This window comes from Lissotriton vulgaris, chromosome 2_1 (assembly GCF_964263255.1).
Source record: "Lissotriton vulgaris chromosome 2_1, aLisVul1.2, whole genome shotgun sequence".
In the NCBI taxonomy this organism is placed as follows: domain Eukaryota; kingdom Metazoa; phylum Chordata; class Amphibia; order Caudata; family Salamandridae; genus Lissotriton; species Lissotriton vulgaris.
This window is the reverse complement of record NC_141687.1, coordinates 1,239,423,129-1,239,711,486: the sequence shown is the minus strand read 5'-3', so window position 1 is coordinate 1,239,711,486 and position 288,358 is coordinate 1,239,423,129.

Here is a 288,358-nt window from a genome sequence, read left to right as displayed (position 1 = left end):
ATATCAATTAATTAACTAATAATAATGATCAACTAATTATTAATTGATTAAACACAAATTACTTCCACCCCTTTTCCCTATAAACCCCACAACTCACACCTAAAATTATTTACGCAATTTCCATGTTTAATATTTAATTGATTAATTAATATTAATTAACAACTAATTAATAAGTAATACAAATAAATTACTTTCCACCCTTTACCCCTATAAAGCCACAACATGCAGCTAAAAAAATTACAAGATTACCATAATTAAGTACCAGTTTATTAATTAACATTTTAAAAAACAATTAATAATTAATTATAAATAAATTACTTCCGACAATTAACGCTATAAAATCTCAATTAAATGAATATTATTGAATAAAAAAATATTATTATTTATTATAATAAATTACTTTCCACCCTATTTCCCTATAAACCCACAACCCGCTACAGAACTAAAAAACACAACATTTTAATAAAATAAAATTGATAACTTCTTGAGATAAAAAAATATAAACAATACTTATACAAAAAATACATCACATACATTTAAAATATAAGCTAAAATACATAACACTAATTAAAAAATCAATATTTTAAACAATTATATTTTTGCAAACGATATTAATGACTTCTATATTTTTGAAAACTATATTTCTTACCTTACATTCGATATTCTTGACCACGATATTTCCAACTCAATATTTTGTCTGCATACCACAGACCACCATTGATGTTGGATCAAGTAGTGTCACTGCAGGCTGAGAGTCAGTTGTAGGGGGTAAAGCAGCAGCAGGGACAGGCACTGGTAAGTCAGATAACAGCTTGCTTATCGACAATTAATAGTATACTCACTAGCCACCAGGGCGTCATCAACTCTTGACCGTGAAACCCCCTATCCTATTTTACCAGCTGCAGCGGTGGTTGAGCTATTGCCTCTTCTATCTGCAGCTCAGCAAAAACTCACATAATGAGCATTGATGGCTTGAGGGAAACGTGAAAGAACAGAAGATTAAAATAAAGGAAAATGGTGTATGAGTGAAAGGGTGGGTTGGTGGCTAAAGGGATGGATGGGTGAAAGGATAGTTGGAGGAAAGAGTGGATAATGAATGGATTGATAATGGATGGAAAATTTTGATAAAAAGACTAGGTAAGAGAAAGTCAAACTTAAATGATGGTGGCTATAGATGAATTAGAACGAAAGGATGAATGAATGTGTGGATTGTTTGGATGAATAAGCGAGGCAGCTCTTCTCATGCAGAGGGGATTGCTGCAGCTCATCTACTTCACTTACTGTGTTTTTGTATTGTTGTCATCAAAGCAATGGTTCAAAGTGGGTGGTGTTTTTTTCATTTTTGTTCTACTTCCTTGAGTCACTGTATTTGTTAAGCGGGCAGATGTATCCCACACATCTTATTTTAGCAACAACCTCCACGCCCATGACATTTTACTACCAATGACAGAACTAAGTGCAGTATATTTCAAATTGTGACTCCAGTGCTGGCTGTGCAATGTGCATCTGCTACACTTAATGTGGAAATTATAACGTTTTCAATACACAGCAAACCGAACACACGAGGTGTGTTTCCCTTTGCCCACAGAGTCACCACTTAGTACTTCACTCCTTTATTTTTTCCTAAGTTCTTCCTTCCCACCCTATCAAAAATATTGAACAATCCATTATTGGCATGTGCCACATTTGATATTATAGCCATGTGAAGCAGTGCTCAATTTGTAAAATGTTAAATCCAGGTGCTCAACTTTGTATTGGAGGCCATCCCCACTTCGCCCAGATCCACCCACCAGGATGGATGAACCTGAACCCCAAACATTGGCATTTATTTGAAACACCTAGATTAGCCAACATGGATTGCACATGCTTTTTTACTTTCTTTTAGGTATTTTGTCTATAAAGCGCTTTCTACAAAGTACAGAAAGTCTGCCAAATACCACAGACAACTATGCCAATAACCATGCATCAGGGGGGTGTGCGTAAGTGAATGTGTGTGTGTGTGTAATAACAGAGAAACAGAATTTAATTGTGGTGCAGTGGAGAATGTGACTTTTGTATAGCGCTACGAGAACCCAGCCTGCAACTAAAAGCATTGCAAATATGCAAACCATTTAAAAATAGGAGCAGTAGGATAGTGATCTGCACTTTCAAGATCTATTTAGAGCTTCTCATTGCTCAAAAGGGTTTAATGTTTGATATTTAACACTTTTCATTTACTTCATTGCTTGGTTTTGCTCGCAAGAAAGTGTGACTCTCAGTGTCAGACATTTGCCAGTTTAATTTCACTCATAAGTATATTGAAACCACCATTGGAATTTCACACAAAGCAATGTGAAAACCTGGCTGCTATAGTAAAGTTTAGCATACTGATGATTGACTGATGATTGCCACTTTATACCATACATGCCTTACTTTTAGCACAGGAGATCTTTTACCAGAAGGACATTAACCACACTGTCCTAGGCCCTGCGGGATTTTCAACAGACTGACTTTTTACACCCACGCAAGACTTTCAGCTCATTGGGCTATTCAGGTGCAGGCTTCTCATCTCACAGAGGCTGTACTTTTACAACAATTTTTTTTTACTTACACAGGCCTTTTGCTACAAGACACCCCACCTTCCTATAAACCCCCTCCTGAGGTCAGGTAATCTTTTTGGAGCTTCTCTGCCAATTGGAAAGAAGCAAGAGTGAAGGAGTCAGTCAGGGTTTAGAAGCCCCTCACAAAGAAAGAGAGAGAGAGCGCTTCCCTACACCGCCCGCCCCATCACTGCACCCACCATACTCTTCCCTCTTCATCTCCAGGCTTCCCCTTCTCCCTTGCCTTAAATGTTATGCCTGTCTGGCATGTTACCCCTTTTCTCTCTTGGGTTCCTTCTCTGACTGAGCTCCCTCAGCCTTTCATTCTCTGGTGGCCCTGTGGCAGGAATGTTTGCTGTTGAGGTGGGTCTGTGAGAGAAGGAAAGTCCCCGACTCCTGAGAGACTACCTGGTACAATAACTCCCTCCCCTGTGCTACACTGGCACTACACTGTCTGCTACAGATCGTCCTGTGCCAGGTACAAACAGTGTCACGTCATAGATAGAGCCTCATGGAGCACATAGTGCTTTGGGGTTGGTCTTTGAGGCACAATAGGTACACCATCACTGCACGGCTACGACGGGTGCTAGGCAGCTCCTCGAGGCACATGCAGTGCTTTGATTTCAGTCTTGTTGATGTACAGTAACACTTCACAACAACAACACTAAAACACACACTTTTACCTAGTGGCATACTACAGCACCACCACAATGCTACTTGTCATCCCCCCTTTTGTCCTGTAGCTTTGGTGGCACTGGCAGGAGCAGGCCACTGGTGGTGGCAAATGGGTCCTATATATATTCCTACCACATGATGCATGTGCAGTTTACACTGCGCATGAGTTGGCACAAGCCTGTCTGTCCTGACCCTGCCCCAGCTGCCGCTACTGTAGAAGTTGAGTCCCTCCTCCACCCGCAGGCTACCACCTGCACCTCATCCCTGGTGGCCAGTGAGTGGTAGACCTTAGGTTTGTCTCACTGTCACTCTCTGTCTGTCTTTCTTCCCTGTACTGCGCATACTGTCTTCTAGTGTCTGTGATCGCTGTTGCCTGTCTACCCCCTGTGCCTGCATTCTTATCTGTGCTGGTTCTCTTGCCTTCTGTTCCCTGATTGTGCCCGTTCTCTTGCCTTCTGCTCCCCTGATTGTACTCGTTTTTCATTCCTTCTGCTCCCCCTCGCTGTCCCTGATTTGTGCCCATTTTCTTGCCTCCTGTTCCTTGATTGTGCCTGTTTTCTTGCCTTCTGCTCCCCTAATTGTGCTCGTTTTTCTTGACTTTTGCTCCCTTGATTGTACCCGTTTTTGGTGCCTTCTGCTCCCCTGATTGCACTCGTTTTTCTTACCTTCTGCTCCCCTGATTGCACTCGTTTTTCTTGTCTTCTGCACTCATTTTTCTTGCCTTCTGCTCCCCTGATTGCACTAGTTTTTCTTGCCTTCTGCTCCCCTGATTGTACTAATTTTTCTTGCCTTCTGCTCCCCTGATTGCACTTGTTTTTCGTGCCTTCTTCTCCCCTGATTGTACTAGTTTTTCGTGTCTTCTGGTCCCCTGATTGCACTTGTTTTTCTTGCCTTCTGCTCCCCTGATTGCACTCGTTTTCTTACCTCTACTTCCCTGATTTTACTTGTTTTTTCTTGCCTTCTGCTCCTCTGTTTGCACTTGTTTTTCTTGCCTTCTGCTCCCCTTACTGTACCCGTTTTTCGTTCCTTCTTCTCCCCTGATTGCACTTGTTTTCTTGCCTTCTGCTTCCCTGATTGTATCCGTTTTTCGTGCCTTCTGCTCCCCTGATTGCACTTGTTTTCTTGCCTTCTGCTCCCCAGATTGCACTCGTTTTCTTACCTCTACTCCCCTGATTGTACTCGTTCTTTTCTTGCCTTCTGCTCCCCTGATTGTGCTTGTGTTCTTGCCTTCTGCTCCCCTGATTGCACTTGTTTTTCTTGCCTTCTGCTCCCCTGAGTGTGCTCGTTTTCTTGCCTTCTGTTCCCCCTCACTGCCCATGATTGTACCTGGCTGCCTTGGTGCCCTCACTGCTCCCGTTCCCGCCGCTGCAACCCCTGCGGCCCACCCCCTCAATGCCCATTCGCTGCTTCTCCCTCCCACCTCCCCATATAGGCCGGCTGCTGCGCAGTGAGGAGAGCGACCCTTGACTTTGCTGGTAGGTTGATCCCCCACCACAAAACTCCGCCTGTGTGTCCTGACCTTGCCCCAGCTGCAGCTGCTATAGAAGTTGAGGCCCTCCTCCACCCGCAGGCTACCACCTGCGCCTCATCCCTGGTGGTCAGTGGTATGCCTTAAGTTTGTATCACTGATGCTGTCTGTCTGTCTTCTCTGTACTGCCCATACTGTCTTCTGTTGTCTGTGACCGCTGTTGCCTGTTTACCCCCTGTGCCTACATTCTTATCTGTGCCCGTTCTCTTGCCCTCTGTTCCCGGATTGTGCTCATTTTCCTGCCTTCTGCTCCCCTTATTTGTACTTGTTTTTCTTGCCTTCCGTTCTCCCTCGCTGCCCCTGATTGTGCCCAGCTGCCTTGGGGCCCTCGCCACTCCCGTTCCCGCCGCTGCGTCCCCTGCGTACCCGCCCCCTCACTGCCCATTCGCTACCCCTGCCTCCCGCCTCCCAGCTGCTCCTCTCTGGAACTGAAGACCAACTACACGCAAACCTCTCTTTCAGCCCACCCACTGAACCCTCCAACACCGACGATGCTGCCCACAGCCTCACACTCTGGATCGACAACTGCGCCAACACCCTCGCCCCGCTGAAGTACCTCCCCCCCACAGAGTAAGGGTAGGCGTAAAATCCGTTTTACGGGCGAATTTGCGGATTTTCCGCGATTTCGCGATCCGCGCATCTCGCAAAATCGAGGTAAAATTCGCAAATCAGCGAGGACGAATTTTCAGCCAAGCAAGGGTTACAGCAGCAGGTGCAAAAGTTGAACCTAATTTCTTTGTAACCTTTTACAAAAGTGTTACAAACAAATTAACTTCAACTTGGACACCTGCTGCTAATTGCTTCCTGGCGCCTCGTTGCCTACTTGCAACTATTCTCTGACCCTGCTCTGACCTTTGAAGCAGGGTCAGAGAATAGTTACAAGTAGGCACCTGTCCAAGGAATTAAACCTCATCAGGAAGCACTTACAGATATAAAAAACAGGAAGAAGGGAGAGGATGGCAAATACACCCATTTTGAGTTGTCAGGAGGGGTTAAACTAAAAGCGACCTTTACAGCACAATTTTCATATGCATTTTGCTAAAAATAAAAGCTGTATGTTCTGTAGGGGCAACTCAGGAATCTGGCCCTTCAGAGATCCGGCCTCTCTTTCTTTCTCTTGTTCTCTCTCTCCCTCTCTCTTTCCCTCTCTTTCTCTATCTTTCTATCGATTTATCTATCTATCTATCTATCTATCTATCTATCTATCTATCTATCTATCTATCTATCTATCTATCTATCTATCTCTCTCTCCCTCTCCCATAATGACTGCATGGGTAACTTCGCTATGCAAACGGCTCGCGAAGACGCAAAAATTCCCGCGAACACGCAAAAAACCCCGCAAACACGCAAAAAAACCAGCGAACACGCAAAAAAACAAAAATCCGCAAATTCTGACAAATTCATGAATTTTGCGGATCGCAAATTCGCAAATCCGCAAATTCGCGGAGAGCGAATTCGCAAAATTCGCCCATGCTTACCACAGAGACTCCAGCAAGAGGGCCAGCTGGTTCACCCCAGAACTCTTAGCCTCCAAGTGAGCCTGCCGGAAACTAGAGAAGAAATGGCACAGCAAACAGAGTCCGGACAGCCATGCAGCCCACAAGGACGCCATCTGCAACCACCATCACCTCATCAGGACTGCCAAGAGGACCTCCTTCAATGACCGCCTCGACATCAACACACACAACAGCAAGGAGCTCTTCAACATCGTGAAAGAACTCTCCAACCCCAGCTCCAACACCAACGACATCCCGCCCAAGAACTTCCAGCCCATCTCTCTGCTCCCATTCCCGGCCAAGGTCATTGAGAAGATCGTCAACAGACAGCTAACCAGATACCTCAAAGAAAACAGAATCCTAGATCCTTCCCAGTCAGGGTTCCGCAGCAAACACAGCACCGAAACCACCCTCATCGCCGCCACTGACGACATCAGGACCATGCTGGACAATGGTGAGGCCACAGCCCTCATCCTACTGGACCTCTCCGCCGCCTTCGACACCTTCTGCCACCGCACATTACGCGCACGCTTCCATGCCGTAGGGATCCAAGACAAAGCCCTGCAATGGACCACCTCCTTCCTCTCCGGCAGAACCCAGAGCGTCCGCCTCCCCCCTTTCTGATCCAAAGCCTCCGAGATCATCTGCGGCGTACCCCAGGGATCCTCCCTCAGCCCGACACTGTTCAACATTTACATGGCCCTGCTCGCAGCGTCGCCCGACAGCACGACCTCCACATAATCTCCTATGCCGACGACACTCAACTGATCCACTTCCTCACCAAGGACCCCATTACCGCCAAAGCCAACCTCCACGAAGAAATGAAGGCGTTCGCCGACTGGATGAATATCAGCCAACTGAAGCTGAACTCAGACAAAACGGAGGTCCTCATCCTCGTCTCCAACCCATCAGCCTGGGACGACTCCTGGTGGCCGACAGCACTGACCACGCATGCAACCTGGGAATCATCCTCGACTCAGCGCTCTCCATGACCAAGCAAGGCAACGCCGTCTCCTCCTCCTGCTTCAACACCCTCCGCATGCTCCGCAAGATCTACAGGTGGATCCTGACAGGTACAAGAAGAACAGTCACCCAGGCCCTTGTAAACAGCAGACTCGACTCCGGAAATGCCCTCTACGCAGGAGCCCCGACCAAGCTTATCAAACGACTGCAACGCATCCAAAACACCTCGGCACAACTGATCCTTGATGTCCCACGCCAAGGCCACAACACCCCCCACCTGAGAAACCTGCACTGGCTGCCCGTCAACAAGAGGATATCCTTCAAGCTCCTCATCCACGCACACAAGACACTCAACGAGATCAGCCCAGCCTACCTCAACAGACGACTTTCCTTCTACATCCCTAACCGGCAGCTACGCTCCGCCGACCTCGCCACCGTCCCGCGCATCCGAAGAACAACCACTGGCGGGAGATCCTTCTCCCACCTCGTCACCAAGACCTGGAATACCCACCCACTGAGCCTACGACAGACCCAAGACTGTTGACCTTCAGGAGACTTCTCAAGACCTGACTGTTTGATCAGTAGAGGTCCCCCTCCCCTCTCCAGTGCCTTGAGACCCTCACGAGTATGTAGCGCGCTCTACAAATGGTGATTGATTGATTGATTGGTTGAATTGTCAGGACCTAGCCTGCCTCAAACCAAGCTCATGTCACCCATTAGTCCACCCCACCCTCAACCATAATTAACCAATGGGAGGGACATGCTCCTTGAAATGCAGGTGTGCACTACTGACATCACTATAATGTGATACAGTCATCATGCCTGGACCTGGGTGGGCAATCTACTGAACATACCAGGCAGGCATTGGAACCAAAGGAGTTCAGGACAGGTAAGTACATCAGTGCAGTTATTTTCCCTAATTACGGGGCCCATCACACAAGGGAGAAAATTCACATAAGTGCCGGTGCTAAGCACCGGAAACCACCAGCACAAATTAATCCCTGATGTGTAGTAATTCCAAAATATATTTCATGGTTTCCCATAACAAATTTATTTTACTCCTATTCATATTTTTCCCTTTTGACTTCCTTCAACTAGTACAGTGATTGGTTAAGCCAAATATAATGACACAATGATCAGTATAGTGGCAGTGACTCTTCTATTCAGTGTCAAAAGCTCTACCCTACCTGCCTAATCCCTAAAACAATAACCTGCAGTATAGTAAGTCAAGTTTCCTGTCCTTAATGCCCAGCAAATGAATTTATTGGAAATGATATAGTGTGATGGGTGAGGCCAGTGAGTAAAGTGGAAGTAAGTGCATGATTTAATGTGAGTAAAGTGGTAGTAAGTGCATGATTTAATGTCAGGTTTGGCGTATGGGATATGCTGTGATGAACATGCCAAATACAATCTATGTAACCCATTTCTTTCCCACTAGTAAAGTTTTCCCCAATGTCTTTTAAGCAGGCAGGATAATATCCACATCTCATACGTGAGTTATGTGATATAGTATCTTATTTATCATTAATCTGCCTCTTTCGAGTCAGGGTAGAAAGAGAAAGGCATTTGAAGAAGAGCAGGACCATTGGAATTGAAATAGATAAATGTCAACTACAGCTGCCCCAGCTACAGACAGTAGCAAAATACTAGACACACTGGCTAGCATTAAGCATGGCTCCATTAATTTAACACAACACACAATGTGTACTCCATAGTGCATAATGATTTACTCTTTAATGAGAGGACATTTATTTTTCCACTCAAAATGTGTGTTTAGTTACTTGAAAAGCATTTAGAAGGAAATTGGTGTTGTGACTCTCATCAAATCCAAATGGCCCAAGGGGACCAGCAATGTAGTTATACTGTGACAACCACTAATTTCAAACAATTGTTTGCACAGAGCAATATTTACAATTAGTCTTTTTTGTTTTTCTCAATATAGCTACTCCTGCTGGTTACCCGCAGCTTCCAACCTCCCGGCCATCCCATCATAGGTGCCATCTGACAGCAACTGCTGCTGATTCCTCCTGCCTTGATAGCAAGTCATTCCTGCAGCGGCTGGACATTATAGAGAGATGGCTCATGAGGCTAGAGCATAGACTGGACCAGCTCCGGACCCAAATGGACAATGCTGTCTTTTAGTCCTTTTTTAAATTTTTTGTTTTGGTGGGAGGGACTTTTGGGTGAAGAGGGTGGGAAGAGAATTGTGACATTTTTATTTTTATTTGTTTGACATTTCATATTTCTGTACATTGGTGATTGGGCCAATTTTTTTTTGGGGGGGGGGGGCGGTGTGGGCCTGTTGTGGGTTGAGATGGTGGAGTTGTTTGTAAAAAAAAATAAAGGTGAAAATATATTTCATTGAACTTTATGTCAGAAGTATTTCTTTTTATGTTTCACTTTTACTTTGCACCACTGACTGCCTTTAGTTCTTATGCAGACTATTTATCTGCTTGTTGTAGGAGTGTATTATGCCACTTCGTTAATAGAGTTATTATTATACCCCTCTAACTATCTTGACCATTAGGTGGGATGCTGCCATGGCCTATATTGCCAAAAACAACCTAAATAAATGATTACTTGCAGTAGTAGTTAGTTACTTAGTTACTTACTAACTTAACTAGTTCAAGTCACTCCATAGTTATCTTACCTGAATATAGATTAAGCAATAACAGGGAAGGCATCACAACTTCCCTAACGATTCCTACTCCCACTCCAGTGAACTGCAACTGTAGGATTAATCTGAAGGATTAGCCATCACAGGAAACTAAATGGAAATAAAAACACTGAGTTAGTGGGATATATCAGAGCTTTACAAATAATTGAGACCAGAATACTAAATGATGACAGAACAACGAATTCACGATAGTGATAAAATAAAGAAAATAGTAATAGTAGTAACTTGAGCAATGGGGAGCTACTGTTTCATTAAAACTAGAGTAATGAAATCCTTGAGTCATAAAAAATTAACTTAAAGTCCGGAGTGGACAAGCTTAGATTAAGCGTTCACAGTTACGCAACACAAGACCTGAATGATGATGCTGACGACTGATGTTCTTCATTCTATATCTAAAGTATGGATCGCTTTTATGCACGGTGGATAAATGGGGCCAGTGTTGGCTATTGTTTAAAAGATCCTGCAGTGAGTTGGTGTTACTTTTACCACATCTGCCCCACCAGGTGTATGATCCATGGATGGTATAAATTAAGCCACACCTCAATAAATCACACAGCCTGGGAGAAGAGGGTTAGGGAGTTGATGAATGGATGAGAAAGGGGATTTGGGGAAAGGTTTGACAAAGACAAACACTGCACAAGGACAAAATGTATCTGGTCAATGAGCAGCACATCATCGCCATCAATCAGTTGTGGAAAGAAATGAAGGAATAAGTATGACACAGTACAGGTAAATGTATTCCAAACAGTCCAATTTATCAGATATCTAAAAGTTCTCTCTTTTAGGTTGGAAAAAATAAAATTATGGAGGAGTGAACCCACTCAGTTCTCCAAATATGATTGTTAAAAGAAGAATGATACTGTTTTGCAAAATTAGGTGGTTCTTCTGTAGTTGCCTCAGGAATTTCCATCAATCTTGGGTGCCTGTCTGGACTGGTCCGGTAGGTAAGGAGGAGTGTTTAACTCATCTTTTTGCCTTTTTGCTAATGCAGGCGACTAGAAAGCCTGTGGATTGTCAAACAGAAACTGTGCTTTAGAGTCAAAGAGAAGGATAGAAGGACAGTAAGCTTCATGAGGAGTGTATCAAGAAGACTAAAAAGCAGAGCAATAAAACAAGAGGGGGACTCAGAGTTGAACTCTTTCCACAAGTACAATACAAGCATTCACACACACACACTGCAGCAGTATTTTACTAATACATGCACCTCTCTTTATTCTACATAGCTGAGTACTAGGCATCAGACTCTTGGTTTACCTTTGAACTGAAGTTGATTACTTCTTGCTTCTAGCTGTTGAGGTAGTACTGATGCTCCTGCCCTGAGTTCTACCATCTTCCTCCTGACTCTGAATATCTCCATCCCAGACCAGTCATCATGATGATCTGTGCAAGATAGGGATGCAGTGCACTGCTGTTGAAGAACAAGTAGAAAAACAGAACTGCAGCATTTTGCATAGGTTTTTGTTTGTTAACTAAAGTGACTGTTCTGGTCTCTGAAGCACCAGAAAAAGGAGAGGACCCTGGAAGTAAATATGTCTAAGAGTGAAAGGGCCAATCACATCCAGGGAAAAAATGATTGCCCATCACTTAGGCCCCAAACATTGCAAAACAATAATCTCAGGAAAGTTCCCATATTACAGATCAACACACAGCCTACCTTACTGTCAACCACCACATGAAACATCAATCATCACTCACAATCACTCGATAATAAGATCACTTATTGGTGTAATGGTTACCTGTTCCAATCCAAGCATAGTGGTAGGGGCACTATCTCCCCTTTGATGCAACCAACATATTGGAACTTGGCAGTTTTGTAAATCAACCGATTGTCTGGGGCAGCCATCCTAAATGATACAAAAAACAGAAGGATCATGGGAGCGGACAATACAGGTTAATTAATTTTGCTAAGTAAGTTTGTAAATGCCAAACACCAGGAAAAAATTATTGCCCATCACTCAGGCCCCAAACATTGCAAATCAATCATCCCAAGAAAGTTCCCACATTACAGTTCTATACACCCTCCCTCACTGTCAGTCACCACATGATGAATCATCAATCATCATCACTCACACAATAATTTACTCACCATCACAATAGTTGTAGTTACCTATTCAAACCCAACGATGGGTAGTTTCGTTCTTAGGTATTCATCTTTGACACAGGCAACACATTGAAATTTGGTATTGGCACTCTTGTAAATCAACAATCTTCTGGGACAAACTTGCTAGTGCTAAATGATGCAAAATGGTATAGGCAATAGGCATGCGAGGGGGACAGACATTGTCTACAATGTCATGAAGGAATTGTGCACTGCAACTGCAATCCTGCAATATACGCAACCTGGGATTCATCCTCGACTCCTTCCTCTCCATGTCGAAGATGGTCAACGCCATCTCCTCCTCCTGCTACAACGCCCTCCGCATGCTCCGCAGTATCTACAAGTGGATACCGACTGAAATAAAGAAAAACAGTGACCCAGGCCCTCGTCAGCAGCAGGCTGGACTACGGCAACACACTCTACGCAGGAATCCCGGCCAAACACCTGCGACGACTACAACGCATCCAGAATGCCTCAGTCTGACTGATCCTCAATGTCCCCCACCACAGCCACATCTCCTCCCACCTAAGACACCAGCACTGGCTCCCCGTCAAAAAGAGGATCACCTTCAAACTCCTCACCCACACACATAAAGCACTCCACAACACCGGACCAGCCTTCCTGAACAACAGACTCAACTTTAACACCCCCGCCTGTCAACTCCGCTCAGCCAGCCTCGCCCTTGCCACCGTCCCGCGCATCCAACGAACGACCACTGGCGGCATATCCTTCTCCTTCCTTGCCGCCCAGACCTGGAACACCCTCCCCACCCATCTACAGCAGACCCAAGACCTGCTCACCTTCAGAAGGCTCCTCAAGACCTGGCTCTTCGAGCAGTAGCAGCACCCCACCCCCCAAGCAACTTGAGACCCTCATGGGTAAGTAGCGCGCTTTACAAATTCGCTGATTGATTTATTGATATGTGATAAAAAAATGGTGGGGCAGCATAAATTGCAAAAATAGAAGTTCAACGAGAAATCATTGAAAGGTTCTATAGGGGCACTGGCATACTTAGTCCGAGGCATAGAGTTTGTTCTCAAACATAGGTGGTTTACCCAGAAGTTGATCAGCTAACATGCTTGATCCAATTTCTGATCAATCATCCTCCTTCTGCTCCTGTACTTTTTCAGGAACTGTGTACTTAACTGGTATAAAATGATGCTTCATTTTGATCATACTCAATCTCTCCAAGTTTTGAGGCCAGAGGTTTTTCCTTCTCACTGTAACAACTGCACTAGCTGCACTGAACACACACTCATCAGAAACCCAGGCTACAGGACAAGCCAGGTACTTTATTGCCAACCTGCTGAGCTCTGGCCATTAGCACATCTTCACATACAAATAGATCAATGGCTTTTGATCCACATAGACCACTTTTGGATCATCCAGATACTCCTAAAACATCCTGTGGATGCTCATTGGTACCGCTACTTGCTCAACCTGTTTTTCTATTGCCTCTGCAATGGACTTAAGCCTTGCTGATTAAAACCATTACTGTGCTGAGGTTGTGTCAAGTCCTTCTTTTGCTGCTGTTGCCAGTGTTCTGGTTGATGGTGTTGCTGACTACCCTCTCTGGAAGTTGTCGAGAGCACCCCAGAGCTGTGGGGTGGGACACTAAGTTCCAGCCATTCTTTTTCCAGGTCACCAGCTTGCCCTACAATCCACCGCCTATACTTTGAAACATCCCCTTCAGAAAAAGCTATGAAAGTGGGCAGAATTAATTTTGTACCTTGGATCAAGTAGTGGGCCACAGATGTACTCTTTGGACACAATGATGTCATGTTGCAGCCTTGTATTACAAGCCACATGAAGGAATAATCAAGGCATGTTCTTCTGTGTTTGCATTCACATGTGCAGGGGCAAAACTTTCAGATACCTTCTTTGCCTGGTCCTGTGGGAGATACAACAACCGGACAGCTTGCCCCATCGTACTGTTCTCCTTTCTAACTTCCTATGTGAAAACTTCGAAAGGGAGAAGCATCTTTGCCAGGCATTTGACTAGGCCCCATGTGTCCACATCCATGGTCATAACTTTCCCAACTACATCCCCTCCTCTTTTATCTGTTTGTATTGCTCAAACAGATATTGCAACATGTAAAAGGTTGAGTTTCAATGTGTTGGCACCTCCTGTGTGATGGCTTTAACTGGTGCTCTATTATTATGCTGAATAATCCACAAGTGGTACTGGGCTTTAAAAGAATGGCTGAAATGAGTGCAGAATAATCTGCAGGGGGTCAGTATGTTGATGACTATGTCTTCCTATTTTAGAAAGTCTTTCACCAGATTGATGCAATGGGACCTGAACTAGCCTCCATCTGACAGTGCCTTGACTATGTTACTTCCATTGTCCCTGGCAACAAATCCAATTCTGAGACCTCTGAGTGGCAGCCATTCATACAACTTGTTGCTAAATTACTCAAAGATTTTTACAGGTGTATGTGATTTCTCAATGGTGACAAGTGCTCTTGAAACTTACTTCAGGGCCAAGACTTAAAGATACCTTTTGCTTTACCCCGCCAAAGAGATCCAGTCAGTGTTCAGTGATGCACATGCAATCAGTCACCTGACAACTGGTTCACATGTCTGTTGTTAGGTGAATAGTGTCAACAACACTTGGCTGCAAAGCTTGTCCAACTAACTGCAGCACATCATGATGCAGAAACAGAAACTCTGGCAAAATAGGTCCAAATTGGTACATCTATTTCGGGCAGATGGCTGCCACAAATTCTAAGATTCCCACACCTTACACAAAAAAATGGGAAGAGGTCCAGCACTAACATTTTTTGCCAGCTTACCATTGTACAAAAATGCAGTTGGGTGGTTCCGCTCATGAAGTCCCTCCTTCTAAAACATGCACGTAATAGTAGCTTGGAATTAATTCTTCTCTGGGGCCACTGACACAGGCGTCTTTTGAGAAGTTGATAGTGGTGTTAGATTTAATCGGTATCGTGGCAGGACAGTCACTATGTGCCGTGGTGTCTCAATCTCACTCCGAATCTTGTGCTATTGTGAAGTCTCAGAGGTGGGAGAATCTGCTGGTACACTGCTGAGGACAGGACTGCTTTGCGTAAAGATGTCACACTCTTCCTCATAGTCAACTTCCACAGTGATTGGACTTGTAGCTGATGTTCCCCAGTTCTCCTGAACACCACAACTACCTTCAGCAATAGTTTTGATTGTGTGGTATATTTTTATATGGGTCGTTCTGCCTCCAGTACCATAATTTGTACCAGGTGTACCTCTATAAACATTCATGTAGCAAAAGCTGCATGCTGCAATGCTCTTCCCCTCTTTGCTAACTGTAAAAAAGTCCCAAACTAGGAAGACGTTTTATTTTACTGTGCCACTGCCAATTCCTGAATAAGAACTGGTGGAGTAAGTGAGCATGTCTTCGTTTGCCTCTCTGCTTCTCCTGAGGCAGGAGATGATGCAGGTCTCAGCTGGGGCTTTGCAAATATGGGAGCTGGTGGTGCTACCCAAGACACAACCCTTAGAGCAGGTTGAATAGCAATGTCAGAGCCTCTGTGTCACCTTCCACAATGAAGGCCTCATTGTCGTCATCCTCCTCATCATCGCCTTCTATAAGTCTAAGTCTTTCAGGAACTTTTATTTTCCCTTGCCTCTTCTGTTCTCCCCTGTACTTTGCTAGGGTCCACTTCATATCCCTATCATAATCAGAAGTGGTGCTTGGAGAAAATGATGGAGTAGTGCCTTCCTTTTCCTTGCTAAAGATCTGGAAGCCAATGATTCTAAAATGGGAGGTTCTTGCTTGGAAGGAAGCTCAGCCTCCTGCTTTGCTCCAACATCAGGATAATGTATTATTGCTAGCTGCGGCTGCTGTCCACTTTGCTCTGTTTTCTGAAACAATTAAGTACTGCTTTGCGAAATGGACAAATCCAATTCAGCATCACTAATTGTTGGCGTGGACATCGTTGCAGTGACTGCCTCACTGAAAGACATGGTCTTGGACTTAGGTTGGGGTGTTGCTATTAATGCAAAAGTGCAGCTCTCAGAATGCTCCCCAGAGACCAGTGCGGCATGCACATGACGGGGTGGTCCAAAAAAGATTTGCGATGACATGCCACTGGGGGGATATCCTTTCTCTCACTGACCATTTTCTTGGAAGCATTGTCCTTTGGGGCCATATTAAAGCTCTTGGTTGGCAGTTGCACTAAGCTGCACATGCAGAAGAGATTGGTGGACTGATGTGTGTCTGTACAGGCCTTCTATTTGACTGTACTGCGGGTGATATCTCTTCTCTGGTGCACTCAAAAGCAAACAAGTAATAAAACATTCAGAGTGAAATGTGGCATTGTTTGCAGTTTGAATTAGAAAAATATAAAGAATCTCCCTTTGTGACCTATATTTCTTTCACAAATCAAAAATAACATTCAGCATGGGCTAACCAAATATATCATACCAACACACTCACAAAGGGAGATTCTTTATATTGTTCAATTGCTTTTCCCTTCTTCTTCCTGACCTCAAATTATTTTCTTCAGAGGGGTTATCCCTTTTTAGCTTTTGCAGTTTGAATTAGTACAGACAAAGACAATATTAGTGTGGTTGTCGACTTATGTAATATTAACCACTGTAAAGGCAAACCAAACCACCACCATACCATAAAATGTAATTCCACATCATAACACACAATATACAGAATGATAGAGCTCATTCCTTTATGTCCATATATTTTCCAGGTGACACCTGTGGCACTCACTTAACTGTATGGTTAAATGGAAGATAACACTTTTTAGAAATGGAGGTTAGTGTGTGCCTGTGGCAGGCAATGTGGTCCGGTGGAAAATGAATAATCCTCATTACAAAAATGGATGATGCTGATGTGTTTAAAGTCCACTGCAGCCAGGGTATCCAGGAGGAAATGGAATGAATGCTGTTGCGCAGCTGTGCGCCTATGGCGGATGGATGGATGGATGATGGATCAACTGAGGCTAAATAGGAGAAAAAATAAAATTAAAACAAATGAGAACAAAATTAAATTAAAAAATAATGAAAACTAACGAAATTAAAAAATATTTTTTGTTAAAATAAAAAAAAGAGAAAAATGGAGAAAAAATAATTAAAGAATTAAACAAATGTAAAAAAATGAAAACAATACAATTAAAATTAAAATGCAAAAGTAAGTAAAATTAAAGAATTAAATAAAAAGTTAAAAAGCTAAAATAGAAATTATAATAAAAATAATCAATAATTGCAGAAGTTTATTTGGTAGGATGAGAAGAAATCTATTGAACGTGCAAAATATAAATAAAACGTCAAAAATACTTGTAATATTTATAAGCACTGTTCATCAAAATCATATTATTAATATTCCTGCAAAGATTCACAAGCATATTATTAAACTAATATCTCATCTATCCATTCAAGCCTATGACAAAGGCACACTGGCTAGATGCACAAATTGGCAGCCAGTCAGTGCCACGTGGTCAAAGAACAATACTGAAAAAGGAGACATGACAACAACAAAGAAGACATGGAGGCCTATTGCAGAAGCCCCCTGGCTGACTACCCAAAATGGTCACCAGCCACTTGGTCACAGGAACAGCCAGCAAGAAGGCATGGCCACAACAAAAAAGACATGAAGGCCGTTAGCAAAAGCACACTAACTGGCTACACAAAATGGCCACCATCCACATGGTCATAATAACAACAACCGGCAAGGAGGCAAGGAGGCAAGGCCACAACAAAGAAGACATGCAGGCATATAGCAAAAGCCCACTGGCTTTTTACACAAAATGGCCACCAGTCACATGGTCAAACATCAAACAGGAGGCATGGAAAACATAGAACACATGCAGGCCTATGGACACTTAGGGCTCGATTCCGATCCGGTAAAAAAAATCCCCCGTACGAATCGTATTCATAGCCGAATCCGTACGACTCGTAAACACACCGTATGACCCAATGAGTACGATCCGGACCGGGTGATCAGGACGCCATTCGTACGGACTGCGTCAGGTAAGGGCGATTCGTACGGAAAAGCGCTCAATCACATACACACCGTACGCCGCGAACCCCTCATGATCGCCGGGGTACGCGCCGTACCCCTGCGATCATGTGGGGTACGTGGCGTACACCCAGCATACACCGGGTACGTGGCGTACACCCACCGTACATGGGGTACGGTGCGTACCCCATGTACGCTGGGTGTACGCCACGTACCCCACATGATCGCAGGGGTACGGCACGTACACCGGCGATCATGGGGGGTACGCGGCGTCCCCGGGGGGGGGGCTTTATGTACCTGTTTCGGCCCGAACTATGCGTTTACGGCTGTTTCCAGCTCCCATAAAAAAAAGGGTCGTACGTTGCGTACCCGACACGGATCGTACTTGCTGGGTCGTAAAAACCAGCCCGAACCATTGCGATGTCACGTACAGCGGGTTCCGAGTGCGACTCGTATGGATATTTTAGTCGTACGGAGTCCTGTACGACTCGTACGGTCTTTGGCTCCTGGTACGGATCGTACTTCGTCGTACGTACGGGGTCGTGTACGGGTACGATTCGTACGGGGAAAATTGCTCCGTACGACGATTCGGAGCGCATTTTACCAGATCGGAATCGAGCCCTTAATGTATGTAAAATGCCCCCTGGACATATGGCATGGGGAACAAAGACAAATGGTAGCCTATGGCAAACACACTCATACACTGGCCAGACAAAATGAGACAAGGTAACACAGGAGAAAACAGCATTAATTCAGCAATACCAACAACGAAAATTAACAGGGCTAAACATTTTACATTAGTGCACATCCTCCAAAAGCATCAACTACATCAACTACATTAGCCCACCAATACACTGTTTACAGAAAAAAAAAGAGAAATAACCCCCCAAAACACATTTTGTAATTTATTCCAATGCCATCCATGGCCTAAATTATGTTTCAATTCAACAGACACCACAGACATAGTTGTTTCATGCACCCATGACTAGTACTGGGCCTACTGGCTGGAAGGCCAATTGGCAGACTAGGCCACATAGTGAATTAAATGAATATTGCAAAATATTAAAAAAAATAGAGAGCATCGACTAAACTGTGCAGCATTTTTACTTTACAATACAAAACAATTTACATGCAAAAACATAAATAGGCCCATACTGAAACTGCAGGCAACCCACTGCAATACATTTTAAAAATCAAATAGAAGTACAAATAAATCCTTGTGCATGCCCTCCATCAAACAAACAGCACCTTATACACTGGTATTTAAACGTACTTGCCAAATCTCAAATACAAAGTCCTTAAATCCGTGGTATATATGCAGCAGGCAAGGAGAGTGTTCCTTCCAACTCAAAATCCAAATGAAAAGTGACCAGGAGATGGACAAAGCACTGGGAGGAGCATGCTGCACAGGAACAGGAATTTAGAGTATCTGGGGCACTTCCTTCCTGTTGGAAAAAAAGTAAAAAAGAAAAAAGGACTTCTCGCACACATAAAACAAATCCAGCACCCCATTAGAGAAGAAAATCCACTTCAAAAGCCTCTCAGATGCTTCTCAAGCACAAAAGCTGCTTGATCAGTGCATTCACGATTGGCACTACATTGGCACCATCGTGGCTGTAAGCCGTGCAAGCTAGTGTGAAGTATTGCACGAGCTCGCTAGCTCCCCAAGAGTGGCAAAACAAATCTCGAGCGCAAACGGAAAAAAACTCTGCCTCATGCCGAGGAAGGTGGCATTCAGGATCTACGCACTCCTCCTCAGAGTGCAGACTACTTGAATTCCACCAACTCCATGAGCGAACTGGAGTTTACCGCCTTGGCATTAACAATGCTAGAGACACACTCAGTGGAATAGCACAGAAAATGGTAAAACTTCATATGCAACGCAAGCCACGTTTGTACACTGAATCCCACTAAAATTATTCTGTTGTCAAAGCTACACAAAATTGAACTTACTGTACAAATGAGTGAAATGCTCTCACCATCAGCTTTTTTCCTAATATTAAAACATTTTGGCAATGCAAATAGCAAGAATGTTATGGCCTCTATTTCATGAATCTTATAGCTCTTTCTTTTGGGTTTTTGCTTGCTGAAATGAGAAATTACATTTTAGCTGCAAGAATATTTGTAACTGTTTAATGGAACAATTGTGAATGTTATTCTTCAAATTAACCCTATTGGCCTCATAATATAAATTACATAATCAAGTGGGCGTAGTGTATGCTTAATCCTTAACAATCATTCGTTCTGCTTTTTTTAACTGCTCTGTCTCATGCCTGCCATGAATCATATAAATCTCACATAGGAGGCACTTACTGGAATGATGCAGGTAAAACGCTTTCTTTTCTTAGAAGTGGCGCAACATAAGATCAACAATTCACTTGTTTACCTTGTTTTATATTTGGTAATTCTCGTAATGCAATCACAGCTGTAGCACAAACATACATAAAAACGTCAGAGGTGATGAAAGGTCCTCTTTGGTTATGGTTAGGTCAGAGTTTCTATTGAAAATGCAGTTTTTGTTTTCTTAATAGCATTGGTGCTGTTCAATAAACCTGCAGGAAACTTTCCAATGAAAATATTAAGTCCATTTGAGTTCCACAAAGTTCGTTTTGTGCTGATTCATGGGGCTGGGGGATGGAGGATGAAAAACAGGGTGTCAAAACGTGACATTTCCCATTTACCATCCTATGGGAACCTTTTCTCTCCGATACTGTTGAACAGAATTACACCAAAGGTGGCATGAAAGGAAAACTTTATTCAAGGCTGTGCTTTAGCTTACTTTCATTGATTATTTAAGAGAAATTAACTTTTAAAAATGATTTAGGGTGAGCTTGAGGAGTTTTAAAAGTTAAAGATATCTGGACCATTAGTCTACGGACCCAAATTAAGAAAAATATTCAAACCTGATTAGATGCGGGAGCTTTTCCTACCATCACCCATTCCAGGACTTGACATTTTCGATATGGTGTCTACAACAAAGAAATATCTGCTGCAGACCTCATTACAAGACTCAGGGATTTGGTCCCAGATTCCTGAAGAATAAAAGTATAGGAACTATAAGACGCCAGGTCATGAGCATTGCATTTGGTGTCTGAATTTGTTTTTTTTGCTTATAAAAGTCAGAGCAGGGCATAGAAAGGGTGAATACTTTGCAATGCATTTTGTGTAGTTGTGAAATAAGGATATTCGCATGGCTGTTCTACAATGTTGTATATATAGTTGATCATTGTAGGAAAGTAGGATCTGCTTCTTATGACTAACCCCACTTTTTGCTTCATGTGATACTGTTTTTGACTAGTTTGACTAGAATCCTGCTGATCATGACCCCAGTCTATTTTCTTTCTCCCTAAACTGTTATGTTACGTACTAGGTACACTTGAGATTGGATACTGGGGTTCCCTTGTCAGTCTCTACTATATGGTACCCATGTACCCAGGGCATAGGTACCTCAGGGGCCTCCCATGGGCTGAAGCATGTATCATGCCACCCATGAGAGGCCATGCAAAATGGAACTACAGGCCTGCCATTGTAGCCTGTGTAAGATGGTGCATGCACCACTTACTTAAGATATAGGTTTACTATATCTAAGGGTCACTACACTTAAAAAGAATAAGTCATCCCTATAGCAGGCCTTAAGAATCCTGAAAGTAGGGTGCTTGGTTCCAAGTGAGAGGGTGCCACTGCATGAGCAGAACATCCCTGCAGCCTACTGAGTCCATTCTCCTGGGTTGCTAGTGCAGCAGTCATTTACGACATACAGAGTGGCATTATGCGACCGCGTGATGACCAACTCGGGTGAAAGTAAGCCTATCGTGTTTGGCATCAAACATTGTGGTATCATACCCCCACACTGGTAACCGGTTTGTGAGGTATGATTCCACCCTTCAGAAGTGATCATTGTTGGGTCTCTGGTGTTCCCTGTCCCAGCCTCCTAGTTACAGGCATTAACAGACTACACGGGCTTTCCAACAACCCTGAACTAGGGACACTAGATTCTGACACCTAACAAAGGTTCAGGTGTCAAACTTCAGACATAAACAAAGGGGGAGGGGGTAAAAGAAAAATACAAAGAAGCCTATATATACACTTAGACAAATTTGCAAAAACAGTTATAATTTATTTTACATAAACTTTTTTTTTTATTCCACAAAAGAACAAAAACGCTCATAAAGAATGTTGGCATAGCAGAAACAAACAATTCACAGGCCAAACAAGTGGCTAACAAACAATCATTGTATATGGAGAAGGAACAACAAATACAGAGTGATGTGTCCTTTACAAATTACGGCGACAAAAAGCGTTGCCGCTAGGTTGCTGTACGGTCATCATCAGGACAGGAGATTGTTTGAGCGTTAGATTTCTGAGTATAAAGTGCCAGTCGTCATTCGAATGGCGTATGGGTAACATTTCCACCTTCAATGAAATCAATAATCGAAGCAGTCCAATGCTCCAAAGAGAATGAATCTGGTAGGTGACCAACAAATTGCACCCACCAATGTGCCCAATTAATAGGCGAAATCAAGTCGCAAAGTACCGTTACTTCAGAGGGTTCCCTAGCGAGGCACTAACTTAGTGCCTCGCTGGGGAACCCTCTGAAGTAACAGTACTTTGCGACTTGATTTAGCCTTTTAATTGGGCACATTGGTTGGTGAAATTTGTTGGTCACCTACCAGATTCATTCTCTTTGGAGATATCCATGGGCAGTAATTATAAGTCTGGAACTAAAGCATTGGACTGCTTCGATTATTGATTTAATTGAAGGTGGACATTTTACCCATACACCATTCGAATGACGACTGGCACTTTATACTCAGAACTATAACGCTCAAACAATCTCCTGTCCGGATGATAACCGCACAGCAACCTAGCGGTTGAAACGCCGTCGATGCTTTTTGTGGCTGTAATTTGTAAAGGACACATCACTTTGTATTTGTTGTTCCTTCTCCATATACAATGTTTGTTTGTTAGCCACTTGTTTGGCCTGTGAATTGTTTGTTTCTGCTATGCCAACATTCTTTATGAGCGTTTTTGTTCTTTTGTGGAATTAAAAAAAAAAAGTTTATGTAAAATAAATTATAACTGTTTTTGAAAATTTGTCTAAATGTATGTATAGGATTCTTTGTATTTTTCTAACCCCGCACCCCTCTCCCTTTGTTTATGTCTGAAGTTTGACTGTCTATCTAAAAATGTTGTCACCTGAACCTTTGTTAGGTGTTACATTCTAGTTACGGGCAGCCCAAAATTGCTTCAGCCGACTAGGGACACGTTTCTGCCCTCCTGCTGTTGAGCCAAGCTTGAGTAGTGCAGTAGTTTAGAGTAGAGTGGCAAAGAGTGTAATGGCATGGAGTAGAGTGGTGCAGGGTAGAATAGAGAGGAGTAGAGTGCAGTAGAGTAGAGTGTACCTGCGTAGAGTAGAGCGGTGCAAAGTGCAGTGGCGTTGAGAGGTGTAAAGTGGAATGGCACAGAGTAGAGGGCAGTGGTGAAGAGTAGCATAAAGTGGCAAAAAATAAGTGTCATTGTGAAAAGTAACTGGTGTGCACTTAAAGCGCTTCAATATCATTGGCTCATGTTCACGCTATGGCAAGAAGGTCGATGGAGTGTGCGCACCAATACCATCAGCTTTTTAAGAAATGCATCCGTTTATGTGCACCTGCATGCATTTTAGTGGTATGTTTGTATGTGTACATGGGAGACTATGGCAAGACGGAGGATGGAACGAGTGCTCCAATACCATTGGATCATGCAAAAAATAAAAAATAAAAGCAACAATAAAGAGAGAGATAGAGAAGGAAAGGACCAAGCAGGGAAGCAGGAGGAGATGGGGAGGTGGGCAAGCAATAACAGGAGAGGGCGAAGGAAGCATCAATGAAGGGGTTAAAAAATACTCTAATTGAAGCAGGATCAGGAACAAAAATGAATGTCTTATTGAGGAATGTAACTGATGAGCACTTAAAGTGCTTCAATACCATTGACTCATGTTTGCGCTATGACAAGAAGGAGGACGGAGTGAGTGCTCCAATACCATCACATCGTGCAAACAAAAAGAAACAAGTGGCTTTCGTGTTTTAACAACTTTTTAAAAAATGCATTTGTTTATGTACTTGTGCATGCATTTTAGTGGTATGGGTGTATGTGTACAAGAGAGACAGCCTGAAAACACAGTACTCCTAAGGAGTGCTTGAAAACAAAGAAAAAATAGTTGCACAAACCGGGGCAGTGTAAGGAGACATGTACTTGGTCCATGCACCGAGGGAGGGCCAAACACAAGAAGAGGGAAAGACGCCCACAAGCCATGAAGAATGGCATCAAAGAACACAAAAGCAAAGCTAAAGTTTACCAATGGTAGAAAATGGACGGCCTGTAAGCCCAAAGATTAAACACAACATGTCTCTTTGAGACATTGCATGCACTGTCTAGCCGAGCAGTACATGCGTTGTCTAGCTAAGACCTAAAAACTAAATATTTCACACAGGCGAAACCTACTGGCTTTGCTAAAGTTTGTATTGTTTAGAAACGGGGAGATTAAGTGATTTACCCATGTGGAACTGAGGCCAAGGCTTGGGATATGATACACCGTCCTTTCAGGAGGGGATGTGGCATAAGGGCCAGAGCTGCAGACTACAGAGCTGGTAAACAAGGTTTCAGTTTTGGAGTCGCCTTAAAATCCTTGATTTTGGATAAATCGCTCAATCTGGCTGTGCCTACAAAAATGAACGTGTCCTTGTGTATAGTAACTGGTGCTAATCTAAGGCACTCCAGTACCTTCTGGTGGTGTTGGTGCTACATAAAACTGAAACACATTTTAAAAACAAATAGAGTTGATGGAGGAGGGGATCAGTGCAACAAAGTTTAATGAGGGCCAGCAGCGATGGGCAGGAGGTGGATGGGCAACCAACAGCAAATGCAGGCAGCCACAGGGAGATTAAGTGATTTTCCCATGATCACAAAATGTGGAACTGTGGACGAGGCTAGGGAGACGATGTGTTGACCTCTTGGGAAATCATGTGGTATAAGGGCCAGAACTGCCAATTATGGAGCTTGGAAAATGGGTTTGATATTCGGCGTTAGCTTAACATCTTTGTTTCTGGTCAAATCACGTATCCTCCCTGTACCTACAAATATGAATGTGTCCTTGTGCAAAGTACCTGTTGGTAATGTAAGTCGCTCCAATACCTTTGGGCGGTGCTGGTTCTACATAAAACTGCACAAGAAAATGTAAAAAGCAGATATGGGGGAGGGGATCTGGGGGAAGAGGGGATCTGTGCAACAGGAGCTCAGCATGGGCAAGCAACAATGGGCGGGGGGTTTATAGTCAACCAACAGCAAATGTGGGCTGCCCTGGGGATATTAAGTGGTGTGCCTAAGTGTACGGTGTCCTTGTGAAAAGTAAATGGTGTTAATGTATAGCGCTCCAATACCTTCAGGTGGTGTTGGGGCTTTGTAAAATTGCAAAAATAAATGTGAAAAACAGAATCAGGGGGAGGAGGGGATCTGTGCAATGGAGTTCAGAGGGGAAAGCAGTGATGGGCGAGAGGTGGCCAGACAACCAACAGCAAATGCGTGGTGCCACGGGGAAATTAAGTGATTTGACCGTTATAACAAAATGTGGAACTGAGGCCAAGGCTAGGGAGACAATGTGGCGTCTTCTTGGGAGAGGTTGTGGTATAAGGGCCACAGTTGCCGACTATGGAGCTGGGAAACTGGGTTTGAGTTTCGTCATCAGCTTAAAATCCTTGATTCCGGACAAATCTTGTAATCTCCTCATGCAAGCAAAAAGGAAGGTGTCCTTGTGTAAAGGAACTGGTGCTAATGTAAAGCACTCCAATACCTTCGAGTGGTGTTAGCGCAATATAAAACTGCCCAAAAAGTAACTGGTGCTTATGTAAAGTGCTTCTTTACCTTCAGATCGTGTTGGCACTATATAAAATTCACAGTGTTAGGCGGTTTACAGTAGTGGACATGAGCAACCATATCACATCTGAAACCACATTAAAAGGCTTAATTTTGCCATGGACACTGAGGGGCAGGCAGACCTTGACGACATGAAGACTCCTTTGAAGAGAATCCAACTTAAGCAACAATGGCGCACAGAGCTACTTCACCTGTGAATGTCGAAATTGTAATAAAGTGTCCAGATGGAAGAATTTTGAAGAAATAGACTCCCACCCTATGAACTGAGAAGTAACAAGGCAAGAAAAGAACCATTGAATCATTTTGCAAGAACAAATGTGAAAATGAAATTACAGCAGAAGACACAGGCACTTTAGAAGCTCTGACATGCCCTGGGATAGCGCATGCCTGATTCACTTGAGGTCTGATTTTCCAGCTATAAACACTGTTGTAAAACATCCACATATGGAGTAAACACAAACAAATAATTGCACAAGAGAGGGTTAGCCTATCTAAAAATTAACTGTTAAGGTCTAAGAGGTCAGTTATCTGGTCTCAATATATCTTGCGGCATCTGCACCCAGGTACATTGGTGCATCCCTGGCATCTTATGGATATATTAGTAGGATCCTCACCCCAGTAACCACCAGTGGCATGCTTCATCATTGGATCCTCCCCCACTGCACATAGTGTGAGTGGGTGGGCTCAATGCAGTTTGTGAGCGGTGCTCTTTGTCTAAGGGATAACAAGTGCACGCTAAAATTGCCTTCAGGATCACAAATCCTGTTTCCTATCAAAGTCCTTTGGCAAGAATAAAACCAGTGAGATGTTTCATAGGTATAATGACCCGTAACATTAAGGGGTCAACATGTTACAGCCTGTATCTAGAGCCACCAAGGGTCAATAGGTTTCTTCAGACCCTAATGTACGTAGTATCCCTACGATATATAATTGGATATTGCCAACTCTGAATGGTAGTTTATACAAACATCATAAAGCATGCAAACATATAGACCAAAGTGGATGTTTTCCTGTAATGGTCTCTGAAGCAAAAAAGCACAATTGTATTTCAGTTAGGGGGTAATTGTGACCTGTGATATTGTATTGTCTCATGCTCAGGCACACCTTGGTTAACGTGTGCGATAGGGCATGCAGGCAAGTGAGCTTACCTTCCAAAATGTCAGAAATGACACACACACACACATATATGTATATATATACATTCACTGAAAAAACCATAGGTTTAACACCAGTTATATTTAGCTGGAAATTTTACTGATATAAAACCATTGAAATTCCCACGTTATAGTTAGTTGGACTCACTATAACTTGCACGTGTAATGCACTGATGACACCATCCAGTGAATGTGTGTCTTTCAGATAAATAAATATGTTTTATATATGTATGTTAAGGTCGATGGAAGAATATTTGTTTAAATTATTGTCTTAATGGATGTTTTTAAAAAAAAAATAATTGGATATCTGCCTTATTAAGTGTATCTTAGTGAATACATATATTAGCGAGTGAAAGTAGGTCAGTCTCTCTGTCATCAGTGATGTCATGAGTGATGTCACTGACCATGTCATGAGTGATGTAATATGTGATGTCATCAGCAGTGCATTACACGTGCAAGTTATAGTGAGTCCAACTAACTATAACGTGGGAATTTCAATGGTTTTATATCAGTAAAATTTCCAGCTAACTATAACTGGTGTTAAACCTATGGTTTTTTCAGTGAATTTGATAGGTTTTTTAAATGCTAATTCCTAACTATAACTGGTGTGAAACCTATGGTTTTTTCAGTGAATTTCATAGGTTTTTTAAATGCTAATTCCTTTGTATATCGAGTTTCTAACCTTTTTTTTTTTTTTACAATTTGCTGGTTTTTTAAGTATTCATTTTTTTTATATAATTTTTTTCTTTTGCGCTCTGGGTGCGCGCTCCGGGAAGCTTTCAGCTAAGCTCTCCGGTAAGCTTTTCCGTGAGCTCACCTGAAAGCGCACCCAGAGCGCTACTGTCGTTCGTGAAAAAAATATGAATAATAATGCAAAACATTTCGTACCATACAAATAAAATTAGTTTTTTTTATAAGGAAAATGATTATGCATTTCTGTAAAAGTTTGATGACGTCACTTCGGCGCGCAACGTAAGTGCCCTCGAAAGCGCCTACGTTCGCGCCGCGTAAACGCACGCAAAAGCGCCTACGATCGCGCCACGTTTGCGCCCCGGAAGCGCCTACGATCGCGCTACGTAAACGCACCCGGAAGTGCTCCGGAGCGCGCAGCGTAAACGCGTCGGGTCATGTGACCCTAAAATAACACTTTTCATTGGTTGCTAACAGTTTTTTTTACAATGAATGAAATCCCCACCCATTTCCTTCACTTCTTCTTTCACTTTTGTGACTGAAAGACCTGTTTTTTGCACCTGGATCTTTTGTGAATTACCATGGCTGCCAGAGAATCCAGCAGTGAGGATGAACCTGAGTTCATCAATGAAGAGCCTCCTACCCCAAAGGTGAAGGAACATTTCATATGGAAATTTTTTAAGTTTCCAGCAGACCAGAAGAAGGTGAATGCACCAAAAGTGGAGTGCAGGATCTGCAAACAGGTCCTGTCACGGGGTAACCCCCAAAAAAAGTACTCTTTTGGGAACTTTACCATGATCCGACATGTGGAGAGGAGGCACCCCCAGAATTTTGCCCGGGAAAGTGTCAGGGCTCTGGCACAAGAGGTTCCCAGAGATGGGGCCTCTACATCAACCGGAGGAGCAACTTCTTCTGGGAGAGAGCAATCGCAGGAGCAGGTGCCAAACATACAACCTGCATTTAACCATGGGGTCGTCAGATGCAGATACTGCAATCAACTCCTCACCTATGGGGAGCAAAGTGTCCAGCTCATGGTTCGAGCATTGGAGAACCATCGCTGCCCTTCCCACCCCTAATTTTTTTGTTTTCTTTTTGCTCCTGTTGAGCAGTTTCCATTCCCTGTTTTTGTTCCTGTTCAGTTAAAAGAAGAAAACCAAAAGTTCTTTTCAGAACTACCTCCAATTCTCATCAAAGAGCTATATTCTTAAAAAAATGAAGAGTAAGTGAAATATAGTGCATTGATAATTGAAAGGAGAATGATTAAGAAAGAACAGAAAGGTATGAGAGGTGAAAGGAAGTGAAGTAGGAGGAATGAAAGAAGGTGAGTGTTAGAAAAGAAAGTTATGACACAGTGAATAAACTGGAGGCCTCATTTCTGAAAAGTGACGCATCGCTACGTGAAAACAGCGATGCGTCACTTTTCTGGACGCACTCCTTATGACATTCCAGATATGTCATATTTAATATATGACTAATCAATTCGCAAGGAGTTACAGATATGTCAGTATTTCTGACGTATCTGTAAACACAAAAGTAACGCATTGCTGGAGTGCGTCACAAAAGTGACGCAACTCCAGTAATGTGTCCTTTCACATGGAAAAAGCACCATGTGAAAGGTCTGCTGTGAAGCAGGCGCAAGATTTTGACGCAACAGCATCCTAAAAGTGACGCAGCTTTTTGCGGGGGAACACCCCCTCTGCATGCATTATACCTGACGCTATTTTTAAAAAGTGACGCATCTAGGTACATGGGTCACTTTTTAAAACTCTGCGCCACATTATATCTGCATCAGGTATAATGTATGCAGAGGGGGCAATCCCTCGCAAAAAGCTTGGTAATAACGACGTACTGAAATCTATGAGATTTCTCTGCGTCACTTTTAGGATGCTGTTGCGTCAAAATCTTGCGCCTGCCTCGCGTCACTTTCATGTTTACAGATATGTAAGAAATACTGACGTATCTGTAACTCCTTGCAACATGATTCGTCATACATTAAATATGACACATCTGGAATGTCATAAGGAGTGCGCACAGAAAAGTGACACATCGCACCAGCAGTGTAAAAAAATGTGCCTCGTTGCACTATATTTAAAGGACGCAACAGCATCCTAAAAGTGACGCAGTGAAATCTCAAAGATTTCACTGCGTCGCTATTACAAAGCTTTTTGCGGGGGAACACCCCCTCTGCATGCATTATACCTCATGCAGATATAATGTGGCGCTTGATTTTAAAAAGTGACCCATCTACCTAGATACGTCACTTTTTAAATATAACGCAACGAGGCGCATTTTTTACACCACTGGTGCGATGCGTCACTTTTCTGTGCGCACTCCTTATGACATTCCAAGTAACGCATTGCTGGAGTGCGTCACAAAAGTGACGCAACTCCAGTAATGTGTCCTTTCACATGGAAAAAGCACCATGTGAAAGGTCTTGCGTCAGTCTAACACCTGCTGTAAAGCAGGCGCAAGATTTTGACGCAACAGCATCCTAAAAGTGACGCAGTGAAATCTCAAAGATTTCACTGCGTCGCTATTACAAAGCTTTTTGCGGGAGAACACCCCCTCTGCATGCATTATACCTGACGCTATTTTTAAAAAGTGACGCATCTAGGTACATGGGTCACTTTTTAAAACTCTGCGCCACATTATATCTGCGTCAGGTATAATGTATGCAGAGGGGGCATTCCCCCGCAAAAAGCTTGGTAATAACGACGTACTGAAATCTATGAGATTTCTCTGCGTCACTTTTAGGATGCTGTTGCGTCAAAATCTTGCGCCTGCCTCGCGTCACTTTTATGTTTACAGATATGTCAGAAATACTGATGTATCTGTAACTCCTTGCAACATGATTCGTCATACATTAAATATGACACATCTGGAATGTCATAAGGAGTGCGCACAGAAAAGTGACGCATCGCACCAGCATTGTAAAAAAATGTGCCTCGTTGCACTATATTTAAAAAGTGACGCATCTAGATAGATCCGTCACTTTTTAAATATTGCGTAACAATGCGCATTTTTTTACACCGTTGGTGCGTCACAAAAATTGACGCACAGGCGGCGCAAAACTGGCAGCGCAAGGCCTTCATAAATATGGTCCTGGATTTTCCCCGTGCTTCGCTTCCCGGTGCGCGTACCATGCGCTTCCTCCGCGCAAAACGAAAAAAAAAAAATAATTAATGCCCCTCAGGACCCTATTTTAGCCCCCACATCAAACCTAGGGGGTCAGAGGGGGTCTACTCTTCCCCCTTATGGTCATTTGCCCCTTTTTTTTTCAAACCCCTTGTGTCTCGATTTTACCGAGACACAAGATGGCGGCCGCTCCAGACTGTTTAGAATGTTTACAGACACCCAAGAGCCAATCAGCTTCCTGCGCGCAAGTCGCGTGTCGCGCCTGGAGCGCTCTCCGGTGCGCGCACCGGAGAGCGCCTATAGATATATATATGTTTTTGAACCTAAATTACTCAAAATCCACTGCAGCACACATCTTGAGACATAGCAAAGGCACATCAGGCTACCAGTCGCTTCAATTTTGCCAAGTTTGGTGGAAATCCATTCAGCCGTTCGGGCTAAAAGTGAAATCGACCGCCCTATGGAAATTAACATGGGGAAAACGCGTTTTGGGACCCCCCTTTTATCTCAGCCCCCCCTTGACGTATCCCCCCCAAACTTTCAAGGAAGGACCGGAGCTCGAAGAGGCCATTTTCAGGAAATTTTCAGGCAGATTCGTCAACCGGTGCCAAAGTAATTCCAAATAGAATTTTGAGATTTAACATTGAAAAAAATCCTAACTATAACTACCTACTGGCGACCGCCAGTAGGTAATATATATATATATATATATATCACAGCTCCGTTGCACCAAAATGACCGGGTCACTCACAGACGGGTGCCTCTCGTGGTGGCGCTCCACGTCACAAATTACTGCTCCGACTGTCTCTCGTTTCACAAGAAAGAAAATCCAGCACTCACAGGGGAAGTGTTCAGGTAAGCTTAATCTCAAACACTCAGCAGACAAACGCGTTTCGGTTTTCCTTCGTCAGTGTCTACCATTGACACGGAAGGAAGCAAGTTTAAAAGCATTTCGTCACATTTTGGCATGTATATAGAAAGAGGACTGACGTTAAGCCCCGTGAGAGAGTTATTTACATAGTATATTCCTGTTTTCTTTACATTTCTCAAAACACTTTGAAAGGCAATATGGATGAAATACAGTTTACGATTTCACACATTAATTTCAGACAAGTTAAATACACAATTCCTGAAATTATTTACATTATGTACACATTTTTAAGTTGCCCTTTTCTGTGTTGTGGGTGTTATTAAGCCGTGGATCGGCATTGCTCACGGGGTGTGGTACTCATAACTGGACATTACTTTCAGAGTCTATGCTTTTCCCAAATGAGATGCTAGTTCTTCGTTCCTATTCAATCCCAAAGGGGCCTTTGTCTGGAGGTCTATTATGTAACGGGATTCTAGCCTTCTTAATCTCTGTAATCTATCTCCGCCCCTTGGATCTACTGGTATGTGGTCCAAAGCAAAATATTGCAAAAGTTCTCTGTTGCTATTATGTTTTAGGGCAAAGTGTTTCGCTACAGGATAGTTGAAGTCCTTATTCATGATTGCACGTTGGTGCTCCAGTATGCGTAACTTGACATTCTTTACTGTGCTGCCTATGTATTTGAGTCCGCATGGGCACAATAGGCAGTACACGACATGGGTGGTATTGCATGTAAGAAACTTAGATATTCTCCCTTTCTGTCCTGACCCTGGTATTTCGAATGTTGTTCTCTTTTTGCTTTTTTCGCAGGCTTTGCATTTTCCGCAAGGGAAAAATCCTGGCATATCCTTGATTCTTCCTGTCGTTGTTGTTTTATCAGGCAAATGACTATGTACAATTTTATCCTTGATGGATCTTCCTTTCTTAAAAGTAATTAAAGGAAAAGCAGGAATTTATTTTCCTATAATTATATTATATATCCAAAGCTCCATTTTCGCTCTGAACCCCTGCCCCTTGCAGCGGAGGGCCCAGACGGGATAGCGAGTCCCCAATAAATCAAAGACTTTCCACAACTCGATGAAGAAGGAATGTCCGGGCCAGCTTGTGCAGTTTAACGAGCTTTTAATGATAGCTCCACTCAACGCGTTTCGAAGAAGTTTCCTCTTGTTCACGAGCGTGAGTGTGAGTTAATTAGTGCTTTAAATACAGTCACATGACATTTACGAAATGGTAAACAGACTCGCAGGATTGAGCCAAAACGAGCTACAATGCACAATTCAATCACAGAAAAATCAATGAAAGAATAAACAAAATTAAAATAAAATAAACATTGGCATGCACGTTTGAGAGCAACATTGTAACGGGATACTGGTGAAAAAATGAATAAAAAATGAAAAACGCGTTTCTTTGCGTGAGGAACAAACATGCATTTACCGGTTGGAGAAAACACTGAAAATACAGTGTTACTTCTCCTTCTATTACTCGTAAGTCAGGGTGAAGTTAATATTTGTCCACTTGTCACCCGGTGATGTGCACCCTTGCCTTGTAGTTACCGTGCATTGCTATTAACAACAGTGGCTGCAGGTAGGAACTGCAAAATCCAAAAGACTGAATAACGCCCCAGTGGGCAACACATCTATCCTACACGACTTACTATGTGTGTTCTGGGTTAAAACCCTGAACTGTAAGTGCAGAAATAAAATCAAAGTCTCAATGATGCCCAAGTGGGCAAAACGTAGCCAAGTTCTTGCATGTGTCCACTATCCCGCTAGTAGGCAACCGGCGGTACCATCATGAAAGTGGTGGGCAAACGCCTCCAGTGCTCCAATTCATACGTGCACAACTGCCATACGTGTATTGTGGTCAAATGACCGTGCATTGCAATCTCTTGTTACTCCTCACAGAGATCTGGTGAAAAAAAATAAAACAAGGTGGCTTAATGTGCAGAAGTGACATTGATAAAATGCAGAATTGCAAAAACACATACATCTCACAAACCATAAAATGTTACGAGCTCAAGTGACAGAAATTTCCATGTTAATTCCTACATGGTACCAAATAGAGGCAGCTAACCAAGGTGTACTTCCAACTCCTCATCATGGTTGTGCCCTTCTGGCTGCATGGTATGGTATTTAATGATGAGTTTAGATTCAAGCCTCCGGAGTTCCTGAATTCTGTCTCCTCCCCTTTCTCTCAAAGGGACTGATACCAGAACACAGAAAGACAATAGATTGGCATTGCTCTTGTGGTAGGATTAAAAATGTCTGGCTATGGGATAATTTTTGTCTTTTTTATTGATGGCCCTCATGTGCTGCAACACTCTATCCTTGGCTGGAAGTTTGGTGCTGCCTATGTAGTTCAATTTGCAAGGGCATGTGAGGGCGTAGACAGCATGATCCGTATGAGATGATGTGTGCGTTCGGATCTTAAATGTGTCAAGATCTTTAGACAGTTTGATTGTTTTGGTGCTGACACTGTTTTTGCAGGCTTTGCATTTCCCACACACGTAAAACCCAATCACTGGATTAATAGTCGCTTTCTTGGGAATCAAAGTGGTGCATACTATATCTTTCAGTGATTTAGCCCTTCTGTAGGTGATCTGGGGGTAAGGACTTATCCCTGTGACAAGGTCTTTGTCCAATTTGAGGACATTCCAAAATGTGTCGAGAGCCTTCCTAACCTCCCTGGTTTGACCATGATAGTCAGTGATAAATCTAGTAGTGGTGGTGGAGTCACTACTAGTGTTGGTCTTTTCTTTGAGGAGGTTTTTCCTGTCAAGGGTGTTGACTTTGGTGATGGCTGCCTTGATGCATTTCTCGCTGTACCCCCTTGCTCTGAACCTTTGGGTCATGACCTTGACTTCTTTGGTGTAATCGCCTTCACTGGAGCAATTTCGTTTAGCTCGAAGGAATTCACCCACCGGTATAGAATTAATCAGGTTCTGGGGATGGCAACTACTGGCATGGAGGAGACTGTTGCCCGCAGTCTCTTTCCTGTAGAGAATGGTGGTGAGTGCATTGTCGACCACCTTCACTTTAAGGTCAAGAAAATCAACTTCTTGGCTGTTGACATGGCAGGTGAAGGATAGGTTGAATTCATTTATGTTCAGGGATTCCACGAAATCCATAGCCTCTTCACTGGTGCCATTCCAGATAACAAAAATGTCATCAATATACCTCAGCCATGTAATGACTTTGGATTGGAACTCCTGGGACCTTTGGACTACTTGCTCCTCCCACCAGCCTAAGAACAATCCGGCAAAGCTGGGAGCGAAGCAAGATCCCATCGCGGTCCCAAGGAGTTGATGGAAGATCTCCCCGTTAAAGATGAAAAAGTTCTGGGTGAGGCATGTTAGGGCCATGTCCAGAATCATTTCAGTGTGCAGCAGGTATGATATAGATCTTGCCTGTAAGAAATGTCTGCATGCCTGTATCCACCAAGTGATGTGGGATGCAACTGTTGACGTCAAGGGTTACAAGTTGCCACCCTTGCGACCATTGAATATTCTCAATCCTTCTAAGGAAATCTCCCGAGTCTTTCAGGTATGAGGGTAGGCCTTGCACAAGAGGCTGCAGAAAGAAATCAACTTACCGTGAGGTATTTTCCGAGCAGCTGCTAATTAACTCACACTCACGATCGTGAACAAGAGGAAACTTCCTCGAAAAGCGTCGAGTGGAGCCATCATTAAAAGCTCATTAAACTGCACAAGCTGGCCCGGACATTCCTTCTTCATCGAGTTGTGGAAAGTCTTTGATTTATTGGGGACTCGCTATCCCGTCTGGGCCCTCCGCTACACATGCTCGACGCATTTCTAGGCAATCGCACCTCTTCTTCATGAGCCAAACATCCAGGCACTGTGTTAGCATCACCTATATATTCATTGTTGCTTCAATTAAATTAGAACCGCCTTTAGTGGGCGTGACTTAGTTGTTTCTTGGTATGCTGCATGCTGGTTTATACAGTTCTTTAGGTGAGCTACTAGTATTATACCTTGGTAGGTTCAGTGTCTTTCTGTTGATTTAAAGCTTGTTATTCTCCTTAGTAGGGCGGAGTTCATGAATTCACGAGCTTCTTTTGGGAAAGGGCAACGTGCTGGAGACGAAGGAATTGTTGTCCTTCTCAGCCTTTCATTTCAGAAATGGTGCTCAGCCTGTTTCTGCGGCGCGGGCCGCCGTGTTTTAATTTTTTCAATCAAAGCCCTGGCGCTCAGGCGGGCACACGACGTTGTCCTGCACTTTACAGTGTTCTCTTCCTCGTCATCGCTCGCTATCAGTCCTCCTTTATTTACACCTGCTCGACGCATTTCGAGGCAATTGCGGCTCTTCTTCATGAGCCAAACATCCAGGCACTGTGTTAGCATCACCTATATATTCATTGTTGCTTCAATTAAATTGGAACCGCCTTTAGTGGGCGTGACTTAGTTGTTTCTTGTTATGTTGCACGCTGGTTTATGCAGTTCTTTAGGTGAGCTACTAGTATTATACCTTGGTAGGTTCAGTGTCTTTCTGTTGCTTTAAAGCTTGTTATTTTCCTTAATAGGGCGGAGTTCATAAATTCACGAGCTTCTTTTGCGAAAGGACAACGTGCTGGAGACGAAGGAATTTTTGTCCTTCTCAGCCTTTCATTTCAGAAATGGTGCTCAGCCTGTTTCCGCGGCGTGGGCCACCTCGTTTTAATGTTTTTCAATCAAAACCCTGGCACTCAGGCGGGCACACGACGTTGTCCTGCCCTTTACAGTGTTCTCTGCCTCGGCGCCGCTCGCTATCAGTCCTCCATCATTTACACATGCTCGACGCGTTTCGAGGCAATCGTGCCTCTTCTTCATGAGCCAAACATCCAGGCACTGTGTTAGCATCACCTATATATTCATTGTTGCTTCAATTAAATTGGAACCGCCTTTAGTGGGCGTGACTTAGTTGTTTCTTGTTATGTTGCATGCTGGTTTATGCAGTTCTTTAGGTGAGCTACTAGTATTATACTTTAGTAGGTTCAGTGTCTTTCTGTTGATTTAAAGCTTGTTATTCTCCTCAGTAGGGCGGAGTTCATGAATTCATGAGCTTCTTTTGCGAAAGGGCAACGTGCTGGAGACGAAGGAATTGTTGTCCTTCTCAGCCTTTCATTTCAGAAATGGTGCTCAGCCTGTTTCCGCAGCGCGGGCCACCACGTTTTAATTTTTTCAATCAAAGCCCTGGTGCTCAGGCGGGCACACAACGTTGTCCTGCACTTTACAGTGTTCTCTGCCTCGTCGCCGCTCGCTATCAGTCCTCCCTTATTTACACATGCTCGACGCGTTTCGAGGCAATCGCGCCTCTTCTTCATGAGCCAAACATCCAGGCACTGTGTAAGCATCACCTATATATTCATTGTTGCTTCAATTAAATTGGAACTGCCTTTAGTGGGCGTGACTTAGTTGTTTCTTGTTATGTTGCGTGCTGGTTTATGCAGTTCTTTAGGTGAGCTACTAGTATTATACCTTGGTAGGTTCAGTGTCTTTCTGTTGATTTACAGCTTGTTATTCTCCTTAATAGGGTGGAGTTCATGAATTCACAAGCTTCTTTTGCGAAAGGGCAACGTGCTGGAGACGAAGGAATTGTTGTCCTTCTCAGCCTTTCATTTCAGAAATCGTACTCAGCCTGTTTCCGCGTCGCGGGCTGCCGCGTTTTAATTTTTTCAATCAAAGCCCTGGTGCTCAGGCGGGCACACAACGTTGTCCTGCATTTACAGTCTTCTCTGCCTCGACGCCGCTCGCTATCAGTCCTCCTTCATTTACACATGCTCGACGCATTTCCAGGCAATCGCGCCTCTTCTTCATGAGCCAAACATCCAGGCACTGTGTTAGCATCACCTATATATTCATTGTTGCTTCAATTAAATTGGAACCGCCTTTAGTGGGCGTGACTTAGTTGTTTCTTGCTATGTTGCATGCTGGTTTATGCAGTTCTTTAGGTGAGCTACTAGTATTATACCTTGGTAGGTTCAGAGTCTTTCTGTTGATTTAAAGCTTGATATTCTCCTTAGTAGGGCGGAGTTCATGAATTCACGAGCTTCTTTTGCGAAAGGGCAACGTGCTGGAGACGAAGGAATTTTTGTCCTTCTCAGCCTTTCATTTCAGAAATGGTGCTCAGCCTGTTTCCGCAGAGCGGGCCGCCGCGTTTTAATTTTTTCAATCGAAGCCCTGGCGCTCAGGCGGGCACACGACGTTGTCCTGCACTTTACAGTGTGCTCTTCCTTGTCGCCGCTCGCTATCAGTCCTCCTTCATTTACACATGCTCGACGCGTTTCGAGGCAATCGCGCCTCTTCTTCATGAGCCAAACATCCAGGCACTGTGTTAGCATCACCTATATATTCATTGTTGCTTCAATTAAATTGGAACCGCCTTTAGTGGGCCTGACTTACTTGTTTCTTGTTATGTTGCATGCTGGTTTATGCAGTTCTTTAGGTGAGCTACTAGTATTATACCTTGGTAGGTTCAGTGTCTTTCTGTTGATTTAAAGCTTGTTATTCTCCTTAGTAGGGCGGAGTTCATGAATTCACAAGCTTCTTTTGCGAAAGGGCAACGTGCTGGGGACGAAGGAATTGTTGTCCTTCTCAGCCTTTCATTTCAGAAATGGTACTCAGCCTGTTTCCGCGACGCGAGCCGCCGCGTTTTAATTTTTTCAATCAAAGCCCTGGAGCTCAGGCGGGCACACGACGTTGTCCTGCACTTTACAGTGTTCTCTGCCTCGTCGCCGCTCGCTATCGGTCCTCCTTCATTTACACATGCTCGACGCATTTCCAGGCAATTGCGCCTCTTCTTCATGAGCCAAACATCCAGGCACTGTGTTAGCATCACCTATATATTCATTGTTGCTTCAATTAAATTGGAACCGCCTTTAGTGGGCGTGACTTAGTTGTTTCTTGTTATGTTGCATGCTGGTTTATGCAGTTCTTTAGGTGAGCTACTAGTATTATACCTTGGTAGGTTCAGTGTCTTTCTGTTGATTTAAAGCTTGTTATTCTCCTTAGTAGGGCGGAGTTCATGAATTCACGAGCTTCTTTTGCGAAAGGGCAACGTGCTGGAGATGAAAGAATTGTTGTCCTTCTAAGCCTTTCATTTCAGAAATGGTGCTCAGCCTGTTTTTGCAGCGCAGGCCGCCGCGTTTCAATTTTTTCAATCAACGGTCAGGCGGGCACACGACGTTGTCCTGCACTTTACAGTGTTCTCTGCCTCGTCGCCGCTCGCTATCAGTCCTCCTTCATTTACACATGCTCGACGCGTTTCGAGGCAATCGCTCCTCTTCTTCATGAGCCAAACATCCAGGCACTGTGTAAGCATCACCTATATATTAATTGTTGCTTCAATTAAATTGGAACCGCCTTTAGTTGGCGTGACTTAGTTGTTTCTTGGTATGTTGCATGCTGGTTTATGCAGTTCTTTAGGTGAGCTACTAGTATTATACCTTGGTAGGTTCAGTGTCTTTCTGTTGATTTAAAGCTTGTTATTCTCCTTAGTAGGGCGGAGTTCATGAATTCACGAGCTTCTTTTGCAAACGGGCAACGTGCTGGAGACGAAGGAATTGTTGTCCTTCTCAGCCTTTCATTTCAGAAATGGTGCTCAGCCTCTTTCCGCGACGCGGACCGCCGCGTTTTAATTTTTTCAATCAAAGCCCTGGCGCTCAGGCGGGCACACGACGTTGTCCTGCACTTTACAGTGTTCTCTTCCTTGTCACCGCTCGCTATCAGTCCTCCTTCATTTACACATGCTCGACGCGTTTCGAGGCAATCGCACCTCTTCTTCATGAGCCAAACATCCAGGCACTGTGTTAGCATCACCTATATATTCATTGTTGCTTCAATTAAATTGGAATCGCCTTTAGTGGGCCTGACTTACTTGTTTCTTGTTATGTTGCATGCTGGTTTATGCAGTTCTTTAGGTGAGCTACTAGTATTATACCTTGGTAGGTTCAGTGTCTTTCTGTTGATTTAAAGCTTGTTATTCTCCTTAATAGAGCGGAGTTCATGAATTCACAAGCTTCTTTTGCGAAAGGGCAACGCGCTGGAGACGAAGGAATTGTTGTCCTTCTCAGCCTTTCATTTCAGAAATGGTTCTCAGCCTGTTTCCGCGACGCGAGACGCTGCGTTTTAATTTTTTCAATCGAAGCCCTGGCGCTCAGGCGGGCACACGACGTTGTCCTGCACTTTACAGTGTTCTCTCCCTCGTCGCCGCTCGCTATCGGTCCTCCTTCATTTACACATGCTCGACGCATTTCCAGGCAATCGCGCCTCTTCTTCATGAGCCAAACATCCAGACACTGTGTAAGCATCACCTATATATTCATTGTTGCTTCAATTAAATTGGAACCGCCTTTAGTTGGCGTGACGTACTTGTTTCTTGTTATGTTGCATGCTGGTTTATGCAGTTCTTTAGGTGAGCTACTAGTATTATACCTTGGTAGGTTCAGTGTCTTTCTGTTGATTTAAAGCTTGTTATTCTCCTCAGTAGGGCGGAGTTCATGAATTCACGAGCTTCTTTAGCGAAAGGTCAACCTTCTGGAGACCAAGGCATAGTTGTCCTTCTCAGCCTTTCATTTCAGAAATGGTGCTCAGCCTGATTCCGCGGCGCGGGCCGCCGCGTTTTAATGTTTTTCAATTAAAGTCCTGGCGCTCAGGCGGGCACACGACGTTGTCCTGCACTTTACAGTGTTCTCTGCCTCGTCGCCGCTCGCTATCAGTCCTCCTTCATTTACACATGCTCGACGCGTTTCGAGGCAATCGCGCCTCTTCTTCATGAGCCAAACATCCAGGCACTGTGTAAGCATCACCTATATATTCATTGTTGCTTCAATTAAATTGGAACCGCATTTAGTGGGCGTGACTTAGTTGTTTCTTGTTATGTTGCATGCTGGTTTATGCAGTTCTTTAGGTGAGCTACTAGTATTATACCTTGGTAGGTTCAGTGTCTTTCTGTTGATTTAAAGCTTGTTATTCTCCTTAGTAGGGTGGAGTTCATGAATTCACGAGCTTCTTTTGCGAAAGGGCAACGTGCTGGAGATGAAGGAATTGTTGTCCTTCTAAGCCTTTCATTTCTGAAATGGTGCTCAGCCTGTTTCTGCGGCGCAGGCCGCCACATTTTATTTTTTTCAATCAACGCTCAGGCGGGCACACGACGTTGGCCTGCACTTTACAGTGTTCTCTGCCTCGTCGCTGCTCGCTATCAGTCCTCCTTCATTTACACATGCTCGACGCGTTTCGAGGCAATCCCGCCTCTTCTTCATGAGCCAAACATCCAGGCACTGTGTTAGCATCACCTATATATTCATTGTTGCTTCAATTAAATTGGAACCGCCTTTAGTGGGCGTGACTTAGTTGTTTCTTGTTATGTTGCATGCTGGTTTATGCAGTTCTTTAGGTGAGCTACTAGTATTATACCTTGGTATGTTCAGTGTCTTTCTGTTGATATATAGCTTGTTATTCTCCTTAGTATGGCGGAGTTCATGAATTCACGAGCTTCTTTTGCGAAAGGGCAACGTGCTGTAGACGAAGGAATTGTTGTCCTTCTCAGCCTTTCATTTCAGAAATGGTGCTCAGCCTGTTTCCGCGGTGCGGGCCGCCGCGTTTTAATTTTTTAATCAAAGCCCTTGTGCTCAGGCGGGCACACGACGTTGTCCTGCACTTTACAGTGTTCTCTGCCTAGTCGCCGCTCGCTATCAGTCCTCCTTCATTTACACATGCTGGACGCGTTTCGAGGCAATTGTTCCTCTTCTTCATGAGCCAAACATCCAGGCACTGTGTTAGCATCACCTATATATTCATTGTTGCTTCAATTAAATTGGAACCGCCTTTAGTGGGCGTGACTTAGTTGTTTCTTGTTATGTTGCATGCTGATTTATGCAGTTCTTTAGGTAAGCTACTAGTATTATACCTTGGTTGGTTCAGTGTCTTTCTGTTCATTTAAACCTTGTTATTTTCCTTAGTAGGGCGGAGTTCATGAATTCACGAGCTTCTTTTGCGAAAGGGCAACGTGCTGGAGACGAAGGAATTGTTGTCCTTCTCAGCCTTTCATTTCAGAAATGGTGCTCAGCCTGTTTCTGCGGCGTGGGCCGCCGTGTTTTAATTTTTTCAATCAAAGCCCTGGCGCTCAGGCAGGCACACGACGTTGTCCTGCACTTTACAGTGTTCTCTGTCTCGTCGCCGCTCGCTATCAGTCCTCCTTCATTTACACATGCTCGACGCGTTTCGAGGCAATCGCGCCTCTTCTTCATGAGCCAAACATCCAGGCACTGTGTAAGCATCACCTATATATTCATTGTTGCTTCAATTAAATTGGAACCGCATTTAGTCGGCGTGACTTAGTTCTTTCTTGTTATGTTGCATGCTGGTTTATGCAGTTCTTTAGGTGAGCTACTAGTATTATACCTTGGTAGGTTTAGTGTCTTTCTGTTGATTTAAAGCTTGTTATTCTCCTTAGTAGGTCAGAGTTCATGAATTCACGAGCTTCTTTTGCGAAAGGGCAACGTGCTGGAGATGAAGGAATTGTTGTCCTTCTAAGCCTTTCATTTCTGAAATGGTGCTCAGCCTGTTTCCGCGGCGCAGGCCGCCGTGTTTTATTTTTTTCAATCAACGCTCAGGCGGGCACACGACGTTGGCCTGCACTTTACAGTGTTCTCTGCCTCGTCGCTGCTCGCTATCAGTCCTCCTTCATTTACACATGCTCGACGCGTTTCGAGGCAATCCCGCCTCTTCTTCATGAGCCAAACATCCAGCACTGTGTTAGCATCACCTATATATTCATTGTTGCTTCAATTAAATTGGAACCGCCTTTAGTGGGCGTGACTTAGTTGTTTCTTGTTATGTTGCATGCTGGTTTATGCAGTTCTTTAGGTGAGCTACTAGTATTATACCTTGGTATGTTCAGTGTCTTTCTGTTGATATATAGCTTGTTATTCTCCTTAGTATGGCGGAGTTCATGAATTCACGAGCTTCTTTTGCGAAAGGGCAACGTGCTGTAGACGAAGGAATTGTTGTCCTTCTCAGCCTTTCATTTCAGAAATGGTGCTCAGCCTGTTTCCGCGGTGCGGGCCGCCGCGTTTTAATTTTTTAATCAAAGCCCTTGTGCTCAGGCGGGCACACGACGTTGTCCTGCACTTTACAGTGTTCTCTGCCTAGTCGCCGCTCGCTATCAGTCCTCCTTCATTTACACATGCTCGACGCGTTTCGAGGCAATTGTTCCTCTTCTTCATGAGCCAAACATCCAGGCACTGTGTTAGCATCACCTATATATTCATTGTTGCTTCAATTAAATTGGAACCGCCTTTAGTGGGCGTGACTTAGTTGTTTCTTGTTATGTTGCATGCTGATTTATGCAGTTCTTTAGGTAAGCTACTAGTATTATACCTTGGTTGGTTCAGTGTCTTTCTGTTCATTTAAACCTTGTTATTTTCCTTAGTAGGGCGGAGTTCATGAATTCACGAGCTTCTTTTGCGAAAGGGCAACGTGCTGGAGACGAAGGAATTGTTGTCCTTCTCAGCCTTTCATTTCAGAAATGGTGCTCAGCCTGTTTCTGCGGCGTGGGCCGCCGTGTTTTGATTTTTTCAATCAAAGCCCTGGCGCTCAGGCAGGCACACAACGTTGTCCTGCACTTTACAGTGTTCTCTGCCTCGTCGCCGCTCGCTATCAGTCCTCCTTCATTTACACATGCTCGACGCGTTTCGAGGCAATCGCGCCTCTTCTTCATGAGCCAAAAATCCAGGCACTGTGTAAGCATCACCTATATATTCATTGTTGCTTCAATTAAATTGGAACCGCATTTAGTCGGCGTGACTTAGTTCTTTCTTGTTATGTTGCATGCTGGTTTATGCAGTTCTTTAGGTGAGCTACTAGTATTATACCTTGGTAGGTTTAGTGTCTTTCTGTTGATTTAAAGCTTGTTATTCTCCTTAGTAGGTCAGAGTTCATGAATTCACGAGCTTCTTTTGCGAAAGGGCAACGTGCTGGAGATGAAGGAATTGTTGTCCTTCTAAGCCTTTCATTTCTGAAATGGTGCTCAGCCTGTTTCCGCGGCGCAGGCCGCCGTGTTTTATTTTTTTCAATCAACGCTCAGGCGGGCACACGACGTTGGCCTGCACTTTACAGTGTTCTCTGCCTCGTCGCTGCTCGCTATCAGTCCTCCTTCATTTACACATGCTCGACGCGTTTCGAGGCAATCCCGCCTCTTCTTCATGAGCCAAACATCCAGCACTGTGTTAGCATCACCTATATATTCATTGTTGCTTCAATTAAATTGGAACCGCCTTTAGTGGGCGTGACTTAGTTGTTTCTTGTTATGTTGCATGCTGGTTTATGCAGTTCTTTAGGTGAGCTACTAGTATTATACCTTGGTATGTTCAGTGTCTTTCTGTTGATATATAGCTTGTTATTCTCCTTAGTATGGCGGAGTTCATGAATTCACGAGCTTCTTTTGCGAAAGGGCAACGTGCTGTAGACGAAGGAATTGTTGTCTTTCTCAGCCTTTCATTTCAGAAATGGTGCTCAGCCTGTTTCCGCGGAGCGGGCCGCCCTGTTTTAATTTTTTCAATCAAAGCCCCGGCGGTCAGGCGGGCACACGACGTTGTCCTGCACTTTACAGTGTTCTCTGCCTCGTCGCCGCTCGCTATCAGTCCTCCCTCATTTACACATGCTCGACGCGTTTCGAGCCAATCGCTCCTCTTCTTCATGAGCCAAACATCCAGGCACTGTGTAAGCATCACCTATATATTCATTGTTGCTTCAATTAAATTGGAACGGCCTTTAGTGGGCGTGACTGAGTTGTTTCTTGTTATGTTGCATGCTGGTTTATGCAGTTCTTTAGGTGAGCTACTAGTATTATACCTTGGTAGGTTCAGTGTCTTTCTGTTGATTTAAAGCTTGTTATTCTCCTTAGTAGGGCGGAGTTCATGAATTCACGAACTTCTTTAGCGAAAGGGCAACGTGCTGGAGACGAAGGAATTGTTGTCCTTCTCAGCCTTTCATTTCAAAAATGGTGCTCAGCCTGTTTCCGCGGCGCGGGCCACCGCGCTTTAAATTTTTTCAATTAAAGTCCTGGCGCTCAGGCGGACACACGACATTGTCCTGCACTTTACAGTGTTCTCTGCCTCGTCGCCGCTCGCTATCAGTCCTCCTTCATTTAAACATGCTTGCCGCGTTTTTCGAGGCAATTGCGCCTCTTCTTCATGAGCCAAACATCCAGGCACTGTGTTAGCATCACCTATATATTCATTGTTGCTTCAATTAAATTGGAACCGCCTTTAGTGGGCGTGACTTAGTTGTTTCTCTCTTATGTTGCATGCTGGTTTATGCAGTTCTTTAGGTGAGCTTCTAGTATTATACCTTGGTAGGATCAGTGTCTTTCTGTTGATTTAAAGCTTGTTATTCTCCTTAGTAGGGCGGAGTTCATGAATTCACGAGCTTCTTTTGCGAAAGGGCAACGTGCTGGAGACGAAGGAATTGTTGTCCTTCTCAGCCTTTCATTTCAGAAATGGTGCTCAGCCTGTTTCCGCGGTGCGGGCCGCCGCGTTTTAATTTTTTTATCAAAGCCCTTGCGCTCAGGCGGGCACACGACGTTGTCCTGCACTTTACAGTGTTCTCTGCCTAGTCGCCGCTCCCTATCAGTCCTCCTTCATTTACACATGCTCGACGCGTTTCGAGGCAATTGTTCCTCTTCTTCATAAGCCAAACATCCAGGCACTGTGTTAGCATCATCTATATATTCATTGTTGCTTCAATTAAATTGGAACCGCCTTTAGTGGGCGTGACTTAGTTGTTTCTTGTTATGTTGCATGCTGATTTATGCAGTTCTTTAGGTAAGCTACTAGTATTATACCTTGGTTGGTTCAGTGTCTTTCTGTTCATTTAAACCTTGTTATTTTCCTTAGTAGGGCGGAGTTCATGAATTCACGAGCTTCTTTTGCGAAAGGGCAACGTGCTGGAGACAAAGGAATTGTTGTCCTTCTCAGCCTTTCATTTCAGAAATGGTGCTCAGCCTGTTTCTGCGGCGTGGGCCGCCGTTTTTTAATTTTTTCAATCAAAGCCCTGGCGCTCAGGCGGGCACACGACGTTGTCCTGCACTTTACAGGGTTCTCTTCCTCGTCGCCTCTCGCTATCAGTCCTCCATCATTTACACATGCTCGACGCATTTCGAGGCAATCGTGCCTCTTCTTCATGAGCCAAACATCCAGGCACTGTGTTAGCATCACCTATATATTCATTGTTGCTTCAATTAAATTGGAACCGCCTTTAGTGGGCGTGACTTAGTTGTTTCTTGTTATGTTGCATGCTGGTTTATGCAGTTCTTTAGGTGAGCTACTAGTATTATACCTTGGTAGGTTCAGTGTCTTTCTGTTGATTTAAAGCTTGTTATTCTCCTTAGTAGGGCGGAGTTCATGAATTCATGAGCTTCTTTTGCGAAAGGGCAACGTGCTGGAGACGAAGGAATTGTTGTCCTTCTCAGCCTTTCATTTCAGAAATGGTGCTCAGCCTGTTTCCGCGGCGCGGGCCACCGCGATTTAATGTTTTTTAATTAAAGTCCTGGCGCTCAGGCGGGCACACGACGTTGTCCTGCACTTGACAGTGTTCTCTGCCTCATCGACGCTCGCTATCAGTCCTCCTTCATTTACACATGCTCGACGCGTTTCAAGGCAATCGTGCCTCTTCTTCATGAGCCAAACATCCAGGCACTGTGTAAGCATCACCTATATATTTATTGTTGCTTCAATTAAATTGGAACCGCCTTTAGTGGGCTTGACTTAGTTGTTTCTTGTTATGTTGCATGCTGGTTTATGGAGTTGTTTAGGTGAGCTACTAGTAGTATACCTTGGTAGGTTTAGTGTCTTTCTGTTGATTTGAAGCTTGTTATTCTCCTTAGTAGGGCGGAGTTCATGAATTCACGAGCTTCTTTAGGGAAAGGGCAACGTGCTGGAGACGAAGGAATTGTTGTCCTTCTCAGCCTTTCATTTCAGAAATGGTGCTCAGCCTGTTTCCGCGGCGCGGGCCGCCGTGTTTTAATTTTTTCAATCAAAGTCCTGGCGCTCAGGCGGGCACACAACGTTGTCCTGCACTTTACAGTGTTCTCTGCCTCGTCGCCGCTCGCTATCAGTCCTCCTTTATTTACACATGCTCGACGCGTTTCGAGGCAATCGCACATCTTCTTCATGAGCCAAACATCCAGGCACTGTGTTAGCATCACCTATATATTCATTGTTGCTTCAATTAAATTGGAATCGCCTTTAGTGGGCCTGACTTACTTGTTTCTTGTTATGTTGCATGCTGGTTTATGCAGTTCTTTAGGTGAGCTACTAGTATTATACCTTGGTAGGTTCTGTGTCTTTCTGTTGATTTAAAGCTTGTTATTCTCCTTAATAGAGCGGAGTTCACGAATTCACAAGCTTCTTTTGTGAAAGGGCAACGCGATGAAGACGAAGGAATTGTTGTCCTTCTCAGCCTTTCATTTCAGAAATGGTTCTCAGCCTGTTTCCGCGACGCGAGACGCTGCGTTTTAATTTTTTCAATCGAAGCCCTGGCGCTCAGGCGGGCACACGACGTTGTCCTGCACTTTACAGTGTTCTCTCCCTCGTCGCCTCTCGCTATCAGTCCTCCATCATTTACACATGCTCGACGCATTTCCAGGCAATCGCGCCTCTTCTTCATGAGCCAAACATCCAGGCACTGTGTAAGCATCACCTATATATTCATTGTTGCTTCAATTAAATTGGAACCGCCTTTAGTTGGCGTGACGTACTTGTTTCTTGTTATGTTGCATGCTGGTTTATGCAGTTTTTTAGGTGAGCTACTAGTATTATACCTTGGTAGGTTCTGTGTCTTTCTGTTGATTTAAAGCTTGTTATTCTCCTCAGTAGGGCGGAGTTCATGAATTCACGAGCTTCTTTAGCGAAAGGTCAACCTTCTGGAGACCATGGCATAGTTGTCCTTCCCAGCCTTTCATTTCAGAAATGGTGCTCAGCCTGATTCCGTGGCGCGGGCCGCCGCGTTTTAATGTTTTTCAATTAAAGTCCTGGCGCTCAGGCGGGCACACAACGTTGTCCTGCACTTTACAGTGTTCTCTGCCTCGTCGCCGCTCGCTATCAGTCCTCCTTCATTTACACATGCTCGACGCGTTTCGAGGCAATCGCGCCTCTTCTTCATGAGCCAAACATCCAGGCACTGTGTAAGCATCACCTATATATTCATTGTTGCTTCAATTAAATTGGAACCGCCTTTAGTGGGCGTGACTTAGTTGTTTCTTGTTATGTTGCATGCTGGTTTATGCAGTTCTTTAGGTGAGCTACTAGTATTATACCTTGGTAGGTTCAGTGTCTTTCTGTTGATTTAAAGCTTGTTATTCTCCTTAGTAGGTCAGAGTTCATGAATTCACGAGCTTCTTTTGCGAAAGGGCAACGTGCTGGAGATGAAGGAATTGTTGTCCTTCTAAGCCTTTCATTTCTGAAATGGTGCTCAGCCTGTTTCCGCGGCGCAGGCCGCCGTGTTTTAATTTTTTCAATCAAAGTCCTGGCGCTCAGGCGGGCACACGACGTTGTCCTGCACTTTACAGTGTTCTCTGCCTCGTCGCCGCTCGCTATCAGTCCTCCTTCATTTACACATGCTCGACGCGTTTCGAGGCAATCGCGCCTCTTCTTCATGAGCCAAACATCTAGCCACTGTATTAGCATCACCTACATATTCATTGTTGCTTCAATTAAATTGGAACCGCCTTTAGTGGGCGTGACTTAGTTGTTTCTTGTTATGTTGCATGCTGGTTTATGCAGTTCTTTAGGTGAGCTACTAGTATTATACCTTGGTAGCTTCAGTGTCTTTCTGTTGATTTAAAGCTTGTTATTCTCCTTAGTAGGGCGGAGTTCATGAATTCACGAGCTTCTTTTGCGAAAGGGCAACGTGCTGGAGATGAAGGAATTGTTGTCCTTCTAAGCCTTTCATTTCTGAAATGGTGCTCAGCCTGTTTCCCCGGCGCAGGCCGCCACATTTTATTTTTTTCAATCAACGCTCAGGCGGGCACACGACGTTGGCCTGCACTTTACAGTGTTCTCTGCCTCGTCGCTGCTCGCTATCAGTCCTCCTTCATTTACACATGCTCGACGCGTTTCGAGGCAATCCCGCCTCTTCTTCATGAGCCAAACATCCAGGCACTGTGTTAGCATCACCTATATATTCATTGTTGCTTCAATTAAATTGGAACCGCCTTTAGTGGGCGTGACTTAGTTGTTTCTTGTTATGTTGCATGCTGGTTTATGCAGTTCTTTAGGTGAGCTACTAGTATTATACCTTGGTATGTTCAGTGTCTTTCTGTTGATATATAGCTTGTTTTTCTCCTTAGTATGGCGGAGTTCATGAATTCACGAGCTTCTTTTGCGAAAGGGCAACGTGCTGTAGACGAAGGAATTGTTGTCCTTCTCAGCCTTTCATTTCAGAAATGGTGCTCAGCCTGTTTCGGCGGTGCGGGCTGCCGCGTTTTAATTTTTTAATCAAAGCCCTTGCGCTCAGGCGGGCACACGACGTTGTCCTGCACTTTACAGTGTTCTCTGCCTAGTCGCCGCTCGCTATCAGTCCTCCTTCATTTACACATGCTCGACGCGTTTCGAGGCAATTGTTCCTCTTCTTCATGAGCCAAACATCCAGGCACTGTGTTAGCATCACCTATATATTCATTGTTGCTTCAATTAAATTGGAACCGCCTTTAGTGGGCGTGACTTAGTTGTTTCTTGTTATGTTGCATGCTGATTTATGCAGTTCTTTAGGTAAGCTACTAGTATTATACCTTGGTTGGTTCAGTGTCTTTCTGTTCATTTAAACCTTGTTATTTTCCTTAGTAGGGCGGAGTTCATGAATTCACGAGCTTCTTTTGCGAAAGGGCAACGTGCTGGAGACGAAGGAATTGTTGTCCTTCTCAGCCTTTCATTTCAGAAATGGTGCTCAGCCTGTTTCTGCGGCGTGGGCCGCCGTGTTTTAATTTTTTCAATCAAAGCCCTGGCGCTCAGGCGGGCACACGACGTTGTCCTGCACTTTACAGTGTTCTCTGCCTCGTCGCCGCTCGCTATCAGTCCTCCTTCATTTACACATGCTCGACGCGTTTCGAGGCAATCGCGCCTCTTCTTCATGAGCCAAACATCCAGGCACTGTGTAAGCATCACCTATATATTCATTGTTGCTTCAATTAAATTGGAACCGCATTTAGTGGGCGTGACTTAGTTCTTTCTTGTTATGTTGCATGCTGGTTTATGCAGTTCTTTAGGTGAGCTACTAGTATTATACCTTGGTAGGTTTAGTGTTTTTCTGTTGATTTAAAGCTTGTTATTCTCCTTAGTAGGGCGGAGTTCATGAATTCAGGAGCTTCTTTAGCGAAAGGGCAACGTGCTGTAGACGAAGGAATTGTTGTCCTTCTCAGCCTTTCATTTCAGAAATGGTGCTCAGCCTGTTTCCGCGGCGCAGGCCGCCGTGTTTTAATTTTTTCAATCAAAGTCCTGGCGCTCAGGCGGGCACACGACGTTGTCCTGCACTTTACAGTGTTCTCTGCCTCGTCGCCGCTCGCTATCAGTCCTCCTTCATTTACACATGCTCGACGCGTTTCGAGGCAATCGCGCCTCTTCTTCATGAGCCAAACATCTAGGCACTGTATTAGCATCACCTACATATGTTAATGTTGCTTCAATTAAATTGGAACCGCCTTTAGTGGGCGTGACTTAGTTGTTTCTTGTTATGTTGCATGCTGGTTTATGCAGTTCTTTAGGTGAGCTACTAGTATTATACCTTGGTAGGTTCAGTGTCTTTCTGTTGATTTAAAGCTTGTTATTCTCCTTAGTAGGGCGGAGTTCATGAATTCACGAGCTTCTTTTGCGAAAGGGCAACCTGCTGGAGATGAAGGAATTGTTGTCCTTCTAAGCCTTTCATTTCTGAAATGGTGCTCAGCCTGTTTCCGCGGCGCAGGCCGCCGCATTTTATTATTTTCAATCAACGCTCAGTCGGGCACACGACGTTGGCCTGCACTTTACAGTGTTCTCTGCCTCGTCGCTGCTCGCTATCAGTCCTCCTTCATTTACACATGCTCGACGCGTTTTGAGGCAATCCCGCCTCTTCTTCATGAGCCAAACATCCAGCACTGTGTTAGCATCACCTATATATTTATTGTTGCTTCAATTAAATTGGAACCGCCTTTAGTGGGCGTGACTTAGTTGTTTCTTGTTATGTTGCATGCTGGTTTATGCAGTTCTTTAGGTGAGCTACTAGTATTATACCTTGGTATGTTCAGTGTCTTTCTGTTGATATATAGCTTGTTATTCTCCTTAGTATGGCGGAGTTCATGAATTCACGAGCTTCTTTTGCGAAAGGGCAACGTGCTGTAGACGAAGGAATTGTTGTCTTTCTCAGCCTTTCATTTCAGAAATGGTGCTCAGCCTGTTTCCGCGGCGCGGGCCGCCCTGTTTTAATTTTTTCAATCAAAGCCCCGGCGCTCAGGCGGGCACACGACGTTGTCCTGCACTTTACAGTGTTCTCTGCCTCGTCGCCGCTCGCTATCAGTCCTCCCTCATTTACACATGCTCGACGCGTTTCGAGGCAATCGCTCCTCTTCTTCATGAGCCAAACATCCAGGCACTGTGTAAGCATCACCTATATATTCATTGTTGCTTCAATTAAATTGGAACGGCCTTTAGTGGGCGTGACTGAGTTGTTTCTTGTTATGTTGCATGCTGGTTTATGCAGTTCTTTAGGTGAGCTACTAGTATTATACCTTGGTAGGTTCAGTGTCTTTCTGTTGATTTAAAGCTTGTTATTCTCCTTAGTAGGGCGGAGTTCATGAATTCACGAACTTCTTTAGCGAAAGGGCAACGTGCTGGAGACAAAGGAATTGTTGTCCTTCTCAGCCTTTCATTTAAAAAATGGTGCTCAGCCTGTTTCCGCGGCGCGGGCCACCGCGCTTTAAATTTTTTCAATTAAAGTCCTGGCGCTCAGGCGGACACACAACATTGTCCTGCACTTTACAGTGTTCTCTGCCTCGTCGCCGCTCGCTATCAGTCCTCCTTCATTTACACATGCTTGCCGCGTTTTTCGAGGCAATTGCGCCTCTTCTTCATGAGCCAAACATCCAGGCACTGTGTTAGCATCACCTATATATTCATTGTTGCTTCAATTAAATTGGAACCGCCTTTAGTGGGCGTGACTTAGTTGTTTCTCTCTTATGTTGCATGCTGGTTTATGCAGTTCTTTAGGTGAGCTTCTAGTATTATACCTTGGTAGGATCAGTGTCTTTCTGTTGATTTAAAGCTTGTTATTCTCCTTAGTAGGGCGGAGTTCATGAATTCACGAGCTTCTTTTGCGAAAGGGCAACGTGCTGGAGACGAAGGAATTGTTGTCCTTCTCAGCCTTTCATTTCAGAAATGGTGCTCAGCCTGTTTCCGCGGTGCGGGCCGCCGCGTTTTAATTTTTTAATCAAAGCCCTTGCGCTCAGGCGGGCACACGACGTTGTCCTGCACTTTACAGTGTTCTCTGCCTAGTCGCCGCTCGCTATCAGTCCTCCTTCATTTACACATGCTCGACGCGTTTCGAGGCAATTGTTTCTCTTCTTCATAAGCCAAACATCCAGGCACTGTGTTAGCATCACCTATATATTCATTGTTGCTTCAATTAAATTGGAACCACCTTTAGTGGGCGTGACTTAGTTGTTTCTTGTTATGTTGCATGCTGATTTATGCAGTTCTTTAGGTAAGTGTTAGACCTGGCACCTTGGCGTGAGTCTCCCTTCCACTTTTTGCTGATGTGCCTCCGATGTTTTGCTGGTTTTCCGATACTCAGGGCACTGCGCCACGGCTGATCCGTGCCGCAGTGCAAGTGCTCCCTACTGTAAAATTGTACATACGATTGGTATCCATGTTTGGTGCATTGGATTTACTGTCAGTCCCTAGTAACGCGCACTAGAGAGTGCCGGGGCTTGTAGATGCCAATACTGCTGGTGGGCCTGCAGCGCTGGTTGCGCCACCCACCGAAGCAGCCGTAAAGTTGTGTCTGGGAACTGCGACCGCAGAACCCGCGTGCGGTCTCGTACTGTCACGCTAGCTGGGCAAGTGCACCCACTTGCCAGCCCCTGAACCTTCCCTTGACTACATATTAGTCACCCCTATGGTAAGCCTGCGGGCAGGGTGCGTTGTAGCTGTAAGGTAGGACAAGCCCTGATGTGTGTGGCATGTCCTAGTAGTGACTTACAACCAAGACCGTATTTCACTATTGAAGGCTACCTGCTCCATTAGGCCAGACTGAGCTGCGAGAATTATTACACCCTATAATTCCCGCAGGCTCAAGGAGCATGGTAGCGAGTCATGTTTAGTATGCCTGAACTCAGGATGATAAAATATTTCTTGTAGTCAAGTTTATTTTAGTATCCTGGGTTTGCAAATGCTACTTTTAGAAAGTTAGCATTTGCTTGCTTAACCATTTCAGCCCGCCTCTGCTGGTATGTGTATCTGACTGTCTGGGATGTGTGAGTGACAGGGCTGGAGGGATGACAGGTGGTGAATGAGCAGATTACACCTTAGTGGGAGGTAGGAGTGCCTCTTGACTCGAACTGTAGCTGTGCTCGGCCACCACAATGCTGGCTCCACCCTCCTGGGGAGCGGCGGATGACTCTGCCGGCACCTGGCCCAGGAAGGGCGAGCCCCCATCAACAAGGTACTCTGGCCGCCCCTGTCCGTACAATGCTGGCTCCACCCCCTGTGGGGCGTCTGATGCGCCTGCCCCTCACAGTGAAAGCAGAAGCCGGAGTAAACCCGCCAGGGTACTCAAGGACTGAGGGTGGCTATGCAAAGGCCCCCCTGGCCTGCGAGAACAAAAGAAATGGCCTATAAAAGAAGGAGCCCTGCTCCTTGAAAATTAGATCCTGTTTGGGCCACAGAAGGACTCTGCCCTACGAGAAGGACCGTGAGAGACAAGGAAGGGTGCTGACTCTTGCCTGTGTCTGGTGCCTTGCTGCTGAAGGAGAGGAAGAAGAAAAGACTACGAGAAGACTTTTGCTTTACTTTGTGCCAAACTCTGCTAAAGAGATCTCCAAGGGCTTGCTGTGAACTTGCCCCCTGACCAGCGTCCCAGGACCAGTGGACGCTACCCCCTGAAGGAAAGCGACTGCGGGTGCTGACCATCGCCGCAGCACCGACGGAGGAATCTCCTCCAAGGCAACGACATCCACCTGACCACCTGACCGGGGCCCAAAGCAACAGCGAAAGCAAAGTGAGGACCAGCCGCCGCTGGCCCGAACACCGTGACCGCAACTGCACCGGGAGCCCGAGAGCAAAGCGAAGGAGGACCCGTCCGGTCCGAGCTCTCGAGGTGACTGCGCAACGAGCAGCCACTCACCTGCAAAGACGGACAGTTGCCCTGTGAGAATCCGCAAGGTCGGTAGCCTGCCCGACAGCCAGCTGTGAGCCCACAGCTGCACCGGCACTTGGCTGGGTACATCCCGCCCTTGGGGACCGTACTGCCACTTGCCGCCACCGCACAGCCGCCGCCGCCAGGGTCGGAGCGGACGACGAGGAGAGGGCCCTGCCGCCACAGAACACCGCTGCCCCGGATGACCAGTGACCTGCTCGGCTGAAGAGCCGCAACGATCAGCGACCCTGGGAAGTCAACGCGACGTGGGACAGATCCCCTGGAAGCCGCCGGCTCCACAAGAACTTTGGTTAACACCGGCCTACGGGCCCAACGAGAACTGCTATAAGAACTGTGGTAACCTGAACTGAGTAACTTGCAACCGTTATCATAAAGTACGTTGACTGTATTCACAAGCCTACTTAAAATCTATATAAAGATATATATTTTTACAGAATACAGTCTGGTCTCGTTGTGTGGTGGGTTGGTTGTAAAGGTGTACTATTGCAAGTGTTTAACCTATATGCCCCAAAGATTAGCCTGCGACTGCTTAAGCCACACTACCTAGAGGGTAAGCAGAGGTTGTCTGGAAGGTAACCCTCAGCCCTGACGAGGAAGAGGAGAGTCCCTGCTTGTCGCTAGTGTTGCACTGCGCCAACTAGAGACTCCCCCTTCCTACAGTAAGCTACTAGTATTATACCTTGGTTGGTTCAGTGTCTTTCTGTTCATTTAAACCTTGTTATTTTCCTTAGTAGGGCGGAGTTCATGAATTCACGAGCTTCTTTTGCGAAAGGGCAACGTGCTGGAGACGAAGGAATTGTTGTCCTTCTCAGCCTTTCATTTCAGAAATGGTGCTCAGCCTGTTTCTGCGGCGTGGGCCGCCGTTTTTTAATTTTTTCAATCAAAGCCCTGGCGCTCAGGCGGGCACACAACGTTGTCCTGCACTTTACAGTGTTCTCTTCCTCGTCGCCTCTCGCTATCAGTCCTCCATCATTTACACATGCTCGACGCATTTCGAGGCAATCGGGCCTCTTCTTCATGAGCCAAACATCCAGGCACTGTGTTAGCATCACCTATATATTCATTGTTGCTTCAATTAAATTGGAACCGCCTTTAGTGGGCGTGACTTAGTTGTTTCTTGTTATGTTGCATGCTGGTTTATGCAGTTCTTTAGGTGAGCTACTAGTATTATACCTTGGTAGGTTCAGTGTCTTTCTGTTGATTTAAAGCTTGTTATTCTCCTTAGTAGGGCGGAGTTCATGAATTCATGAGCTTCTTTTGCGAAAGGGCAACGTGCTGGAGACGAAGGAATTGTTGTCCTTCTCAGCCTTTCATTTCAGAAATGGTACTCAGCCTGTTTCCGCGGCGCGGGCCGCCGTGTTTTAATTTTTTCAATCAAAGCCCTGGTGCTCAGGCGGGCACACGACGTTGTCCTGCACTTTACAGTGTTCTCTGCCTCGTCGCCGCTCGCTATCAGTCCTCCCTCATTTACACATGCTCGACGCGTTTCGAGGCAATCGCTCCTCTTCTTCATGAGCCAAACATCCAGGCACTGTGTAAGCATCACCTATATATTCATTGTTGCTTCAATTAAATTGGAACGGCCTTTAGTGGGCGTGACTGAGTTGTTTCTTGTTATGTTGCATGCTGGTTTATGCAGTTCTTTAGGTGAGCTACTAGTATTATACCTTGGTAGGTTCAGTGTCTTTCTGTTGATTTAAAGCTTGTTATTCTCCTTAGTAGGGCGGAGTTCATGAATTCACGAACTTCTTTAGCCAAAGGGCAACGTGCTGGAGACGAAGGAATTGTTGTCCTTCTCAGCCTTTCACTCAGAAATGGTGCTCAGCCTGTTTCCGCGGCGCGGGCCACCGCGATTTAATGTTTTTTAATTAAAGTCCTGGCGCTCAGGCGGGCACACGACGTTGTCCTGCACTTTACAGTGTTCTCTGCCTCATCGCCGCTCGCTATCAGTCCTCCTTCATTTACACATGCTCGACGCGTTTCGAGGCAATCGTGCCTCTTCTTCATGAGCCAAACATCCAGGCACTGTGTAAGCATCACCTATATATTTATTGTTGCTCAATTAAATTGGAACCGCCTTTAGTGGGCTTGACTTAGTTGTTTCTTGTTATGTTGCATGCTGGTTTATGGAGTTGTTTAGGTGAGCTACTAGTAGTATACCTTGGTAGGTTTAGTGTCTTTCTGTTGATTTGAAGCTTGTTATTCTCCTTAGTAGGGCGGAGTTCATGAATTCACGAGCTTCTTTAGGGAAAGGGCAACGTGCTGGAGACGAAGGAATTGTTGTCCTTCTCAGCCTTTCATTTCAGAAATGGTGCTCAGCCTGTTTCGGCGGCGCGGGCCGCCGTGTTTTAATTTTTTCAATCAAAGTCCTGGCGCTCAGGCGGGCACACAACGTTGTCCTGCACTTTACAGTGTTCTCTGCCTCGTCGCCGCTCGCTATCAGTCCTCCTTTATTTACACATGCTCGACGCGTTTCGAGGCAATCGCTCCTCTTCTTCATGAGCCAAACATCCAGGCACTGTGTAAGCATCACCTATATATTCATTGTTGCTTCAATTAAATCGGAACCGCCTTTAGTGGGCGTGACTTAGTTGTTTCTTTTTATGTTGCGTGCTGGTTTATGCCGTTCTTTAGGTGAGCTACTAGTATTATACCTTGGTAGGTTCAGTGTCTTTCTGTTGATTTAAAGCTTGTTATTCTCCTTAGTAGGGCGGAGTTCATGAATTCACGAGCTTCTTTTGCGAAAGGGCAACGTGCTGGAGATGAAGGAATTGTTGTCCTTCTAAGCCTTTCATTTCAGAAATGGTGCTCAACCTGTTTTCGCGGCGCAGGCCGCCGCGTTTTAATTTTTTCAATCAACGCTCAGGTGGGCACACAACGTTGTCCTGCACTTTACAGTGTTCTCTGCCTCGTAGCCGCTCGCTATCAGTCCTCCTTCATTTACACATGCTCGACGCGTTTCGAGGCAATCGCTCCTCTTCTTCATGAGCCAAACATCCAGGCACTGTGTAAGCATCACCTATATATTCATTGTTGCTTCAATTAAATTGGAACCGCCTTTAGTTTGCGTGACTTAGTTGTTTCTTGTTATGTTGCATGCTGGTTTATGCAGTTCTTTAGGTGAGCTACTAGTATTATACCTTGGTAGGTTCAGTGTCTTTCTGTTGATTTAAAGCTTGTTATTCTCCTTAGTAGGGCGGAGTTCATGAATTCACGAGCTTCTTTAGAGAAAGGGCAATGTGCTGGAGACCAAGGAATTGTTGTCCTTCTCAGCCTTTCATTTCAGAAATGGTGCTCAGCCTGTTTCCGCGGCGCGGGCCGCCGCGATTTAATGTTTTTTAATTAAAGTCCTGGCGCTCAGGCGGGCACACGACGTTGTCCTGCACTTTACAGTGTTCTCTGCCTCATCGCCGCTCGCTATCAGTCCTCCTTCATTTACACATGCTCGACGCGTTTCGAGGCAATCGTGCCTCTTCTTCATGAGCCAAACATCCAGGCACTGTGTAAGCATCACCTATATATTTATTGTTGCTTCAATTAAATTGGAACCGCCTTTAGTGGGCTTGACTTAGTTGTTTCTTGTTATGTTGCATGCTGGTTTATGGAGTTGTTTAGGTGAGCTACTAGTATTATACCTTGGTAGGTTCAGTGTCTTTCTGTTGATTTGAAGCTTGTTATTCTCCTTAGTAGGGCGGAGTTCATGAATTCACGAGCTTCTTTAGGGAAAGGGCAACGTGCTGGAGACGAAGGAATTGTTGTCCTTCTCAGCCTTTCATTTCAGAAATGGTGCTCAGCCTGTTTCCGCGGCGCGGGCCGCCGTGTTATAATTTTTTCAATCAAAGTCCTGGCGCTCAGGCGGGCACACAACGTTGTCCTGCACTTTACAGTGTTCTCTGCCTCGTCGCCGCTCGCTATCAGTCCTCCTTTATTTACAAATGCTCGACGCGTTTCGAGGCAATCGCTTCTCTTCTTCATGAGCCAAACATCCAGGCACTGTGTAAGCATCACCTATATATTCATTGTTGCTTCAATTAAATTGGAACTGCCTTTAGTGGGCGTGACTGAGTTGTTTCTTGTTATGTTGCATGCTGGTTTATGCAGTTCTTTAGGTGAGCTACTAGTATTATACCTTGGTAGGTTCAGTGTCTTTCTGTTGATTTAAAGCTTGTTATTCTCCTTAGTAGGGCGGAGTTTATGAATTCACGAACTTCTTTAGCGAAAGGGAAACGTGTTGGAGACGAAGGAATTGTTGTCCTTCTCAGCCTTTCATTTCAGAAATGGTGCTCAGCCTGTTTCCGCGGCGCGGGCCACCGCGCTTTAAATTTTTTCAATTAAAGTCCTGGCGCTCAGGCGGACACACGACGTTGTCCTGCACTTTACAGTGTTCTCTGCCTCGTCGCCGCTCGCTATCAGTCCTCCTTCATTTACACATGCTCGAAGCGTTTCGAGGCAATTGCGCCTCTTCTTCATGAGTCAAACATCCAGGCACTGTGTAAGCATCACCTATATATTCATTGTTGCTTCAATTAAATCGGAACCACCTTTAGTGGGCGTGACTTAGTTGTTTCTTTTTATGTTGCGTGCTGGTTTATGCAGTTCTTTAGGTGAGCTACTAGTATTATACCTTGGTAGGTTCAGTGTCTTTCTGTTGATTTAAAGCTTGTTATTCTCCTTAGTAGGGCGGAGTTCATGAATTCACGAGCTTCTTTTGCGAAAAGGCAACGTGCTGGAGATGAAGGAATTGTTGTCCTTCTAAGCCTTTCATTTCAGAAATGGTGCTCAGCCTGTTTTCGCGGCGCAGGCCGCCGCGTTTTAATTTTTTCAATCAACGCTCAGGCGGGCACACGACGTTGTCCTGCACTTTACAGTGTTCTCTGCCTTGTAGCCGCTCGCTATCAGTCCTCCTTCATTTACACATGCTCGACGCGTTTCGAGGCAATCGCTCCTCTTCTTCATGAGCCAAACATCCAGGCACTGTGTAAGCATCACCTATATATTCATTGTTGCTTCAATTAAATTGGAACCGCCTTTAGCTTGCGTGACTTAGTTGTTTCTTGTTATGTTGCATGCTGGTTTATGCAGTTCTTTAGGTGAGCTACTAGTATTATACCTTGGTAGGTTCAGTGTCTTTCTGTTGATTTAAAGCTTGTTATTCTCCTTAGTAGGGCGGAGTTCATGAATTCACGAGCTTCTTAAGCGGAAGGGCAACGTGCTGGAGACCAAGGAATTGCTGTCCTTCTCAGCCTTTCATTTCAGAAATGGTGCTCAGCCTGTTTCCGCGGCGCGGGCCGCCGCGTTTTAATGTTTTTTAATTAAAGTCCTGGCGCTCAGGCGGGCACACGACGTTGTCCTACACTTTACAGTGTTCTCTGCCTCATCGCCGCTCGCTATCAGTCCTCCTTCATATACACATGCTCGAAGCGTTTCGAGGCAATCGTGCCTCTCCTTCATGAGCCAAACATCCAGGCACTGTGTAAGCATCACCTATATATTCATTGTTGCTTCAATTAAATTGGAACCGCCTTTAGTGGGCTTGACTTAGTTGTTTCTTGTTATGTTGCATGCTGGTTTATGGAGTTCTTTAGGTGAGCTACTAGTATTATACCTTGGTAGGTTTAGTGTCTTTCTGTTGATTTGAAGCTTGTTATTCTCCTTAGTAGGGCGGAGTTCATGAATTCACGAGCTTCTTTAGGGAAAGGGCAAAGTGCTGGAGACGAAGGAATTGTTGTCCTTCTCAGCCTTTCATTTCAGAAATGGTGCTCAGCCTGTTTCCGCGGCGCGGGCCGCCGTGTTTTAATTTTTTCAATCAAAGTCCTGTCGCTCAGGCGGGCACACAACGTTGTCCTGCACTTTACAGTGTTCTCTGCCTCGTCGCCGCTCGCTATCAGTCTTCCTTTATTTACACATGCTCGACGCGTTTCGAGGCAATCGCGCCTCTTCTCCATTAGCCAAACATCTAGGCACTGTATTAGCATCACCTACATATTCATTGTTGCTTCAATTAAATTGGAACCGCCTTTAGTGGGCGTGATTTAGTTGTTTCTTGTTATGTTGCATGCTGGTTTATACAGTTCTTTAGGTGAGCTACTAGTATTATACCTTGGTAGGTTCAGTGTCTTTCTGTTGATTTAAAGCTTGTTATTCTCCGTAGTAGGGCGGAGTTCATGAATTCACAAGCTTCTTTTGCGAAAGGGCAACATGCTGGAGACGAAGGAATTGTTGTCCTTCTCAGCCTTTCATTTCAGAAATGGTGCTCAGCCTGTTTCCGCGGCGCGGGCCGCCGCGTTTTAATTTTTTTCAATCAAAGCCCTGGCGCTCAGGCGGGCACACGACGTTGTCCTGCACTTTACAGTGTTCTCTGCCTCGTCGCCGCTCGCTATCAGTCTTCCTTTATTTACACATGCTCGACGCGTTTCGAGGCAATTGCGCCTCTTCTTCATGAGCCAAACATCCAGGCACTGTGTTAGCATCACCTATATATTCATTGTTGCTTCAATTAAATTGGAACCGCCTTTAGTGGGCGTGACTTAGTTGTTTCTCTCTTATGTTGCATGCTGGTTTATGCAGTTCTTTAGGTGAGCTTCTAGTATTATACCTTGGTAGGTTCAGTGTCTTTCTGTTGATTTAAAGCTTGTTATTCTCCTTAGTAGGGCGGAGTTCATGAATTCACGAGCTTCTTTTGCGAAAGGGCAACGTGCTGGAGACGAAGGAATTGTTGTCCTTCTCAGCCTTTCATTTCAGAAATGGTGCTCAGCCTGTTTCTGCGGCGCGGGCCGCCGCGTTTTAATTTTTTAATCAAAGCCCTTGCGCTCAGGCCGGCACACGACGTTGTCCTGCACTTTACAGTGTTCTCTGCCTAGTCGCCGCTCGCTATCAGTCCTCCTTCATTTACACATGCTCGACGCGTTTCGAGGCAATTGTTCCTCTTCTTCATGAGCCAAACATCCAGGCACTGTGTTTGCATCACCTATATATTCATTGTTGCTTCAATTAAATTGGAACCGCCTTTAGTGGGCGTGAGTTAGTTGTTTCTTGTTATGTTGCATGCTGATTTATGCAGTTCTTTAGGTAAGCTACTAGTATTATACCTTGGTTGGTTCAGTGTCTTTCTGTTGATTTAAACCTTGTTATTTTCCTTAGTAGGGCGGAGTTCATGAATTCACGAGCTTCTTTTGTGAAAGGGCAACATGCTGGAGACGAAGGAATTGTTGTCCTTCTCAGCCTTTCATTTCAGAAATGGTGCTCAGCCTGTTTCTGCGGCGTGGGCCGCCGTGTTTTAATTTTTTCAATCAAAGCCCTGGCGCTCAGGCGGGCACACGACGTTGTCCTGCATTTTACAGTGTTCTCTTCCTCGTCGTCGCTCGCTATCAGTCCTCCTTCATTTACACCTGCTCGACGCGTTTCAAGGCAATCGCGCCTCTTCTTCATGAGCCAAACATCCAGGCACTGTGTTAGTATCACCTATATATTCATTGTTGCTTCAATTAAATTGGAACCGCCTTTAGTGGGCGTGACTTAGTTGTTTCTTGTTATGTTGCATGCTGGTTTATGAAGTTCTTTAGGTGAGCTACTAGTATTATACCTTGGTAGGTTCAGTGTCTTTCTGTTGCTTTAAAGCTTGTTCTTTTCCTTAGTAGTGCGGAGCTCATAAATTCACGAGCTTCTTTTGCGAAAGGGCAACGTGCTGGAGAGGAAGGAATTGTTGTCCTTCTCAGCCTTTCATTTCAGAAATGGTGCTCAGCCTGTTTCCACGGCGGGGGCCGCCGCGTTTTAATTTTTTCAATCAAAGCCCTGGCGCTCAGGCGGGCACACGACGTTGTCCTGCACTTCACAGTGTTCTCTTCCTCGTCACCGCTCGCTATCAGTCCTCCTTCATTTACACATGCTCGACGCGTTTCAAGGCAATCGCGCCTCTTCTTCATGAGCCAAACATCCAGGCACTGTGTTAGCATCACCTATATATTCATTGTTGCTTCAATTAAATTGGAACCGCCTTTAGTGGGCCTGACTTACTTCTTTCTTGTTATGTTGCATGCTGGTTTATGCAGTTCTTTAGGTGAGCTACTAGTATTATACCTTGGGAGGTTCAGTGTCTTTCTGTTGATTTAAAGCTTGTTATTCTCCCTAATAGGGCGGAGTTCATGAATTCACGAGCTTCTTTTGCGAAAGGGCAACGTGCTGGAGACGAAGGAATTGTTGTCCTTCTCAGCCTTTCATTTCAGAAATGGTACTCAGCCTGTTTCCGCGGCATGGGCCGCCGCGTTTTAATTTTTTCAATCAAAGCCCTGGTGCTCAGGCGGGCACACGACGTTGTCCTGCACTTTACAGTGTTCTCTGCCTCTTCGCCGCTCGCTATCAGTCCTCCTTCATTTACACATGCTCGACGCGTTTCGAGGCAATCGCTCCTCTTCTTCATGAGCCAAACATCCAGGCACTGTGTAAGCATCACCTATATATTCATTGTTGCTTCAATTAAATTGGAACTGCCTTTAGTGGGCGTGACTTAGTTGTTTCTTTTTATGTTGCGTGCTGGTTTATGCAGTTCTTTAGGTGAGCTACTAGTATTGTACCTTGGTAGGTTCAGTGTCTTTCTGTTTATTTTAAAGCTTTTTATTCTCCTTAGTAGGGCGGAGTTCATGAATTCACGAGCTTCTTTTGCGAAAGGGGAACGTGCTGGAGACCAAGGAATTGTTGTCCTTCTCAGCCTTTCATTTCAGAAATGGTGCTCAGCCTGTTTCCGCGGCGCGGGCCGCCACGTTTTAATTTTTTCAATCAAAGCCCTGGCGCTCAGGCGGGCACACGACGTTGTCCTGCACTTTACAGTGTTCTCTGCCTTGTCGCCGCTCGCTATTAGTCCTCCTTCATTTACACATGATTAACGCATTTCCAGGCATTCGCGCCTCTTCTTCATGAGCCAAACATCCAGGCACTGTGTTAGCATCACCTATATATTCATTGTTGCTTCAATTAAATTGGAACCGCCTTTAGTGGGCGTGACTTTGTTGTTTCTTGTTATGTTGCATGCTGGTTTATGCAGTTCTTTAGGTGAGCTACTAGTATTATACCTTGGTAGGTTCAGTGTCTTTCTGTTGATATAAAGCTTGTTATTCTCCTTAGTAGGGCGGAGTTCATGAATTCACGAGCTTCTTTTGCGAAAGGGCAACGTGCTGGAGACAAATGATTTGTTGTCCTTCTCAGCCTTTAATTTCAGAAATGGTACTCAGCCTGTTTCCGCGGCGCGGGCTGCCGCGTTTTAATTTTTTCAATCAAAGCCCTGGCGCTCAGGCGGGCACACGACGTTGTCCTGCACTTTACAGTGTTCTCTTCCTTGTCGCCGTTCGCTATCAGTCCTCCTTCATTTACACATGCTCGACGCGTTTCGAGGCAATCGCGCCTCTTCTTCATGAGCCAAACATCCAGGCACTGTGTTAGCATCACCTATATATTCATTGTTGCTTCAACTAAATTGGAACCACTTTTAGTGGGCCTGACTCACTTGTTTCTTCTTATGTTGCATGCTGGTTTATGCAGTTCTTCAGGTGAGCTACTAGTATTATACCTTGGTAGGTTCAGTGTCTTTCTGTTGATTTAAAGCTTGTTATTCTCCTTAGTAGGGCGGAGTTCATGAATTCACGAGCTTCTTTAGCGAAAGGGCAACGTGCTGGAGACCAAGGAATTGTTGTCCTTCTCAGCCTTTCATTTCAAAAATGGTGCTCAGCCTGTTTCCGCGGTGCGGGCCGCCGCGTTTTAATGTTTTTTAATTAAAGTCCTGGCGCTCAGGCGGGCACACAACGTTGTCCTGCACTTTACAGTGTTCTCTGCCTCATCGCTACTCGCTATCAGTCCTCCTTCATTTACACATGCTCGACGCGTTTTGAGGCAATCGCGCCTCTTCTTCGTGAGCCAAACATCCAGGCACTGTGTAAGCATCACCTATATATTCATTGTTGCTTCAATTAAATTGGAACCGCCTTTAGTGGGCTTGACTTAGTTGTTTCTTGTTATGTTGCATGCTGGTTTATGGAGTTCTTTAGGTGAGCTACTAGTATTATACCTTGGTAGGTTTAGTGTCTTTCTGTTGATTTGAAGATTGTTATTCTCCTTAGTAGGGCGGAGTTCATGAATTCACGAGCTTCTTTAGGGAAAGGGCAACGTGCTGGAGACGAAGGAATTGTTGTCCTTCTCAGCCTTTCATTTCAGAAATGGTGCTCAGCCTGTTTCCGCGGCGCGGGCCGCCGTGTTTTAATTTTTTCAATCAAAGTCCTGGCGCTCAGGCGGGCACACGACGTTGTCCTGCACTTTACAGTGTTCTCTGCCTCGTCGCCGATCGCTATCAGTCCTCCTTTATTTACACATGCTCGAAGCGTTTCGAGGCAATCGCGCGGCTTCATCATGAGCCAAACATCTAGGCACTATATTAGCATCACCTACATATTCATTGTTGCTTCAATTAAATTGGAACCGCCTTTAGTGGACGTGACTTAGTTGTTTCTTGTTATGTTGCATGCTGGTTTATACAGTTCTTTAGGTGAGCTACTAGTATTATACCTTGGTAGGTTCAGTGTCTTTCTGTTGATTTAAAGCTTGTTATTCTCCTTAGTAGGGCGGAGTTCATGAATTCACGAGCTTCTTTTGCGAAAGGGCAACGTGCTGGAGAGGAATGAATTGTTGTCCTTCTCAGCCTTTCATTTCAGAAATGGTGCTCAGCCTGTTTCCGCGGCGGGGGCCGCCGCGTTTTAATTTTTTCAATCAAAGCCCTGGCGCTCAGGCGGGCACACGACGTTGTCCTGCAATTCACAGTGTTCTCTTCCTCGTCACCGCTCGCTATCAGTCCTCCTTCATTTACACATGCTCGACGCGTTTCAAGGCAATCGCGCCTCTTCTTCATGAGCCAAACATCCAGGCACTGTGTTAGCATCACCTATATATTCATTGTTGCTTCAATTAAATTGGAACCGCCTTTAGTGGGCCTGACTTACTTCTTTCTTGTTATGTTGCATGCTGGTTTATGCAGTTCTTTAGGTGAGCTACTAGTATTATACCTTGGTAGGTTCAGTGTCTTTCTGTTGATTTAAAGCTTGTTATTCTCCCTAATAGGGCGGAGTTCATGAATTCACGAGCTTCTTTTGCGAAAGGGCAACGTGCTGGAGACGAAGGAATTGTTGTCCTTCTCAGCCTTTCATTTCAGAAATGGTACTCAGCCTGTTTCCGCAGCGCGGGCCGCCGCGTTTTAATTTTTTCAATCAAAGCCCTGGCGCTCAGGCGGGCACACAACGTTGTCCTGCACTTTACAGTGTTCTCTGCCTCGTCGCCGCTCGCTATCAGTCCTCCTTCATATACACATGCTCGCCGCGTTTCGAGGCTTCTTCCGGACCCAAACATCCAGGCACTGTGTTAGCATCACCTATATATTCATTGCTGCTTCAATTAAATTGGAACCGCCTTTAGTGGGCGTGACTTAGTTGTTTCTTGTTATGTTGCATGCTGGTTTATGCAGTTCTTTAGGCTCATGAAGAAGAGGCGCGATTGCCTTGAAACGCGTCGAGCATGTGTAAATGAAGGTGGACTGATAGCGAGCGGCGACGAGGCAGAGAATACTGTAAAGTACAGGACAACGTCGTGTGCCAGCCTGAGCGCCAGGGCTTTGATTGAAAAAATTAAAACGTCCGCGCCGCGGAAACAGGCTGAGCACCATTTCTGAAATGAAAGGCTGAGAAGGACAACAATTCCTTTGTCTCCAGCACGTTGCCCTTTCGCAAAAGAAGCTCGTGAATTCATGAACTCCGCCCTATTAGGGAGAATAACAAGCTTTAAATCAACAGAAAGACACTGAACCTACCAAGGTATAATACTAGGAGCGATTGCCTCGAAACGCGTTGAGCATGTGTAAATGAAGGAGGACTGATAGCGAGCGGCGACAAAGCAGAGAACACTGTAAAGTTCAGGACAACGTCGTGTGCCCGCCTGAGCGCCAGGGCTTTGATTGAAAAAAAATATATATATATATATATATATATATATATATATATATATATATATATATATGCCAAGAACTTCGTTGCTTGTACCAAAGACTGGAAACAAAATAACGAACCGGACCCATCCAGGTTTGTTTAGCGCATATTTTTATTCATCGTGCACCCTCTTGTCCGCCATGACGCGTTTCAGGCCCTGGAGCCCTTGATCACATGACATGGTCGTGATTCACCTCGTGATTTGTAGTACAGGAAGCGATCACGCGATCACATGATCCCAGGCCTATAGAGATAAACAACATACTTCAGCCTAATCCAGAGCTTTTAAGCATTGAAGGAATTTTTGCATTGGCATTTTCATTTACTTTACAATATCTTTTTTTGACAACTCCCTCATTTGTTAATACTCTAGAGACATGTGCAAAATTCACAATAAATAGATAAAATATGTAAAATATATATAAATATGTGCAAAGTTGCAATTTAAAATATTGAACATTTTCCATATTAGCAGCAATAACACCTATATACACCAACACTATTTTTAATATTTCATCGTATATACACACCTTTTATGATATTATCGAAATTTCCGAACACATATGTAAAATACATTGAATCCATACTTATTGCATTCGATAAAAAGGGGTAATTTGAGTGCAAAGTTGGCAAATAAAGTGCACATATTAGCCGCTAAACTCTATTCGGTCTGAACTTGAGTATAACCTGAGGGAGGGTACTTAGTGCATCGCCCAAGTGGGCTTTATTAACTTTTGGATTACTGCTACTACATTGCCTGGGGAATCAATATTGTTTCTGTACTTTAAGAAAAAATCGTGTGGTTTCCCACAGTGTATAATTAAACTGAAATTTGTTAAAACCAAGCAGTACTAGATGTTTTATTAGTTTGACGACTTTACTTGCCCAGAAACTGTTATTGGGCATATGTATCTCCAGACAGATCTATAACAAATGTCATTTTATGATTGTTATTTACAGACATGTGCATAAATCTTCCGTTGCATTGAGGCCATTTGGTGTCTTGGTGTCGAGCTCCAGAATGTATCGGGTTTCAAGTAGTCTTAAATATGCTTCCCTGTTGCCCCCTCTACGTAGTGGCTGTACCATGTCAATTGCATAATACTTGAGGCAGTTCACATCACCTCTGTGGCATAGGTTCACATGTCTTGCCACAGGGTAAGCTTCATCTTTATTGGTTACCGCTCTCATGTGCTGCAATATGCGCTTGTGTACTTGTAGCTTGGTGCTACCCACGTAACACAGCCCACAACCGCATTCCAATACATAAATAACATGATCCGATTTGCATGTTATCTTTTTAGTAATTGGAATCTCAGCTTCTCTGAATGGGGACCTGTATGATGTTTTATTTTTTCCTATGGTACGCGCTTTACACATGGCGCACTTTAAGAAACCCTTGCTTTTTCCAAGCCAATTATCCTGATTGCTACTTCTGGGCTGCTCTTTACCAGCATGTCATTCATGGATCGGGTGCGACTATAAGTTATCGCTGGATAATTTGCCACCGTTTTTCCAATCCCAGGACCCCCTGTGATTATACGCCAGTTCTTTCTGACAATGTTTTGTAATTGCCTGTGTTGGCGACTACACTCAATAATGAGTCTAGGTTGACTGCCAGCATTCTTTGTCGCTATACTTTCTACCTCCACATTTACTTCTTTGGTGGGAGTAATCTTAGCTTTGTTGGCCCTTTCCATTGCCTTTTGCACCAAACTCTCTGCATAGCCTCTTTATAAAAACCTTGTTTTGCTCTCAGTTTGTGCTATTAGACAGGAAGAATCTGTTCTGCAGATTCTTCTTATCCTCAGCATCTCCCCATAGGGGATGCTTCGGATTAGATGGTTGGGGTGCTGACTAGATGCATGGAGGACTGTATTGTATATAAATACATATAAAAGCACATACAGAAAGGCACATTAAAGCAAATCATATTTGTATAGTGTTCAGCATGCTCACACAGGTGTATATCAGAAATAAAGAATCACTAAAACTTACACGTCCTCTATGAAGTAGGGCTTCATGAGGTAGCAAACATGAACACACACCTAGTAACCACAGGCGTGGAAAATGAACAGAGACTTCACATGTGCTTAGTAATAGCAGCCGTGCACACATGCTCCAATCAGCACGTCAGCTATACACTAACAGAATATCGAAAGGCAGAACACCAACACTCACTAGAATGGAACAAACTACAATGGGGTTTAAAGCAGTGACAGGGTAGGGGGGAATTTGTGGATGGGGCAAGCACCAGGAGGTGCGAGGGAGCAAGCAGAGATGGGAGGGTGGAGGTGGGGGAAATGGAAAGCAGCAATGAAGGGAAAAGCAGTTACAGTGATGAGGCGATTTGTGGATGGGAATGAGGGCGGGTGGTAGGAGATGGAGCTGGTAAAAGCACAAGCACTGTGTAGAGTGCTGAAAAAGAAAGAACAAAGCTCAATGTGTTCTGAAAAGTGAATGTTGGCTACACAAACTGATGAGTGATGGCAGATAAACAACAAAGGGAAAAGCAGTGACGTTGAGAGGGAGGGGAGATCTATGGCTGAGGCACCAACAGGAGGTATGAGATAGTAATTAGCAATAGCAGGGATGCTCAATCTCGATGTAAAAGACAGAACGAAGTGCAACACTCGGTATATAACAAAAAACACTAAGCTAAAGGCTCATTTTAAAAATATGCAAAGAACTCGCACCAAACAAATAAATGTTTCAAATATTTCAGAACAATATTTACATTTGAAAGAAGCAAATCAGCACAAATCACATGCAGTCGGCCAACACGCTTGCTTACAATGAAAAAAGTAGGTAGAAAAAAGTGAATGAAAAGTTAAAAGGAGTACTTGATCCAGGCTCCACTGATAAGATAAACATGCGAAGAACAACAGGAAATAGCAACGAGCACGTTCTAATTTTAAACATCTTAATTGGAAAATATACTCAGGCAAAGGGTGGGAAACTCTATGTGGCGTTTGTAGACCTAACCACTGCATTCAACCGTGTTATACATAATAATCTGTGGAGTATACTACAAAACCAGAAGATAGGCCCAGTATTGATTCAGTTTTTAAGAAACTATATTCTGGGGCTACTGCTAAGGTGCGCTATGGTTCTAATGGTGAATGTACTGCACCATTTACCATAGATAGTGGGGTGAGACAAGGCTCTGTGCTTGTGCCGTTCCTTTGTACCCTATATAGTAAAGATTTGGAGCAGGAGCTTGAAGGAACGGCGCAGAACCCCCCTTATATCAACAAACAGCTGATAGTCTCCCTCCTCTACGCAGATGACGTTTAGGATTCCTATTTTAGGGATAACTTAGGCTTAAAAGCAAAAAAAAACTTTCGTAAGGACCTGTGGGCGAGGGATCAATACATGTAACATCGTCCCCCTGGGGGACAAAAGCGTAGACTTCACAAAAATCTTCACATATTTTGGTTTTTATTTGCAGACACGGGCTCTTGGGGCCCAGCGGTGAGGAGTAGGAGTCTGCTATTTATGAGGTCGACTACTGCTGTTGTTAATTTCTTCAAGAAAATGGGAAAAAGGCCCCCTGTCATACTTGTTAAGATTTACCAGGTCAAGTGTATAAGTATTGCGATTTTTGGGTCAGGAGTGTGGGGTTTTTATGATGTGTCTATGATTCAATGCGTCGAAAACGATTTTTTAAGGTTTATCCTAGCTGTACCAGCAAGCTCCCCCAGTTTTTAATTGTCATAGTGAGCTGGGTACCTCTTATGCCTCTGATATTATAAAAATGCAACCTGTATTATTATGGCATCGTGTATGGACCACTAGCAGCACATGTTTAAACAGCGAGATAATCAAGGATGCAATTAATCTGGATCAAGCCGATAAGATTACATGGCTGAATTATGTTAAAAAATTCTTGATTGACATAGGGCACCCTGATTACTACTTTACCACCGAGAATATGAATTCTATCCCCAGGAAGGAGCTCAAACTAACCTGCTTGGTCCATTTGGAGTCACTTAGAGCTGCCCTGGAGATGAACAAAGGCATGTTTGTTCAACATCATATGACCTTGACCACGTATGATATCCAACCGTATCTCTTATGTTGTACCAAGGGATACAATAGATACTTTTTGACTCCTTTCAGGTTTAACAGTTTTCATTGTCTGGTTAGTTATCCAGGGATTAATGATTTGTTCATAGAACTTTGTCCTTGCCCCTGCGACAACGTTTCACCACAATCTACCATCCAAGTAACATTGTTTTGTAAGTTTTACGCAAGGGAAAGAGCTAGATGGATCCTCCCTTTGCTAAAACAGGCAGGTTGGAGACAATGTAGACCAGCTTTTTTATATTTAAAATGTTTAGACAGTATTTTATCTGTATGTGTCATGTCTGGCTTTCTGAAAAATACATTGAGAGTCAGAAAAAGTATAAATGAACAAATTGATTCTGATCAAAGTCGGGTCTCCAATAATCTGCACGGGTAATCTACTCTTATCTGAAAGCACTTCATGCACTTTGTGATATATAATGTTTTTTAACCAATGTATAGATCAAATGTTTTTATTTGTTTTTATGAACATGTATGGTTTTGTGATTGTAAATGACTAAAATCGAATAAAGCTTATTTTGAAAATTGAAACAGGAAATAGCATGCTAAAACCAACTAGTACCAAGGGAAAAAGTGGCAAGCACATAAACAAATGAAAAGTAAGGAAGGGTTGTAAGCCCCTTTTAAGATTTATATTTGATTACAAGAGATTTCACAAGCACAGTGCAAGCGCTGTGCGGGCGAAACATAAAAATAAGTGTAGCAACTCTGTAATATTTACGCCTAACAATCTATTTAAATGTAACAAGCATGATCTAGAGTATTTTTCTGCAGAACTTCTTTGAATCAGGGCTAATTCTAAAGAGAATGCCATAAAAATATGTTCGGAATATTGTCTATACCAAAAATCATTCTGGGGCCTTCCTCTTCACAAAGAAATGCCTTCTCTCTTCCTCCCTTAGAGCCATGGATCCATATGCAATGATTTCGTCACTATGCCCCATAACTCATTCAAAATGGCATCTATTGCCAGTGTGTAGGCATCTGTGATAAATATAGAATGACATCTCGCCTCAATAATTTAGACCTGGGCGTAGTTCACAGAGTTTTGCTATGCGGAACTCCACGAAGTTACAAAAAAACTCTGCGAAGTTCCACGAGTGGCAGAGTGCAGTGCAAACTGCAGTTTGTGCTCATATTCTTGCTGCTTGGGTAGAAATTCTACCCGAGCGGCAGCAGCGAAAAAACTCTGCTGCACATCGTAAAGCTGAGTTTTCTGCACTCCACAAGCTCTGTGGAGTGCAGAAAACTCTGCAAACTCCGCGAACGGAGCGAAGTTTACCGCCCAGGCCTACTCAATATGTTAATCTTTTCAAATGATTCGGACACTTGTAGCCAGCTCTCACATCCACAAAGGTACATCACCTTTTTACCTCAAATGCTGTCCCTTCTATAAAGTCAGAACATTGCATAATCCCCAGGAAGTAGATCTGTGCTGACCTTTTTATCTTGAGCCACAACCTTCACGATGACGCCCACTGTTTTTTTTGTCTAGGGCGTACCGCCTCTCTCAATATAGAGGCTCCAAATAAGTGAACTCATAAATCTTTACCAAGCATTTATTTTAATTATGATTAGACAATGCACTTCCAAATTCCCCCCACTATGGGAATTTCCTTGTCATGTTCCTCTTCAGTGGCATTGCAATCTAGGGTGTCAAACATGTGTCAGATTACACACATGTACAAACAAAACTATTCTGCATGGTTATTTTATTTGGAGTACGTATCAATCAATCAATCAAGAGTATTTGTAAAGCGCGCTACTCACCCGCTAGGGTCTCAAGGCGCTGGGGGGGGGGGGGGCTGCTACTGCTCGAAAAGCCAGGTCTTGAGTTGCTTCCTGAAGGAGAGATGGTCCTGGGTGAGTCGTAGGTGGGTGGGGAGGGTGTTCCAGGTCTTGGCCGCCAGGTAGGTGAAGGATCTTCCTCCTGTGGTGGTTCCGTGGATCCGTGGGACGGTGGCGAGGGCGAGGCTGGCGGAGCGGAGCTGGCGGGTTTGCGTGTAGAACGTGAGGCGGTTGTTGAGGTGTTCGGGGCCCAAGTCATGGAGAGACTTGTGTGCATGGGTGAGGAGTCTGAACATGATCCTTTTGCTGACGGGGAGCCAGTGCAGGTCCCTCAGGTGGGTGGAGATGTGGCTGTGTCGGGGGATGTCCAAGACGAGTCGTGCAGAGGCGTTCTGGATGCGCTGGAGTTTTTTCTGTAGTTTGGCGGTGGTCCCAGCATAGAGGGCGTTCCCGTAGTCCAGACGGCTGGTGACGAGGGCCTGGGTGACCGTTTTCCTGGTTCCAGTGGGGATCCAGCGGAAGATCTTACGGAGCATGCGGAGAGTGTTGAAGCAGGAGAAGGTAACTGCATTAACTTGCTTGGCCATCGTGAGAGAGGAGTCAATGATGAAGCCCAGGTTGCGTGCTTGGTCCGTGGGCTTGGGTGGGGGGCCCAGAGCAGGGGGCCACCACGAGTCATCCCAGGCGGAGATGGATGGGCCGAGGATGATGTTAAAGCAAAAAAAAATTATTAATAGGGACAAGAAGAAGGGCACATTCAAGGTTTCAAAAGAAAGTGGCTTTATTGCCAATAAAGCTGCAGCTGAGACAATTTGCATGAGTGCAAAGTGATCTGGTGTTACAGAAAGAAATCAGTCTTTATATACGTTCACGGACTCTTGGCATGTTATTAATTAACTATTACATCATGGTGTGACCATGCTAGAATTAGGTCCACGTGTACATTACAGTATCAAGGTGCATTTCAGAAATATGTCTACGTTCACATTTTACATTATTTGCGACGCATCTGACCATGCAGCTACAGGTTAATCTTTAAACCACCACCTCCTGACTTTCAGCCTTGCCTTGGCCGGTTATCTTGAAATGTCAATATGCAATGTTGATCTACATCTGCAGAGGCCCGTGTTTTCTGCTTTCCCACACAAATGACGCACTTGCTATCTGTGCTGAGCAAACAATTCGCCTCTTCACTTAACCGAGCAAGGGCAGGCCAAACTTGTCGCGTCCTAGGTCAGCCAGCGATTCCTAGAAAGGGCTCGCTGAACTGACTGAACTGGCTCTGTACATAGGTGAAAAGCTAGTGAATCATTAAACAACTTGGAGCTACAACAGAATGGGCACGTGCATGTTCACTTGCCTTTCTTTCCTGGTTTCAGCTGAATTTCAGACAACTTAATTTAACCCTCTGTGCACCAGCTGTGCACCATGGAGCAACATTTCATTATGACTAGTGGGCTCATTTTGATTGCAAGAAGGTTAATAGACAGAAATTAATATAAACTACGGTTCAATTTTAATATTTTCATTCAACAAAGGGCCAACTAATTTTTCATCTTTTACAATGAGGACTTCCGTCTTGTCTGAGTTCAGTTTCAGGCGGCTGAGCTTCATCCAGTCTGCGATGTCTTTCATTCCGTCCTGGAAGCTGGCTCTGGCGAAGGTGGGGTCGTTGGTGAGGGAGAGGATCAGTTGGGTATCGTCGGCGTAGGAGATGATGTTGAGGTTGTGCTTGCGTGCGATGGCTGCGAGGGGGCTCATGTAGACATTGAAGAGGGTGGGACTGAGCGAGGAGCCTTGAGGTACGCCGCAGATGATCTTGGTGGCTTCTGCGAGGAAGGGCGGGAGACGGACTCTTTTGATTCTGTCGGAGAGGAAGGAGGTGATCCATTCCAGGGCCTTTCCTAGAATCCCGGTTGGCGGAGGCGGGTTGTCAGGGTGCGGTGGCAGACCGTGTCGAACGCAGCCGAAAGGTCGAGCAGGATGAGGGCGGCGGTTTTTCTGTTGTTCAGCAGGGTCTGGATGTTGTCGGTCGCCGCGATGAGGGCGGTCTCGGTGCTGTGGTTCGCTTGGAATCTGGACTGCGATGGGTCGAGGGAGCCGTTTGTCTCCAGGAAGGCTGTCAGTTGTTTGTTGACGGTTTTATCGATGACTTTTGCATGGAAGGGGAGGAGCGAGATGGGGCGGAAGTTCTTGAGGTCTGAGGGGTCTGCGGTGGGTTTCTTCAGGAGGGCGCTGATCTCTGCGTGCTTCCAGCTCTCTGGGAAGGTGGCGGATATGAAGGAGTTGTTGATGATGTCCAGAAGTTTGGGTGCGATGATGGAGTTGGCTTTGTTGAAGATGTGGTGTGGGCAGGGATCGGCTGGGGAGCCCGAGTTGATGGTGTTCATCGTGTGGGTGGTATCTTCCGTGCTGACCTGAGTCCAGGGGCACATGGTGGTGGTGGGGGGTGTAGGTTCGGTGGTGGGGTACCTGTTCTGAGCGCCAAAGCTGTCGTGTATGTTGACGATCTTACGGTGAAAAAAGGTGGCCAGAGAGTTGCATAGGTCTTAAGAAGGTGTGATGTTGTTGTTGCTGGCGTTGGGGTTGGGGTTGGAGAGCTCTTTCACAACGTTGAAGAGTTTCTTGCTGTTGTGGGTGTTGTTGTCCAGTCGTTCTCTGAAGGATGACCTTTTGGTGGTGCAGATCAGCTGGTGGTGTTTGCGGGTGGCGTTCTTGAGGTTTGTCATGTTGTCCATTGACTGGTTGTGGCGCCAGGCTTTCTCAAAGTCACGGCAGGATTTCTTGGAGTCTTTGAGATCGTTGGTGAACCACGCGGCTTTCTTGCTGGTGAGGTTGCTGGGAGGGTTTTTCAGTGGAGCAAGGGTGTCGGCGCAGTCGGTGATCCACTGTGTGAGGTTGCGGGCTCCTTCGTTGGGGTCCGTGGTGTTGGTGGGAGGGTTTAGGTGCAAGGAGGTGGTGAGTTGGTCGGTGGTGATCTTGTTCCAGCATCTTTGGGGGGTTTGTTGAGGGTGGTGGTGGCTCGTTGTTTTCCTGAAGTTGAAGTGTATGCAGCTGTGGTTGGTCCCGTGGAGCTCGGTGGTGTGGCTGAAGGAGATGTGGTTGCTGGAGGAGAAGACAGGGTCGAGCGTGTGGCCGGCGTAATGGGTGGGGGTGTTGACCAGTTGCTTGAATCCGAGGTTGGCGAGGTTGTCTTGTAGGGCGGTGGTGTTGTTGTCCTGGTCGTTCTCCAGGTGGAAATTGAGGTCTCCTAGGAGGATGTAGTCGGGGGAGGCAAGGGCGAGTGGGCTGATGAAATCTGCGATTGCCTCGCTGAAGTGTGAGCGTGGTCCCTGGGGTCTGTAAATGAGGCTTCCTCTGAGGGTGGTCTTGGGGTCGGTATGAATCTGGAAGTGCAGGTGCTCTGCGGTGGCAAGGGTGTCGTCGGTGTTGGTCGTGATGCGGATAGTGTTTCTGTGGGCGATGGCGATGCCTCCTCCGGTCTGGTTGACGCGGTCCCTCCGGATGATCTTGTAGCCGTTCGGGATGGCAATGGCGATGTCGGGGGCTGAGGAGGCGTTCATCCAGGTTTCCGTGAAGAAGGCGACGCCTGGTGCAGTTTTGTGCAGGAGGTCCCATAGTTCGACGGTGTGCCTGTGGATGGAGCGGGTGTTGAGCAGGATGCACTTGAGGTGGTTGTTGTTGCCGGCTGTTTTGGCTGGCGCAGTGCAGGACCGAGTGCAGGTGAAGTAGCAGGCTTGGCAGGTGAAGGCTCCGTGGGTGCGTTTCGGGGTGGCTTGATAGCAGGCTGGATATCGGCCGGTATTGAGTGCGTGGAGGGTGGTGGCGTTGCAGCTCAGTCGGGTTGGCTGTTCTGGCGGGGACCTGGGGTTCTGGTGCTGGGGGAGGTCCAGGCGCGGAAGGGCGTAGACAGGCTTGCCTTTGCCGCGGCTTCGGCGTGCAATCGGCGCGCCCGCTGCGTCCGGCCGCTGCACATACGCGCGGTCCCCGCCATTTATGGCGTAGTGGGAGGGAGGAGCAGCTGGGAGGAGGGAGCGGGGCGGCGATGGGGAGCGGGAGACAGGAGAAGGGGCAGGCCGCAGGAGAGCAGCGGCGGGGAGCAGAGGGGGGGTTGGAAAGAGCGGGAAAGCGGAGCGGGGGAGAGCGAGGGCAAGCCTGGACAGCGAGGGCAAGCCTGGACAAGCCTGGGGAGCGAGGGCAAGCCTGGAGAGCAGGGGCCCTAAAGAGAGGAGGCAGCAAGAGGGCCAAGCAGGCAGCGGCAGCAGAATCCGAGCACACGGGGCCGTGCGTTAGTAGAGTGACCGGGTAAAGGGTCACAGCTCACTGCCGTGCGGTCCCCGCCATTTATGGCAAAGTGGGAGGGAGGAGCAGCTGGGAGGCGGGAGCGGGGCGGCGAATGGGGAGCGGGAGACAGGAGGAGGGGGCGGGCCGCAGGAGAGCAGCGGCGGGGAGCAGAGGGGGGATTGGAAAGAGCTGGAAAGCGGAGCGGGGGAGAGCGAGGGCAAGCCTGGGCAAGCCAGGAGAGCGAGGGCAAGCCTGGGCAAGCCTGGGGACCGAGGGCAAGCCTGGAGAACAGGGGCCCTAAGGAGAGGCAGCAGCAAGAGGGCCAAGCAGGCAGTGGCAGCAGAATCTGGGCACATGGGGGCCGTGCTGTAATAGAGTGACCGGGTCAAGGGAGCTTATATCATTCCAAAAGGTATTTACATGAATAGATACACCTAGAACAATTGAACTAAAGATGCTGAATGAGAGGCCTCTGGGTACAGCCTGCTTTTGTATTGCAGAGATAAAAGATTCAGGTGATGACCAGCACTTCTTTGCTTATAATTTGCCATATACAGTACAGAGTATTCCTAAAACATTACACATATACACATTCTTATGGGTCCCATCGGGATTTCATGCTACAAGCTCAGGCTGCAGCAACTCAGATGCACAATATTAGTGTGGTTGTCGACTTATGTAATAATAACCACTTTAAAGGCAAACCATACCACCACCATACCATAAAATGTAATTCCACATCATAACACACAATATACAGAATGATAGAGCTCATTCCTTTATGTCCATATATTTTCCAGGTGACACCTGTGGCACTCACTGAACTGTATGGTTAAATGGAAGATAAAACTTTTTTGAAATGGAGGTTAGTGTGTGCCTGTGGCAGGCAATGTGGTCCAGGGGGGAAATGAATAATCCTCAATACACAAATGGATGATGCTGATGTGTTTAAAGTCCACTGCAGACAGGGTATCTAGGAGGAAATGGAATGAATGCTTTTGCGCAGCTGTGCGACTATGGCGGATGGATGGATGGATGGATGATGGATCAACTGAGGCTAAATAGGAGAAAAAATAAAATTAAAACAAATTAAAACAAAATTAAATTTAAAAATAATGAAAACTAATGAAATTAAAAAATATTTTTTGTCAAAATCAAATAAACGATAAAAAAATGCAGAACAAAATAATTAAAGTATTAAATGAATGTAAAAAAATGAAAATATTACAATTAAAATTAAAATGCAAAAAAATTCAATTTTTTTTAAGTAAGTAAAATTAAAGAATTAAATAAAATAGTTAAAAAGCTAAAAATGAAATTATAATGAAATAAATCAATAATTGCAGAAGTTAATTTGTAGGATGAGAAGAAATCTATTGGACGTGCAAAATATAAATAAAACGTAATAAATACATGTAATATTTATAAGCACTGTTCATCAAAATGATATTATTAACATTCCTGCAAAGATCCACAAGCATATTATTAAACTGCTATCTCATCTATCCATTCAAGCCTATGACAAAGGCACACTGGCTAGATGCACAAATTGTCAGCCAGTCAGTGCCACGTGGTCAAAGAACAATACTGAAAAAGGAGACATGACAACAACAAAGAAGACATGGAGGTCTATTGGATGACTACCCAAAATGGTCACCAGCCACTTGGTCACAGGAACAGTCAGCAAGGAGGCATGGCCACAACAAAAAAGACATGCAAGCTGTTAGCAAAAGCACACTAACTGGCTACACAAAATGGCCACCATCCACATGGTCACAATAACAACAACCAGCAAGGAGGCAAGGCCACAAAAAAGAAGACATGCAGGCATATGGCAAAAGCCCATTGGCTTCCTACACAAAATGGCCACCAGTCACATGGTCAAACATCAAACAGGAGGCATGGAAAACATAGAACACATGCAGGCCTATGGACACTGAATGTATATAAAAATGCCCCCTGGACATATGGCATGGCCTATGGCAAACACACTCATACACTGGCCAGACAAAAGGAGACAAGGTAACACAGGAGAAAACAGCATTAATTCAGCAATGCCAACAACGAAAATTAACAGGGCTAAACATTTTACATTAGTGGACATCTTCCAAAGGCATCAACTATATTAGCCCACCTATACACTGTTTACAGAAAAAAAAGAGAAATACCCCCAAAACACATTTTGTAATTTATTCCAATGCCATCCATGGCCTAAATTATGTTTCAATTTAACAGACACCACAGACATAGTTGTTTCATGCACCCATGAGTAGTACTGGGCCTACTGGCTGGAAGGCCCATTGTCAGACTAGGCCACATAGTGAATTAAATCAATATTGCAAAATATTTAAAAACATTGAGAACATCTACTAAACTGTGCAACATTTTTACTTTACAAAACAAAACAATTTACATGCAAAAACATAACTAGGCCCATACTGAAACTGCAGGCAACCCACTGCAATACATTTTAAAAATCGAATAGAAGTACAAATACATCCTTATGCATGTCCTCCATCAAACAAACAGCACCTTATACACTGGTATTTGAACTTACTTGCCAAATCTCAAATACAAAGTCCTTAAATAAGTGGTATATATGCAGCAGGCAAGGAGAGTGTTCCTTCCAACTCAAAATCCAAATGAAAAGTGACCAGGAGATGAACAAAGCACTGGGAGGAGCATGCTGCACAGGAACAGGAAGTTAGAGTATCTGGGGCACTTCCTTCCTGTTGGAAAAAAAAGTAAAAATAGAAAAAAGGCCTTCTCGCACACAAAAAACAAATCCAACAGCCCATTAGAGAAGAAAATCCACTTGAAAAGCCTCTCAGATGCTTCTCAAGCACAAAAGCTGCTTGATCAGTGCGTTCGCGATTGGCACTACATTGGCACCGTCGTGGCTGTAAGCCGTGCAAGCTAGTGTGAAGTATTGCACGAGCTCGCTAGCTCCCCAAGAGTGGCAAAACAAATCTCGAGCGCAAACGGAAAAAAACTCTGCCTCATACCGAGGAAGGTGGCATTCAGGATCTACGCACTCCTCCTCAGAGTGCAGACTACGTGAATTCCACCAACTCCATGAGCGAACCGGAGTTTACCGCCTGGGCATTAACAATGCTAGAGACACACTCAGTGGAATAGCACAGAAAATGGTAAAACGTCATATGCAACGCAAGCCACGTTTGTACACTGAATCCCACTAAAATAATTCTGTTGTCAAAGCTACACAAAATTGAACTTACTGTACAAATGAGTGAAATGCTCTCACCATCAGCTTTTTCCCTAATATTTTGGCAATGCAAATAGCAAGAATGTTATGGCCTCTATTTCATGAATCTTATAGCTCTTTCTTTTGGGTTTTTGCTTGCTGAAATGTGAAATTGCATTTTAGCTGCAAGAATATTTGTAACTGTTTAATGGAACAATTGTGAATGTTATTCTTCAAATTAACCCTATTTGCCTCACAATATAAATTACATAATCAAGTGGGCGTAGTGTATGCTTAATCCTTAACAATCATTATTTCTGCTTTTTTTTAACTGCTCTGTCTCATGCCTGCCATGAATCATATAAATCTCACATAGGAGCACTTGTTGGAATGATGCAGGTAAAGCGCTTTCTTTTCTCAGAAGTGGCGCAACATAAGATCAACAATTCACTTGTTTACCATGTTTTATATTGGGTAATCCTCATAATGCAATCACAGCTGTAGCACAAGCATACATATAAACGTCAGAGGTGATGAAAGGTCCTCTTTGGTTATGGTTAGGTCAGAGTTTCTATTGACAATGCAGTTTTTATTTTCTTAATAGCATTGATGCTGTTCAATGAACCTGCAGGAAACTTTCCAATGGAAATATTAAGTCCATTTGAGTTCCACAAAGTTCGTTTTGTGCTGATACATGGGGGCTGGGGGATGGAAGATGAAAAACAGGGTGTCAAAACGTGACATTTCCCATTTACCATTCTGTAGGAACCTTTTCTCTTCGATACTGTTGAACAGAATTACACCAAAGGTGGCATGAAAGTAAAACTTTATTCAAGGCTGTGCTTTAGCTTACTTCGATTGATTATTTAAGAGGAATTCGCTTCTAAAAAAGTTTTAGGGTGAGCTTGAAGAGTTTTAAAAGTTAAAGCTTTCAGGACCATTAGTTTACGGACCCAAATTAAGAAAAATCTTCAAACCTGATTAGATGCAGGAGCTTTTCCTACCATCACCCATTCTGGGACTTGACATTTTCGATATGGTGTCTACAACAAAGAAATATCTGCTGCAGACCTCATTACAAGACTCAGGGATTTGGTCCCTGATTCCTGAAAAATAAAAGTATAGGAACTATAAGACGCCAGGTCATGAGCATTGCATTTGGTGTGTGAATTCTGTGTTTGGCTTTTAACCCGTTAACTGCAGCGGTAATTCCGCCGCGGTACGGGCGTTTTCATGCGCGGCCTGGGCCGTGTCGGCCATTGGCTAACGGCAGCACTGGGGAGGTAGTGCTGCCGTCGTGGCCGACGGCAGCAAGGAAAGGGATAAACGTCAGAGCAGGGCATCGAAAGGGTGAATACTTTGCAATGCATTTTGTTAAATTTGTGTAGTTGTGAAATAAGGATATTCGCATGGCTGTTCTACAATGTTGTATATATAGTTGATCATTGTAGGAAAGTATGATCTGCTTCTTATGGCTACCCCCACGTTTTGCTTTGCTTCATGTGATACTGTTTTTGACTAGTTTGACTAGAATCCTGCTGATCATGACCCCAGTCTATTTTCTTTCTCCCTAAACTGTTATGTTACGAACTAGGTACACTTGAGATTGGATACTGGGGTACCCTTGTAAGTCTCTACTAAATGGTACCCATGTACCCAGGGCATTGGTACCTCAGGTGCCTCCCATGGGCTGAAGCATGTATTATGCCACCCATGAGAGACCATGCAAAATGGAACTACAGGCCTGCCATTGCAGCCTGTGTAAAATGGTGCATGCACCACTTACTTAAGATATAAGTTTACTATATCTAAGGGTCACTACACTTAAAAAGAATAAGTCATCCCTATTGCAGGCCTTAAGAATCCTGAAAGCAGGGTTCTTGGTTCCAAGTGAGAGGGTGCCCCTGCATGAGCAGGACATCCCTGCAGCCTACTGAGTCCATTCTCCTGGGTTGCTAGTGCAGCAGCCATTTACAACATACAGAGTGGCATTATGCGACCGCGTGATGACCAACTCTAAAACTGGTGAAAGTAACCCTATTGTGTTTGGTGTCAAACATTGTGGTATCATACCCCCACACTGGTAACCGGTTTGTGAGATATGATTCCACCCCTCAGAAGCGACCTTGTTGGTTCCCTGGTGTTCCCTGTCCCAGCCTTCTAGTTACAGGCAGCCCAAAATTGCTTCAGCCGACAATGGACACGTTTCTGCCCTCCTGCTGTTGAGCCAAGCTTGAGTAGTGCAGTAGTTTAGAGTAGAGTGACAAAGAGTGTTATGGCATGGAGTAGAGTGGTGCAGGGTAGAATAGAGAGGAGTAGAGTGCAGTGGAGTAGAGTGTAGCTGCGTAGAGCGAAGTGGTGCAAAGTGCAGTGGCGTTGAGAGGTATAGAGTGGAATGGCACAGAGTACAGTGCAGTGGTGCAGAGTAGCATAAAGTGGCAAAAATTAAAGTGTCATTGTGAAAAGTAACTGGTGTGTACTTAAAGCACTTCAATACCATTGGATCATGTTCATGCTATGGCAAGAAGGACGATGGAGTGTGCGCACCAATACCATCAGCTTTTTAAGAAATGCATCCGTTTATGTGCATCTGCATGCATTTTAGTGGTACATGGGAGACTATGGCAAGACGGAGGATGGAACGAGTGCTCCAATACCATTGGATCATGCAAAAAATAAAAAATAAAAGCAGCAGTAAAGAGAGAGATAGTGGAGGAAAGGGTCAAACAGGGAAGCAGGAGGGGATGGGGAGGTTGGCAAGCAATGATAGGAGAGGGTGAAGGAAGCATCAATGAAGGGGTTATAAAATACTCTAATTGAGGCAGGATCAGCAACAAAAATGAATGTTTTATTGTGGAATGTAACTGATGAGCACTTAAAGTGTTTCATTACCATTGACTCATGTTTGCGCTATGACAAGAAGAAGGACAGAGCGAGTGCTCCAATACCATCAAATCGTGCAAACAAAAAGAAACAAGTGGCTTTCGTGTTTTAATAACTTTAAAAAAAAATGCATTTGTTTATGTACTTGTGCATGCATTTTAGTGGTATGGGTGCATGTGTACAAGAGAGACAGCCTGAAAACACAGTACTCCTAAGGAGTGCTTGAAAACAAAGACAACAGAGTTGCACAAACCGGGGGCAGTGTAAGGAGACATGTACTTGGTCCATGCACTGTGGGAGGGCCAAACACAAGAAGAGGGCATGACGCCCACAAGCCACGAAGAATGGCATCAAAGAACACAAAAGCAACACTAAAGTTTACCAATGGTAGAAAATGGACGGCCTGTAAGCCCAAGGATTAAACACAACATGTCTCTTTGAGACATTGCATGCACTGTCTAGCCAAGCAGTACATGCGTTGTCTAGCTAAGACCTAAAAACAATATATTTCACACAGGCGAAACCTACTGGCTTTACTAAAGCTTGTATTGTTTAGAAACAGGGAGATTAAGTGATTTACACATGTGAAACTGAGGCCAAGGCTTGGGATATGATACACCGTCCTTTTTAGGAGGGGATGTGGCATAAGGGCCAGAGCTGCAGACTACAGAGCTGGTAAACCAGGATTGAGTTTTGGAGTCGCCTTAAAATCCTTGATTTTGGACAAATCGCTCAATTTGGCTGTGCCTACAAAAATGAATATGCCCTTGTGTATAGTAACTGGTGCTAATCTAAAGCACTCCAATACCTTTTGGTGATGTTGGCGTTACATAAAACTGAAACACATTTTAAAAACAAATAGAGTTGGCGGAGGAGGGGATCTGTACAACAAAGTTTAATGAGGGCCAGCAGCGATGGGCAGGAGGTGGATGAGCAACCAACAGCAAATGCAGGTAGCCATAGGGAGATTAAGTGATTTTCCCATGATCTCAAAATGTGGAACTGAAGACGAGGCTAGAGAGACGATGTGTTGACCTCTTGGGAAAGCATGTGGCATAAGGGCCAGAACTGCCAATTATGGAGCTTGGAAACTGGGTTTGATATTCGGTGTCAGCTTAACATCTATGTTTCTGGTCAAATCACTTATCCTCCCTGTACCTACAAATATGAATGTGTCCTTGTGCGAAGGAACTGTTGGTAATGTAAGGTGCTCCAATACCTTTGGACAGTGCTGGTTCTACATAAAACTTATAAAACAACGGAGTCTGGTCCTGGGACGAGGGGGCAGCTGGACCGATTATATCACAAGGAAAAAAGAAGTTGCTGGCCCTCTCAGATATTTAGTCTCTAAACATTTTGAGACCACAAACAAGAAATGAATCATTTGTTTGTAAGGGTAAATTTATTTAGCCCTTTTGAACTTATTTTCCAAATTGAACTATTTTAAAGGCGAGAAGAACACTTTACAACAATGTACAAGACACAATGACACCTATTTACAACTACTATACAAATAACATCTATACAGTTAAACAAACAATTATGCACAAACTTCTTTATCTAAAGCAATCAATTCAGAGATACTGAATAATCTCTTCAGGGACAGATAATTTATAGTTGCCACAAAAATTCAATTCTTGTTGCCATTCTTTCATTTTGTGGTTTTTTGTAGCGGTTTATACTCTTGTAAAGAATAATCATTATTGTGAAATAATCGCCAATTTTTGCTTTAGATAAAGAAGTTTGTGCATAATTGTTTGTTTAACTATATAGATGTTATTTGTATAGTAGTTGTAAATAGGTGTCATTGTGTCTTGTACATTGTTGTAAAGTGTTCTTCTCGCCTTTAAAATAGTTCAATTTGGAAAATAAGTTCAAAAGGGCTAAATAAATTTACCCTTACAAACAAATGATTCATTTCTTGTTTGTGGTCTCAAAATGTTTAGAGACTAAATATCTGAGAGGGCCAGCAACTTCTTTTTTCCTTGGGTTCTACATAAAACTGCACAAAAAAACGTAAAAAGCAGATTTGAGGGAGGAGGGGATCTGGGGGAAGAGGGGATCTGTGCAACAGGAGCTCAGCATGGGCAAGCGACAATGGGCGTGGGTTTATAGTCAACCAACAGCAAATGTGGGCTGCCCTGGGGAGATTAAGTGGTGTGCCTAAGTGTACGGTGTCCTTGTGAAAAGTAAATGGTGTTAATGTATAGCGCTCCAATACCTTCAGGTGGTGTTGGGGCTTTGTAAAATTGCAAAAATAAATGTGAAAAACAGAATCGGGGGGAGATGGGGATCTGTGCAATGGAGTTCAGAGGGGAAAGCAGTGATGGGCGGGAGGTGGCCAGACAACCAACAGAAAATGCGTGGTGCCACGGAGAAATTACGTGATTTGGCCGTTATCACAAAATGTGGAACTGAGGCCAAGGCTAGGGAGACAATGTGGCGTCTTCTTGGGAGAGGTTGTGGTATAAGGGCCACAGTTGCCGACTATGGAGCTGGGAAACTGGGTTCGAGTTTCGTCATCAGCTTAAAATCCTTGATTCTGGACAAATCTTGTAATCTCCTCATGCAAGCAAAAAGGAAGGTGTCCTTGTGTAAAGGAACTGGTGCTAATGTAAAGCACTCCAATACCTTCGAGTGGTGTTGGCGCAATATAAAACTGACCAAAAAGTAACTGGTGCTTATGTAAAGTGCTTCTTTACCATCAGATGGTGTTGGCACTATATAAAACTGCACAAAAAAATGAAAAATTCACAGTGTTAGGCTGGTTTACAGTAGTGGACATGAGCAACTATATTACATCTGAAACCACATTAACCTTTTCCGTGCTGATGACGGAACTGCTCCGTCATTAGCCATGGTGGCGCTGTGCTGAAGACGGAGCGGTTCCGTCATGGCCTACCCGACGCGCCTGCGCGGCGCAGATTCCGCGCCTGCGCTGGGCGTTCTATTGAGCGGGCGGGGCATTGACGGAACCGCTCCGTCATCTGCACAGCTCAACCGCGGCTGGTGACGGAGCCCCGCCCCCTTAGCGCTGCGGTGGAATAGCCGCCGCAGCGAAGGTGTTAAAAGGCTTAATTTTGCTATGGACACAGAGGGGCAGGCAGACCTTGACGACATGAAGACTCCTTTGAAGAGAATCCAACTTAAGCAACAATGGTGCACAGAGCTACTTCACCTGTGAATGTAGAAATTGTAATAAAGTGTCCAGATGGAAGAAATTTGAAGAAATAGACTCCCCCCCAATGAACTGAGAAGCAACAAGTCAAGACAAGAACCATTGAATCATTTTGCAAGAACAAATGTGTATATGAAATTACAGCAGAAGACACAGGCACTTTAGAAGCTCTGACATGCCCTGGGATAGGGCATGACTGATTCGCTTGAGGTCTGATTTTCCAGCTATAAACACTGTTGTAAAACATCCACATATGGTGTAAACACAAACAAATAATTGTTCAAGAGAGGGTCAGCCTATCTAAAAATGAACTCTTAAGGTCTAAGAGGTCAGTTATCTGGTCTCAATATATCTTGTGGCATCTGCACCCAGGTACATTGGTGCATCCATGGCATCTCATGGATATATTAGCAGGATCCTCACCCCAGTAACCACCAGTTTTTATGCGATTGGTCACGAGGTTCCTGTTGTTTCCTTCTTGGCGACGCAAACTCCCAACTCCTTCGTGAACTAACCAATTAGCAAGGATGTAATCACTTGACCAAATAGGTTAAAGTGGACTAAGAAAACAAGACAAACACTGGATCTCCTACTGAGATGTCAGCGAAGTTTTCTCTTGAAGTGTTCAGGGCTTCTGAATGATCGCAGATACTCTAATGCATCGTCACTGGATTAACAAAAGGCTTACATGAATAGGAATAAACCTAAAATCATACCATCACTTATTTGTTAAACATTAATTGAACATACCATCTCTGTTTAAGCCCTTTCAAACACTTCTACAATTACCTGGTGCTTTTGTTCAAACTGTTACCTTTAGGAAACAACACAAGATCAAGTCAGCCAAGAACTTAAAGGGTTCTCTATGAACAACTGGTTAGTAATTAGTGATGAGTTATAACTAAATACCATGCATTGAACAAGTCTTACCTTGCAATTGTAGTTTGTAATCCTTAAATTTTGTTCTGTAATGTAATGACAATTAAGAAAGAGAAAACATACAAAATGCTATCTTTAGGAATTCAAAGTCTAAACACTAATGCACATTCTCCTGTACGTATTTAGTTTGCATCAATTTACTAGTTTTTTAAATGTACAAAACTCCAAGGGGTACACCAACTCTTTCTATGGAAGTTTCTGTCACTGCTGTGTTATCCTTGAGTTCTTGATCCAACACACAGTTTCATTGACAATTAAACAACTTTCTGTACATTATAAATGATTCCAAAACATTATTTGCATTTAAAATCCAAGTTAGAACCTTTCTCGCGGTAAAACAGCAGCCTAAAATGTCTTAGTTGTACTGTTTTCAAGAATTCAGAATTGTCTTTACCAATGCTCGATGTTGTTGTGTTTAGTTGCTAAGTAACTCTTTTCTTACTGTATTTCAGGGAGCGGAAGTCCGTGCGTAAAGCCAAACCAGAATAAAAACGAAAGGAGCTGGTATCCAGGAAGGCGTTGGAGATGCTCGGCAAATCGGCAGAGAAGACGAGGGCAGGTAAGTGGAATCTGATTCTGGGGACCGGGAGCTGAAGAAGGCTAGTAGGAGAGAGGAAGAAAGAGAGAGGCGGGGAATCCGGGCGGGTCTCAATCAGCAGAGAAGGAACGCTCATGGTCACGCCGAAACACAAAGCGAAGCGTCTCTGCATGTGAGGGCTCAGTTTAAATAGTCTCAGTCTGGGCGTAGCCTCCTTTTGCACGTGTAATGAAAAAAGACGTTACTATCAGCCTTGGAACGTTAGTCAGCCTTGAACGTGTGGTATGACAATCCAGAAACAAACAAGCATTGCTAATTGCAAACCCAAAGAAACAAACAAGCATTGCTATTGCAAAAGAAACAACTCTATAATGTTACACAACAACAATGCTATTCTCAATTGTTGGGTTAAACTGACATTAGAATGCAATAAAGAGTAACTTAACTTACAGCAGCATATGCACCCATGGCAGTTCTTCCCCCCAAAGGCCGTCTAACAGATCGTGGTTTCTGTGGGTGAAGAGCATGAAACAAGCGAACCAATCGAGGAGCTGCACATTAGTTTCGGGCTCCCATGATCTTTCAGAGGGATCATATCCTTTCCAAGCAATCAGGTAAAACAGACGACCTCAAATGCGTTTCGCATCCAGAATCTTTTCAACCTCATATTCTACATGATCTCCTACTACTACAGGAGGAGGAGGGTTATCAGGTCGGGTTTTTGGATCATAAGGTTTCCGCAGGGAGACATGGAAAACAGGGTGGATTGCATAATCTTGTGGGAGAACCAATTTAATGGATACTGGATTCACAATCTTATCTACAGGAAAAGGGCCAATAAATCGAGGTTTTAGTTTCTTAGGTCCTTCAATTTGGATATTCTTTGTTGCTAGCCAAACCATGTGTCCTGGCTTGTACTGAGGAGATGGTATTCTATGAAGATGAGCTGCTTCCTTTTTTTTTTTTTTGTTTTTGGTCAACGTCTTCCTAATGTGTTCCTGAAATGTTTGCAGATTAGTTAACCTCTCAGTGACAGCGGGCATGTTATGTGTTTTGTCTGGAAATATTATTGGTAATGTTCGGGGGTGATGACCAGTGATAAAATAGAAGGGCGAGCCAGGGGCGGTTCTAGGCTCATGGTGGCTCTGGGCAAGGAGCGTAGGTAGGGGGCCCCGGAAGAGGAGGTCCGGGTGGGGTGGAGCGCGGAGGCCAGTGAAGGGGTGTGTGTTCAGGGTGTTTGGAAGTGGAACAGAGCTGGAGGCCGCCAAATCCCTGCCAGGGACCCCACGCAAATATGTATCCATCCTCAGAGGATTATTATATTAAGGATATATATATTGGTGTGGTGGCCCCTGGGGTTTGGTGGCCCTGTGCAGGTGCACAGCTTGCACATGCCTAAGGCCGCCCCTGGGCAAGCACCCTAAAGCCGAATGTTCTGAGTTATTATAAGCGAACTCAGATAAAGGTACTGCTTCATCCCAATTGGAAGATAATGTTGTGGTCAAACTGCGGAAACTTTGTTCGAGGTACTGATTTACTTTTTCGGTTTGACCATCAGTTTAGGGATGGAAGGTGGATGATAGGGCTAGTTCGATGCCCAACTGACTGTTAAGTTGTTTCCAAACCTTAGAAAGAAATTGGGGACCTCTGTCTGAAACGATTTTTAGTGGCCATCCATGAAGTTTGATTATGTTAGCTAAGAAGATGCTGCTCAACTCAGTTGCAGATGGCAGTTTGGGAAGAGGAATAAAATGTGCCATCTTTGATAAAAGATTTACCACTACTAACATTGTGGTTAAACTATGGGACTTTGGAAGATCTGTGACAAAGTCCAAACTAATGGTATGCCAGGGGTATGGTGGAATCGCTAATGGTTGCAATAAGCCCATTGGAGGAGTATGTAAAGATTTCTGTCGTGCACATACAGGACAAGTATGAACATATTGGTGAACGTCTGCGCTCATGTTTTTCGACCAGAAATGTCTTTGGCATAGTTCGTTCAAGCGTTTTATTTATTCCTGGGTGAGCTGCTGTGGCAAGGTCATGATTCCATTTCATGATGTGTTCCCTCATTTCTTTTTCTGGTACAAACAGTTTGTTTTTATAAAAGCAATATTCGTCTTGGATTGAAGTATTTTTTAGTGAAAGCCGTTGTTGTTGATCCAGATTTTGTGTTTTACTCTTCAATAGTGTCAAAAAATCATCAGAGGAGATTTCTGCAGAAACCTTCTCAGCTGGTATTATACTCTGCAATTCCTTTGGTAAGTCTTTATTCTTATCACAAACCAATCGTGAAAGAGTGTCTGACAATAATTGCTTAGTGCCAGGACGGTAGGTGATTACAAAGTCAAACTCACTAAAGAATTGCAACCAGCGCATTTGTCTGGGAGTAAATGCCTTTACAGTCAAATAAAACTGTAGATTCTTGTGGCCAGAATAGATTGTGATAGTGTGTTTTGCCCCCAGAAGATGATGTCTCCATTCTTGGAAAACTGCCTTGATCGCTAGTAACTCACGTTCAGCTATGGTGTAATTTTGTTCTGCGGGTAATAACTTTTGAGAAAAAAAAGCTATTGGATGTAAACGACCTGTAGTGACATCTTTTTGTAACAAAACCCCACCAATGGCTGTTTGCGAAGCGTCTGCTTCTACGAAAAACGGTCTGTCTGGTTCTGGATGCACCAGAATAGGTGCTGAGGTGAAAGCTCTCTTCAAGGTTTGGAAAGCTGCTTCTGCTTCAACATTCCAATGAAACCTTTTCCCTTTTTGCAGTAATTGCGTAATTGGTACAACTATTTCAGAAAATTTTAGAATGAAGCGTCTGTAAAAATTCACGAATCCTAGGACCCGTTGTATTTCTTTGACTGAAGTTGGAGAAGGCCAATTCAAAATTTGCCTCTACTTTTTTTGGGTCCATTGTAATTCCTTCAGGGGATAACCAGTACCCCAGGAATTCCACCTTTGAGGTGTTGAAAACGCATTTCTCAAATTTCACGAATAGAGAATTGTTTCTGAGTCTACTGCTCGAACATGTTCAGCATGTTCCTCTGGATTCTTTGAATAGATTAAGATGTCATCAATGTATACAATGATGCAGATGTCTAACAGATCATGCAGGACTTCATTAATGAAGTACTGAAACGCTACTGGAGCGTTGCAAAGACCGAATGGCATTACTGTATATTCGAATAGGCCGAATTTGGTACGGAAGGCAGTCTTCCACTCATCTCCTTCCTTGACGCGGATTAGGTGGTATGCCCCACGCAGATCTAATTTCGTGTAAATGCTTGAGCCCTTAACTTGATTTAGCAATACAGGGATCAAAGGTAAAGGGTACTGTTTTTTCATCGTTGCCTTATTGGCTGCGCGGTAGTCAATCCATGCCCTTAAATCTCTCTTCTTTTTCGCTACAAAAAAAAGAGGAGAAGTGACTGGAGAGGTGGAATGACGAATAAAACCTAACTCAAAAATCTCATCCAAATAGGAACGTAAGTACTGGTTTTCTGGTTCCGTTAATGCATATATCCGACTGCAGGGCAGAACGGCTCCAGGAATCAAGTCGACTCGGCAATCATAGATCCTGTGGGGAGGCAACTTAGTTGCTTTGACTGGATCAAACACATCGACATAATCCTGATAGTCTCTAGGAATGATACTGTGTTCAGAATGTAACGCAGCGCAATACAGAGGCATAACAGGATCTTTAGTCTCTTGGTAACAATGAAGTTTGTAATAGGAGGAATCTAAAGTTACTGTACTTTTAACCCAATCAATCCTTGGGTTGTGAAGTTCTAGCCAAGGGATTCCTAATATGACCCCAAAAGTGGGTTTGTCAATGAGATCAAATTTGGTATGTTCAGTATGGCCATTGTCAGTAACCAAAATCAAAGGTGTCGTATGGAAGGGTATTAAACCTGAAGAGAGTACGGAACCATCTACGGCTCTCACTGGCTCAGGTTCTTTTTTGGGTACCTGAGTCAGATTTAATTTCCGAGCTACCTCTAAATCAAAGAAGTTACCCGTAGCCCCAGAATCTATGAGTACAGGGATACTATGTCTTTGATGATTTGATAGAATCAGAATTATTCTCACTGTGAAATAACTAGGTATGGGGTTTGTTACACTGGTTGCATACTGTGAGATCTTTTGACCCAAGTCTCCTGAGGAACCGACCTCCTCATTCCCCGAGACTATTAGTTTTCCGATATCTGAGAGGACTCCGACACTATTATTACCATTGCCTTCTTTTTGACTGATTTTACAGGACAATCTCCAGCAAAATGACCTGATTTGCCACAATACAAGCATAAATTCCCTTTTCGTCTTCGGTCTTTCTCTTCCTGTGATAGAGGCACTTTAACCCCTCCGATTTGCATGGGTTCTACTTGGGCATTTTTATCATCATTGTCCTTATGTTCAGCTTTGAAGTGTAATTTTCGAATGTCACCTCTTGGTCTTTCACTTTTTTGTTCACCTAATCCATGGTCTAATTTTACCACTAGATCCTGGAATTCAGTGAAGTCTTCTGGTAAATTGACTATGTGAGCTAGAGAATATTTTAAGTCATCTCTAAGGCCTTGATAAAACAAGGATTCTTGTTTATCCTCCGGCCACTGGGTTTCGACAAGTAATCGGTTAAAACTTGTTACATAAGATATTAAATCCTTAGAGCCTTGAGGAAGACTTAGGAGCTCATTGTCAGATGCCTTTAGAAAAACATGCTTGGCAAAAAGACTGGACATAGCTGTCTTGAAATTATTCAAATGATGTAACAGAGGGTCATTCCTGTCGACCAAAGGCATGGCCCAATTAGCTACTAATCCACCTAGATAGGAAATAATGAAGGCTACTTTGGAGGTGTCTGAATTAAAAACTTGTGGTTTACACATAAAGTGTAACTGACATTGGCTCATGAACGTAGTGTAGCGATTACTGTCTCCTGTGAACCTTTCTGGGTTAGCCAAAGGAATAGGATTAGGCGTTACAACAGTAACTTGTACAGGTTGATCAGTGGCATGTCCTGATGAAGTCTGAGATGGGAAATTAGAAACACCAAACTTAGGAGGAGTCAAGATGGGACATCTATCCTCAGCTGTTTCTCGCCATGTTGTAAACCCTATTCTAGTTTTATCCAGCTTGCGTCTAAGGGACTGGTTTTCCTGGCGTAACTCCTGCATTTCATCATACATTTTCTGTACTAGCTGTGTTAACTGAGTAACATCCATAGTGGATAGATCCATCACAGTTGCACCACCAAGAGGAAACAAGAGTGTGTGTGGCTTCGCTTTCTGTTATGCGATTGCTCACGAGGTTCCTGTTGCTTCCTTCTTGGCGACGCAAACTCCCAACTCTTTCGTGAACTAACCAATTAGCAAGGATGTAATCACTTGACCAAATTGGTTAATCCCCAAGGGAAAGAGGAAGTGGACTAAGAAAACAAGACAAACACTGGATCTCTTCCTGAGATGTCAGTGAAGTTTTCTCTTAAAGCGTTCAGGGCTTCTGAATGATCGCAGATACTCCAATGCATCATCACTGGATTAACAAAAGGCTTACATGAATCGGAATAAACCTAAAATCCTACCATCACTTATTTGTTAAACATTAATTGAACATACCATCTCTGTTTAAGCCCTTTCAAACACTTCTACAATTGCCTGGCGCTTTTGTTCAAACTGTTACCTTTAGGAAACAACACAAGATCAAGTCAGCGAAGAAATTAAAGGGTTCTCTATGAATAACTGGTTAGTAATTAGTGATGAGTTATAACTAAATACCATGCATTGAACAAGTCCTACCTTGCAATTGTAATTTGTAATCCTTAAATAGGTTCTGTAATGTAATGAGAATTAAGAAAGAGAAAACATACAAAATGCTATCTTTAGGAATTCAAAGTCTAAACACTAATGCACATTCTCCTGTACGTATTTAGTTTGCATCAATTTACTAGTTTTTTAAATGTACAAAACTCCAACTGGTACACCAACTCTTTCTATGGCAGTTTCTGTCACTGCTGTGTTATTCTTGAGTTTTTGATCCAACACACAGTTTCATTGACAATTAAATGATTTTCTTTACATTATAAATGATTCCAAAACATTATTTGCATTTAAAATCCAAGTTAGAACCTTTCTCGCAGTAAAACAGCAACCTAAAATGTCTTAGTTGTACTGTTTTCAAGAATTCGGAATTGTCTTTACCAATGCTCGATGTTGTTGTATTTAGTTGCTAAGTAACTCTTTTCTTACTGAATTTCAGAGAGCAGAAGTCCGTGCGCGAAGCAAATCGGCAGAGAAGACGAGAGCAGGTAAGTGGAATCCGATTCTGGGGACCGGGAGCTGAAGAAGGCTAGCAGGAGCGGGGAAGAAGGAGAGAGGCGGGGAATCCGGGCGGGTCTCAATCAGCAGGGAAGGAACGCTCGCGGTCACGCCGAAACACAAAGGGAAGCATCTCTGCATGTGAGGGCTCAGTTTATATAGTCTCAGTCTGGGCGTAGCCTCTTTTTGCACGTGTAATGAAAAAAGACGTGTACCGTGAGTCAGCCTTGAACGTGTGGTATGATCAATTGACAATCCAGAAACAAACAAACATTGCTAATTGCAAACCCAAAGAAACAAACAAGCATTGCTATTGCATAAGAAACAACTCTATAATGTTACACAACAACAATGCTATTCTCAATTGTTGGGTTAAACTGACATTAGAATGCAATAAAGAGTAACTTACAGCAGCATATGCACCCATGACACCAGTGGCATGCTTCATCATTGGATCCTCCCCCACTGACCTAGTGTGAGTGGGTGGGCTCAATGCAGTTTGTGAGCGGTGCTCTTTGTCTAAGGGATAACAAGTGCACTCTAAATTTGCCTTCAGGATCACAAATCCTGTTTACTATCAAGGTCATTTGGCAAGATTAAAACCAGTGAGATGTTTCATAGGTATAATGACCCGTAACATCAAGGGGTCAACATGTTACAGCCTGTATCTAGGGCCACCAAGCGTCAATAAGTTTCTTCAGACCCTAAATGTACGTAGTATCCCTACGATATATAATTGGATATTGCCAACTCTGAATGGTAGTTGATACAAACATCATGAAGCATGCAAACATATAGACCAAAGTGGATATTTTCCTGTAATGGTCTCTGAAACAAAAAAGCACAATTGTATTTCAGTTAGAGGGTAATTGTGACCTGTGATATTGTATTGTCTCATGCTCAGGCACACCTTGGTTAACGTGTGCGATAGGGCATGCAGACAAGTGGGGTTACCTTCCACAATGTCAGAAATGACACACACATATATATATATATATATATTACCTACTGGCGGTCGCCAGTAGGTATATATAGTTAGGATTTTTTCTCTATGGAACTTTTGAAAATTCTATGTCTAATAACTTTGGCGTTTGTGGACGGAATCGGCTGAAATTTTCAGATAAATGGCACATTTTGTTTCTGATCAGCCCCTGAAAATGTGGGGGGGTTTTGTCAAGGGGGGGCCGAGAAAAAAGGGGGGTCCCAAAACGCGTTTTTCCCATGTTAATTTCCATAGGGCGTTTGGCCTCACTTTTAGCTCGAACGGCTGAATGGATTTACACGAAACTTGGCAAAATTGTAGGGACTGTTAGCCCGATGTGCCTTTGCTGGGTCTCAACATATGTGCTCCAGTGGATTTTGAGAAATGAACATTTAAAAAAACAGATATATCTGTGACAGCGTCCTAGATAGCGTACTAGTTCGCGTACTTTTCGCGTTTCGGAGCTTTTCGAAGCGAAGCTGATTGGCTCTCCGGTGTCTGTCAACATTCTAAACAGTCTGTAGCGGCCGCCATCTTGTCTCTCGGTAGGATCGAGAGACAAGAGGAGGCCAAAACGAAGGGGGAAATGAAGGAAAGGGGGCAAGGTAGACCCCTTCTGACCCCCTAGGATTGATGAGGGGGATATTAAAGTGCCCCGCGGGGCCAAAAAAAAAGAAAAAAAAATTGTTTTTTTCGTGGGGTGCGCCCGGTTCGCGTCCTGGAAAGCGGTCTAGGGAGCGTAGTATAAGGAAACAAGAATGATTGACTTTTAACTTATTGTATGTTTATTGATTGTTCGTTTTGTTGTTTTTTTGTTTATTTTTATTTACGTAGCTACATGTAGGTATCAATGTAGAGTGTATAATTTAATAAACGCCGTCTCCTTTGTAGATATGTTGCTTGTTGTTAAAGAAGTTATTGTGGTATATGGAATTCATACCATAGTCTGTCTGGAAAGCCGAAACAACATGGAGGCAGGAGATGATAAAGAGATGTTGTTGATGTTGTCACTTGTTGTTTTTGCAAATACACAGTGGAGATAATATAGTGGGAGAAAGGAAGTAACTATGTACAAAGTTAGTATGTAACACCAAAAAGTTGCACAGTATATTTAAAGTCTGACTTCACGTTATAATCAATTTGCTACTAGTTTTCAATATATATATAAAAATAAATAATGTGTCAAACAATTTTTGAATTAAGAAATTAAAATTTATTTTTCAGATTGTTTTTCAAAATTTAAAAGAAAATCTAAAAAATTATGATCATTTTTTTCTTCATTTTTCAGTAGAAAATCTACTGCATCTACACATTGCACAAGTTCATTGTTTATTGTGTCGTCGTAGAAATCCATGTCAACTTCTGTCTCATTTTTTTTTCTGTTTCAGTTTTAAAGTTGTTTACTTCTCCTTCCATTTTGAATTCTGAAAAATGAATTTTTAAAAAATATATCAGTACAGATAGGGCACTGTTGGGTTTCAGTACAGACAGGCAGTTTGGTTATTTATACAGTGTTTTTTTCTTTGGGCAGTGTATGGTATCAAATTGGAAGTAGAAATATGAAGAAAATTATCAAATAAACTCTTAGTCAATTCTGAATTATACTAGAGAAGTCTAACTCTATCCTTAACTCAGGGCCGGCGCTAGGCATGGGCAGCGTGGGCTGCCGGTCAGGGCCTCGCACTCAGCCCATCAGCATGGGGCCACACACTGGTGATGTGTCCTTTTGTTTTCCTGGAGATCTATCACAAAGAAAGGTGTCGTCTGCAATTAAGGTCCATTGGCGGGGGCCCCTCCTTGGGCCTCTTATGGATGGTGTCAGGAGGTATAGGGGAGGGAGAAGGAGACGTTCCCTCAATTGCAAGGAGACCATTCACAGACACTGTGGGGGGCCCATTGTCCAGCATTTTGGCGCACCCTCAGTTTTAAAAATAATATCTTACCTTTTAAATATAATTTTGAAGTTATCAGTTGATTTTGTTGTTGTTCTGTACTTCACGAAGTAGTAGTCAAAATGGCTGTGTTTCTTTCTCTTTGTTTATATATTTTCAGGTACATAACCAATCAAATGTCATGATATAGTAGTAGAAATTGAAAGTAATATTTTAATTGGTTGTCATTTCCAACACTTTCGATATTTTTTGTGAAGTAATTTACCTCAGGGATTTTAGAGAGTTCTACATGCTAAATGGCTAAATGGTATTCCAACTAAATTTGTGAAAATGGTAGGGATTGGTATGTAGTATGAGCTACTGTTTAATTGGTGAAAGTGTCTCCAGTGGTTTTTCTGTAAATTACTTTCCCACCTTTTTTGTGCGAGTGCTTGTCAGTGCGCTTCCCGGTACGCGAACTTGCAGTGTTACAGGAGTCCTCCATTTTGTGTTTCGGTAGAATTGAGATACAAGATGGAGGGTAAATAATGTTCAGAATGGGTAGATTGGGGTACTTTAGACGTATGCTGTTTCCCTAAGTTTTCTGAGGGTGGCTGAGGAGGCTCATATATGTCGTATGGCTGAGATACCCGCCACCCCCTCTCGACGCAATCCCCAAGGATGGGAAACTGGAAACGGTTCTGAACTTTTGGAAGGCGGGAGGGAGTGACCCTCCCGGCCGTATTTATTAAAATATGAAACAAAATTAAAACATTAAAATAACAGTTTCATATTATGTACAATTTCATTTCCACATTACGATGTTTGGCTAACCTTAACAGATCTCTAATACAAAGGTTCTCCTAGCCGAACTAACATCCTGCAAAACATTTGACTTGAAACTGTACATCCTAACGTTAAGGGCCAACGGCAAGGTCGTAACCGGTGTCAGATCCCTAAACCAGAAATACCCCCCTCCCTTGTGAGGGGGGCGACCGCACAGAGGCTTACCTCAAGTGCATCTTCCAATTTCCCTTTGACTTGACGGGGGCCCCAATGAACTCAACGCCATTTAACGGTCGTCCGAGGACTCGTGTGAGGTGTCTAAAAGGTAGCGTAAACCCCCTCCCAAACCCCACACAACTTACCCCATCTGCCGTCGCAGATGTCCTGGCCCCGGGAAATTCCCCAGGAGGGCCCGTAGCCCCTCCTATCCAGGAAGGGGCCTTGACCGCCTTTCCTTTCCTTCCGGCGGCCCATCCTTAGAAGGGACCGCCTCCCCGTTGAGGGGCCAATGGCCACCTCCCCCGAGCGCTCCCATCCGTAATGGGTGACGCCCCCCCATAGGGATCTTCCAATTACTGCTCACCGATCATGACCTTACCGCCCAACAAAAATAAATACGACAATTTAACTAAAAAACTAAATTACACAACAACCATAACTATTTCACGTATGATTACTGATCGACACTAATGCGGAATTATTTTATTTGACAAAACAATACTGTAAATGACCATTCTTTATTGCATACTCAAAATAACACGACAATCATCACAACCTGCAAGAAATAGAGTTACCACATCAAAACTTTATTTAAAACAACTAGCTGTCCTCAGGGGCTGGTGGGTGGGTCAAAATTGGCTCTTCGTTCCGTCTCGGGCTCACGTGCAGCGGGGAGGTGCAGCTTCAGAGCACAGGAACAAGAGGATGCTTTCTTGGCTTGTTGCTCCTTTTATCCGGCTTCGGGCGGGCGTAAACCCGCCTCCGCCTGCCCCCCGGGGGCGTGGCCGGCGGTGTCAGCGTCTAGGACAACCCACACCAGGGCGGGAAAAAGGCGCGCCCCGGCTACGCCGCTTCGGGCATACCAGCCGGGACTCGCCCCCCGCCCAAGATGGCCTCCCGGGGGGATCGGGGTACTCCACCATACGTTCGGGGGGACCGAGTGGTCGCCCCTTTCCATATGGCTGAGATACCCGCCACCCCCTCTCGACGCAATCCCCAAGGATGGGAAACTGGAAACGGTTCTGAACTTTTGGAAGGCGGGAGGGAGTGACCCTCCCGGCCGTATTTATTAAAATATGAAACAAAATTAAAACATTAAAATAACAGTTTCATATTATGTACAATTTCATTTCCACATTACGATGTTTGGCTAACCTTAACAGATCTCTAATACAAAGGTTCTCCTAGCCGAACTAACATCCTGCAAAACATTTGACTTGAAACTGTACATCCTAACGTTAAGGGCCAACGGCAAGGTCGTAACCGGTGTCAGATCCCTAAACCAGAAATACCCCCCTCCCTTGTGAGGGGGGCGACCGCACAGAGGCTTACCTCAAGTGCATCTTCCAATTTCCCTTTGACTTGACGGGGGCCCCAATGAACTCGACGCCATTTAACGGTCGTCCGAGGACTCGTGTGAGGTGTCTAAAAGGTAGCGTAAACCCCCTCCCAAACCCCACACAACTTACCCCATCTGCCGTCGCAGATGTCCTGGCCCTGGGAAATTCCCCAGGAGGGCCCGTAGCCCCTCCTATCCAGGAAGGGGCCTTGACCGCCTTTCCTTTCCTTCCGGCGGCCCATCCTTAGAAGGGACCGCCTCCCCGTTGAGGGGCCAATGGCCACCTCCCCCGAGCGCTCCCATCCGTAATGGGTGACGCCCCCCCATAGGGATCTTCCAATTACTGCTCACCGATCATGACCTTACCGCCACAGGCCGGATAGTTGACCGGCTATCCGGACCCCCCACAACAACTCCTACCTAAAGGTCATGTTTTAAACTCTTCAGCCAAGCAATGAGGTCTCCTATGAGTAACTCATTCCCCACCCGGGACAAATGGACCCCATCTCTGAAATACATACTGTCCCCCTTGATACAACCATGCGGAATAGACTGCAGTGCATTTGAACGAAACAATCTACCCAACTTGTTATTTAATTTCTTCACTGAGTGATTCAGAGCAGAAACTGAAATCGCCCCCCGCCACACTTTTCGTGGAATCATATGGGACCATGCAATTGTGCACCCTGGAACTCTCCTCGCCAACCAACTTACAGTGGAAAGCATTGCCTCGAGAAGCAGTCGTCTACCAGTGGTCACCAAATCATTACCCCCAAGATGGACTATGATTATAGACGGCGGTGACCTTGTCCGCCCTAACAAACCCTCGAAAAAGGATTGAAACTAGTCAATACAGAGCCCGCCCCTTCCGTAGAAGGTCACCCTGTACCCGTATTCCCCAGCCATGGGAATCATGTCACCTGCCTTGAATACGTCCGCGGCACGCCTCACGTATGAGTGGCCCACGACCCACACCTCCTTTTTCGCAGCCGGTGATGTCTGACCGCTGGTGCCCAGGTGTCGGGTCGACTGCACAGTCCGCCCCGCCTCGAAAGCTTGCGCAACTGAAAACCAAACAAAAACAAGAAGCGTGAGTACATCATTACAGCTTCACAACATGTGCAACCGCACATACCTCTTGTAACAGTTCGAGGACCAACGCCCCAAACGCTTTACTTTTTCAACACTCAGACCCCTGGCTGTAGCCTCAGTAGCAGCCCCTATCCGAAAGGAGTGGGTCCCGAACTCGCCGGGGTTCAAGCCCGCGGCCGAAATTGACATCGCAAGCACCCGCTGGAACTGAAACCTCGTCAGTGGGGTGGCGTCAGCGTGTCTCAACAAGGTCCCCCCCCATGATGCCACCCTCTGCGCTAAATATTCCTCTACGCAAACAACAGGGCACATGGGAGACCCGGGAATCCTCTGAATGATTATGCAGTCCCCAGTCGCACCCTGATCGGTTTTGGACCTGACAAATGAGACAGTCATCGTCTCCACCTTGACCTGAATGTGCTCTCGGCACAGTCCCCCCATCGTATCCCGCTTGTTCTTCGCCACTAGTTCGCTTACCCGCATAGCCCCATGGAATGCTAGTGCAAATGCGGCTCGGAATAACACTGTTTCATACCGGGATGAACACGTTGCAGGGAGTACGGACAATAACAGGGCCAACCTATCCAGACCTATCGGGTGCCTCTCATCTACTCTGCGACCCTCAAGGCGTTGCCACCCACGTAGCGCTTTCTGTACCACGAAAGACGCTGTCGGGTCCTGGATCCCATGAGCCTTTGCCATAAATGAAATGGCGGCCCGATGCCTCTGGGCCGTAGCCACTGATTTGCCTGCCTGATGTAAAGACAGCAAAAATTTTACGACAAGCTCTTCCTGTCCCCAAAGCTCCCCCCCAGCAGAACCCAAAAAGGACCAATAGGAACGGAACGCCCCTTCATATGCCTTTCTTGTCCTGGGTGCTAAACTCTCTCCCACGAGGTTTTGTAGTTCGGGGCACCGATAGACCAGAGAGCTTCGGGAAAGGGTGCCGCCACCGGGTCCGCTGTGGGCAGAAAACCCCAGAAGGCCTGCATACGGAAACGAGAAAGTGCATCAGCCGCTTGGTTCAGTACCCCCGGGACATGTCTTGCCCTAAAGAGCACATTCAACTGCATACACAATAACACAATTTCTTTGAGCAGTCTTAGAATCCATTTGCAACGTGCTGCCTGACTATTGATACACTCAACTACAGTCATGTTATCAGACCAGAACACCACAGAGTGATCCCGAAACCCCTCCGGCCATGTTTTCAAGGCCACCAAAATAGGGAAGAGTTCAAGAAAAGCAATGTTACTCGTCAGCCCGCACTCGTGCCACCATGACGGCCATTTTTGAGCCGACCATTGTGTACCAAATATGGCACCAAAACCTATACTCCCCGCTGCATCTGTCCAAAGCCCCAGCTCCTCGGAGGACACCGCTGGTTTGTTCCAGACAATTCGACCATTGAAATCCGCCAGAAATGCCAACCAAATGCGCATGTCCTGGCGAACCTCTGCCGAGAGTCTCGTGAGGTGATGTCCTTCCTTCAGGCCGACCATGGCTTGTGCAATCGATCGTGAAAAGGGACGGGCCATTGGCATTACTCTCAGGGCAAAATTCAACTGGCCCACCACTTGTTGCAATTGATGCAGATTTACTTTCGTCGCACGAATACATGTTTCAAGTGATGTCCAGAATTTTAACACTTTTTCCCTGGGTAATCGAAAACAACCTTCTTCTGAGTCGAGCTCGATCCCCAGAAACTCGAGCAAAGTTGAGGGACCCACAGTCTTACCTGGCGCCAATGGCACACCAAAATGATTCATTAAGACACAAAATTCATGTAAGGCTGTTCCACATTCAGAATCCCCGGCTGCCCCCAAGAACAGAAAGTCATCGAGATAATGCATAACATGCTGAAAACCCATCTTCCGTGTGAATACCCATTGTAAAAAACAACTGAACTTTTCAAAATAGGCACAGGATATAGAGCACCCCATTGGCATTTATCTATCCATGTAATAGCGACCCTGAAACATAAAATCAAGGAGACGCTGATCGTCTGGGTGCACCGGGAGCAACCGGAACGCTGACTCGATGTCTGATTTAGCCATCAGCGCCCCGGGGCCCAGGCGATTCAACATGGCGACGGCCTCATCGAAAAATGCGTACCGCACCGAACACACTTCCGGGTCTATCGCATCGTTCACGGAAAGACCACGTGGGGCTGACAAGTTATGTATTAGCCGAAACTCCCCCGGGTCCTTCTTGGGGACCACCCCTAGAGGGGAACAAACAAAATTAACAACTGGTGGCAAATCAAATGGACCGGCGACACGGCCTCGAGTCACCTCCTTCCCAATCTTTACCTGAACCACCGCCGTATGCTGCGAGACCGACAGTTGGTTCTTACAGTTAGCTACACCCTGAAAATCCCCCACTGGGATGCGGAAACCATATGAAAACCCGTCCCGCAACACCCCAGCGGAAGCATGATCCGGGTATTCGTTGAGCCAAGGAATCATTGCCATGGTATCAATCGGAGTAGGTAAAGGCGCCCCTCGGACTATTTCAGACCTGTTTGGTGCTTCCCCTACCACCGTTATCACCCGTCTTGGCTCTGCACATGGACTCAGGATGGGATGACTGCCCACACCCCCCACATTCATGTCTGAACTTGCATGACCCCTGGGGCCTCGTACATTTCCCCCTGTTAAAATTTCAACAAATCCCCCTTTTACCTGTGTTGCCACTCGGCTTCGAGTGGTTCTCGTTACCTGCACCCGTCCGAAAGGGTGTCCCAGAGGATTGGCGGGAAGATTCACCCCCGTTACTCCCTGACAATGGCACTTTTAACATTCCTGAACTCTCCATTTTCTGCCAAGAAACGGAGTCGAAACAATCCCATGTTAGCACTGGGTCGTGCTCTTTAGCTTTTCTAAAAATATTGTCATAACAGAACCACTGATTACCCCCGTACGCCAGAGAATACTCCATGATACGTGACTGATAAATAGGCAACTCGGTCAACAATTCGGGCCTGCGCTCACCCATGATGGAGGTAAAAATGCCCCACGCTCTGCCCCAGGTACCTATGTTTTCGTCAACCTTAAAGGCGGCCATTTTTGCGCGCCAAACACTCGGATGCATGAGCTCCTTTTGGCTCTTCACATGCTCCATCTCATAATGGTCGGTAAGCAAAGAAAACATGTTCACATACTTATCCGCCCAAATCTTTTCCTTAGTTTCCAGTGGCACATGCTGGGCAACTTTCTCCCTTCGTGAAGGTACAGACCCCTCCCCCGCAATCGGCAATGGCCGCTTACCTGAACTAGATGCTGCACTTGCTGCCGAACTTGGGCCTGCTGCACTTTCAGCCGCCGGAACCTGTGGGGGAACAGAAGATGGTGCCTTCGCAGCCTCTCTAGATTCCCGCAGTTGTCTCATTACTGCCCGGGCGTCGTCAGCCGTGGCGCCCTCACTATCTTTCCCCAACCACGCTGCTAATTGCGCCGCCAACTCAGGAGGCATATCTTCCCCGTTTACGGGGGTGACCACCACGGGGATCGGATGCCTCTCCTTCGGAACCGAGGTTGGGTCTTCAAGCGGAGTATCGGGAACCGGGGTTTCCCCCCCAAGTGCCCCCCTTTTGGACCTCTTGCCTCTCCCGCTAGGGACTACTCCTGGCAAAGCTGGTCCGATGACTCGCCTCGGTCCTCCCTCCCCGTTCTTAGCCGCCATCTGCTTCTTCAAATCGGCTACCTCCTTTATGAGCATGCGGAGCATCTGATCGGTCCCGACCCGCTTTCCGACCTTCTTGCCCGGCATTCTCAAGCGAAGATATCTGTAAAACAAAGAGAAGGATTACAACGCTCAAAATTGGCTCTTCGTTCCGTCTCGGGCTCACGTGCAGCGGGGAGGTGCAGCTTCAGAGCACAGGAACAAGAGGATGCTTTCTTGGCTTGTTGCTCCTTTTATCCGGCTTCGGGCGGGCGTAAACCCGCCTCCGCCTGCCCCCCGGGGGCGTGGCCGGCGGTGTCAGCGTCTAGGACAACCCACTCCAGGGCGGGAAAAAGGCGCGCCCCGGCTACGCCGCTTCGGGCATACCAGCCGGGACTCGCCCCCCGCCCAAGATGGCCTCCCGGGGGGATCGGGGTACTCCACCATACGTTCGGGGGGACCGAGTGGTCGCCCCTTTCCAATAGTGTGGTTAGCTGCAGGTACGCGAATTGGGTAGCGTACCGGGAAGCGAATATAGGTGAAATTAAGTGGAAAAAAAAGGTTCATTCGAAATTTTAAAAGAGTACACTAAGCTAAGGTAGCTCTGAAAAGAGCTTTTGGGTTCTGTGTATGTTGTAGAAACTTATAAGTAGGAACCAATACACATTCTTAAATTTAGTATGAAAACTCTGTTTCCCTCATCTGAGAAATTCACGCCATCTCCTCTGTAGATATCTTGCATGTAGTAACGCAAGGTATTGTTGTAGATGCAGCCCATTCCATGGTCCCTCATGTAAGCTGAAACAGACTTATTTACATGCTTCCTCGATTTCTCAATTTGTGGACAAAATTGATTGGACCACCTCCATTTTTGTCTTTGGCATATATTGGAATATACCAAGGCAGTTTGAGGAAAAAGTGCCATTAATTGCTCAAAGGTGTCTTTTAAGAGCCTTTCCAGTCCTACCCCAGTCAAAGTGCCCAAATGTGCCTTTCTAACGCGGTATTTATACTAACGGAACGTTTACCGATTCGCGGACCGGCAACGAAACAAGAAAAAAAAATTTAAACTATAATATAAATTGAATTAAAAAAATATAATACAAATATATATAAAAAATATTTGTGAATTAGAATAAAAAAATATATGTTACAGCTATAGATATTTGCTATTAAAAAACCATTGAAATTCACAGAAAAAACCATAGGCTTTAGGCCATATATAGTTAGGGATTAGCATTTACAAAACCTTAATATACTCGCACAAAACCATAGAAATTCGCATATATAGTTAGATGCAATAACTATATATCGCGCACCCGCAATCCACTGCTGATGATGTCACATATTACATCATTCATGACATGGTCAGTGACATCACTGATGACATCACTGATGACATCTCAAATGACATCACTGATGACATCACTAATGACACCATCCAGTGACTGTATGTTTCTGTAAAGTTAAAATATGTCTTACATATTGAAGAATGAGTGGATGTATAAGTGTTTGGATGAAGGATTTAGTAGGTGCAGGACTGACTGTATGAGAGAGTGATTACATGTGTCTCACTGAGTGCATGGGTTAGTGACTAAACTGTCTTAATTTGTGCATCATTATTTCTGTAGTTCTGTAAACTGCTGCATGTGTTGATCAGTAGCCATATGAGTAACTATATGGGTTATTGATTGGTTGCCCAAATATTTGTATGGGAGAGTGAGTGTGTGTGTGGGGGTGGCTGGGAGGTATGTGACTCTGTGCATAGATGTGTAAGCAGTTGATTCACTAGATGTATGGGTTCAAAAGTGCATGTGGAAACAGCTGTATGGGCGGTTGACTGTCTGAATGAGTGTATTGGTGAGTGATTGGATTTCTCAGTGCTACATGTCAAAGTAAGTACATATGTAAAACACAGTACATGTAAGAGTTGATATATATATATATATAAATAAATGTGCATAAGAGCCAGTGAATGTGTGAGTGGCTGTATGGATCATTGTGAACTTGTATCAGTGATTGTATAAGAGAGTAAATATGTGTTAGTATATGTTTGAATAAGTAAGGTGTGTATAACTGTATAGTTGAGGAAATGGAGGTGTGATTGATTCTTTGCATGACTGACTAGGTGTGTGAGTAACTCCATGGATGAGTGACAGTCTGTGAGTGTCTGTTTACACTGAGTGTATCTAAGGTTATATTAGAGTCTGAAGAGGTTCATCGTATTATCACATGAATGATGTCATCAGTGATGTGATCAGTAAGGTTCATCGTATTATCACATGAATGATGTCATCAGTGATGTGATCAGTAATGTCAAATGAGATGTCTTCAGTGATGTCATTTGAGATGTCATCAGTGTTGTCATCAGTGATGTCATTTGAGATGTCATCAGTGATGTCATCAGTGATGTCACTGACCATGTCATGAATGATGTAATATGTGACATCATCAGCAGTGGATTGCGGGTGCGCAATATAAAAAATATATATATTTTTGATAAATGAAAACAAAAATCAATACCAAACTAATTTGTGTGTATAGTTTATATGATGTAAGATAAATGCATTGTGTAGAGTCATTACCATTTGAGAGGTATGACAGGCCAGATAAGAGGTTTTCTCTTTGTATTTATTTCCTTTCCCCTCCTCTTAGGCCTCAACAAAATAGGAGGTCACCTTTGTGATTAAATGAGTCCCACTGCCGGACCAGCCTCAGGCAAACTGAGTGCCCAACACGCCGTAGAGAAGGCCGATTCGATCCACCTTTTGGCCAAAATGATCACCATCAGATTGGCAATCAGCTCCAGAGTCCCCAATAAGTTCCTTTGTCTTTGATATTCTTTCCAAGGGGATACCTCTCATGATCCCATCCCCGCGCACCCAGCGGCATCTCATTCGCAGGAACAGGGCTCCACCACAGTCATGGGCCTTGATCAATCGGGCGTCTCCCTCAGAGAATATGGGCTTCACCCAGTTCTACTGGCACGCACTCTCCTCCGAAGGCACTACTGTGTTGCCTCCATGATGCGCTCACTCGGTCCCGGTGCTCCTGGCGTGCCGTGCTGAACCAGCTGCCTCCCTCGCGGCATCCAACTAGTGTGCCGTAATGGGCCCCCGGGAGATTCCAACAATCGCTCTTCCTCTCCTGGTCCCGGGTGGTCCCCTCGCACAATTCTCGCCCACTGCTCACCTCCCGATCAGTCGCCCACCTCCTCACCGCTAGGTGTGCTCCTCAGGCTGGCTTTGTGCCCCCAGACTGGGTCCCGCTGCAGTCCCAGGCCTCCGTCTGCTGTAGCTCGGGCCCCCCCATCCCGGTTTGTCAGGCCAGGGCGGGGCCGCCCACTCAAACTTTGATGGCGCAGTCCCCCGCCGGTCCTCCGATTCAGTGTCCCTGTCGCTCACAGTAGCAGCGGGATACCGCCAGTCTCAGCAACGCTCAAATTCTGGGCCTCAGGGCGATCTCTGGCTGATAAGGGGATCAGGCCTAGCTGCACAGCAGCCCCTCACTCGCCACCATTTTGGGCCGTCTCTGCCCCTCAGGAGAGTTCCTCAAGCAAGAGCTGCGGGCGAGAGCCGGCGCAGCCTTCGGGCCAGTCGAGTCACTCTCCTTGTCCCCAGCTTCTGGGGTAATGTCAGCAATGCGCTGCCGGGCTCTGGGCGTCGGAGCAGGATAACGGCTAGGCTGATGGGGAGCTCTCTGCTCAAGCGTCCGCCACCAGTTCCGGGCAAACCACGCCCTCACTGCCCCACATCATCAGGAGCAGTTCCATAACCTTAGTCCCTGGGGATAGGGTTGTGGTAAAAAAGCATGTATAAAAGATTTTTCTGGAACCACACTGGTGTGGGTCATTCTAGATTACACTTGTCACCACGACTGCTGTTAAGTGCGCTGGTCTCCCCAGCTGTATATAGCCTGCTCATACTCATAGTGGCCAAGAGGTCACAGGAACAGGTTAGTCAAGCTGTAGGGAACCAGCAAAAACCTGAAACAGTGCTTGGTTGGCCTGAGAGTTGGTTGCTGAAAAAGCAGAAAGAGAGGCTAGTCTTTGGTTGTGACTGAACGAGACGTGGACCCCAACGAAGGACCTAGTGGCTGCAGGAGAACATTGGTCGAGAAGGCAGGAAAGGGGGAAGCTGGTTTTGCAGGGAGAAGGTGATCTCCCAGGCATCCCAGAGGATACTGAGGATTCTCATCTGAGTGACGGAGGAGAGGAGACTACACTCAGAAGGTCAAAACAAGCAAAAGTGCCTTGTCAGAGGTACTCTTCCCCAGAATGGGCTTACTTCTTTGAAAATGACAGGTAAAACAAGTGCTGAGAATTTTGAGATCATTATGAAAGTTCAATTGAAACTTCAGTTTGATCATACTTTTGAACTTCCTCTGTTAGGGAGATTGAGTGCTTTGCAACATCCTATTCTGGATGTGGCCGAGTATCCTTTCTTGAATGTGAATGAGTTCCCTGTGCTAGTGAGTTACCTGAAGCACTTCAATCTAAAACTGATTGTTAATGAACTTAAACCATTTATTAATACAGACATTTAAATAGACTTTGTAGGGAAGAAAGAAGAGCACCGAGGCTCAATGCAGCTAAAGGAGCCTAAGGTTGACTTTTAGAAGAACACAGAGTACTGCTAAGGAAGACTCACGCAGACCTTATACATATTCTTGTTGCATATCATTTGAACTTTGGTTTTGCTGCTTGCACGGGTGGAAACCTACAGAGAAGACTCTCCTATGTTCCACCAAAAGGATTAGGTTCCAACGAAAAAAACAGAAGCCAATTCTTATACTAATAGACATAGATCCATCATAGCAAGAACACTAATAGTTGCAGTTGTAGTACTAATTGTGGTGCTTATCGTTATATTCAGCTACATATAGGTCAGTAGATAGCAAGCCTACTATTGCTCATGCTACACCACATCCTGCTAATAGTAACCTGCTGTTTTTGGGGGTTAAGAAATTGCAAAAAGATCTATCCAGGGGAGACTTTTCTTCAAATATTTATTTTGGTTGCTTCATGAATACATTGACACCATGAATGCAAGAGATTTTTATGTCTGCAGTGTTACCTGAATCTGTTTCAGAGGGTATCAGCTATCACCACATTCCTTTGACATATGACATTTCTTGTAGTCTTTCACTAAGCTTATTCTATAGACAAGGTAGTATTCATTATTAATTCTCGAATTATGATTTAGTTCTTTCAGACGTTTGAATAAGAATCCTTATTTTAAAGGAGCAGAGACTGCAAGCAATATTTTGCATCTCATAAGCCACTAAACACGGCACATGCACACAGATATAATTTGACTTGTTCACTGTCAGATGTGGAGAAGAGTTTTTTCAATCTAGTGGAAGACAGAAGGAGAGATCCAGAGTTCACATCTGAAACTGATAATATCTTAAGAAACACCATTGATGGAGTGGTGAAGAATTTGAACATAAGTTAAAGGAAATTTGGCCATCTTGACCTTAGATTGGCAACATAAGAGAAAGCAGTGTATACACATGGATCAGTGGAATATAGACCCGCTACTTACAGGGAAGAGCGAATGTGAACATGTTTTTGAGGTGAGGGGGAAGAACAAACTTCTTTGGGAGGATCCTGTGATTCCTTGATTTTAATGTATTTGTCGACAGTATTTGTATTTTATATTGCCCAATGGATGGCAGAGTACATGTTATCTTTGTGTAGTTTTACTGAAGGTTTTCCAAGTGGAATATTTTACTGATCCTGTATATGAAATAAAAAATAGAAGTAGACAATGTGCTAGTGCAACGAAAATAGTAGGAGATATTTTTGGTGCTATGATCCTGTTTGTGGATGTAATTCTGAAGGACCTAAAAATGAGGAAGCTGTATATCATATTGTATAAATTGGCTACTATTACCGCAAATACTTTGGGCCATATGTATGAAACCATTTTGCATTCGCAAACAGTGCAAATTGCTAAATGATGCCATTTGAGAATGCCAAATAGCCTTTCAAGAAGTACGAAAGGGTTTGGCAGGCAATTTTAGGAAATTAATTTTTTTGTGATTGCCTAAAATTGCGACTACAAATAGAGAACCGCAATTATTTGTGATTCTCTAAGCACATTTACAAAGCATTTTCTAAATGCAAACTATGCATTTATGAAATGCTATTACTGGTGACTCTAAGTCAATTGTGGTAACTATGTGCAATTTTTGAAAATACACAAAAAATAAATTTTTCAAAATCCATGTAGCACACACATGCCCCTAGAGAATGTGTGCAATTTACATGGGCGCCTTTTTTTGTGGGGGGTGCTTCGGGGGCGGGGGGATAAAGCTCCCGAGCACCCTTGCCTTTGCATTACCCAATTTGTGATTACTAATTAGGTAATCGCAAATTAGCTAATACAAAACTTTTCGCACCTAGGGCCATTAGGCCAATAGGAACGAATTGAGTGATGTTGCCTAATAGAGATTACCTAATTGTGATTGCAACTCTGTAGGTTTTCCTATTAGGTAATCGCTATTTTCTTACATACCATTTTGAATTCCTTAATTAGCATTTACCTTAAATTCACTATTTAGAGAATACAAATGGATTTTTAATACATGAGGCCATAAATTACATGTAAATACTAAGATGGTTGCAATAAGGTCCATGGTTTTACAAAACAGACTTGCGTTAGACCTTTTACTCGGAAAAGAGGGTGGAGTCTGCAAGATGCTTAAAGTTCAGCAATGCTGTGCTTACATCCCAGACGAAAGTAAGGATCTGGAGAATTATATTCAGAATATATCTTGGTTGACAAGGTATTTGAAAGAGTAAGAAGCAACAGGTGTTTGGGAAGTTTTGAAAGTGGACTTGCTTCAATAGGCAAGTGGTTTGGAAGCTTGGGAAGTATAATTCTGGGTGCCATTTTGAAATCTCTTTTGATAATTGCCCTTTGAGCAATATTCCTACTTATGATCTTTAAGGGATGCAAGTATGCAAGTATGCCCAAGTTAGATGTAGAGTGAAGAGGAAGGAAGCAGATGTAGTGTTAGAGGAGAGCCAGAATAAGTATTATGATGACATGAAATGCCTGGAACACTCTAGAAGAAAGATGCTCAAGACCACAAGGTTTTAGATGGTCTGTATAATATGATCTGATTGTAATCTGTGATGGCTTGATTCACCACCAGAGGGGGGACTGGAGCAGCACAATTTTGGCTCCACCCTTTCATATTTGACCAGGCAACATACAGATCTATATATTTTTACATATGTCCTCATGTACTCATGTGACGTAACATTATTAATGTGATGTGGTGCAATAACTTTACAAAAAGTGCATTTACTGTGCAATCTCTCCATATATATACATGTGTGTGCATAACTAATGCCTTAATTACAGTAACATCAAATTACAGTTCCTATCTATATCTGCATTTGTGTGATTTACATAATGTTGTTAACTGATATACACTCATTCATTCATTTGAGTAGTACTCTGTATTTATAATATACTGTATACGTATCGTTAGTCATGCAGTTAAAAATGTATTGTGATGCTTGCCACGTTAACTTTTATGGTTTTAATTAACCAAAATAAAGAACTTTGACTGACTGACTGAACTTGCCCAAAGGCCCTAAAATTTGAATTCCTTAATATTTAACCATCATCGTGAACATTTGCTCTGCATGCAATGTTGTTTCTCTCCTCTGCATGTGCAGTTGCATGATCTTATGAATGGAAAAGGCACATTGTGCAACAAAGATAGTGAGGCTTGAAAATTGTATATTTTGGCAAGGATGAGCAGCCTTAATGAACAAAGGGAGGACTGGTGTTTGTACAGAGTTGGGGGACAAGAGCAATCCAAGGGTGTTCTGATGTGCAGACCAAAGCAAGGGAGTTTCAAGTGTAGTTGCTAACTTCTACTGAGTGAAGGTGGAAATAATAAGGCACATGACATGGAATACTCAAGTGTTCTTTTGGGGGTTTAATTTGAGATCACACTTCAGCTAGATTAAGATTTGTTTTTAAACTGTGAGCGGTAAAGATTCTTTGCAACATCTCTTTTGAGAACTTCTGATTAATTTCTATTTAAATGGATTTAATTAGGGTTTCCTCATTTAGTATTGTTTAGAGTAGATTTAGATTAGGAGATTTAGATTTTCCACATGCATAACAGGCAAGAGACAGCAAATCGTATGCTGATCATCAAATCCTATTTTTAATACTATGTTTCGGGATTACTGAATTTCTGGTATATTTTATGTTGCTAAAGCTAAACCTCTTTCGTCGTTTTGGCCTGCCTGTAGTTATCCTGTTTTTTTACAATATATTCCTGGGACTTGTGTATATCAGTCTGGCTCTGTATTTGTAATAAATCCATACTTAATCCCATCTTCTGACTCAAAGTTTTACTGTGTGGCCAAATGGGTTACACTGTAATTGTGATTTTGGAATTGATTCTAACTCCCTTTCAAGACCCAGACACATAGAAAGGTCCATTGCAGGTTGTGAGGAAGAAGGAGCCCAAAATACAATATTTTAGCAAGACCAAGGATCATGAATTACAGTGACCTCCATCACTCTTGAGGAAAGGCACAATGTGCTAAGGAGTATGAGGAACAAAGTGTTCCTGGTGGGATAGGCTACCAATTTAAATCCAAAAAGAGTAAGTAGAGAAGTTGGCCCATTCTCCTCCTGGATGTTAAATGACAAAGCGCTTGAATGGGGGATGTTTCCCCCTTCAATATTGAGATCATATTACCACCATGCTAATGCCAGACAACCCCCCTTAACTTTGCTATTCATAGAGACTAGTACCACTAATTAACCTGGATACCACAATTTTGACCAAAAATATGGCCAATAGGCTGCTGCCCCTCCTGGCAGGCCTGGTTAGACCAGACCAGTTAGGATTTATACATGGCAGGTAGTGTGACCACAAGCCCTTATTTTTTATGGACTGTCCTGAATTTGTGTGCCTTGTCGGTGAAGATATGAGTAGTCCTTAACAAATGCCTTTTGTCCGTAATTTTACACCAAACTCTAGCCACACCATGGGCTCAGTAAGAGAGGTCCCAGCACATTCTTTTTCTTTTCAGTTGCAGCTACCTGCATTGCTCTGGTAAAAATAGCTGTTTGGTTATGCATAGAGTATTAATTAAAGGCAATTAACAGCAACATGATTGCCTTTGCATTTTAAACGCTAAGTATGCCCTTTCACCCACTGGGCTGCTTAACTCTTGACTACCTACAAGAAAACAAACATTGGCAACACCAGTACATCTCACCTATGAGTGCTGTTGGCTTTGGCAATGATATAACAGAGGCCACTGTGCAGGATGGCTAATAATAATTATAAAGAAAAAGCACTATGATGTGGCCATTACCAATGTGCATTTTTAAATAAAAAAACAAACATGAGTGGGTTGGAGGAAAAGACAGCAAGGAAGGTGGGAAGGCGGTAGAGAAGGACACAGGTGGGGCAGAGGACAAGCAAGAGAGTGGGGAAGCACACAGTCAAGGGAGCTATGGAGGCAAATAGACAATGGAGGAAGGACTGGATGGTCTAGGGAAGTAAAAGTACAATGGAGGCTGGCAGGGGGCTGAGGAAGCAAGCTTACAATGGATGATGGGCAAACAACCTGGCAATGGAGGGAGGGCAGGAGGGGATGGCAGAGCAAGCCGGCAACAGAGGGTGGATGGGGGATGGGGACCCAAGCTGACAACGGAGGGTGATTTAGTAAGCTAACAATGAAGGGTGGGCAAGAGAGGATGGGCAGCAATCTGACAGCAAAGGGTTAGCGTGAGTGTCTGGGGAAATAAGCTGATAACCGAAGGTAAGCAGGAGTGAATGGGGCAGCAAGCTTACAATTGAAGGTTCAATGAGCTGGAGAGGCATATAGACCTTATGGGCAGCAGCGGGGGTCCAGGAGGGGCCGGGGAGGCATGCTGACGATAGAGGCTGTGCTGAATGGGTATTGAGATGAGGCTGACTGCAGAAGGTTGGCAGGAGGTGATGGGACAGCAAGTTGACAACGGAGGATGGGCAGGAGAGTATGGGGCATCAACTGACAACAGAGGGCGGGCAGGAAGGATGGGACAGCAAGCTGTCAAAGGAGGGTCAGCAGAATGTGCAGCAAACTGACAATGGAGTGTGGATGTGTGCATGGGGCAGAAAACTGACAATAAAGGGTGGGCAGGATGGGCTGGGGATAAAACTGAAAATGGAGGGGGAGTGGGAAGGGCTGAGGGGAGAAAGCGGACAGCAGATAACAGTAGTGGGTGGGAGGAGCTGGGGAGCACATAGACAAGGGTGGGCAGAGAATGAGGGAGAAAACAAACAATGGAGGGTGGAGGGAAGGGGCTGAGGAAGCACAAGGAGGGCAAGCAGGAGTGGATTGAGATCCACACTGACAGCAGAAGGAGTGAGGACATTGGGAAACTCATGGACAATGGAGTAAAGGCAGAAGGGGCTTGGAAAGCAAACTGACAACAGGTTGGTGGGAGAGGATGGGGGAGCAAACAGCAAGGAAAGGTGGAAAAGAAACAGGAACATGGAGGGGAGAGATGCACACAAGGGAGACAGCTGGAAAACACATGTACTCATGTAGAGTGCCTAAACAAAAAGAAACAGTAGTGCATGAAAGTTGAGTAGTGAGTGGACACAAGTAATGCATCAAGGCTCACAGGAAGGGACAAAAACAAAAAGAGGAAAAAAAGCCTACAGAAGCTGATGAATAAGAAGCAGGCAAATGAGAGTGACTATGAATCCAACCGATTGCAAACAATGGTTAACTCTAAGCCCAATGAAAGCTAATAACATGTCTTGCAACTATACGCTATCATAGGTGAGATCTAAAATTGAAGAAAGCTATGAGCTACATTTTATTTTATACTTCAGAAGACTGCCAGTAGGCACTATGACATATGGTAGAATCAGCCATTGCTGTCTAGTTTTGATTTTGACACTTTCATAATGGGTTTCAAAACCCCAGATGGCTAAGTGATGTTGACTAAAATGTCAGCACAGGCCAATGTAGATGCCATGGAGCCACTTGTTAGCTCTTTCTTTTTAAATTAAACAAAGTGTTCTAGTCCAGTTAAAGATTGTTGTTTGATATGTAAACTGAAAATTTTTATATGTGAAACTTTTCTCCCATATTTTGTGAGGGTTCTCTCTTTCATTCATCTCAAGCATTAAAACAAGCAGTGGCAATGCACATCGTGTTGTATTTTGTAGAGTAGAAAGTTTATGCTGAGCTTCACAACTCAGCAGAAGTACAACATGGACAGCTGCAGTGAACTGTTCCTAAAAAAAGAATAAGTACATGACAGGTGGCAGCAGCAGGAGGAACATCACAGTATTCTCTCCCACTGTTAGTACAGGCACAAAATATGTAGCTATCACATTGAAGAAGGAGCGAGGGGAATTAAAGGAATAATGCATGCTCTCTGTGAACAGACATAAAATACTAGAAGTAAAAAACTCATTGTATAAACATCCAACACCCCTTATGGAATTAGAAAACATTCATGGAAACATATAGGATGATGAACCCTTACCTACTTGGCATTGTTTACATCTGCCACTGGGAACCATCAAGATTACTATTGTTCAAAGGCTGTACAGTCATCTACTTGACATTTCCCTATTATAGGTGAGGTTGTGTCCTTTATATCAACATTTATATTTTTCCTTGTTTTAACTGTCAGGCCTGTATTAAAATTATGTGGCTCAGCTAAAACATTGTTTGTTTTACTGATTTCTCCTTATCAGAAGATTAAAATGGGAGGTTGAGATGCATTCAAGGTATCCTTTATTTTTCAATTAAATGGGTGAACCTCAATAAAGTCCCCCCTTCTTCATAGAAGAGGTGCAACTTGGGCAGAGACAGTGCAAACTTCCTTCCTTTAGAAGCGAGGAGCAGGAAATGTAGGAGCAATCCAAATGTTTCCCATCACAGGAGCGCGGACACACTGGGCAGCAACAGTGTAAGCTTTATTTACTCACAGAACAGGTACAGCATGGCAGTAGGAAAGTAAGCTTCCCTCTCTCATAGAAAGCAGCAAGTGTAATCTCCCATTCTCTGCAAAACAGATCCAGCTGGGCAGGCTAGTGCAAGATTTAATCGCTCACAGAACATGTACACCTAAGGCATAGTTGACATATAGGTCATACACAGATCTCTGTAGCAGGTTCTTAGCTCACTTAGAGGAATATATAGGTGGAGGAGTGATTGAATTGTGAGTTCTGACAACATTCTCACTATGGTGATATTCTATTTCAGCATCCTGAAAGCCCAGCTCTATCATGCAGAGACCTGCTGCTTTTGTTAAGTCCTTGTTTTTCCACATATTGAAAAGTATCGATTGCCTAATAGGTCATTGCTATTTGGAGCAACCCAGCCACAGCCGATGCAACTATGATCCTGAGAGGAACACACTTGTCAAGCTCTTTGAAAAGGTTTTGAATGTGTGATCTCACCAGGAACTATGCAGTCCCAGCTTTGGAGCTGTAACGGTTAAAAAATGTGAGGGCAGCCACGGATCTGAAACATTGTACAACCTCTTTCAAGAGCGGTTACTCCTTGGGCTCCTAAGAGACAACTCAAGAAGTGGAGATGAAACTGCTTTTTCCTTTCTCCAACATGATGCCCACAATAGGAACTGAAGCAAGGCATGGTAGGTGGGTAACAGAGAGAATTTCAGGCTGGCACACATAATTTATCGATGTTTGTCTTGTGATCTTTGGTTTGCTGTATATATTTTTGTCACAAATAACGGTTGGTATTATTTATGTGTTGTATATATTGTCTCACAAAAGAAATGGTTCTAAATCATGCATACAAATGTGTTGCAATAGTGTGATTTACTAATGTGATATTTCCTTTTAGAAGACATGTCTGATTGATTTATGAATGTCTTTTTGAATTATCAAAACTAAGCAGAATAAATGCTCATAAACCTCAGAATTAGTGGTCTCAGGTGTATCACAAATATTATAAATAAACCTCCCATGACACCTTTCTGTGATTCCTACTCTTCCAGCATTTGGGGTCTTTTACAGTCCATCCATCATTTGTCCTTTGGGTGGTGGGGGTTTGGAATTCCCTTTCACCTCCAGACACGCCCAAGCTTCTCATTGTGTTGCAAAGAAACTTGTTGTCCCATCAAATATAATTTTCAACTTTGCCATAAACTGTATCAGAGATTCAGTTGTTGAGGATGGGCCTTGACTGCAAGAAAGGATTAACACTGTTTTTGCACCTTCAAGGTTTAGTCTGGAAAAATATTGACAACGTTGTTATCAATGGTATAGGGGCTCCTGGCTCTGGCAGCATGGAAAATGTGATCTCTGTCTCCATAAATGAACATTTGGGCCACTACCGGTCGGGTTGGGGACCTCAGTGGAGGTGGTTTGCTTGTGTGCTCTTTCCACAGAAAAGAATGTTGAGGATTTCCTCACCAGAATGGTGGTGACCAATAATTATTCCAAAAATTAGTCCATGCTGAGACTTTCCTTTACCTCTAGGAGCTCCTCCTACCCTTATGTTGTTTCATTTGGAGCTCCCTTCACTATCGTCCGCCTCCCATCAAAGAAATCTCTTGTAGCTCATGGATTGTTGAAGCTCATTTTCTGTTACCGTTGGTTGGAGCGCTGCAACAGTCGACAATGTGGAGTCTGCCCGTGCCTTCAGCTTTTAATGGCATGCATGAAGTAGTCCCACACTTAGCACCAGAGTATCTAATTTGGGCTATAGGGCTGCCTGCAAGTCTTGTACCGCCCGCAGAAGGATGTTAAATCTGTCTGAGTGCTCTTTGTGGGGTATTTTCGAACATAATGCCAGGTGCAGATTTGTCATGTCTCCATGAGGGGTCCACAGGTTTGGGGCCTTTTGCTCTCATTATTGGCCCCTGAGCAGTGTGAAGAGGTAACTGTTTAAGAGGGCTCCCCAGGCCCTGATTTGTGTATCACTCTGTTTGTCTTTGTATTTGGGGGTAAGGCAGGAGGAGGGTAGGAACAGCCTGTGCAATCTACCATGTGCCTTTCTCACAGGTCCCCAGTGGTCCTCACTTACCGGTCACCTGGTCTGCAGGTGGGTTCTTAATGGACACTTGGAAATCAAAATTGAAGCTGTTCTGTTCAGTTTTCATGTGTAGCCTTTAACTTCATCTCAATTGCCTTTCTTGGGTCCTCCTGGGCTCCACATCGGGGCTCCTACACCCTCAATGAGGTGGGATTTATGTCCCAGCAGCCTCTTGGCTAAAAGTGTGGCCCCATGATGGGAGTAGGTGGGGCCACTTCACATGATTCCCCTCAGGCCTCACCTCATTGTAAGTGCCGGCATATTGTAGGGTACTGGGCAGGTGTCGTGGACTTCCGTTCTTGTTGGCTTTTGCCTTACTCCGTCTACACATTGAAGGCTGCCCAGCACATCGTTTCTGGTTACCATTGGAACGCATGGTTCAAGAGAAGGTTGCCATCCTGATCTCTAACAATGTTTTGCCCACCTCGTCATGGCTCCAGAAGTGTGCCAATCAAACCTAGGTCACTGCCACCTGTAGGCTCCCAGCTGTGTGGTGATGGGGCCTCTTGAACAGATATTGATATGTTAGAGCCCAGATGCCTCCGCCTGTCCCATTGAGCAGGAGTGCTTGGGGTATAGGACATTGGTGTCAGGGGATTGCAGATCACGCAATGCACGCGAGCATGCCGCAAACATGGAGACGCACTTCTTGCCTACTTGCTTAGATAATTATATTACTTGATACATCAAATTTGGTTCTCATAGGGTCTTGCTCTCGATGTATGCAGATGATGTCCTCCTGCTGATTAAAGAACCCAGAACAAAATTCGAACTCAATAATTAGTGAAATCATCACTTTTGGAATACAGTTTGGTTTAATGATACATTTGTCTGAATCTGTCGAACTCCCCTGTATGACAAAGACGTCCCTGCCTGCTTGGGAGTTCCCATGGAAATGTCAGGGAGAAATGAAAAAAATCTGGTTACTTAATATCACTGGGATAGCGAAATAATCTTCAGGGGGAATTGTGGAAAATGCATGGAGTCTATGACCTCCCTGACTGACAATGACATAGACTGCCTTTATCAGTCCTGGGCATTGTGGCACTAAAGGAAATATTACTGTTGCCTAGACTATTCTACTTATTTCAGAATATTCCTATCCCTCTTTCCAGAGAATTTTGATCTACTTAGATTGTTTATGGTCTGACTAGCAGGGAATGTGCAGCAGCCCAGAAAATCATTAAATAAAATGCTGTTACCCTATGGGGAGCATAGGGATGCTGCTCCAAATTCGCAAATGTACTATCTAATCTCCCAGGTGCAATTTTCACATCACTGGTTTCACAGGACCAAAGTTACACTATTGTGACCTCAAGATAGGTCTTGCTGCCACAGTTCATCTCAAGATTGTTTAGATGCTAGCACCACACAGACCTAATGCAAAGATCCACACTGTCAAGTGTGTCACCTGCGCATGGTAAAGACTGGCTGCGGCATATAGGGTTACTGCGATGTACCCTCCTCAGGTCCCCTTCATTAATAGCACCCACATGTAGGTCACCCGGAAAGTACAAGTGCGCAAACAGCTTGAAATGAGGTGTCTGGGTAAACTAGGTGAACTGTTTATGAGCAATATGGTCAATGCCCTACAGAATACAGTGCACTGTGCACAACGCCTGACACACCTTCTGGCATAATGCAGTTTGGTGTGGCCGCAAACCTGAATTGCTGGTGATGCAATGCACCTGGTGTAGACTTTATGTACTTAGCATGTGACTGTCCACTGGTCACTGACATTTGCTTGTGGGTTCGTTCTTGGGGCACTAAGGGTGATGAAAGAGCCTAGCCCAGAGCTCACCTCTTTTGTGGCACTCCTGTGATAAGTAAAATATATTTTGAAAACATCCAGGGAATTAGTTGCAATGACAATGCTGATGGCCAAACGAAGAGTTGGTATGTGTTGGGCGACAAGTCGGACCCCACAGTCTTAGGACTGTCTGAAAGACATATCTATGTCTGGTGGACAATCAGAAAAGTAAGTATCTTTGCTTACCTGTTCGTTTCACCCTAGAAATATTTGGGGTCCACTTCATGAATACCCCACTAGACATGGTGACTAGCATTGATGTAAACTATTGCATCATAACCTGTATCCACCACATTGATGTATCTTTATGAATAATGAATCTTATTATACTATTGAGATTTTACTAGTCCTGCAGGATAACAAATGTGTTGCCTTTGGTAAAATTTGAAAATTATGTAAAAAAATTGATACCAGAATAGTGCAACCAGCAAGAGGTTCCTCTCACTGAAGATTACTTTTGAGCAGTGTAAAACCCTCTTGAACTACATAAACCCCAAGGCCAGAATGATTCTGATGAGGATTTTACAAAACCTTCTCAGGATTACAAGCAACACGACTAACCAAATTGTTCAATACATTTTCACAAAAGGTAGGAGTTACACCCACAATGGTAGAAGAAAATTTCTCTCTAATATTCAAACGGGGAAAATACCCCAAATTATGCTCCTGTAATGGATGTATGACGTTAAAACGCATACTTTTACATCGCATACCATCACAACGCGATATTTACAACGCAGGATCTTTTACAACGCATGTCAATACATAGCAGATGCTATTACAACGCATGCCATTACAAGGTAAGTATAGGTAAGTATATCTTTTAAAAAAATTTAATTAATAAATATTTAATTAATTTAATTTAATTAATTTATTTTAATTAATTTATTTTATTTAAAGTAGTTTTTATAAAAAACTGAACCCTTAAAATACTCATGTACCCCTATACCCAAAATGTATCCCTAATCTCTAAAAATATCCCTGTACCCCTTATCCCAAACCTAGCCCTGAACCCTAAAAATACCCCTGTACCCCTTAACCCAAATTTAACCCTGAACCCTAAAAATACCCCTGTACCCCAAAACCCAAACCTAGCCCTGAACCCTAAAAATACCCCTGTACCCCATAACCCAAACCTAGCCCTGAACCCTAAAAATACCTATGTACCCCAAAACCCAAACCTAGCCCTGAACCCTAAAAATACCCCTGTACCCCAAAACCCAAACCTAGCCCTGAACCCTAAAATACCCCTGTACCCCAAAACCCAAACCTAGCCCTGAACCCTAAAAATACCCCTGTACTCCAAAACTCAAACCTAGCCCTGAACCCTAAAAATACCCCTGTACCCCATAACCCAAACCTAGCCCTGAACCCTAAAAATACCCCTGTACCCCAAAACCCAAACCTAGCCCTGAACCCTAAAAATACCCCTGTACCCCGTAACCCAAACCTAGCCCTGAACTCTAAAAATACCCCTGTACCCCATAACCCAAATTAAATAAATGTTTTAAAAAAGATAAACTTACCTATACTTACATTGTAATGGCATGCGTTGTAATAGCATCTGCTATGTAATGTCATGCGTTGTAAAGGATCCTGCGTTGTAGTAGTTGCGTTGTAACAGTAGTCCATTGTAACAGCTGCGTTGATTTACATTTAGCAGTCCAATTTGCCAATTGGACTGCTGAATGTAAATCCCAAAATATATATGAAAATATTAGCCATCAGACTGGAGAATATTCCCCCGGATCTTATCCACCTAGATTAGTCAGGTTTCATTAGATACAAACAAACTCATGATAATATTCAGTGTGTGGTCCCCCTGGTTGATAAGTCTAAGAAAAAGGCAATACACAATGTCTCAATCACAGTAGTGACAATTGTCACAGAAAAGCTTTCAACGGAGTGGATAGGTGCTTTCTCCCTAGAGTAATGGAAATATGAGGTTAAGAAGCACATTTATATTCAATGGCCATTGCAGGATATAGGGTAACCACTTTGAGAATATGTCTAAATGGTGGGGTGTCATAATCCTTTCCCCTGTGAAGGAAGATATGTTAAACTCCCCCCGCATAATTTGCCTTTATAAGAGAACTATTTACAATATGCATCAGAGAAACCATTGAAATAAGGGGATTGAAATTTGACCCAAATTGCCTTTTAGTAATCCTGTAATTTTACAATATGTTCCTGAGACTTGTGTATATCAGTCTGGCTTTGTATTCGGAATACATATATACTTAATCCCACCTTCCAACTCTCAGATTTCCTGTGTGGCTGAATGGGTTACCCTGTAACTGTTAATTTGTAGTTGATCTTAACTCCTTTTTTAATACCCAGGCACCTAGAAAGTTCCATTGCAGGGAGCAAGGATAAAGGAGCCCAAAATACAATGTGCTAGCAAGACCAAGGATCATGAATCATGGTGCCCTCCATCAGTCTTGAGGAAATAAACAATGTGAAAAGTAATATGAGGAACTAAGTGCCCTTGGCAGGATAGGCTGCCAATTGAATTCTAAAAAGAGAATGAGGAGGAGGTGGCAATTTCATGCTGGTGCTATATAACAAAGCGTTTGAATGGGAGATGTTTCCCCCTTCAATATGTCATATCACCACCCTGCTCAAGCCAGACAATCTCCTCAGCTTTGCGATTCATGTAGACCAGTATCACTAATTAACCTGGATAACACCATTTTGGCTAAAATCATGGATAATATGCTGCTGTCCCTCCTGGCAGGCCTGGTTAGACAAGACCAGTCCGTATTTATACCTTGCAGATAGGGTGACAACTATTCATTATTTTCCAAGGACTGTCCTGAGTTTGTGTGTCCTGTCGGTGAATACACGAGTAGTCCTTAACCCAGGATTCTTCAAACTGTGGGGCGCGCCCCCCTGGGGGGGCGTGGCACCATCCCAGGTGGGGCGCGCGCTCCACTACGATCTTCCCTTTGCCCCCGTTCCTTTGTCCCTGTGGCAGCGCGATGTAGAGACTCTCTGTGAGGGCGGGCGATTTCCGTCAGAGTGGGGCTGCAGGGGCCTAAGAGCTGAAAAAAGCTCATTAGCATGCGAATAGTCTCTTAAAGAGGTGTGAAGTGCTCGGGTGCGGCTGGCTGGCTGAGTGTGTGTGTGTGCCCAGAAGCTGTGTCAGCCCGGGCACACACAGGCATGGTGAGATGAAGAGGGAGAGGGAGGGAGGAAGGAGACAGAGACAGATAGACAGAGGGAGAGCGAGGGAGGGAGACAGGCAGACAGAGGGGGAGCGAGGGAGGGAGACAGAGGCTGACAGAGCGAGAGCGAGGGAGGCAGCGCGAGAGAGAGCGAGGGAGAGTGAGGGAGGGAGACATGCAGACAGAGGGAGAGTGAGGGAGGGAGACAGGCAGACAGAGGGAGAGCGAGGGAGGCAGAGTGAGGGAGAGCGAGAAGACAGAGGGGGAGAGCGAGGGAGACAGAGGAAGAGCGAGGGAGGCAGAGTGAGAGAGAGCGAGGGAGACAGAGGGAGAGCAAGGGAGACAGAGGGAGAGCGAGGGAGACAGAGGGAGAGCGAGGGAGACAGAGGCAGCTAGAGGGAGAGCGAGGGATGTCGGGTGGAGCCGGCCACCAGACGGATCACTGAAATAATATCGAGGGACAAAATATCGACTTGCCAAAATATCGTGGACAAAATATCGACAGTCAAAATATCGAGTTTGTATCTACAAACAGGTAAGTACAAAAATATCGAGTACAAAATATCGTTAACAATAATATAGATGTAAAAAATATCGACTTTATTAAAAACAGTGTTAAATTAAATTAATATTAAATTTTAATTACTAAAATATACTTAAAAATACTTAAATTAAATTATAATAATTAAATAATAAATGAAAATAATAAAAATAATTTTTTACAATCTTATTTGTTGACCCTGAACCCTAAAAATACCCCTTTACCCAAAAACCCAAAACTGACCCTGAACCCTAAAAATACCCCTTTACCCAAAAACTGAAAACTGACCCTGAACCCTAAAAATGCCCCTTTACCAAAAAACTGAAAACTGACCCTGAACCCTAAAAATACCCCTTTACCCAAGAACTGAAAACTGACCCTGAACCCTAAAAATAGCCCTTTACCCATGAACTGAAAACTGACCCTGAACCCTAAAAATACCCCTTTACCCATGAACTGAAAAATGACCCTGAACCCTAAAAATACCCCTTTACCCTAAAACTGAAAACTGACCCTGAACCCTAAAAATGCCCCTTTACCCAAAAACTGAAAACTGACCCTGAACCCCAAACATACCCCTTTACCCTAAAACTGAAAACTGACCCTGAACCCTAATAATGCTCCTTTACCCAAAATGTATCAATATTATTTAATTACCAATTAATTATTAATTAACAATAACAATAAAGTAAATATATTAGCACATTAGTTGTAATTATTTTAATAATTAATATTATTTTTTCCAAATTAATTACTTAAAAATAACACAAAATTATCTATATTAAAAATTTACTCTAATTAATGTAATTAACTAATTACAATTAATTAATTACCAATTAATTACTAATACAAAATATGTTCAAAATTATATTAATTAATTAACTAATTAATATTAATTAATTATCAATTAATTATTAATTAAAAATATTAACAAACATATATTAATTAATTAATTATTATTAAATTACTTCCCACCCTATTCCCCTATAAACCCACAACCCGCTACAGAATTACATTACGCAATTATTATAAAAACAAAATTCATTTAATAAAATATTTTATAACATTAAGACACACTTTTCACACATATTATTACATAAAAATACACTATAAAATATTATATATTATTAAAAATTCGATATTTTTGCTATCTATATTTTATACAGTCGATATTACTTCACTTACCTGAAAAACGATATTTTTGTAGTCGATATTATGTCCAGTCGATATTTTGTCCAGTCTATATTTAAAACTCGATATTATGTCCAGTCAATATTTTGGAGTCGATATTTTGTCTGTACACCCCACCAGACATCCATTATGTTGCCATGTGGGTGAATAGATGTATGGGTGGAGTGGTGGATGTATGGGTGGAGTGATGGGTGGAATGGTGGATGTGTGGGTGACATGGTGGATGGATGAGTGAGGGGGTGGATGGATGGGTGAAGGGGTGGATGGATGGTGGGAGAGAGGATGGATGCATGAGTGGAGGGATGGATGGGAGTAGATGGATGTGTGTATGGTTGGAAGGGTAGATGGATGGGTGGAGGGATGGATGGGTCAGTGAAATGGTGGATGGATCGATGGGGGGTTGGATGGTGGACGAGTCGGTGGGTGGATGGATGAGAGAGGTGATGGATGGATGGATTGATGTATTGATGGGTGAAGGCGTGAATGAATGGATGGATGGATAAGTGGAGGGGTGGATGTGGGGATGGATGGGTGATTGAGGAGGGTGGATGGACGGGGGGATGGATGGAGGAGTGAAGGGGTGGGTGAGAGGTCAATGGATGGATTCATGAGTGGATGGATGAGTGGGTGGATGGGTGAAGGGTGGATGGAGGGATGGGTGGCTGGGTGAGGGGGGAATGGAGAGAGAGGGGGAGGACGGATGGATGGATGAGTGAGGACATGGATGAATGATTGGCAGAGTGGATGGGCAGGTGTGTGCATAGATGGGTGAGGAGAGGAGCATGGAGATGGATGGGTCAGATAGTGCATGCATGAGTGGGGGGAGGGTGGAGAGCAGGAGGGATGGATGGGTGGGTGGATGGATGAGTGGGGGTTGAGTGGGTGGACGGATGAGTGACTGGGTGAATGGATGAGTGGGTGGGGGGATTGCTGGATGGGTGAGAGGGTGGGTGGTTGGATGGATGAGTGAGTGGATGGATGGGTGGAGGAGTGGATGGATGGGTGGAAGAGTGGATGGATGAATGGATGAGTGGATGCATGAATGAATGGAGGAGTGGATGGATGAGTGGGAGGATAGCTTGGGTGAAGGGGTGAGTGGTTGGATGGATGCGTGGGTGGATGGATGGATGGGTGGAAGAGTGGATGGATTGGTGAGGGGATGGATTGGGTGAAGGGATGGATGATGGATGGATGGGTGATGGGGTGGATGGAGGGATGGATGGGTGAGATGATGGATGGAGGGATGGATGGTGGATGGGTTTGCAAGTGGTTGAATGGGTTTGGATGTGGATGGGGCACAGATGGAGGGAAGGAATGAATGGTGGGGGAGTTGGTGGATGACAAGGTGTACATGATGGATGGGAAGGGTTGTGATGACTTCCTTTGCCTTGGAGGATTGTGTTTTGAGCTGTGTGGTACGCCTCTATCGTTTCGCCACACCCAATCACATGCCTTCAGTTTGCTAGGCACTCTTGTTGTGTTGAGCATTGTTTGCCGGATATGGCCCGTGGTGTGCGCGTTGCAGTCGATCATGTGGTGAGCCGGATTCCCGAGGTTTCGGTCGGTGGTGGGGGGGCCCAACATCTGGGGGAATTCAGCTGGGGGGGCTCAACCTGGAAAAGTTTGAATACCTCTGCCTTAACCCTTAACCGCGGCGGCAATTCTGCCGCGGTGCGGGGGTTCTATTAAGTGGGCGGGGCTTGCACGGCCGTTGGCCGTTCGCAGCACTAGGGAGGGAGTGCTCCTTTTGGCCACCAGTCAACGGAAGCACAGAAGGGGTTAATAGATGCATTTCGTCTGTAATTATACACCAAACTCTAGCCACACCATGGACTCTGTAAGAAAGGTCCAGGACTTTCGTTTTCTTTTCAGTTGTTGCTACTTACATTGCTCTGGTAAAAATAGCTGTTTGTTTTTGCAAAGAGCATTATTTAAAGGCAATTAAAAGTGAGAGTATTGCATTTTAAAAGCAAATTCTGCCCTTTCACCTACTAGACTGCTTAACTCTTGACTGTCTACAAGAAAACAAACATTGACAACGCCAGTAGGTCTTACCTATGAGTGCTCTTGGCTTTGGCAATGATTTCTAGCTGCACTGTACACAGGCCACTGTGCAGGATGGCTGAAAATAATTAACATTAAAAAGCACTATGATGTGCCCATTGCTAATGCGCTTTGTAAAATAAAAAGACAAATGCAAGTAGGTGGGGACAAGACAACACGGAAGGATGGTAAGCAGGAGTGTCTGGGTCACTAAGCTAACAACCAAAGGTGGGCAGGAGGGGATGGGGCAGCAAGCTTACAATAGAGGGTGCAGTGAGCTGGAGAGGCAGATGACCCATATGGACAACAGGTGGTAGCCACAATGTCACTAACAAATCATGACCCTCGTAAAGTGGCTCCTCCGGAGATATCAGAAACAGGATCCTGTACTCTGATTTGTTAGTGACATTGTGGAACGCCATATAAATAGAAGCCAGCAGATCACAGGATCCTGTCATCCAATATCTACGGAGTCACTTTATGAGGGTCACGATTTGTTAGTGACATTGTGGAACGCCATATAAATAGAAGGCATCAGCGCTCGAATGCTTGCAAGCGCAAACGTTTTACAATTGGATTCCTTTTCAAACAAAGCTGATCTTGAGGAACTGAATGAGTTACAGAATCCCCTCGTCAGTCATCACGATTTGTAATTACTGAATTCATCTCTCAGAGTGCTCCATCTGAAATCAGGGCCGATTGACATTTAGTTTCACCCCTCAACACTTTATCTTTGGCATCGATTCAACTTGAAGAGTCTGCTGTCTGTTTACTTTCTATCCTGAAGAAGATCCGCAGTGACTATTCCATTCTATTGCTTCTGTTAGGGTCGAAATGTCGACGGTTGTTGAAAGTCAAATCCTCAATAAGTCTCTTTCCCCCAAAAAGAATGTGGATTAATTCATGAGTTAGAGACATTTGTAATATATTCTGAAATATGACACCTTGTTTTAAATTCTCCACTTGTAAATTTATTTCATTCGTTTTTTGTGTCACCTACATGTTAAATACACTAATTCTGTCACTTAAGCATTTCATTTACCTTGTCACTGTAAATATTCATCACTTGCACTGTTTCATTGATTGGATTACCAGACAGTCCTTTCTTATGGCAATTGTTTTGCATTAAATTAAACTGTGTATTGAAAATTTAAATTTTAAGCAATTCCTTTTCAATCACAAACATATGTTTAACTTTGTTTGTGTTTTGCGCCATCAGTTGATTCATTGTTTACATGAATGTTGTAAATTACAAAGAAATAGCTATGCCCGACAGAACCATTGTTTGTTATTATATATATGCCCAGGTTATGAGGAAAACTGGGTTACCCCTTTGTGCTTTGAAACAAATAAGCCTGGGCAGAGTTCGAAGAGCAAAAAAAACTCTGTGCGCTACGCGGAGCTCCGCAAGTGGCAGATTGCATTAGATAAATGCTGTTCACAGTGATTTTCAGTGCCAGGTGATTGTCCACAGTGTGCAAATGGCACCATGCACAGCGCAAGCAGGCACTGCTTCCGTTCTGTTGCTCAAGTAGATTTTTTACCCGAGCTGCAGCTTTCTCAATGTGTACGGACGGTTTCTCAATGCGAGCGGTCGAAGGCATACATGACCACTCGCAATGAGAAATCTGACAGCCCCATTGATAAATGCCTTCGGGAGATTGATTTTCCATGCTCGCACTCGCCAACCTGATGTTGACGATTGCGAAAGAGGAAAAATCTTGCTGGGAGGTGGATTTTTCTCGCTCGTGCTCGCCAACTTGACGTTGACGAACACGAGTGAGGAAAAAAAACTCCACTGTGGGGAGCAGAGTTTTTCAGACCTCTCCGAGCTCCATGTAATGCGGAGTTCAGAAAACTCAGCTGGGGGAGCAGAGTTCACCGCCCAGACTTACTAACAATATGTCTTGCAACAGACAGCACATCATAGGTGAGATCTAAAGCTGAAGAAAAATAGGAACTACATTTTATTTTATACTTCAGAAATCTGCCAACAGGCATATCACATATGGTGGAAATAGCCATCCCTGGCTAGTTTTGCTTTCAACACTTTCATTATGGGTTCAAACCCCCAGATAGCAAAGAGATGTTGACTAAAATGTCAGAACTGGCCCAATGTGTTATACATGTCATAGAGCTATTTCTTTTTAATTGTACAAAGTGTTCAAGTACAGTTATAAATCAAAATGTTTTATATGTGTCATTTTGTTCACATATTTTGTGAAGGTTCTCTCTTTCCTTCACCTCATGTTTTAAAACAAGCATTGGCTATGCAACTAGTTTTGATTTTTTAGAGTAGAAATTTTATGCTGAGCTTCACAACTCAGCAAAAGTACAACATGGAGAGCTGAAGTTAACCTTTCCTAAAAAGAAGTGCATGTACATGTCATGGAGCCACTTATTAGCTATTTTTTTAAATTGTACAAAGTGTTCTAGTCCAGTTAAAGATTGTTGTTTGATATGTAAACTGAAAAGTTTTATATGTGAAACTTTGCTTCCATATTTTGTGAGGGTTCTCTCTTTCATTCATGTCAAGCATTAAAGCAAGCAGTGGCAATGCACATCGTGTTGTATTTTGTAGAGTAGACAGTTTATGCTGAGCTTCACAACTCAGCAGAAGTCCAACATGGACAGCTGCAGTGAACTGTTCCTAAAAAAGGAATAAGTAAATGACTGGTGGAAGCAGCAGAAAGAACATCACATTATTCTCTTTAACTTTTAGTACAGTTACAAGATAGGTAGCTATCACATTAAAGAAGGAGTGAGAGGAATTAAAGGAATAATGCATGCTCTATGTGATCAGACATAAAATACTAGAAGTACAAAACACATTGTATAAACAGCCAAAACCCCTTAAAGAATTAGAAAACATTAATGGAAACATATTGCATGATGAGCCCATACCTACTTAGCACGGTTCACATTTGGCACTGGGAATCATCAAGATGACTATAGTTCACTGGCTGTACAGTCGTATACTTGAAATTTTCCTAGTATAGGTGCGGTTGTGTTCTTTATATTAACGTTTATATTTTTCCTTTTTTTAACTGTTAGACCTGTATATAAATTATGTGGGTCGTTTAAACATGTTTTTACTGATTCCTCTCTATGAGAAGTAAAAAAACGAGAGGATGATAAGCATTCAAGGTATCCTTTTTTATTTAAATGAGTCAACCTCAATAGAGTCACCCATTCTTCCCATAAGAGGTGCACATTGGGCAGAGACAGTACAAACTTCCTTCAATGGAAGACAGGGACAGGTAATGTAGGTGTAATCTAAACCTTTCCCATCAAAGGACGTGGAAACATTGGGCAGCAACAATGTAATCTTTACTTCCTCACAGAACAGGTACAACATGACAGCAGGAAAGTAAACTTCACTCTCTCACAGATAGCAGCAACTGCAATCTTCCATTCTCCGAAGAACTGATCCAGCTGGGCAGACTAGTGCAAGATTTCATCGCACACAGAACATGTACACTAAAGGCATGGTTAACATGTTGGTAATTCATGGATCCCTGGTGCGGGTGCTTAACTCACTGAGAGGAATTTATAAGCAGAGAAGTGATTACATTGTCAGTTCTGACACCATCTTCACCCAGTTATATTCTATGTCAGCATCCTGGAAGACCAGCTCTATCATGCAGAGACCTGCTGCTTTTGTTGATTTTTTTTTTTTTTTAAAGTTTTCAAAAACCTTTATTGGTAGTTGGACATGTACACAGCCTTCTGCTCACAACCAATCCCTGGCCAGCAGCTATCATAAATAAACAAACTCCACAGCTGTAGTGATGGACACATTGATATAGTTACACAGCATGCCGCCTACAACCGCTTTGGGCCGGCCGCGTATTGTCACATTTCCGTTTTTTTTTTCATCTAGGATATATGATGGAAGAGGAGGAGCGCCGCCCCTCAGTGCATCCACGCCGCGTCTCATCAGTCAAATGCAGGCACACCACCCGATTCAATCGGACATATTCATTCATGCATACTCATTCCGTCCAAGGGGCAGATCACACTCCTACTGGAATTTTCAACCTGTTGTTCATTTTCATCCCTCGCTGCCTCATCAGCCATTGTCTGCAAGTATGTGATAAGCTGCGCCCAAATATCTTGTGGCCTGGAGGAGACGAGCAACAGCTCTGCATGTATTGCTGACTGGTCTTGGCAATATATCAAGTCTGTAAGCCATTCCTTAAACTTTGGCACCCTCCCTCTGCCCCACCTACAGGCCTCTCGTCTCTTCGCTAGCAATAAGGCCAGAGCAGTGTATTTCCTACTCGCTACCGGTATTTGTGCCACACCTCCCAGCAACGCAACTAATGGAGAATACTCTACTTGCACTCCAGTCATATTTCTCAGAGCTTCGAAGACTTGGTTCCAGTAAACCTGTACTACCGGGCAACTCCAAGATAAGTGTTAAAAATCCACCTGTGGGGCACGACAACAATCACACCTATCATTTTCCCTTAGTTGAAATCTATGCATACTGGCCGGTGTGTGGTATAGCCTATCGAGGTACTTAAAATGTATGATCCTCAATCTGCTACTAGCTGATATCCTTTCGGTCTGTAAGCAGCAATACTCCCATTGTTCATCAGCCATAGAGGCGCCTAGTTCCGCTTCCCATTTAGAGCGAGATGGTGCATTAGCAAAACCACACTGGCTGCGTATTGTACTATAAAGTAGGGATACTAATCGTTTGGGCGATGGTTGTTGCAGCAATATCTGCAGGGGGCAAGATGCGGAGGCTCAAGTGGGAAGTCTGGATTTAAGGATCGTATCCCCGCCTAAGCTGTATGTATAGGAAAACATCCATGGGCGTGCTTTGGGTGTTCTGAAAGATGTCATCTGCAGTACGGAATTTCCCATCTGCGTATAAGTCTCCCAATGTCTTAATAGACGCGTGCTGCAACAGCTTATGAAATATGGTCTCCTGTAAGAGCGGCATCTCAGGGTGGTACACCAGAGGCAGGTCAGGAGCATAAAAGAACCCAGATGTCCAAGCGGTCCGCTATGTTTCTCCATGCTGTAACCGTGGCGTTCACTGTCGTTGTAGGCCCTTCCCTAGCGCTTATGTCCATATACACTGTCCTCTCAATGGGTATGGGGTGTGCCAGCCAGTGCTCAGCTGCCAATTGTGGCATGTATTTGCGCTGATTCACCCAAAAAAACAGGCAGTGGGCCTGGGCACAGGTATAGTAGGTCTTAAAATCGGGTATATCAAATCCCCTTGCCATATAGGGTCTAGTCAATATAGCCCACTGTAGTTGGGCCTGTTTACCACCCCACACCAACCGGATCATCTCGGATCTAAGCGCTTCGAAGAAATAATGTCCCGGAAAAAAAGGAATATTTAACAATAAATACAGTAGTCGAGGCAGTATTACCATCTTGATTAACGACGCCCTTCCCGCCATGGTCAGTGGGAGTGCAATCCACCTGGAAACCCTATCAGTGATGCGGGCGACTGCTACCCCATAATTCAGTCTCATTAATTCTTCCTTGTTTCTAGTGATGCCAATCCCCAAATAGCGGCCTCATCCGTACACCACTCCAATGGAAAGTCCAGCGGGAATCTGGTCACCGCCTCCGTCAACAGGGAAAAGCATGATTTCTCCCAATTAATCTGAACCCCAGATAGCCGCCGAAGACTATGAACTCTCGCAATAGGGTATTTAAATTCATTTGTGGGTCATGTACATAGAGCGTGATATCGTCCGCGTACATAGATACAAGGATCTGGCGCATGTTGCACTGCAGGGCCATAGCATTATGGTGTTGTCGCAGCTGGGCTGCTAAGGGTTCCGTGGCCAGAGCAAACAACAAAGGGGACAGTGGGACCCCTGCCTCGTCCCTGTGGTGATTGGAAAGCTGTGTGATATTTGACCATTTATAAGTATCCTAGCACCTGGCTGATGGTACAGAAGGCGGATCCATGAGAGAAATAGCGGGGAGAACCCCATGCGTGTTAAGATCGCAAATATATAGTGCCATTCAACAGAATCAAATGCCTTGGTCGCGTCTAAGAAGATCGCAGCCAGTGGCAGTTCTGGGGAGACATTGTTCATGATCGTGAACAGGGTTCTAAGGTTATGGGAGGTTGCTCTTCCCGGAACAAACCCAGATTGGTCCTGGAGAATCAAGCCCTCCAAGACCAGTGCCAGCCAGTTCACAACTAGCTTCGCAAGGATCTTTGCGTCGCAGTTAAGTAGCGATAGCGGCCGATATGAGCCGCATAGGTGTGGCAATTTGTCCGGTTTCAGCAGGGATATGATGAGGGCTTCCCTCATGGATGGGGGCAGGGATACCACCTCTAGCAATTCCTCATAAACTTCAATAAGAACTGGCGCCATGATATCCACATAGGTTTTATAGAATTCGACTGGGATGCCATCTATCCCAGTAGCCTTACCTGACTGTAACCCCATAATGGCCTCCCGTACCTCATCCAGTTCAAATGGTGCGCTCAAGAACCTACAATCAGCGTCCCCAAGCCATCCGAGGATCACGTGTCCCAAAAAGTCTTCCAAATCTGCGCCTGACGCACCAGAAGTGGCATATAATCCCCTGTAGTGTGCAAGGAATTCCGATAGGATACCCTCCGTTTCACAGCACCGCTTGCCGTCAGCTGTCTCAATCTCCAGCACATAACTAGAATACCGGGGTTTGCGCACTACATCTGCTAGTGTTTTACCAGGGCGTTCCCCTTCCCCATACTTCCGGGCCTGCCAATGTTTCCCTCTAAAATGTATTTCCCTCTGTATATTCCGTGAGCTTCTTCCTGAATGTTTCTAGTGTGGCGCTGTCCGAGGCTCTCTGTAATTGTCCCTCCATAATTTTTAGATCGTGTTCTAGTGTCCTAAGCTTAGCGGTGATTTCCCTGAGCACCCCAGACCCCTTGGAAATGCAGTATCCCCTCAGTGTGACTTTAAAAGCCTCCCAGATAGTTTCCACCGTTCGCACCGTGCCTTTGTTACGCTCAAAGAAATCTAATATCTTGACTCGTAGTTCTTCCTGGAAGACTGCGTCCATGAGCATTTTTAGGTTCATGCGCCATGCGCCACGAGGTGGGCTGAGGGCCTCCGATGAAACTGCAAGTAAAATCGGTGCATGATCCGAATAAGTACGGGCCAGATGTTTAACGTCACGTATGGCCGGCCCAAGCCCCCTCGAGACTAACCAATAGCCAAGTCGCGCCCAGGACGCTGCATGTGCTGTGAGGTTCGTGCTCTCCCTTCTCTCCGGGTGCCTGTGCCTCCATGTGTCTACAAGGTCAAATTCGGCAATAATGTCTCTAATCAGTAAGCTTGCCTTAGTGTAGTGGTGTAGGTTGGGGTGTGATCTATCTGAAGCAGGCGCATATGTAACATTATAATCCCCGCCCCAAATGACATGCGACGAGTCTATCTTTTGCACTTCTTCCCACAGGGAACTGAAGAAACCAGGGTCATCTACATTCCGCCCATAGCAACACACTAATGTAACCGACTCAGTACCCAGCCTGCCCCACACTATCTGCCCTCAGCATCTGACCGGGATCCCACCAAGGAGAAAGGCACCCGTTTCTTAATCAGAATTGCAGTCCCCCTTGCATAGCTAGAGTAAGAGGAGAACACCCTGTGCTCTGCCCAACGTGATGCAAAAATATTAGACTGTTTAGTGGCCAAGTGTGTCTCCTGCAACATGGCTATATGTACGTTATGCCTGTCTAGATACGCTAGTATTTGTCGTCGCTTTCTAGGGTTCCCTAGGCCCAGCACATTCCAGGTAAGTATATTTAGGGTTAATCTATCGTTCTGCGCCATTCATCCAGTTGTACATTCCATGCCATGCGGTCACTCCCAAGTCGCTGCACTGCAAGCAATAATCTGCGTCGTTGCTCTTTGCTGTGTCCTCCTGTCCATCACTCCCAGTCGCCATAAGGGCAATTTGAGCATAAGGCCGTGTCGTCGTACCAATGTCAATCCAACAGCTTGTCCGATCCTATCCCGATACTTCTCAACTTTTTCAGAACAATTGAACTTCCCCCCTCCCTCTGAGATACTTTCAATTCAACAGAGTTCCCATCCCAGTCCCCGAACGTGTGAACCAGTTCGTTTGTCCCATCCACCTTCATTTGCAGTTCACTAGGACATGACATTCCATCAGTTGACATCATTTTAAGGCTTCCGCTCTCCTGTGTGAGACCCAAAGGTCCATATATGCCCCTATAAAGTGTTGCAGCCCCAACCCCATTTCTCTCCCACTCTTCATTCAGCTTAACTGACGCCACCCCCCTCCCTGGGCCCTCCTCTTTTCCTGTCGTCAGATAGTACATTTCCTGTCCCATGCAGTCATACATGTTCCCGCCTCGTAAAGGGTCAGTAGAATCAGACTTGGTGTCCTGTATCTTCATGAGATTTTCAACAACCCCCTTCCCACCCTCCACCCACTGAAGCAACCCCAACTTGCCAGTATATCCTCCCCACCTCCCTCCTATAACTCTAAGTACCCACCCCAACATTTGCAATGTAAGAAACACAAGTAGTGTGGTATTCCCTATGGTAGTCATCTAAAGGGCACACATTCCACCCCCTATACCCTGCCCCATCTCCTGCTCAGCCTCAAGGGCATACAGAGAAAAAGGGGGGGAGGGTGGTGCCTGGAATACATTACCACCAGCATCCAAGTCCCGCCTCTGGTACTTTCGGCCGACTGCATTGTTCCCCTTGCAACAAAAAAGGTCTCTCTGTACAGTTTCCCCATATCGGGTCAGCAGGGTTCGACAGTTCACCGCTTTCAGGACTCAAAGTTAAGAATCTTCTACCATTGAATGTTCATCCTCTTGCCTGTCATCTGCTCTGTTACCATGTCCTGATTGCTGTCGTCGCAGATTTTTCAGGAAATCCTCCACCTGCTGGGGGTTCGTAAAAAAATGTTGCTTCGCTTGGTGGGTCACCCGTAGCTTAGCCAGGTATAAAAGTGCCTAATCAATTTCGAGTTCCCGAAGTTTCTTCTTGACTTCAATGAACTTACGTAGCTGTTCTTGTACTATAGGGGTGAAATCAGGAAAGATTGAAAAATTGACGCCCTCACATGCCAGTGTTTTAGTGGTGCGCGCCGCACGTAATGCGGTTTCACGCAATGATGGGTCGTGGCGGGGCTCCAGGTTTCGGTCGGGGACCAAGCGAGCGGTGCGCTCTCTCTACTATAAATTGCGTTGAGAATGCGTCAGAGCCAATCGCGGTAAGAAGTATTTTCTCCACATACACCTCCATGTGTCCCGTGTTGGTGGATTCCGGAACGCCTATGACGCGGATGTTGTTGCGTCTGCTGCGGGCTTCCAACTCCTCGTTCTTGGCAGCTATCACTCTAAGCACATTATCCCTTCTGGACAGCTGTGTGGTGTGCGAGGCGGCTGTATCATCATTTCTGGATATTCTTCTTTCGGCCTCCGTGATGCGTTCCTCATGGACATCTATTTTATTTGCAATAGCATCCATCCTGGATGACATACGGTTGACTTTGTCCACGATTGTGGCGAATCCCTGCCGCATTTCTTGCATCATCTGCTGCATGTCTGGCACGGGGGAGTCAGAGCTCACCCCCGCCGTCGAGGGACTCTGTGAGCCACTCACATCCGGTCCATTTTTGGCCCCTTTTTTGGCAGCGGCGGTCTCAAATGACAACTTCGTCTGTCGGTTGTCCGGCTTACCCATTGGAAGACCTTGAGTGGGGCACGCGGCCTCCGGCAAGGGTCGCTTTGCTCGTGAGTCTAGAGACTAGGCTCATAAGTACAACACAGGGCATCAGCCTTTCCCCTTTTGGAGGATCACTCGTTTTCTGTATGGGAGTACCAGACTGTCCTCACCTCACAAGCCTGACTTAGTCACCATGCGCCGGTCACCAGCTCAGCGGGCACGTGAGCTACCAGTGTGTTGTACAGTTTTAACTGGCACTGACAAATGAATCAGAGTGCAATCTCGATGCCTATTTCACACACATTCCACTTCAATCCACCCCGCGTTTGCCGCCTCTGGTCAGTACTCCACACCTTCCCCCGCGCATATCGGGCCTTCCGCTTCGCCTGTCTCCTCACCTCTTTCCAAAAACGAGCGGGGGAGATGTAGTCTGGGCTCTGCTATTATTCCCACAGATCCTGCAGTATTTGTTAGGAGCTTCTCGCTTCGTAGGTCAAGCTCAGTGCGGCCCTGTACAATGTAGTTAAGTGGGGAGGTAGTTGCCCCAGTATTCCACAGCCCTCCAGACTCGTTCCTCAGGCGCTGCTGCACTCTCACTGTCTGAAGTGTTGGCGGGCCAGGCAGCGTCAGCGCTGTGCCACTCTTGTCGGTGCCTTCAATCGGTGCAAATCCTCCGGCGCCTATGGGGGAAGCGCTGTGTCCTCCTTCTGCCCGTCGGCCTCTGACTCACCCCTGTCGGTGTCCGCGATGCGGAGGGTCGGCTCCACCTCCGATCCCGTCTCTCTCCTAGCAGCACCTCCGGACCTGCCGCTAATGCAATCACTGTTCTGCCGAGTCGGACAATCCGATCGCGGTGCTTCTGCCGTTCCACGCCCTCGGTCAGCACTCGATACTTCCGCCTCTCTCGCTGGGCCTACACTTCCGGTGGCAAGCTGCGGCCCAGAGTAGCACGCAGACGCCGCCTCACTTCACCCAGCATCTCCAGTGCCGCTGCCGGTCGGGAGCATCGCGGCCCACAGCACACGAACGGTACCTTGGATTCAGCTGAGGTTTTCACCAAAGGTGCCCCCAATGTCAGCGGGTGTGTTGCCGTCGTCCAGACGAGTTTCGGTGCTGGTTCGAAGGATAAATTAAGAATAATCTTTCCAGGCTAACAGGAGCCTCACTCTCGTGCGGCCATTCTGTCTGTGGGCCCTCTAGCGCCCCAGCTGCTTTTGTTGATTCCTTGGTTTTTCCACATTTTGAAAAGTAGAATTGCTTGTAGGTCATTGCTATTTGGAGCAGCCCGGCCACAGTCTTTCAAACTATGCTCCTGAGAGGAACAGGCTTTCCAACCTCATTGAAAAGGTATTGAATGTGTGCCTTCACCAGGAACTCGGCAGTCCCAGCTTTGGAGCTGCAACGGTTCAAAAACGTGAGCGCCACCACCTTATGTGAAACATTGTAAAACCTCTTTAAAGAGCGGTAACTGCTGCTTGAGCTCCGAAGAGACAACTGAAGAAAGAGAATGGGAAGGTGAGGGATGAGCCTGCTTCTTTCTCTCCTCAATACGACCCCCACAATAGGAACTGGAGCAAAGCATGTTAGTTGAGGTTCAGAAAAGCGCGCACACCTCTCCCTCTGAACACATGCAAGCAGACAGCCTATTAAAACCTGAAAACAGAGCAAGATCTTCTGGAATACTCAACCTCTTCCTCAGAAAATGTACCACTGACAGAAGCCATAAGTTCATTACCATCTGTAGGCTAATTTCCTCTTTTCCAAAATGCAATGAGTGTGTCCACCGCACCTCGATGGGCTTTCCATTCCTAGAGAAGCAACCCGTTTTATCTTCAGCCTGTTTTATTTCAGTGAGCTAACACCATCAAACTACTTATTATTAGATATTAAGCTGCCCAATTTATTGATGATTTCTGATACAATTCTTATGTCTAGTGTAATTAAACCAAAATGAAAGCCTTGTGTATGTGCATTGCTATGCACCATTGGTTATTGTGTAGCTCTAAAATATTTTCACCTGCCTGACGCCCACAATCCTCAAAAGCCAGTAACTAAAGAAAATTTCCTTAAATAATGTAGTGTGGACAAAAGCTAGATTGATGAGTGGATGGGTCAATCAATCAAGATACATTTTATTTTGCCAATAGCATAACGGCATAAAAAGTATTCTACAAACTTAAATTCAACAATGTTTAAAAGAGAACATTACAGATTTTTTTTAAAAGGGTCTGATTAACAGAAAATATATATTTTTATTTTTAAAAAAGAGTTAAAATTATGATGTATAAAACAATAATGATCTAAAATCAAAACTTCGTACATATATACACACGTTTTGAATGGAACTGCCCTTTTTTATGTCAAGGCTAGGGAATTACTCTCCTTTAGTTTAAAGCAGCTATGAAAAATGAAGCCAAGCAGAAACCTACCAAATGATCGGATAATGACTGGAGGTAATATAGGGCTGGGAGAAATTGTCTAACATTCAGTTTTCGCATAAGGGGGAGAATATATCTATTTCTTCCGTTGATATACAACTTACAAGAAAATACAAAGTGCACATCATTCTATGAAGATCGCATATCACAAAGACAGGGAGAGAGAGCATCAATCACATTCGGTTTAGACGGATAACCTAACAGAAGAGGTGTATATTTTAAGTGAAATCTCAATAATATATATCTGTATAGGAGGTTTGTTACAAATGTCAAATAAAAAAATGTAAATGTAAATTGATACTTGTATAGCGCACTACTCACCCGCAAGGGTCTCAAGGCGCTTGTACGAATACCGCTGTAGAACCCATCATGGCTTTCCCTGTGAGGCGTCTACTCCTGGGCACCCCCAAGGTGGAGGCCAGGCATCCTTAGCGTTGTGGGGGCCGTTGTGGAGATTAAGCAAGCTATTGCCCAGAGTTGCAGAGTGGGACTCCATGATTGGAATAGGCACCGAAGCGAGAATTATCAGGTCCGTGGAATTTTGAACCCAAGACCCACCGAGGCGGGGAATTGCACCCTGGTCCCAGGCTAGACCTCTGCATCAGGGTCTGCCACTCTAATCATTGAGCCACACGAGATTGAAATAAAATTTACAGGAGGTGCTTTGTGGTATTGTCTCACTGTGCTCAAGTTAGAGTTAGACTCATATCTCTTCTTAACAAATTAAAGTAATAGACGAACCTTCAGTTCGTTTTTAGGTATCGACATACATGACTTCGGATCCTCATATACGTTAAGTAAGCCAACAGCCTGTAGGTTAGTGTCAATATATTTCAACCATTTTATTTTTCCTACACCATCTAGATTCAAGCAAACCTTAATGTTGTAATTGGTTAGGGTTAGAGTTTCTTTTCTCCAAACTTAATGCCACAGGAGAATAGGTACAATGCGGATCTTATCTGTAATATAAGGAACATTGAATTCAGAGTGACTAGAGCAGGATTGTAGAACAGATACCAATTTTTTCAAAAAGCCATCCTCTTTATTTTTTAAAACTAGTTTATTGACATTTTGTATTTTTGTTACATATACACAAGCAATATATTTGCAACACATTTCAGTATTATTCTCAGTTAACTTTTAGACAGGGGTAGATACGACTCCGTCCTGCAGTATGGACAGAGTCCAGTGCACTTATCTTGCGCTTTCGTATGCTGTCCAGCGCTTTTTATGCGTCCACGGGCCCCAATCTCAGTACATTAACAATTTACTTAACCTCCGTCTACTGCTCTTCCCTGCCTTGTCTCAGTGGGCGATTCAAGCTACTACCCAGGATTCAGGGAATGTCCTCATCAATGTCACTCTTATACCCATAACCATTAATAATTCAACTTTTAAAAAGGAAAAAGAAAGAAGGAAACAGATTAAAATGGAAAAAAGGAAACGTAATAAAATCCAGCATGCATAAGGGGCCTGATTACCATCTGGTTTTAAGGATGTATTTGGCGATCCTGTCCATTACATGTTTTATTGTGGGTAATGTGTGGGTTCGCCCGGGGGGTGGGGGGGAAGGGAGAGTCAGGGAGGCTGCCATTTCTCCATCCACCTACCCCACTCTCACATGTACCATCTGTCCATACCCTCTCTAGGACTTCAAAAAGCCATCATCTATACACTGAAGTTTAGAAATATCAAAAATGCCCCAGACAGCTGTCCGATAAAGGGGAACAGATAATGTTTTTGCCTCACAGATCTTTTTGATTACTTCAATTGACTTAGTTCTGTGTTTATTTTACAAATCTAAAATGAACTCCAATAATTGTTTCCATTAAATTTCCTCTATTAATCGCCATATTTTGCCAGGTATTTTTCCTAGCAAACATAATCTCTAAGTAGTTGAACGAATCCACAACCTCTAAATCTAGACCTTCAATATACATTCTAGGTTGTTTCTGTGGTCTTGAACCTGCCAGAAGAACAAAAGTCTTAGTATGATTTATCTTCATGTCCTAATTGTTCATACATTTTGCATTCTCCTCTATGAGTTGCCACAGTGCTTTACCATTATGTGCCAGCAGAACTGCATCCTCTGCATAGAGGAGTATCCAGACAGGAGATACTTTAATAAGGGGGACGTCTGTAGTAGACTCTACCAAAGCCGATTGCACTGCATTGGTATATGAAGCAAAAAAAAAGGGGATGATAACTCACTCCTGCCTCACTCACCGGGTACTTCTAAAGTGTCTTGTGCAGTCTCTTTTCTTCCCATTTCGGACACAGGCCATAGCGTCAGAATACATATCACAAAAAAAGTTAATTATCTTGATCTGAATTCCCATAGCCTCCATTATTACCCATAGCATAGAAGGAACCATGCAATCAAGGGCTGCCATAAAGGCCATATATAAATGGCCATGCCTAGCCAGTTTATATTTTGCAATTATTACATTTAAATTGAGGCACTGATCCACTGTCCCCTTTCCTTTTCTAAAGCCATATTGGCTTGGGATTATTATATTTCTTTCCTGAGCCCATTCCTCCAATCCTGTTTAAGAATAACCGGTCCATTAATTTAGCTGTGGAGTCCAGTAGGTCTGTAATTTTTTGGAACTGCTGTATCCCCTTTTTTATGAATGGTTATTATAACTGTCTTTTTCCAGGAAGCCGGAACACCTGTACGAACAACTGTATCAAAACATTTGTAAGTAGTGGTGCCCACAAATCTTGTTTATCAACAAAAAAGTAAATCAGGACCCCATCAGGACCAAGTGTCTTCGATCTCTTTAACTGGTTAAGAGTGTGTTTGCATTATTTAGGAAGACGGATAGAAGGTTGATGCAAAGTGTAGGGATGAGCAGAGGGTGTAGTTGGATTGATTGAAGAGTGTGAGGATAAATCAAGAGGGTGTAGGTGGTGGATGGGAGACAGTGTTGAATTAAGAGGGTGGAGTATGTGGGTTTGAATCAAGGTGTAGTTGGTGGATGATTGCACAGTGTCGGGCTGAATGAAGATGATGTGGAAGAACAAAGCGCCTGGGGATGAATGAAGAAGGTAGAGATGATTAAATGGGTGGATGGATGGATGAAGAGGTTGTGGGTGAATGTAAATGGGTGGAGATTGTATTGGCTGGATCTGTTTAGTTGGATAGATGGATTGATAGATGAAGCTGGATAGGCAAATGGGTGTTTGGCTAAATAAATTCATGTTTGTGGCTTCTAAGATGAACTGATGGTTATATGGATGTTCGGATAGATAGAAATGAAAAATCTCTGATGTGTATTGTCCACTTTCGTTTTCGTTCATTCGATAACTTTATTTCGGTCACTGAGGACCATAAAAGTGCAGAATAAAATAAATACATACAAGGTAAGATAATAAATACAAAAGCATTAAAATGGGAGAAATACCAATTAAAATTACAATTCTGTTTCAGGCTAAGAATAGATTAAACATAGATTATATTATTGAACAGAAACATCATTAAAAAGGTGGGAGCTGATGGCCGATGGCTGCATTAATCAGTATCCTACGTCTGTACCACATAGCATTCAAAAAGCGTGAGACGGCAAAAATGATGGACGGGTGAGTGTCGTATTTAAGCACTCGAAAAGCTTGGGCACACTGGCGGAAACCTAGGTTCCTACAAATTGCTAACACCCAGTAATTCCGTGCAGCCTGGAAAGCTGGGAAGAAAAAGAAAACATGAATTTCAGTTTCCAGGTGGAATCCACATGCGGGGCAATCCGTACTCTTGTTAGCATCCCATTTACAACTAAATGCCTTTAGAGGGAGAGTGCCCATCCTAAATTGCATGTATAGTTTCCTGGCTGAAGCGGGATATATCAGGTCTAGAAATCCCTCCTTTCTATATTCTGTTTTGACTTGGAGGAATTCAATAGTCAGTCTTCCCCCATCTGTGTCGCGTGTAGGGATGCTAGGTTATGTTTCTTAAAGTGGGTAACCAGATTAACTTTGGACAGCTCCAAACAGGTTACATCAGGAGTTTCCCACAATTCCGGTAGGCCAATACGAATACTAGTAGACTTTATATGGGTCAGCTACCGGATATTCTTCCTTTTCAGTAAATCCCAAATATTCCTGAATTCGTTCTTATAGCACACGAGTTCAGGCATGGAATCTCTTCCAATATGAAGAGGGCAAAATGACATAACCTCCTCAATGGAGAGTAGCCCCAGGTCCAGGCGAAAAGGTACAAGAGGGGTGCTCACCGGTAGGCCCAGTATATTTCTCATGAATGCATGTTCTACCTTGGCTAGATTGGTAGATTTCTGATGAAACCTTAGTTCGGCCCCATATAGGGCTGCCGCTCTAGCCTGGGCATTGTAGATTTCAATTACTGGAACCACCGACTTGAACTAAAACTCTCTGTGCAATCACTTGATCCCTCCCACCACTTTGGTTAACTTGAGTGCAGCTTTCTCCAGCTGCGAATCCCAGTCCAGGTGTTCACCCAGGGTGATGCCCAGGTAGTCGAAGATCTTTACTCTCTCCAGCGGGATTCCACCCAGAAGGGGATTCGGGCGTGTCTGCATCGGGAGTTAAGAACCATGAACTTGGTTTTATCAAGGTTTATCTCCAGACCCCTGGATACACAAAAGTCAGCAAAGCCATCCAAGGTTCGTTGGATACCCGTTGATGTCTTGGACAACAACAGGGTGTCGTCCGCAAACATCAGAGCAGGCACCCGTCCACTTTCAATATAGTGTTGACTTCTCTCCTGCACATGAGTATTACATTAAGTGCAGTATGCTGTATTATACAGAGGCAAAATGGTCTCACTAGGACTTTGATATAAAGAAACTGCTAATACCCACATAGATACCAGAAAGGTATGTGAAAAACACTAGAGGTAGTCATCATCTCTTGGATACATTGACACTCACTGTGCTCTCTAGGATTCTCTTTGTGCAATCCAAGTGAGCATCTGACAAGCCTTGGTTCTTGTCAGTGGCAAGGGTATATTATGCTACCACTCCATCATAGGGGTTGTTTGCCTAGTGTTTCACTAGCAATACAGACCATTTGCCTTCCCTTTAGAGGGCTCCTGTACATGACTCAGTAGCCTTCCCAGCTCCATAAGAAGGCAGACTTTAGATAAAACTCAGCGTGTTAAGGCCTGAAAACATGTTTTAAAACATGTCAAATCATCAAAGAGGAAGTGAAAGGCTACCACAGCTTGCATTGTCCAAAAATATAACTTATTGCACTGGCTGCCTAAGTTATATTCTGTGAGCCAATCTAGCTCCCATGAATGTCTTCCTGACGTAGGGTGACCATCTGCTCACAAATTACATGGACTTAGTGTAAATTGAGCCCAACATTACCTATTTCGTGTAAATAGTAGACTGTGCTTTGTATCATTGCTCAGTGGGTAATGATGTACTCTGCCACAGAAGGTCGTGGATGGTTCTGGGGGGATAATGCAGTGTGCCTCAGTATATAGCAGAATGTGCTGTGAGTAGTGGGACATTGATCTGTGAGTGGTAGTCACCTCCTCTATATGTGGTTGTGAACTATGAAGTTGGTGGAGGTACACTATGCAGTGCAATGGTACACTGCCCAGAGCATATGGCAGTGCACAGTTTTGGATGACACTAAGTTTTCGACTCTATAGAATAGCCATTTCTATTCATTCCACTGAGGAGTCTGAGGTATGCCACTGTTTTAGCGAAGTACTGGTCAATATGATTTCCCACTGCTCCTCAGAGGCCTGGGACCTTTAGCACCACCACAAAGAGGCGACACATGAGTATACATGTGCACGGTGGGCCCCATGAGAGAAAGAGTTTCAATTGTGATCTAACAGTGGGCCTCCCACTTACTCCACACCCTTCACACTCTGTCCCACCTCCCCATGACAGTAAAATAAGTAAATCCTGGTGTGTAGTTTGCTTAAGCCTGAGTAGAAAGAAAAGACTCCATTCTCTAAGTCGTATGCCTAGCTAGTGCCTAATTACCTGGGTATGGGTGGCCCATTGACATAAGGTCTAGAGGCCGCCAATCTTTATTATTCCATAGGGGAGGATTCGATTGGTCGAGTAGTGTTGAAAACCCGCTTGAAGTTGCATCCCAATAGGCAGGGAGCTGTGGCATATCATAACAAAGCTGGGGAATGTCTCTCCAGAAAATAAACCAGGCCCATAATTGTGGCATAACCTGCCACCAGCATTAACACTGTGCCATTTAATGTGTCCCTCTACTACAACATAACATATCTGCCCTCTAGAATTTCCAATGAATGACTGTTTGGGTACCCCAGGTGCTACCCAAACCAAGACTCCCCTAGAGTACTTCAAGAAGGAAGTGCCCACAACTGTATCTCTCAATCTCTAATGGAGTTTGTGAGCTCTTGAATAAGGAGTAGAGTTTCCTGGAGGCAGGCAAAATGTACACATCTACATTAAAGAAAGGAGTGGATACAATACAATTGAATATGTATCGCCATAAAATGAAAGTTCCAACTGAGGAAGTTGTACTTATGTAATATCCTCCAATGGGCTAGTGCCTAAAAGAGTTACCTGGAATGATAGTTTTAAGGTCCCACATGTCACATCTTCACCTGGGGAATCGCATTTGTGTATCCATAGAATGCCGACCCTGCGACCATGTAAAAACGACTTATAAGCAAACAATGTCCCAACTGTCATCTCAGGTTACTCAATCAACATGTTCACAGTTACCAACGGAACATTATCTCATTTTTGAGGTGTTCCTTTGTGGTGTGGAAATCCAGTGGGGTGGCTAACCCTTCGTTGAAGTAAACTGTAAGATGGCTGAACCCCATTGCTGAGCTTTGAGTCCTTCCCAAGCACAGGGCACGACATGTAACCCCTTCCTCCCTCAAACTTGCACCCTTTGTTGGCTTCATATGAGGGTGACTGCAGTAATTGGATTGATGTCCGGTCTCCCTTACAGTTATGATGCAATATCTGCCAATAAATTGTTCTCCACTTCTATACTGGGTCCAGAGGTCAGGGAATCAGAGCCAACAGTGGAGAAAGCTTTGAGTTCCAGTTCTGCCACCACTAAGATTCGTTCCCTGGCTGCCTTTTCTTTTGTGAGGCAACACAGCCACGCCCTATTCTTCCAGTACTTGGGGTGTTTCACAGTCAATCTCTCATCTGTCCTTTGGATGGTGGGAATTCAGAAATCCCTTTCACCTCCAGACACTCCTAAGCCTTTCATGTTGTTGCACAGAAACGTGTTGTCCCGTTAAATGTAATTTTCAAATTTGCCATGTATAAGAAAGTAAATCGGAGATTCCGTTGCCTGAGATGGGCCTTGACTGCCAGAAATGATTCATTCTGTTTTTGCACCTTCGCACTGTAGTCTAGAACAATACTGACATGCCTGTTATCAATGGTTTAGGGGCCCCTGACTCTGGCAGCATGGAAAATGTGATCTTTGTCTCTATGAAAGAACAATCGAGTGATCACCGATTGTGTTGGGGGACCCTGCGGAGGTGGTCTGCTTATGTGCCCTTTCCACAGAGAAGAATGTTGAGAATCTCCCTTCCAGAATGGTGGAGACCAACAAATCTTCCAAAAACTAGTCCATATTGAGGACTTCTTTATCCTATAGGAGGCCTCCTATCCTTATGTTGTTTCGTTGGGAGTGCTCTTCAGGATTTTCCTCCTTCCATCATAGAAACCTCTTGTTGCTCTTGGATTGTTTGAGCCCATTTTTGTTACTTTTTATTGGAGCACTGCCACAGCCGACTCTGTGAAGTCTGGCCATTCTTTCAGCTTCTTATGGTCTGCATGAAGCAGTCCAACGTCTAACAACAGGGCATCTAATTTGGGCTCTAGGGCTGCCTGCAGGCCGGGTACCTTCCTCAGAAGGATGTCGAATCTGGCTGTGTGGTCCTGTGAGGTGTTTGCCACCATAGTGCCAAGCATAGATTTGTCATTTCTCCATGTGCCTCATGGAGTCCTGAGAGAATCACAGATTTGGGTCCTTTTCTCTCATTATTGCACCCTGAACTGTGTGGGGGTGAAAATGTTCATCCTTTTGCCGCTAGCAGTAACTTTTTAGGGGGCTCCCCAGGACCTGATTTGCGTATCACTCTGGTTGACTGTGTTTTCGGGAGTAAGACAGGGCTAGGGAAGGCACAGTCAGTGCAATCTAGCAAGTGCCTCTCTCACAGGTCCCCAGTTATCCACACTTACCAGGCTCTATTGACAACCACAATCACCTAGCCTGCAAGTGGGTTCTTAATGGAGACTTGGATATCAAAAGCAATTTTGCTTTGTTCAGTTATCATGTCCAATCTGTAACTTCATTTCCATTGCCATTCCTGGGCCCTCCTGGGCTCCACATGGGAGCTCCTGCATCCTCAATGAGGTGGGCTTAGTGTCCCAGCAGCCTCTTGGCTGATAGTTTGGCCTGGGAGTAGGTGAGGACACCACACCTGATTCCCCTCAGGCCTCACCTCATTGGAAGTGCCGCATATCGCAGGTTACTGGGTGGGTGCTGTGTACCGCCTTTCATGTTGGCTATGTTGTTGCCTTACTCTGACTCTACAGTGAAGGCTGCCATGCCCATTGGAGTGGTCTTCATTGGGATGCCTGGTGCATGAGAAGGTTGCCATCCCGATCTCTGACTCAATTTTTCCCACCTCCCACGGCTTCGGGAGAGCGCCAATCACAATTAGGCCACTGCCCCCTGTGGATCATCACTTTTGAAATACAGTTCGGTTTATTTATAATTGGTCTGAATCTGTCATACTCCCCTGAACTACAAAGACATCCTTGCCTGTTTTGGAATTCCCATGAAAATATCAGGGAGAATAAAAACCTAGTTACTTAATATGACTGGGATATGGACATAATCGTTAGGGAGCTGCCTTTATCAGTGGTGGGCATGGTGGCATTAATTAAATGTTAATGTTGCCTAGACTACGGTACCTAGTTCAGAATATTCCTATACCTCTTTCTAGAGCATTTTGGAGTGCTTAGTTTTCTGATGTCAGACTGGCATGGGTTGAGCAGTAGCCCAGAAAAGCATTACATAAAATGCAGTTACCGTATAGGGCAGCTGCTCTAAGTTCCCAAATGTACTATCTAATCGCCCAGGTGCAAGTTTCACATTGCTGGTTTCACAGGACCACACAGTTCCCCTATTGTGACCTCAAGATGGGAATTGCTGCCTCAGGTCATCTCAAGATTGTTTTGATGCTAGCACCACACAGACCTAATGGAGAGAGGCACACTGTGGAGTGTGCCAATTGGGCATGGTCAAGACTGGCTGAGGCATGTAGGGTTAGTGCTGTGTACTCTCTTCGTTTCCCCTTCATTAATAACTTCCACATGCAGGTCATCAGAAAAATAGGAGTGATCAAACAGCTGGAAAAGAGGTGTCTGGGTAAACTAAGTTAACTGTTTCCGAGAAATAAGGTCAAGGCCCTACAGAATACAGTGCACTGTGAACAACGCTTGACATACCCGCTAGCAAAATGCAGTTTGGCGTGGTCACAAACCTGACTTGCTTGTGATGCAATGCAGCAAGTGAGGACTTTATGCACTTACCATGTGACTGTTCAATAGTCACTTAATGATGCTTGTGGGTACTTGGGGCAGTAAGGGTGATGAAAAAGCATATCCCAGAGCCCAACTCTTCTGTGGCACTCCTGTGATAAGTAAAAGTTATTCTGTAAACATCGAGGAAATTAGTTGCAATGGCAATGCTTATGGGCAAACGTAGAGTTGCTATGTGTTAGGGACCGTCAAGGCCCTGCAGTTTTGAGGACTGGCTGAAACATATTTCTGTTTGGTGGACAGAAAAAGTATGTATTGTTGCTTACCTGTTCATTCCACCCTAGAAACATTTGGGGTCCACTTCATGAATACGCCACTATGCATGCTGACTGGCCTATGTTAAGCTTGCCTCTGGGGTTACAATATACAAATGTGCCAGTGTCCTTGGTGGTTAGGAGACTAGGATGTTGTCCTGTGAGTAAACTATTGTATCACAACCTGTATTCTTTATACTGATGTATCTCCATGAAGAATGTAACATTATACTATTGAGATTTGACTAGTGCTGCAGTATAATGAATGTGTTGCCTTAGTAAAATTTGAAATTAATTTTTAAAACTGGCACCAGAAAAGTGCAAACGTCAAGAGGTTCCAATCACTGAAGATTCATTTGAGCAGCAATAAATACCCTTGAACTACATAAACCCACAGGCCAAATCGATTTTCATGAGGGTTTTATAAAACCTTCTCATGATTACAAGTACCACGACTAACCAAATTGTTCAATACATTTTCACATAAGGTAGTAGTGACAACCACAGTGGTAAAACGGTGAACAGACAAAATATCGACTCCAAAATATCGACTGGACATAATATCGAGTTTTAAATATAGACTGGACAAAATATCGACTGGACATAATATCGACTACAAAAATATCGTTTTTCAGGTAAGTGAAGTAATATCGACTGTTTAAAATATAGATAGCAAAAATATCGAATTTTTAATAATATATAATATTTTATAGTGTATTTTTATGTAATAATATGTGTGAAAAGTGTGTATTAATGTAATAAAATATTTTATTAAATTGAATTTGTTTTTTTAATAATTGCGTTATGTAATTCTGTAGCGGGTTGTGGGTTTATAGGGGAATAGGGTGGGAAGTAATTTAATAATAATTAATTAATTAATATATGTTTGTAAATATTTATAATTAATAATTAATTGATAATTAATAATAATTAGTTAATTAATTAATATAATTGTGTACATATTTTGAATTAGTAATTAATTGGTAATTGATTAATTGTAATTAGTTAATTACATTAATTAGAGTACATTTTAATATATATAATTTTGTGTTATTGTTAAGTAATTAATTGGGAAAAATAATATTAATTAATAAAATAATTACAGCTAATGTGCTAATATATTTACTTTATTGTTATTGTTAATTAATAATTAATTGGTAATTAAATAATATTGATACATTTTGGGTAAAGGAGTATTTTTAGGGTTCAGGGTCAGTTTTTAGTTTATGGGTAAAGGGGCATTTTTAGGGTTCAGGGTCAGTTTTCAGTTTTTGGGTAAAGGGGCATTTTTAGGGTTCACGGTCAGTTTTCAGTTTTTGGGTAAAGGAGTATTTTTAGGGTTCAGGGTCAGTTTTTAGTTTTTGGGTAAAGGGGCATTTTTAGGGTTCAGGGTCAGTTTTCAGTTTTTGGGTAAAGGGGCATTTTTAGGGTTCAGGGTCAGTTTTCAGTTTTTTGGGTAAAGGGGCATTTTTAGGGTTCAAGGTCAGTTTTCAGTTTTTGGGTAAAGGGGCATTTTTAGGGTTCAGGGTCAGTTTTCAGTTTTTGGGTAAAGGGGCATTTTTAGGGTTCAGGGTCAGTTTTCAGTTTTTGGGTAAAGGGGCATTTTTAGGGTTCAGGGTCAGTTTTTAGTTTTTGGGTAAAGGGGTATTTTTAGGGTTCAGGGTCAGTTTTGGGTTTTTGGGTAAAGGGGTATATTTTAGGGTTCAGGGTCAACAAATAAGATTGTAATTTTTTTTTTAATTATTTTCATTTATTATTTAATTATTATAATTTAATTTAAGTATTTTTAAGTATATTTTAGTCATTAAAATTTAATATTAATTTAATTTAACACTGTTTTTAATAAAGTCGATATTTTTTACATCTATATTATTGTTAACGATATTTTGTACTCGATATTTTTGTACTTACCTGTTTGTAGATAGAAAGTCGATATTTTGTCTGTCGATATTTTGTCAACGATATTTTTGCAGGTCGATATTTTGGCAGTCTATATTATTTCAGTGATCCTGGTAAAACATTAGAAATTAGACTGGAGAATATTACCCCTGATCTTCACCCAGATTATTCAGGTTTCATCAAATACAAACAAACCAATGATAATATTGAGTGTGTGGTCCACCTGGTTGATAAGTCTAAGAGAAAGGCAATACACGATGTCTTAATCACAGTAGTGACACTCATCACAGAAAAGCTTTCAACTGATTGGATTTGGGCTTTCTCCCTAGAGTAATGGAAAATATGGGGTTAAGAAGCACATTGCCTTTCGATGGCCATGGCAGGATATAGGGCAACCACTTTGAGAATATCTCTAAATAGTGGGGTGTCATAATCCTTCCCCTGCGAAGGAGGATACGTAAAGGGTGTCCCTCTCCCCATTACTTGCCCTTAGTAGAGAACTATTCACAATATGCATTAGAAAAAACACTGAAAGAAAGAAATTGAAATTGACCCAAATTACCTGTAGTAATCCTGTACTTTTACAATATGTTCCTGAGACTTTTGTATATTAGTCTGGCTTTGTATTTGTAATAAATCCATACTTAATCCCATCTTCCGACTCTGAGATTTACTGTGTGGCTAACTGGGTTACACTTTAACTGTTATTTTTTATTTGGTCCTAACTACTTTTTTAATACTCAGGCATCTAGAAAGTTCCATTGCAGGGAGTAAGGATGAATGAGCCCAAAATACAATGCATTAGCAAGACCAAGGATCATGAATTATGGTGCACTCCATCACTCCTGAGGAAATAAACCAAGTGTTAAGGTGTATGAGGAACAAAGTGCCCCTGACGGGACAGGCTACCAATTGAATTCCAAAAATAGAATGTGGAGGAGTTGGCCCATTCCTGCTGGTGTTATATAACTTAGCGTTTGAATGGAAGATGTTTCCCCCTTCAATACGTGAAGTTATATCCGAAACCTGCACAAGGCAGACAATCCCCCTCTACTTTGCAATTCATATTGACAACACAATTTTGGCCCAAATCATGGCTAATAGGTTTCTGCCCCTACTGGCAGTCCTGGCTAGACCAGACCAGTCAGGATTTATACCTGGCAGATAGGGTGACAACCATTAATTATTTTCCATGAGCTGTCCTGAGTTTGTCTGTCTTGTTGAAGATGTGAGTAGTGCTTAACTGATGCCTTTTATCCATAAGTTTACACCAAAATCTAGCCACACCATGGACTCGGTAAGAAAGGTCCTGGACCATTGTTTTTATTTTAGTTGTTGCTACTTGCATTGCTCCGGTAAAAATAGCTGTTTGTTTTGGCAAGGCACATTAATTATAGGCAATTAACAGTGAGATGATTGCATTATAAAAGCTGACTCTGCTCTTTCACCCACTGGGCTGCTTAACTCTTGACTGCCTACAAGAAAACAAACATTGGCAAAGCCAGTAGGTCCCACCTATGAGTGCTCTTGGCTTTGGCAATGATTTTTAGCCGTGCTGTACAGAGGCCACTGTGCAGAATGGATAAAAATAATTAAAATGCACTGTGATTTGCCTGTTGCCAAAGCACTTTTTTATTTAAAAAAAACAAAAGCATAGGGGTTGAGGGACAAGACAGCATGGAAGGAGGGAAGGCGGTAGATAAGGACATGGGTGAGGCAGAGTATGAGTAAAAGACAGTGGGAAAGAACACAGACAAAGGAGCTATGTAGGCTGGAAGGTCTAGGGAAGCAAAAGCACAATGGAGGATAGCAGGGGGACTGAGGAAGCAAGCTTACAATGGATGATGCGGAAACAAACTGACAACAAACTGACAATGGAGCGTGGGCAGGAGGGGATGGGATAGCAAGCTAACAACGGACGGTGGATGGGTGATGGGAAACAAGCTGACAATGGAGGGTGATGTAGTAAGCTAACAATGGAGGGTGGGCCGGAGAAGATGGGCAGCAAGCTGATGACCAAAAGTGGGCAGGAGGTATGGGGCAGCTAGCTTACAATAGAGGGTGCAATAAGCTGGAGAGGCAAATGGCCCATATGGACAATAGGTGGTAGCCAGAGGGGCCGGGGATGCATGCTGACAAAAGATGGTGGGCAGAATGGGCTTTGACTTGAGGCTGGCAGCAGAAGGTTGGCGGGAGGTGATGGGGCAGCAAATGGAGAGTGTGGGGCATCAACTAACAAAGGGATCCGGCAGGAAGAATGGGTTAGCAAGCTTTCAATGGAGAGTTGGCAGAATGTGCAGCAAACTGACAATGGAGGGTGGAAGGGCGGGGATGGGGCAGCCAACAGACATTGAAGGGTGGGAGGGTTGGGCTGATGACAGCCAGCACAGGAGTCAACAGCAGGTGGGTGGGAGGAGCTGGGGGAGCACATGGACAATGAAGGATGGGTGGGCAGGGAATGAGGAAAACACAAACAACAGAAGCTGGATGCAAAGGGGGTAAGGAAGCACACTAAGGGAAAGTTGGAGTGGATTGGGAAGAACATAGACAACGGTAGGAGTGAGGGAATGGGGAAACACATGGACAATGGAGAGCTAGCAGGAGGGGTTGGAAGAGGAAACTAACAACAAAGGGTTGGTGAGCAAGAATGGGTGAGTAAACAGAGAAGGGGTGGTGGGGTGAAAGACAAGCAAGGGAATGTGGGAAAGAAACAGGAACATGGAGGGGAGATATGTATACAAGGGAGACAGCTGGAAAAACACATCCACTCTTGTAGAGTGCCTAAACAAAAAGACAAATTAGTGCAAGAAAGTTGCGTAGTGGATGGACACAAGTAATGCATCCATGCTCAAAGTAAGGGAAAAAACAAGAAGAAGCAAGAGAGCATACAGAAGCTGATGAATAAGAAGCAGGCAAATGAGAGTGACAAGGAAGCCAACCAATGGTAAGCAATAGTTGCGCTCAAAGCCCATTGCAAGCTAACAATTTGTCCTGTAAAAAACAGCACATGCGCTATCAAAGGTGAAAACTTAAACTGAAGAAAGTTAGGAACAACTTTTTATTTTATACTTCAGCAAATGCCAACAGGCACCAAGACATATGGTAGACTTGGTAACCCCTGGCTAATTTTGCTTTCAACACTTTTATTATGGGTTTAAAACCTCCGAAGGCAAAGTGATGTTGACTAAAATGTCAGAACTGGCCAAATGTGTTATACATGTCATGGAGCTACTTGTTAGCTCTTTTGATACATTTTAGAAAGTGTTCAAGTACAGTTGTAAATCAAAACATTTTATATGTGTAACTTTGCTAGCATATTTTGGGAGGGTTCTCTCCTTCATTCCCCTCATGTATTAAAATACGTATTGGTAATGCAAATTGTTTTGCATTTTTAGAGTTGAAAGTTTTATGCCGAGCTTCACAACTCAAAAAAAGTAGAACATGGACGCCTGCAGTGAACCTTTCCTAAAAAAAGATTGAGTAAATGACAGGTGGCAGCAGCAGAATTGCACAGTGTTCTTTCTCACTTTTAGTACAGTTACAACATAGGTAGCTATCATATTAAAGAAAGAGAGACGGGAATTAAAGAAAAAATGCATGCTCTCTGGGATGAGACATAAAATACTAGAAGTACAAAACTCATTGAATAAACATCCAAAACACCTTATGGAATTTGAAAACATTCCTGAAAAAATATAGGATGATGAGCCCTTACATACTTAGCATGGTTTACATCTGGCACCGGGAACCATCAAGATTATTATTGTTCATCAGTTGTACAGCCGTCTACTTAACATTTTCCTAGTATAGGTGAGGTTGTGTCCTTTACGTCAACATTTATATTTTTCCTTTTTGTAACTGTTAGACCTGTATATAAATGATATGGGTCGGCGAAAAATGTTTTTACTAACTTCTCTGTATGAGAATACTAATAAAGGGAGGATGTGACGTATTCAAGGTATCCTTTTTTTATTTAAATGAGTGAACCTCAATAGAGTCACCCATTTTTCAGATAAGAGGTGCACATTGGGCAGAGACAGTGCAAACTTCCTTCCATGGAAGACAGGGACAGGTAATGTAGGTGTAATCCAAACCTTTCCCATTACAGGACGTGGAAACATTGGGCAGCAACAATTTAATCTTTACTTCCTCACAGAACAGGTACAGCATGGCAGTAGGAACGTAAACGTCCCTCTCTCACAGATAGCAGCAACATCAATCTTCCATTCTCTGCAGAACTGTTTTCATCGCACACAGAACATGTACACTTAAGGCATGGTTGACATGTAGGTCATACATGGATCCCTGGAGCGGATGCTTAACTCACTGAGAGGAATATATAGGCAGAGAAGTGATTAAATTGTCAGTTCTGACACCATTCTCACCCAGTTACATTCTATGTTAGCATCCTGGAAGCCCAGCTCTATCATGCAGAGATCTGCTGCTTTTGTTGATTCCTTATTTCTCCAAATTGTGAAAAGTAGCCATTGCTTGTAGGTCATTGCTATTTGGAGCAGCCCGGTTACAGTCTTTGAAACTATGCTCCTGAGAGGAACACGCCTTCCAACCTCTTTGGAAAGGTATTGAATGTGTACCCTCACCAGGAACTCGGCATTCTCAGCTTTGGAGCAAAAACGGTTAAAAAACGCGAGCGCCGCCACCTCTTTGAAACATTGTTACACCTCTTTAAAGAGCGGTAACTGCTGCTTGGGCTCCGAAGATACAACTGAAGAGAGAGAATTGGAAGGTGGGGGTGAGCCTGCTTCTTTCTCTCCTCAACACGACCCCCACATAGGAGATGGAGCAAAGCATGGTAGTTGAGGTTCAGAGAGGAGCGCACACCTCTTCCTCTGAAGACATGCAAGCAGACACCCTAGTAACACCTGAAAACAGAACAAGAGCTTCTAGAATACTCAACCTCTTCCTCAGAAAATGTACCACTGACAGAAGACATAAGTTCATTACCATCTGTAGGCTAATTTCCTCTTTTCCAGAATGCTATGAGTGTTTCTACCGCACCTCGATGGGCTTTCCATTCCCAGAGAAGCAACCCGTTTTATCTTCAGCCTGTTTTATTTCAGTGAGCTAACACCATCAAACTCCTTACTATTAGATATGAAGCTGCCCATTTTATTGTTGATTTACAATACAATTCCTATGCCTGGTGTAATTACACTAAAATGAAAGCCTTGCGTATCTGCATTGCGATGCACCATTGTTTATTGTGTAGCTCTAAAATATTTTCACCTGACTGACGCCCACAATGCTCAAAAGCCAGTAACTAAAGAAAATCTCCTTAAACATTGTAGCATGGACAAAGTCAGTCAAGATAACTTTATTTTGCCATCAGAAAAATAGGAGTGATCAAACAGCTGGAAAAGAGGTGTCTGGGTAAACTAAGTTAACTGTTTCCGAGAAATAAGGTCAAGGCCCTACAGAATACAGTGCACTGTGAACAACGCTTGACATACCCGCTAGCAAAATGCAGTTTGGCGTGATCACAAACCTGAATTGCTTGTGATGCAATGCAGCAAGTGAGGACTTTATGCACTTAGCATGTGACTGTTCAATAGTCACTTAATGGTGCTTGTGGGTACTTGGGGCAGTAAGGGTGATGAAAAAGCATATCCCAGAGCTCAACTCTTCTGTGGCACTCCTGTGATAAGTAAAAGTTATTCTGTAAACATCGAGGAAATTAGTTGCAATGGCAATGATTATGGGCAAACGTAGAGTTGCTATGTGTTGGGGACAGTCAAGGCCCTGCAGTTTTGAGGACTGGCTGAATTATATTTCTGTCTGGTGGACAGAAAAAGTATGTATCGTTGCTTACCTGTTCAGTGATTAATACCCTTGAACTACATAAACCCAGAGGCCAAATCGATTTTCATGAGGGTTTTATAAAACCTCCTGTGGTTCTGGAATTCTGGGCCCTGCTGTAATACCGGTACCGAGGTCCAACACTCGTGTCTCAAAACATCATCGTACCATGATGAATTTGGTATTGGCAGACCGGTAATGATTAGGACATTATCCCTGTGCATTTGCGTCGTGATCGAGCGATGCTAACACCCTTAAATCATGGTTTTCGTTCTGGACCCTCGGACTTCATTTTGTGAACGGCATCCATCTTATGGCTTGCCCTCATATAAGTCAATTGATTAAAGCCGAGCTTGATCTAAAAGGACATGTCCACCTTAGCTGACTTCCCCATGACCTGGCCGAGCTGACTCCACTGCCTCCAGCCAAACCTGTTCAGGCAGTCCCCTCGCCCAGTGGCCGAATAAGATAGCATCAATGCACAACATGCCATAAACCATTCACTACATACCGACCATGTTTTCTACACACATACACCTGTCCATGTTCCTTGTTTATGGGCAGTTTTATGACAAGGAGGTGCCCTGTTTTATTGGGGTTTCATCAATATCTGATGGGAGTTCTGGGCCTGGCTGGGTAATCTATCACAACCTGGACATCTAAAATATTGGTTGGCCAGCATGACTTCGCTCTTTGCCTTGTTATAGAAATATGTGTATAACCGTATCATAAACTCAAGAATTCTTGCCTGCAGCTGTTATTTTCGTATAAAAGGAGAAGGCTGGTTCTGTAAAAACGAACAGTCTCCTGAGAACTTACGACCCGTGCTGTTGTAATTCTAGGACGCATGTTACTTGGTTGCAACCAATAAAACTCGATCTCTGACTTCACCTAGAAGACTCTGTGTTTCTGTGGTCCGGAACAGGGAGAACTCAGAGGTCTTCGGGTGTTATCCCCTGGCACCACCGGGTTCCTAAAAACCCGGCACCTCAGTTGGCGCCCAACTCGGGCGGTATCAAGCGGCATCGGTCCAAGCCAGATGTTCGTGAGGAGCTTCGTGTGAAAATTCCGGAGGACGGCCAGCCACTTCAGCGACCCCTGTATGTCGACGTGGTTCCGAAGGTCTTTGCTGCGAGGTTCCACGCGTCCCGACAGCTACGAAGGACTGCTGCCCTGACTATCGCCCTGTTTTGGACCCAGTGATCCTTGGTAGAGCGAAACGATAGACGAGTCTTCTAGTGACGTCATCGATCTTCAATAACTTCAGTTAAGTATAAGTGGAGCGTCTCCCAGTCCTTAGTTTTGTTCTTAGTTTTGGTATCTTTGAGATACACCTTGTTTGGAACTTGCAAGCGCCAAAACCGAGGGATTCGTGTATTCACGAAAATATTGTATTTGATAATCCCTTGAACTTTGAAGCTAGACTAGTGAGCGAAGATGCCTGGTCTTAGCAGACTTGGAAACTTGTTTTGTCTTGGTTGTAGTAAGGACTCCCGATTAGAGGATTCGTGTCCGGTTCCTCCAATTTAATTTAATTTAAAACATTTGTAGAGCGCAGCGTATACCGTACGGTTTTTTTGGCGCTAGTAGTTCGTTTGACACCTGAAGAAAATAAGACCAGTCTTGGGTAGGGAGGGGCATTATACAGGGAAGGCTTGTTTGAAGAGAAAGGTTTTTAAATCCTTGCGGAACGAAAGATAATGGGTAGAATAGAGGAGGTGATCAGGGAGGGAATTCCAAAAAGTGGGGGCAAGAGTGGCAAAGTTGGTTCCGCCCCATTTTTTACGTTTAAAACGTGGGGTTAGGAGGAGGGACTTGGAGGAAGAACGAAGCTCTCTAGAGGGGACGTATTCCTTTAGTAATGAGGCAATAAAGGCAGGGGCAGTGCCTTGTCGGGCCTGGAAGACCATACACCCGGTCTTAAACAGGGAACGTTCTTTAACCGGGAGCCAATGAAGCTCTTTGAGGAGGGGTGTGGAATGGTGGTACCGTGGGAGACCATAGACCAGACGGGCTGCCTGGTTCTGAACCAACTGGAGTCTCCGCAGGCTATATAATGGGATGCCGTTGTAGATGGCATTAGCGTAATCTAGCCTCGAGATGACCAGTGCAGCCATGATCACCTTAAGTGCCTGTGGGGAGAAAAAACGGGAAACAGAGCGGATAGTGCGAAGGGTGAGAAAGCAGGAAGATACAACGGTGCTGATTTGTGAGTGGAGGGTGAGCTGGTTGTTGATTTTAACCCCCAATGTTTTAACTGTGGGTGACGGAGAGGGGGGGGACCTAGAGAGAGTGGCCAGAAATGAGAATTCCAGGGACTGGACGAACCACCGGTGAGAACCAGCTCGGTTTTGTCCGGGTTAAATTTCAGCTGGTTGTGGTTCATCCAGTCCCTGATGAAGGTCATAGTCGACTGAAAATTAGAGACAGAAGAAGGGGAAGTAGACAGATCGAAGATGAGCTGGAGGTCATCCGCGTAGTTGTACACGGTGACCTCCAGCTGCTGAAGAGCAAAGATAAGAGGGGAAATGTAAAGGTTAAACAACAAGGGGGAAAGAGAAGATCCCTGGGGGACACCACAAGTGACAGGGATAGGAGTGGACGAGAAGTCACCCGACCAAACTGCCTGGGTGCGGTCCCTCAGGAATGAGGACAGCCAGAGCAGGGCTGAGCCCTCGATTCCCGCCGCCCCGACACGGGACAATAAGATGGTATGGTCGACCGTGTCAAAGGCGGCGGAGAGATCGAGAAGCACCAGCGCCTGGTGTTTATTGTTGTCCATGCCCGTCCTGAGGGTGTCCAGTACCGACACCACGACTGATTCGGTTGAGTGTCTGGGGCGGAAGCCGGCCTGGCGGGAAGCCAACCCACCGTTGGCCTCTACGTGGGCGCTGAGGACCGCGGTGGCATGGCGTTCTAGCACCTTGCCCAGGTAGGGCAGCAGGGAGATAGGGTGGTAGTTGGCTGAGATGGTAGGGTCAGTGCCGGGTTTTTTCAGAATGGGCACTATAAAGGCTGTTTTGAGTGCCGGGGTCACTACTCCCTGAGCGAGTGAGTTGTTGAGAAAGGTGATGGGGGCTTCAGGGCAAGAGGAGTAAATATGTTGCAAGATACGAGCTGGACAAGTGTCTGCCGGAGAGCCCGACTTGACTTTGGGGAGTATCTCGCGGAATGAGGCCTCAGTGAGGGGAAGAATAGAGGTGAGGCGATTGAGGACGGTGGGGGAAGGGGGGTCCACAAAAGTAGGTGAAGGGGAGGGATGTTAGCCTTGATGGTAATGATTTTGTCTGCAAAGTAGGTATTGAGCTGATCGCAAAATGATTGAGATGGAAGGATTTGCGAAGAAGCTCTGTCAGAGTAAGCCAAGTTGTTAACTATGCTGAATATTTCTCTGGATTTATTTTCCGCTGCCTCTATTTTTAGGGAAAAATGGGTGGTTTTAGCAGAGAGAATAGCAATTTTGTAAGTAGCAAGTGATTTGAGATAGAGGGTTTTTGCTGCGGAGGAATAGTTTCTTCTCCACTGTCTCTCCGCCAGTCGGGCCGATAGTTTTAACTCTTTTAGGTGGTCGTTAAACCATCTGTTGGAGTCCTTTTGTCGTCGGATGGAAATACGACGCAAGGGGGCCACAGTGTTACAGCCTGTAGTCAGCCAGGTGTTCATGGCAGTGGCTTGAGAATGGGAGGAGAGACCGGAGAGAGACGGGGTGGAATTACGGAGCAGGGAGGACAAAGAAGAAAGGTCAACTCTGTTCCAGTTCCGCGCCCAGGTGTTTCTGGCATGTGGAACTTTAGGTATAGAGTGGTGAGAGATAGAAAAAGAAATAAGAGCGTGGTCAGACCAACAGCAGGGGGATACCATCACCGGGGATAATTGAAGGTTGATTGGAACTCCAACATATGAATTATATATAAAGCACGGAGTAGGCCCTATCACATATAATGAAGTGTGGATAAAATACACCCGCAAGGATGGTGTTTTAAAATGGCCCCAATATGGTAGCTTTGACTCAGAAATTTTAGATAACCTCGAGGTCAAATTGTTCAAGAAGAAAGCCCGGCCGGCGATGTTTGACTCTTTTCGCTTATGGCGCAAAGAAGCCAAACAGAAAGAAATAAAATTAGCAAAGAAGAATAAAAGAGGTATGTCAATGGTGCAAGCCGCCATCGCATACAGGGATAATGAGGAAGAGCAAGAAGGTGAACAAATGCTCAGAAGCAAGAAATTAGCAGTAGATAAATGCTACCCGATGTTACCCCATGAAGGACAAGATTCGAAGGGAACACCCGAGAAAGATCCATTAATGTCCCATTTATTGAATTCACCACCCCGTATACATCGAGTATTACTGGACCCCCGAAGCGTTTTGTTATACCGCGCCCCGGCGCATGAAATGCAGCTCTTGCACAAGCACCAGCTCCTCTTCAGCTGGTTCCTACTTCTCCGGCGCTGCCCTCTCAAGGGCCGCCGCCTTTGCTACATAATCCATCTACTTCTTCTACAACCTTGCCTACCGCTCCAACTGTTTATCCTGATACTACTTCTGCCACTGCTTCGACTTCCTCTGCTATTGCCTCGACTTCCTCTTTACATCAGCCTGTCTTTTCCGGCACATCTGCCTCTCCGCAAGCTTCTCCTTTTGTTCGACAGAGAGTGGCAAGTACTGTCACTGGTCTGTTCTCACCTTTCTTTGGGTCGCCTAAAACGACCCCTAAAACAGGACGTAGACAGTTGCGTAGTCAACTGTCTGATTACGAGGAAAGAGAAGTGCTGAATGAGTTAGCACGCAAATGGGTTACTGACACTGTAAGATACGATGTTCAGTCTGTTATGGAGGTCTTCCGACAATGGGATGCACCCACTCAGAGATATGTATTCGAAGAGATGTGTGTATACCTTTGTGAAGATTTGGAGACAAACGATCCAAAACGCAAAATGAAGGAATTATTCCGTATGCGTTTCAAGTTCTGTGAAGGCATGATTGTAGGTGTCGACGTTGAAAGAGCAATAGATTTGTTGTTATCTTATAGGAGTAAGGGAAATGTCTCTAGGTCATTGTATGAGGATGACATGTCAGGTAGGAAAAAGGCGCGACAGTACCCTATGAGAGAAGTTCCTCCAGTTTGGAGGGAAGGTGATGCGAATGCAAATCCACCCGTTCTGCCGCATTTCCAGCGTGTATGGGTACATGTCCCCTGGAAAAGATCTGAAGTTTTAGCACTCAAGCAGACATTACCAGATCCACGTAAAAATCCTGCAGGGTACTATAAGGAGTTATCACAGACTGCCAGCTCCTGTATAATGAATTTAGCAGATGTAGACATGTTGTTTGGGAATGTTGTTCCGCAGCCTTTATGGAGTAAGATTCGTCATACAGATCATGATCAAGAACTAGGTGACACATGGGCTAATATTACTGCTACAGATGCTAGACAAATTAGTGGTTCTAAACCTGAGCCTTTAGTAGCTGAACTTCCTGGTAGAATTATCACGTACATGAAGACCTTAATGCCTGAATTGCGTGTAAATTGGGACAAGTTGTCTGCGTGCAAGCAGAAGAAAGATGAGAATGTGTCTGACTTTTTCACAAGGTTTGCAGAGACTTTCGTCGATCATAGTGGTCAGGATATGGCTACCGAGGGTGGCCAAAGATTTTTTGTAGACAAATTTGTACACAATTTGCTTCCTGAACTGTGCAATAAACTGAAAGATTCAGAGTGTGCTTGGGCTGTTTCCACGTCATCGCAGATTTTAGCCACAGCCCAGTACTACAAAAATAGGCGCAAAGACGAGCTAGATAAGGCAGACAAAAAGACTAAAGATTTAAAAACTAAAGTTCTTCTCCAGCAAGCCTATCCGCCTCGCACTCCTAGTCAGCCCAATTATCAACAACCACAGCAGTATTCGAGAAACCCGCAAGGGAACGAGTTTTCCCATCAGCGTTTGCCTTATGGCCCGAATCAGTGTGCCTATTGCAAAGAAGAGGGTCATTTCAAAAATAATTGTCCAGCTCTAGCGCGACGTCTAAATGGTGTTTCCGGTGCAAGAGGTAGAGGTGTTCAACAGGCTCCTAGGGGTAGGGGCCGTGGAAATTTCCCCCAGAACACCACTTCTTTTCCGCCTCAGAATTCTATGAATAGCTTTGATCAACAGAATAATGCGTCTTCTAGGTCAGCTCAGTACTATGCTGATGACTATTACGCCGAAAACGAGAATGAGAGTAATAATTGCTAGGACAGCCATGGACAAAGAGAGGGAGTTGTTTCAGTTCCAGTAGATCAGAATGGACCTTATGTCGAGGTGATTACATCAGGAGTGTCAGAGCCATTTCTGCTGGATACTGGTGCTACAAAAAGTTCTATTATGCACTCAAAACTTCCTGGCGCACCTTTGTCTGGCGAAATGAATGTTTCAGTAGGTTTCTCTGGCGCCCCTGTTAGAAACCCGATTTCTAGTCCTATGCCCCTTTCTGTTGGCCCATGCGAATTAGAAGCACCCCTCATCCTTACAACAGGTTGTGGCGAACATTTGTTAGGTTTGGATTTGTTAAAAAGATTATATGCGACTTTGCACTGCTCTCCTTCGGGAGTACAACTTACCCTTGGTAAGAAAGTGATTTCCCCAATGCATTTGTCAAAGGAAAATATTCCAACCGAATTGGCATCTCTTCCAGATATACTTTGGGCTACCGGTTCTAATGATGTAGGTCGTTTGGAGATAGCACCGTATGTCATAACATTGAAAGCCAATGTTAGGTTGCCACGTATTCCCCAATACAAGAGTTCTAGCGAATGCGAAAAGGCGTTGTTAACGATCATTTACGATCTGATTGAGAAAGATGTCATTGAAGAGACAACAGGCAACATTTGTAACAGTCCTATTTTGCCTGTCTTTAAGCGAACTGATCCTTTGCAGCCACCTGTGTACAGGTTTGTGATTGATCTCAGAGAAGTGAATAAGATTGTTGTACCACAGTTTCCAGTTGTCCCCGACATTACTGCCTTATTGACAATGGTTCCAGCTTCAGCCACTTGGTTTTCGGTGATTGACCTGAAGAACGCTTTCTTCAGCATCCCGATTGCTGAGGAGAGCAGAGATATTTTTGGCTTCAATTTAGGAGGACGAAGCTTCCGCTTCAAGCGCGCTCCTCAAGGCTACTGCGAAAGTCCATCAATATTCAGTCAGGCTCTGAAAACACAACTAGACACGATTGTCCTACCTGATGGTGCAACTCTGATACAGTATGTGGACGATCTGCTGATCGCTGCAGACACTGAAGAAATTTGCAAGCAAGCCACATTGTCGTTATTGCGTCACTTATGTGACATGAAACACAAAGTCTCTCTTTCAAAACTGCAATTTTGTCGACAAGAAGTGACCTACTTAGGTCACATCTTATCGAAGGAGGGAAGGAGATTGACCCCAGAAAGAATACGGGCAATTGCGAGATTGAGTGCCCCCAGGACACAGAGAGAAGTTTGGGCTTTCTTGGGCATTACATCGTACTGTAGACAATGGATACCGAATTTCTCACTACTGGCTAAACCTTTGCTGGCACTACTCTGTAAAGACACACCCGATCCTATGCCCTGGTCTGAAGGTTGTCAGACAAGTTTCCACGAGTTGTGTGATGCATTGTGTTCGGCTCCTGTGTTGGGCAACCCCGACTACAGTAAGCCTTTTACATTATATGTCCATGAGAAGGAAGGTTGGCAATTATCAGTCCTGACACAATACTTTGGGGACAAACAGCGCCCATGCGCGTATTTCTCAGCGACTCTAGATCCTGTGGCTAAGGCACTACCAAGTTGCTTGAGGGCCACTGCTGCAGCAGCTGTCTGTATTCGACAGTCTGCTGGGTTAGTCATGAATAATACTCTGATCGTTATGGTCCTACATGCAGTAGACATTTTACTAAACAGAACAAAAACACAGCATTTAACTAGTACTCGACTGTCCAGCTATGAGTTGACACTATTAGCGAGTCACATACACATAAAGAGGTGTGATACACTCAACCCCGCTACGTTAGTACCCATTTTGGCAGAGACAGATGAGGTTGAAAAACATGATAACATGATTGCTGCTTTAGGACAGAAGAAGAGACAAAAGGGAGAGTAGACTTGCAGGACACTCCCCTTCCTGAATGTAATGATACTTTATGGGTTGATGGTTCATGTTTCAAGTCGCCAAATGGTGATACGACTGCAGCATATGCTGTAACGACGTTGCACACGATTGTAGAGGCCGCACGCATTCCCCACAATTCTGCGCAAGCAGCAGAGTTAATCGCACTTACAAGAGCGTGTGTGTTGGCAACAGGAAAGCGAGTGAATGTGTATACTGATAGCCAATACGCCTTTGGCGTGGCCCACAGTTTTGGAAGATTGTGGCGTGAACGTGGGTTCCTGACGTCACATGGGGCAAAAATCCAACATGGTCAGCTAGTGAACGACCTTCTCGAGTCACTGACCTTGCCCCTACAAGTTGCAATTGTGAAATGCAGTGCACACAGAAAGATTCAAGATGATGTTGGTCGTGGGAATGCATTTGCAGACGAGGTTGCGAAAGAGACTGCAAGGAACACAATGAGTCGGATGTACGTTGTAGGTCCTGCGGGATGGATTGCTGATGTCGGTATGTGTGAGGACACTATTGAAAGTGTGAAGTCTACACAATCTGATGCCACTGAGAAAGAGGTGAACGAATGGAGAGAAAGCAAGGGTAGATTGGATGCAAATGGTTGTTGGGTCGAATTGTCAGAACATCAGCGATGGCTATTACCTGACGCATATGTACTTGCAGTGGTGACAATGGCCCATGGAATGGCGCACATCAGTGTGAAAGGAATCTGTAAACTGTTGGCCCCAGTATGGCTGAATAGTGGTATCCCAAAATGCGCGGAGAATTTGGTCAGGAACTGTATGGTGTGTTTGAAGCACAATGCCGGTAGGGGAACCCCAACTCCAGCTGGTCATTTTGCGCCTCCAACGTATCCGTTCGAGGTTTTGCAGCTCGATTTCATCCACATGGAGAGGTGCAACAACTTGAAATACGTGCTTGTTGTTGTTTGCGCCTTCTCCAGGTGGGTTGAAGCGTATCCCCTTAAGGACAACACCGCCTTGTCAACTGCCAAAGCCCTTGTCAAGGAATTCTTCCCTAGATTTTGCATGCCTAGAATTGTCTGGAGTGATAACGGAAGTGAATTTGTGGGACGAGTGATGAAGAGAGTGTGTGAGTGTCTAGGCATACACCAGAAATTCCATGCTGCAAATCACCCCCAATCAGCGGGATTAGTAGAGTGCTACAACGGCACGTTAAAGTTAAAACTAGCCAAGATCCAAGCCAGCACAGGTCTTAAATGGCCTGACGCCCTGCCTTTAGCACTCCTGTCTACCAGAATCATCATCCACTCTAGACTAGGACTTAGCCCCCACGAAATCGTGTTTGGGCGACCCAGCAAACATATGGGGAGTGCCAAGGCCAAAGAAACTGGGTGAAATAGAGCACCCTGTACTGCTTGACTATTTGTGTGAATTGACAACTAAATTGCGTGTTTTACACCAACAGGTCCACAGCTCCTCTCCACCAGCGTCTGACGATCCAGGCCACGCCATTGAACCTGGCTCCTGGGTCCTAGTCCGGAACTTCAGGCGAACCAAGAACGAGGAGCCTCGCTGGACCGGACCTTTCCAGGTCCTGTTAACTACCCGCTCTGCAGTACGTGTCCACGGCAAGAAACATTGGGTGCACGCGCCCATTGCAAACGGGTCCCGTTGCCCCTTTCATATGACCGATGGGTCCAGGAGGGAATCGCTGACTCTGAGACCGAATCCGTACCGCGCTTTGCGCCCTTCAGCGATGCACGATTGAAAGAAACTGGCACAGGAAAGGAGAGTGATCGTATTTTGCAAGGATTTGTGCCACAGTCGATGCAGTTGGACACTACAAAACCTGAAACACTGTTTGAAGACCACACCGTACCTGGGAAACAACGATATAATCTGAGGTCGAGAAAAAGGGACTAATAAAAGCAAATTAATGCAATTCTCCTTTCCCCCAAGAACTATTTTTGATTTTGCAGCTCTCTCGCCCAGGGAACTTGCTCATTTTTGATTTTCGAACCGCCATCCGGTTCTGCTGCTAGGGTCGCGGTTGACGGTCTGGGGAGTGCAGCTGGGGATGTTTAGGTTAACGGTTCTGGTTGGTCTGAGGGAATTACCCCAGACCAAACGGAAAGCACTCCTTGGCGGAATCAATCTCCCACCGCGGGCAGCAACTAGAGGATGGAGTTTCCTAGGGTAGAGAGACCTGCTAGACCAACGAACTTTAAGAGGAAAATATGCACTGTGATAACCAGAAAAAGATTCTTGATGACATGTATTTTAATGTTGTGCAGCATAATGATGTTCTTGATTGGCTATACTTTGTTCACGTTTCGAGTTACCTTTGTACATAACACTCAGCCCACACCTCCTCCCACTGTTTCCCCGCACTCCTTTCACCCCCTACCAGAACACGAGTCTGCCAGAAGACTAGAATTTGTAAATAACTCATTCATCCAACTCCTACACCAGCACCAATCTATAATGAACACATCGAACTGTTGGATATGTGGACTTATGCCGCACACAACCGATAAGGGCATCCCTTACTTCGTCCTGCCATTCAGTTACTATGGTTCTCTGTGGGCTTTTCAGACAATGTTCCTGTTTGCCATAGAACCATATCCCCCGCGTCCCATAGGGAGCAATTCCAGCAACAAGGCACTAGTGGCAGGAATAAGGAATATGAGTAGGGACATTGACACGTATCGGACAATTCCCAAAGATGAGTTTACCCCGTACAGTAGATGGAACATCACTCAGTATGGGATTTCTTTGAGTAAGAGCCAGAAAACACAGAAATCCTCCCCGGTTTGGATAGTACCCCACTGAGGTCACCTATGTCTGCAAGGTATTGGCAGGGATCCCAAAGCACAGTTGGGGAAGAGCGTATGCACGGAAACGTATGTGTTCGCATCCCGAACTTCCCCTCCATTCTTAGCGGCTAAGGGTACATACTTCGTCTGCCATGACAAAGCATACACATGGTTGCCCCCTGACTTCTCGGGCGCATGTTTTATCTCGTTTCTGTTGCCACCCACCTACACGGCCGGGGCAGATTACCATCGGACAAGGACAGTTAGGGGTGTCGTGAGTCAAGACGACACTGCGGGTCAAGAGTTTGGGGACTTCGCAAAGGGTTTTCTGCCGTTTTGGGGGCCTATGGTGAACAGCAGGAACATTCGCCAGTTGACAAGGATAGTTGAAGCCGCCGTGACCGAAACGGCCGGTGCCCTTAATAACCTGACAGCTGAGCTTCAATCGGACCGACTTATGACTCTTCAAAATAGGGTTGCCCTAGATGTCATACTTGCCGACCGTGGTGGTGTATGTAGGGTGATCCATTCCAGTTGCTGCATTTTCATCCCCGATAATGCTCCGACAGTGTACCAGGCCATCTCCAAACTACACAAAATCTCTGATTCCCTTCACGTGGAAAAAGGGGATTGGTCCTTGCTAGGGTGGCTCTGGGAACTGATCTCTGCCTGGGGATGGAAAACTCTGATCTTCATTGGGATGATCTTAGCCATTCTGTTTATGTTCTGCCTGTTTGTGCAGTGCGCTCCTGCAATATGTGGCCTCTGTGCTACTTCATGTGTAAGGAAGCCTGTGACAAGGGACGAATTGAGCAACAGAATGATGCTACAGCAGCATCTCCATGAATTCATTAATATAGATTTGGACTCAGATTAGCATGAGTTATTGCCTAATATGAGGGCAAAAGGAGGGTCTGTGGTTCTGGAATTCTGGGCCCTGCTGTAATACCGGTACCGAGGTCCAACACTCGTGTCTCAAAACATCATCGTACCATGACGAATTTGGTATCGGCAGACCGGTAATGATTAGGACATTATCCCTGTGCATTTGAGTCGTGATCGAGCGATGCTAACACCCTTAAATCATGGTTTTCGTTCTGGACCCTCGGACTCCATTTTGTGAACGGCATCCATCTTATGGCTTGCCCTCATATAAGTCAATTGATTAAAGCCGAGCTTGATCTAAAAGGACACGTCCACCTTAGCTGACTTCCCCATGACCTGGCCGAGCTGACTCCACTGCCTCCAGCCAAACCTGTTCAGGCAGTCCCCTCGCCCAGTGGCCGAATAAGATAGCATCAATGCACAACATGCCATAAACCATTCACTACATACCGACCATGTTTTCTACACACATACACCTGTCCATGTTCCTTGTTTATGGCCAGTTTTATGACAAGGAGGTGCCCTGTTTTATTGGGGTTTCATCGATATCTGATGGGAGTTCTGGGCCTGGCTGGGTAATCTATCACAACCTGGACATCTAAAATATGGGTTGGCCAGCATGACTTCGCTCTTTGCCTTGTTATAGAAATATGTGTATAACCGTATCATAAACTCAAGAATTCTTGCCTGCAGCTGTTATTTTCGTATAAAAGGAGAAGGCTGGTTTTGTAAAAACGAACAGTCTCCTGAGAACTTACGACCCGTGCTGTTGTAATTCTAGGACGCATGTTACTTGGTTGCAACCAATAAAACTCGATCTCTGACTTCACCTAGAAGACTCTGTGTTTCTGTGGTCCGGAACAGGGAGAACTCAGAGGTCTTCGGGTGTTATCCCCTGGTACCACCGGGTTCCTAAAAACCCGGCACCTCACTCCTCAAGATTACAAGTACCACGACTAACCAAATTGTTCAATACATTTTCACATAAGGTAGTAGTGACAACCACAATGGTAAAACATTAGAAATGAGACTGGAGAATATTGCCCCTGATCTTCACCCAGATTATTCAGGTTTCATCAAATACAAAGAAACCCATGATAATATTGAGAGTGTGGACCACCTGGTTGATAAGTCTAAGAGAAAGGCAATACACGATGTCTTAATCACAGTAGTGACACTTGTCACAGAAAAGCTTTCAACTGAGTGGATTTGGGCTTTCTCCCTAGAGTAATGAAAAATATGGGGTGAAGAAGCACATTGCCTTTCGATGGCCATGGCAGGATATAGGACAACCACTTTGAGAATATCTCTAAATAGTGGGGTGTCATAATCCTTCCCCTGCGAAGGAGGATACGTAAAGGGTGTCCCTCTTCCCATTACTTGCCCTTAGTAGAGAACTATTCACAATATGCATTAGAAAAAACACTGAAAGAAAGAAATTGAAATTGACCCAAATTACCTGTAGTAATCCTGTACTTTTACAATATGTTACTGAGACTTGTGTATATCAGTCTGGCTTTGTATTTGTAATAAATCCATACTTAATCCCATATTCCGACTCTGAGATTTACAGTGTGGCTAACAGGGTTACACTTTAACTGTTATTTTTTAGTTGATCCTAACTCCTGTTTTTAATACTCAGGCATCTAGAAAGTTCCATTGCAGGGAGCAAGGATGAAGGAGCCCAAAATACAATGCGTTAGCAAGACCAAGGATCATGAATTATGGTGCACTCCATCACTATTGAGGAAATAAACCAAGTGTTAAGGTGTATGAGGAACAAAGTGCCCCTGACGGGACAGGCTACCAATTGAATTCCAAAAATAGAATGTGGAGGAGTTGGCCCATTCCTGCTGGTGTTATATAACTTAGCGTTTGAATGGAAGATGTTTCCCCCTTCGATATGTGAAGTTATATCCGAAACCTGCTCAAGGCAGACAATCCCCCTCTACTTTGCGATACATACTGACAACACAATTTTGGCCCAAATCATGGCTAATAGGTTTCTGCCCCTACTGGCAGTCCTGGCTAGACCAGACCAGTCAGGATTTATACCTGGCAGATAGGGTGACCACCACTAATTATTTTCCATGAGTTGTCCTGAGTTTGTCTGTCTTGTTGAAGATGTGAGTAGTGCTTAACTGATGCCTTTTGTCCATAAGTTTACACCAAACTCTAGCCACACCATGGACTCGGTAAGAAAGGTCCTGGACCATTGTTTTTATTTTAGTTGTTGCTACTTGCATTGCTCCGGTAAAAATAGCTGTTTGTTTTTGCAAGGCACATTAATTATAGGCAATTAACAGTGAGATGATTGCATTATAAAAGCTGACTCTGCTCTTTCACCCACTGGGCTGCTTAACTCTTGACGGCCTACAAGAAAACAAACATTGGCAAAGCCAGTAGGTCCCACCTATGAGTGCTCTTGGCTTTGGCAATGATTTTTAGCCGTGCTGTACAGAGGCCACTGTGCAGAATGGATAAAAATAATTAAAATGCACTGTGATTTGCCTGTTGCCAATGCATTTTTTTATTGAAAAAAAAAACAAAAGCATGTGGGTTGAGGGACAAGACAGCATGGAAGGAGGGAAGGCGGTAGATAAGGACACGGGTGAGGCAGAGTATGAGTAAAAGACAGTGGGAAAGAACACAGACAAAGGAGCTATGTAGGCTGGAAGGTCTAGGGAAGCAAAAGCACAATGGAGGATAGCAGGGGAACTGAGGAAGCAAGCTTACAATGGATGATGGGTAAACAAACTGACAACAAACTGACAATGCAGCGTTGACAGGATGGTATGGGATAGCAAGCTAACAACGGACGGTGGATGGGTGATGGGAAACAAGCTGACAATGGAGGGTGATGAAGTAAGCTAACAATGGAGGGTGGGCAGGAGAGGATGGGCAGCAAGCTGATGACCAAAAGTGGGCAGGAGGTATGGGGCAGCTAGCTTGCAATAGAGGGTGCATTAAGCTGGACAGGCAAATGGCCCATATGGACAATAGGCCAGAGGGGCCGGGGATGCATGCTGACAAAAGATGGTGAGCAGAATGGGCTTTGACTTGAGGCTGGCAGCAGAAGGTTGGCGGGAGGTGATGGGGCAGCAAGCTGCAAATGGAGAGTATGGGGCATCAACTAACAAAGGGATCCGGCAGAAAGGATGGGTTAGCAAGCTTTCAATGGAGGGTTGGCAGAATGTGCAGCAAACTGACAATGGAGGGTGGGAGGGCGGGGATGGGGCAGCAAACAGACATTGAAGGGTGGGAGGGTTGGCCTCCCACCCACCCAACAGTAGGTGGGTGGGAGGAGCTGGGGGAGCACATGGACAATGAAGGATGGGTGGGTAGGGAATGAGGAAAACACAAACAACAGAAGCTGGATGAAAAGGGGCTTAGGAAGCACGCTAAGGGGAAGTTGGAGTGGATTGGGAAGAACATGGACAACGGTAGGAGTGAGGGATCGGGGAAACACATGGACAATGGAGAGCGGGCAGGAGGGGTTGGGAGAGGAATCTAACAGCAAAGGGTTGGTGAGCAAGAATGGGTGAGTAAACAGAGAAGGGGTGGTGGGGAAGAAAGACAAGCAAGGGAGTGTGGGAAAGAAACAGGAACATGGAGGGGAGATATGTATACAATGGAGACAGCTGGAAAACACTTCCACTCTTGTAGAGTGCCTAAACAAAAAGACAAATTAGTGCAAGAAAGTTGAGTAGTGGATGGACACAAGTAATGCATCCATGCTCAAAGTAAGCGAAAAAAACAAGAAGAAGCAAGAGAGCATGCAGAAGCTGATGAATAAGAAGCAGGCAAATGAGAGTGACAAGGAAGCCAACCAATGGTAAGCAATAGTTGCGCTCAAAGCCCATTGCAAGCTAACAATTTGTCCTGTAAAAAACAGCACATGCGCTATCATAGGTGAAAATTTAAACTGAAGAAAGTTAGGAACAACTTTTTATTTCATACTTCAGAAAAATGCCAACAGGCACCAAGACATATGGTAGACTCGGCAACCCCTGGCTAATTTTGCTTTCAACACTTTCATTATGGGTTTAAAACCTCAGAAGGCAAAGTGATGTTGACTAAAATGTCAGAACTGGCCAAATGTGTTATACATGTCATGGAGCTACTTTTTAGCTCTTTTGATACATTTTACAAAGTGTTCAAGTACAGTTGTAAATCCAAACATTTTATATAAGTAACTTTGCTCGCATATTTTGTGAGGGTTCTCACCTTCATTCTCCTCATGTATTAAAATAAGTATTGGTAATGCAAATTGTTTTGCATTTTTAGAGTTGAAAGTTTTATGCTGAGCTTCACAACTCAACAAAAGTTGAACATGGACGCCTGCAGTGAACCTTTCCTAAAAAAAGATTGAGTAAATGACAGGTGGCAGCAGCAGAATTGCACAGTGTTCTCTGTCACTTTTAGTACAGTTACAACATAGCTATCGTACGTAGCTATCATATTAAAGAAAGAGAGACGGGAATTAAAGAAAAAGTGCATGCTCTCTGGGATGAGACATAAAATACTAGAAGTACAAAACTCATTGAATAAACATCCAAAACCCCTTATGGAATTAGAAAACATTCATGAAACATATAGGATGGTGAGCCCTTACATACTTAGCATGGTTTACATCTGGCACCGGGAACCATCAAGATTATTATTGTTCATTAGTTGTACAGCCGTCTACTTAACATTTTCCTAGTATAGGTGAGGTTGTGTCCTTTACGTCAACATTTATATTTTTCCTTTTTTTAACTGTTAGACCTGTATATAAATGATATGGGTCGGCGAAAAATGTTGTTACTAACTTCTCTGTATGAGAATATTAATAAAGGGAGGATGTGATGTATTCAAGGTATCCTTTTTTTATTTAAATGAGTGAACCTCAATAGAGTCACCCATTTTTCATATAATAGGTGCACATTGGGCAGAGACAGTGCAAACTTCCTTCCATGGAAGACAGGGGCAGGTATTGTAGGTGTAATCCAAACCTTTCCCATCACAGGACGTGGAAACATTGGGCAGCAACAATTTCATCTTTACTTCCTCACAGAACAGGTACAGCATGGCAGTAGGGAAGTAAACGTCCCTCTCTCACAGGTAGCAGCAACATCAATCTTCCATTCTCTGTAGAACTGTTTTCATCGCACACAGAACATGTACACTTAAGGCATGGTTGACATGTAGGTCATACATGGATCCCTGGAACGGATGCTTAACTCTCTGAGAGGAATATATAGGCAGAGAAGTGATTACATTGTCAGTTCTGACACCATTCTCACCCAGTTACATTCTATGTTAGCATTCTGAAAGCCCAGCTCTATCATGCAGAGATCTGCTGCTTTTGTAAATTCCTTATTTTTCCAAATTGTGAAAAGTAGCCATTGCTTGTAGGTCATTGCTATTTGGAGCAGCCCGGTTACAGTCTTTGAAACTATGCTCCTGAGAGGAACACGCCTTCCAACCTCTTTGAAAAGGTATTGAATGTGTACCCTCACCAGGAACTCGGCAGTCTCAGCTTTGGAGCAGAAACGGTTAAAAAACGTGAGCTCCGCCACCTATTTGAAACATTGTTAAACCTCTTTAAAGAGCAGTAACTGCTGCTTGGGCTCCGAAGATACAACTGAACTGAAGGGAGAGAATTGGAAGGTGGGGGTGAGCCTTCTTCTTTCTCTCCTCAACATGACCCCCACAATAGGAGATGGAGCAAAGCATGGTAGTTGAGGTTCAGAGAGGAGCGCACACCTCTCCCTCTGAAGACATGCAAGCAGACACCCTAGTAACACCTGAAAACAGAGCAAGATCTTCAGGAATGCTCAACCTCTTCCTCAGCAAATGTACCACTGACAGAAGACATAAGTTCATTACCATCTGTATGCTAATTTCCTCTTTTCCAGAATGCTGGCTTTCCATTCCCAGAGAAGCAACCCGTTTTATCTTCAGCTTGGTTTATTTCAGTGAGCTAACACCATCAAACTCCTTACTATTAGATATGAAGCTGCCCATTTTATTGATGATTTACAATACAATTCTTATGCCTGGTGTAATTAAACTAAAATGAAAGCCTTGTGTATCTGCATTGCGATGCACCATTGTTTATTGTGTAGCTCTAAAATATTTTCACCTGCCTGACGCCCACAATGCTCAAAAGCCAGTAACTAAAGAAAATCTTCTTAAACATTGTAGCATGGACAAAGTCAGTCAAGATAACTTTATTTTGCTAATAGACCAACAGTATAAAAAGTATTCTACAAACCTAAATTCAACAATGTTTAAAAGGGAACATTACAGATTTTAAAAAAGGGTCTGATTAATAGAAAATATATCTTTTTTTATTTTAAAAAAGTGAGTTAAAATTATGATGTATAAAACAATCATGATATAAAATCAATACTTCATAATATATACACAAGTTTTGAATGGAACAGCCCTTTTTTGTGTCAAGGAAAACAGGATACGGAATTACTCTCCTTTAGTTTAAAGCAGCTATGAAAAATGAAGCCAAGCAGAAACATACCAAATGATCGGGTAATGCCTGGAGGTAATATAGGGCTGGGAGACATTGCCTAAAATTCAGTTTTCGCATAAGGGGGAGAATATATCTATTTTTTCCGTTGGAATACAACTTACAAGAAAATACAAAGTGCAGATCATTCCAAGAAGATCGCATATCACAAAGACAGGGAGGGAGAGCATCAATCACATAAGGTTTAGTCGGATAACCTAACAGAAGAGGAATATATATTAAGTAAAATCTCAATATTATACTCGCACGAGCGCGCAACGCAAAATGGCCGCTTACGAGTGAGTTCCGGCGCTTTCTCACTCGTTTCTCTTTAAAAACGCCGATTTTTTGTCAGAAATGTGGCTAAAGTGAGGTCGCTGTATTGATTGGGCCAGTACCTGTGGAATGGTGTGATTTCTGCAGTATTTCTTTAGAGAAAGCAGCATTTTTCCTCCTACAGCCTCAGCTCCAGCTCTGCCTTCAGGTACAGCCAGACTTGCTAGTCAGGGGGGTGGAGCAATCCTTTAGGAAAGGGCCTGGCTTGGGCCTAGCCACTCCCATAAACCATTTTAGCTACTGCACCAGCTCTAATAGGGATTTCTTCACTGCTACTTGTATTTCTACTCATTCTTTCTACTTTTAACCAATTTTTGACTCTCATATACCAAAAAATGGATAATAAAAATACTCTTCACACTAAAAGGAGGCACAGGTTTCACCTCCGCCAATTAAATCAAAGGCGGTAGAATCACCAGAACCTTCCTTATGCCTAATATTGGAAGAAATTCAAGCACTTTGTCTCAATACAGATTCTATTGCTGAGGAGATCAAAAATGTGCAAAAGGAAATGGCGAGTTTGTCAATGAAAATCTGTGATAATGCCATTAAAATACAAGATAATATGCAAAGCTTGAATCTTTTACCCCGCGCGTTGCAAAAATATCACCTATGTCTATGCAGCTCCTAGATATGGAAAATCGCAACAGACAATACAATTTACGCATTTTTACTTTTGCCAGAGGATGTTGAGGGTGGCAATTGCAGACTATATTTGGAAAATCTGATTCCGGGCCTTCTGCAAGTGAAATTTCCAGAAAAATTTGAGATTGATAAGGCCCACAGGATCCCCTCTCATTGCAATCCTCAACATACTAAACCCCAACAAATGATATTCAAAAATCTCCGACATCACCACCTAGTTTTGATTCGAAAAGCAGCACGAGAAATCCCTTCTTTGATGGTTAATGAGAATGGGAATAAAATCTTTCTTCATCAGAATTTCGCTAAGGAGACAGTCTCAATTCGCAAAGAATTCGCTGCTCTTCATCCTCAAATATGTAGTCTATTGAAATATGGTCTTTTTGACCCTTCAACAATGCGTATCTGAAAGACAATCTTTCAAAATCTTTTGATCGTCCTGATGATTTACGACAGTTTTTGGATCATCATTCACAGCAATCCATGGACACTCATGACTCTAATACGTGATTACATCTTGCTGTGTTTGTTCTGACATATTAATGGTTTATTATTACATACGGCTCCAACGGTTACGGTCATGCTTGTAAAGCGTATGTGCGTTTCATTCTTGATATTTATGTACTTTGTTTGTCATTTTCCTTGGTTTACTTCTTCTTGGCCCTTTATTAATTCTGGAGTTACTACTTTCTCTTATTACTTCTCTATTTCTTTCTTTGTACCTTTCCTTTTTTTTCTCTTTCATTATGGCTAATTTTCACAATATTAAAGTTGTTTCAGTAAATGTTAAAGGATTACGTCATCCAGTTACACGTACTAAAAGTTTTGATTATTTAGGTACTTGTAAGGCAGATATTTGTTTTGTTCAAGAGACCCATATAGATGACAAAATCTTAAATTATATGAAAATAAAGTGGGTTGATACTATGGCTTCGATGCCTACTTCTGGAAAAAAAATGGTGTGGCTATTTTCTTTGCAAACAATTTACACTGCCAAGTTTTGAGTAAACTTCAGATGCAGATGGGTTATATGTAATAGTTAGAATTAAAGTTCATGATTCGATCATATTTCTACTTAATGTCTATCAGGGTGTGTTACAGTGTTTTACCTAGCAGGTATCCTTCACCAAATTCCCCTGCTGTCAGGAGTGTGTAGATCCAACTGTTCTGAAAGATGTAGGAGTCGTGGGTACTTCCTGGGAACTTGGCCACAATGTCTGTGATTATGTTGTTGGCATCACAGATTACTTGTACATTGATGGAGTGATTTGACTTCCTGTTTCTGTATATGTACTCTGTGGCAGCAGGTGGGCATATAGGGATGTGGGTGCCATCAATACAGCCGATGACGTGTGAGAAATGTTCAATTTGATAAAAATCAGTCTTGGTCTTCAGCAGTTCTGCATGTGTGTCAGGGAAGCAGATGTAATGATGCATCCTCTGCATCATGGCCTCTAGGAACATCCTGAAGAAACAGGACAGGCAGCTCTGAAACACCCCACCTGCCACAGCAATGACACCCTGGTAACTCCCAGATGCAAGCAGGTGTAAGCTACAGAGCATCTGCACATGAGGGGTTGGATGGCATGCGCCATAGGGGTTGGGTGCTCCAATAGTGGGTGCACGTCCCTGATCAAATCCAGGTTGGTTTGGGGGTGTAATCTGTACCTTTGTGATATCTCTGGCTCAGTTAGTTGGAACAGCGTAATCCTCTGCCTATAGACTTGCTCCTCCCTCATCCATACCTTCGCTCCTGCTGCCTGTAGCCTTAGCCGCCTTGCTATCACGTAGAATGCCGCCATTCTGGTCACAATGTTGTATTTTGGGTCTTTTTTTATAGCCTGCACCTGGTTACCACCTGCTTTCAATCCATGGTAAATACCGACTCTTAAATACCAAATTTCATGAAATTCGGTATTTTAGAAATTTGCTACATCGCAAAACTCATTTTTTCCATTTCTTATTTATCGATTCGGTAAATAAGAATTCGGTAAATACCGAAGTGGTAAATACCAATTCGGTAAATTAGGATTAGGTAAATTACCGACTCGTATTTACCGAATCGGTCTTTTTTGGGCCCCTTCATCTCAATATCCAAATACCGGTCGGTAACGGCCGAAATTCAGTATTTTCAGCCGTTACCGGCCGGTATCTGGCTACCTACATCTGGCCCTAGATTTACATTTTTTATCTCTCATGGTCGGTACTGAAGACTTGTCATTATGGCATGGTAATGTTATTAAATTGAATAGAAATGTTAATTTCTGGAATTCCTGGATCAAGGCTGATATTTTTTATCTTAAAAATATCTACTCCAACAATACTTTCATATTGTTTGAAGCTTTACAAACAAAATTCAGTTTACCTCGATCTGATTTTATTAAATTTGAGTATCTATGTAATTCAATTTTAGATTATTTGCAGCATGGTACTCCCTCTAATGTTAAAGCAGATTTTGTAATATATATTCAAACTATTGCTACATCATCACATACCGTTTCTCTTCTATATAAAAAAATTATCTCACTCTATTGGAAACAATTGAAATATAATCTCAGTTTTTTGGAATAATGAACTCTCACTTTCTTTAACTTTTGATACTTGGAAGAATATTTGGCTTAATAGTATTTCTGGCTGGCAACCTGTTTCGCTTTATCAAACCAATTGTTATATTGTATTCAATTGTTTATGGACACCAATACGTCTAATACATGCTAAGCTGATACAATCTGAATCCTGTTGCCGTTGTAAATTACATCCTGGATCGGTACAACATATGCTTTTTGATTGTCCTTTAATTTTTAAATGTTGGTTTGATGCTTGGGATATTATACAAAAGATTTTGAATATTAAGGATATTGTTTCCTACAAACTGTTAATATGTAAATCTGTTGGTCTTTCGCAAAAGCGAACTGAATTGGAGTTTAAACTTTTTAATTTTCTAATATCGGCTGCTTTAAAATCCATTACTTATTGCTGGAAAGATGTTTCATCAATATCAGTTCATGCTTGGTGGTCATGGGTCATTTTTACAAGAAGAGGTGCTCAGTTATCTCCAAACGGGATTATTCATAACTCTAACTTTTTTCAATCTTTTTGGTTACCTATTGATATAAATTTATCTTCATAATTGTATGTTTATAACTGTTATATGGTTTTACCGTCATTATATTTCAATGCTTATATCATAATAGTGCCTCTTGCTTATATCATAAAAGTATCATAAAAGTAGCTCTTGTTATAATAGATGAATAGTAACTATACATGGTTGTCCTACATCCTTTCCCATTTTGTGTTTATGTTCCCTCCTTTAATGAATATTTATATTTCCTTACCTATTATTTTTCAACTATGGTTTTTGTAAATTCCATATTATGCTTAGATATTTTTGCTTATTAATAATTTTTCTGTATTGTCTGTGTTTGTTAATTATTATGAAATATTTTGAACACAAAAAAAGAAATCTCAATTATATATATCTGTGTTGAAGGTTTGTTACAAATGTCAAATAAGAGATTGAAATAATATTTATACTAGGTGCTTTGTGGTATTGTTTCACTGTGCTCAAGTTAGAGATAGACTCATATCTCTTCTTACCAAAATAAGCTAATAGATGAACCTTCAGTTCTTTTTTAGTTATTGACATACATGTCTTCGGATCCTCGCATACGTTAAGTCTCAATATATATAGTCTCAATAAATTTAATTTTTTCCTACACCATCTAGATTCAAGCAATCTTTTATGATGTCATTGGTTAGGGTTAGAGTTTCTTTTCTCCAGACTTAATGCCACAGGAGAATAGGTACAATGCAGATCTCATCTGTAATATAAGGAACATTCAACTCAGAGTGACAATTATAAGTAGAGCAGGATTGTAGAACAGATACTAATTTTTTCAAAAAGCCATCCTCTTTTTTAAAAAACTTGTTTATTGACATTTTGTATGTTTATTACATATACACAAGCAATATATTTGCAACACTTTTCAGTATAATTCTCTGTTAACTTTTAGACAGGGGTACATACGACTTTGTCCTGGAGTATGGCGTGGTGTCATTTATCTGGCATTTTCGTTTACTATCCACCGCTTTTTATGCGTCCACCAGCCCCCAATCTCAGTACATAAACAATTTACTTAACCCCATCTACTGCTCTTCCTTGCCTTGTCTCAGTGGGCGATTCAAGCTACTACCCAGGATTCAGGGAATGTCCTCATCGATGTCACTCTTATACCCATACCCATTAATATTTCAACCATTGAAAAGGAAAAAGAAAGAAACAGAAGAGAAAAGGAAAAAAGGGAAAAAGGAAACTTAATAAAAATCTGCCATGCATAGGGGTCCTGATTACCATCTGGTTCTAAGGATGCATTTTTGTGGCTTCTTGGATGAACTGATGGTTATATGGATATTTGGATGGATAGAAATGAAAAATCTCTGATGTGTATTGTCTACTTTCAATATAATGTTGACTTCTCTCCTGAACATGAGTATTACATTAAGTGCAGTTTGCTTTATTATCCAGAGTCAAAATGGTATCACCAGTACTTTGATATGAAGAAACTGCTAATACCCACATAGATACCAGGAAGGTATGTGAGAAACACTAGAGGTAGTCATAATCTCTTGGATACATTGACACACACTGTGCTCTCTAGGATTGTCTTGGTGCAATCCAAGTGAGCATCTGACAAGCCTTGGATCTTGTCAGTAGTAAGGGTATATTATGCTACCATTCCATCATAGGGGTTGTTTGCCTAATGTTGCACTAGCCATACATACCACTTGTCTTTCCTTTAGAGGGCTCCTGTACACGACTCATCAGCCTTTCCAGCTTCATAAGAAGGTAGACTTCAGGTAAAACTCTGTCAGCATTTTAAGGCCTGAAAACATGTTTTTAAAAATATCAAATCATCAAAGAGGAAGTGAAAGGCTACCACGGAGAGCATTGTCCAAAAATATCACTAATTGCACGCTGCCAAAATAATATTCTGGGAGCTAATCTAGCTCCCATGAATGTCTTTCTGATTTAAGGTGACCATCTGCTCACAAGTTACATCGACTTTGTGTAAATTGAGCCCAACATTTCCTATTTCGTGGTAGAAGAAGACTGTACTTTGTATGTTGGTGCAATATGTACTTTGAGGGCATACATTGCTCAATGGGTAATGATGCACTCTGCCACAGAAGGTGGGGGATGGTTCTGGGGGGATGATGCAGTGTGCCTTATTATATAGCAGAATGTGCTGTGAGTGGTGGGGCATTGATCTGTGAGTGGTAGTCCCCTCTGCTATATGTGGTTCTGAACTATGAAGTTGGTGGAGGTACACTATGCAGTGCAATGGTACTCTGCTCCGAGCACATGGCAGTGCACAGTTTTGGATGACACTAAGTTTTTGACTCTATTGAATGGCCATTTATATTCATTCCACTGAGTAGTCCGAGGTATGCCCCTGTTTTGGCGAAGTACTGGTCAATATTATTTCCCACTGCTCCTCAGAGGCCTGGGTCACTTAGCGCCTCCACAATGAGGTGACATATGAATATACGTATGCACGGTGGGCCCCATGAGAGGAAGAGTTTCAATGGTGATCTAACAGTGTCCCACCTCCCCATTACAGTAAATTAAGTCAATCATGGTGCGTGGGTTGTGTAAGCCTGACTAGAAGGAAAAGACTCCATTCTCTAAGTGGTATGCCTAGCCAGTGCTTAATTACCTTGGTATGGGAGGCCCATTGACATAAGGTCTAGAGGCTGCCAATCTCTATTATTTCATAGGGGAGGAGCCGATTTGTCGAGCAGTGTTGAAAACCCTGTGAAAGTTGTCTCCCCATAGGCAGGGTGCTGTGGCATATCATGACAAGGCTGGGGAATGTCTCTCCAGAAAACAAGCCAGTCCCATATTTGTGGCATAACCTACCACCAGCATTAACGGAGTGCCATTTAACATGCCCCTCTACTTCAACATATCTGCCCTCTAAATCTGCCCTCTAGAATTTCCAATGAATGACTATTTGGGTATCCTAGGTGCTAACCAAACCAACACTCCCCTAGAGTACTTCATGTAGGAAGTGCCCACAACTGTACCTCTCAATCCCTAATGGAGTTTATGAGCTCTTGTGTAAGGAGTAGAGTTTCCTGGAGGCAGGCAAAATGTATAAATCTACATTAAAGATATGAGTGGATAAAATGCCATTTAATATGTATCACCATAAAATGAAAGTTCCAAATGAGGAAGTTGTACTTATTTAATATCATCTAATGGGCTAGTGCCCAAAAGAATTACCTGGGTGATAGTTTCAGGGTCCCACATGTCACATCTTCGCCCCGGGGAATCTCGTTTGTGTATCCATAGAATGCTGACCCTGCAACCATGTAAAAACAACTTATGAGCAAACAATGTCATCTCGGGCTACTCAATCAACATGCTCACAGTTACCAACTGAACATTATCTAGTTTTTTGGGTGTTCTTTTGTGGTGTGGAAATCCAGTGGGTGCCTAACCCTCCATTTCAATAATATGTAAGAAGGCTGAACGCCATTGCTGAGCTTCGAGTCCTTCCCAAGCACAGGGCACTGCATGTAACCCCCTCCTCCCTCAAACCTGCACGATTTGTTGGCTTCATATGAGGGTGACGGCAGTCATTGGATTGATGCACGGTCTCCCTTGCAGTTATGATGCAATATCTGCCAATAAATCATTCTACATTTCTATACTGGGTCCAGAGGTCAGGGAAACAGAGCCACCAGTGGAGACAGCATCGAGTTCAATTTCTGCCACCGCTAACATTCGTTCCCTGGCTTCCTTTTCTTTTTTGAGGCAACACAGCCATGCCCTATTCTTCTAGTATTTAGGGTGTTTCACAGTCCATCCCTCATATGTCCTTTGGATGGTGGAGGTTCAGAAATCCCTTTCACCTCCAGACAATCCTAAGCTTCTCATGGTGTTGCACGTTGTTGTCCCGTCAAATGTAATTTTCAAATTTGCCATGTATAAGAAAGAAAATCAGAGATTCAGTTGCCTGAGATTGGCATTGACGGTCAGGAAGGATTCATGCTGTTTTTGCACCTTCGCACTGTAGTCTAGAAAAATACTGACACACTTGTTATCAATGGTCTAGGGGCCCCTGACTCTGGCAGCATGGAAAATGTGATCTCTGTCTCTATAAAAGAACAATCGAGTGACCACTGGTTGGGTTGGGGGCCCGGTGGAGGTGGTTTGCTTATGTGCCCTTTCCACAGAGAAGAATGTTGAAAATCTCCCTTCCAGAACGGTGGAGACCAACAAATCTTCCAAAGACGATTCCATATTGAGGCCTCCTATCCTTATGTCGTTTTGTTGGAAGTGCTCTTCAGTATTGTCTTCCTTCCATCATATAAACCTCTTGTTGCTCGTGGATTGTTTGAGCCCATTTTTGTTACTGTTGGTTGTTTTTTATGCTTTTAAATCATTTATTCCTACCACCAAGTTAGTTGACATTTGGTGATTACATTTCCCTACAGAAAAATGTTTTACATTCTTTTCCAACCCACATAATTCAATTTCTAGGATTGAGTATTTATTAATTTCTACACAAATATTCCAATCTGTAAACACTCCAAAGATTGGCAATATTGACATTTCAGATCATGCCTTGATTTCTTTTGTTCTGAATTTAACTTCAATTTTTACAAAACAATCTAGATGGCGTATGAATACGGGAATTGTTCTTAATGACCATAATAAGCCAAAAATCTTAAATGCCATTCAAGATAATTTTTTATTCAACCCTGAAGATTCAACTTCTATGGTCAATAGATGGGACACCTTTAATGCCTACATTAGAGTTGTAACTATTTCTATTATGGCCTATGAAAATAAAACAGTTAATGCTCATATATGAAATTTGTAATAGCAAATTGCAAAATTTGAGAGACTTTTTATTACGTTCAATGACCCTCAATTCAGAGTCAAGCTACAAAAGTTTCTACATGAATTTAAGTCAATCCTTAGTAAAACGAGCTGGTATCCAAATCTCAAATTCAAAAGCTAAATTTTGTTTTAATGCCAACAAATCCGGGAAATTTTTAGCTAATTATTTACGTATAAAAAAAGATAAAACTCAAATTACTTCAATTCACTGCCTTAATGGCAAAATTGCACTATAGTACAATGATATTACTAAGGAATTTTTAGATTTTTACTCTAATCTATATAACAAACCCGAGTTTCATGATGCCTCTTTACATGCCTCTTTTTTAACTACATTTGATTTGTCCAAGATTTCACAGTCAGATAGACTTGGGTTTGATTTACCCATTACTACAGATGAAATTTTAGCAGCCATGAAATCTCTTAAAAAAATCTATCCCAACTTTTTACTTTTTTTGGTTCTTCACGAACTATCTCAGGTTCTTTTACTGATGCTTTAATTATTGTACTTTCCAAACCGGATAAAGGCCCCTCTCTTGTTTCAAATTATCGTCCTATATCTTTAATTAAACAAGACAGTAAATTATATGCTAAAATACTTGCTTCTAGAGTGGCCCCTGTATTAGATTCAATTATACACCCAGACCAATCAGGTTTTATGAAGAATAGATACTCTACAAATAACACAAGAACCCTATTACATGTTATTGAACAAAGTTCCACTTTAACTTCCCCCTCAGGTATTTTGGCTTTGGATGCAGAGAAAGCTTTCAATAAAATTCATTGGCAATTTTTATGTCAGACCTTATTATCATTTAATTTTGTTTATTATTATAATCATGTTTATTCGCATGATTTCTGCTCTATATTATGCTCCCACTGCTCGCTTATTTATCAATGGCCAAATGTCAAGTCAGTTTTCCCTTTTTAGAGACACAAGACAAGGCTGCCCTCTTTCTCCGCTTTTATTTCTAATTGGAATTGAACCTTTCCTTACTCATATAAGAAAATGTGATCATATTAAAGGAATCATGATAAAAGGGGTTACTATCAAAATTTTGGCTTATGCTGATGATGTGCTTTTATTTATTAGTGACCCTATATCTTCAGTTTCCTCCTTATTAGAAATTATTACAAACTATTCCATGGTTTCTGGTTATAAACGTAATATTAATAAAACTGTTTTTTCCCCTTAAACATCTTTTGGACTCATGATATGTTACCTATGAATGATATTATTTGTCAAAAAGACTAATTAAAATATATTGGTATTTTACTTTCATCTTCCATTAAAACAACATTATCATTGAATAGTAACTATATCTTGAATTATATTAAAGATAAAACGTCTAAGTTGTCCTCACTTCATCTCTCATGGTAGGGTAGAATGGATTGCATTAAATTGACTATTGTATTTTGTTCTATGAACTTTTATGGTTTTGTACAAGAAAACCGAATAAAGTATTTTGAGTGAATGACTATTGCTCCAAAAAATGTTTATAGCTTTGCTACGGTCCCTACTCAGTTTCCATTTAAATGTTATAAGATATTGATAGACTTCTCTCCAAATTTTGTTGGAATAATAAATCACCTCATATTGTTTATAAAAAATTAAAAATACCCAAACATAATGCTGGCTTTGGCTTGCCTGACTTTTTTCTATATCACAAAGCATTTATTTTGAAATAAAGTTCTATATGGTTTAATCCTTTCCTTTTAAATAATCCTCCCACGTGGTTTCATATAGAGAGTTCTATAGTAAATCCTTTTCAATTACCCACCTTGCTAACAATGTCTAATAAATCAACAACTTTGCAACACTCTGCTATTATTAAATCCACTAATCTAATCTTGTATGACTTAGGGCTAAATGTAGGTAATACAAAAAAACAGATTCTAAAATACCGAATTTTACCGATTCAGTATTTTAGAATTGGTATTTGGGATGTAGGAAAAAATTCGGTAATTTTTACCGATTCGGTAAAATTAGGTATCTGTCATTCGTAATTTAACGAATCAGTATTTACCGATCTGGTATTTACCGAGTCGGTATTTCCCATACATTCCTATGGGCCTTTTGGCCCATAGGAATGAAAGGGAAATACCGAATCGTTAAATACCGATTCGGTAAATACCGATTCGGTAAATATCGAATCGGAAAGGGAAGAAAGTGAAACCTATGAGTCAGCCAATCAGGTGCTACCACCCACCCCCTCCCAAACAGGAAGTCGCCAAATCCAGGCAGCTGGAAGTAATTAGAAGCTTCTGGAGAGGGGGAGCAAGCAGAGCTGAGTCACTGAGCCACAGGGAAACTTTGTTTGTGCTTTTAAACTTTGAAAATGGCAAGCAGCAGTAAAAAGGAACATTCAGGGAGGAAGAGAAAAATTAAATTTAGCACCATGGAGCTGCAGGTCCTTGGGGAGGAGGTGGTGAAAGAACACCAGAAATTGTTTGGAAAGCAGTCCCTGACTGTGGCTGAATCTGCAAAAAGAACGATTGGCTGGAAATACAGACAAAGGTGAATGCTATAGGAGTGACTCCAAGGGACATAGACGACCTAAAAAGAGGTGGTATGACCTCAGGAGCATAACCAAGAAGAAAATAGCAGAGCTCCACAAAGAGGCAAACAAAACTGGAGGAGGGAAGAACTGTGCACCTCTCTTGACTGAGCTGGAGGAGTTGGTGGGGTCCACCATTGAACTAGAGAGCGTCTGTGGACTGGGAGATGCAGACAGCTCAGCCATAGCTGCCACCAGAAGAGGTAAGAAGCATGCACAGCAATCACCCCACCCCATCACCTTCCCTTTTCCTTATGTGGCAAAATTTACCCCACTGCAGTAGAGGTTGTATTAGACAGGAGCAATGCATCATGGGACATGAGGTATTTGAAAGACCTACCATGTCATACAGCACAGCAATGAAGAAGTTAGGCTAAACATATCAGTCATAATGAGGCTGAGGCCAATATGTACAGTGTTTGAGTGAAAACATGTAATTGTAGAAGCAGTGAGACAGGAGCACAGAGCTAATGTACGCTTTTATGTCCACATGCAAGACATCTTGCAAGCGTACCAGGGAGAAGGAAGGCACAGCACCACAGAGGGATGACAGCCAGGAGGCAGGCACAAGTGGAGAGAATGTCACAGAGGACACTAGTGCACAAACACCACTGCCACCATCCCAATACCTTGAAATGTCTCCACATCTGTTGGCGTCCCAAGAACGTTCAGGATCCCCTCTGCAACTGTACTCACCTGAACTGCCTGTGCCACTGCCGCAAACAACACCTGCACCTCAAAAGAGCAGGAGGCATGCAGTAGCTCCACTGGTAGAAATGGAGACTTCAGCAGGTGAAATGGAGGGTGAAGACACTCTAACCTTGGCTAGGGAAGGAAGCACTGGCACGCAGCAGTCTAGTGCAGAGGTTGGCCGTATAGGAATCAGACGCCGCATGCCCAGAGATAGCAGTGCTGCACAACATGTGGAGGGTCCCAGTGTCTTCCGTGGGCTGGAGGGTAGCATGCTTAAGATCCAAAGAATGCAGGGGAAGGCCATCCAGTCTGTGCAACGCCAGGTGAGGAGCCTGAATACACATATGGAAAACATAGGGAAGGGCATCAGTGCACTGGTAGATGAGAATAAAGACATGGCATCAGGTAGGAGGTAGATGGCTGCAGGGATGCGGGAGATGGCCACAGGTGTGCAGGACATGACACAATCAGTGCAGCTCCGTTGCAGTAAAATGGACCAGGACAGGTTAGCAAGGCACAAGCTCAGACAACATGTGCAGCAACAAACTAAGGCTATGAACAGCCTGGCCACAGCCACTTCCCTTCTATGCAGACGATGCATCAACATGCAAGAGGAACTAACACACAGCTGCAATGAGGTGCCAGGGGCCTTGCAAGGGTGACCAGTGCTGTAGAGGTCCTGCTTAATGCACAGACAGCACAAACTGCTGCTCTGGATGTACCGGAAAATGAGGAAAGCACCAGTAGGAGCAGCATGACAAGCCCCCCTGTAGTTGAGACACGGAGGAGCAGCAGGCGCCATGGTGAGCCAACACCCCAAACACCCATTGAGGACAGCCAGCCACTTTCATCTGGCACTGGTAGGCGTGCCCGGAAATGACTCATACAGCCCACTCTCCATGAACTTAAATGGGGAAGTGAGACAGGACTAGCAATATTGAATGGATGACATCTGTGTGGCACATTTGTGCTTTTGAGTGCCTGCGTAGTGCCAAATATTAAACTATGTTGGGTGCATACTCCACCTGTCTGTGTGTATTTACTTACTCAAAAAAAGTTCCATGTGATCTCTGCCCGTCTCTGTCTGCCATCAGTTGGTGGCGCAACTCCTGCTGTGTTTGGTTCAGGCAGTGCATGTTCATCATCGTGGTCCTCAAAGTCGCTCAAATCCACCTCTGTGCCCCTCTTTGTAGCAAGGTTGTGTAACATGGCACAAGTTGCACTCATTTTACAGCAGATTATTGGTGAGTACTGCCGCCCCCCTCCACTTTTGTGGAGGCACCGGAACCTGCTTTAAACAAGACAAAGGTGCACTTCACAACGTTCCTGGTGGATTTGTGTGCCACGTTGTATCGTCTCTTGCTGCGGGCTGAAGGGTTGAGGTAGAATGTCAGGATGAATGAGCGAATGGCATATGCACTGTCCCCTATATGTAAATGAGAAAACCATTACTCACATGCACACATACACATACATCTGCTATATCTATCAGGGTGTATTACAGTGTTTTACCTAGCAGGTGTCCTTTGCCAAATTCCCCTGCTGGCAGGAGTGTGTAGATCCCACTGTTCTGAAAGATGTAGGAGTCGTGGGTACTTCCTGGGAACTTGGCCACAATGTCTGTGATTATGTTGTTGGCATCACAGATTACTTATACATTGATGGAGTGGGTTGACTTCAGGTTTCTGTATATGTACTCTGTGGCAGCAGGTGGGCATAATGGGATGTGGGTGCCATCAATACAGCTGATGACGTGTGGAAAATGTGCAATTTGATAAAAATCAGTCTTGGTCTTCAACAGTTCCGCATGTGTGTCAGGGAAGCAGATGTAATGATGAATCTTCTGCATCATGGCCTCTAGGAACTTCCTGAAGAAACGGGACAGGCAGCTCTGAGACACCCCACCTGCCACAGCAATAGCCCCCTGGTAACTGCAAGCAGTTGTAGGCTACAGAGCCACTTCACATGGGGTGGGATGGCATGCACCCTTGGAGTTGGGTGCTCCAATAGTGGGTGCAGTTCCCTGATCAAGTCCAGGATGGTTTGGGGTTATGATCTGTACCTTTGTAATATCTCTGGCTCAGTTAGTTGGAACATCATAATCATCTGCCTGTAGACTTTCTCCTCCCTAATCCAGACCCTCCCTACTGCTGCCTGTAGCCTTAGCCGCCTTGCTATCACATAGAATGCCGCCATTCTGGTCACAATGTTGCATTTTGGGTCCTTTTTTGTAGCGTGCACCTGGTTACCACCTGCTTTCAGTCCATGGTAAATACCAACTCTTAAATACCGAATTTCATGAAATTCGGTATTTTAGAAGTTTGCTACATCTCAAAGCTAATTTTTTCTATTTCTTATTTACCGATTCTGTAAATAAGAATTTGGTAAATACCGAATCGGTATTTACCGATTCGGTAAATTACATTCTCGTATTTACCAAATCAGTCTTTTTTGGGCCCTTATATCTCAATACCCGAATACCGGTCGGTAACGTCTGGAATTTGGTATTTCTGGCCGTTACCGACCGGTATTGGCTACCTACATCTGGCCCTTAGATTGAAATTTTTTATCTCCCATGGTCGGTACTGAAGACTTGTCATTATGGCATAGTAATGTTATTAGTTTGAATAGAAATATTAATTTCTGGAATTCCTGGAACAAGGCTGGTATTTTTTATCTTAAAGATATCTACTCCAACAATGCTTTCATAGTGTTTGAAGCTTTACAAACAAAATTCAGTTTACCTCAATCTGATTTTATTAAATTTGAGTATCTATGTAATTCAATTTTAGATTCTTTCCCGCATGGTATTCCGTCTAATGTTAAAGCAGATTTAGTAATATATATTCAAACTATTGCTACATCATCACATACTGTTTCTCTTCTATATAAAAAATTATCTAAATCTATTGGAAACAATTGAACTATAATCTCAGTTTTTTGGAATAATGAACTTTCACTTTCTTTATCTTTTGATACTTGGAAGAATATTTGGCTTAATAGTATTTTTGGCTGGCTACCTGTTTCGCTTTACCAAACCAATTGATATATTGTATTCAATTGTTTATGGACACCAATACGTCTAATTCGTGCTAGGCTGATACAATCTCAATCCTGTTGCCATTGTAAATTACATCCTGGATCGCTACAACATATGCTTTTTGATTGTCCTTTAATTTTTAAATGTTGGATTGATGTTTGGGATATTATACAAAAGATGTTGAATATTCATGATATTGTTTCTTACAAACTGTTAATATGTAAATCTGTTGGTCTTTCGCAAAAGCTAACTGAATTTGAAGATAAACTTTTTAATTTTCTAATATCGGCTGCTTTAAAATCCATTACTTTTTGCTGGAAAGATGTTTCGTCACTATCAGTTCATGCTTGGTGGTCATGGGTCGTTTTTACGAGAAGAGGAGCCCAGTTATCTCCAAACGGGATTATTCATAACTCTAACTTTTTCAATCTTTTTGGTTACCTATTGATATATATTTATCTTCATAATTGTATAATTATAACTGTTATATGGTTTTACTGTCATTATATTTCATTGCTTATATCATAATAGTAGCTCTTGCTTATATCATAATAGTAGCTCTTGTTATAATGGAATTATAGTAATTATAAATGGTTGCCCTACATCCTTTCCCATTTTTTGTTTACTTTCCCTCCTTTTATGAATATTTATATTTCCTTATCTATTATATTTCAGCTATGGTTTTTGTAAATTCCATATTGTGCTTAGGTATTTTCGCTTAATAATAATTTTTCTGTATTGTCTGTGTTTGTTAATTATTATGAAAATTCAAAGAAACATTTTGAACACACAAAAAAAAAATCTCAATGATATATATCTGTGTTGGAGGTTTGTTACAAATGTCAAATAAGAGATTGAAATAATACATATACTAGGTGCTTTGTGGTATTGTTTCACTGTGCTCAAGTTAGAGATAGACTCATATCTCTTCTTACCAAAATAAGCTAATAGATAAACCTTCAGTTCTTTTTTAGTTATTGACATACATGTCTTCAGATCCTCATATACGTTAAGTAAGCCAACAGTCTGTAGGTTAGTCTCAATATATTTTAACCATTTTATTTTTCCTACACCATCTAGATTCAAGCAATCCTTTATGATGTCATTAGGGTTAGAGTTTATTTTCTCCAGACTTAATGCCACAGGAGAATAGGTACAATGCAGATCTTATCTGTAATATAAGGAACATTCAACTCAGAGTGACAATTCTAAGTAGAGCAGGATTGTAGAACAGATACCATTATTTTCAAAAAGCCATCATCTTTTTTTAAAACTTGTTTATTGACATTTTATGTGTTTATTAAATATACACAAGCAATATATTTGCAACACTTTTCAGTATTATTCTCTGTTAACTTTTAGATAGGGGTACATATGACTGTCATGGAGTATGACATGGTGTCATTTATCTTGCACTTTCGTTTACTGTCCACCGCTTTTTATGCATCCACCAGCCCCCAATCTCAGTACATTAACAATTTACTTAACCCTCGTCTACTGCTCTTCCCTGCCTTTTCTCGGTGGGCGATTCAAGCTACTACCCAGGATTCAGGGAATGTCCTCATCGATGTCACTCTTATACCCATAACCATTAATATTTCAACCATTGAAAAGTAAAAAGAAAGAAAGAAACTGAAGAGGAAAGGACAAAAGGGAAAAAGGAAACTTAATAAAATCTGGCATGCATAGGGAGCCTGATTATCATCTGGTTCTAAGGATGTATTTTTGTGGCTTCTTGGATGAACTGATGGTTATATGGATATATGGATGTATAGAAATGAAACAGCTCTGATGTGTATTGTCTACTTTCAATAGAATGTTGACTTCTCTCCTGAACATGAGTATTACATTAAGTGCAGTTTGCTTTATTATCCAGAGTCAAAATGGTCTCACCAGGACTTTGATATGAAGAAACTGCTAATACCCACATAGATACCAGGATAGTATGTGAGAAACACTAGAGGTAGTCATAATCTCTTGGATACATTGACACACACTGTGCTCTCTAGGATTGCCTTGTTGCAATCCAAGTGAGCATCTGACAAGCCTTGGATCTTGTCAGTGGTAAGGGTATATTATGCTACCACTCCATCATAGGGGTTGTTTGCCTAATGTTGCACTAGCCATACATACCACTTGTCTTTCCTTTAGAGGGCTCCTGTACATGACTCATCAGCCTTCCCAGCTCCATAAGAAGGTAGACTTCAGGTAAAACTCTGTCAGCATTTTAAGGCCTGAAAACATGTTTTTAAAAATCTCAAATCATCAAAGAGGAATTGAAAGGCTACTACAGATGGCATTGTCCAAAAATATCACTGATTGCACTGGCTGCCAAAATGATATTCTGGGAGCTAATCTAGCTCCCATGAATGTCTTCCTGATGTAAGGTGACCATCTGCTCACAAGTTACATGGACTTTGTGTATATTGAGCCCAATATTTCCTATTTCGTGGTATTAGTAGACTGTGCTTTGTATGTTGGTGCAATATGTCCTTTGAATGCGTACATTGATCAATGGGTAATGATGCATTCTGCCACAGAAGGTGGTGGATGGTTCTGGGGGGATGATGCAGTGTGCCTCAGTATGTAGCAGACTGTGCTGTGAGTGGTGGGGCATTGATCTGTGAGTGGTAGTCCCCTCTGCTATATGTGGTTGTGAACTATGAAGTTGGTGGAGGTACACTATGCAGTGCAATGGTACACTGCTCAGAGCACATGACAGTGCAAAGTTTTGGATGACACTACGTTTTTGACTCTATTGAATGGCCATTTCTATTCATTCCACTGAGTAGTCCGAGGTATGCCCCTGTTTTGGCGAAGTACTGGTCAATATTATTTCCCACTGCTCCTCAGAGGCCTGGGTCACTTAGCGCCTCCACAATGAGGTGACATATGAGTATAAGTGTGCACGGTGGGCCCCATGAGAGGAAGAGTTTCAATTGTGATCTAACAGTGGGCAGTCAAGTTACTCCATACCCTTCACACTCTGTCCCACCTCCCCATTACAGTAAATTAAATCAATTGTGGTGTGTAGGTTGTGTAAGCATGACTAGAAGGAAAAGACTCCATTCTCTAAGTGGTATGCCTAGCCAGTGCTTAATTACCTGGGTATGGGAGGCCCATTGACATAAGGTCTAGAGGCTGCCAATCTCTATTATTCCATAGGGGAGGAGTCAATTTGTCGAGCAGTGTCGAAAACCCTGTGAAAGTGTCTCCCCATAGGCAGGGTGCTGTGGCATATCATAACAAGGCTGGGGAATGTCTATCCAGAAAAGAAGCCAGTCCCGTATTTGTGGCATAATCTGCCACCAGCATTAACGGAGTGCCATTTAACATGTCCCTCTACTTCAACATATCTGCCCTCTAGCATTCCCAATGAATGACTGTTTGGGTATCCTAGGTGCTAACCAAACCAAGACTCCCCTAGAATACTTCATGTAGGAAGTGCCCACAACTCTACCTCTCATTCTCTAATGGAGTTTATGAGCTCTTGTGTAAGGAGTAGAGTTTCCTGGAGGTAGGCAAAATGTATACATCTACATTAAAGATATGAGTGGATAAAATGCCATTTAATATGTATTACCATACAATGAAAGTTCCAAATGAGGAAGTTGTTTTTATTTAATATCATCTAATGGGCTAGTGCCTAAAAGAATTACCTGGGTGATAGTTTCAGGGTCCCACATGTCACATCTTCGCCCCGGGGAATCTCATTTGTGTATCTATGGAATGCTGACCATGCAACCATGTAAAAACAACTTATGAGCAAACAATGTCATCTCAGGCTACTCAATCAACATGCTCACCGTTACCAACTGAACATTATCTAGTTCTTTGGGTGTTTTTTTGTGGTGTGGAAATCCAGTGGGTGCCTAACCCTCCGTTTTAAATCATCTGTAAGATGGCTGAACCCCATTGCTGAGCTTCGAGTCCTTCCCAAGCACAGGGCACTGCATATAACCCCCTCCTTCCTAAAACCTGCATGATTTGTTGGCTTCATATGAGGGTGACGGCAGTCATTGGATTGATGTACGGTCTCCCTTGCAGTTATGATGTAATATCTGCCAATAAATCGTTCTCCATTTCTATACTGGGTCCAGAGGTCAGGGAAACAGAGCCACCAGTGGAGACAGCATCGAGTTCCAGGTCTGCCACTGCTAACATTTGTTCCCTGGCTGCCTTTTCTTTTATGAGGCAAAACAGCCATGCCCTATTCTTCTGGTATTTAGGGTGTGTCACAGTCCATCCCTCATCTGTCCTTTGGATGGTGGGGATTCCGAAATCCCTTTCACCTCCAGACAATCCTAAGCTTCTCATGGTGTTGCACAGAACGTTGTTGTCCCGTCAAATGTAATTTTCAAATTTGTCATGAATAAGAAAGTAAATCGGAGATTCAGTTGCCTGAGATCGGCCTTGACGGCCAGGAAGGATTCATGCTGTTTTTGTACCCTCGCACTGTATTCTAGAAAAATACTGACACGCCTGTTATCAATGGTCTAGGGGCCCCTGACTCTGGCAGCATGGAAAATGTGATCTCTGTCTCTATAAAAGAACAATCGAGTGACCACTGGTTGGGTTGAGGGCCCGGTGAAGGTGGTCTGCTTATGTGCCCTTTCCACACAGAAGAATGTTGAGAATCTCCCTTCCAGAACGGTGGAGACCAACAAATCTTCCAAAGACGATTCCATATTGAGGACTTCTTCATCCTCTAGGAGGCCTCCTATCCTTATGTCGTTTTGTTGGAAGTGCTCTTCAGGATTGTCTTCCTTCCATCATATCAACCTCTTGTTGCTCGCGGATTGTTTGAGCCCATTTTTGTTACTGTTGATTTTTTTTTATGCTTTAAATCATTTATTCCTACCACCAAGTTAGTTGACATTTGGTTATTACATCTCCCTACAGAAAATGTTTTATATTCTTTTCCAACCCACATAATTCAATTTCTAGGATTCACTATTTATTAATTTCCACACATTTAATCCAATCTGTAAACACTTCAAAGATTATTGACATTTCAGATCATGCCTTGATTTCTTTTGTTCTGAATTTAATTTCAAGTTTTACAAAACAATCTAGATGGCGTATGAATACGGGAATTGTTCCTAATGACCATAATAAGCCAAAAATCTTAAACGCCATTCAAGATAATTTTTTATTCAACCTTGAAGATTCCATTTCTATGGTCAATAGATGGGATGCCTTTAAAGCCTACATTAGAGTTGTAACTATTTCTATTATGGCCTAAGAAAATAAAACATTTAATGCTCATATAAGGAATTTGGAATAGCAAATTGCGAAATTTGAGAGACTTTTTATTATGTCCAATGACCCTCAATTCAGGGTCAAGCTATAAAAGCTTCAATATGAATTTAACTCAATCCTTAGTAAAACGAGCTGGTATCCAAATCTCTAAATCAAAAGCTAAATTTTGTTTAAATGCCATTAAATCTGGGAATTTTTTAGCTAACTATTTACGTATAAAAAAGATACAACTCAAAATACTTCAATCCACTGCTGTAATGGCAAAATTGCACTATACTACAATGATATTACTAAGGAATTTTTAGATTTTTACTCTAATCTATATAACAAACCCGAGTTTCATGATGCCTCCATAAAATCTCTTTAAAAAAATCTATCCCAACTTTTTCCTTTTTTTGGTTCTTCAGGAACTATCTCAGGTTCTTTTACTGATACTTTAATTATTGTAATTCCCAAACCGGATAAAGACCCCACTCTTGTTTCAAATTATCGTCCTATATTTTAATTAATCAAGACAGTACATTATATGCTAAAATACCTGCTTCTAGATTGGCCCCTGTATTAGATTCTATTTTACACCCATACCAATCAGGTTTTATGAAGAATAGATACTCTACAAATAACACAAGAACCCTTTTACATGTTATTGAACGAAGTTCCACTTTAACTTCCCCCTCAGGTATTTTGGCTTTGGATGCAGAGAAAGCTTGCGATAAAATTCATTGGCAATTTTTATTTCAGACCATATTATCATTTAATTTTGGTCCTATGTCATTCATTCATTTAAACTTTATTCGGCTTCACAAATGAGAACCATAAAAGTTACATTTACACAAGTGAACAAGCGAATTTAAAAAAGGCATCACGGATCAGGTTACATGAGTTTATTAGGGTTGGTACACATTAAGTAGGAGTATAAAGGCAATATATAAAGTTAAAAAGCAATTCATAGTAATACATTTTACCCTAGTCAATTGAAATCCAGGCCTTTTCTGTATCTTAAAGAGCATTTTAAAAACCCTACAATCAGCGGTATACAATCGGGTTTTAACAATTGCAGGTAAAACAAAGCTGGGCGTGCCTGTGAAAAATTTAGTTTTTTTAAGAGAGATTTTAAAAACAATCTACGGGGGGGAGGGCGCATAAAAGTTGCAAAAAAGGACAAAGTGTAACAGATCCTGCGGAAACAGGTTGTCGCAACCACAGGGTGCTAAAACCTCTCCTTTGTGGCTCCCCTTTGGTACTGACAAAGAGTTGAGAGAGGACTTGCACAGCTGAGTGAAACCAAAAGTAAACCACTGTTATAGTCTGTGGTGTGCTTCCAGAGATGAACGCTGTCTGTGCCAATCAGCGTGATCAACAAAAGACTACAACACAGCTCCCCCCACTTGGAGAACGACTCTCTGGTGCACAGTGCAAAATTGACTGCAACATCATATAAAGTTGATCAAAAGGTTGAATCCACATGTTTGAGAGGTTCCTCATGTTATTTAATCCATATTCATTATTATCATGAACAGTTCATCTTTGCTTAAAGAAGCTCAAACATCATCAAAAATGAAATGTCATCCAATCATAAACCTCCCAATGCATTTCGGGCAGATCACACGCCCTTCCTCAGGGGAAAGCTCTACAAACATAAAAGAAAAACACCCCAATTTCACAAACATGTATATGTACCTAACTCACATTAAACAAAGACTGACTCTTTGCTTAAAGAAGCTCAAACATCATCAAAAATGAAATGTCATCCAATCATAAATCCTCCCAATGCATTTCGGGCAGATCACACGCCCTCCCTCAGGGGACAGCTCTACAAACATAAAAGAAAAACACCCCAATGTCACAAACATGTATATGTACCTAACTCACATTAAACACAGACTGACTAAATGCTGTGCAGTTGACTACAAGTTCGACATGTGAAAACCAGATTATCATGCACAACCTGTAACCTAGTGTGGAAAAATATATAAGGTGAAGTGCTGCTCCAAATGGTATAAGTTAAGTGAATTGAGCTGAAAAGTTGACATGCGAAAAGTAGCATCTACATGCTGAATGTAAAAATCGAAGAAAGTCTCAGCAAGATTGCACCCGCGTGTGAAACGGATTAAAAAGAATTAAAATGAATTAAAAACGTGCTCCCCAGTCACAAACAACCAAAGATTAAGTAGCCAATGTGCCTGATACTCACGGGATGATTACATCTGTGACGCGCTGTGGTGAAAATCTGAAAAAACACATGAAGTCACGTTTAAACCACACGCTGTAAATAAGCGAGAGACGGTTCAAAGCGGTCCTCGGTAGAGGTACTCACAGTAAGTGAAGTCCGTGGACTCCCTCGATAGACGACTGACAGGAAACCTCCGAGATTTGAAGTCCCAGTGAAATTAATACGGACGCAAGGTGTATAAGAAACATAGAAGAAGGACTGTGCTCTAATGTTAAAACAGTGCCATCTTGGAAAGGTGTAAAGATCGAAAACGAACTGAAGGGGAATGTGATAAAACTGCGAGATACAGAGTATGTAGAGACGTTCAACAAATACTGGTTTCCCAGAGTGAATCTAAAATAAAGAAAATAAATTTCCAATCAGAAAAAGATAAAGAAAAAATTAAAGAAAAATTTATAAATAATAAAGCGTGATGGTGTTAAGAAACAGACAAATAACAACATACACAGACTGTCAAAGGTACAAATAAAACAGTTAATGGACAAAGGATGCCAAGTTCAAAGGTAATAAAGAAATTCCATCCTGTCATTTAATCCGTGTGGCTGCATCGTCGCCATGAAGCGGATCCAAAAGTTCTCTCTTTTCAGCAAGGTGTTTTTGTTGTTGTGTGTAGGTGTGATTTGTTCCAATACGAGATATTTCAATTGGGCTACTGTGTGTTTTTGTTCTACAAAATGCGCGGCTACTGTGGATTTGATGTTGCCAGTCCTTATGTTGCTCTTGTGCTCCAGTAATCGCGTTCTGATTTTTCTTTCAGTGTGACCGACATAACACTTCCCGCAGGGACATTTCAACATATAGATTAAATTGGCTGAGTTACAGGTGGCATTGACTCGCAGTTTGATAGGATGTCCCTTCATGGGATGGTTGGTGACATTCCCTTGTATGCAGTTGTTACAATTGCTGCAATTGTAACAGGGTCTAAGTCCCTTGAATGTTTCAGATTCACTTTGCTCCCTGGGTTTAGATAAGATCTCTTTGAGATTGCGTCCCCTGGTGTAGGCGAACATTGGTGGTTGTGTGAAGGCTCCTTGGAAATCAGGTTCCAAACTAAGTAAAGACCAATGATTAGAGATGATGTTTCTGAATCCGAGAATTCTCAGTTTTAACTCGAACTTGCAACAGGTCATCACGGTTCATGTTCCCACATCGGGTAATGGCCTCATCCAGTGTGTTGAGGATAACCACGAGCTTTAAACTTTTCCACCATATCGGACATTTCCTGTTGACACAAGTTTTCAGATGAAACAATACGTTTAACACGCATCAGTTGACGAAGAGGTAAGTTCTGTTTCAACGCAGGTCGGTGAAAACTCTGAAAATGTAGCACTGAATTGCGATCTGTGGGTTTACGAAATATGGTAGTATTCAATTTTCCTGCACATCGTTCAACCTTTACATCAAGGAAGTGAATGCATTCTCTGTTAAGATTCCATGTGAACTGCACTCGATCATTGATTTTATTCCATGTTTCCAAAAAATCAATCAGTTCATTCTCAGTTCCTGCCCATAGCATGAAAATATCGTCAATGAATCTCAGATAAAGCTTCCCATGATTCTGCCATGCCAGTTGATTCAATACATGTTATTCTTCGAAAGCTTTCATGAAAATGTTAGCGTATGACGGCGCCACACAATTTCCCATGGCGGTTCTGCATAGCTGGTGGAACCATTTGTCGAGTACTGTGAAATAACTATGGTATAAGGTAAATACCATAAGTTCCATCAAAAATACCTGCATGTCTGCATCCAGGTCAGAGTTAGATAATTCATGTTCGACAGCTGTTATACCAAGGTCATGAGGTATCGAAGTGTACAGTGAACATACGTCCACCGTGCACAATATCAACTCTTGGTCCCCCAATGTGTCCATGGCTTGTTTGAGTTTAATCAAAAAAATCAAAATAAAAAAATCTGTGGTGTCTCTGACATAGTGATCTAGTAGATCACATGTCAGAGACACCGCAGATTTTTCCGCTCTGTTGCCGGTAATTTCTTACTTTTAACTTATCCAGAAGGAGTTTTCACGGAGGGTTTTAATGAAAGAAAATGGTCTTTACAAGCTCCATGAGGTACACAAAGCTATGTACGATCGAGACCGGAGCCCTTTGCTGATGCTGCCGCTCGGCCGCTAGTAGCGGCCGCCATCTTGCCTTGTCCAAGGCCACCGTGAATGTCGGGGATAGAGTCTCAAACTTAGAGGAAAGAGTGGTTGCCACCGAGAATGAGGTCACACAAGCCGTTGCCAAGGTGGAATCATTTGGAGCCCAAGCACAAGATGTCCAGTGGAAGCTGGAAGACCTGTAGAATAGGCTGAGGAGAAATAATCTTAGAGTCCTTGGCATTCCGGAAGGTAGGGAAGGTAGCGACGTCAAAGCCTATATAATAAACCTATTTGAGAAAGCTTTCCCGGAACTGGATAGTTGGAACTGGGCCCTAGAAATTCAGAGGGTACATCGGACACCATTTAAGGTACGCCAGAACAGGAAAGAAGGCGATAAGCCTAGAGCAAATTTGGTTTTTTTCGGGAACTTTATGCTGAGACAAGCGTTGGCTGAGAAAGCACGACCGGATGCCAGGAGAACAGGAGAGGGGGTTACCTTTTTTGTTAGACCTGACTTCTGTCATTCTACGGTGGAGCGACGATGGAGGCTACGACAGTTAATTAGACCCTTCCAAGACAAAAAAATTCAGGTTTACCTCATAAATCTGGCTCAGCTGAAAGTAATCTATTTGGGCAAAACAATGTACTTTTCCTCAGAGGTTAAAGCCCAAGAGTTCCTTGATTCTGTATAACTGTATTACTAAGGGACTATAAGTGAAAGAGAGGCATTTCAATTATATGTTTCTGTAATTGGGGCGTTAGTGCGGGGGAGGAAGTGCTTGCAAGGAAGAAATCTCAGGTTAAGCATGGGTCTGAGAGGAGTGTTGAGCTTAGTTATGGTGAAATAAGTAGAAAATAGATATAAATCACGTAATTATTAGGGTTTTTGTTCTATGGGCTTTTGTGGGTTTTTGAGGTATACACAAGAAAGCTGGTTTATTGAGTCTATTTGCTGTGTTGCACCCATCACATGCACAGACTTTGTCTGGGCGCCTTGCCGGGGAGAGTGCGGGGGGGCCAAGAAGGTGGGCGGGGAAGTGAAGGGGGGGAGGATGGGATGTAGGGTGGTGGGTGAGGGGGGAGAAAACAAAAAATTGAAGAGAGTTCGTACTGGTAACGCTATCATAAATGTAAGAGTAAATTTGAAACAATGGTTATGTTTTCATCATGGATGTACTAGCTACATGGATAGGTTGATGAGCTGGCAATGTCTAAAATTCAGGTATGCCTAAGTTAAGGATTGGATCTCTTAACATAGGAGGATTAAATGATTGGAAAAAGAGGGGGAAGTTTGAACAATATCTTAATGTGGTGAGCTCAGATATAATATGTCTACAAGAGACCCACCTACCCTGGAAGAAAAAACATTGGTTAAACTTTAAAGGTTATGAACTGTTGTCATGCTCATCCCAGACCTCCATGACAAGAGGGGTGGCCATTATTGGCAAAGTTGGGCTAGGGGGAGTCAAAAAGTGTAAGGCAGATCCATTAGGCAGATGGGCCATATGTGAAATGAATTTGGGTATAACTATCTGCTCGGTATATGGGTCTAACACAGATGAGCCTGAGGTATTTAGTCGCATCGAAAAAGAATTAATTGACTGGCCAACCCCCATAGTATTATGTGGGGATTTCAACATCTCAGCTAATTTCTCGGAAGATAGCACCTACATAGGTAGGAAGCCGAGGGTGTTTAGAGCGATAACATCAATGATGCAATCACACGGTTTAGTGGATGTGTGGGGAAATTTAGTGATAGGTGACCCAGGGTTTACTTATTTTTCGCATCCCTTCAATAAATACTCGAAATTGGATTATTTCATGATCTCGACCACTCAGTTGAACAGTGTTCAAATAAACAAGCTTCCTAAAATTCTGTCAGATCACAATCCTCTAGTCTTAACCATGGATATTAATAAACCATATAAGGCCCCTAGACCGTGGACATTTGATAAAAAACTATTGGCAGACATGGATTATATTAAACATATGAAAATATGGTCCCAGGCCTTTTTTGATGCCAATAGGTACAGTGCATCTAGGGGAGTGGTTTGGGACAGCTTTAAGGCAGGACTAAGAGGAGAGACCACAAGTTATACTACTCGGGTTTGAAAAAAGATCAACAGGGAAAAGGAAGTATTGATGGGAAAGTTGAGTGAGGCAGAGACACAACACAGACAAGATATAATTCTAGGGGCTCAATCTACCGAGAGTCTACAAAGAGTAAATTCCGTAAAAGCAGAGATCCAGAAGCAGTTTGCTACAAAGGCGGCAGCAAATTACCAATCGCATAGATCAAGGCTCTATGAAACAGGGGAGCAAGCAGGAAGAGCACTGCCATTACGAATCAGGCTGGTGGCCTCTAAGAACACAGTGACACAAATTGAATATGAGGGCCAAACATTTGATAAATCAGGTGAAATTTTAGAGGCCTTCAGGAAATTTTATCAAGAACTGTATCAGGTGGAGGCGGGTGCAGAGGTTCCTAATACAAGTTGGCTAGACATGGGTAGCAGGCTAAAACAGGCTCACATTGATTTTTTGGAACAAGACATCACTATGTCGGAGTTATTGGAAGCCCTGCAGGATCTGGCAAGCGGAAAGGCTGCGGGCCCGGACGCTATACCACTTGAGCTGTATAAAAGCTTAAGAGATGAAACAACATCGATGCTGTTAGATTTGTTCAAGGGGGTCATGAATACAGGCATAATACCAGAGTCCTGGCAAGAAACCAACATAGTGATCTTTCACAAAAAAGGTAAACCAAAGACTAACCCTGGTTCCTACAGACCAATATCTTTGATTAATAGCGATAACAAGTTGTATGCAAAAATCATGGCTGTACGCATGGGGAGGATCATTGCGTCCTTGGTTTTCCCCTGCCAGCATGGGTTTATCCCAGGTAGGGTACCACCGATCACATTAGGAGAGCTATTACCCTATTTGACATCGGCGCTGCTAGGGGGGGAGGGGGTCGCAATGATCCTCCTCGATGCTGAGAAGGCATTTGACCGTGTCAGATGGGGCTTTCTCTGGAAGGTCCTGGAGGCAAGGAGGCCATGTATTCATCACCTATGGCAAGAATCCAATTAATGGGCGAAAGATCGGGTAAGATCAACATAACAAGGGGTACGAGACAGGGCTGTCCATGCTCACCAATCCTGTTTGCGCTTTATATAGACCCTTTAATTATACAAATAATGAATAGTGTGGCCATCAAACCAGTAGTTACTAATGGGTATCAGACTAAACTTCTCGCATACGCGGATGACTTAGCAGTTATCATCAAAGACCCAGAGTCAGCTTTGAGGGAAGTAGTTGATATAACCGGTCGGTTTGGAGATGTGTCGGGCTACCGAATAAATGTGGACAAAACACAAGTACTATATTCCAAAAAAATAGCCAAGTTGGATGTCAGATATGTGGACTCTGTAGTTTGTTTGGGAATAGTAATAAATGCAGAACCTGGTAAAATAAGTAATGATAACTACACACCACTCATGCATTCAATGGAAACAGATTTAAAAAGAATGGACTCTCTCCAGCTGTCGTTAATTGGAAGGGCTAACGTCATAAAAATGACAGTGTTTCTCAAGGTTCTTTATAAACTTAGGTCAATCCCATTCAAAATAGATGAGAAGATTATTAACCACTTGGATGCTAGGCGTTTTCCCGCTGTGTGCTGGAAAATGCCATTTTAGTGGCACCATGACGAGCTCAGCTCGTCATCAGCACACGACCCCCGTGGGTGATGACGAGCTGAGCTCGTCATCAGCATCGAAGGGGTTAAGCAGATTGAGGCCATATTTATGAAATTCCTGTGGCAGTATGGCAAAACAAGGCGATCAAATAGATATATGTCATTGCCACAAGAAAGAGGAGGGTTGGGACTCCCAGATTTAAAGAGTTATCATTTTGCATGTCTCCTTACAGATATGGCAATCCTATTCCATCCAGGGGGTCCAGGGGGCCCAACCCTCAGGCAGGCGGGGATACCATCAATTTTTCAGCTACTATTGGGTAGTGAAGCAGTAGGGGTCTTATTGAGGAGAACCCAGAGGAGCTATTCTAAGAAATTTGGAAATAGGACGATTGAAGATGTGTGGTTTACGTGGGTAACTGTTAAAAAAACCCTAGATATACCCAGTTTTCATCATAGCACACCACTCTGGAATTCAACACTTTTTCCAAACCTTAGTAGGGATGGATCATGGCGTCACTGGGAGAGTCAGGGCATTGTCACGTTGGGGCAAATATTGATTAGGGATGAGTGTAGAACACTGGAAGAACTTACGCAGCAGTATTCACTACAAGGTTTTCAAGAGTTTAAATACCTGCAGCTTGTCAATAGAATTAAATCAATAAGGCCATGTATCATTTTGACAAGGAGATGTGAATTATTGGAGTATTTGAAGCTGGGAGGTCACAGAATTAAGGTTATATATAAAATATTTAGTGAAGCATCAATGGATGATATGGGTAAAATGGAATCTGTCTGGTCCGTAAAATTGGGGGATCCGGAAGTTGATCTTGATAAGGCTCTAGCTATGGATAAAAGATTTCTGCGTTCCTCGAATCTCAGGGCCCAACACTACAAAACTTTATTCAATCTATACTACACGCCGGCAAAACTATTCTCTTGGGGGAAAGCGGCAGATAGTAATTGTCCCAGGTGTGAAAAAGGTCCAGCTGATATTATACACATGTTCTATGGCTGTGAAAAATTAAAAAGTATTAAAACTGAAATAGAGCGGTTTTTAGAGGGGCTGCTAGATGTCAAAATTAATCTATCCCCAACCTTGATAATAACTGGATACGATGTTAAACTAAATATGCGCACGGAGGCCGAAGCTTTAGTTTTTATCTTTGTAGCAATTTTTAGGATTTTAATTAGTGCAGCCTGGAAGGATACAGAAGCACCTACATTTCAAATGTGGATGTGTAGAATGTTGGGTATTCATAATATCGAGGAAGCACTATATGAATTAAAGGGAGCCAAGACAAGGGAAATGTGTATGCGACTTTGGGCCCCAGTAGCTGCCTGGAGAGCAGCAAGAGTTTAAAATGACTCATTGGTATTGTAGCTATTCAATCTGCCTATTAATTATTTTATGGATGGTATATTTGCATTTATGTATTTATGATGGGAAAGAATTGTTTTTTTACTATGTATTTGTAATTTACTTGTATGAACTCTCAATAAAATAAAAATTAAAATTAAAAAAAAAAAAATAACACAAAAAAAAAACAAAGATAACCCTGAAATAGTCCACCCATTCCTCCTCTGTTATGTTAGTTCCCAGATCTTCAGATTTTTTAGATGGAAATAACGGACTATTAATAATATTCCAGAATCTGGAACTACTTGATAGAGTCTGGGGTTCTAAGAGTTCTCGCCATATGTCCTCCTTCACCTCCCTCTTACGAAGACCTTGCTGTTTTTTCTATGCAGCTCAAGCAGAGCGGATTAACACATGGTCCCTAGGGGTACTCTTTAAAGCATCTTTCAGGTCCCTGGCAGCTTTTGAACAACTGTGGTCGAACCATTTTGGATCGTCATTGGTTTTATTCTGACCACCAACGGTTAACAGGGTCCCAACTTTGCTAATTATTCCTTTGAAGCCAGTTATTGTTCCCATGGCAGAGGACTCTGAGTCTAAGCAATACAAGAATTCTGCCTTACATAATTCTTGTAGATTTTCATAAAACAATGGGGGAGTTACTTGGGTCCACTTAAGGCGCCGCCTGTTATTAGTTGTTTTAAGGGTCCCTACTGCCTGCACAAGCTCCTTCCTATGCAAGAGATTATTGCTTATTCTGGTACAGACGGGGTTATGATCACTAAAGGGGCTTTCCAAGGTTGTGTAACCCGTTATCGAGGTATGGAAATTAGTAGAAACTAATATATGGTCAATAAATGACCCACCATGACCTCCTTTAAAAGTGGGTACCTTTTGTATATTCAGTGGGGGTAACAGGCTGGTGGCTAGGAAAAGATCAAAATCATCTAGCATATCGTTTAGTGCATCACCTTGTGTTGAGTGCTCGAAGTGTAGGCCCTTCACCTTCGGGCAGCCCATTTCAATCATTTTGGAGAGCCCGGGCGTTCCACATGGGTGTATATTAAAGTACCCCATGATCATTATAGGCCACAGTGCAGCTTAACAAATTTATCCAGCTCTGTGATCTTACTGCCTTCTTCCCTATTAACAGCATTATAAAAATTTATTATGCAAAGGCTAAGATTTCCCCGTTCAAGAACAATGGCCTGTATGTCACTATTCAGAGAGGGGATAGACCTGATTTTACAGTTTAATGCCAGGGAAGTAAAAATGACCAAACCTCCCCTAGCTCTCCCTCTAGCTGCGGGGACTGCAGGGACATAAAAGGCTTTTTACCCTTCAAGAGAAAAGTTACAATCAACTAGCCAAGTCTCCTGTAAGCATATAATTAAAAAAAATACTAATAAACTGGGTCCAAATGGGGTCAATGATCTTATCAGTGAGCCCTGCTACATTCCATGAGATTACATTAAAGTTATCAATCTTACTGGGGTCAAGTGCGGGTGCTAAAGATAGAGTCTGAGTTGGTGTGGCCGTGTAGGTTCCAGCCAATAGAGAGGGTGAATCGTTCTGTGCCTGCACTGGCAGTGTTAACTTAGCACTTAATATCGCGTGTGGGTCAGAATTCACATGTTCGATACGCTGTCTAACTGATGAGATAATTGCCGATGGCTGAGCTACCTGATGTGATACCTGGGATCTTACCGGGGCAGTGGGATGTACGAGCAAGGTACACGATTCAATAGGAGGGGAGTAACTGGGCAAGTCCTCCCGCCGTCAATCGCAATCATTAAGGCCCGAAAGGGAAATAAATCTATTTGTGACCTCCAGAGGTGTGAGTTGTCCTGATGCACTCCCCATCCTGGCTCCGTTAAACCTAGAGGGTATAATATCCCACCCATCTAGTCTTCCAGGGTGTGGTGGCTTGGGTGTGTGTATTGTATTCCTGTATTTAAAGGTGTCATACAACCCTGGCCTATAGAAAAACCCAAGGGGCAGTATAACCAAACCCAGTCTCCCCTGTGATGTACCTCCCTCTGCTTCCCTGAGTATCCTTTCCACTGGTACCAGACTGTTAAAATTGATCACTATACAGTCTCCATCCCTAGTTTTTCTTGACCGTCCCAGCCACGCTACTTGGCGGGCCATAATTATGTTGTGTCCTACTCTATATCCTTCACTTGTGTTTCGGTGTAACCAATGTGTTAATCTGATGGAAGTCCTCTCTCGCTCCTTGAGATAATGGGGGAACGTTTCCCAGGATTATCACTAATGGGGTACTTTGAGGTGGTAGATCTAAGATGGTTCGGTCACCCGCACCCATGGCTAGTTGGTCAGTATGTTTCGAGCCTGGCTGTTTGCCACCACCACTGAAAACTCTCACTTGATCAAGTAAATAAATAGCGCCCTGATTCACGTGTACATAATGTAAATAGGTTCACCATTCACCTTAAGTCACTTGATTAAGTATATAGATAACTCTATGACTCAGTTTCTAAAATGTATATATCTTTCTCCCTATTTCTTCCTTAGGCAATTAGAGGCTTAATAACATTAAGGCATTAATTGAATGTCCTGATGATGGTCCCCATGATTAAGTAGGGTGACCGAAACGCCGTCGACCTGTCTAGCACCCTATACAAAACTTGATTTCTATGTAATGTAATGGTGCTTTCTTAATACTTCTGTACAGTTGAATTTCAAACAGAAAACGTTACTTTTGCCGTAAAAAGCCCTTCTATGTTCTTAATCTACCTTCTGTATTTGATCTGTTAGTGTTTGGGCACAGGCTTGTGTACCACACTGGTGAATTGTTGAAGGTATTCTCCCTATATGGATCAATTGTCCATTGAGTAAATTTAAAGACCTCTGTCCGGCTGGACATGTCGCTCCAAATATAGATTTGATTCTGTCTATATTTATAGTCTCATATATACTTGCATGCATGGGACCGCTGTTGTTCTAAAAAGTATGTTCCCCGAGGTCCCCTGCTGACTGAATTGGGGTCCCTGGTTGTTGTTAATATATTTATTAGTGACCCTATATCTTCAGTTTCCTCCTTATTAGAAATTATTACAAACTATTCCATGGCTTCTGGTTATAAACTTAATATTAATAAAACTGATTTGTTTTTCCCTTAAACATCTTTTGTACTCATGATATGTTACCTATGAATGATATTATTTGTCAAAAAGACTAATTCAAATATATTGGTATTTTATTTTCATCTTCCATTAAAACAACATTATCATTGAATAGTAACTATATCTTGAATTATATTAAAGATAAAACGTCTAAGTTGTCCTCACTTCATCTCTCATGGTAGGGTAGAATTGATTCCATTAAAATGACTATTGCTCCAAAAAATGTTTATACCCTTGCTATGATCCCTACTCAGTTTCCATTGAAATGTTATAAGATATTCATAGACTTCTCTCCCAATTTCTTTGGAATAATAAATCACCTCATATTGTTTATAAATAATTAAAAATACCCAAAGATAATGCTGGCTTTGGCTTGCCTGACTTTTTTCTATGCAAACAAAACAGGTGATGGACCGAATGTGGATCAATGTCACACACTCACCCCAGTCCGAAGATCTGGGCCCAAATCCATCGTTTTTTTGCACTCCACACCACCCCGGGTTAGACAATGGCGATATGCAAATCAGCTCTGACCCTGTGCCCCATGGGAACAGTCCAGTCCGAACTACAAAAGCCATGTCCTTCCCAGAACGGAATCAAGCATCCGAGGACCGGACCGGTTTCGAGGTAACACCTCTCATCAGCCCGGCTAGCTTGACTCCAGTGGTGTGGAGTGCCTGGGACCCACGTCTGGGCATCCCCAGCGCACTTAGGGCGGAATATGCAAACAAAACAGGTGATGGACCGAATGTGGATCAATGTCACACACTCACCCCAGTCCGAAGATCTGGGCCCAAATCCATCTTTTTTTTGCACTCCACACCACCCCGGGTTAGACAATGGCGATAAGCAAATCAGCTCTGACCCTGTGCCCCATGGGAACAGTCCAGTCCGAACTACAAAAGCCATGTCCTTCCCAGAACGGAATCAAGCATCCGAGGACCGGACCGGTTTCGAGGTAACACCTCTCATCAGCCCGGCTAGCTTGACTCCAGTGGTGTGGAGTGCCTGGGACCCACGTCTGGGCATCCCCAGCGCACTTAGGGCGGAATATGCAAACAAAACAGGTGATGGACCGAATGTGGATCAATGTCACACACTCACCCCAGTCCGAAGATCTGGGCCCAAATCCATCGTTTTTTTGCACTCCACACCACCCCGGGTTAGACAATGGCGATATGCAAATCAGCTCTGACCCTGTGCCCCATGGGAACAGTCCAGTCCGAACTAAAAAAGCCATGACCTTCCCAGAACGGAATCAAGCATCCGAGGACCGGACCGGTTTCGAGGTAACACCTCTCATCAGCCCGGCTAGCTTGACTCCAGTGGTGTGGAGTGCCTGGGACCCACGTCTGGGCATCCCCAGCGCACTTAGGGCGGAATATGCAAACAAAACAGGTGATGGACCGAATGTGGATCAATGTCACACACTCACCCCAGTCCGAAGATCTGGGCCCAAATCCATCTTTTCTTTGCACTCCACACCACCCCGGGTTAGACAATGGCGATAAGCAAATCAGCTCTGACCCTGTGCCCCATGGGAACAGTCCAGTCCGAACTACAAAAGCCATGTCCTTCCCAGAACGGAATCAAGCATCCGAGGACCGGACCGGTTTCGAGGTAACACCTCTCATCAGCCCGGCTAGCTTGACTCCAGTGGTGTGGAGTGCCTGGGACCCACGTCTGGGCATCCCCAGCGCACTTAGGGCGGAATATGCAAACAAAACAGGTGATGGACCGAATGTGGATCAATGTCACACACTCACCCCAGTCTGAAGATCTGGGCCCAAATCCATCGTTTTTTTGCACTCCACACCACCCCGGGTTAGACAATGGCGATATGCAAATCAGCTCTGACCCTGTGCCCCATGGGAACAGTCCAGTCCGAACTACAAAAGCCATGTCCTTCCCAGAACGGAATCAAGCATCCGAGGACCGGACCGGTTTCGAGGTAACACCTCTCATCAGCCCGGCTAGCTTGACTCCAGTGGTGTGGAGTGCCTGGGACCCACGTCTGGGCATCCCCAGCGCACTTAGGGCGGAATATGCAAACAAAACAGGTGATGGACCGAATGTGGATCAATGTCACACACTCACCCCAGTCCGAAGATCTGGGCCCAAATCCATCGTTTTTTTGCACTCCACACCACCCCGGGTTAGACAATGGCGATATGCAAATCAGCTCTGACCCTGTGCCCCATGGGAACAGTCCAGTCCGAACTACAAAAGCCATGTCCTTCCCAGAACGGAATCAAGCATCCGAGGACCGGACCGGTTTCGAGGTAACACCTCTCATCAACCCGGCTAGCTTGACTCCAGTGGTGTGGAGTGCCTGGGACCCACGTCTGGGCATCCCCAGCGCACTTAGGGCGGAATATGCAAACAAAACAGGTGATGGACCGAATGTGGATCAATGTCACACACTCACCCCAGTCCGAAGATCTGGGCCCAAATCCATCGTTTTTTTGCACCCCACACCACCCCGGGTTAGACAATGGCGATATGCAAATCAGCTCTGACCCTGTGTCCCATGGGAACAATCCAGTCCGAACTAAAAAAGCCATGTCCTTCCCAGAACGGAATCAAGCATCCGAGGACCGGACCGGTTTCGAGGTAACACCTCTCATCAGCCCGGCTAGCTTGACTCCAGTGGTGTGGAGGGCCTGGGACCCACGTCTTGGCATCCCCAGCGCACTTAGGGCGGAATATGCAAACAAAACAGGTGATGGACCGAATGTGGATCAATGTCACACACTCACCCCAGTCCGAAGATCTGGGCCCAAATCCATCGTTTTTTTGCACTCCACACCACCCCGGGTTAGACAATGGCGATATGCAAATCAGCTCTGACCCTGTGCCCCATGGGAACAGTCCAGTCCGAACTACAAAAGCCATGTCCTTCCCAGAACGGAATCAAGCATCCGAGGACCGGACCGGTTTCGAGGTAACACCTCTCATCAGCCCGGCTAGCTTGACTCCAGTGGTGTGGAGTGCCTGGGACCCACGTCTGGGCATCCCCAGCACACTTAGGGCGGAATATGCAAACAAAACAGGTGATGGACCGAATGTGGATCAATGTCACACACTCACCCCAGTCCGAAGATTTGGGCCCAAATCCATCGTTTTTTTGCACTCCACACCACCCCGGGTTAGACAATGGCGATATGCAAATCAGCTCTGACCCTGTGCCCCATGGGAACAGTCCAGTCTGAACTACAAAAGCCATGTCCTTCCCAGAACGGAATCTAGCATCCGAGGACCGGACCGGTTTCGAGGTAACACCTCTCATCAGCCCGGCTAGCTTGACTCCAGTGGTGTGGAGTGCCTGGGACCCACGTCTGGGCATCCCCAGCGCACTTAGGGCGGAATATGCAAACAAAACAGGTTATGGACCGAATGTGGATCAATGTCACACACTCACCCCAGTCCGAAGATCTGGGCCCAAATCCATCGTTTTTTTGCACTCCACACCACCCCGGGTTAGACAATGGCGATATGCAAATCAGCTCTGACCCTGTGCCCCATGGGAACAGTCCAGTCCGAACTACAAAAGCCATGTCCTTCCCAGAACGGAATCAAGCATCCGAGGACCGGACCGGTTTCGAGGTAACACCTCTCATCAGCCCGGCTAGCTTGACTCCAGTGGTGTGGAGTGCCTGGGACCCACGTCTGGACATCCCCAGCGCACTTAGGGCGGAATATGCAAACAAAACAGGTGATGGCCGAATGTGGATCAATGTCACACACTCACCCCAGTCCGAAGATCTTGGCCCAAATCCATCGTTTTTTTGCACTCCACACCACCCCGGGTTAGACAATGGCGATATGCAAATCAGCTCTGACCCTGTGCCCCATGGGAACAGTCCAGTCCGAACTACAAAAGCCATGTCCTTCCCAGAACGGAATCAAGCATCCGAGAACCGGACCGGTTTCGAGGTAACACCTCTCATCAGCCCGGCTAGCTTGACTCCAGTGGTGTGGAGTGCCTGGGACCCACGTCTGGGCATCCCCAGCGCACTTAGGGCGGAATATGCAAACAAAACAGGTGATGGACCGAATGTGGATCAATGTCACACACTCACCCCAGTCCGAAGATCTGGGCCCAAATCCATCGTTTTTTTGCACTCCACACCACCCCGGGTTAGACAATGGCGATATGCAAATCAGCTCTGACCTGTGCCCCATGGGAACAGTCCAGTCGGAACTACAAAAGCCATGTCCTTCCCAGAACGGAATCAAGCATCCGAGGACCGGACCGGTTTCGAGGTAACACCTCTCATCAGCCCGGCTGGCTTGACTCCAGTGGTGTGGAGTGCCTGGGACCCACGTCTGGGCATCCCCAGCACACTTAGGGCGGAATATGCAAACAAAACAGGTGATGCACCGAATGTGGATCAATGTCACACACTCACCCCAGTCCGAAGATCTGGGCCCAAATCCATTGTTTTTTTGCACTCCACACCACCCCGGGTTAGAGAATGGCGATATGCAAATCAGCTCTGACCCTGTGCCCCATGGGAACAGTCCAGTCCGAACTACAAAAGCCATGTCCTTCCCAGAACGGAATCAAGCATCCGAGGACCGGACCGGTTTCGAGGTAACACCTCTCATCAGCCCGGCTAGCTTGACTCCAGTGGTGTGGAGTGCCTGGGACCCACGTCTGGGCATCCCCAGCGCACTTAGGGCGGAATATGCAAACAAAACAGGTGATGGACCGAATGTGGATCAATGTCACACACTCACCCCAGTCCGAAGATCTGGGCCCAAATCCATCGTTTTTTTGCACTCCACACCACCCCGGGTTAGACAATGGCGATATGCAAATCAGCTCTGACCCTGTGCCCCATGGGAACAGTCCAGTCCGAACTACAAAAGCCATGTCCTTCCCAGAACGGAATCAAGCATCCGAGGACCGGACCGGTTTCGAGGTAACAACACCTGCACCTCAAAAGAGCAGAAGGCATGCAGTAGCTCCACTGGTAGAAATGGAGACTTCAGCAGGTGAAATGGAGGGTGAAGACACTCAAACCATGGCTGGGGAAGGTAGCACTGCCACACAGCAGTCCAGTGCAGATGTTGGCCGTATAGGTATCAGACACCGCAGGCCCAGAAATAGCAGTTCTGCACAACATGTGGAGGGTCCCAGTGTCTTCCGTGGGCTGGAGTTTAGCATGGTTAAGATCCAAAGAATGCAGGGGAAGGCCATCCCGTCTGTGCAAAGCCAGGTGAGGACCCTGAATACACATATGGAAAACATGGGGAAGGGCATCAGTGCACTGGTAGATGAGAATAAAGACAGGGCATCAGGTATGAGGGACATGGCTGCAGGGATGCGTGAGATGGCCACAGGTGTGCGGGACATGACACAATCAGTGCAGCTCCTGTGCAGTAAAATGGACCAGGACAGGTTAGCAAGGCGCAAGGACAGACAACATGCCTAGTAACAAACTAAGGCTATGAACCGCCTGGCCACAGCCTCTTCCCTTCTATGCAGATGATGCATCAACATGCAAGAGGGACTAACACACAGCAGCAACGAGGTGTCTAGGGGCCTTGCAAGGGTGACCAGTGCTGTAGAGGTGCTGCTTAATGCACAGACAGCACAAACTGCTGCTCTGTATATACCGGAAAGTGAGGAAAGCACCAGTAGGAGCAGCATGACAAGCCCCCCTGTAGTTGAGACACGAAGGAGCAGCAGGCGCCATGATGAGCCAACACCCCAAACACCCATTGAGGACAGCCAGCCACTTTCATCTGGCACTGGTAGGCGTGCCCGGAAATGACTCATACAGCCCACTCTCCATGAATTTACATGGGGAAGTGAGACAGGACTACCATTATTGAATGGATGACATTTGTGTTGCACATTTGTGCTTTTGAGTACCTGCGTACTGCCAAATATTAAACTATGTTGGGTGCATACTCCACCTGTCTGTGTGTATTTACTTACTAAAAAAAAATTCCGTGTGATCTCTGCCCATCTCTGTCTGCCATCGGTTGGTGGCGCAACTCCTGCTGTGTTTGGTTCAGGCCGTGCAAGTTCATCATCGTGGTCCTCAAAGTCGCTCAAATCCACCTCTGTGCCCCTCTTTGTAGCAAGGTTGTGTAACAATGCACGAGTTGCAATCATCTTACAGCAGATTATTGGTGAGTACTGCTGTGCCCCTCCACTTTTGTGGAGGCAGCGGAACGTGCTTTTTAACAGGCCAAAGGTGCGCTCCACAACGCTCCTGGTAGATTTGTGTGCCACGTTGTATCGTCTCTGGCTGCGGGTTGAAGGGTTGAGGTAGGATGTCAGGATGTATGAGCGGACGGCATATGCACTGTCCCCTATATGTAAATGAGAAAACCATTACTCACATGCACACATACACATACATCTGCTATATCTATCAGGGTGTGTTACAGTGTTTTACCTAGCAGGTATCCTTCGCCAAATTCCCCTGCTGTCAGGCGTGTGTAGATCCCACTGTTCTGAAAGATATAGGAGTCATGGGGGTACTTCCTGGGAACTTGGCAACAATGTCTGTGATTATGTTGTTGGCATCACAGATTACTTGTACATTGATGGAGTGGGTTGACTTACTGTTTCTGTATATGTACTCTGTGGCAGAAGGTGGGCATATAGGGATGTGGGTGCCATCAATACAGCCGATGATGTGTGGGAAATGTGCAATTTGATAAAAATCAGTCTTGGTCTTCAGCAATTCTGCATGTGTGTCAGAGAAGCAGATATAATGATGCATCCTCTGCATCATGGCCTCTAGGATCTTCCTGAAGAAACGGGACAGGCAGCTCTGAGACACCCCACCGGCCACACCAATGACCCCCTGGTAACTCCCAGATTCAAGCAGGTGTAGGCTACAGAGCACCTGCACATGGGGTGGGATGGCATGCGCCCTTGGGATTGGGTGCTCCAATAGCGGGTGTAGGTCCCCGATCAAGTCCAGGATGGTTCAGGGATGTAATCTGCACCTTTATAATATCTCTGGCTCAGTTAGTTGGAACAGCGTAATCCTCTGCCTGTTGACTTGCTGCTCCCTCATCCAGACCTTCGCTCCTGCTGCCTGTAGCCTTAGCCGCCTTGCTATCACGTAGAATGTCGCCATTCTGGTCACAATGTTGCATTTTGGGTCCTTTTTTATAGCCTGCACTTGGTTACCACCTGCTTTCAATCCATGGTAAATACCGACTCTTAAATACCGAATTTCATGAAATTCGGTATTTTAGAAGTTCGCTACATCTCATTTTTTCCATTTCTTATTTACTGATTCGGTAGATACCGAATCAGTAAATACCGAATCGGTAAATACTGATTCGGTAAATTCCGATTTGGTAAATTCCCATTGGGTAAATTACTGACTGGTATTTACCGAATCGGTCTTTTTTGGGCCCCTACATCTCAATACACAAATACCAGTCGGTAACGGCCGAAATTCGGTATTTTCCGCCGTTACCAAGCAGTATTTGGCTACCTACATCTTGCCCTTAGATTCAAATTTTTTATCTCCCATGGTCGGTACTGAAGACTTGTCATTATGGCATATTAATGTTATTAAATTGAATAGAAATGTTAATTTCTGGAATTCCTGGATCAAGGCTGGTATTTTTTATCTTAAAGATATATACTCCATCAATGCTTTCATATCGTTTGAAGCTTTACAATCAAAATTCAGTTTGCCTCGATCTGAATTTATTAAATTTGAAAATCTATGTAATTCAATTTTAGGTTCTTTCCCGCATGGTATTCCGTCTAATGTTAAAGCAGATTTAGTAATATATATATTCAAACTATTGCTACATCATCACATACAGTTTCTCTTCTATATAAAAAATTATCTAACTCTATTGGAAACAATTGAAATATAACCTCAGTTTTTTGGAATAATGAACTCTCACTTTCTTTATCTTTTGATACTTGGAAGATTATTTGGCTTAATAGTATTTCTGCCTGGCTACCTGTTTCGCTTTACCAAACCAATTGTTATATTGTATTCAATTGTTTATGGACACCAATTCGTCTAATTCATGCTAAGCTGATACAATCTGAATACTATTGCCATTGTAAATTACATCCTGGAACTCTACAACATATGCTTTTTGATTATCCTTTAATTTTTTAATGTTGGTTTGATCTTTGGGATATTATACAAAAGATTTTGAATATTCATGTAAATTGTTTCCAACAAACTGTTAATATGTAAATCTGTTGGTCTTTCGCAAAAGCTAACTGAATTGGAAGGTAAACTTTAAAATTTTCTAATATCGGCTGCTTTAAAATCCATTACTTATTGCTAGAAAGATTTTCGTCACTATCAGTTCATGCATGGTGGTCATGGGTCATTTTTACAAGAAGAGGAGCTCAGTTATCTCCAAACGGGATTATTCATAACTCTAACTTTTTTTAATCTTTTTCGTTACCTATTGATATATATTTATCTTCATAATTGTATATTTATAACTGTTATATGGTTTTACTGTCATTATATTTCATTGCTTATATCATAATACTAGCTCTTGCTTATATCATAATAGTAGCTCTTGTTATAATAGATGAATAGTAATTATACATGGTTGCCCTACATCCTTTTCCATTTTGTATTTATGTTCCCTCCTTTAATGCATATTTATATTTCCTTACCTATTATATTTCAACTATGGTGTTTGTAAATTACATATTGCGCTTAGTTATTTTCGCGTATTAATAATTTTTCTGTATTGTCTGCGTTTGTTAATTATTATGAAAATTCAAAGAAATATTTTGAACACAAAAAAAGAAATCTCAATGATATATATCTGTGTTGGAGGTTTGTTTCAAATGTCAAATAAGAATATTGAAATAATATTTATATTAGGTGCTTTGTGGAATTGTTTCACTGTGCTCAAGTTAGAGATAGACTCATATCTCTTCTTACCAAAATAAGCTAATAGATGAACCTTCAGTTCTTATTTAGTTATTGACATACATGTCTTCGGATCCTCATATACGTTAAGTAAGCCAACAGTCTGTAGGTTAGTCTCAATATATTTTAACCATTTTATTTTTCCTACACCATCTAGATTCAAGCAATCCTTTATGATGTCATTAGTTAGGGTTAGAGTTTCTTTTCTCCAGACTTAATACCACAGGAGAATAGGCGCAATGCAGATCTTATCTGTAATATAAGGAACAGTCAACTCTGAGTGACAATTATAAGTAGAGCAGGAATGTAGAAAAGATACCACTTTTTTCAAAAAGCCATCCTCTTGTTTTTAAAACTTGTTTATAGACATTTTGTATGTTTATTACATATACACAAGCAATATATTTGCAACACTTCTCAGTATTATTCTCTGTTAACTTTTAGACAGGGGTACATACGACTCTGTCCTGGAGTATGGCATGGTGTCATTTATCTTGCACTTTTGTTTACTGTCCACCGCTTTTTATGCGTCCACCAGCCCCCAATCTCAGTACATTAACAATTTGCTTAACCCCTGTCTACTGCTCTTCCCTGCCTTGTCTCGGTGGGCGATTCAAGCTACTACCCAGGATTCAGGGAATGTCCTCATCGATGTCACTCTTACACCCATAACCATTATTAATTCAACCATTGAAACGGAAAAAGAAAGAAAGAAACAGAAGAAAAAAGGAAAAAAGGGAAAAAGGAAACTTAATAAAATCTGGCATGCATAGGGGGCCTGTTTACCATCTGGTTCTAAGGATGTATTTATGTTGCTTCTTGGATGACCTGATGGTTATATGGATATTTGGATGGATAGAAATGAAAAATCTCTGATGTGTATTATCTACTTTCAATATAATGTTGACTTCTCTCCTGAACATGAGTATTACATTAAGTGCAGAATGCTTTATTATCCAGATTCAAAATGGTCCCACTAGGACTTTGATATGAAGAAACTGCTAATACCCACATAGATACCAGGATAGTATGTGAGAAACACTAGAGGTAGTCATAATCTCTTGGATACATTGACATACACTGTGCTCTCTAGGATTGTCTTGGTGCAATCCAAATGAGCATCTGACAAGCCTTGGATCTTGTCAGTGGTAAGGGTATATTATGCTATCACTCCATCATATGGGTTGTTTGCCTAATGTTGCACTAGCCATACATACCACTTGTCTTTCCTTTAGAGGGCTCCTGTACGCGACTCATCAGCCTTCCCAGCTCCATTAGAAGGTAGACTTCAGGTAAAACTCTGTCAGCATTTTAAGGCCTGAAAACATGTTTTTAAAAATCTCAAATCATCAAAGAGGAAGTGAAAGGCTACCACAGATAGCATTGTCCAAAAATATCACTAATTGCACTGGCTGCCAAAATGATATTCTGGGAGCTAATCTAGATCCCATGAATGTCTTCCTGATGTACGGTGACCATCTGCTCACAAGTTACATGGACTTTGTGTAAATTGAGCCCAACATTTCCTATTTTGTGGTAGTAGTAGACTGTGCTTTGTATGTTGGTGCAATATGTCCTTTGAGGGCGTGCATTGCTCAATGGGTAATGATGCACTTTGCCACAGAAGGCGGTGGAGGGTTCTGGGGGGATGATGCAGTGTGCCTCAGTATGTAGCCGAATGTGCTGTGAGTGTTGGGGCATTGATCTGTGAGTGGTAGTCCCCTCTGCTATATGTGGTTGTGAACTATGAAGTTGGTGGAGGTACACTATGCAGTGCAATGGTACACTGTTCAGAGCACATGACAGTGCACAGTTATGGATGACACTAAGTTTTTGACTCTATTGAATGACCATTTCTATTCATTCCACTGAGTGGTCGGAGGTATGCCCCTGTTTTGGCGAAGTACTGGTCAATATTATTTCCCACTGCTCGTCAGAGGCCTGGGTCACTTAGCGCCTCCACAATGAGGTGACATATGAGTATACGTGTGCACAGTGGGCCCCATGAGAGGAAGAGTTTCAATTGTGATCTAACAGTGGGCAGTCCAGTTACTCCATACCCTTCACACTCTGTCCCACCTCCCCATTACAATAAATGAAGTCAATTGTGGTGTGTAGGTTGTGTAAGCCTGATAAGAAGGAAAAGACTCCATTCTCTAAGTGGTATGCTAGCCAGTGCTTAATTACCTGGGTATGGGAGGCCCATTGACATAAGTTCTAGAGGCTGCCAATCTCTATTATTCCATAGGGCAGGAGTCGATTTGTCGAGCAGTGTCGAAAACCCTGTGAAAGTTGCCTCCCCAAAGGCAAGGTGCTGTGGCATATCATAACAAGGCTGGGGAATGTCTCTCCAGAAAAGATAACAAATAAAGAGAATGTGACTGCACACCTACATTCTATCAATGTAACCCAAACGTAATTTCAATTCAAAATAATCTGTTGCTTGTGGGCGTGCTACCGTTGTTGAGAGAAGGATCAGACCCTTGTCAATCTCTATGTATACAAACAAATGGAAGAGGGCTGTGGATTACCACAACCTGAAAACGGAGCACAGCATGAATGGACTAGTCGCCTCAATATTGTAATCCTAATATTAATGCACTTAAGACAAAACAAACTCAAAGACACATAAATGTAATTATTCTTTGTTCATTTCATATTATATGAACTTACTCATGTGAGACATGATTCATTATTAATTTTCCAAAACAAAACATTCAATTGCACTGTAAACTACAGTCCAAGGTTATTGCATAAATCATGCATACAAATCCATTATTAGATGATTAGCTGATAAACAATCTTAATTACAAATCCCAATGCATTTTCGGTTCTAAAGATAAACCCTTCTTCAGGGGCTATAACAAATGTTCGTAATGTGTTGACAATATCCAAGTATTCTGTCAACTGAAGGACGAAATTTCCCAAAAGATGGAAGGTGAAGATTGGCAGAAAGTACTAGAAGATATTAACCATAACTTGGACAAACACGCAAAAGAGGTTCACGAAAGAAAAATTTGCAAGTTTTGAAAGGACACCGTTGATTATAAGCTGGATGTGGTCTACTCTTCGGCAGAGAATTATGCCCAAAAACATTTTTTCAAAAAACCCAACACTAATCCCAACTCCCAAGGTCACGGAATAGACACTACCACAGGGGACAAGAGGGAGATTAATACTGGACTGCGCCCTAGGTCCACCTTTACTCCCCTAACCCATCAGGTCCCAGTACAAGTGGCCACTTTTGAAAAAGCTGTAACTCACGACATCTTGTCCTTACAAGACCAAAATGATCGGAGCTTTCAGAACCTCTCTAACAGAGAGAGAGCTGCTTTGTCCAACCTATCTAAGGACCAATCAATTACAATCAAACCCGCAGACAAGGGTGGTGCCACAGTAATTCTGGATACTTCCAGTTATCGGGCAGAGTGCCTAAGACAGTTGGGCAATAGGACTGCCTGCCAGCTACTACCAAGTGATCCTACCTCCCGGCTATCTGTTGAGATTAAAACTCTAGTAGATGAGGGCCTTGCAGAGGGCTGGATTACTGCTAATGAGGCTAGGTTTTTGGTAACATCGAGCCCGGTGATGCCCGGGTTTTATTGTTTACCGAAATTACACAAGGCAGCTAGACCGCCACCAGGGCGTCCCATCATTGCAGGGATAGGTTCCTTACTCGAACCATTGTCGACATTTGTGGATTTTTTCCTCAAACCCCTTGTTCATGAAATGCCAACTTATCTGCAAGATACTGCAGATGTTCTGAGACTCCTTCCCACCATTGAATTTGACACTACAACTGACTTTCTCGTCAGCTTTGACGTGGAGTCCCTATATACCTGCATCCCACAGGAAGAGACTCTAGAGACAGTAAGACAACTTTTGTCCTCACGGGAAATTAACAGCATTACTCCCGTGTCATCATGGAATGTGCCCGTCTGGCCATGATGCAGAATTTCTTCAAATTTGAAGACCAATTTTATCTCCAGGTCTCCGGAACATCAATGGGGAGTATTTTTGCTCCCAGCCTCGCCAACCTCTATGTACATCTTTTTGAGCAAAACATTGTACTCAACCATGGCAACCCATTCCACTCTCAGGTGTTGCTATGGAAAAGATATATAGATGACATCCTGGTGGTTTGGCGAGGCTCGTCTGAGGAAATTACTCAGTTCCATGAATGGCTTAACATCCAAAATGAATTTTTGAACTTCACCGTGGAATTCAGTAAAGAGCGCCTAGCGTTCCTAGATATAGCCATCTTTCCAGATGAAGGACACTTGGCAAGTGAACTTTACAAAAAACCCATGGCAAGGGATTCTCTACTCATGTATCAAAGCCATCATCCTCGAGCATTAAGGGATAATCTCCCCGTAGGACAGTTCCAACGTCTTAGGAGGAACTGTTCCTCCATAGAACTTTTCAACCGTCATGCAGGGGTTCTTTCTAAACAGCTACAGGCAAGACATTATCCAAAACACCTACTTAAGTAGCTTGGAAACGGGCCTCCAACAACAACAGAGAGGCCCTTTTAGAGAGACGCCCAATAAAACCTCCTTTGGAAAAGCTCATTTTTGTGAGTACATTCAGCACTCTCTCAAATCGGATCCAAAAGACCATTAGACACCACTGGGGGATATTGAATATTGCCCAAACAAGGATCCCTTTACCACTTTTTTCGTTCAAAAGAGCTCCGAACATTCGAGACAGTTTGGTGCACACTCGTCCCAGGATCATGACATTTTCTGATACCAGCAGACTGTGGGATCTGCCTCCAGTCCAGGGACATTTTCCATGTAAGTCCTGTAGTGTCTGCCCTCAGACATGCAAAATGGACAGGATTGATATAGGTACCGGTAAACCGTGGTTGCTCAAAACACATACGAACTGTAATTCTGAACGATTGATCTATTTGATCACATGTCCTTGTGCACTACAGTATGTAGGCCATACCACCAGAAAAATAAAACTAAGGATTAGTGAACATAAGAGCACCATTTGGTGCCGTAAACAGTCGACTAAGATGACCACTCACTTCATCACGAAAAATCACAAGGCAGATGACCTGAGATGGGTGGTAATTGAACAGCCCTTCGTCCCACCCCACATCAGCGATATCTCGAGATTCCTTTTTGTTAAAGAACAAAAATGGATTTACAGATTGAGGAGTGATAGTTGTGGGCTGAATGATGACATTCCCTGGACCATGATATGAATGGGGGACGCAATACAATACACCGTACAACCCGATTGGTTAATTATTCCTTACCATCGGGCTGCACACGCACGCACAACAGATTCCAGTCATGCTGTACATATCTGCGTATATTAGGTGTTTTGTCATTACTTTTGTCTTTACTCTCGACACACAATAATACACTGTTTTAGAGTTTTTCATGTAGTGTTCAATTACTATCACATGTGATTACTCTCAATGTTGTAAGACAGCGCAGAGGGCGCATATGAGTAATATATGATCTAATATTTAATGCTCCCTTTTGCCGTGACAACATTTTTAGCTTGTGGGATCTAGTACATCTAGTCCCTTATGCCTTTATATGCTTAGGGTGTTCGCCACTGTTGTACCCTCTTGTCACCTGTATGCCTTTATTTGTAACACCTATAATAGGTATAGCTGGTATTATAATTAGTGCTTACAGCTTATTTTCAAGGCTCTATGGTTGTAATTTCACTTTCTCATACAACCAACTTGAGCACACGGAACTGTAGAACTAAGCGGTTACTTGTCCATTATCTGCCCTATGTTAATAACCATTACCCTCGGGCACTCCCTGTATTTATTTAATACCACCTTTTCGCCTAAATGTTTTGTCACCGACATCGGCGATAGCCCTGGTTATCCTGCTGCAATGCGAGTAATAAGCCTAACAGCACTTTGAGACACTGTCCCGTCACAGTGTTGCCGGGCTAGCGCATGTGCACTTGCGTTCTGTCAGAACAGTGTATACCGGCTGAGTCCGGAGCATGCGCATTCAACGGGGATGCCGCGCTAACGAGGGAGGCTTTTTAACGGCCTGCTGCTTCCTATTACGTAGACGCGGCTTGTATGCGTCTCACTTAAACGGCTTTTTACTAAGTAATTAACCAATCGGGGCACATATAAAAGTGACACGGGGCCCACCTACCGTCACCTCCACTTCCTCTCGGATGCCGGAGAGAGGTACCGACGGATAGGTGAGTTCCGTGTCTGCCTGTATGCTACTTTGTTTAGACTCTCTCTTGCTTTTAACTTTTCCCTTGGCTTTAACATTAGTTTACCTATTTTGACAGCCAGTTTTTAATGAAGTAGAAATATAGACTACTACTTATATTAAACAATATAAGAGAGCCTTCAATCTAGGGGATACATGTTCTCCTTAGCCAGCAAGAGTTTCCATTAATGGTTTGAGCCGAATTGAGGGGTCACTAACAGAAAACCAGGTTTTATATTTGTGTCCACGATTTAACAGATGTGGTAGTAGCACTATGGAATCAAAATGTAGGATAGCTACAAATGTCCCTTTCTGTTGTGCATACATAGAGCGGGGCCTCACATACCCGAGCGGATGCCGGTAGAGGTGAGGTCTTCACCCACAGAAAGCTGGGTGAATATACGGTATAAGATTTATTTTTGTTCTCACGCCCCTGCGCAAATGTAGTAGGAGTGCTAAGAGAGGTATATCATTAAGAATACACGAGGCATGTGCCTGAGACAGGAGCTGGATTAATAAACTCTTGTAGTGTTTGGAGTGTGTTTTGGGTGATGGGACAGGTTTATAGTTTGATAACGAGTAGTTTGGTAATTTTTTCCCCCCTTTTTTCTAGATGAGAATTCGTGGTCTACTCCGTAAGCACACATTGGGGCTCCAAGGTCCTGGTAGTAAGACTTTTTGAATCTTTGATTACACTATCACACATTTATTATTTATCACGGACCACCAGTTGGTTCTTTGCAGTAGCATTCAATCCTATTAGGTCCTGACGAAAGCCGGATAGTAGATCCTCATGGCAGAAACATGTTAACCTTCCTGCACCACGCAACGGGGTAGCCATAAATTCATAACCACCCTGCGTGCTTGTTTTAACCATTGATACTGGAACATTCCTTATTAAACATATTTTTGTTCCATTGCTCAATTTTTATAATTCACTTCTTTATTGCACTGCACTTCATCAGAACCACCTTTGAATAACCTTTGGCTTGAGTACACCATTGGCATCCACCTCCATACCATCAGCAGTTGGTCAGGGCGATGGTTGGATCCTTTGACTAATCTCATGTGACGACACTCCACCATTAAGGGTGGCCTGATGAGAATTTTTCCAAGCCTGGTTATAACTCAAAAGGTAGAGCTGTATGACCTGTCCCGTTCTAGTTCCCACTCTATGACACCACTTACCAGACCCTAGTGTCCCTCTTCTTGTTGTTTAGCTGAAGTAGGGGTTCGGGAAACAGTGGTCTTTAAATATTCCCCTTTTTGACCCTCATTTAATGTTGTTTGTTGGTTCTAAAGAACGAACCCTTGTTCAGGGGATATAACAAATGTTCGTAATGTGTTGACAATATCCAAGTATTCTGTCCACATAAACCTACAACTACAATTAGTAAAACATGAAAATCGATACCAATTTACACATAACCAATCTATACAAGTCTTTCCATTTATAAATGTAGAATTTGCACTCAGAAACGAGAATGAAGAATAAAAGAAGAGAAACAATGCAAAGAAAAGGATCTCCAGAGTTCTTATTTGAATGTTAAATCCGACTTGAAAATTAATAAATCAAGTGCTCTATCAGTCTCCTATCTAAGCAAGTTATTCCTCCTGAATACGTAAACATATCCTAGACTTATGAGTGATTGTAAAAACGCATCACAGTTATGACTTGAAAGACTTACCGCTTGGTGAAGTGAAATGGGAATGAAACCCGTGATGGAACAAGACGTGTTGCACGCTTTGATCTATTGCTGAAAAGTGTTATCAGATAACTCGTGGTGAATAAGAAATTTGACCTCTCTTCAAAAGCCAGCTGTAACGAATGTGAATATTTAAGCATGAAGTTAAACTACTCTAGCTCCCCAGTGCATTATCATGTGTTTACTTTATAAACGTGAACGCTTACCGCTTATAGCGCCCGAATTGACTTGCCAGATTCTTGACAAGTGCTGACGCGTTGTCGAAATGCCCTCAATATTTAAAAAGAACATAGTGGAAAAGGACTATGTAATACAATACTAATAGTATGTTTAAAAAGTGATGCAATGTCTCCAACTGTAAGATATCTTACCCAAATTCCAACGTGCTGTAAAACTGCCAGCAATGTAAACCCGCATGTGTCCTGGTCTTCCGCGTTCGTCGCAAGCTATCCCTGCATGCTCTGTTTTTTAAAGGCACAGTGTGCCGAATTGACGTGTCAAATGTGGAATTGAAATCGTACTCGTGTAATTTAAACGAGTTAAACAAGATTGAAGGAATGACACGCGTTTATATCTCAACGCTAGCCATGAAGAATATGATGTATAAAACACTGTTTTTTCACAAGCCTTACTACAATGGTGCTGTCATTTTTTTCAACACTGAGAATGCAACTTTAGTGTTCCACTGGTGTGCATGCTGGTGATATCTTCTGTCAATACAATCTCCGAATATGTCACATCTAGAGGCCAATGATGTGTCAAAGCCACCTACAGTATGGGTGAATATGTGTGTTCAAAAGTGCAACAGCCCCATTGTGCTACTCCATGGATAACAAGATGTCTCTGAATTTGTATAAGCATAATTATGAACAAGGAGAAAATGTTATCCTCCCTATGATACTGTAAATTTGGCTTGCAAAGCTCAAGTGATAAGTAACACAGGTGCCTGGTGTGAATGAGAAAAGAAAATTAGAATTAAGAAATAGAATGTGAACCACAAAATAAGAAGGTAGTGAAAAAATGGGATGAGTGGGTTTAAAAAAATAGTGCAAATTCTGTACGCAGTAATGAATCTGAAAATTGCATTTCACAAAAAGCAAATCATTTCGTAATGATCATTCAATCCTGCCGGAGTCACTGTACCTAAGGTTTTAATCCAATGTGTTTCTCTGCGTGCTAGCGCAGTGTTGATGTCAATGCCTGACTTTCAAATGATGTGCTCTAATATTGTGAAACGCAACTGTGGTATGGTGTGTTTTGCCTGCAACCAGTGAGCAGCTAATGGAGAAGTGGTGTTACGATTGCGAATTTAGGTAGTTACAAGGGCATGCGCAAATGCCATAATTGCGGACAATGCTGTAATGTGATCTTGGGGATGTGTTCACACATCCACATGCAGGCAAACAGTTAAAACTACGGCATACCTGGGACTGTAAAACAGAGCAAGTGATATATCCCATCAAATGCCCATGTGGCTTAATTTACATTGGGAGAACTAGTCGGAAGATTAAAACCAGAATAGTTGAGCACAAGAGTAGAATTCGTAATTGTAACACCACTTCTCCATTAGCTGCTCACTGGTTGCAGGCAAAACACACCAAACCACAGTTACGTTTCACAATATTAGAGCACATCATTCGAAAGTCAGGCATTGACATCAACACTGCACTAGCACGCAGAGAAACACATTTGATTAAAACCTTAGGTACAGTGACTCCGGCAGGATTGAATGATCATTATGAAATGATTTGCTTTTTGTGAAATGCAATTTTCAGATTCATTACTGTGTACAGAATTTGCACTGTTTTTTTAAACCCACTCATCCCATTTTTTCACTACCTTCTTATTTCGTGGTTCACATTCTATTTCTTAATTCTAATTTTCTTTTCTCATTCACACCAGGCACCTGTGTTACTTATCACTTGAGCGTTGCAAGCCAAATTTACAGTATTATATGGAGCATAACATTTTCTCCTTGTTCATAATTATGCTTATACAAATTCAGAGACATCTCGTTACCCATTGGAGTAGCACAATGGGGCTGTTGCACTTTTGAACACACATATTCCCCCATACTGTAGGTGGCTTTGACACTTCATTGGCCTCTAGAGGTGAAATATTCAGAGATTGTATTGATATCACCAGCATGCACACGAGTGGAACAATAAAGTTACATTCTCAGTGTTGAAAAGAATGACAGCACCATTGTAGTAAGGCTCGTGAAAACACAGTGGTTTATACATCATATTCTTCATGGCTAGCGTTGAGCTATAAACGCGTGTCATTCCTTCAATCTTGTTTAACTCGCTTAAATTACACAAGTACGATTTCAATTTTACATTTGACACGTCAATTCGGCACACTTTGTCTTTAAAAAACAGAGCATGCAGGGATAGCTTGCGATGAATGCGGAAGACCAGGCCACACGCGGGTTTACATTGCTGGCAGTTTTACAGCACGTTGGAATTTGGGTAAGATATCTTACAGTTGGAGACATTGCATCACTTTTTTTTTTTTTTATATTTTTATTGAAGTTTTTACAACAATTTTTTAAACCTTCCCACCCCCCTCCCCCACAGGACAAATCCATTAAACCTCATGTCAGGAGTAAGAAAAAAAACATTTCATAGCATTTCATTACATTCCCACTGCATTTAGCAAAGTAAATTTCTATAAAAATAGATGTAAGATATCCAGAAGTAATGGAGAGAAGAACAAAAGAAGATAGACGTTTTATGTCGTTGATGAACCGGAAAGAAAGGGTCAAGAAAAGATGAAAAATGTATATATATTGCAGACACTACCCCACACCTTCCCGCCATTTATTTATCGGAGACTAAATTTGCTGCCCCTTTACTCTGCCCTTTTTTACTCTCCTAGCATAAATTGAGTTTTCTAAATTACAGCTGTGTAGCAACCTGGCTAACCAATGTTGCAGTGTAGGGGGTGTTCTATCCTTCCAGGCCGTAGCAATACACAGACGAAGTACTGCCATCGCTACAAAGAAAAAATATTCCTGATTGTGGCAAGAAATCTCACTTAAAACCCCCAGCATAATCAGCTCTGGCGTTAGCTTAATTTTCTCATTTAACGCTCTGTCCATAAATACCTCCTTAGATTCTCGAAGGGGCCGCAAAGTTGGGCAGCTAGCAAACATATGGGTTGTATCGCCCTCCGTGCTGTCACATCTAGGGCATAATATCCCCTGTGTTCCCCCCATTGAGCTATTTTAGCAGGTGTATAATACAGGGTATACAAGGTTTTAAAATGTGCTTGTAAAGCTGATGAGCAGAGGATATCATGCCCCAGCTGTAGTGACCTACCAAATATCCCCCATGGTATCTCTAATCTGTTCATCCATTTCAATTCATCCTTTTCTAAATCATCTTCTCTGTTCTTAATTAGCTCCGCGTAGAACATTCTGATTGTGCAGCCTTGCCCCTCTTCAATGACCTGCAGTATCGTGTTAATTTCAAATCCACGTGCACCCCCTATCTTGCCCGACAAAAAACTTCTTGCCTGTAGATATTTAAAAAAGCTTCTTGAATTCATTCCAAATTCCTCTTGAATTACAGAGAATTGGCATATACCCTCTGGACCAATTAGATCCCCCACCTTCTTAACCCCCAATCTTTCCCATTCCCCAAAAATTAAATCCCCGAAGATATCCTGCGGTATTGTAGGGTTGTTAGACAATCTAGTATGAGCATTAAATCTATCCAGGCCGAAGTTCTTCTTAAAGGCCCTCCAGATCTTATAGGCTGCCTTAACTGTTTTTGATTTGGTTTTATTAAAGAAGCTTGGTTCATTATATCTCAGAAGCACATTCGCTGCTTCCACTCCTAAAACCAGTCCATAGATTTCCGTGGAGCCCGTATGGTGTTCTTCCTCCATTTCTGCCCCCCCCCAAGAGGCCTGACATTTGTTGTAGCATTGCTGCCCAATAATATAGTTTTAAATCGGACATGGCCCAGGCCCCCGTTCCCGTGGTAGGGACATGAATCTAAGAGCTCTTCTTGTTTTGCCTTGGGACCAGATAAAGCGATTAAATATTTGTTCTATTATGTTAAACCAGCCAGCATTAAAAAGTAAGGGGATTGATCTGAATAAGTATAAAAACTTTGGAAGAAGATTCATTTTCACAAAATTCACTTGTCCCACTATAGACATATGGATATTATGTACCCTGTCTAAGTCTCGTTTAGACTTAGTTATTATCGGCTTTATGTTCATTTCCACCAATTTATCCAGATCTGCAGTGATAGAGACTCCCAGATATACCCCATCTGCCACTACCGGTGGATCTGTGCATTCTGTATGTGCATTGTGTATGATTTGTGTTTTGGCTTTATTCAGAGCGTTCCCTGCCACCTGGCCAAAGTGGTCTGCTTCTATTTCTATCTCTCTTATAGCCTCAGTGGGTGTAGGTGTAATAACTGCCATGTCGTCAGCGTACGCTAAGACTTTGCTTGGGCCCATCTTTGTTATTATTGGCCGTATGCGCTCATTTTGTTCTAATTTAGAAATTAGCGGATCTATATACATTGCAAACAATAAGGGTGAACACGGGCAGCCCTGCCTTGTGCCACGCGAGATTTCAATTGGGCTTGAGCGTCCCGCGTTCACCCTTATACGTGCCGTTGGAGCCCTGTATAGTGATTGTACTGCTTTCACAAAACTTTCCCCGCACCCTGATTTTCTCATTACTGCCCATAAGAACTCCCAAGCCACACGGTCGAAAGCCTTCTTGGCGTCTAAAAGAAGAACTGCCATGGGACCCCCCACTCCCCCCTGTGCAATCCCCTGGGCATCAAATAGAGTGATTACTTTTCTGATATGTTGTGTAGTACCCCTATTTGGAATAAATCTGTGTTGATTCTTACTGACCAATCCTTCAATTACCCCAGAAAGTCTAGTTGCTAAGGATTTAGAGAATATTTTAACATCCACATTTATTAGGGTGATTGGTCGATATGAACCCGGATCAGTCGGTGGCTTACCTTTCTTTAGGATTACTAATATATCAGCCCCCGCCCAACTAGCTGGGGTTGATGCTCCTTTCTGTGCCTCATGTATTGTATTCATTAACTCAGATTTCATTGTCTTAAAGAACACATTGTAGAATTCCCCTGGTATCATATCTGGCCCAGAAGCTTTGCCAGAAGGCAGACTCAGCATGGCCTCCTGAACTTCGTCTTCGCTCAGAGGTGCCCCCATCTCATCCCTGTCTTCCTCCGCTATTTCTTTGATTAATATATCCTGAAGATATCTGTTTATCCCCTCCGGTAGTATGTCCTGGTCCGCTGTATATAGTTTCTGATAAAACTGTCTAAAGACCTCCAGAATCTCTTGCTCATCTGAAACCATATTTCCTCCTGTATCCCGTATTTCCCTAATTACTCCCTTAGCTACTCTCTGTCTAGTTCTTACTGCGAGAGTATGGCCCACTTTTCATTATATTCATAGCAGTTCTCCCGTCTCATATCAAAGATTTTAGCTGCCTTTTTTGCTATTCTTTCTTCTGCCGCCATCTTTACTACCATAACCCTTAGAGCCTGTTGCTCTATATCTAGTCTATCCAGCCAGGCTATAGCTCAGCGTCTCGCCTCGGACCCCTGCCTTAAAAGCGTCCCAGGCGTGGTACTACCCCTATTATTGTCCCAAAATTCTTTTATCCATTCGTTCATGTGATTCACATAACTTGGATCTACCAAGAGCTCCTTTTCAAATGCCCAGGCCCTTTCCTGTCTCCTAAATCCTTCTCCCCTAATTGCGAGGATAAGTGGATTGTGGTCCGATACTATACGTGGAAGTCTCTCTATGTGCAGTTTAGAAAAAGGGAAACCAGATGTGAAATAGTAATCTAACCTAACACAGATCTTATGTGGCGCAGAGTAATAGGTATATCCAGGTTCCGCTGGCTTTAGCCTTCACCATGCATCGCTTAAGGAGTTATTACTGGCCATCCTCTGAATTGCCCGACAGACTCTTCTTTTCCTGCCCATGTACTGTTCGTTCGTATCCAGTCCTATCCCCACATAGCTCGTTTATGTTAAAGCCGCCAGCTAAAATTATTTTTGGCGCCCAAGTTGCTAACTCTATGTCCAGAAAATCTATTACTTCTGGATCATCCTGTGTAGATCTATATATTGAGCCTAGTGTAACCCACTCCTCTCGATCCAGCATTCTATCAGGGCCCATCTCCCCCATTGGTCTTCTAGCTTTTTCCTTGTCAGTGTGTCAAACCTCTTAGTTGAAATGGCCACCCCCCTATTCTTTGCGCCCTGCTTGGAGTAGGCTAACAGTCGGAACCCTGTTTGTTCTAGCAGAAACGGCTTATTCCCCTCTTATACGAGTCTCCTGCAAAAAAATGTAATCTGCCCGCGTATCCTTAAGCATCAGTGCAACTTTTTGACTTTTGTCCTTATCATTAAGGCCACATACATTGAGTGTTAGTATCTTAATATTGACATTAGTGTTAGTGTTAGGGCACATTCCAGCTAGATACAATCACACCAGTCTTACCTTTCCTTCCTACTCCTGACTCACCCTTAACAGCTCTATTACAATTCCCCATGGCAATCAAATGTGTCCACTTACCCCTGATTAAACCTACCCCTGTCCCTCGTCCTGTGCTCCCCTGACCCCACCCTCCCTCCCTTACAGGCAAATAGGTCAATCCTGACCTATGGATGGCTGCTTCCTAGACCCTCAGGGTGTCACATCCTCCCCTCCCATTTACAAAGCCTTACCACATTTTTAGAGTATGTTTTTTCTACCATCCAATAAATCCCAAAATCGGCAAAAAGAACCACCCTCACCCCAACTGATCAAACACATTTTGTGTCCCTTTATGCCCAACTTATTATCCAAGTTCAAATATCTCTGCGTCTCTTTTTTTCCTTCAATTCCTCCAGAAAGGCCTGTGCCTTAATCTCGGAGAAGAGCATCCTTGTCTGTCCATCTACTATTATTCTGAGTCTTGCCGGGAATAGCAGATATGCCTCACATCCTAGTTTCTGGAATGGGTCAATCAACTGACGTAACCGCCATCTTCTTTCGACGGTGACATGGCAAAAGTCAGGGCGTGCAAAAAAGGTTATTCCATTAAACGTGCAGCGATCATGAGGTTTTGCTCTGTCCATAATCTCTTGCCTAGCCAAGAAATTCCCCATAAACACTAGCATGGCTCTTGGTTTGTCTTTCTGAGAGCCGCTATATGTTTTCTTTTGCATTAAAGGGAACCTGTGAGCCCTCTGCACCTATATATCCCAGTTCCATCTATCCATCTCGGGGAACACCCCCTTGAGAAGCATAATTTCAAAGGATCTTGGGTCTTGCTTTTCTGCCCCCTCTCGAATTCCCAAAAGTCTGATGTTATTTCTCCTCTGCCTGTTTTCAAAATCCTCAAGCTTCCAGTTCATATCCTCGGTAGCCTTTATTTGCGCCTCTTTGAACTCCTGCCAGCTAGAAACCTCATCCTCTAATTTCCCAGTTCTTTCCTCCACCTCTGTGACCCTTCCTGCCATCTCAGCATATAGCTTGTTCATTTTACTGAGCGACCTTTGAATTTTCTTATTCACTTGCTTTGTCCTTTTATTTCTGTCCTCGCTTCTCCCTGCATCTGCTTTAGGGTAGAGTATAGCAAATTCAAAGAGGGGGTGTCGCTGTGCTGATTACTATGCTGGTCTCTAGAGCTCCCCTTAGCTAGGTCATCTTCCTGGTATAGACTCGAGGTAGCCGAATAGTCCCATACTAGCTTCTTTGTCACCTCAGTTTGTGTTGGGCTAACGGGCACCTGCCTCTTAGGGCGTCGTCGACTCCTCTGCTGCTGCTGCTGTTTCTTTTTTTGCATTATGGAAATCTGCTGGATTGATTCCTCTGACACTGAATCCGATGTCTCCAGTTCTGTATCCTTTCTTATAGCTCGGCTTGCTTCTGAGCTTTCAGCAGACTCACTACCTGTCTCACTTCCTGTTAAAGCCCCTTCTGAAGTTTCTGAGGCGCCTGTCTCGTCGTTTACTGAGAAAAAGCAGTCCTCATTTGGGGATCCAGGGGCCTGCTGCCCCCCCTCTGCATTTGCTGGCACTGTGTGGACTACCGGGTCAGCTTGATCTCCTTCCTCAGTATCCCCAATCAGGGAGGGCCCTGATTGGGAGGGCTCTGGGGAGTCTATACTGATAGCACCGCTACCTGCGTTTATGTCAACTCTATCCCCCTCCAATAATGTTTCAGCCAACTGTTTATCTTGTGCATCTAGCAATGTTTTTGGTGTCCCCATTGTTTGCGCCATGCCCCTTGTGCAGCTTACCTCCGGTGACTCTAGTGGCTCTGCAACTTTTGGCTCTGCATCTCTAAGCTCTGTATCTTTTGGCTCTCCCTGCTCACCCAGCGCTTTACCAGTCTCTCGGGCCGTACTCAATGCTTCTCTCCCGTCTCCAGGACTCAGTAGTTCTCTGTGCTCTGCTCGTCTTGCTCTGGGGTCGGCACGTCCGTGAGAGGCCTGCGCGGTACTCCCTGCGCGCGCACCTCAGCTGCGGGGGAAGATGCAGGTAGAGATGACTCCGTGGTTACTCTGTGCAACATTTCCGTGTCACCGCCATGGACCACATGATCTCCGGCCCCGGCTCTGCTTCCCATTCCATTACCCGCTGCAGATGCTGTGGATCCCGTGAAGACTTCCTGTAGGGTAGGTTGCCGCATGTTACCCACATTAGGAATGTTGTTCTCTCCAGCTTTTGGGGTTGCTTTCGTCTGTTTTCCTTTCAAGGCGGCCACCGCAGCTTTTCTCTCAGCCCTTTCAGCTCTAAGTTTCGCTTTCAGCTCAGTGTCTTGAGCTTTGTCTTTTGTCTTTTCCTTTTCTTTTGCTTTGTTAGTCTGGTGGGCTGTATCAGAATTGGCACTGCTCATTTTTGCTGCCTGCATTCTCGTAATGGTATGAGTGTCCGTCGGAATACTGGTGTCCACCTCACTTGTGCAATCCTTAGAGTCTTTAGTTTTTACTCGTGGTGGCATCCTGAAGCTCCAATTCAGCCTCAGGTCTCAGCTATTGGACGTATCACACTGTCCTTAAGCTCGAGAAGCGTAATATATAAAATGTTGCTGAGTGTTTTTGTCCGCATAAATGGCAGCACACTTTGTAGGGTGTTCTTAAGCCATCCTTTGCTCGTCATTCTTTGTTTCTCTTTCTTCCCCCGATGCGTTTGTTCCTTTCTTCATGCAGCGGGAGAAGGAGGTAGGAGCGACCTACTCCTGTGTCTGATCCGCTGCCATCTTACAAATTAAGAGACATCTCGTTACCCATGGAGTAGCACAATGGTGCTGTTGCACTTTTGAACACATATTCCCCCATACTGTAGGTGGCTTTGACACTTCATTGGCCTCTAGAGGTGACATATTCGGAGATTGTATTGACAGAAGATATCACCAGCATGCACACGAGTGGAACAATAAAGTTGCATTCTCAGTGTTGAAAAAAATGACAGCACCATTGTAGTAAGGCTTGTGAAAACACAGTGGTTTATACATCATATTCTTCATGGCTAGCGTTGAGATATAAATGCGTGTCATTCCTTCAATCTTGTTTAACTCATTTAAATTACACAAGTATGATTTCAATTCCATATTTGACACGTCAGTTCGGCACACTGTGCCTTTAAAAAACAGAGCATGCAGGGATAGCTTGCGACGAACGTGGAAGACCAGGACACACGCGGGTTTACATTGCTGGCAGTTTTACAGCACGTTGGAATTTGGGTAAGATATCTTACAGTTGGAGACATTGCATCACTTTTTAAACATACTATTAGCTTTGTATTACATAGTCCATTTCCACTATGTTCTTTTTAGATATGAGGGCATTTTGACAACTCGTCAGCGCTTGTCAAGAATCTGGCAAGTCAATTCGGGTGCAGTAAGCAGTAATCGTTCACGTTTATAAAGTAAACACATGATAATGCACTGGGGAGCGAAAGTAGTTTAACTTCATGCTTAAATATTCACATTTGTTACAGCTGGCTTTCGAAGAGAGGTCAAATTTCGGATTCACCACGAGTTATCTGATAATACTTTTCAGCAATAGATCAAAGAGTGCAACACGTCTTGTTCCGTCATGGGTTTCATTCCTATTTCACTTCACCAAGCGGTAAGACTTTCAAGTCATAACTGTAATGCGTTTTTACAATCACTCATATATTAAGGAGTCTAGGATATGTTTACGTATTCAGGAGGAATAACTTGCCTAGTTTGCTAATTAGCAAGTGGGATTTAACATTCAAATAAGAACTCTGGAGATCCTTTTCTTTGCATTGTTTCTTTTCTTTTATTCTTCATTCTCGTTTCTGAGTGCAAATTCTACATTTATAAATGGAAAGACTTGTATAGATTGGTTATGTGTAAATTGGTATCGATTTTCATGTTTTACTAATTGTATTTGTAGGTTCCTGTGGACAGAATACTTGGATATTGTCAACACATTACGAACATTTGTTATACCCCCTGAAGAAGGGTTCGTTCTTTAGAACCCGAAATGCATTGGGATTTGTAATTAAGATTGTTTATCAGCTAATCATCTAATAATGGATTTGTATGTATGATTTATGCAATAACCTTGGACTGTAGTTTACAGTGCAATTGAATGTTCTTTTTGGAAAATTAATAATGAATCATGTCTCAAATGAGAAAGTTCATATAATATGAAATGAACAAAGGAATAATTAAATGTATGTGCCTTTGAGTTTGTTTTGTCTTAAATGCATTAATATTAGGATTACAATATTGAGACCACTAGTGTCGTCCATTCATGCTGTGCTCCGTTTTCAGGTTGTGGTAATCCACAGCCCTCTCCAGAAAAGAAGCCAGTCCCGTATTTGTGGCATAACCTGCCACCAGCATTAACGGAGTGCCATTTAATATGTCCCTCTACTTCAACATATCTGCCCTCTAGAATTTCCAATGAATGACTGTTTGGGTATCCTAGGTGCTAACCAAACAAAGACTCCCCTAGAGTATTTCATGTAGGAAGTGCCCACAACTCTACCTCTCAATCTCTAATGGAGTTTATGAGCTATTGTGTAAGGAGTAGAGTTTCCTGGAGGCAGGCAAAATGTATACATCTACATTAAAGATAGGAGTGGATACAATGCCATTTAATATGTATCCCCATACAATGAAAGTTCCAAATGAGGAAGCTGTACTTATTTATTATCATCTAATGGGCTAGTACCTAAAAGAATTACCTTGGTGATAGTTTCAGGGTCCCACAGGGTCCCACATGTCGCCCCGGGAATCTCATGTGTGTATCCATAGAATGCTGACCCTGCAACCATGTAAAAACAACTTATGAGCAAACAATGTCATCTCAGGCTACTCAATCAACATGCTCACAGTTACCAACTGAACATTATCTAGTTTTTTGGGTGTTCTTTTGTGGTGTGGAAATCCAGTGGGTACCTAATCCTCCGTTTAAATAATCTGTAAGATGGCTGAACCCCATTGCTGAGCTTCGAACCATTCCCAAGCACAGGGCACTGCATGTAACCCCCTCCTCCCTCAAACTTGCAGGATTTGTTGGCTTCATATGAGGGTGAGGGCAGTCATTGGATTGATGTACGGTCTCCCTTGCAGTTATGATGCAATATCTGCAAATAAATTGTTCTCCATTTCTATACTGGGTCCAGAGGTCAGGGAAACAGAGCCACCAGTGGAGACAGCATTGAGTTCCAGTTCTGCCACTGCTAACATTTGTTCCCTGGCTGCCTTTTCTTTTGTGAGGCAACACAGCCATGCCCGAATCTTCTAGTATTTAGGGTGTTTCACTGTCCATCCCTCATCTGTCCTTTGGATGGTGGGGTTTTGGAAATCCCTTTCACCTCCAGACAAGCCTAAGCTTCTAATGGTGTTGCGCAAGACGTTGGTGTCCCGTCAATTGTAATTTTCAAATTTGCCATGTATAAGAAAGTAAATCAGAGATTCAGCTGCCTGAGATCGGCCTTGACGGCAGGAAGGATTCATGCTGTTTTTGCACCTTTGCACTGTAGTCTAGGAAAATACTGACACGCCTGTTATCAATGGTCTAGGGGCCCCTGACTCTGGCAGCATGGAAAATGTGATCTCTGTCTCTATAAAAGAACAATCGAGTGACCACTGGTTGGGTTGGGGGCCCGGTGGAGGTGGTCTGCTTATGTGCCCTTTCCACAGAGAAGAATATTGAGAATCTCCCTTCCAGAACGGAATAGAGACAAACAAATCTTCCAAACACGATTCCATATTGAGGACTTCTTCATCCTCTAGGAGGCCTCCTATCCTTATGTTGTTTTGTTGGAAGTGCTCTTCAGGATTGTCTTCCTTCCATCATATGAACCTCTTGTTGCTCGCGGATTGTTTGAGCCCATTTTTGTCACTGTTGATTGTTTTTTATGCTTTTAAATCATTTATTCCTACCACCAAGTTAGTTGACATTTGGTGATTACATTTCCCTACAGAAAAATGTTTTACATTCTTTTCCAACCCACATAATTCAATTTCTAGGATTGACTATTTATTAATTTCCACACAATTAATCCAATCTGTAAACACTCCAAAGATTGGCAATATTGACATTTCAGATCATGCCTTGATTTATTTTGTTCTGAATTTAACTTCCAGTTTTACAAAACAATCTAGATGGCGTATGAATATGGGAATTACTCTTAATGACCATAATAAGCCAAAAATCTTAAATGCCATTCAAGATAATTTTTTATTCAACCCTGAGGATTCCACTTCTATGGTCAATAGATGGGACGCCTTTAAAGCCTACATTAGAGTTGTAACTATTTCTATTATGGCCTACGAAAATAAAACATTTATTGCTCATATAAGGAATTTGGAATAGCAAATTGCGATATTTGAGAGACTTTTTATTACGTCCAATGACCCTCAATTCAGAGTCAAGCTACAAAAGCTTCTATATGAATTTGACCCAATCCTTAGTAAAACGAGTTGGTATCCAAATCTCTAATTCAAAAGCTAAATTTTGTTTTATTGCCAACAAATATGGGAAATTTTTAGCTAAATATTTACGTATAAAAATAATAAAACTCAAATTACTTCAATTCACTGCTGTAATGGCAGAATTGCACTATCCTACAATGATATTACTAAGGAATTTTTAGATTTTTACTCTAATCTATATAACAAACCCGAGTTTCATGATGCCTGTTTACATGCCTCTTTCTTAACTACATGTGAATTGCCCAAGATTTCACAATCAGATTCACTTGGGTTCGATTTACCCATTACTACAGATGAAATTTTAACCGCCATAAAATCTCTTTAAAAAAAATCTATCCCATCTTTTTTACTTTTTTTTAGTTCTTCAGGAACAATCTCAGGTTCTTTTACTGATGCTTTAATTATTGTACTTCCCAAACCGGATAAAGACCCCCACTCTTGTTTCAAATTATCGTCTTATATCTTTAATTAATCAAGACAGTAAATTATATGCTAAAATACTTGCTTCTAGATTGGCCCCTGTATTAGATTCTATTATACACCCAGACCAATCAGGTTTTATGAAGAATAGATACTCTTCAAATAACACAAGAACCCTATTACATGTTATTGAACAAAGTTCCACTTTAACTTCCCCCTCAGGTATTTTGGCTATGGGTGCGGAAAAAGCTTTCGATAAAATTCATTGGCAATTTTTATTTCAGACCTTATTATCATTTAATTTTGGTCCTATGTTTATTCACATGATTTCTGCTCTATAGTTTGCTCCCACTGCTCGTTTATTTATCAATGGCAAATGTCAAGTCACTTTTCCCCTTTTAGCGGCACAAGACAAGGCTGCCCTCTTTCTCCGCTTTTATTTCTAATTGGAATTGATCCTTTCCTTACTCATATAAGAAAATGTGATCATATTAAAGGGATCACGATAAAAGGGGTTACTATCAAAACCTTGGCTTATGCTGATGATGTGCTTTTATTTATGAGTGACCCTTTACATTCAGTTTCCTCCTTATTAGAAATTATTACAAACTATTCCAAGGTTTCTGGTTATAAACTAATATTAATAAAAATGATTTGTTTTCCCTTAAACATCTTTTGTACACATGATATGTTACCTATGAATGATATTATTTGTCAAAAGGACTAATTAAAATATATTGGTATTTTATATCTTCCATTAAAACAACATTATCATTGATTAGTAACTATATCTTGAATTATATTAAAGATAAAACGTTGTCCTCACTTCATCTCTCACGGTAGGGTAGAATGGATTCCATTAAAATGACTATTGCTCCAAAAAATATTTATACCCTTGCTATGGTCCCTACTCAGTTTCTATTGAAATGTTATAAGATATTGATAGACTTCTCTCCAAATTTCTTTGGAATAATAAATCCCCTCATGTTAATTATAAAAAATTTAAAATACCCAAACGTAATACTGGCTTTGGCTTGACTGACTTTTTTCTACATCACAAAGCATTTTGGGGGTCATTAGGATTGCGGTTTTTCCGCATCCTCTGGGCCGGCGGAAGCCACCGCCGGCCCGGAGGATGCGGAAAAACCGCAGCGGACCCACCAAAGACCCACCGCCACATTAGGATGGCTGGTGGGTCCTGGTTTCCGTCCGCAGCTTTTCCGCCGTGGCTGGCTTACAACCGCGGTGGAAAAGCTCTAATATGGTGACGGTGTCTGTCAGACACCGTCTCCCATATTAGGATGGCCTGTTTCAGATGCTTTTCCGTGGCGGGTTTTCCGCCGTGGAAAAGCATGTGTAACTTCACTGCGTGGGCCCGTTGCGGGCCCCCTAGGTGAAGGGGGTGGGGGGTGCACATGGTGGGTACCTATGGTACCTCCCTGCATTTGTATGCGGAAAGCGGCAGGCACCTCGCGGTTCCTGCCTCTTTCTGCATACAAATGCAACACCTGCATTTTTAACATTGCCGCGGGTGCAGCTTGAAGCCGCATTCGCCGCAATGTTAAAAATAGAGGATGTGACCGCCAGGGTGGCGGTCACATCCTAATTGCACAGGAGGGAACTCCGCATGCCATGCGGAGGTTCCCTCCTGCTCTGGGGTCGCGGACAGACGCAAGTCCGTCCGCGATCCTAATGAGGCCCTTATTTTGAAACAAAGTTCTATATGGTTTATTCCTTTCCTTTTAAATAATCCTCCCACGTGGTTTCATATAGAGAGTTCTATAGTAAATCCTTTTCCATTACCCACCTTGCTAACAATGTCTAATAAATCAACAATTTTGCAACACTCTGTTATTATTAAATCCACTAATCTAACTTTTAATGACTTAGGGCTAGATGTAGGTAATCCAAAAATACCGATTCTAAAATACCGAATTTTACCGATTCGGTATTTTATAATCGGTATTTGGGATGTAGGTAAAAAATTGGTAATTTTTACTGATTCTGTAAAATTCAGTATCTGTCATTCGGAATTTACCGAATCGGTATTTACCGATTTGGTATTTACCGATTCGGTATTCCCCATTCATTTCCATGGGTCTTTTGGCCCATAGGAATAACTGGGAAATACTGAATCGTTAAATACCGATTCGGTAAATACCGATTCTGTAAATACCGAATCGGAAAGGGAAGAAAGTGAAACCTATGACTCAGCCAATCAGGAGCTACCACCCACCCCCTCCCAAACAGGAAGTGGCCAAATCCAGGCAGCTGGAAGTAATTAGAAGCTCCTGGTGAGGGAGAGCAAGCAGAGCTGAGTCACTGAGCCACAGAAAAACTTTGTTTGTGTTTTTAAACTTTGAAAATGGCAAGCAGCAGTGAAAAGGAACATCCAGAGAGGAAGCGAAAAATTTAATTTAGTACCATGGAGCTGCAGGTCCTTGGGGAGCAGGTGGTGAAAGAACACCAGAAATTGTTTGGAAAGCAGTCCCTGACTGTGGCTGAATCTGCAAAAAGAAAGATTTGGCTGGAAATACAGACAAAGGTGAATGCTGTAGGAGTGACTCCAAGGGACATAGACAACTTGAAAAAGAGGTGGTATGACCTCAGGAGCATAACCAAGAAGAAAATAGCAGAGCTCCACAAAGAGGCAAACAAAACTGGAGGAGCGAAGAACCGTGCACTTCCCTTGACTGAGCTGGAGGAGTTAGTGGGGTCCACCATTGAACCAGAGAGCGTCTGTGGACTGGGGGATGCAGACAGCTCAGTCAGAGCTGCTGCCAGAAAAGGTAAAACGCATGCACAGCAATCACCCCCACCCCATCACCTTACCTTTTCCCTATGTGGCAAAGTTTACCCCACTGCAGTAGAGGTAGTATTAGACAGGAGCAATGCATAATGGGACATGTAGTATTTGAAAGACCTACAAAGTCATACAGCACAGCAATGAAGAAGTTAGGCTAAACATATCAGTCATAATGAGGCTGAGGCAATATGTACAGTGTTTGAGTGAAAAAAATAATTGTAGAAGCAGTGAGACAGGAGCACAGAGTTAATGTACGCTTTTATGTCTACAGGCGAGACATCTCGCAGGCGTACAACGGAGAAGGAAGGCACAGCATCACAGAGGGATGACAGCCAGGAGGCAGGCACAAGTCCAGAGAATGTCACAGAGGACGCTTGTCGCACAAACACCTCTGCCACCATCCCAAGACCGTGAAATGTCTGCACATCTTCAGGCGTCCCCAGAACGTTCAGGATCCCCTCTGCTACTGTCCTCAACAGAACTGCCTGCGTCACTGCTGCAAACAACACCTACACCTCAAAAGAGCAGGAGGCATGCAGTAGCTCCACTGGTAGAAATGAAGACTTCAGCAGGTGAAATGGAGGGTGAAGACGCTCAAACCTTGGCTGGGGAAGGAAGCACTGCCACACAGCAGTCCAGTGCAGAGTTTGGCCGTATAGGTATCAGACGCCGCAGGCCCAGGGATAGCAGTGCTGCACAACATTTGGAGGGTCCCAGTGTCTTCCGTGGGCTGGAGGGTAGCATGGTTAAGATCCAAAGAATGCAAGGGAAGGCCATCCAGTCTGTGCAACGCCAGGTGAGGACCCTGAATACACATATGGAAAACATAGGGAAGGGCATCAGTGCACTGGTAGATGAGAATAAAGACATGGCATCAGGTATGAGGGAGATGGCTGCAGGGATGCGGGAGATGGGCGCAGGTGTGGGGGACATGACACAATCAGTGAAGCTCCTGTGCAGTAAAATGGACAAGGACAGGTTAGCAAGGCGCAAGGACAGACAACATGAGCAGCAACAAACTAAGGCTATGAACCGCCTGGCCACAGCCACTTCCCTTCTATGCAGATAATGCATCAACATGCAAGAGGGACTAACACACAGCAGCAATGAGGTGTCTAGGAGCCTTGCAAGGGTGACCAGTGCTGTAGAGGTGCTGCTTAATACACAGACAGCACAAACTGCTGCTCTGGATGTACTGAAAAGTAAGGAAAGCACCAGTAGGAGCAGCATGACAAGCCCTCCTGTAGTTGAGACACAGAGGAGCAGCAGGCGCCATGGTGAGCCAACACCCCAAACACCCATTGAGGACAGCCAGCCACTTTCATCTGACACCGGTAGGCGTGCCCGGAAACGACTGATACAGCCCACTCTCCATGAACTTAAATGGGGAAGTGAGGCACATTTGTGCTTTTGAGTACCTGCGAAGTGCCAAATATTAAACTATGTTGGGTGCATACTCCATCTGTCTGTGTGCATTTACTTACTCAAAAAAAGTTCTGTGTGATCTCTGCCCATCTCTGTCTGCCATCGGTTGGTGGCGCAACTCCTACTGTGTTTGGTTCAGGCAGTGCATGTTCATAATCGTGGTCCTCAAAGTCTCTCAAATCCACCTCTGTGCCCCTCTTTGTAGCAAGGTTGTGTAACATTGCACAAGTTGCAATCATCTTAAAGCAGATTATTGGTGAGTACTGCCTTGCCCCTCCACTTTTGTGGAGGCAGCGGAACCTGCTTTTTAACAGGGCAAAGGTGCGCTCCACAACGTTCCTGGTAAATTTGTGTGCCACGTTGTATCGTCTCTGGCTGCGGGTTGAAGGGTTGAGGTAGGATGTCAGGATGAATGAGCGGATGGCATATGCACTGTCCCCTATATGTAAATGAGAAAACCATTACTCACATACACACATACACATGCATCTGCTATATCTTTCAGGGTGTGTTACTGTGTTTTAACTAGCAGGTATCCTTCGCCAAATTCCCCTGCTGTCAGGCGTGTGTAGATCCCACTGTTCTGAAAGATGTTGGAGTCGTGGGTACTTCCTGGGAACTTGGCCACAATGTCTGTGATTATGTTGTTGGCATCACAGATTACTTGTACATAGATGGAGTGGGTTGACTTCCTGTTTCTGTATATGTACTCTGTGGCAAAATCTTTTGATCGTCCTGATGATTTACGACAGTTTTTGGATCATCATTCACAGCAATCCATGGACACTCATGACTCTAATACGTGATTACATCGAGCTGTGTTTGTTCTGACATATTAATGGTTTATTATCACATAGGGCTCCATCGGTTACGGTCTTGCTTGTAAAGCATATCTGCGTTTCATTCTTGATATTTATGTACTTTGTTTGTCGTTTTCCTTGGTTTACTTCTTCCTGGCCCTTTATTAATTCTGGAGTTACTACTTTCTCTTAATACTTCTCAATTTGTTTCTTTCTACCTTTCCTTTTTTTTTTTCTCATTCATTATGGCTAATATTCACAATATTAAAGTTGTTTCAGTAAATGTTAAAGGATTACGTCATCCAGTTACACGTACTAAAATGTTTGATTATTTAGGTACTTGTAAGGCAGATATTTGTTTTGTTCAAGAGACCCATATAGATGACAAAATCTTAAATTATATGAAAAGAAAGTGGGTGGATACTATGGTTTCGATGCCTACTGCTGGAAAAAAAATGGTGTGGCTATTTTCTTTGCAAAAAATGTACACTGCCAAGTTTTGAGTAAACTTCAGATGCAGATGGTTTATATGTAGTAGTTAGAATTAAAGTTCATGATTCGATCATATTTCTACTTAATGTCTATCAGGGTGTGTTACAGTGTTTTACCTAGCAGGTATCCTTCACCAAATTCCCCTGCTGTCAGGAGTGTGTAGATCAAACTGTTCTGAAAGATGTAGGAGTCGTGTGTACTTCCTGGGAACTTGGCCACAATGTCTGTGATTATGTTGTTGGCATCACAGATTACTTGTACATTGATGGAGTGGGTTGACTTCCTGTTTCTGTATATGTACTCTGTGGCAGCAGGTGAACATATAGGGATGTGGGTGCCATCAATACAGCCGATGAAGTGTTGGAAATATGCAATTTGATAAAAATCAGTCTTGGTCTTCAGCAGCTCCGCATGTGTGTCAGGGAAGCAGATGTAATGATGCATCCTCTGCATCATGGCCTCTAGGAACTTCCTGAAGAAATGGGACAGGCAGCTCTGAGACACCCCACTTGTCACAACAATGACCCCCTGGTAACTCCCAGATGCAAGCAGGTGTAGGCTACAGAGCAAATGCACATGGGGTGGGACGGCATGCGCCCTTGGGGTTGGGTGCTCCAATAGTGGGTGCAGGTCCCTGATCAAGTCCAGGATGGTTTGGGGGTGTAATCTGTACCTTTGTAATATCTCTGGCTCAGTTAGTTGGAACAGCGTAATCCTCTGCCTGTAGACTTGCTCCTCCCTCATCCAGACCCTCGCTCCTGCTGCCTGTTGCCTTAGCCGCCTTGCTATCAGATAGAATGCCGCCATTTTGGTCACAATGTTGCATTTTGGGTCCTTTTTTATAGCCTGCACCTGGTTACCACCTGCTTTCAATCCATGGTAAATACCGACTCTTAAATACCGAATTTCATGAAATTCAGTATTTTAGAAGTTTGCTACATCTCAAAACTTATTTTTTCCATTTCTTATTTACCGATTCCGTAAATAAGAATTCGGTAAATAAGAATTCGGTAAATACCGAATCGGTAAATACCGATTCGGTAAATTCTGATTCGGTAAATTCTGATTCGGTAAATTACCGACTCGTATTTACCGAATCGGTCTTTTTTGGGCCCCTACATCTCAATATCCAAATACAGGTCGGTAATGGCCAAAATTCTGTATTTTCGGCTGTTACCAACCGGTATTTGGCTACCTACATCTGGCCCTTAGATTCAAATTTTTTATCTCCCACGGTCAGTACTGAAGACTTGTCATTATGGCATAGTAATGTTATTAAATTGAATAGAAATGTTAATTTCTGGAATTCCTGGATCAAGGCTGGTATTTTTTATCTTAAAGATATCTACTCCAACAATGCTTTCATATCATTTGAAACTTTACCTCAATCTGAGTTTATTAAATTTGAGTATCTATGTATTAAAATTTTAGATTCTTCCCCGCATGGTATTCCGTCTAATGTTAAAGCAGATTTTGTAATACATATTCAAACTATTGCTACATCATCACATACTGTTTCTCTTCTATATAAAATATTATCTAACTCTATTGGAAACAATTGAAATATAATCTCAGTTTTTTGGAATAATGAACTCTCACTTTCTTTATCTTTTGATACTTGGAAGATTAAATGGCCTAATAGTATTTCTGGCTGGCTACCTGTTTCGCTTTACCAAACCAATTGTTATATTGTATTAAATTGTTTATGGACACCAATACGTCTAATTCGTGCTAAACTGATACAATCTGAATCCTGTTGCCATTGTAAATTCCATCCTAGATCGCTACAAAATATGCTTTTTGATTGTCCTTTCATTTTTAAATGTTGGTTTGATGTTTGGGATATTATACAAAAGATGTTGAATATTCATGATATTGTTTCCTACAAACTGTTAATATGTAAATCTGTTGGTCTTTCGCAAAAGCTAACTGAACTGGAAAGTAAACTTTTTAATTTTCTAACATCGGCTGCTTTAAAATCCATTACTTATTGCTGGAAAGATGTTTTGTCACTATCAGTTCATGCTTGGTGGTCATGGGTCATTTTTACAAGAATAGGAGCTCAGTTATCTCCAAACGGGATTATTCATGATTTTAACTTTTTTCAATCTTTTTGGTTACCTATTGATATATATTTATCTTCATAATTGTATATTTATAACTGTTATATGGTTTTACTGTCATAATATTTCATTGCTTATATAATAATAGTAGCTCTTGCTTATATCATAATAATAGCTCTTGTTATAATAGATTATTAGTAATTATACATGGTTGCCCTACATCTTTTCCCATTTTGTGTTTATGTTCCCTCCTTTATTGAACATTTATATTTCCTTACCTATTATATTTCAACTATGGTTTTTGTAAATTCCATATTGTGCTTAGGTATTTTCGCCTATTGATAATTTTTCTGTATTGTCTGTGTTTGTTAATTATTATGAAAATTTAAAGAAATATTTTGAACACAAAAAAAAAAGAAATCTCAATGATATATATCTGTGTTGGAGGTTTGTTACAAATGTCAAATAAGAGATTGAAATAATATTTATACTAGGTGCTTTGAGGTATTGTTTCACTGTGCTCAAGTTAGAGATAGACTCATATCTCTTCTTACCAAAATAAGCTAATACATGAACCTTCAGTTCTTTTTCAGTTATTGACATACATGTCTTCGGATCCTCATATACGTTAAGTAAGCCAACAGTCTGTAGATTAGTCTCAATACATTTTAACCATTTTATTTTTCCTACAGCATCTAGATTCAAGGAATCCTTTATGATGTCATTGGTTAGGGTTAGAGTTTCTTTTCTCCAGACTTAATGCCACAGGAGAATAGACCTAGACCAGACACCACCCCTAGACCCAAGGGTCGGGGTGGTGGAGTTGGCATAATTTACAGAGCCTCCTGGTCCATAAAAACACTTGTTATGGACCCAGTGGCCGGTACGGAAATACTTGGTCTCTCAATCAACTGTCTCTCTGGAATAACCTTCACGGCTGTAATATGTTACCGCCCGCCGGGAGCTTTTAATTCCACACAGCAGCAGTCGCTCCTTACGACTATTACCAATATGGCCACTTCCCACAACAAGTTGATTGTTCTGGGTGATTTTAATCTTTGGCCCAATGGCAGTCTGGACTCCGCTCTAAACAATCTCTTACTCTCCTGCGAAGGCATGGGACTCTCGCAACTGGTCAGTAAACCCACACACTCGGCTGGAAATCAGCTCGACCTAATTTTTTCCTCCCCCCAGCTAGTTTTCCTGAGCGACATCCTGCCTTTGTGCTGGACCGACCATGCACTTATCAAATTTCACATAGCCAGCGGCAGAGCCAACAAACCGTCACTCAGTACCGCACCTGACCCTCTGTATAGAGATTGGAAAGCCTTAGATAAACAGAGACTGACCGGCCCCGTATTCGAGGTGGAAGACAGCTTCTCCACAGCCCGGTCGGTGGAGGACAACTACACGTCCTTCTGCACCAACATCGTCAATACCTCAGAGCGTCTCGTCCCTCTGAAAAAATGCAAGCCAAGGAGAAGAGCAGCCGCCCTTTGGTTTAACGACTCATTGAGAGCCCTTAAGCTGGCCTGCAGACAATCAGAGAGAAAGTGGAGGCAAGGCTATCTCGACTCCAATAAAACTCTTTGGAAAGACAATCTTCGGGCGTACAAAACTGCCATTGTCCAAGAAAAGGCTAATTATTACTGTTCTATGATTACCAACGCCACCAACAGTTCAAAAAGTATTTTCCAGATACTTAGAAATCTAACTCACCCAGATTGTGCCACGTCGACCCAGCCTCCCACCCAAGCCCTTTGTGATAATCTGGCAACGTTTTTCATTAATAAAATTAATACCATTATTCAAAATTTGAAGACCCCCCCCTTACTGGGAGATGCCAACACTCAGGGAGCCAGTACTAGCCCCCTTGATTTGTCGCCTCGATCTTCCAGCTTGACGGCTAGACTGAGAGAATTTTCCAAGATCTCTGAACCCGAGTTTGTAAAATTGGCGCTCAGTATCACCTCAGGTTCCCCGCTCGACCCACTGCCTCCAAAAATTTGGAAAAGCTCTGGAATAGAACTTTTTGGCATCCTGCGCCAAATATGCAACCAGTCTCTGCAATGTGGCTATGTCCCAACTCCGTGGAAACAGGCACTTGTCACTCCGCTCTTGAAGAAACCCTCCCTGAGCCCAGATTGTCTCTCCAACTATCGACCCATCTCCCTACTGCCTTTCCCTGTGAAGGTAGTAGAACGATGGGTCAGTTCTTGCCTTTCTACCCATCTTGAGCAGAACAACCTTCTAGATGATCTCCAATTCGGTTTCCGCCCTGTCCACGGTACCGAAACTGCGGTTTTAACAGCCATGGAGGATCTTCGCATGCGTGCAGACAGGGGCCAGCCAGTGGCACTGATACTGCTGGACCTGTCTGCCGCATTCGATACGGTCAACCATAGGACGCTGCTGTTGAGACTCGGGGAAGCTGGTGTGGAAGGCACAGATTTGCTTTGGATATCACTCTTACCTGCAGGACAGGAGACAGGCTGTCTCCCTCCCCCCATTCCAATCTGCCTTCTCACCTGTGCCACAGGGAGTTCCCCAGGGATCTTCCATTAGTCCCATCCTTTTTAATGTGTACCTTAAACCACTGATCACATTAATTAAGTCATTCGGGTTAAAAACAATTAATTACGCAGACGACACCCAGCTCATTCTCTCCTGGGAGGAGAAGACTCCATCTCTCTGACCTCCTTCCATGAGTGTCTTAGAGAAACGGCTGGCTGGCTCCATAGGAACTCCCTTCAATTTAACGCCTCCAAAACAGAGGTTCTGTTTTGTGCTGGCACCACTCTATCTCACCAGTTCCCAAATGACTTCTGGCCTCCTGAGACAAGGGAGAAACCTAAACCTATCTCCTCGGTCCGCAACCTGGGGGTCATGCTCGATAACAAGCTGAGTATGGAAACCCAGGTGGCAAAAACAGTGGGGATCTGCACGGCTTTGCTACGCTCCCTGCGAAAAATTATGCCACTTCTTCCTGCAGAAGCCCGGGCGCTGGTAGTCAGGTGTACGATTCTGAGTCGCCTGGACTACTGCAACGCCCTACTCCTTGAGTCCCCTGTCACGTTACTGGACCGGCTGCAACGAATTCAATCAGCCGCGGCCAAGCTGGCTCTCGGCTGGTCGAGAAGGTCTTCGGCCACTGCGGCACTGGCCGAATTGCACTGGCTACCCCTAAAGCAGCGGGTGGCTTTCAAGTCCCTCTGCATTGTATTCAAGGCTCTGCACGGACTCTGGCCCAGGCCCCTGCAAACCTTGTTTCAGTGGTACACTCCTACTAGAGATCTGCGATCATCCTCGGCTTTTCTGGTAAGGGTGCCCAGATACAATAAAGCCAGAACTGGGGGTAGATCTTTTAGGGTCGCAGCTGCCAAATTATGGAACAGCCTGCCCATTAATATACGCCAGACCCCTCAACTCCTTCCATTTAGGAAGTGTATCAAGACCTGGCTCTTCCCTTAGACCTCCCCGCCTTTACACACTTCGCGCTCCTCTTCAGTATAGTATTTTTCCAGCGCCAGGAAGCCTGCAAGGTATCAGCTGCGCTATATAAATAATTAAAATAAAATTAAAAAAAAGGTACAATGCAGATCTTATCTGTAATATAAGGAACATTCAACTCAGAGTGACAATTATAAGTAGAGCAGGATTGTAGAACAGATACCAATTTTTTCAAAAAACCATCCTCTTTTTAAAAAAATTTGTTTATTGACATTTTGTATGTTTATTACATAAACACAAGCAATATATTTGCAACACTTTTCAGTATTATTCTCTGTTAACTTTTAGACAGAGGTGCATACGACTCTGTCCTGGAGTATGGCATGGTGTCATTTATCTTGCACTTTCGTTTACTGTCCACCGCTTTTTATGCGTCCACCAGCCCCCAATCTCAGTACATTAACAATTTACTTAACCCTCGTCTACTGCTCTTCCCTGCCTTGTCTTGGTGGGCGATTCAAGCTACTACCCAGGATTCAGGGAATGTCCTCATCGATGTCACTCTTATACCCATAACCATTAATAAATCAACCATTGAAAAGGAAAAAGAAAGAAAGACACAGAAGAGAAAAGGAAAAAAAGGGAAAAAGGAAACTTAATAAAATCTGGCATGCATAGGGGGCCTGATTACCATCTGGTTCTAAGGATGTATTTTTGTGGCTTCTTGGATGAACTGATGGTTATATGGATGGATAGAAATGAAAAATCTCTGATGTGTATTTTCTAATTTCAATATAATGTTGATTTCTCTCCTGAACATGAGTATTACATTAAGTGCAGTTTGTGTTATTATCCAGAGTCAAAATCGTATCACTAGGACTTTGATATGAAGAAACTGCTAATACCCACATAGATACCAGGAAGGTATGCGAGAAACACCAGAGGTAGTCATAATCTCTTGGATACATTGACACACACTGTGCTCTCTAGGATTGTCTTGTTGCAATCCAAGTGAGCATCTGACAAGCCTTGGATCTTGTCAGTGGTAAGGGTATATTATGCTACCACTCCATCATAGGGGTTGTTTACCTAATGTTGCACTAGCCATACATACCACTTGTCTTTCCTTTAGAGGGCTCCTGTACGCGACTCATCAGCCTTCCCAGCTCCATAAGAAGGTAGACTTCAGGTAAAACTCTGTAGTCTTTTTAAGGCCTGACAAAATGCTTTTAAAAATGTTAAATCATCAAAGAGGAAGTGAAAGGCTACCACAGATAGCATTGTCCAAAAATATCACTAATTGCGCTGGCTGCCAACATCATATTCTGGGAGCTAATCTAGCTCCCATGAATGTCTTCCTGATGTAAGGTGACCATCTGTTTACAAGTTACATAGACTTTGTATAAATTGAGCCCAACATTTCCTATTACACAGTAGTAGTAGACCGTGCATTGTATGTTGGTGCAATATGTCCTTTGAGGGGGTACATTGCTCAATGGGTAATGATGCACTCTGCCACAAAAATGGTGGATGGTTCTGGGGGGATGATGCAGTGTGCCTCAGTATACAGCAGAATGTTCTGTGATTGGTGGGGCATTGATCTATGAGTGGTAGTCCCTTCTGCTATGTGTGGTTGTGAACTATGAAGTTGGTGGAGGTACACTATGCAGTGCAATGGTACACTGCTCAGAGCACATGACAGTGCACACTTTTGGATGACACTAAGTTTTTGACTCTATTGAATGGCCATTTCTATTCATTCCACTGAGTAGTCCGAGGTTTGCCACTGTTTTGGCGAAGTACTGGTCAATATTATTTCCCACTGCTCGTCAGAGGCCTGGGTCGCTTAGCACCTCCACAATGAGGTGACATATGAGGATACGTGTGCACGGTGGGCCCCATGAGAGGAAAAGTTTCAATTGTGATCTAACAGTAGGCAGTCCAGTTACTCCATACCCTTTACACTCTGTTCCACCTCCCCATTACAGTAAATTAAGTCAATCGTGGTGTGTAGCTTGTGTAAGCCTGACTAGAAGGAAAAGCCTCCATTCTCTAAGTGGTATGCCTAGCCAGTGCCTAATTACCTGGGTATTGGAGGCCCATTGACATAAGGTGTAGAGGCTGCCAATCTCTATTATTCCATAGGGGAGGAGTCGATTTGTCGAGCAGTGTCGAAAACCCTGTGAAGGTTGCCTCCCCATAGGCAGGGTACTGTGGCATATCATAACAAAGCTGGGGAATGTATCTCCTGAAAAAAAGCCAGTCCCGAATTTGTGGCATAACCTGCCACCAGCTTTAACAGAGTGCCATTTAACATGTCCTTCTATTTCAACATATCTGCCCTCTAGAATTTCCAATGAATGACTGTTTGGGTATCCTAGGTGCTAACCAAACCAAGACTTCCCTGAAGTACTTCATGTAGGAAGTGCCCACAACTGTACCTCTCAATCTGTAATGGAGTTTATCAGCTCCTGTGTAAGGAGTAGAGTTTCCTGGAGGCAGGCAAAATGTATACATCTACATTAAAGATAGGAGTGGATACAATGCCGTTTAATATGTATCACCATACAATGAAAGTTCCAAATAAGGAAGTTGTACTTATTTAATATTATCTAATGGGCTAGTTGAAGTACTGGATTTTAAGGACCCAGCGGTGCCAGGGTACACACCCGAAGACTTCGAGTTCTTCCTGTTTCAGACTACAGAAACACAGAGTCTTCTAGGTGAAGTCAAAGATCGTATTTATTGGCTGCAGCCAGTAACAGGTATCCTAGAAGTGCAACACGGTGTATGTTCTCAGGAGACTGCTCAATCTTACAAAGCCAGCCTTTTCTTTTTATACAAAATATTATGCTTTAGGCAAACATTCCTTATTTTACAATTGACCATTCACATATTTCCACTACAAAGAAAAAGCAGAGTCATGATGACAAGCCCATATTTCAGTTTGTCCAACCCACAATCAACTATCCGGCAAGGCCCAGTATTTCCATCAGATATCGACGGACCCCTAATAAAAACGGGCACCTACTCATCGTAAAGCAAGTCATAAAGACAGAAACAGACACAGGTGCGTGTGAGATTAGACATAGCTGGTGTGCGATGAAAAGGTTTATGACATGTGGTGCTTCAATGCTAATCTCATTCGGCCACTGGGAAAGGAACTGGCCGAACAGGTTTGGCTTCAGGCAGTGGACTCAGCTCGCCCAGGTCACAGAGGAGTCAGCGAAAGTATACGTGTCCTTCTGACTCGATCTCGGCTTTAGTCATTGTGCCTAGGTGAGGGCAATCACAAAATGGCTGCCGTTCACAAAATGGAACCTGAGGGTTCAAGACGGAAACTTTGATTTTGAGGTGACTTCCTCACTCGAATATGACGGAAATGCTTGTGCATAGTATCTCAATCATTACCGGTCTGCTAATACCAAAATTGTCATGATACGACGATGTTTATAACACGGGTCCAGAACCTTCAGTTCTACAGCCCCTCCTTTTGCCCTTACATAGGCAATAACCTATACCCATGCTAATCTGAGTCCAGGTCTGTATTCATAAAGTCATTGAGATGCTGCTGTAGCATCATCCTATTACTTAGCTCGTTTCTTGATACAGGTTTCCTTACACATGATGTAACACAGAGGCCACATATTGCAGGAGAACACTGTACACACAGACAGAACAGGAAAAGAATGGCTAAGATCATCCCAATGACTATCAGAATCTTCCATCCCCAGGCGGATATCAGTTCCCAGAACCACCCCATCAATGACCAATCTCCTTTATCCATGTGGATAGATTCAGAGATCTTATGCAATTTGGAAATGGCCTGGTAAACTGTCGGAGCGTTGTCTGGGATGAAAATACAGCAACTTGATTGGATCACTTTACATACCCCAACTCGGTCTGCAAGTATGACATCTAATGCGACCCTATTCTGAAGAGTCATAAGGCGATCCGACTGGAGCTCAGCCGTCAAATAACTAAGGGCATCGGCAGTCTCAATTACGGTGGATTCAACCACCCTTGTCAATTGCTTTATGTTCCTGCTGTTAACCATAGGTCCCCAAAACGGCAGAAAACCCTTCATCAAATTTTCAAATTCTTGTCCTGCAGTGTCTTCTTCACTCATGACAACTCTAACTATCCTTGTCCTGTGGTAATCTGCTGTAGCCGTGTAGGTGGGAGGCAACAGGAATGAAACAAAACATGTACCCAAAAAATCAGGGGGCAACCATGTATAGGCTCTATCATGGCAGATGAAATAGGTATCCTTAGCTGCTAGAAACGGAGGGGAAGTCTGAGACGCAAAAACGTATGTCTCAGTGCAGATACTTTTCCCTAACTGAGTTCCGGGATTCTTGCCAATACCTTGCAGACATAGGTGACACTGATGGGGTACGATCTAAATCGAGGAGGATCTCTTTGCTCGCTGGTTCTCACTCAAAGCAACTCCATATTTTGTTACATTCCATCTAACGTAAGCTTGCAACTCATCTCTAGGAATCGTTCTGTACGAGTCAATTGTTCTGCTCATATTTGCAATTCATACTACCAATGCTTTGTTGCTTGAGTTACTTCTCGTAGAACGCAGAGGATATGGTTTGATAGCATATATGAACATCGTCTGAAACGCCCACAAAGAACCATTGTAGCTAAATGGTAAGACCAAGTATGGGATACCTTTATCCGTCGTATGTGGCATAAGACCACACACCCAGCAATTTGTTGTGTTCACTACTAATTGGTGTTGGTGCAAAAGCTGAATGAAGGAGTTATTGATAAACTCCAATCTTCTAGTGGACTCATGCTCAGGCAGAGGGTGAAAAGAATGCGAAGAAACAGTAGGAGGAGGTATGGGCTGTGTAGTGGATGCAAAGGTCCTTGAAAAGAGAATAAAACATATCCTATTAAAAACATCATTACACTAAGCAACATGAAAATGCATATTATCAAAAATCTTTTCTTTGTCATTATTGTACACATTCTGGCTTTAAAGTTCATCTGTTTGGCAGGTCTCTTCATCTCGATAAACTCCATCCTCTCTGAATAGCTGCCCGCGGCGGTAGGGTGTTCTATGCTAAAGAATGCTTCTCTCAGTCCAGGGCAACTCCCTTAGACCAACCAGAACTGTCGACCTAACGTCTTCAGCTGCACTCCAAAGACTTAAGCAACTGCGACCCTAGCAGCTGAACCCGGATGGCGGTTCGAAAAACAAAAATAAGCAAGTTTCTCAGATGAGAGAGCTGCACAATCAAAAAATAAAATTAATTTGTATTTGTCCATAGTTCTCGGCCTCAGATTATAGCGGTTCTTTCCAGGTACTGTCTGGTTCTGAAACAAAAGTTCAGGCTCTGTAGTGTTCAATCGACTTGACGGTATCACAGCTTCTTGCAGGATATTGTCGCTTTCTTGTTCAGAAAATGTTCCTTTTACACGTGCATCGCTAAAAGGCATAAAATGAGGCACACTCTCAGTCTCAGAATCAGTGATACTCTCCTGGATCCTACGGTCGTACGGGAGAGGCAGTGGGACCCTCTTACAGTGTACGCCGTGGACCCAGTGCTTTTTCCCTTCTACTCGAACAGCTGATCTTGTTGAGAGAAGAACAAGGTGAGGTCCGGTCCAACGGGGCTGGTCATTCTTTGTCCGCTGGAAGTTCCGGATCAGCACCCATGATCCAGGATCGATAAGATGTCCTGGAGCTACAGAGACCGGAGGCAGAGTATCATGAACCTGTTGGTGTAAAACACGCAATTTAGCCGTCAATTCGTACAAATAATCAAGCAGTACAGGATGTTCGAGTTCACTATATTTTTTCGGCCTTGGCACTCCCCATATATTGGCCGGACGGCCAAACACAATCTCATAGGGACTAAGTCCCACTTGCGAGTGAATAGTCATTCTCGTTGATAGGAGTGCTAAAGGCAAAGCGTCAGGCCATTTAAGACCAGAACTCGCTTGAATCTTTGCCAACTTCAATTTCAACGTGCCATTATAGCATTCTACTAATCCAGCTGATTGGGGGTGATTTGCAGCGTGGAATTTCTGTTGAATGCCTAGCCCCTCACATACTTTCTTCATCACTCGACCCACAAACTCACTTCCATTGTCACTCCAGACCATTCTTGGCATTCCAAATCTAGGGAAGAATTCCTTGACAAGGGCTTTAGCTGTGGATATAGCAGTATTGTGTTTTAAAGGATATGCTTCCACCCATCTCGAAAAGGCACAAACAACAACCAGTACGTATTTCAAATTGTTGCACCTTTCCATATGAATAAAATCTATCTGCAAAACCTCGAACAGATACGTTGGAGGAGCAAAATGACCAGCTGGAGTTGGAGTTTGTAGGAAGGTGGATATCTGACTATGGTTACCCCCAAACTTTTTGCCTGGTGTTTAGCTGGTTTTTGACATAGTTGGCCTGGGATCCTGCTATTCAGGGCCCCAGGCTGATTGCTCTCTCCTTAAAATGGACTCCATGTACCCTAGGTGCATAACATAATTGGAACTGGTTCACCTTATAGGCCCCTGTAACAGTGTACCCTAGGTACCCAGGGCATAGGTGCATCCAAGGCCTACCAGGGGCTGCAGCACGTCTTGTGCCACCCCTGGCCTGGCCTCCAGATTTGACACAACTGGCTGATCACTCAGCTGGGGTAAGTTGGTGTAATCACCTCTTACTTAGATATAGTATCCCTATATCTAACCTTAAACTGGACACATGTTAACCTGTAAGCCATTCCTATGGAAGGCCCCCGCAATCCTGGGGGCAGAGTGCATGGTTACATGTGAGATGGTGCTCTAGCAGGAGCTGAGCCTGTCTGCAGCTGTCGGGAACCACTCCCTAAGCTGTTCCGGGATATTGCCATACCATATACTCTTAAGTGCATTATAATCCTCGCGGTTAAATGCTATCTTTGGTTTGGCTTTATCAAAACATGTCGAGTAAGGTGTCATACGAATTGGAATACTATCCCCTCGCCAATTCTGGCGACGGGGATAGCATTCCACCCTTCTAAAGGGACACGACATGTGTGTAGCCTTAACCCCGGTTAAAGTTAAACAGAGCCTCAGCATCACAAAATGGATGCTGCCACCACAGACACGAGTCTGGCCTCCTGCTGCTGACCGAAACTCGGCAGATGGTGGCCTGGACAAAGGGTTTCCTGCCTTGGGAGGTGCGAGCACCACCCCAGACAGGATTTTGTGTATTGGGTAGGACAGGGCTGAATAGAATCAGACATGCCCGGGGCACACAAGGTGTCCCCGTGCATAGGCCAGTCCAAACCGGTCCTGGGACTTTCCAGACCCAGGCCTGGCGCGGAACTGGACAAAGGAAAGGGGGTGTAACCGCCCCCCTTCCTGGTTCCTCCCAGAGGAGGGACCTAGTAGGTGATCCACCCCTCAGATTGGGAATAAGAGTGGGAGCAGTGCCATTGCACAGCAGATCATCCTGAATCAACTTAAAACCAAGAAGACGACTGGACTTCGACATTCTGCTGCACAGAAGACTGAAGAAGAATCTCCCTTGTGGCCTAGGAGTGGCCACCCTGTGAACACAGGTACCAACCAGCGACTCGACGTCTGCTTTGCCGCCACCTCCCGCCGGAGCCGGAGCCCAGAGCCCGACAAGAACCAGACTCCCAGACCTCTCAGAGCCCGATCCACAGTCCCTGCAAAGAAGGGACCCGTGGAGGCACCGAGTGACGAGGGACCGGACCTCTTGGAAGACACTCGAAAAGCTGACTGCGCAGCTTCTGAGGCATCCTCGACGTTGTGCTTTGGGGACTGAGAACCCCCACCACGGAGCAGCCCTTGCACCGAAGATCAGCCCTCCAGCATCTCCACGATCTGCGTGGGGCCCTTTTGCATTGTGCCACTCGACGCGCCATCCCGGCCACTAGCCACGTGGTCAGCGGCCATCTTGGCGACGAACCCGAAGATTTACACAGCAGGTCTGGTTGCTCCAGACCTACCCAAGCTCCTGTGAAAAGGAGCACCCGCTCTGACCTTGCTGGTCCGAGTGTTAAGCATCTTTCAACTTCTGCCTGGCTTGCCTTTGCCAAGGCCTGTTTGCTCCGATCAAGGTGCCGACACCGCCAACAGTGAGAAGCCTGCGTGGGACAGCTCGTGACCGACTCCTGGACGTCCTTGACCCCGGGTATCCACGTGGCTGCAGAAAGAAGCTACCTGACAACGCCTGTTTGCACCCGACATCGCCTGGTTCCAATCTGATTCCACGGTAGTCACTGGCTAGTGACTTTGAACACTGTCCCCTCTGCTTTCAGGTCTTCACATCTTCAGATCCACCCTTGGATCCACCGGAACTCTTCACATCGAGCCGCCTGCAGCATCTTCAGCTCCAAGCACCATCGACCAGCGTGACGAAACCCGACACTACTTCGACCCTGTGCACCCGCTTCCTGTGGGTGAGGTAACTCAGCTCCGCCGGTGCTCCTGCACTGGTACACATCCCAAGGGCCTGTGTTTTAAGTTTCAGCTCCGTAGGTCACTCGGAAGGTTCCTAACTTTCTAACTTTGTACTTTTTACGCACCATAGACTTTGTATTGGAAAGTGCGTGCACTTTGAACACTGCACCCGAGTCCCGTGGGCCTCTCCCGACTTAGTCACTGCTAGTCTCGAATAGCTCCAGCGATTCCCAAGGCCCTAGGCCTCTTCACTTTCCTATTGGTATCTCTTATACCACTTTCTTAGTATATGGTTTAGGTGGCCCCTAGGGTTCATCCATATTGTGCAACTTTTGTGTATTTTAAACTGTCTTGTGATTTAACGCTTGTGCTTCTGTGCTCATAAAGAGTCCAGGGGATTTTATAGTTAATAAATCAATATATATTTTCAATATATATCTGTGTGGTGTCCCTTTCATTTGGTATTCAAGGGGGTTGTGTATGGTATAACAGCTGGCTTCACATGCCTTTCAGAGTTTGGCCTAAGACTGCTTTGTCCACGTTACCACTAGGATAACTGGTCTACAAGGTTGAATTACAACCATCATCATAAGGGTTGCTTGGCATGGTACAAAGTGATCACTAAGAATTAGTGAGCATTATATACCAGGCTAACTTCTCACATTGGTGGCAGCGGTGGGATCTGAGCTTGCTGTTGTTTTACCATTACAATCTTTGAGATTATCATTTGAAAGATCATACAGGTACCTGCTAGGTACATATAAAACAAGACTAGTATACTTAAGTTCTACTGAACTTAGTTGTTGTAGAGCAAAGGGAGTAGCACACCCTAGCTACAACTACTAGATAGGTTTAGTAGGTAAACACCAGTGTAGGTAGATTGCAACACATCCACCCACACTAGAGCAATGTCTGGAGCAGAGGGGTCCAGTGGACTTACTCCTGTTGAGAGTGACCCTCCAAGGGCACCATCCAAATTTGCTATTTTTTCCTTTAAGGAATTAAGACAGCTTTGTGTCTTAAGGGGTCTGAAGACAGGGCCTTCCCCTACTACAGACCACCTAAGAGAGCTCTTAGACCAGTCTGAGACTCTAAAGCCCTCTAAAGCAAACCCCACAGGGAATGCTGAAGGAGGCCATCCTTCAGAGGATGACACTGTAGACACCCCTGCCCCTATCATCCTAGTAGATGAGGAAGCCTCCACCACTGGAGCTCCTCAGGTAGATGAGGAGGAAGAGGAAGAGGAGGAGGTGGAAAGCAGTGAGTCAGATGATGACAGAAATAGTCAGGTGCTGGTCAGTAGACTGAACCAGGCTAACTTAAGCTTACTTGGGAATGAATCAGGTAACAACCCATTCAGACCCCCAGGTGGACTTAACCAGGAGCCTAGGAGGAGAAGGACTCACTCAGGTGACTCTGACAACTCCCATGCTTCTAGAGGTTCTCATGGTCACTCCAGAAGAAGGATGACTAGCCCTCAGAGAAGGGAACATGAGACCAAATTGAGAGAATCTCAAATTAGAGAGGCTGAATTGAGAGTCCAGAGACAAGAGTTAGAGATTGCCCTGGCCCAAGAGAAACTTGCTAGAGCAAGACAGCCTAGAGAGAGTGGGGTAATAGAACCCACTGGTGGCAGCAATATCCACAAGGATAAAGACAGGTCTTTTGATAACAGAAACCTGAGTAAGATTGTGCCCCCCTACAAAGCTGGGGATGATATCCACAAATGGATGACTGCACTTGAGAGAGCCTGCATGGTACAGCAGATCCCTCAGGAGCAGTGGGCAGCAATCTTGTGGCTCTCCTTTGAAGGTAGAGGCCGAGACAGACTCCTCACAGTTAGTGATGGGGATTCTAGAAACTACCTGGTCCTGAAGAGTGCTCGGATTGATGGGTTAGGCTTAACCACTGAACAATACAGGTTAATGTTCAGAGATACCCAGAAGACACAGACTCAGGACTGGTCTGAATTTGTTGAATGTGCCACTAAGGCTCTGGAGGGCTGGTTGCTGGGAAGTAAGGTTACTGACTATACAGGATTGTATAATTTAATTATAGAGAGCAAATCTTAAGTAATTGTCAAAATCAGCTTCTACATCAGCACCTGGTTGACTCTGATCTGACCTCCCCACAAGAATTGGGTAGGAGGGCAGACAAATGGGTCAGAACCAGGATCAGGCCTAAGAACCAGGGTGGTGACCAAAAGAAAGAGACTACCAAGCCTCAAGAGAAGGGTGGGGATAAAAGTAAGGAAAAGACTTCCCCAGGGCCCCAAAACTCCAAGAATGGGGGTGGGTCCCAAGACACTTCTACAACCCAGAAAAAGCCTTATTGTCATACCTGTAAACAGGTGGGGCATTACAAAACAGATAGCTGTTGTCCCAAGAATGGCAATAAAGAGAATATACCTCCAGGTAAGGCTCCAACACCTCCTGTCACTGTTAGCAGTGGTCCCCCAGGTGGTGGGAGCACCCCCAAGAATTTGGGTGGGTTTACTTTTGGAGGACAGGTGGACTCTGGCCTATCCAGGTCCCCTAACTCAGATACTCTTGTCTATGAGACTGGCATGGGGTTTGCCAATTTCACTGCTTGCCCAAACACTTTGAGCAAGTATAGACAGGAGCCCCTCATCAATGGTTTGAAAGTTGAGGCCATCAGAGACACAGGGGCTAGCATCACCATGGTGGCTGAATGTCTAGTCCCCTCAAGGCAACTTTTACCGATGCCAAATATCAGGTGACAAACATTGATGGCATAGAATCCACTCATCCCATGGCAGTAGTCAATCTTAGCTGGGGAGGTGTCACTGGCCCAAAGAGAGTGGCAGTGTCAGCAAACTTGCCTGTAGATTGCCTACTGGGTAATGATTTGGAAATCTCAGCCTGGGCTGAGGTTGAACAGCAAACCCATTCTAGAATGGTAAATCTCCATGGAAGGGTTAGTGGGGCTGTGCTGGCTACAGCCCCAATCCAAGATGTCCTTCCTGAAAAGGTTGGGAGGGCTGAGCAAACCTCAGCCCCATCTTTAGACCTCCCTCCTGAAAAGAGTAGCAGGGCTGTACTAATAACAGCCCATACCCAAACTGAGTCTCCTCCTGAAAAGGTTGGTGGGGCTGTGATGGCCACAGCCCAAACTCAAACTGATACATGGGTAGTGAAGCCTGAAATGATGGATCACTCCACCCAAACAGAGAGCATTGAGGAGGAAGAGAAATCTCCCTCCCACCAGACTTTAGGAAAGGATCAGCCTCCTCAGGGAACTGATCTTACCCCTGATGAAGGAACTGTCCCAGAGGTTGTTAGGCCTGGCCTGACAGAGCCTCTGATGGCAGTGGACCCTTCTCAGGAGGGACCCAGTCTGGAGCAGGTAACCTGCCCCTCTCTACCTTGCCTTACTCAGCCCAGGGCTGCAGAGGACAAGAAGGACAGTGAGACCCAAAGGGCCCCCTGTCAAATAAAGCACCCCCATCAACAGATTAGGGGCACCGAAACTAGTAGCCCTAGTGAGGTGAAAACTTTAAAAACTCCTGAGGGATCCCCCTTAAAAGTAGTTAGGGACCTCCCCCAGATGGATATTGTTGGGCACAGCCAAACCTGGGACCAAAAGGCCCCACACCTGACCTGTCCCTCCAGTAAGCCAAACAGAGGGACCCAGCCTCCAGCTTTAGGTAGCCAGAGGTTGACCCTGAGAGCACAGTGCAACTCAGTCAGAGAAAGAAAGGCACACATGGTGGAGAGTGATTGGAGGAAGCTGAGGCCTACAGAGGAGACTCACTTCAGTACTCCATCTCAACACCAGCCTTTGACTTTGCAAAGACACACCACAGGTAGAGATTCCCTATGGTGGAGACCCTCAGATACCCTTAGGGTGAGGGATTGCTTAGTGGACCATGAAACAGGGGGTTACCAAGCCAGAGCTGGTACTTCCTTATATGGCCACTTAGGCAATATAGGCTTACCTGGTCAAGGATAGCCTTATCTCCTTTCGTTTGGGGGGGGGTTATGTAGGAAGGTGGATATCTGACTATGGTTACCCCCAAACTTTTTGCCTGGTGTTTAGCTGGTTTTTGACATAGTTGGCCTGGGATCCTGCTATTCAGGGCCCCAGGCTGATTGCTCTCTCCTTAAAATGGACTCCATGTACCCTAGGTGCATAACATAATTGGAACTGGTTCACCTTATAGGCCCCTGTAACAGTGTACCCTAGGTACCCAGGGCATAGGTGCATCCAAGGCCTACCAGGGGCTGCAGCACGTCTTGTGCCACCCCTGGCCTGGCCTCCAGATTTGACACAACTGGCTGATCACTCAGCTGGGGTAAGTTGGTGTAATCACCTCTTACTTAGATATAGTATCCCTATATCTAACCTTAAACTGGACACATGTTAACCTGTAAGCCATTCCTATGGAAGGCCCCCACAATCCTGGGGGCAGAGTGCATGGTTACATGTGAGATGGTGCTCTAGCAGGAGCTGAGCCTGTCTGCAGCTGTCGGGAACCACTCCCTAAGCTGTTCCGGGATATTGCCATACCATATACTCTTAAGTGCATTATAATCCTCGCGGTTAAATGCTATCTTTGGTTTGGCTTTATCAAAACATGTCGAGTAAGGTGTCATACGAATTGGAATACTATCCCCTCGCCAATTCTGGTGACGGGGATAGCATTCCACCCTTCTAGAGGGACACGACATGTGTGTAGCCTTAACCCCGGTTAAAGTTAAACAGAGCCTCAGCATCACAAAATGGATGCTGCCACCACAGACACGAGTCTGGCCTCCTGCTGCTGACCGAAACTCAGCAGATGGTGGCCTGGACAAAGGGTTTCCTGCCTTGGGAGGTGCGAGCACCACCCCAGACAGGATTTTGTGTATTGGGTAGGACAGGGCTGAATAGAATCAGACATGCCCGGGGCACACAAGGTGTCCCCGTGCATAGGCCAGTCCAAACCGGTCCTGGGACTTTCCAGACCCAGGCCTGGCGCGGAACTGGACAAAGGAAAGGGGGTGTAACCCCCCCCTTCCTGGTTCCTCCCAGAGGAGGGACCTAGTAGGTGATCCACCCCTCAGATTGGGAATAAGAGTGGGAGCAGTGCCATTGCACCGCAGATCATCCTGAATCAACTTAAAACTAAGAAGACGACTGGACTTCGACATTCTGCTGCACAGAAGACTGAAGAAGAATCTCCCTTGTGGCCTAGGAGTGGCCACCCTGTGAACACAGGTACCAACCAGCGACTCGACGTCTGCTTTGCCGCCGCCTCCCGCCGGAGCCCGAGCCCAGAGCCCGACAAGAACCAGACTCCCAGACCTCTCAGAGCCCGATCCACAGTCCCTGCAAAGAAGGGACCCGTGGAGGCACCGAGTGACGTGGGACCGGACCTCTTGGAAGACACTCAAAAAGCTGACTGCGCAGCTTCTGAGGCATCCTCGACGTTGTGCTTTGGGGACTGAGAACCCCCACCACCGAGCAGCCCTTGCACCGAAGATCAGCCCTCCAGCATTTCCACGATCTGCGTGGGGCCCTTTTGCATTGTGCCACTCGACACGCCATCCCGGCCACTAGCCACGTGGTCAGCGGCCATCTTGGCGACGAACCCGAAGATTTACACAGCAGGTCTGGTTGCTCCAGACCTACCCAAGCTCCTGTGAAAAGGAGCACCCGCTCTGACCTTGCTGGTCCGAGTGTTAAGCATCTTTCAACTTCTGCCTGGCTTGCCTTTGCCAAGGCCTGTTTGCTCCGATCAAGGTGCCGACACCGCCAACAGTGAGAAGCCTGCGTGGGACAGCTCGTGACTGACTCCTGGACGTCCTTGACCCCGGGTATCCACGTGGCTGCAGAAAGAAGCTACCCAACAACGCCTGTTTGCACCCGACATCGCCTGGTTCCAATCTGGTTCCACGGTAGTCACTGGCTAGTGACTTTGAACACTGTCCCCTCTGCTTTCAGGTCTTCACATCTTCAGATCCACCCTTGGATCCACCGGAACTCTTCACATCGAGCCGCCTGCAGCATCTTCAGCTCCAAGCACCATCGACCAGCGTGACGAAACCCGACACTACTTCGACCCTGTGCACCCGCTTCCTGTGGGTGAGGTAACTCAGCTCCGCCGGTGCTCCTGCACTGGTACACATCCCAAGGGCCTGTGTTTTAAGTTTCGGCTCCGTAGGTCACTCGGAAGGTTCCTAACTTTCTAACTTTGTACTTTTTACGCACCATAGACTTTGTATTGGAAAGTGCGTGCACTTTGAACACTGCACCCGAGTCCCGTGGGCCTCTCCCGACTTAGTCACTGCTAGTCTCGAATAGCTCCAGCGATTCCCAAGGCCCTAGGCCTCTTCACTTTCCTATTGGTATCTCTTATACCACTTTCTTAGTATATGGTTTAGGTGGCCCCTAGGGTTCATCCATATTGTGCAACTTTTGTGTATTTTAAACTGTCTTGTGATTTAACGCTTGTGCTTCTGTGCTCATAAAGAGTCCAGGGGATTTTATAGTTAATAAATCAATATATATTTTCAATATATATCTGTGTGGTGTCCCTTTCATTTGGTATTCAAGGGGGTTGTGTATGGTATAACAGCTGGCTTCACATGCCTTTCAGAGTTTGGCCTAAGACTGCTTTGTCCACGTTACCACTAGGATAACTGGTCTACAAGGTTGAATTACAACCATCATCATAAGGGTTGCTTGGCATGGTACAAAGTGATCACTAAGAATTAGTGAGCATTATATACCAGGCCAACTTCTCACAGAGTTCCCCTACCAGGATTGTATTTCAGACACACCATACAGTTCTTCACCAAGTTCTCTGCACATGTTGGGATTCCCGCATTCTGCCATACTGGAGCTAACAATGTAAAAATCCCTTTCACACTAATATGTGCCATTCCATGAGCCATTGTCACCACTGCAAGCACATATGCATCGGGTAACAACCATCTCTGATGCTCTGACAAATCAACCCAACAACCATTCAAATCCAATCTACCCTTACTTTCTCTCCATTCATTCAACTCTTTCTCTGTAGCTTCAGCTTGAATGGATTTCACGCTCTCAATCGTATCTTCACACATTCCAACATCACCAACCCATCTTGCAGGGCCTGCTACATACATTCGATTTGTTACATCTTTTGCTGTTTCTTTTGCGATCTCATCAGCAAATGCATTACCACTACCAACATCATCAGTAACCTTTTTGTGTGCACTGCATTTCACAATCGCAACTTGTAACGGTAAAGTCAGTGACTCAAGAAGCTCATTCACCAACTGTCCATGCTGGATCTTCGTCCCATGCGAAGTTAAAAATCCACGTTCACGCCACAAACGTCCAAAGCTATGAGCCACGCCAAAAGCGTATTGGCTGTCAGTATATATGGTCACTCTCATACCTTTCGACAACACGCACGCTCTCGTAAGTGCAATCAATTCTGCTGCTTGTGCTGAATTATGTGGGATACGTGCAGTTTCAACAATCGTATGCAAAGTCGTAACAGCATATGCCGCAGTCGTATGACCATTCGGCAACTTAAAGCACGAACCATCAACCCACAAAGTACCATCCCATTCAGGAAGAGGAGTATCCCTAAGATCTATTCTCCCTTTCCTTTCTTCTTCAGTTCTCAGAAAACAGTCATGCTGTTCTTCACTATCATCATCTGTCTCAACTGAAATCGGCAACAACGTGGCTGGATTCAACGTGTTGCATCGTTTGATGTGCACATGACTCGCTAACAACGTCAACTCATAACCCGACAACTGAGCACTAGTTAAATGCTTTGTCTTCGTACGGTTCAACAAGGTATCCACTGCATGTGGAACCATAACAACTAATGTGTTATCCATAACCAAACCAGCAGACTGTCGAATTGAAACAGCCGCTGCCGCAGTAGCTCTCAAGCAACTCGGCAACGCTCTAGCTACCGGATCTAAAGTCGATGAAATATACGCACATGGACGTTGCTTATCGCCAAACTGTTGAGTCAAGACTGACAATGCACATCCCTCTCTCTCATGAACATACAATGTGAAAGGCTTACTGGAGTCGGGAGTACCCAACTCAGGAGCCAAACACAACTGTTTGCGTAATTCGGAAAAGCTCGTTTGACATTCGTCAGTCCAAGGAATAGGATTTGGAGTATCCTTAACAGTAAGAGCTATCAAAGGCTTTGCTAACAAAGACAAATTAGGAATCCACTGTCTACAGTAAGATGTAATACCCAAAAACGCGCGTACTTCTCTCTGTGTTGTAGGCACACTCATTTTCGCAATGGCTTGAATTCTTTCTGGGGTCAGTTTCCTTCCCTCCTTCGATAAGAGGTGACCTAAGTAGGTTACTTCTTGTCGACAAAATTGCAACTTCGAGAGAGAAACTTTGTGATGACAATCAGACAAGTGATGTAGTAACGACAAAGTGGCTTTCCTGCAAATCTCCTCAGTGTCAGCAGCGACTAGTAAATCATCTACGTATTGGATAAGGGCTGCACCATCAGGTAAAGTCAACAGATCAAGTTGTGTCTTCAAAGCTTGACTATAGATCGATGGACTCTCGCAATAACCTTAAGGAGCGCGTTTAGTCAGTTTAGTCAGTAAAACTAGAGGAGTTCTCCTGTTAGGCTTCAATGGGCAGGGGGTAGGTGCTTCACGATGTGCAACATATTAGTTGACTGTCGTGGAGAGAGGCTGCTCACCTACGTCTACCGTCCACTGCTCGGCTATAGCCGAGCAGTGGCGGGTAGACGTAGGTAGACGACAGCCAACTAATATGTTGTACATCGTGAAGCACCTACCCCCTGCCCGTTGAAGCCTAACAGGAGAACTCCTCTAGTTTTACTGACACCCTACATTTTTAGGAGTGTCTTCCCATTGGAATACTTTTCCTCTGGATGACAAAGGATTTAGGACAGGGTGAGTCTTTTAGGGGACCCACACCTCCCACTTCCTTGCACTGGTCCTGATGAATACCGGGGATTACCCCTAATGGTAGAAACATGTTGACCAACACATAATTGAGATACATAGGTCGTAACTCTCCTTCCAGTATCTCACCTTCATTTTAACATTGTCCAGTTGCTTTTTTATTAAAATCCTTGTATAAAGTAATAAACCAGGACAATTTTTAACACTCCAACCTTTTTTTGTTTGCACCCACACTTCACAACCTGCTCCACTGCAACTCAGGTGTTGAAGCACACCCAGGTGACGCTAGGCCGCTTGGGTGGACCCCGATGATGAAGCAAGTCACCACTAGGTGGTGAGTGAGGGTTTTTTTAACAAGGAACACTGATTCCATGTTTGGAAAGCCTTCATCCCACTCATCGGGTAATACTCCTTCATTTGTTTCTTGCAATTCATGACCTGCGGATCAGGAGTATTCCTCGTCCAGTGTCCACGGACACAATCCCTTACTCTCCATATATGTTTCTGGTATTAAAGGATCTTTCTCAAGATCTTCCCTTCCTTCCTGCTCTTTACGCGGCAAAACTGGGTAGCATCTATCTACGGCTAACTTCTTCACCCTAAGCATCTGTTCGCTTTCCTGCTCTTCCTCATTATCCCTAAACGCAACCGCTGCTTGTACCATGGACATACCTCGTTCTCGTTTATTTTTCTTCGCTCATTTTATTTCTCTCTGTTTGGCTTCTTTGCGCCATGTGCGAAAAGAGTCAAACATTGCTGGCCGGGCTTTCTTCTTAAAAAGTTTGACCTCTAAGTTATCCAAAATCTCCGTGTCAAAACAACCATATTGAGGCCATTTTAAAACACCATCTTTCCTGGTGTATCGGATCCATACTTCATTATATGCGATAGGGCCTACCCCATGTTTCACATAGAGTTCATAGGTTGGAGCTCCAATCGGAGGAACCGGACACGAGTCCTCCAATCGGGAATCCTTATTACAACCAAAACAAAACATATTTCCAAGCCTGCTAAGACCAGGCATCTACGCTCTCTAGTCTAGCTTCAAACTTCAAAGGATTATCGAATACGATAGTCTCGCGAATACACGATTCCTTCGGCTTTGGGATTTGCACATTCCAAATCAAAGCGATCCTAGAAGGATACCAAAACTTAGAACCAAACCAAGGACTGGGAGACGCTCCACTCATACTTAACTGAAGGTATCGATGACGTCACCAGAAGACTCGTCTACCGTTTCGCTCTACCAATCATCAAGGGTCCAAAACGGGGCGATAGTCAGGGCAGCAGTCCTTCGTAGCCGTTGGGAAGCGGGGAACCTCGCAGCAAAGACTTTCGGACCACGTCGATATACAGGGGTCGATGAAGTGGCTGGCCTTCCTCCAGAATTTTCACACGAAGCTCCTCACGAACCTCTGGCTTGGACCGGTACCGCTGAAATCGCCCCACGTTGGAAGCGCCAACTGAAGTACTGGGTTTTAAGAACCCAGCGGTGCCAGGGTACACACCTGAAGACTTCGAGTTCTTCCTGTTTCAGACTACAGAAACACAGAGTCTTCTAGGTGAAGTCAAAGATCGTATTTATTGGCTGCAGCCAGTAACAGGTATCCTAGAAGTACAACAAGGTGTATGTTCTCAGGAGACTGCTCAATCTTACAAAGCCAGCCTTCTCTTTTTATACAAAATATTAAGCTTTAGGCAAACATTCCTTATTTTACAGTTGACCATTCACATATTTCCACTACAAAGAAAAAGCAGAGTCATGATGACAAGCCCATATTTTAGTTTGTCCAACCCACAATCAACTATCCGGCAAGGCCCAGTATTTCCATCAGATATCGACGGACCCCTAATAAAAACGGGCACCTCCTCATCGTAAAGCAAGTCATAAAGAAAGAAACAGACACAGGTGCGTGTGAGATTAGACATAGCTGGTGTGCGATGAAAAGGTTTATGACATGTGGTGCCTCGATGCTAATCTCATTCGGCCACTGGGAAAGGAACTTGCCGAACAGGTTTGGCTTCAGGCAGTGGACTCAGCTCGCCCAGGTCACAGAGGAGTCAGCGAAGGTATACGTGTCCTTCTGACTCGATCTCGGCTTTAGTCATTGTGCCTAGGTGAGGGCAATCACAAAATTGCTGCCGTTCACAAAATGAAACCCGAGGGTTCAAGACGGAAACTTCGATTTCGAGGTGACTTCGTCACTAGAATATGACAGAAATGCTTGTGCATAGTATCTCAATCATTACCGGTCTGCTAATACCAAAATCGTCATGATACGACGATGTTTATAACACAGGTCCAGAATCTTCAGTACTACATAGTGCCTAAAAGAATTACCTGGGTGATAGTTTCAGGGTCCCACATGTCACATCTTCGTGTGTATCCATAGAATGCTGACACTGCAACCATGTAAAAACAACTTATGAGCAAATAATGTCAACTCAGGCTACTCAATCAACATGCTCCTAGTTACCAATTGAACATTATCTAGTTTTTTTGGGTGTTCTTTTGTGGTGTGGAAATCCAGTGGGCGCCTAACCCTCCATTTAAATAATCTGTAGGATGGCTGAACCCCATTGCTGAGCTTCGAGTCCTTCCCAAGCACAGGGCACTGCATGTAACCCCCTCCTCCCTCAAACCTGCACGACTTGTTGGCTTCATATGAGGGTGACGGCAGTCATTGGATTGATGTACGGTCTCCCTTGCAGTTATGATGCGATATCTACCAATAAAATGTTCTCCATTTCCATACTGGGTCCAGAGATCAGGGAAACAGAGCCACCAGTGGAGACAGCATCGAGTTCCAGTTCTGCCACCACTAACATTCGTTCCCTGGCTGCCTTTTCTTTTGTAAGGCAACACAGCCATGCCCTATTCTTCTAGTATTAAGGGTGTTTCACAGTCCATCCCCCGTCTGTCCTTTGGATGGTGGGGATTCGAAAATTCCTTTCACCTCCAGACAATCCTAAGCTTCTCATGATGTTGCACAGAACGTTGGTGTCCCGTCAAATGTAATTTTCAAATTTGCCATGTATAAGAAAGTAAATCCGAGATTCAGTTGCCTGAGATCGGCCTTGATGGCCAGGAAGGATTCATGCTGTTTTTGCACCTTCGCGCTGTAGTCTAGAAAAATACTGACATGCCTGTTATCAATGGTCTAGGGGCTCCTGACTCTGGAAGCATGGAAAATGTGATCTCTGTCTCTATAAAAAAACAATCGAGTGACCACTGGTTGGGTTGGGGGCCCGGTGGAGGTGGTCTGCTTATATGCCCTTTCCACAGAGAAGAATGATGAGAATCTCCCTTCCAGAATGGTGGAGACCAACAAATCTTCCAAAGACGATTCCATACTGAGGACTTCTTCATCCTCTAGGAAGCCTCCTATCTGTATGTTGTTTGTTGGAAGTGCTCTTCAGGATTGTCTTCCTGCCATCATATAAACCTCTTGTTGCTCGCGGTTTGTTTGAGCCCATTTTTGTTACTGTTGATTGGAGCGCTGCCACAGTCGACTCTGTGAAGTCTGCCTGTTCTTTCAGCTTCTTATGGCCTGCACGAAGCAGTCCCATTTCTAGCACCAGGGCATCTAATTTGGGCTCTAGGGCTGCCTGTAGGTCTGGTACCGTAGGCAGAAGGATATCAAATCTGGCTGTGTGGTCCAATAATGTGTTTGACACCATAGTGCCAGGCACAGATTTGTCATGTCTCTATGCCCCTCATGGAGACCTGAGGGAATCACAGTTCTGCAGCTTTTTGCTCCCAGTATTGACACCTGAGCAGTGTGGGAGTGAAAATGTTCATCCTTCCGCCACTAGCAGTAACTGTTTAGGGGGCTCCGCTGGTCCTGATTTGCGTACCACTCTGGTTGAATGTGTTTTTGGGGGTAAGACAGGGGTAGGGAGGGCACATTCAGTGCAATCCAGCAAGTTCCTCTCTCACAGGTTGCCAGTTATCCACACTTACTGGGCCCTATTGACAGCCACAGTCACCTGGCCTGCAAGTGGGTTCTTAGTGGAAACTTGGATATAAAAATCAAAGTTGCTTTGTTCAGTTGTCATGTCTAACCTTTAGCCTCATTTCCATTGCCTTTCCTGGGTCCTCCTGGGCTTCACATGGGGCTCCTGCACCCTCAATGAGGTGAGCATAGTGTCCCACCAGCCTCTTGGCTGATAGTTTGGCCGAAGCATGTGAGTAGGTGAGGCCACTACACCTGATTCCCCTCAGGCCTCACCTCATTGGAAGTACCGGCATATTGCAGGTTACTGGGCGGGTGCTGTGGATCGCCTTTTTTTTTGTTCGCAATGCTGTTGCCTTACTCTGACTCCACAGTGAGGTATGCCATCTGGGCATGGTCAAGACTGGCTGCGGCATGTAGGGTTAGTGCTGGGTACTCTCCTCGGTTCCCCTTCATTAATAACTTCCACATGCAGGTCACCAAGAAAATAGGAGTGATTAAACAGCTTGAAAAGTGGTGTCTGGGTAAATTGGGTTAACTGTTTCCGAGAAATAAGGCGCTACAGAATACAGTGAACTGTGTTCAACGCTTGACATACCGGCTGGCAAAATGCAGTTTGGCATGGTTGCAAACCTGAATGGCTTGTGATGCAACAAAGCAGGTGTGGACTTTATGCACTTGGCATGTGACTGTTGATAGGTCACTGAATTATGCTTCTTGGAAAAGTAAGGATGATGAAAGATCTATCCGAGAGCTCACCTCCTTTGTGGCACTCATGTGATGAGTAAAAGTTATACTGAAAACATACAGGAAATTACTTGCAATGGCAATGCTGATGGGCAAACGTAGAGCTGCTATGTGTTGGAGGAGAGGTAAGGCCATGCAGTTTGAGGACTGGCTGAAGTATATATCTATGTCTGGTGGACAATGAGAAAAAGTATGTATATTTGCTTACTTACCACCCTAGAAACATTTTGGGTCCACTTCATGGATACCTCATTAGGCATGCTGACCTATGTTAACCTTGCATCTCAGGTTACAATATAGAACTGTGCAAATGTCCTTGGTGGTTAGGAGACTACATTGTTAATATCGATTGTATTTTATGGATATAATCTGGGTCGTCCGAATTCGGACCGTAAAAAGAGGCACAGACCATATCACGATTTTCAAGTGCTAATGTAGCGATCAACCATCTACCGGAACAATCTGACTGTGCTTTTTTTATATCGCATGGCGTCCCTTTTTTCATTAATATGGCAACCCCTCTATTTTTGGCTGTTTGTTTTGATGCACCAAAGCTCTTTACCCAAGTAACTTTTGAAAAAATTGCGATGCTTTCTTCATAGCTCAAATGTGTCTCCTGTAACAAACATATTTGTGCAGTTGACAATTCTAAATGTTTAAATATAAGCCTCTGCCTCTGAGGGCATCTTAAGCCATTGACGTTCCACGAGATGAATATTGCCCCACTACTCCTTGAGGTTACAGCAGCCATCCTCCTCTTTTCCTACCCGTGAGTATCGACCCTTTTTTGAGGCAAGACTTAACACAATTACATAGAAGGTTTAGATGAGGTTGAATTTTTTTTTTCTTTTTTCCCACTGCTCTCCCACCATGGGCACCCCCTACTACCTAACCCTCCCTCCCCTAACCCCGTGCCCTCTCTGCCCATGAGGAACCCTCCCTGCTAATAGGCAAAGGCATATTTAGCCATCTATCCCCTCCATGAAGCAACTGTATGATCACAGTTATTATTATTTATAAAAATTCCTACTAGTTTTACATTATTTAAGTTAAAGACCCAGTTAATCTGTCTGAATCTATTTCGCTCCCTGCCCCTATTTTCTGTCTCTAATCTTGGCTATAAGGGCGTCGGCTTCCTCCCCTGACTTAATCAAGTGCATATGGTTGTTCCACATTACTCTCAGCTGTGCCGGAAATTTCAACTGTGCCTTAGCTCCTAAGCTATTTAACTCCTCTAATCTTTTCCCCAACTCCCACTGCCTTGCTGCAGTGATATGTGAAATATCAGATCTTATATAAAAAGTAAAGGGGTTGGAACTGTTGAAGTGTATGGAGCCTACTTTCAGTGCAGTGGAGAGAATCTGTTCTTTTATGGAGTATGTCAAAAAATTAACCAGATTTTTTCTGGGTTTCTGCTTTTTAAGATTTCTCTTGAAGGGGTCACGGTGTACTCTCTGTATGTCATGCAACAGGTCCACCTCTGGCATATCTTTTAAAACTGTCTCTTCAGCAGAGCTATGCCAAACCCCTTGATATCTGCCCCCTCCAGAGATCCAGAGATTCTGGCACATTCAGGATTCTCAAATTATTCCGACGTGAATAATTTTCCAAGCATTCAATGTCTTCCTTAAGCTCTTTATTCTGTGCAGACAGCTTTGTGACCTCTGCCTCAGTAGTTCTTACCGACTCCTTTATCTTAGGAAGCTCCAACTCCATTACCTCAGTCCTGAGAGTAACTTCGTCTACCCTCTTAGTCAGTTCTTCACATGAAGCCTTTATTGCTGCTTGGTTAGCCACAGAAACTGTAAATCTGTTGGCCATCTCGGCTTGATTGGTTTCAGATACTTTAAACCTACTAGTGATTTCTTCCTTCATGGCCAATAGAATTTCGGCCAGCGAACCTGCATTTGCATCTGGTTTATTTGTATGTAACACAACACCCATACCTGAACTATCAGAGGGGTCAAGCCGACATTTGATACATTTTGTGCTATGCTCAACATATCTGTGCTTCCGGCCGATATTTGCGTGTCCTTTTGGCCTTCCTCCTCTAAAGCCAAATATCGATTACTTAGGCCGACGTCCGCATGTACTATTACCTCTACGTCTACTGGGGCAGAACAATTGTCGATGCTGTTCCCATTGATACCTCCCTGTATCGGACCCTTTAGGGTATTTATCTCTGGATTTATCTCTGAGATAACTGAGATGGACTGAGAGAGCTGAGAGGGTTGAGTGCCCTTACTATTCTGTACAGGCTGAATGTTGGAGGCAGAGGTTGTGGTAGTGGTGCTAGACATTACTTTATAATAAGATTTAAGTGAGGGGGAAACTTTTATATTAACTTCTGGCACTTTTGCCCCTTTCTTTTTCCCCCTACTTTTGATGGTTTTGGGGCTTAAATACTCTTCAGAAGTGTTTAGTTTAGTTTTCCCCCTTCTTGCCCGCTCCTTCACTGCCAGAATAGGGGGTGAAATGCGTGGTGGATAAACAGGGTTTCCCTTGGATGTATTAAACACTGCCCTGGCTCTTAGTGTATATCTGTTCTTTCTCTCTGGAGAATGACTTTCCTTGGTGCTACTGGCCCTTGTTATGCTCTCTTTGGCGTTTTTGCCCTTGTCACAGCCTCCCTCTACATCCATGCACCTTACCAAATCACTTGTGACGTTATTACTGCTGAGTTGGTGGTGGTTTAATACTTGGAGAGCGCTGGCACATATATCACTCTCACCGCCTTCTCTCACTCATTTTCTTTCTGCCTCTGCCTCTACATCATTTATCACACCACCCACACTACTTTGCCCCCGTGTCGCCCTACTTGCGGTTTTTAATTCGGCTTTCCTCACAGCCTCAGCTCCGCAGACTCTCCTGCTGGCTCTGCCGCCGCTGACCCGGAACACCAGCAGTGCAGAGTCTCGCCTCCTCCTCAGCTGGGCCGCCTCCTCCCATAGCCAGTGTCGATTCCCGGAGCCGTTGTCGTTACCGCTCTCAGGCAGTTCACGGTCACTTCCCCAGCTGCACCGGTCTTCGCCGATTTCCAACCTTTCAACCTTGCTTGACCGGTGAAAACAAAGATTCGGGGGCATACTCGACCAACTAACCGTAGCTACGGTAAAGTCCGATGTAGTTCAAACGAATTAATTACGATACAGGGAAATATTGCAAAGTGCTGGATGTGATTATATGGGTCTTCATATAAAGTACATTTCTACGCAGGAAAACTTAGCTACTCCATAGGTAGGGAAAGGTGACCACGGCCGTTCAGCTAGCGGCCGCCATGTTCCTCGTCAAGATTATATCCATAAACTACAATCGATATTGATGCTGGAGCCGCCACCATATGTGATAGGGGGAGATTTTAATGTTCTGATCGACCCCCTTAAGGATAGGTCTAATGTAAGTCATTATAAAGGTGCAGTGAAGGTACGTAGGGCGTTAGTTAACATGATCCACGATATGGACCTAGTTGATCTATGAAGGGAAATAAAAGGAAACGAGAAGGGTTTTACCTTTTATAGCAAAAAGTACCGTCATTCCTCCAGGATTGACTATATTCTTTTAGATAGAGGTTCATTAGCCAACATAGAGGAGATTTCAGTTCTACCGAGTCATCTGTCTGATCATGCAGCTCTACATATTGTATATCAGATCGAGGAGCACAGCGGCAGTCACTAAGGTGGACCCTTAACAGGACCAAGCTGTAGGACCCTGATGTGATCGCCGCTGTACAGGCCTCGACCTTGGAGTTTTTCATGTTGAACTCCGACTCAACAACACCCGATGTAGTTTGGGACGCCTATAAAGCCTGGCTCAAAGGGAAACTCCATGGAGTCATCTGTTATAAGAACAAGATTGAAGCCGGGGTACTAAAGGGTATCGAAGAGAGGATAAGTGGCTTGGATAGAGAAAGAGATGGTGCTAGTAATGGGGACCGGGAGCAATTCACTCAAATCTTGGGGAAGTTGGAAGAGGCAAGATCAGAATATAGAGGGAAACTAGAAGCTAAATGTAGAGCACAGTGGGATACTGGTAAGATGCAGAATTATGAATATGGAGAAAAGGCTGGTGCTTTATAAGCATGGAAAGCCAGAACCGACCGAGCTAGGAATGACATAAAAGAACTTAAAATAAACGCCGGCGGGGAAATTTCAAATAAGACCGAAGATATACAGACCTGTCTTCTCTCTATGTTCTCAGACCTGTACAGGGAAGATCTGGTTCCCCGACCATGTGTGATTCAGTCATTTCTCAGTAATAAACAACTTCCAGTTCTCTCGGAAGAAAGCAAAAACAACTTAGACGCTCCCTTTACATCAGAGGAGATCGTAGCTCAGATAAATAAATCTAAGAATAAAAAAGCCGCAGGATCAGACGCGCTCCCGAGTGAAATATATAAACATCTCAAAGAGGAGCTCCTTGAACCTTTGGAAGATACCTTTAATTCAATCTATGGTTTGGACGGAAAGGTCCCTAACACCTGGAAAGAGGCAATAATAGTTCTGATATTGAAACCAGGTAAGGATCCAAAAAAGGCAGACTCTTACCGCCCAATCTCCCTGCTGAACGCCGATTATAAGATCTTTATGGGCATTTTAGCAGGGAGATTGGCCAAACTGATACCTGGGTTAATACATCCAGATCAGAAAGGGTTTGTCGCAGGTAGACATATACAGGAACAAGTACAGCTTCTTATAGGTAACATCGACCTGGCTATCCAGAGGACAGAACCCTTGGCCGTTATCGCTGTTGACGCGGCCAAGGCATTTGACAGAGTTTGCTGGGCATATTTATGGGAGGTTCTGAAGGTTATGGGTTTTGGTCCTATTTTTATTCAGACCTTGCAGAATTATTATCAAGGTGCCTCTGCCCGTAATATTTTTGAATGGGTTTCTCACTGCGAGTTTCAATATTCAGAAAGGAACGAGGCAGGGGTGTCCGATTTCACCTCTTTTGTTTAATTTATATGTGGAACCATTGGCCCAGATGATCAGATTGGATGAGTCAATCTATCCATTCAGATCAGAACATTATGGCTCAAAAATAGCTCTGTATGCTGACGATCTGGTGCTGTATACAAGCGACCCGGATACAGCTATTATAAGGGTGGAAGAGCATATGCGCGAGTTTGGAGTAATTTCTGGGTTTCTTGTTAATAGAACCAAGACGGAGGTGATGTGTTGGAATTTGGAGTGGTCAGGGACAGAAAGCGAAGAGATCAGATACTTGGGGATTTATGTAGTGAAGGAAATTGAAAAGATCCCTGAGCTAAATCTAAAGAGGGTGGTAAAGGAAATTGACAGCTTATTCAGTAGATGGAGAAATCTACCATTGACTATATACGGGAAAACCAACTTAGTAAAGATGATCATCCTTCCTAAACTGTCATACCTCTTCCCTTCAATTCCTCTGACATTTCCGAGTAAAAGTCTGAGTAAAGTACAGAGTAAGATCAACAGTTTCATTTGGGGCAACAAAGGGGTTCGACTGGCGTGGAAAAAACTTAGACGCAGATTAAAACAAGCATTTACAATGCAACGGTCTCGCCTTTGCAAAAGTTAGAGCTATTGGCATTGTAAATGACAACATTTTTATTTATGTGTTGGTTTTGAAAACAGATAAATAAATGGCATGGTCATTTACAATGCCAATAGCTTAATCTCTCGCAAATGCCAGACCTATTGCATTTGCAACCAGACACACACACACACACAGAGCCACACACACACACATTTATAGATGTGGTGGATCTGGTGGATGTGGTGGTGGTGGTGGATGTTATGGTGGGAGTGGTGGATGTGGTGGAGGTGGATGATGTATGTGCTGGTGGTGGTGGATGTGCTGATGGTGGTGGATGTGCTGGTGGTGGTGGATGTGCTGGTGGTGGTGGATGTGCTGGTGGTGGTGGATGTGCTGTGGTGGTGGTGGTGGATGTGCTGGTGGTGGTGGTGGATGTGCTGGTGGTGGTGGTGGTGGATGTGCTGGTGGTGGTGGTGGAGGATGTACTGGTGGTGGTGGTGTATGATGTGGTGGTGGTGGTGGTGTATGATGTGGTGGTGGTGGTGGTGGTGGTGGTGGTGGACGTGGTGGTGGTGGACATGGTGGTGGTGGACGTGGTGGACGTGGTGGATTTGGTGGATGTGGTGGTGGTGGATGTGGTGGATGTGGTGAATGTGGTGGTGGATGTTGTGGTGAATGTGGTGGTGGTGGATGTAGTGGATGTGGTGGATGTGGTGGTAAATGTGGCGGTGGATGTTGTGGTGAATGTGGTGGTGGTGGATGTAGGGGATGTGGTGGTGGATGTTGTGGTGAATGTGGTGGTGGTGGATGTAGTGGATGTGGTGGATGTGGTGGTGGTGGTCTTTTAATTACTTAAAGTCCCGCCATACATTGACAACAATGCGAGTGTCGAGTGGGAAGTCCGCTGAAAGTTTACTTCCCAGACCATTAACAATAACAGAGCCTGTCGCCCTCATTGAAATAGGCACGTGCTGGTGGCAGTAACAAAGCCACTTGTCCGTTAACACTGAAAGCACCTGGTTTTAAACCCAACCCATATTTAACCTCCCAGACACCTACAGCCATTAAACGTGCAATATTTACAGCAGCCTATTTTTCCATGATCTCAAGTGAGGGTTTGCCACAAAAAAGATTGTTTGTTTTCCCTATTGGTTTTCACCAGGTTAAGCAGTGAGCTAAGATGGGCCAAACGAGAAATACAAACGTTTGACCCAAGGGGCCATTAGGAACAGCTGGTTGTTGAAAAATAACTTCGCTCTGCAAAAAAAACACGAGGGACATATTAATGCTATAGTAAACTCTTTAAAAAATATTAAACTTATTGACAGCTAATCATACATAATTCTATATGGTCCGCACCCAATCAAGGAAAAAAAGAATAGATAATAAACGTGGTTAAAAAAAGTATTGCATGTTGCCAGCCATAAGGGTTTGCAGCCGGGACCTTCTAAGATACATATCTGTAAAAGGAGGAATGTAACCATGCACTGTGAGCAGAGAGTTGAATGACCCAGAATCCTCCAACAGAGGTGTGTGCTATTCCTCTTCTCTTGACAGGCACTGACTGAAATGCACAATTTCAATAGTTATTTCAGATGGTGATCAAGCAAGCACATTAAAAAGAAAAACACAAAAAGAATATTTAAACCTCTCCACGTTTGTTTTCATTAACCCATATGGTACCGATCACAACTCATTACGTTCTTTCATTAAAATGCACTTGAATTAATAAAGTATAACGAGAGAAAAAAAGCCTTTGAAATTAGCAGGTCTGGGACATGAGTTTCAGTTGACAGCATATAATCACCGCAGGACAAGAATAACAAAAACATTGGTAAAGCCAATAGGTCAGGGTTTAATGTGCTAACACATGTAGTGTTAGCACATTAGAGTTAGGCAAAGGGAAGGAAGCAAGTATGAGCTAACCGAGAGGGTTATAGTTGTAAAGTGGTTTTCCTGTAATGGAAACACTCCAGTGTAAGAGGTAGGGGAATACCAAACAAACAAAAGCATTAGATGAGAGATGAATACTCCACTGGGATGTGTTAGGATGTGATTGACAAGGTCTGAGTCCAATGGCTGAAAGACTGCCAATGGATGAAAGGGGAGGGGTGTAGACCCAAAACCCACTATGTATATTGTAAGCAATCAGTAATACTGTGAGCTGCGCTGTCAAATAAAGACCTCAAAATAGGCCTTCTATTAAGGTCGATCTACTCAAAAGAAGACAGCAGAACAAAGTCTAAGTTACAGAGCGGAAAAAGGGTGCACCAGATCGCGTCTCTGGTTTTCAAATATGTGTGCCTCAAACTACACCCAACTTTATACCTTTTGAGAGTGTGAAGCTTTCTTATTTTTGGCAAGCCTTCTCTTAACACAACTTTCACTTGTTTACTGCATGGCCACCGAATCGGTTTCCAGGCTCCTCTACCAACTTCATCACAATCGACGGAAATGTCTCACCTTCAGAGCACCTCCGCAACTAACGACCTCCATCTCTTGGGGCACCAATGCTTTATGTCTAGCGCAAGACAGCCCACTGCCCTCTCCTCCCCAGTCTCCTCGCTTTTATCGTTTACAATGAACTCTCTTAACCTCGCAACATGTACATTAATTTCAGTTCACTTCAGCTCATCGCCCACCCCCTTCCCTCGCACCTACAGGCCAGTAGTTGTACACCCTCCTCTGACCACTTTTTCTCCATGCTACATTTACACCTTCCCCTAGTGAACTGATGGCCCCACTCCCGCCCCCATCGCCCCACCCTTTTAGAGGTTATCCTTAGCTCTTGGTTATCCTGAACGCTTTCTCCCCTCCATCTATCGCTCCACAGCACCATCACACCCTCCGCCCCATGTAACCTCTCACCTCCTCTTCGCTCTCGCTCCTGAAGCAAAGACAGGCCGCGCGTTTCTTGTAGCCGTCCCCATCGTGGGTGTGTGTCTGGTTGGACTTCAGCTTCATCATTCTCTAGCGGCGATGCACAGGCTGGTGTGAACTGGGAGTCCAAGAGAACACGGGCAGGGCGTTCTAGGGGCGCGGGTTTAAAGAGAAAGGGCCGACAGCAAAGACAGGAAGGTGGTCTGGGGACGAGTAGGCCGTTATAAACAGGACAGGGAGGATGGGTATGGAGCTCCAGAGGCTGAATGGGGCGGTTACAACAGCAGGCACAAGGTCGGGAAGGGTGGCAACCAAAACAAAAACAACAAGACTCAAAGTTTAAACAAACGCAGTGTAAAAATGCATATCAAACCAGAGCAGTAACGAGAAAAATAAAAACAATAAAGTGTTACAAGGAGAACGCCATTGAAGCACCAGATTTAAGCCACATTAGGGTTGCACCACTACTTTGTATTAAACTCAACTTCACGAGGCAGTGCGCGATTGGCTAAAATGCATGCAGAAAACCCGTCTTTGCAGGGATCACTTAATCACCGCCCAACTAACGCTTTGAAATATAATTCAAATAAATATATTTGCAAAAACCTTTGCATATAATAATGGTGTATAGCAGATACCCAGTGTATAAACCATGGTCAACGACCTGCAAAAGCTGCAGCAATCCATCCTTTAGAAATTGGGCACATCACAAAGCATGGTATACACACCCCTCGGTGATCCACTGCACCGGTTATACCTCACCGTCAGGCTCGGCTAGCCGAAAAACACAACCAGCAGGTGAGCTTAGCTAGCCCCGGTGCAGTAGAGTCGCTGCTGCCTCAGTGGGTCGGTGTGGAGTACAGCTGCGCAAAAGTAGACTGGCCTAAGCTTTGCGGAGCAAGTAGGCGGAAGAGTGCAGAAGGCGGGAGACTCCTATAGGCCGAGGTTGTGATGTAATTGCGCACTGCGTCCTCTGTCATTGGTCTAAACTCAAATGTCATGCTCCAATCATCTTTCTTTTGCAATCACTTGTTGGAAGAGGGTTCTTTCTAACATCACTATCATTCGATCCAAATAATTGGCAGATGGACCTGTGTGCCGAGGCTCGCCTTTCTGTTCCCTCCCATCTCCCACCTTCATCGTTACCGTCGTCGATTCCCGGTTTCCGGTTCCGGGGCAGCAGCAGCAGTGTCTGCGGCGCAGCGTTACGTGGACACCTCCTGGGTTTTGCCTCACTGTTCTGCGCTGGATTCGTTGGAGTCGGCGGTGTAGTGTGGTGCTGCACGGGACGTTACACGGTGTGGCTGCTTCTGACCAAGTGTCGTCCTCACTGTCCCCCGTTTGCAAGGAGTAAGAGAGACGCCACTGCGCATCTTGGGCGCCATCTGGTGGTCGGAGATTGCTGGAAGTTGCTGGGTATCGTCACTAGCAGGTTAGGGGAAGGATAGTGCCCCCTGGATCTATAACCTGCAAAAGTACACGGGAGCTGAGCAGGACTGGAAGCTCGTGTACCTGAAAAAAGTCTGAGGAAAGGAGGAAAAAGGTGGTGGAGACATAGAGAGTGGCAGAAAGCGGGCTCACAGGACAGAGGTAAGTGGATAACAGTAAAAAAAAAAAAAAAGAAAAAAAAAAAGGGAAACATTTATAGCTGAGGGTCTTTTGCAAGAGGTAATTCCAGAGGTGGCTGTAGTACACCTTGAAAGCAAAAGGAAAAGAAAAGCGAAGGAAAACAGCCTGGAAAGTCCCTACTCCCTACTCCCTTGGAAGCAAGTAAGCGGAGAGGGAGAGCTTAAAGACATGGCGCCAGGAAAGAATAAACGTCGGAAAGCTCCTAAGAACTCAAAACTTCCAGGTAATACAAGCGAAGGAGAAGAGGATATAATAGATCTTCCCACTGACTTGGAAAATGTGTTAACTACACCTACCAGAAATATAACATCGGTACTGGTGCCAACAGCATCCTCCAGTACAATTAAACAAAAGGGGCCGATGTCCGCTAAGTCTGCAGGTGGAAAGGGTGGCTCCTCAGTCTCAAAATCTATTAAAGACTTCTTTGGTAAGCATTTTAAAGAAAAGGAGACACCAGAAAGGGAATCAAAAGCGGTGGAGACCCCAAAACTGACTGAGATCATGATATCAGACACCGATTCCTTGAACCAGACAAATTTTGACACTGCTAACATCCCGATAGTACCTCGGCTGTCTTCCTCCCCACGGCTGTTTCAATCAGTATTAAGCCAAGACTCCGAGGGAGAGGGGGAGGAGGAAGAGAAAGAAAATGAAAATCAGACCGATTTACACCCGGCGAGGGAAGCTGCTGAAGCTGGTCTCAATGAAAAAGACAGTCTAGAGAACGTAAATCTGGCCTATACTGTGATATCAGGCCTACCCGTGAATAGTCTAGAGGTGACGGGTACCTCAAGCTCATCAATGCTTGAGGTTATGTTGATGCTCCAGAAAACTCTACAAGGAATCCTAGAGGTTTCAGTGGTAAATAACGAAATTCTAAAAACCCATAGCAAGCAGTTTAATAACATAATTGGGGAATTGATGCAGATTAAAGTCCAAATGCCTTCCCTTGTAAGACCTGTAGAGAACGAAGCTAACGAGGTGGGAGAAACATCAAGGACAAATACACCAAATGAGGAGGAGCCCAATGTATATATTTCCCGCTGTCCCATGATCGTAAGGAGATATGGCAAAAGTAGGCGTTGCCTGAAGAGGAGAATAGGGAAAAAGGTCCAACGGGTTAGACCGGCTGTAGAAAAGGTGATCAGGAAACAGGCACCCTATGACCTAAGGCCCAGGGACAAGGCAGGAAGAGTAGAATTGGATAATGTAACCCCAGTAGACACTAAGGCAAGCACCCCAGGTCCCCAGGAAAAATCAGGTTGGGTCCAAGGTAAATGTGTGACTAAGAACGCAAAGGCCGCTAAGAGGATGCCAAGGGGGAGGAGAGAGGCTTCAGAACCTATACGGGAAATAGAAATGTCCACCGAGGCAGGGCCCAGTAATCTATCCCCGGTAAATAATTGGATGAAGGGTGAGAGAGTAGTAAGCAACCTGAAGAGAAGGAATAAAGGCCCAGAGGAAAGTCATAAGTCTCTACAGGCACCCAAGATTGTGGACACCTGGCTATACCTAGAACCAATGAGTCAGGGATATGGGGGGAAAAGGGGTAAGAAATTAAAACCCCTAAACCGCTCGCAGTTACTATTCTCATTTGCTAAATGCCCCAGCCTAAAATATGTCAGTTCTGAGGATTTAAAAGAAGTGGGGTTTTTGGTTAATGCGAAAGGTGAGGAAATAACAAAGGTCCTTCTCCACTCAGCTTTGATAAAAGTCGCAGTGGAAAAAGCAGAAGCAGAGATGTTAAGAGAAGGAATTAGACTAGTAAAGAGAGAGGATCTGAATATGGTTAACCAAGGGCACAAATTTCTTAGAAACCATGCAGGGCTGGGAGAACGGCAAATAAAAATTATTTCATCAGGATGGAGTAATAAGGAAGGCCTGGCAATTACAATTGTTCCTAAAAAGCTGGGGTGGGGGGATGATGATGTCTTGGATGGGAACAGGTATAGAGAGCTGGCTTACTTAGACCAGGAGGAGGAGGAGGGGAATTTAAGTAACATCGATTAGGAAACTGGGTCGTCGCACAGCCTGCGTATCTTGTCTTGGAATATTAATGGCTACAAAAGAATATGGCCTCAAGAGATTTTCAGAAATCTCCTCGGAAAGACCGATATCTTGTGCCTACAGGAGACATGGCTGTGCGACGAATCCCTTGTTACGGAAGGTTTTACCAGTCACATAAAACCTGCAAGAAAGAATAAAAAGGGTAGGGCGTCAGGTGGTCAGATGACGCTGGTCTCCACAAGGATAGTGAGAGACATCTTCCATCTCGACTTAACATGTATCTGGGCACTAGGGAGCAGAGTGTTGATCCTAAATAACAACATAAGGGGTGAAGGCTTTTGTATTATCAACGTGTACATACAGAAAGGCGAAAAACATGAGTATAAAGCAGAGTTGGATCGCTTAAAAAAGGATTTAGAGAATTTACAAGAACTCTACCCAGGAGATGTGATTTTAATTTTGGGGGATTTTAATCATAGACTGAATCCCCTAAAAACAGATGCCTGGAATAGTGATATACTAAAAGTGTATAATATAGAGCCTGCAATGTTCATCAACACCGAGCTCTCAAATCAGGATGTGGAGCTTGGACGGCTGTTGGGGGCTATGGGTCTGGTTTGTGTGAACGGTAGGAAAGAAGGAGATCGGCCCGCTAAGCGGACATTTAAAATAGGACAGCAATTGTGCCCGATTGATTATGTTTTTATTCAGGCCTGGTGCTTCCACTCAATTCTACATTTTGAAATTCTTCAAGTAGAGGGCAGCGATCATTTCCCATTATTGTTAGAAATGTTGGTAAATAAGGCTCCGCCAAGACAGAAGGTGTTGAACGTCGAGGTCGAATATCCGAAGCGACTTACAACTCGGATAAGTGAAGAACATCTAAACAAACTGAAGGACTTTCAGTTAGTAGCTGACTTAGAAAACTTAGTAATGGGGGAAGAGCTATCCTGGTATGAGGAAATGATAAGACAACTTGTAGAATGCCTTAGAATAAACATTAAACGGGGGAAGCATAGTTTGACAACGAAACTTCCATTACATGCTACTAATAACCCATGGTTTGATGCAGATTGCCGCAAAGCAAAGGCTGCTATTAGAAAGAGTGAAAGAAGCCTTAGGCGCAGTTACAATGAATTAGAACATCAAACCCTTAAGAAACAAAGGATAAAATATAAGGCATCAATTAGAGACAAAAAAAGATCTTTTAAAGAAAATTGCTGGAAGAGTCTATTAGTGGCAATTGAAGAAAAAAATGTCAAAGGCTTCTGGAAATTGATACAGGAATGTACAGGGAAAATATCAGGGTCCATGCAATGTTCTGTTCCAGAGGACAAGTGGGTAATTTACCTTGAGGAGATCTATGGCAATTGGCCAAGGAGGGAGGCAATACACCCATCTAGTTGGCCAGGAGTGAGGGAAGAAGTAATGGAGCAGTTCTCCCTAGGTCACATCAAAATCGTGATAGCGACCTTAAATTTAACACGAGCTGCTGGCCCAGACAATTTACCCGCCATTATTATAAAAACAAATATAGATTGGTGGGCCAATTTGTTTGCAAAGACGTTCTTAAGTATACTAAAAACAGGAACATTACCAGATAGCTGGAAAGGGGCTATCATTAGACCCATACACAAAAAAGGTGATGTAAACTCCCCCAAAAACTACCGCCTGATAAATCTCTTGGACATTGGGGAAAAAGTGTTCTCTAAAATTATTTTGGGGTTGCTAAAAGATTGGGCTGAAGAAAATGGTATAGTACCTCCTGAACAGGGGGGTTTTAAAGAAGGTCATTCAACTGTGGATCATTGCTTTGCCCTCTGGGCGGTAGCGCGGAAGTCCATAGAGCAAAGGGGTAACCTGTTTTGCTGCTTTGTGGACTTCCGCGCAGCATTTGATCTTGTAAGCAGGGAGCAACTATGGTCTACCTTGAAAGGCTATAAATTATATGCAGACCTGTTAGCCCTTATCCAGGCCTTGCATACAGACAACTGGGCCCAGGTAGTCCTGGATGTGGAGGGTGGATTATCTGGTAGGATCCAGATTGGAAATGGCCTTAGGCAGGGGTGCGTATTAGCCCCGTTGCTCTTTTCTTTGTTTATAGCGGACCTACCCCAGATCCTAAAAGAGGTTAGAGGGGCGAGTCCAAAGTTAGGGGGTAACCATATATCCTGTCTGCTTTATGCAGACGATCTGGTGATCATGGACCAGACGGAGATAGGTTTGCAGAGGAAACTAGATATGTTCCATAAATACTGCCTAAATAAAAAATTGGTAGTAAATATGGAAAAGACTAAAATCCTATGTTTCGGCAAAAGTAAGACCCGGTTCCCTTGGTATTTGGGTACGGAACTTCTTGAGAGAGTATCGGAATATAGATATTTGGGTGTATGGTTCACGAGTAACCTGAATTGGACCACCCATCTGGAGGCTTTAAAAATTAGGGCAGCAGCTTCTATAAAGGGCTTAAAAAGGTTTAATAGCTTTTACGGAGATTTGTCAGACGGGCCGGTTATTAAGGCCTATCTGGCAATGGTCCCCGCGCAATTCCTATATGGATCAGAGGTTCTCCTCCTCAGTGGGAAAAAAGGTTGGGATAAAGAGGAGGGTATGATCCTGAAAAGCTTATTCTCGTTACCTAAATCAGCTATGGTTCAGGCAGCAAGATTGGAGATGGGAGTCACTTCCTGGGCAATTACAACCAGGATGGCACTAATACGGTTTTGGCAGCGTCTGGAGATAGGGGAGGCGCCCAGAAAAATATCACAGTGGTGTAGAGAGGAAATTACCTCCAGTGAGTTATCATGGGCTAAAGAAGTCAGACTCTCATTAAAGGAAGCTTATGGGAAGTTAGGAATAGAACTAGATGCCCAGTTAGGACACACCAATATAGGCAAAAAAGAACTACGGTCGTTGGGAGCAGATGTGTCCCGTACTTGTGATCACGAGTACCTTCGGCAAAAAATATCAGTGTCCCATATGATCCAAGTATGGAATTCAGAAGATCATCCTTACCCGTACTTGGATAGGCTGCCGAATCAGAAGTTAAGAAGAGAGGTTTTAAAACTGAGAATGGGTGTAAACCCCTGTTATGTAAATACCAGGGTTAAAAACCTCATGATTAATAGTAATGGTAATTGCACATGTACATTAGGCTCCACCTGTGACATTACTCATGTTTTATTAGACTGCAGGAGGACCCTTGATATACGTAAGGAGATTTTAGGCCCGTTATTCAAAAATTGCAGGATTACGAATAGGAAGCAGGCTGCAGAGCTCCTGGTGGGGATGGGAAACCTGGATATAGCCTGCGCCTTGGGGAAATACATGATTCGAGTTAGGGAGCTCCTCCAGAATACAGAGTTATAGGCATATGTTATCGAGACTGTACTCTAATGTATGTATTATGTTTGGAAGGTCTAGTCAGATATGTTTTCTCATGTGTTTTTAACATCTCAGGAGGATACTGTTAGAAATAATGTTGCCAGGGTTATCCTCCGGGAAATGACTGAATTGCAATTTTATAAATTTTAACTCGTGTTTTTATAAAGTTTATAAATGTATAGTGTATACTTTTATGGTTGTAATAACTCAAATAAAGTTTTAATGACTGACTAATTGGCAGATGGAAGTAAAACAAACATGAAACCAACTAATTCGTTTCACTTCCTCCAGCTTGTGAAAACACGCACCAGTCACACTTCCTGCCTCCGAGGGTTCACTGACGAAAACTCCCGCCAACAGGAAATCCTCTGCTGACGCTGAGCGTGTCTTCTGCTGCACGCCTCGAGTGCTCCGTTTCACTTCACGTCCCCTCTTATCTGGCATCAGAGAGTGAGATAAGCCCCCATGTACTGTCACTTACCCAGCAGTGGTAAGTTATAAAGGTCGGGGCTCCAGGCGACTTCCGGGAAGAATTCAGACTTACGGTGAGATTTTTAAGTCCAGTGTTCTAAAGTTTCGAAAGATTACTTGACTGCTAGGGCAAGTTGTGATAAAAAGGTTAACCTTAAGCATCAGTGCTTTAAAATTATTGGTGAAATAAACTTTCAGACTTGCCATGTCCCTTAAGTCATTCACGTGTACTGTTCCCCCTGAAGCGAAGTGGATTGCCAAAAGTTAACCTTTTTCCGCGTTTTTCCTGGTCGGTCTTTTTGTTTAATCCAAAATTTGCATTTAAACCTGGGGGCTGCTTTTGAAAGATTGTTGCAGGGTGGAACGAGGAGATGCCGACAGCATTGCAAATAAGCACAGAGGGTAAACAGCACATGGCATAGAGAGGAGTGAGGTCATTCGTTTACATTGCCAGTGAGGACACCCCATCCACACAAGGCTGCGGGGGCTCAGCTGGAATGTCTGAGTGTACAGCGAGTAAGGTCCCGGGCCGGCAGCCAATCACAGCGCGACCCGGGGAATGACGTCACGGGGGTGTCCCGGGCCGGCAGCCAATCACAGCGCGGCCCGGGAATGACGTCACGGGGGTGTCCCGGGCCGGCAGCCAATCACAGCGCGGCCCAGGACAAAGGGGCGGGGCTTAAAAAAAGAGCCAGAAACGCCCCCGAATCGTGTTTTCGCAAGAAAGCGTGATTGACAGCCTCTGTCTCCCAATGGCTAGTCTCCATTTATGGAGCTAGCCAATTGGAAACAGAGGCTGTCCAAACATCCCTACTGAAAACAAAAGTTTTCAAACTGGGAGGGGCTGTGCCCCTCGCCAGGTCGAAACCTAAAAAGGAGGGTTAGCGCTCCCAGACGTAAGGCTATATGCAGCAGCGTTCCAGTTTAAAAGCATACGGATGCTGTTAGTTAAGCCAGGGGAATCAGCCTGGGGGAGGCTGTTAGGCGAAATGGTGCGGGTAGAAGGGGGAGGCGATGGTGAAGCATTTCTGTATAGATTTGGATCACCTAGGTTCTTCAAGAGGGTTCGTCTGAAGGTTCTAAGGGCAGCTCTGGAGATTTGGTGTAGGCTCAGGCGTAGCTGGGGCATTGGATACTACTCTGATTACGCCCCTGTATGGGATGCCCCAGGAACCCCGGGTTGCTTGCAGGATGGTTTGGCACTGCTGATAAAGAGGGCTGGTGTCAAAATTTGGTCTGAACTGTTGGACACTGGGGGGATATATCCCTGGGATTACCTGAGGGCCAAGATTGGCACTGGGCTCTCGAGATTCAAATACATACAGTTAACATCATGGTATGAGGCAGAAAAGCGGGAGATCAGCGGAAACAGGGAGATTGAAGACTTGCTGCAAGGGACACGTCCATTGAATAAGGAAATATCTATGTGGTACAATAGTCTGCTGGAGGCCGAAGACCATGAGACACCTGCCCTTGTTGCATTGTGGACGGGAACCCCACTCGGGCCACCAGCAGACCTTTTATATGAATCCTCATTGAAGACCCTGTACAGATCTGTTAAACCTGCCTGCCTAAAAAAAAATCATTTCTTTGTTATTAATAGACTCTATTACACCCCGGCAAAAATTGCAAAGTTTGCTCCTTATCCTGTTCCTAAATGCCCAGGATGTGCAGTACCTCTTGCCAATGACCTACATATTTTCTATGAGTGCCCAGCACTCACAAGATTTTGGGCTGAGGTAGATGACAACTTACTGGACATACTTAACACCAACATCGAGATAAATATGCAACTGGTATTCTTTAGAGATGATGGTCGCCTCAGCCAGAACCTCTCGCAGAAAGATAGGGGTCTATTACTGAACTTGATATTGCTGGCAAGAAGGGAAGTGTGTAAGAGGTGGAAGGACGCCCTCCCCCTGAGGTTCTGTGACAATTGTAAGTGATGTTTTCGACTCGCACGAATATGGTCGAGTCTGGTATCTATGAACCGCAAATGACGAGTTTAGTGGGTGTGTGTAGTTTCGTTGTGCTAACCTAAACCGTTCGTCTA